This window comes from Dermacentor variabilis, chromosome 5, assembly GCF_050947875.1.
Source record: "Dermacentor variabilis isolate Ectoservices chromosome 5, ASM5094787v1, whole genome shotgun sequence".
Classification (NCBI taxonomy): Eukaryota; Metazoa; Arthropoda; class Arachnida; order Ixodida; family Ixodidae; genus Dermacentor; species Dermacentor variabilis.
Genome location: NC_134572.1, coordinates 166,532,677 through 166,798,401, shown reverse-complemented (window position 1 = coordinate 166,798,401; position 265,725 = coordinate 166,532,677). Strand labels below are relative to the sequence as shown.

The 265,725-nt window shown below is 46.6% G+C and overlaps 3 protein-coding genes across 8 annotated transcripts; 2 read left to right on the top strand and 1 right to left on the bottom strand.

Annotated features, from left to right (window-relative positions):
• The first annotated feature begins 30,061 nt into the window (after positions 1–30,061).
• Positions 30,062–48,265, top strand: LOC142583313 (uncharacterized). The gene is made up of 5 exons (XM_075693737.1): positions 30,062–30,344; positions 35,318–35,389; positions 41,834–41,881; positions 42,030–42,074; positions 48,021–48,265. Exons 1-5 carry the CDS (start codon positions 30,323–30,325, stop codon positions 48,227–48,229), a joined length of 396 nt encoding a protein of 131 aa, XP_075549852.1. The 5' UTR covers positions 30,062–30,322; the 3' UTR covers positions 48,230–48,265.
• Positions 48,266–59,753: 11,488 nt separating this feature from the next.
• LOC142583311 (sclerostin domain-containing protein 1-like) lies at positions 59,754–66,609 on the bottom strand. The gene is made up of 2 exons (XM_075693733.1): positions 66,217–66,609; positions 59,754–61,019 (listed from the first exon to the last, which is right to left on the bottom strand). Exons 1-2 carry the CDS (start codon positions 66,335–66,337, stop codon positions 60,712–60,714), a joined length of 429 nt encoding a protein of 142 aa, XP_075549848.1. The 5' UTR covers positions 66,338–66,609; the 3' UTR covers positions 59,754–60,711.
• Positions 66,610–86,456: 19,847 nt separating this feature from the next.
• LOC142583309 (sodium-dependent phosphate transport protein 2B-like) lies at positions 86,457–255,838 on the top strand. Of its 6 annotated transcripts, none has more exons than XM_075693730.1 (8): positions 86,457–86,576; positions 192,523–192,773; positions 230,397–230,520; positions 246,949–247,221; positions 248,945–249,136; positions 251,213–251,331; positions 251,832–251,940; positions 252,636–255,838. In XM_075693730.1, the coding sequence occupies exons 2-8, from the start codon at positions 192,720–192,722 to the stop codon at positions 253,643–253,645; spliced, it is 1,881 nt and encodes a 626-aa protein (XP_075549845.1). In that variant the 5' UTR covers positions 86,457–86,576; positions 192,523–192,719; the 3' UTR covers positions 253,646–255,838. The 6 variants fall into 6 exon arrangements, with proteins under 6 accessions (XP_075549845.1, XP_075549844.1, XP_075549843.1 ...); XM_075693729.1 differs by lacking the exon at positions 86,457–86,576 and adding an exon at positions 139,257–139,446; XM_075693728.1 differs by lacking the exon at positions 86,457–86,576 and adding an exon at positions 140,480–140,678.
• Positions 255,839–265,725: the final 9,887 nt, after the last annotated feature.

The following is a 265,725-nucleotide window of genomic DNA, read 5'->3' as shown; positions in this document are numbered from 1 at the left end:
TTTATTACAGCAATTCCTATGACAGTTATTGACAAGTTGACAACTTGAACTGTTCAATCCGTCCATAGCCTCCTCTATTGTTCAAAAGTAAAGGAGGCTATGATCCGTCATGGCAAGGAATTGTATGTATACATAAAAAAAGGGGGGGGGGGGGTATGTGTGTGTGTTTGTAGTGGGGGGTATAGGATTAGGGCGGTACGAAAAAATGTACCAACACCGTCCTCTAGACCCCTTGCGTTAAGGTACCGTAACAAAACGTATTATGCATAAAGTTCACACAACCAACTCTGATATTACTGCACACGCCAGGCGACGCGAGCTACATTTGTCATGACGCATTCGCGACTGCACCGGATGCCCTCCATATTATTCTCTTTAATCGTGCACACTGCACCGAGGCAAAAGAAAGTTCATGGGCGCAGGTGCCTTTAAGGTATCTCGACCTTGCGAGGCTCTGCTGCGCGTGCCAGGGGAGCTGTCCGTGCGAACACTCCCTGGCACACACCTGCCTCGGCGGTCCCAACCTACGTACCGTTCTGCTTCGAGCTTTGATCCCCCCACTGTCCCTTGGGTGCCCTGGAGTTCCTGCGCCGCCTGCTTTATTATAATCTTAGGTGCTCTCCTGAGACTTCCGTTTGTAGGTTACATGTGCCCTACCCCAACTGGATCAGTGCTTATAATAATAAAAAAGCCCGATCTATCGTCGCCACGATAGATCGCGAAAGCGGCTTTTGCAAAATACCGCGCCCGTGCGAAGAGAATTACGGAACGCCAACGAGGAATCTGACCACAGCTTCGAGCTCGTAACCTCGTCGAGTGACACTCCTGCAACAGGCGTGACCGCTGAAAACCGCATACCACCGGAAACTTCAACAGGATCATCCTTCGGTTGCATAACTGCCACCTGTACAGCCAACATGGACCACACCCGCACCGTCCCGCAACATAGAATAAAAAACCAACTTATAAAGCCCAAACACACGGCTGCACGCACACATCGCGACAGTACAAGCGAGACGCCATGCTGCTACGCTGCTACTGTGGCCGGATTAAAACTGACTATTGTCACCAAGTCTAGCAAACGTCTCAGGAGCTGGCAACCTCGGCGCGTAGCAACATGGCGGCGCTCTTGCGGTTCCCGATTTCAATGCATGGGCCCTATGGGTAGCTTGTCCTCTAGAGTCAGTATAGTAACTCTATGGTTGGGGCCAGCCAATGCCTCGGCCAGCGTCATCTGATGATTTGTGTGGCTACCTAATTGCGCATAGCTGTTGCAAGACAAACAGAACGACAGATAAGTCTATACTGTAAGCTATAGCTTGGCATAGAAAGAAATTCTATAACGCATTTTCAATTTGAGTCGCTTCTGCTATCTGCAGGCAGCGAAAAGCATGGCCTTCGAGATCTGAAATTGTTAACCCTATAGAAAGCCGTTGCTGTGACTTTATTAGAACGATTTGCACTTCGGTTACCTCTCATAAAACCCGTGTATTACGCATTTCGCTGCTCCCCATGCTACCTGCGCCGTCATTTCAATTTAAATAACTTCCTGCTGTCGTTAACATCAACTATATAGCCTCAGACATCGTCGACGCGATCTCCGAGGGACACGTGCAGTGGGCGATGTTTCAGTGCCCGTTGCAACAGTGTCAGAGGGAAAGCATCAAATCTGCTCGTGTGGCGCAGCTTACACCCCTGTCGTCCATATCTTGCTTTCGTGTTAGCGTGTTTAATGTGCGCGGGTTGCACTCCTGTCGCTCGCGCCTTCTGTGTTGATCGTGCTACCCACGAAGATTCCTCGAACAACCCACATGTCTCGGCAGTGTGCATTTGTCCTATGTGGTATATGCCAGAAATTTGCGCTGCCATACGATGTGCTTGCAACCAAGTACTACAGTGCTTTCCAGCAAATAGACGCTGCCGCTTACGCGCAGCTTTTTTTTTTTTTTTTTTTACCCGCCGTGGTTGCTCTGTGGCTATGGTGTTGGGCTGCTGAGCACGAGGTCGCGGGATCGAATCCCGGCTTCGGCGGCCGCATTTCAATGGGGGCGAAATGCGAAAACACCCGTGTACTTAGATATAGGTGCACGTTAAAGAACTCCAGGTGGTCTAAATTTCCGGAGTCCTCCACTACGGCGTGCCTCATAATCAGAAAGTGGTTTTGGCACATAATACCCCATAATTTCCTTATGCGCAGTTTTCCATGTCATGATCATGTCAGTCTGCACAATTGTCGCTTTGCCACTAAAAGACTAGTAACACATCCGAGAACTCGAACTGCTCCGAACAAGGCATACGCTGTAGGTTTGCACTGTTTACCAAATGTGATAACGGGGTAACACGAACTTGCACTGCTCTTTAAAAAGGAAAGAAAATGACGTCGTTGTTTTGTGCCTAGCCCTGCTATATCGGAAGCGATCCAGAGTACTGGGCGCTCACGGTGTGTTATATCGCTTTCTGCATTTTTGTCTCATAGACTGCCCCCAACGATGAATCGGAACCACTCCCACCAAAGGCCAAGGGTCCGAGTGTCTTAATTAACTGTATCATAATTGATATCGTCTTCATTAACACCAATGGTCATGAGTTCGACTCCCACCAATAGTCATGGGTCCGAGTGCTTTCATCAACGATATATTAATTAACTGTACATTAATTAGCATCGCCTTCATTAACGACAAAGTTCGTGGGCACGACTCCTACACAATATCATGGGTTCGAGTGCTTTCATCAACTATATATTAATTAAATGTGCCTTAATTAACATAACCTTTAACAACAAAGGCCGTGGGATCGAGTGCCTTAACTGACTATATTAATTAACAGTACCTTAATTAACATCGCCTTCATTAACAACAAAGGTCGCGTGTTCGATTTCCACCCGAGGTACTGTGTGCGAGTGGCTTAATTGCTACATCTTAATTAACCGCGCATTAATTAGCACCATCTTCATTAACAAAGGTCGTGGGTTCGAGTGCCTCAAATAACTGTATCTTAACTTTGCTTTAATTAACATCGCCTTCATTAACACCGAAGATCGTGGGTTCGAGTGTCTTAATTGACTATATCTGAATTAACATTAGCTCAATTAACACCGCCTTCATTAACAAGAAAGGTCGTGGATTCGATTGCCACACAAGGTAATGTGTTCGAGTGACTTAATTCCTAGGTCGTAATTAACGGTGCCTTAATTAGCATCGTCTTCATTAACAAATGTCGTGGGTTCGAGTGCCTGAAGTAACTGTATCTTAACTGCGCCTTAATTAACACCGTCTTCATTAACACCAAAGGACGTGGGTACGAGTGTCTTAATTAACGACATAATAATCACCTGTGCCTTAATTAACATATTAATAGGCTTACTTCCACTAAGGGTCGTACGTGCGTTCGAGTGCACTAATTAACTATATCTTCAATAACTGTCTCAACGGTGCCTTAATCAACATCAAAGGTCATGGGTTCGTAGCCTTAATTACCGCCAAAGTTAGTGGGTTCGACTCCCATGAAAGGTTGAGTTTGCAACCTCTTTCTACACCGAGTGCTCACGCCGACAATGCCGGATTTTCCGGCTCATGAGCCATTTAATGCAATCGCATTACAAAGAATTTTTCACGACTTGGCATCGTACACATTCATTATGATGTACTTTGACATTAGGAATAACACAAAAAAAGCTGTATACTCCTCTCATCAGAAATCATAAGGTGCATTCTCATTTGAGTCTCTGATGTACTTGTGATGCCAAAAAACATGAGACGATGCATTTCTTATGAATGTCTGATGTCACATTAGGAACACACAACGTCCTCTACAGAAACTCATGGTTCATTTTCATAAGGGATGGCCAACTGCGGGCCTTGATAAAAGAGCGTTTCTTGCTCTGAAAAAGTTTTTAGAGGACACCAAAATTTTGGGAAAATACTAGGTATCAGATGATCCGAATACGCTAAATGAGTAGAACAAACGTTGTTCGTGGTTCATAATTGGTTTATGTGGTGATCGCAACTTTTACGCAGTATGTATAATTCTGTTCTGTACTTGCAGTGCATTACATGTGTTGTGTGTTTTGGCTGTTCAAAACATCTGACTTTATATAAGCGTACGTGGACTGAAATAATGCACAGAACTTTGCGACTCACGTACTGTTGGTCTGTATATTTTTTATTAATCCTGTGTTCTAATGAGTGCCATATTTCGTGTCGCTATTCTCCCTTTTTACGCAAATTTGATTCCTTTTCCAAGTGACAAGGAGTAGCCGGTGCCGCCATAAAGGCACTAACCTCTCCTAATATTAATTTCAATAAAAAAAATGGATGCTCCTACCCCATAATAAGCTAACCTGAGAGGAGGCTGGTCGTCTGGCGACGACAACAGGTGAACACGTACACACACTTACATTTACTACGTCAGTGGCATCGTGGTGTACGGCTACGGTAGTGTGCTTGAAGTTATACCATCTGTCACTCTTAACTAGAACGAAATTCGAAAAGTATATAGAGTAGCGCACATTATACAAACGAAGCAAATAACATTTTGTTCGCAGTCGTATTGAGTTAATGCGATTATTTTTTGAAGTGTCGTTATTCATCTAATTAGTTGGCTGTTTTTATTCAAGGTTATAAATATTTGCATAGTAGGACCTAAGTCGTAATTGAAGAGTTGTAGAGCGTGCTCAGCAACACATAATAAAGTTGTTTTATGGCATTATCTCTTACGTTGTCCTTCTTTTAAGGCTCTGCGGACAGTTCTCAATATGCAACAAAAGAAGATGACGACAATTCCCGCTTTCCCGTTTGCACAACAGCGCTCTCAATTATGCTACAAAGGAGCGAGTCCTGCATGGCTGTTGGAAGACCTACGTGTTTGCATCCCTGTTCAGGCGGCCTTCTGTCACTTATAATCTAGGAGCACGTCGCATTTCGATCTTCAATATGCCGGCGGGGAGATTCGCCGGAAGCCGTGGCGGTGTAGTGGCAAACACCCGTGTACCGTGCATGGAGTGCACGTTAAAGAACCGCAGGTGGTCAAAATTACTGCGCAGTTCGGCACTTACGCGTGCATCATAACCATATCGTGGTTTTGGCACGTAAAACCCCACAGCATGTTTTTATTATTATTATTTCTTTTAGGACGCTGGCTACGTTCTTTAAAAACACGATTGAGAGCGCGGCAACCCAGACGCACAAGAGTGCAGTGACGTTGCCTTTTTTTTTAAATATATTTCACGGTTTCCCGGAGCACGCGGCCGACGCATCGGGACGCAATGAGAACCATAATGAGACGGCACACGCAGCGGCGCGAGCGCTAACCAACCGCGCCCCGGCGACAGACCGTCCGACGTGGTTCGGAACCAAGGACCGCATGACAGATTACAGTGAAATCACGAAGGCCTACCGCCTGGCTCGCAGGACTCTCCCACCCCCGCACCCGAGACTGAGTCGAGCGGAGGCGGTAGTACAGAGACAACTCCAGACCGGATCGCTACCGAGCCCGAGACTGATGAATCGTATGTACCCCGAGACATATCCGACAGATATGTGCAGAGTCTGCCGGAGGGAGACTGCAGACTACACGCACATCTTGTGGGACTGCGTCAAATATCCAGAAGATTCAACATCAAGAACACTCCCACCGCGGCTCGAGGCAGCCGCGAAGAGCTACGACCGAGACGATCAGCTCTGGGCCGTCCAGCAGGTCCTCGAGGCGCTCGAAAGGCACGGATCCAGCGAGCCGGCAACGGCGAGCGGAGACCCGCGCCGAGTAACGGCGACTTCGACGATGACGTAGGCCCTCGCCGGGGCGCGCGCGCGCCCAACTGCAGGCATAAATAAAGTTGTCTCCAATGCAATCCAATCACGGGTTTCCCTCATGGCATGGACGAGCACTACGAAGATTAACACACTGAAATAACTTTACGTATATCCCTGAACACACTCTCCAACTTTTTAAGATACGACAATATGCCCTAAAAACTAATATTTTATTACTACATAGTACCTCTGATAGTACGTCGCTATTACTATAATTGTATTAGCAGTAATAACCATATAGTATGTCAAAAAATTGTAAAAGATATGCGGTTGGCCCCAGTTGTCTAAGGTTGTACCATTCTGTTTTAAACGTTTCGTTCTAGTTAAAGAAACACCTTCTTTTTTTTGGAAGGTGTATACCGCACCTGCGCGGTAAAACAAATACCCGGTAAATGCAGTAATAGCCTTGCACGTGAGCACAGAACACAGTAAGGGCATGCGTGCCCAAAATTCACTAAGAAACATGTAGATTAATTTTATTACGGCCCCCGCAATATATAAGATCCACTGAAAGAACTTAGTAACGACACAAGAGATACGAAGCAAATACACTTCGAATGCGGGAATGAAATAGAACAATGCGTTATTTTGCATATACCTCCATGTGTCTTGCGCTCTTGCCCTTACCTGGTACTGTTTCTAGAAATGTCACACTAGCCAGCATAAGCCACAACTCTCCTTAGGAGAATGTATGAGGTAAAAAAGAGAAATAAAATAGAAAAAAGCCTTAAGCACCACGACTAATTTGAAGCTTGCAGCGTCCTTTATAGCACTTTGTGCAGTTCTCAGATAACAAAGAGCAAGTCCAGCCAACATCTATTCTATATGCCTGGGAAGGGGAGAGGGGGGGGGTCAATCAAAAGAAAAAAAAATTAAATTATGGGGTTTTACGTGCCAAAACCACTTTCTGATTATGAGGCACGCCGTAGTGGAGGACTCCGGAAATTTCGACCACCTGGGGTTCTTTAACGTGCACCTAAATCTAAGTACACGGGTGTTTTCGCATTTCGCCCCCATCGACAATGAAAAGAATACACATCATAACAATAAATGATCTAAAAATATGTTTTTAGGACATAGGCTATATCACAATTTTGCGTACATAACATTTAACATGACAGTAGCATTTACCGATATCGAATTAGAGAGTAGCGAGTAGTTGAGTTGAGAGTAGCGCCTTGTCCTGTCGTCTTTCTTGTGTCTGTCTTTTTGCGCTTAACAAAGTATTCATGGATTCGCACCAACTAGCCCGCCAACGCATTGTGCTGAACTATCCAAAAGAAATTGTAGTGCAGTTTGTGCGTTTGCCCAACTATATATACTGTAACCCCGCGCGCGCATTTAGCACCAAAATCTGTTGTTTAATCGCTGAAAAAAAAGAAAACGAATGACACAGAATGTGCACTATAGGCTAACAAAAGAAATGAAAGTTACCGTAGAAGAACCTAAAAATGCCCCTGAATTCAACCTTAATTCTAAAAAGGTGAAATAACTTACTACAGTTTATAAAATTATTTAGTTTTAATAACGAACATTGTTTTAGTATGAAATACGCAGTAGCAGATCCCATAATATTCAAGGAATTAGGAGGCAGTGACCCGTCACTATCAGGTAGAAAATCTCATTCTAAACTTAGCTTTTTTTTGCTGCAACTTATTTGACTTCTCTTTTTTAGCTGTTCGAAAATATTCACCGATTAACTCATTGTTGCTGTATTTCCTCCAAGTTCTTTTGCAGCTTCAGTTCTGTAAAACCTTCTTTCCGTTAACTTACGAAACCCCCTCGCTACTAAATTCCATTCAGCTCTCGACCGATGTTAGTCAGACACTTACCGAGTGCTTTAATATTGACTGATGAAACTGCCTCAACAATGATCGGAAGAGCGCGTTGCGTCTACAACGCAGAAACGCTGGTTCCAGAAAGTTCAAGAACTCCCTTTTGTACGCTGTTCTGCAGCCTCGCCCTGCAATCACTACACCAATCGTAACTCGGCCTTTCACAAAAAGTCCCGTTCTTGCACCGTCTGTATTTCCGTGGTCGCTGTTCTGGTCTAGCTTTTTTCCGCCTTCTCGAGAGCGACAAGGTTACTACAAGCTGTACTTGTCGCAACCGACTTGTTAGTATAGCTACACGTCGAACCTCAGGGCTCCTGTGTTTGTACCGAATCTTAGTCAAGCCCAGCTCGGCACAGTACGACGAGAACGGCGAGCTACGGAAGCCTGCAAATACGACCACCTTATGGTACAGGCAGCTATGCATCTCCTGTGGGAAAACGGAATGGTGTGGATGTTTACATAAATGTCAGTGCCTCCCTTCATTCCACATTTTGTTGCCGCTGAAAGCTGTACACACGGATCGTTAATCACGACGTGGTGCTTTTTTCCGCGTCCTTACCTGTTTTGGAGGGGAAAAAGAGAGAGAGGGAGCAAAGAGAGGAAAGGCAAGGACGTCAACCAGACGAACGTCCGGTTTGTTACCCTACACTGTGGGAAGGGAAAGAGGTTTTATTCATACAAAGGAGAAGAGGCCGGCCTGAGCTGGTGTGATCTAGCCTGTTCATCTGTGCAGAGGAAAAGAAAAAGGGCAACAAAAGAGGGGACGAATGATGATGACGACAGAATAGAGGGTGAGATAGGTGTGGGTGGAATTTCATGGGCCTTTGGGCTCGGCCCATTGCATTGCCCGTGGCATAAACGCATCGAGCAAGTCTATCCGTTTTCGAACCTTCACGCTGGTATGTCCTCTAAAAGGTGGATTATATTTATCATCGCCCCACACATTCCCGCAACATTACCTTCGTCATCTTCAAGTGCCGAAACAATGAAAACCTGTTTTGATTTGTGATCTCTTTCATTATTTAGAAATACTGGCACTTATGATAGCAGAGTAAAACAAACAAAAAATCGGCAGCGGCTTAGCTCGGCAATGCCAAGATAAACGTAGTGAAAACTAATGCATAGCATGGTTAGCCTTGGTTAAATTTGATTGCAAGTCCAGGTTAGTCTGGTTGTCTAGCTATGTTGCGGCGTTTAGCCAGTCGTTCGGCGCGCTGTTCGTCTGTTTCCTGGGCGATTCGTTTCCTCTTCATCTCATTCCGATGTCGATTCCAGGCCTCCTCCTGCTTATCAGAATTGTCGGCGTCCATAATGCCGCCTCAACTGTGGTTGCGGTGCACGCGAGCTCTCCTTTTCAATCCTGCGACATGTTATCAGGAATGCGACGCATTTGGCGAAGCGAGCGAAGGCGAGCGCAACGACGAGGAACGCGGTGTGACGGCATACCAAACGGCGCCCGCGGAAAGGTGCGGCGCTGTGGCTTGGGGCTACTAGCGGCTCAGTGCTGCCAGTGGCGCATGCGCAGTTGTGACTAGGGAGCGAGAGAGAGAGAGAAATATCCACGGCGAAGCGCGCGTTGTGACGTCATGTGCCTCCTCGGAGCACCGCAACGGCGAAATCGCAAGTCCGCGGCCAGTAAAGCAATTCTCTTCAAAATATTAATAGCCCGCCGTGCTTGCGTAGCGCTTTCGGCGTAGCGCTGCTAAGCCCGGGGCGCGGGATCAAGCCCGCCCGCGGCGGCGGCATTTCAATGGAGGAGATATGCAAAAACGTGCGTGTACCGTGCATTGTGTTCACGTACCCCGGGTGGTCTTAATGAATCCGAAGTCCCCGACTAAGGCCTGCCTCGTAATCATATCTTGGTTTTTTGGCAAGTGAAACACCAGACCTTAACTTAATTTAATATATTAATAAATAAAAATAAAAAGTAAGTCTCGTGGGATTCTTTTGGTAGAGCATTGATCAAGGTATTTAGCAAACGTGAAACTAATGCGAAACACGAAAAAAAAGACAAAATCTTCAAACCTGCAAATGGAGCACGAAAGTGAGAGACAGAGAGAGAGAGAGAGAAAATGATAAATGAAAGGCAGGGAGGTTAACTAGGCCTGAGCCCGGTTGGCTACCCTACACTCGGGAAAGGCGCAATGGGAGGGAAAGATTAACGGAAGAAAAGAAAGTCTACTGGGAATATCGTTCGGTCGCTCAATCCGGATAACGGATGGTGACTCAATCCGGTAGCTTTCAAATATCGCCGCAGAGCTTTTGTGGCCCTCACAAAAGTGCGAGTGCCGAGAGTACTGCGTACCATACATAGTGTCCGCGCCTACCTGAGAATCCAAAGCACGTAGCATGCTGGAAATGGGAGCGAATACTGGGGGTGAAGAAAGTGATGAGTGGGCATAGTCGAAAGCGTTATAACTAAAGTCGGACGAATTTTGAAGAATGCCAAAATTCCGTCAGTTCCTTAACCGAGCCGCTGCCCAATATTCAAGTAGGTCAATGGAGGTCACCGTTGCTCATTATTAGCCTTTGTATTACCTAGAACTGTTATTCTGAAGCGCTGAAAAAGGTATATCCAGCAGGGCGACAAACAATAAGTTTACTATGCTGGTCAACTGTTTACGTAAGGATGCATTCATTTAGTTTAAGCAACTTCTTTTTCTTCCGGATCGAAATAAGTCCTTAAATGTTCTTTGTAAGTGCTGAAGGGGAATGCTACACTGTTTTTAAGTAAGTTGTCTCTAAATAGATTTGTAGTGTGCGCTGATTGGATTAACACAGCTAATTCTCGGTGTGCTGATAGCCACAGCAGTGGCTATCACGGGTGGCTATTAGCAGTGGCTATTACGGGTACCTCCTGAAATGCTTTTTTTCTGCTGTGCATAATCTCAGCCGTGGGTACACGGAATGCCTGTGCTCTTTGTGGGACAAGGAGGTCAGCAAGCCTGCCTATTCTGGGTAGTTTTGCATGGGTGCGAGTCGGTCCTTCGTGTTCACTTTGCTGACTGTCCTCGCGTTGACACTCTTCATTGGCCAAAGGATTGGAGGTGCCGAATCCCCGTAACTGAACTGATTTTACATGCATCAACCAACGTTAGCTGTGACAGTGTAACATATTACAAATAAATATAAACCTTTTGCACATCTATCGAATTTGGTTTGATGGCCGTGACTGTGAATTCCTTTGATGCATACGAATCACCTTACGACCTTTCTTAACAAACATAGGAAAACCGTCGCGAATGACGCCGAACCACAATCTGATGACTCTAGTTATTGTATTTAATTTATTTCTTTCCACTATATGGGAAGAAACAAGCGAAATCTAGAACACACGGCTCCTCTCAATCGCAAATAAACGTTTGCAAGTCAGAAATTTTGTAAGTGACGCGCTTAAGTATACGTTTGTACGCATGATTTCTTGCGCGAGAAAGGTTCGTATTATGTCAAGTGCTTGATGTTGGAATTAAGCTCCTACCTTGTCGTTCATGTAAAAGAAGCTCCACAGTGGTCACCAGTCAAGGCAGTCCAGACAGTGACAAGAATTTCTGGACCAATTAAACCAGCCCGCAGTCCACTCCTCCACCTTAACATCATGCTCACAAGATATGTCAAAAAAACGGGAGAAAGCCTACATGGTGTATGGCTTTGGGCATCGAACGCTCACCTCCGACACCGCGATGCATGCTTGAGATGCTTATACTTGAAAATATATTGACATTTCTAATGACCTCGGATTGGTCACCTAACCTATACTTGTGCTCTTCACCATTTATTCTATGCTGATTACTTATGTAGAATAAAAAAAGACACCAGACTTTTGCAACCTTGCTGAACCACTGTCCAATCCCGAGCTAAGCTTCCTTTCTTTAGAGCAGGAGTACTATAAATCTCAGTTCTCTGTGGTAAAATCACGCCGTTTAAAACATTCACCGCATAGGGCACATTCATGGGAAACATTGTCCGCATATAACACTTTCGAGAGCGTGATGAGGCATTTTTTAGCCAAGGCTGTACTTCGCCGAAGCGAATTTAATTTCGCGTGCCCGTCAGTCATATTACTACCTCAATTCTCCCCAGATTTCAACTGTTCGTGTTTTATATTCTAAACCTAAAGGTAGAAAATTTTAAGTTGGTTTTCCCGTACAAAAAAATTATTGAGAAGGCATTGAACTCCCGTTGGTCAATGTTGAGTTTTTTATTGAGGAATTATTGACAGTTTGTCGGAGAACTGTTGGGTTGAGTGCTGAGGACTCTTGAATATTGGCCACTGAAATTTAATTGAAACACCATTAGGTACCTCAATGTTGAATAATTGTTAAGTTACCATTGAAAATCCATTGTGCTTAGACGGCCCGTTGTGTTCGTTTTGAATGGTTGATGAGTTACCATTGATTCTCCGTTGAACAGACGTTGTGATAGTTCTGTTGACCTGTTGTTGAATTATTATTGCCACAGCACTGAAAAGCACATTGTGGCACAGTTGAGATGGCATTGAGATTTCAGAAGTCGCCATTGAAATATGATTGACGTTTCGTTGGGCTAGTGGATTTTATTCATATATTGAAATTGCTTTGCTGTTCACACTTGCATGCCCCGGTGCCTGCTCATAAGTTTCCCAAACACAAACAAAATCAAAGGAGAGACTGATCAACTTGAAGTACCTTTATTTACACTAAAGATGCGTGCCCGTGAAACATTATTACAGTACATAAGGCACCACTACATCGAACCTGGAGATATTGGCTAGTACCTACAGCACTCTACCAGTGTAAATACATCTGAAAAAACCTATACATATGAATGCAATCAAAACGATCATTGTGCTCTTCACTTTCGACTTAAGTTAATGACTAGAAGGCAAAGCGACTCAAAAGACAGGGCTTAAGCATACCCTTGTAACAACCAACTTTGAACACATGAACACTTGAAGCTGCTTGCGTGTGAATAAACAAATTACATCTGAATATGTTACATTAAAATGTTTCGTACACTAACACATCACAGGAAGACCTACAGCTGACTGTGAGAAGGCAAAATAACAGACTTGAAACAAATGACTTCACGTAAATATATACAAGCTTTATCACACGTCTTTCACCGCGATTAAAACAACAGAGATGAGAGCTTGCTAGTGAATCAGCCACATATCAACGCGTGTCTCTTGCACGACGCCAAGGTGCTTTTGGCGTAGAACACCTTAGCACCTGGGAATTTACTGCAGGCGTGACCTGTGAGAAGGGAATGTGGACAGAAAATGAGATTACACGGATTAAGAATCTGCCACACAATGCAGATAACTACGCACGATATAGAAGTACACACTATACTGGCAAGTAAAAATTTGCGACTGTGTACGAGTGCCGTCGAGAAAAGGAAGAAATCGGTTGCTACGGTAAATGTTAGCTAAAACACGCACAGCGCTGTTTCACAGCGGGGAAATATATTCCCGGCTCTCTCGCAGAACCAAAGACCACGCGACAGTGCATAGCCGATACCAAGCAGATATGGAATATTTGGGTATAAGTCCAGCAGAAGGAATGACCTAAAGATACGCCGAGAGCGATGCGAGCGTGAGCGTGCCTGTACGAGTGAGAACATGTACCGCTAGCCGCTCCGGCGTGGCTCCGATCATCCCGCGCGGTTTGTGTGCAGAACGTCGCGTACACCCCCTTGCGCGTTTTGCGCGGTAGCGTCCGCGCAGTGAGCTAGCTTCGTGCACGCGTCATTCCTCACCGCGCAAACGGTACTCGAGTGCGACGGCTAGCTCGCGGTGACAACGCCCCGATTGGCGCTACTTTCGCTTCTGGAAGCAATGCACATTCGGATCGGTCCAACTCAAAGAGGCAGCAGAGAACGGTGGCATGTTTCGGTTATCGCCTATTGTACAGTACGCCTTCAACGGCAACCCGCCGCGCTAGATAAAGATGCTTACCGCGGTAGTTGTGGCGGTGATAGGCGATAAGGTAAGCCCGTCGGCGGCTGTGTTTTTTGCCGAAGTCGTCACCACACCTCTGTTCATTTGCTCTGTGTATCCGCGTACAGTCACGGCGCGGAAGCTGTGACTAATCGGTTGGCCGTTCTCCGCAAATCCCAAAGAGGCGAAATATATTTCGCGGTGCGCCGCATCATTAGCCGCAACCTAAATCGAGGCGCGCTTAACCGCTACGGCATAAAAGGTGATCACACTGACCGTATGGTATACGATGAGCCACTACGAAAAAAAAATAATGCTAATGTTCCACGTGCCAAATCAACGATCTGATTATGATGCACGTCGTGGTTGGGGACTGCGTATTAATTTTGACTTCCTGGAAATTTTTACGTGCATACAATGCACAATGCACGAGCGTTTTTGCATTCCGCTCCTTTGGAATGCGGCCGCTGCAGGGATCGTATCCACGACCTCGAGCCCCAAATTGCCACGGCGGCCGCCAGAGTTACGAAATGTGTAAGCGCGAAGTGCAACACTGCCTTCTGGTATGAGTGTGGTATAAGCGCAGCACAGCTGCACACCTGCTGCAAAATTATTTTATTTATTTATTTATTTCAGATACCCTCATGGCCTACAGGGCATTATTGAGGGCAGTGGTACACACATTGCAATAAATTTGTAGAAAAGGAGACAACGCATATATATAAAACATATATATACCGGAACAAATACATAATTCACAACCCGGAACATGAAGCGAGTTCAAAATTATACAATTTCCAAGAAACGCTAAATCACGCACAAAAAAGTTGAAAATTGCAAAACGCCACCATTAGCACAAACATGAACACAGCAAATCTGGGGGGAAAATACAGAAGGATGCGCATGATAACGAAAAAAATGGAAATGGAACCAAAGCTATGTCAAGCAATAATGTGTTGATAATTTCTTCTTAAATTCATCAAAATCTTTCGAAAGTGCAATATCCCATGGTAGCTGGTTCCAGTCCAACGATGTTTTTGGAATGAAAGAATTCCTGCAGGATGTTGTACGGCACTGTGAAACACCAACTTTGCATGGATGATCTAAGCGGGATGAAACATATGTTGGCGGCGTGAGTAATGTATCTTTAAGGGTGGAATTCATGGGGTAAATTTTAAAAAACAGACGCAGGCGCGATATTTTTCTGCGCGTTGCGAGAGGGGTTAGTGACAATGTGTTTTTCATTTCTGTGACGCTGGACAAACGATCATAGTTACGAAGGATGAAACGGGCTGCTCTGTTCTGTACGGCTTCGAGGGCGTCGATAAGAGAGTTAGTGAAGGGGTCCCATACTGAGTTAGCATATGCTAATTTGGAGCGGACAAGCGATTTGTACAGAAGTTTAACAGGAGTCGGGGCTAAGGAAAAATTCCGTTTCAGATATCCAAGCATGCGGTTAGCGGACGCGATGATAGAAATGATATGTGCCTTCCAAGCTAGGTTTGACGTTATAATGACACCGAGGTATTTGTAAGATGTTACCCGTGTTAGCAGGGAAGAACAAATAGTGTAGGGAGCGGGGCACGGATTGACGCGACGCGAAAAACGCATTACTTTGCGTTTAGTATCATGAAGTGTCATCTTCCATTGTGAGCACCAGTTAGATATAGTAGCTAAGTCTTCCTGGAGTAGTACGGTGTCATTAGTATTTTTGATTTCCCGGTAAACTACACAGTCATCTGCAAAAAGTCGCACTGTAGATGTTACGTTGTTAGGCAAGTCATTAATATATACCAGAAAGAGCAAGGGACCGATAACAGAACCTTGTGGGACGCCTGAGATCACAGATACCGGTGATGAGTTAATACCGTTAGCGTGCACGTACTGGAACCTGTTAGACAAAAAGCATTCAATCCATCGTAGTACATTTTGGTCGATGTTAAGTTTACTTAGTTTGTGAAGAAGCAAGCTGTGAGAGACTTTGTCGAATGCTTTGGAAAAGTCTAAATAGATGCAGTCAACCTCACTGCCACGATCAAGTATGAAGTTAATATCATTTGTAAAATTTATTAGCTGTGTTTCACAAGAAAAGTGTTTTCTAAAACCATGCTGCGCATGAGTAAAAAAGGATGATGACTCAAGGAAGTTTGCTACGGATGACAAGATGACGTGTTCCATTACCTTGCAAGGAATGCTGATTAGTGATACTGGCCGATAGTTGAGTGATAGGTGCTTGTCGCCTGATTTATGGAGTGGAACCACCTTAGCCAATTTCCAGTCGTCTGGAAGGTCACAAGTTTGAAGGGATTGCTCAAATATTTTCGATAGTATGATGGAAGAATATACTTTAGTGTTTTTCAGGATTTTAGTACTGATATTATCGGGCCCACATGAAGAGGATAACTTTAAACGATCTATGATACTTATAATGCCTTCAAAGTCAAAACGAATGGGATCCATAGGAAATATGATAGCGGAAGTATAGTCTGGTGGTGATGCGCTAAAAGGGACAGAAAATGCATTAGCAAAAGTCTCGTTAAGTACATTAGCACTATCACTGTTAGGGATGGGATTTGATTGACAATCCAGGAGAGAGATTGATGGCTGATCTGACCCATTAACAACGTTCCAGAATTTTTTAGTATCAGTTAAAAGAAATGATGGCAGTGTGACATCAAAGAAATGTTGTTTAGCATCTTTTAACGATTTTTTATAAGTGCCAACTGCGGCTCTTAGAGCTGACCAATGCTCCGACCTTCCGCACGATCTCGCCCTGACATATAATCGCCTTTTTCTGTTCCCGAGGCGTTTTAAGGAACGAGTGAACCATGGGGATCTACGATTAGTCGTGATGATTTTACGAGGGACGTGCAATTCGATTAATTCATGCAGTTTTTCTTTAAACATGCACCAGTTGTCGTTAACAGATCGTTCGGCAAATGCCAGGACGAAATCGTCGAGAAAAAACCGGAGGCCATCATTAATTGAAGAAAAATTTGCTTTAGCATAATTGTAAATGGTTTTAGTTCTATTTGGCGTTTTATTCGACGTCAAATTCGACGTGATGTGCAGTAAACAATGATCACTTAAGCCTGGCAAGTATTTTACCTCAGAAACAAAATCTGGGGTGCTCGTTAGCAAAAGGTCTAATACGTTAGAACTGGTAGCTGTCGTCCTTGTCGGCTGGGTAACCATTTGTGTTAGCGAGAAGAAGGAGCAGAGGGCTGAAAAACTTGCCGACTCGGAAGATCCGTCACCGTCCACTGCAGGGCTAGACCAGTTAATGTTCGGGAAGTGGAAATCACCAAAAATAAAAATAGGACGACCAGGAAACTTTGTTTGAAATATGTTCAGAATATCATGAAGGTCCTTAGAAAAGCCAACGGGCGTAGATGGTGCGCGGTAGCATGCACAAAATAATAGAGCTTTATGGTTAATTGTTACCTGTACACATTTGAACTCCAGTGTAGTATCAACACTAACTTCAAAGCATTCTAGATTGTCGGACACAGCGATTAATACACCACCGCCGCGACCAAAAGAACGGTCACAGCGAAATACTCGGTAACACGTTTCCGTTGAAAATATTTCATTATTATGCACAGTTTCATTGAGCCAAGTTTCTGTTAGTACAATGATGTCAGCTGCTGTAGTATCGGCCGTGAAAGATAAACTATCACGATTGCCAATGACACTGCGTATATTAGTAAAAAGAACTGAGACATTATGTGGTGCCTGCGCAGGTCGGTGATCATGTTCGTTGAGCTATCTAGGAGACAAAGGGCCAGAGTTAGTTACAACACGTTTTTCATCTTTTTCTTGAACGCTATCAGTTATAGGGCAGTAGGTATAGCATTTTTTCTTCAGAACAAGCTTGTTAAAACGAAGACTAAACGGTTCACCGGGCTCAGTTTGCTTCGCGAATTCAGCAAGCTTCTTCCGTGCATGCCTGGTGTCCGGAGCAAAATCTTCATTAATCGAGAAATCGGACTCTTTTAGCATGCTTTTTGCGCCCATGACCGGTTCTTTAGTTATGTAGTGCGTGAATTTCACAATTATAGGTCGCTTTCTCCTCGTTACGGCCTTACCGATCCTGTGCGCGCGTTCAATGTCCAGTTCGGCTAAGGTTAAGGACATGTTCTTTTGAACAATACCTCTTATTTTTTCCTCGGATTCCGCCCATGTTTCATTGGGTCCCTCTGGAACATTATAAAACACAATATTGTTTCTGCGAGACCTATCCTCAAGGTCATTTAAACGGATTTTTAGTACCTCATTTTGAGCCAGTGCTCTTTCAGCGTTTTCGCTCACTGTGGTCATGTCCTCACGAACTGCGTCGAGCAACTGCAATTTATTTTCAACAGCGTTAAGGCGGGCGGAGATTTCTGTAATGCTTTTACTCAGTTCCTTCTGATTTGCTGTAAGGCTTTGCATGCAGGGAATCAATTATGCGCGCCTGTCCTTGTTCTATGTTGGCGGAACGGTCCCGAAGATCATGAAGCAGCGTTAAAACTGGACTGTCATCACCTGAAGCTTTCGCGGATTTATTAGAATTCGGCCGGGGATTCAGCTCGACATCCCCGGACAGCAACAATTTTATCACGCAGAAACACTCATGCACATGGTTCAAAAGCAGCTGTGGGCATGGGAACACGACAAGGAACGCGTTATCTGAGCGTTTAGAAGATGTGTAACAAACCTGGAACAGGCAGAAGCGGAAGATATTTGTCAGCCGCATTGTAGCGTTGTTCCCATGCCCACTGAACTGCTGCGGACCGTGCCAGTAGTTTAAGTAGAGCGGGGGCGTTGATGTCGATGGTGATGCAGTAGACAATCCAGGGAGAGTCACAGGAACTGGCGCTGGCGTGGCAACTCGTGGGTCGGCGGAGGATGCGTCACTTGCCGCTGGGTTTTCAGTGCGCAGCACGTGTGGCAAAGCGCCATTGCAGAACCGATAAGGCGCCGCAGCGGTGCTTGGGCTGGATGCTGTCACGAGCTGGAACAGGCAGAAGCGGAAGATATTTGTCAGCCGCATTGTAGCGTTGTTCCAATGCCCACTGACTGATTTGTCGCGGTTCTTCTAAGCTCGTAGTGCCTGCCTAAATACCTTGAAAGGCAGCGCGCCTCTCACGTATCGGAACGCGATAACAAGCGCTTAGACGGCCCACGTGAGCCCCCATGAAAGATGACGTGGCCACTGCACACAATTATCACTGCGCAGAGAAGCCGATCCTTATGTTCCAATTGTGTTCTTTCATACAAATGAAGGAAACGTTATTAGAGAGGAACAAATAAAGCAATGCAATTTTACGCACATGGGGCGCCGCTGCCTCTTCTCCTACCATTGTATCAAACGAAGTGACGGCGGCAGCGAGAGTTAATATCGCGCGCATTTGCTCCGGGCATGCGTTTGCTAGAAGAAAGTGAACGGTGTGCTTAACATCTCACGCTCGTCAATGTCAAAATAGAAGAAGAGGCTACGTGCCCAAGAAAACGAGATAACTTACCTATCTTCAGAAGTGTGGATACGACTGTTTCGGGGTGCCTTCTCTCCAACAGGCATCATGGCCTCTGCCGCGCAACTCATCAAAACAACCAGGCTCGCACATCAGTAGAAGACTAGTAGCTGGGTGAGCCTACCACTTCAACGGATGAACGTCCTACTTATCGTCGTTAAAGCATTTCACTAAAATGTGCGTCATGATGTCCGAAAAGAAAAAAATACTTTCATCAAGAAGCACGAGGCGTCAACTACCGCACAACTGCAACCGAATAACTGAGTCCGAAAGCCGTTCACAGCTTCACTATCGTATTCAGTTATAAAAACCTTTCAAACACAAAATAACGGCACTTAAGAACCACTAATTAATTAGCAATAATTTTTTATCAACTAACCTTTATAAATTTTTAAGAACAACCTAATTTGTAGCGTAAACAATAAATACTACGACCAAAAAATGCGACTACTAAACTAGCGGTAACCGTGTGTACTGTTGCAAAAGTGTCCGCAAAACGAAGCTCGGTTGCACCCACTTGCGCGCACACATACACACCCGAACACTACCTTGACGTTTGTCGCCCCACCTCGAAATAAAGAATACTACTAGTTTTGTTATTCTTACAAAAATAAAGCTTCTAAAATAATTCGTAATGCCTTTGCAGATGACGAGGTGACAAGTAAGGTACGATAAGAGTCCCTTACCTCTATTTCTTTCATTTCCCTTTGGTGTTTTTAACTGAACATACGAGACCTGCAGGCTTGGGAGATGAGACGACGACAGTTCGGCGAGGCTCAATTAAATCGCGTGCTTCTTGCAAGGCGAGAGACGGGAGCAGTCGCAGATACAGCGATCAGCTGTGATACTGTTGCGGCCGTTGCTGAATCCGAAGCTATATGAAGTCAATGGTTATAGCGGCTGCGCGCTGCTATCTCAAAGCGCGTTCGTTCTTTGATCTCTAGTACCACGCACATTGGATAAAAAAAAACTATATTTGCTTGGCGGACAGAGAGTACCTCGTAGGAAATTCGAAGACCTCACCCGTGTATGTTTGTAGCGTGTGCGCGCTTGCATCCTACGGTTCCCACAGCGCGTCCGATGCTCGAAGGTAGCGTCGTCGCCTGTCGGCACCTGTCTTATCGCCGGCCGCGCTGCCGCCGTGTCCACTTTTGGGGAACTCCACATGCGCGTAGTCACCGTGTTTGCAAGTGAATTTCGCATTCTTCTGCTCCCCGAAACGTGCTCATTTCGGATCGTACCAATGGTTATGTCATCTAGTGTATGTTAAAACGACGATGACCTTTGTACAGCGGCGAAGAAATAAATCGTTATGAACTTGGGCGGTCATGAACCTAGTCTAACGTTGCCGTTTTTACGTAGCGAAAATGGCTACGAAAGTGGGGTGGTCCTGGAGATAGGCGCTTCAAAGCGCCAGCTGTAGCGACAGCACCAGGAAGTGGCACGCGGCGCACGCGCCAAGCATTTCACAGCTTACTGGCTTTCGAATGAGAGGAGTATGCGCGCGCTCGTGGCCTATTGGTTAGAATACCGGGCTCCACGGCCGACCTTCGGTTCCACCCCATCGGTCACACATTATTTTCTTTTAAAGAAAGCGAGGCGAAAGAAGAACCTACCTGCCGCAAAGTGACAGGAATGAGGTTGGAACACATCGCAATAGATGTTTGGAATATCTTCATACGCGAGTCCTAATTATTGTATACTGGACTCAACTGCTACACAACTAAAAAACAACTAGATAAATCAACACAAATTACCCAATAAATTGTTTATTGAGAACAATCAACAGTAATATTGTTGTGCAAGGGTTGAGTGAACTCAATTGCTCTTGAAAATTTGTTGAAGTCCGTTGTTTCAACAATTCCCCAACAATATATCAATGGTTAATCAACAGTCATTTTTGTACGGGTTAAAACGCGTTTGTAATGCTGTATAGCGCTTGCACAAATAATTTACTACAAAGACCATAACTAACCCGCACGTTTGGAACCATAACATGCCTCCTATGTGCAGGATATATAAACGAGACGACTTGTTCAATTCACCTAGGAGAGCGCGGCCGCGTCGTACATCCCGTTAGTATACTACACAAATTGCGGTTTGGTATTTATTTGCAGCAGTCATAACTAAGCCATATTTTCTTTTTTTTTCTTTCTTTATTTTGCGAAGACCACTTTTTAACATTTATCGCAGTAGCGCAGCATATCAACTCGGTGACACGTACAGTTCTCTTGGAACACGGGGCAACATTGTGGAAGGCTTCACTACGCTTTGGAACACTTAAGAAAGCAACTGTTTTTCCAAAGACTGTAATTTGTGTTCATGCATGAAACTTGCCGGGCAAATCGAGATAACGGTTCCAGCAGATAGAGTTCTCCTAAGACAGCGGGCTAGATTTCGCGCCCTCCGCAAAACACAGTTTCCCTACGCATCGCCCGCAAGTTCCCCAGCATTTTAGCTGTTATATAAACAAAATGACTTGTTTAGTTCTCTGTATAGTTACCAAGAGCACTTCGCATAAATGTGGAAATAGGAAGATATTCAGGGCTCCGTAATCATCTGCGAGCCCTCTATTTATTTCAGAAGCGATAAACATCCCCACTATTTACACATAACGTGCCCATAATTTTCAACAATTGTAAACTCTTTGTATCGCACAGGTGTCTGAAACAATTAGCAAGTATGGTGGGCAAATCCCGTAAGATGTTTTCGAACCCACGCAGAAAAACATGTATCACGAAATGCGTAATCTTTCTACACGCATTTATATTTGCATTCTCATTGGCCACAATGTTAGCCTATTTTGATCAAATTTGATCTCAGTTGACAGTTAAACTTCGCTCAGGACAGTGTGCTAAATTCTGTGCAGTTCGTGAAGCTCGCTTACAACTCTCCGGAGCTCTTGAATACTTATATTTTATTGCCAAAAAGATGTCACTGCCCGACAGACTTTCGAGTTTCCCTAGAAATTACCCGTAACCTGCGCCTTATTTTCACCTTTTATTCCTGTGACCTTTTGTTTTGGTATTGCAGGTCTTTCAATTTATGAAAACAAATCGGAGGTGGCCTAGAACCAATGTTGGGACTCTCATCCAGGAAATACGCTTACATACTCTGATCTAGCAGAACATCATAGCCATATAGGTATATTATATTTGATGTTTGAACGTAATAAAGGTCATAGAACGAAACACGATTACTACAGGAACTCCTGAAAACTTGAAAACGAATTATTCAGCCTTATTATATGAAAGCCGTGCGAAGGGACATACAGCGAAACCAGAGAAATTATAGGTTAATGTATTACCAATATTTAATTGATGTGTAGAAATAATCTGGTAAAGGACAGTGAAAGTGGTTGAAAAGATAACTTGCCGCAGGCTGGAAACAAAATCCTCACCCTCCGTATAGTGAGTGCGATGCTGTACAAGTTCAGTTACCGTAGTTGCCTCGTTCTCTCCTGTTTTCTTGGGTGTTCCTGTAAAAAATTAGCCCTGGCAGTGTCAGCCAGCCCAGCTCATGGCCAAACAACGTGGATCTGGCCTTTTAATGGCAGGTGTCACGTATTACGACATCTTATGGTAGCAAGAAAGCTGTGATTTAGCGAGTTGGTGTTTCATTATTTCGATAAATAGCAGGGGACAAAACCCTGGACGGATAGGAAATACACACACCACCCCTGCTGACTCGCAACTGGAAAGTTTATACAGCGAAGCTGTATATGGCTAGCCTATTCGTCCGTCCGTCCGTCCGTCTGTACGGCGAAAACTACTCCGTCGCAACCTCGCACGGATGCGCGGAAAAAAGAGAGAGAGAGAAGGAGAGGCGCGCGATTGGCTGCGCCAGTAGTGATGTCGTTGCTATCTGTCGCATGCAGCCGAGCGCGCGCACAGCAGTTTCGCTCCGGCTCCGATATGGGTTGGCCATGCGTTACACGTACTTCTGAGGAGCAGGTAGCTTTCTATCAGCAACCCCGCGAGCAGAACCGGGAACGAGCTCGTTTACGCCGTGTCAGTGCTGCAGCCTGGGCACAACAACAGGCTCGGCAACCGAGCGCAAGCAGCAACTGCGTACCGAGGATCTGGCAGTCTACCAAGCTTTTGTTTAATGAACAATCGGAATTAACCCAGTGATAAACCCGGAAGCCGCACGTTTCAGCTTCTCTGGTTAACCATCTGTACAGAATACTTCGGCCGTGATTTTTTGTGGATGCGTTCACATATATAAACGAGCACAAACGTACCCGTTACATGAGTTACCGTAGCCGCCTGAACAAAATACCTGCTTGCAGAGACATGATTGTTTTTATCATGCAAGCCAATTGATGTGCTGCTAACACAGTTTTCGTTTTCTATGAGAATGGGATAAGCTTTGGCCACTTCCCGGGGAGCCGGATATCTATGTCTAAACACTATCGCCTCCGCGTTCGTGAAAAGTAATAAAGAACAACACGAGCGACAGTGCAAGGTTAGATTGGTGGAGAGCGTAAACCTTATTTTCAGATCAATAAGATTCGTGTCGGGTGTCTGTTTAGTGGGTCTGGGCACCCGCCGCGGACGCGGTTCCGAGACTTTTTCTCGAAGCTGCTTCCTCGGTTCGCTGGACGCTGGCCCAGAGTTGTGCTGTCAGGTTCGAGCTGAGCAGTGCGGTCTTCCAGCGCGAGCGGAGGCTGGCGGTGGTAGAGACGGAGGGGTCGGCACTGCCCGACTTCTTTGTGAGGTGCTGACACTCCCATAGAATATGATTAAGCGTGGCATCCTCGCCACACGATGTGCATCTGTTTGTAGTGTACATGTCTGGATACATGGCGTGCATGAGTCTGGGGTTTCTGTAAGAATCTGTTTGCAATTGTCTGAAGTGTACTGCTTGTGTCCTGTCTAATCTAGCGTGAAGGAATGTGTATACGCGTCTTTGTAACTTGTAGCATGTCGTGATTTTCTGGAACCTGGTAATACGATCCTCCCACGCCCAGGCGTTTGCAGTACCCCGCGGGGGCTCTTCCTTCGATGATGCTCGGTGATTGAGGCCTCGAGCAACGCGGTGGGCCGCTTCGTTGGATGTGCTCAATCCAGTGTGTGCCGGGATCCATAGCAATAGATTAGTGGAAGCGCTATTCTTTACAGATGCACTGTGCTCTTTTAGGCGTACACATTTATACAACGTCCTGTCTATACTACGTAGGTTTTACGACACGACAACGAAGTCTTATGAACTACACCTCTCTCACAGGGTATGAATTTTCGCACGTTCTGATAGATCTTGTATCGGTCAGCACCATTTATTTATTTATTTATTTATTTATTTATTTATTTATTTATTTAGTGATACTTTAACCCTCGGTTGTCAAGCGGTTACAGGGGGCGGTACAATGGTTGAAATTTACAAAAATACACATGCATTTCATGACGGTCAAAATCACATACGTCGTTTTTCTGCTCATCATCCGGTAAACTATCTCATATGTTTATAGTCTCAAGAAAAAAAAAATAAAACGAAACAAATCCGTACGGGCTCGCGTTGGTCGCACTAGGAGAGCGCGGGTTGTTCGCAAGCATCATTTTTGAAGCTGCTGCTATACACATATATCTTTGTTTACCTTAACCTTTCCTTGCAATAGTTGGGGGGAACAAAAAATTGCCGTCGACACTTACTTTCTATTCCTACCTACTTCTACAGCCTTCCTACTTTTATAGGAGCTCTTAGTCACAGGCCCTAAGCATACATGTAACAATGTGAGCGCGCTTGTACTTTGAACATGTAAAGCGTGCTGAATACGTTCCAATTTCGTCCTTAGAATCTTCTGACGCGGACTCCAAATTGCACTAGCATATTGTAGGACCGGACGAATACAAATTCTCTAAATCACTACCGTCACTTCTTTCGTCGAGATCGGTAGTATCCTCCTTATAAAACACAATTTCTGATAAGCTGACCAACAGACACTCCTACACGCTGACGCCAGTTTAGCTTACCCAAAATTGTTACGCTTGAATACTTGAAACTAGTCACGTTAACCCCAATTGTGTCCCCAATATTATACTCGAACAAAAACCGAGCCATCGTTAAAGCCTTAGATCTGTGTGTCTCAAGGTCGCGTTGTGAGGTACAGAAAACCAGAACGCTCGTGCCACTGTTCGCGCGTTCGTTGTCGTCTTCTACCACATTTATGCCGCTAATCATGCCAAAAAAGACACAATTAATTATGTAGAGTTGATTAAGTTACTCGAGCCCACGACATTTGGTTGGAGTCAAATCCTCGACCTTTTGTGGGAGTCGAACACATGACCTTTAGTGAGAGAAAACAAGTAATATGAAGTATTGAAGTACGAAGTATTGAATATGAAGTATTAATATGAAGAAATATGAAGTAACAACGCACTCGAATAAGAATATCGAGTAATTTAATGGATGTCCCTTGAGCATGGAGGCTTTCCTCTTCGCGCTCTTCGGCCTGTGCTAAACTGACTGCCAATTTTTTAATATATGAGTGAAAGTAGATTTCTTGTAATTCCATCCCTCATTTAGTACGTCATGAGCTTTTTTATTTACGGCAATGGCTAATTTTAGCCTGATCCTTTTTACTTGTAACACAACAGTAAGGTGAACAATCACCGGCCAAAAGCTTAATTTTAACAGGCGATTCGACCGTTGAAGGAGTGTCACTATATATAGCAGAGACAGGAGGGGACCTAATATGGATGTTTAAGGTACCCCTGAACCCTCGATGCAGTATTTTTACTCTAACGGCTTGCTGACGATGTGTCAAATATGCTTCAATCCAACTGGGCACTTGCGTAGTGGTTCCTACATTGCGAAGTATACAAAGCAGCTTATTATTATCATTCCGTGCGAACGCTAATTCTCTCTCTCTCTCTTTATTCCAGTACACAGAAAGAAGCCATCTATTACTAGGCCACACACCTGTTCTCATTTGCAAACAGATGTTTGCGCAAAATAAAAGATTTCTCTAAACGCCTTGCTTAAGTAAACGTGTTTATGTGCTTTTTTGAGCGAGAAACGCTCGTAATAAGTTGGCCAGTTTTCAGTGAAGCGCCTGCATATAGTCGTGTCGAACAGACGTAAGGATGGCTACAAGTGGTCGCAAGGTAAGCCAGTTACAAGAACTTGTGAATTGGTTGATCGATCTCGCAATGTCACAAACCCTATCCCTCATGTGCGCACAAAGACGTGCGTGCGTGCGTGCGTGTGCGTGCGTGTGTGTGTGTGTGTGTGTGTGTGTGTGTGTGTGCGTGCGTGTGCGTGCGTGCGTGCGTGCGTGCGTGTGTGTGTGTGTGTGTGTGTGTGTGTGTGTGTGTGTGTGTGTGTGTGTGTGTGTGTGTGTGTGTGTGTGTGTGTGTGTGTGTGTGTGTGTGTGTGTGTGTGTGTGTGTGTGTGTGTGTGTGTGTGTGTGTGTGTTTTAATAACTTTACACACTGCCTGTAAAAAAAAAACTGTCAATTCCGTGCAGTCTGCTGTTGTTCATATTGCCTCCAAGCGGCTTCTTGAGAGTAATTCAATAAATTAGGCTAATAGGTGTTTGTTCATTTTGTAATGCGGCGGATACAACTACATGCAATAATACATATACGCAACAACAAATGCATGTATTTTAAGCGGACACGAGCAGACACATTTTAAGCAATTACACTGGAAGCGTAGCAAACGACACAGGCGACCACCTTGACTGACGTCACTGCGGCTCTCCTCGCAGCCCCGGCATCTGTCGCGTACAGGGCAAAAGCAACGAATATTCTGGTCGCAGCTTCTCGACTTGCGCTCGCACAACGGCTGATTCGTCTCTTGTGCAAAACACTGTTCCCTGGAAGCCCGTATGGCTATAGAGACAGATAGGTTTTACGCAAAATAGAATTACGTTGATATGCCATACGCGACACTAAAACACGTATACGCGCGCTGGCTTTCTTTTTTTATAAAATGTTATTTTTTTCACACGAAAGTCATGAAATTTGTGGCGTTTGCGCTAACCTCACTGCGTTATTGCCAACAGAGAGTTCTTACTTTCAATTTTCCGTTGCGCATAACTGTTACAGCGATTGGAGTTAGGGATACATACTTGAAGCAAACTTCCTGCCTGTTTCGCAGGTATTGCCGTCATGCTTATTGTCATCGTGTTTCCTTTGCAGAATTCGAAACAAAAGAGCGCTCTATCTGTGGTCACTCATGGCGCACTCGGGACCACGACGTATAAGTCGCCGTGCTGTCACGTCGGTCATAGCTGGCATCGCGTCGTCGGCCGCCGTCTGCTGTCGGTCCTCGCTGACGTCCTCGTACCTCAGTGATTACTATACCTCCGTCGCTGAGTCGTCGTCAGTGGTCGGGATACTATTGCAATGCTATTCCATTTCGCGCGTCGTCAAAGCGCCGGTGCGCCTACGTTATCGCCGTAGTGGACTCCCTCCTTGAACGACGGATGATAAGAAAACAATGGAACAGAGGGAAAGGAATGCTTGCATTATCCGCCCCTAGATTGGAATAATGCAGCGTATTTCTTCTCGTTCATTTCTTTTTGGCGCTACCTCAGACGTCAGGGCAGCTGTCCACCGACGTTGTCACCGGGCTCGGCTAGCCGTGAACGGTGCACGATAAGAACGGAAACAAAAAATCAGCGGCGATTTAGCTGTAAATGCGAGAGAATTAATGAGTTGGCATTGCGACGCGCCTTCTTGGGGTCCAGGATTCATTATACAAAGGGCGTTCACCAGATTGCAAAGTATTGTTCAGGAGCTCACTAGACACCCGTCCAGCTTCTTCGAGTAGCGAAGTGCAACTGATGGTGATGCGCACCAGATCGCCGTCAGCTTCAGTACACATGCACTATATTACATGCACTATATTACATGCACTATAACATGCACTATATTACAAACGTTGGCTCCTGCTTTCACCTTGTTCTCGATTTGCCCATCGTCTTGAATTTCAATCTCCCGCCTTCCCCGTGTTTTCCCTGGATGCACCACACACGTTCTTCTGAGCTTTCGCATACCCTCTCTACCTTTACAGCGTGACCGGCTTCACAAAGTTTACACATATATACTTTCTTCCTTCTTTGACACTTCTAATGCTAACGCTTTAAAAAATATAGAATCAAGCCCACGGAATTCTTATATTAAAACGGCCACGGTCTCTCTGTGACCGCGCCAGCCAGGGCTGCGTGGTGGCGCCTTAGAGGAGGTTTATTTAAGGCCCCTGAATGAAACTAAAAGTAGCAACAGTCTTTTATATTGCCACCCATTCGGGTGAGTGAGGGCATGCGAAGAGCTCCGGGACTTATCCGTTCCTCCCTGTTGGTGGGACGGAGTCTCGTGGTTGCGGTCGCACCATTTCTGCGGAAACAAAGCACACGAGCGTCCATGGGCTACCAGCCCCACCTTCTGTTTTCTAGTTTTTTGTGTGTGTATGTGCTTTACTTGCGCTGGCACCATAATAGTGGCACTTGATCGCGGTGCTCCTGGCAATTGCGTTGATTGGGATGCTGCATAGCGTGTTCCCCGCCATCAAATACGAGCAAACTGACATTGCGAACGGCGACGGAAGGCGCGCGAGGCGAGAAGGAGATGCCAGGAGAGGGGGAATGTCACTAAGTTTAGTTTATTCATGTGGCTTAGGTAGGTTGTGTGTCTTCGCTACCTTCGAAGCTAATAATTTTCCTTGTTATGCACCGTCTACGACCGGCCGATCCTGCTGATAACGAACGTGGCGTACTGCTTGCTCCAATGACAAAATGTGAAAAGGAACAATAATTATGGGGTTCTAGGTGCGAAAACCATGATCTGATTATGAGGCGCGCTGTATAGGGGGCGTTTCGGATTAATTTGGCCACCTGGTGATCCGGCCGAGCGGCTTGGCCTTCCGGTTCCCACGTTGGAGCGGCCCGCTTCGTGATGACTCACTATCTGCAGGGCCACAATAAAGTTTTACCATACCGTAGCATACCATACCATACTTGAGTTTTTTTAACGTGCAACTAAGTAACGGCAGACGAGCGTTTTTTCCATTTCGCCTTCATCGAAATGGAGCCGCTGGGGCCGATATTGAACCCGCGACTTTGAGCTCAGCCGCGCAGCGCCGTAGGCACTGAGCTACCGCGGTGGATCAAAATAAATATAACTTTAATGCAATTGTCACTTAATAAAGGCCTATAAATTTCATTTGCGTGCCCCTACATACCTTTTCTTTATTTCATTTGTTTTTTGTTTTTAATTGACAGCGGAGTAGGAAGTTATAATCTGCCTCCATTCGCACGAGACACGTACTGCATATTCTAAACAAAGTTTCTTGAACCCAATACATGTATGATCAGCGTATCTGGCAATTGTGTCCTTTTCCGTAATCCTTAGCATTAAATTATGAAAATTGACCGCCCCATCGCGCCCAGTTAATGGCAATGTTCTGCCTACCACGAAGCAGCGGGTTCGGTTCACACAGCGATGGCGTTCCGATAATGGCAGAATGAAACAACGTTCGCCTACAGCCTATTGGACACATATAGCGAATTGCAAGGAGGTGGATATTATTTAGGAGTCGCTCGCCGTTACGATGTCTTTTAGGGATGTGAGAGTTTCGGTGACGCTTCAAGCCGATAACTTCGTTAATAAATCATCAACACTCACTGCCGAACTTGTAGCCCCGAACAAAGACGGCCGATAACACCTGCAGTCCGCCCCAGGCATAAGGTTAATATCTCGCCGATGCCTGCGTTATTCCGAGCGCTAGCTTTTTAGCCGTCTGCCAGATAAGTATAGCCGCCGGCACTCGAATGCGCTCGGTTGTAGACGAGCGTGCAACGGTAGTGCAAGCGGTTCAACAACCTTTAATAATAAGGAACGCCAGCCGCCACTGAATGCGGCACCTGAAGGTGTGCTAATCTCCGACTCGCGGTTTGTCGTGGCTGTGAAATGAAGTAGGCGGTAACTTCCCAACGAACGGCGGTAGAAATTATTTGCAATGACCAGTGGGGGGGCTTCTGTTTTCAAGCTGAACGATTCAGAAGTCGTCATGCGCGGTCTCCTTCTACGGCCACTCTGTCGTAGATGAACGTTCGCGTTGGAGCTCAGCAAATTCTATGATAATCCCCTGCTTGGTCGGTAGCTTTCTTCTTACTTCTTTTCGTTGTTATTTCTTCTGTGTAGTACGTATAGTCTAGGATTCCATCACGGAGCATAGACAAGGAGAAGGACAAAGTGACTTGCGCTTCGAAATCACTATCTTCATCATCAAACTGGCATGGAGGCTAGCTACCTGCTCGGTGCGTATGACATTTTCTGTTTGTTCTTCTTTGTTCCTCTTGCGCCTTGGAGATGCATCGTGGCACATCTTATAAGTAGTCGGTCCGTGCTAACGTCCTGCCGTGCCTGTAGGTAGCGTGTTTTACTTAAGAGCCACATCACTGTATGCCGTTGTTTGATTGGGTCACGCGCCAGTGATTGGGATAACTGCAGTGCCTTAGAAACTGTGTAACACATTTTGATGGAATGTCTAGGTTAAAAAGACAAGACAACTTGTCATTTCAGAAGAATGGGCTCTGTTTCCCAAGAACCATTATATTTAAGAAGAATACTAGGTCCTATGAATACTAAGAAGGATACTAACACATGCTTCTGCACTATTCTAATTTATTGCTCATGTACGTACCCTTCAATGAGGTCTGTTTTAAACGAAATTTTACTTTGGTATGCCCTACGCGTGTATGTAACGTGATCTTCTATTCCATGCACACTCATGCAGTTTTATGGTTTTTATCTATGCTAATGTACACTGTATCATGTTGGATTTATTACACATGTAAACAACTTCTGCACCCACCCCGGCAATGACTTGCGATGAGACGGCTGTATATGTGAATAAAAAAAATACCTTCTCCTACAATGCAACGATAATCTTTGAAATTTATTTTTATATTCCCTTAACATACCGGCCTAATTGACAAATTTTGGCATGTCTACATGAAAACCATCAACTTTATCTCACTCGTAAATACCGAGATCACATACTTTTTTGTTCTTTTTCTTTCGCACTTTCCTGCTCCTACGGTCTTTCTGTCCCCGATCATTTTCCCTCTGCAGAGTAGCAAGTAGGCGCCTACTTATATGCCGGCAGATTTCTCTGTAGTTCAACCAAAAACCTTCTCTCTCTTCCTCTCTCACCGCTGGCATTACGAACCTTTCAGGATTGCAGCGATATAAGAAGGAGAACTGTGTTATATATTGCTCAAATCAGATATAAATCGGAGTGTCGTTGCATGGTAGTCTTGATACGCCATAGTGGGGAACTTTCGCGCATTGCATTAAACTCCGACGTGATGAAGACTGATACAACCTATCGTTGATTCTACTTTCTGTTTTTCTTTTGATTGCGCAGCTATGTGTACAGTGCTGCGTACCGTGGCACCATAATAATAATTAAACAATAATCATATATATAGTTAGTGTTATTAATAAAAAAACACTGCCTCAGTGTTTCACAATGTGATTATGTGGGAGGAGGAAGCGCTATAATCGAAAATTTGCGTGCCTTATACACGCGCCTTGAAACCTACACTTGTTTAAGATTAAGCTTTGTTTCCTGCTTTGTTCTCACTTTCATATTGTAAAATAAATGGGCAATTTTACTTTCCGAATCTGCACAGCGGGTTATTTTTTTTTTTTAAATCTCACCGACGATTATGGCACTCCCTATTGAGAAATTTGAGTGCAGCTGTAGGTTTTCATTTCCCGATATGTTCGCTGGCGCGGACAATCCGTCTCGCGTGGCACATTGCAGACGGAGCGAAGTGTGGCGCGACTGCCTCACTAATGGTGACGCATGGGCGCAATTCACCGCAGCCGCCGCAGACAAACCTCCGCTCATGCAGCGCTTTGCTTCCGTACAGACCGCGCGCGCTACTCTGGCGCCATCGCCACCGCAAAGCCCGTCGTGCGTGACATTAAGCTTTTCTTCTCACGCTTCCGCCATACCTTCCTCCTGCGCTTTCCGCCTCATGGTTCCGCTGCACCCTCCTCCTACGCTTTCTTCCTCGCGCTCTCTTCGCTTTCTCCGTCTTCCATTGCTCGCTGCGCTCCGCCTCCGCTCCTATCGTCGGCTCGTTTACGAGCTAGCACGCCAACGCTCGCCGCAGCAGCGGGCACCTAAGAGGTGCGCTCTAAAAGTTGTAATGAGATTTGACTTCTGATTGAAGTCTATCAAAGACAACGTCTTCCTGGTCGAGTTGAAGGAAGGGAGGAGAATCGGACGGAGCCATTACGCACGAGAATCTGTCACGTCACATCCCGCGTATGAGTATTATGAGGAGCGTAGGGCCGATTACATTTTTTTACTGCACTACCTTCGTGATCCGTACACATACACGGTGATCATCTTAAGATATTACGGTATTTTTAAAGATAGCTTGCTGCGGATGACTTAATTCTGGTCAGTGAGCTGTATTATTCAGAGGAGCGCACATTACTCGCACGAGATATCGAAACACATATCCAACTAATTAACTAACTATGCGACATCAAACTCACCGTAAGAATGCGCCGTTGTTTCATCTACTTAAAAAAAACAATTTTTTATGCGTTCTAGCATAAGAAGTAACTGGAACGCCCATATATTTGTCCCACACTTTGAAGAGTACTATGTCGAAACTAGTGTCATCCGGCATATTCATTTCAAGTGGGTACGTCTTGCCAGCTCACCGGCTGTAATTTGCAAGTTGCGCTATGTGCCGTAATGTAATTGGATAAAAAGTCCATTACTAAACTTTTGTTAATTAGCTGAATATGTGTTTCGGTTTCCCGTCCTAGCAATGTCCGCCTCCTTGAATAATCCGGCCCAAGGACACCAATTTTGCTATGTGCCATAGGCGACCTTTAAAAACTGCATAAAGCATAAAATTATCACCCTGTACATGTAGATTACACTGTCTCTGCGATTGGCCCACGATAGAGGCTGAAAACACACGTGCTCAATTTGAAAAAACGGGGATGCCTCGCCAAAGAAACGCACATCGTTTTTGAAATAGTCTCAGTTGAGCCCGCTGCAGGGGAAGCGTTGAAAGCGATAGGAACGTTTACTGTTGCGCTGAATTCTTCAGAGAACGCTTGCATGATGAGAAGCGTGCCAGACTGCACCTCAACAGTGGTCGATGCGGGACCGGAGGAAGACGGTCGGCGTTTCTGAGCGTTCAAAGAAAGAATTAAATAAAGTAAGCTTGACATTTACTGTCCGTTCTATTCAGAATATAAATTAGGCGCAAGGGTGTGGTATGCATGCAGCAGATGAGTAGGATTCTTTTTCTTTCTTCCTTTCTTATGGAAGTAATGCAGCGCTACTTTCTTAGACGAGCACGCAATATGAGGCTCAGAGCTCGGTAGGAACAAGGCAGAAAGACTAGTGTTTGTGTTCAAAACGCTCATGCAGCAGCAGTGGAAGCCCGAATGGTGCTCTGCATGCGGCGGTGCCGACTGAGTGGATCGTGACAGTGCGTCCAGCTTGCTTGGTCGCTTTTGCAGGCGAACGCACAGGGCGCGTCTCAGCAGACCTTCTAAACAATTCCTCTCACGGGTCGCGCATGCAACGCATACCATCGAGGGCAGACGACATGCTTTACACTCACCGACGACTTTCTGTGGCTATCAGGGGAAAGTTACGGAGGCAAAGCGCGCACAAGTGAGATCGCTTCTGAAAAGAGTCCCGCGTTTTCGTCGACGTTAGTTTAAGCTGCGGAAGAGAAAACATCAACACGTTATTAGCAACAGTTAAATAAGACGAAAACGCACCAATGAATGTGAATGTCGACTTATTTTGCGGCTTTTCCCTATCGCGTCTGGCGAAACGTGAAACCGTCGCACGTGGAAGCTGTGTCGATTCAGAGCCTGTTCCGAGCAACCACAAGCATGCACTGCCAAACACTGCCGGTCTACTTGGCACGCTAACACGTGTGCAGAAGCTCCGCCCCCCGTAGCTTTCCCTTAATAGCCGCAGAAATTTGACCGCGAGTATAGGCAGCAAACTCCAAGAATAGAGTGCGGAGGGCCAACCTCAACGTGGTGCGCGACAGACGGACACTTGAGAAATATCCATCTGTAGCGCGAAATCGACAGATTACGCAACGATCAATGTTAGCTTTCGCGCTTCTGAAAATCCTTTCCTTGGTTTGTTTTTCTTGATGTTAAATATATCCAGCAAAACGCTCTGATTCCTGCAGGACTCATTGCGTCCCGAAAGTGCTAAGAATTAAAGGAAAAAGAGGCGAAAGCGACGAATAATAGGAAAGTGACATGCCAGCATTCGTGTTGTTTGAAGCATCACATTCCGCGTGCGGTTCTCCGCCAAGCAAATTGTGGCGGTCGGCTTTTGAGCCCTCCACTTTTCTACATATTTTTGCGCTATCTAAAGCAAAATCCTAGATATCGCGGAATACAGATTAGATGTTATATACGGCCTCGCGCCTACAATTTGCGTTTCCTGTTTTTAAGGCAAGTCACTTAAAGGATAAAGAGAAAAAATATTTGTGCTGCATTCCCAAATAAACGTACTACAATTACAGAAAGCCGCTCCCGACTTGAGAAGAGGCCTCCGAAGCCAGAAAAATATGCAAAACCGAGAGACGGTTGGCGACACCAGCTCGTAGTTCACGCAGTAGCTCGGCATGAAATAATGAATTATGACGATGCCGAGTCAAACATAAATAGCGAATTTGTTATCGTTAGAGGTGGACTATCGGCAAAGTAGCCATAGCCTGTTCTGAGCAAATTTGCAAAGGATGAATTGCCAAAGGTTTTCATTGGTGTGTGCCCGTTGTCATTGGCTGGAATACCGGGGGGACTAGAAGCGGTCTACAAAAGATGTAAAACAGAAGATGGACGGGTGGGGTAAGTGCCTAGTGGCGACATGACATATATTGTTCGGTGTGATTTATGCGCATTACCATTAATTACATTACATTATATTACGCCCAAGAGGAGGGACCATGGAAGTGTCAAGCGCTTCCATTGCTACGGCGTCGTTCGTTGCCCACTTCGCAGCTTCATGACATTAGACGCAATAATTCTGCAAAACTTATAAATCATTCATCGCAGCAGACAACTCATTCGCACGGTACGCCACAGCCTTCGCCATTCGTAAAATAGAGGGGTCATTACGCCAAGCATTTCTTCGTATTTTCTTTTGTTTTGTTTCCTGCGTTTATGTTCACGCCGGACATACTTTACATATGCACGCCACTTTCTACTGCAGGGATTCTTGGTGCCAATGCAACTCGCAATATCACCAGGCTACTTTCGCGCGAGAGCCCTTTCATAGTGCCAAGTGAGTATACCCTAGCCTCCATCAGTATTCCCTTGCGCGTAAAATCAGTGTAGTAGCAGCCGGGCAGCCGAGGCATTATGAAACATCGTTCCAGCGCACAATTGAACACGGACACTTGCGCTGGAACGATATTTCATAATGCTAATCACAACCAACTAGCCCAGCTGTCCATACTTAGCAGCCGAGGCACTCGCATCAACCAGGACAATGATCTGTACAAACTTCCGATGGCAAAAGTGCCTGCCGAAAATCAGCCTGCGCCCCGTGCCACCATGCAGATCCCGTCATTATTCTAAGAACATGAAACTGAAGTTGCCACTGCTGTCGACCCTTTTCGCCGAGCAGTTCGTTCTACACAAACGAGATGGCGCTTTCGAGGGGGCGCGCTGCACGTAGCCTCATCGAGCGCGCGCAAATACGAAACCGCTACCGCTTCCACCTCGCTTCTGTGCGATCAGCTGTCGGAAATGCGACTGAGTTTGCGCTAAGGCACTGCGCTCCAGTCGTGCCGGATTGAATCACGTGGATTGAAGACGTGCGCACTCGGTGGCTGCAAGCATAGTGACTCGCACATTAAGGAAGCCAAGTTCGCAGACCTTTGCTGCAACTGTCCGTACGTGTTGCCGGCACTTCGAGATGCAGGGCTTTCTTCGAGGATACAGAAATTCGCTCATCCGACAGCGTTCTACCACTGAACTTGAAAGAAATTGCTTCAGCCTAGGAACGTCGGCAAGAGTAAGTGACACTGGTTAAAACAACGACAAAGGGAGTAGCGCCGCTTGCTGTCATAGTACGTTTCGCGCAGTGCTTTGAGCACATCTACCGCTACTGCCACGGCAACCTACGCTCACTCTATCGCAATGTGTGTCCATAAAAGGGTGGGCGCACACTTGAATATATGTGCTCTATATATGCACAATAAATGACAAACTGCACCGATAGCGCGCCGAACGGTCACAGCTGGATGTTTCGTGACGATCCACAAGAGTGGGTGAATTACTTGCGATAGTACATCTTTGCTACGAGGTATTACAATGTACAAAACGGCTACATTTCAAGCCTTGAACGCAGAAAAAAATAAATCTACCGGAACTGAGCAAACCCGCGATCGATTAGGTAGAAAACAAGCCGATAGTGACCGCGCCGAGGAAAATTTACTCAGCCAAAAAATGTGAGAGGCCGCTGCTTTAAGATATTTGCCAAATAAAGGACTAACAACACTACACAGTAATCCTGATTCAATTCATGAGCGGAAAGTTTGGATACCTTTGGAATACATATTTAGATCCGCTTTCAAAACAAGCACCATATATGCGCTGCTCGCACCGTTTGTACATAGCTTAATCAGCTTCCAAATCGCTTTTGCACATTCTCTGAAGCTGTGGCCAAAGCTTCGCGTCGTCCACCCAGTCGCCGTCCACGATATATCCCGAAACAGAGGTTTGCATGCCGCACCGGCGCCATGCCAACCCATTGTAAACACGGAGCTAATAGAGGAAGTTGAGGCAAGCAATGGACGTGTCACCACGTGACCAAACATGGCAAAGCCCGCGGGATCGCCGCGAGAAGGGTCAATAGGTTGTCGAACAGCATCATAGGAGTTTTCGTTTCGATGCCCGTATTTTCTTTTCTTTAAAACTGGTTTTTGAGCAGTCATTTAAAAATAAGGTTCCTAATATGTGCTAGAATACGAGTGGGGCTATTATGCTTGCAATAAAAAGTTAGGCTTAATACTAGCACTAGTTCGTCAGGGGTGCTTGTGGGAAACGTCTTCTGCGTGATACGTGCCTTCCAGAACTCAGATAACGCAAAAACTTATCGGTGATATGCTTTACTCAGTAATTGCAGTGGCTTGTGCCATCGCGTCTCAGCCGTCATAGTTTTACTCATTCCAACAGATGTTTTCGAATAGTGAAATTTCCGAATCGAATCTAATACAAATTTTCGAGAAAAAATACCTTCGAATACGCAAATGAAATACCCAATATGTTTTCTAAATTTTAATAAATACCACGTTTAAAGCAATATGAGAGGTCCCTAATGATAATTAATATTGACACCCCATTTACCGAGGAGCCTCTAATTTTGGAACAGTACCATGCTGCAGCATGACAACGAAACTTATAAAACAATGAAGCAACACGCCACAAGCTGCACGTAAAATGTTACGTTTATTGGCGCTATGTGTAATACTGCCGCTGCACACACCACTGCTTAGGTATGCAAACGTGCTGTGGTCGTCGAAATACTAAATTGTCTTTGCTAAATCGGCACACTAAATTCTTAGGCGCTCCAAATGTGATTTATTTAATGTTTCGGCAGAAGTCATTTCCTTCATACGTTCGTACAGTTGCTGGTGTATCAGCGTTGCAGCCATGGCCCCAGTGCAGCAAAACCTTTCTGAAAATGTATTACTTGTATCACTCGTCCTACCTGTATACTCGAATGACTGTAGTAATCGCTTACTTTAGAATACAAAGAAATACGCGACAATTTGAAATTTGGAATTGTATAAAAGATCGCTAGTAATTAAAATTTTGTTTATTTAGATAATTTCAAGTTTACTCAAGCGCCCACTAAGAATAAAAATGCAGAAACTCCACTACAGTTGTTCAAGTATTCATGTTGTTCAAGTATTCAAGTAAATTTCAGCTTTACTGCCCCAAATTGAAGTTGGCCCACCCCTCAAATTTCAAGTTGGCGCACCCCCAAATTCAATTGGCCCACCCCCAAATTTTATTTGACCCACCCCCAAATTTCAAGTTGGGTCACCTGCAAACTTAGGCTAACCCACCACCCAATTCTAGTTGACCCACCCTCAAAATTGAAGCTGGGTCACCTGCAAATTTAAGTTGGCCCACCCCCAACCCGCGTCCAAAATTCAAGTTGAGCCAACCGAAAATTTGAAGTTGGCTCACCCCCCATTTTCAGTTGGCCCACCCCTACTACAAGCTTCCCCGTGGATTTTCTAAGAAGGCCTATGTATATCTATGGGTATTATTTTTTGTTTACATTGTGGTACTTATCGCTTATAAGCTACCAATCATCAAGATTTTCACTATTATAACGATTAAATGTATTAACTTTGCAAATCAGGCATTTTTGTGTAGATACAAGGCAATACACTTTTCACGTGACTGCTCTAGAGTACTGGCCAAGGAATGCTTACGCATAAATAGAAGAACTGAATATACGTATATACGTTAAAGACCCCGATTGAATCAAAATTAGCCCAGAGACCCACTATGCCTGACTCATAATAAAATCGCAGTTTTGGCATATAAAACATCAAAATTTAAAGTATTTCACCAAATTATCGATAATAAAAGCAAGCTGTTACGCAGCGAGCTCGGAGGCGACAGTTGTCATTCAACATATGCAGGCTAGATGGCGCCAAACTACCTAGCCACATAGAGTTACTGTATGTGCTACCGCAGGTACCAGAGTTGCGCGTCTGTTTTATCACGCCGCTAACGCCTCTATTGGCAGAACGTCATCACGTGGTAGGCAAGCAACCGTGCATTGCGGAGAAGCAGATGTTCGGGCTAATTTTTGTATTTCCCGACGCCGCCGCTGCAGCGAACGGGATTGACACAAGTTATCGCCAGTCAAATTCAAATCCAATCCGGCCGATCTTGCCGTTCGCTGTCCACGTGCGTGCTAGCTGCGCAGCAACAACGCAACGTGCGCAGCGCATCCCACGTTTGTTTCGTCGGCCTGCCTCGTGACACCTTACCTGCCTCGTGACACCTTACGGCAGTAATTATTTTTCTTCCTTTGTAAAACTAGTTAATGGTGTTCAGGTAAAGACACCTGAACAAACATATTTTCAGTCAACTGCCTATTGCGTCAAGTGTATATGAGATGAAATTGCTTGACTAACACCTACGTGCTTTTTGGGCTGTGCTAAAAAATTCAGAGCTGGAATATTAAAAGCTACTGCAAGTCGGGATTTTTTTAAAATAATGGAAGTACGTAGAGTTATACAGAAGATTTAGCTTGAATTACCAGTTTTCTGCATGTGATGCACCACACTGCTTTCACAGAAGTGTCGTAAAAAAGCCAGCTCACATTTTCATGATTATGCACTGCTTGGGTTGTTTCTGAATATGAAAGAGGTTACTACTAAGTAAAGATATTTAATCTACTACAGCTTATGTGAAGCAGGATGCAAGAGGAATAAATGTCGTCATTTAACATACGGTAAGGGACTAACTGTGTTTTGAATTATTCCCTATGTTGTAGCTTTGTCAATCCTGCGAGAACAACTTTCGCTGCACTCCCACAGAAGGCTACTTTTGGAATCCCTGCAGTGAAAAGGCACATAATGAAATCACACTTGCAGGTGTAGCTGATATCCATTGCTTGCTTGTTCATGGATATGTTCTTACAAGATCTAATAGGGCACCAGAGTCGAAATATCAATGGTTGGTCATTGATTCACCAGTAATATTTTAGACTGGTTACATGTTGAGAGCTATGGCACATAAGCAAGTATGGGCATCATTATATTTAGTACAGTTCCCTTTGTAAAAGAGCACCACTTGATAAAGCTCACTATATCAAAATATTTGCACGCGCATACACTAGTGTTTTTGTTTTTTTCTCTGAAATTCACATTGTGATTTTATTGCCAAAAAAAGAGGTAGTTGCGGCTCGGTGCACTGCACTGCTCTTAGTAGCGTATTTATCTCTGTTGCAACAAAACCTGAGTGCCAAGCAGTATTCAAGCGAAGGAAAGTTATTAAAGTATCTGATTGTTTACCTCAATTACTAAAGTTTGTCCAGTTTTTAATACGCTATGTTATTTCGAACCTTATACTACCTTGTGAAGGAGCTTTTTCGCACGAAACCTTTTGTAGGATTTCCGGAATCTATAAAATAACATCACCATATTCCCTAAGTTTATTCGGTGCGATCTAATCGTTACCGTCGCGGTTCACGAATGCTGCATCTGATCGGCGTATATAGAATACACAATCTATTCTAGATACGCGAGTGCCCATACGTTATTAGGGCGGAAAAAGTGCACAGGTGAATGCAAGTCCAAAAAAAAAAAGAACTAATATACGCGCTGCATCTTACGCCGCGCGCTAAAAAAGAGCAGCGCCTTTTTCTTCACAATCTAATCCAGTCAGCTGTTTCGATGCGCTTTGTTTGCGATTAGGCGGAAAAGCGGAGCACAAGCGATGCAAAAGCGCTCACGGTTGATCGACGATACGCTAGGCATGTCGCCTGCAAAAACGGAGTGTGGCTTCGCCGCACAGACTTGGTTGTTTCTCAGGCAAGATGGCGGACCTACGCGCAAATCTGCTACCTACGGTAGCATATACAGTAATTCTATAGCCACAGAGCCGCAGCGAACAGGCTTTCACAAAGCGCATGCTTTCTATAATGCAAGTTTGCAAACGCGTAAATGAAGCGATGATTGATGAGCAAGAACTCGTACGTGGGCTGCAATGTGTTCTACAGAGACTTCAACTTGCCATCGGAAGTTATTTCAGGCACACTTTTAAGCGAAGAGCCTTTTGTTTTATAAAACGGACATCTTGAATGATGAAATGTTTAGATTCACTTTTTGTGCTGGTTGAACTCGTCGATGAATAGCCGTGATGCTAATACATTGATATACTTCATTCTGGCTTGAAGAAACTGAATAGTAATCTGGAATTGCTGTTTTTTTTTTTTTTGCCTAATGCGAAGTGCACTCCAGTAAAGCTAGTCACATAAATTGTGGATTGCGGTGAAGCTTACTGAAATTGTCTAAAAACGATGAAATTGCAAAAGGAGAAAAGTAGAGCCCGAAAACATTACATTGTTGTGAAGCATACTAACAGAGGCAACGGAAACTTGTGCAGTGAGAAGTCTTATGCATTGTGGTGAAACATACTGATATTCGCTAGGGCGAGCCTGGCGTAAGTTAAACTATAGCGTTCATAACCTGACATTTTCAATTATTGGCGGGCTTATGGGATTGACCCAACTCGCCATATTCAGTGGATTAGTTCGGCCTGCATCTGCTCGCAAACTTCCCCTTGCGCCATTACTTTTTTTTTTACTTTTACTAAATTACTCTCCACTGCTCTGTATAGGGAGCCATGGCCTGCAGGGCCGTTGTAACGTACAGCTATTCAAACCTATTTTTATTCCAAATTGGCCTAGCCCTCCGTGGTAGGTCCGAATGGTTCGAGTCCAGCCCATATGTGTGGGCGCCACGCCCAGATGGGCGTAGTCCGAGCCATTATGACCTATCAGGGAGGAATAATGGTCGATTTGGAATAAAAACAGCTTGGAATAGTTTTACGCTATACACCGGCCCTGGCGTTAGGCCCGTAATTATATGCGCCTGCCCTCGTCTTCTCCGACTGCCGTACGAACACATTATCTATAGCCGCCTAATACGCAAATCAATGACGCCTTTTATTACTTTCGACATGTTTGCAGATGTGTCCTTCCAGACTCCCATCACAGAGGCTCAACAGCTTGTCAAAGGTGATCACATCAACTTCCGTTACTCCGCTATGTCGCTGGTTTTGTCGACGTTCTGAGCCATGTTCGGGTACAGTTGACACTGTAGAGTCTGCATGCAACCGCAGGCTAGTGTCGTAATCGCGTTTATTTGGTTCTCTTGTTCCTTCAGCGTTTCCGGACGAGCACGTGGGTCATCACCCTAACAACATCGCTGGTGAGCCAATTGAGCGAGTGCTACGTCAGGGCTTCGCGGTCACTTGCTTCTTCTCCTTTCTCAACACGGACATGTCAAGTATGCGTACTCTCAAGTGCTCATGTGCTATACAGCCTATGGACCTGAGAACATTAACAAGAATAACTACATTGTTCGGGAAACACAGGGGAAAAGACGATATTTACAGTGTATTTACGAGAGCAAGCTTGTAAGATACCAAGGCGAAATAATTGCGTGCGCCAGTTGCCCACAGGCACCTTGTAGTCAGCCTAGCAGCGGCTGGTCCCTTCGCTTTCTGTCGTATAGAGCTGACGAGCAGGAGTTGATAATATGATGACGATATTGTCACGTGGCAGTGGCGGTCAAGCACGTCGGCTTTTATCAAAAAGAGAAGCTTCGCAGCTGGGGATAAATGCCTAACTAGGACGAATTTTTCCTCCACTGCGAAGCTATCTTTCTGAGAAACCCATACGAGCTTCCTTTGTAGCCTCGTGCTACATTCGGGTGGATGACGATTTTCCCATTCATAAATGTCTATATAAGGCACTTTTAAATGCGAGCTATTCTTATTGAACGACAACAAACTATGAAACAGAAGTCCGTGTACTCACTCAAGAACTGCATTGCCCGGCCGCAAAATTCGTAACTTTCAGGTACGGTGGAGCCAACACACGGCAACCGCCGAAAGCAGTCATCTGATGATAGAACGAATACCTTAATTATGGGGTTTACATGCCAAAACCACTTTCTGATTATGACGCATGCGGTAGTGGAGGAGTCCAGAAATTTCGACCCCCTGGGGTTCTTTAACGTGCACCTAAATCTAAGTACACGGGTCTTCTCGCCCCCATCGAAATACGGCCGACGTGGCCGGGATTTGATCCCGCGACATCGTGCTCGGCAGCCCAACACTATAGCCATTGAGCAATCACGGTGGGTACAGACCAAATACATGGCTGGCGAGAACATGCGACCTGTGCTTCGTCGTTGTTGTCTTTCCTGACTCCTTGCGCATGCGGAAAGCAAATTGCGAAGGATTTTTTTTTTAAACATCGCCGTGGAACTTTGGCGTTTCAGAAATGGGAACAATGTACAAGAGCAATCGCGTGTGTGGCTTTGTGCCGCAACGCTCAAACCGCACCGTAAAAGACATCGTAAGCCATCATAGTTTTTCTTCGAACAAGCGACAACAGAAAGGAATGGTCTGTGAACGGTGCATTGGAAACCCTGTTTTGGGGTACGAAACCCCGAATTAACCTCACTAGGTCACCCGTTAGACAGTCTCACACTCACATACGTATAACCAGGGTATCTGCGCAAGAAGAATGATCGTATTGTTCTTTTGGATAATTCAGACTCTTACGGTCGCTGCCGAGGAGAACCACTCGCGATCGCGAAATCCTGTACCGATCGGTCTCAATCGTAAGGGCCTCGTCTGATCGGTGTCGTACGGGCACTTACGATCGCGATCAAGCCCGATTGATATCTAATTCATCGATGGCGACTGACTCGCTTGGTAAAGTTGCAGAAGGGAGTCATTTGGAATATAAATTAGATTCCAGTCGGGCTCGATGGCGCTCGAAAGTGAACAAGTGCGTGGCTCAATGTGTCCTTTATGTTTGCTGATATATTGATTGTGACGGAGCGCATTCGTCACCCTCTCGCGGCTCATAAGTGTGACATTATGCACTCAAGCGTGAGCTGCTTCCTGAATTTGAAGTGAAATGCCACGCAAAATGATTCTATAGTCGGCAAGTGGCGGCAACCAGCGACCAAAACTACGCAGGCGCCGATGTCCCCGTGCAGGTGATCACCGGATCGACAGCCATTTTGGATAAGTTGTGGTGCCCTCTATAGGCGGTGAAAGTTGCGAATGGCAACAGTGTTTTTGTAGTCGAATCAATGTAAAGAACGTTCACTTCCGTAGTTATTTCCACTTCTAGCTTCTAATAGTCATTCGGGAAATCGAATACGAATATCATAGCAGGAACTCTGCGATTCGTATTACAAATCTCGAACATTCTGACACTTCTAATTCTAGTACGTATTGGATGGCGTAAGGACGTGCAACGCAGTATAGGGGGAAAAAAATTATGCCGCGCACTTTTATGTCGTGACCAAAAGTCACGGGCTCGGAAAGGGCGGCACGAATTTTCAGCGTGTAACGAAACGCTCGAACGTCGCCTTCCGTAATTTTTTCCGAGTCCGTGGGCAGCCGCCGCGGGGAAACGGAGTGACAGCGTTAAACGATTTACGTCGCGTACGTTCGTCACGGCTGAGTCAGCCGGGTCAGCAATTCGCACCAGACCACGCGGCCGCGGCACGGCACGCGTGAACCAGAACGAGGGATGGGGGGGGGGGGGGGGGGGGGCTTTCGGTTAATCTGCGACCGCGACGACCCGACCGCCATCCAGCGTTCTCGTAACACGCGCTGTGACCAAATTCGAGCCGGAGAGCCTTCGCCCACAGTTGTTAAGCCTGGCCTACGTGTGTGAATGTTCTCTACAGTTCGGGCTCACTCCCTGGGATGCCAAGCCTCGGGAGAACCCGCGTTATTAGAACGTGGAATCTCGACTGAAGCAGGCATCTCTTCAACGCAGTAGCGGATCTGCGAGGAGGTCCCATGCAGGCGGCAATAGGGGCTGGTTGGCTGCTACCGCGGCTTACATTCGTAGTGGTTTTTCTCTTTTTGTTTAAAGTTCCCGCTTGTTTTGCCATGGTTGGGAGGGAGGGGGGGGCTACATCTTGTCAAGCTGCTCACGATAGCAGCGTTCTAGGGGTCACCTTCTTCCGTGTATGTGTTTTTTTTTTTTTCGTTCAGCGAAATAGATAAAAAAGTTGAAAACCACAATCTGATTATGAGGCATATGCCGTATAATGGGGGCCTCGGGATATATTTGAACCACCTACAGGATCTTTCACCATGCACCGAAATGAAGACACGCGAGCGTTATCGCATTTCACTTCCAACAAACATGTGGCGACACCTCGAACTCAGAAGCGTAATGAAGAAGCCACGCAGCTAAGGCGGTGGGTAGCTTTCATTCATCATTGACTTCGCTATATGCAAGAGGAACATCCGTCAAAGGAGACAATAAGGCTTAACAGGGGGCTGGCACCCTTTCCGTTGTCGCGTCGGACGGGAGCGCAGTCGCAGAAGACAGACACGAGAAATGCGTACGTACCGAGCAGGTCTTGTACACGTTACAGAAAAAAAAATAGTAACCGATTACAGTTACTTCATTAAAAAAATGTAATTGATTAAAGCCACCAATTACTCCCCATGAAAGTAATGGAGCAATAACTCTAAAGTAATCGATTACTCCTAGATTACTTTTATGTCGCCGAACTTTCATTAACAATGCGTAGATGCCGTAGACAGAAGGAGCTGGCCTAGCACTTCCAGTGTGAGCTCTGTACAGCCCTTCTTCATACGTTACTGAATCATTTTCACAAACAATTCATCTTAAAAATTCGTTGGCCATCGTCCCTCATTTTCGCTCTCAACACATCAGCAACGACACTGAAATGCCGTTCGAGGAGGAAAAAAATAGAGGAAAGGACGGAGAGGTTAGCCACTTCGCTCGACTTGCGCGCTGAGGACCAGCGTGCTGTTGTGACATACCAGGTGGTCATTTTCATGTTTTACAAGATTTCTAAACATCCCCCGTGGCGGATAGCACAATTCTATAGTCCTTGAGCTGGATTATTAAGAGAGGCATCGATTACTTTCGCGAGTAATGAAAACACATCCAACTAACTACCATAAGCATAACTAATTAGCTTTCTAAAGAATTACTTTCGTGCACATGTGGTGCTACTTGCATGAAAATTTACTTTCCGTGGAAGCGAGCAAAAGCTACGGAGCAAATATTAGAAGATAATTCATTTGTGAGTTGTCCTAGACAGGAAGGCTGTCATCAGGCAACAGCTAAAAAAAAAAATCGATCATATCCTAATTTGGGAAAATATAGAGTGACGTTTACGGAAGAAATTTCAGTTCAGATTACGGAATATTCTAAATATACTAGAATATGACACAATTAAAAAATAATATGTTCATATTCTCTACGATTTAAGATGTAGGCAAACGTTGAACCTTCTTCAATCACAACTCTTGGCGCCTTAATTGCACGGTTATTGTACATCACAGAGAGATATTTATCAGGCTGTGGCTGATAGATTAAATCCCTGTGGAATTCGCCTAAATGTAGGAAATATTCAAAGTTAATATTTATTTAACAGCCGTACATAAATACTGACGCAGTTGTTAGAAGTGCACACAAAAAGCATAAAATAGGCTCGCGGAATTTGTAAAGCCAATCAACGAAAAATGCAAATGAACTCGGCGTCCTCATCCGTCATGCACAGGCCGGGCATATATGCTTAGGAGTTGTAAACTTCGTCTCTCAGTTTTCAGAAATATTGCGATTCTGATAATTATATTAGAAGAAAGAAGGTATAGCAGGGGCGAGAGCTTTTAATTGAAACTACACCGCCATAAACTGCTAGGTGTTCAACTTCCGTTTTCCATTTAAGCAAGCATATTTTATGTATTTATAAAACAGGGTAAATATGCATACTTTATATTCTGCTGAGATTATAGCAGGAGCTGCCATAAAATGCAAACTTCTTTTTTTATTAATTTACAAAATAATGTTCGGACCCCAGCTGAAGGCCCAACTGGAGGCGCACCGGGGTGAGCCAAGTTGTACGAGTGGTCCAGGTTACAAGTTTGGAAGAAACTACAACGTCGAGAGCATCTAGCTTTTGAAACTTAACCTTTATCGACCTTAACTCTTGAACTGGTTAAATCAGCCTGCATCTTCGTGGCTGATTAACCATCGATAACCAGCCTTAATATGCGCGTGTTCGGGCACTAGCACAGCTGTGCGTGTACGAAACGCGCCTGCCCGATCGACCAGCGTGGGTGCAACTTATGGCAGTAGTTAGTAGTAGTAGTAGTACTGCTAGATGTGTTAGTAGTAGCCGCAGCGATAGTTTCAGTACACGGTAAGAACGCTGTGAAAAAAAACAAGGCAGGAAATATACGGCAATTCTTGTAACATATTATTTGTGCATTGTTCTTCTCTAATTTTACAGAAAAATATGTAGATGTTTATTTTACTCCCTTTATGACTGCCGCTCTCCTGTAGTACGGCATAGTCAAATGCTGGGATTTGGTTGCAACAGACCTTACGTGCACAAATAAGTCACGCCATGGAGGACATGCGACGCTGCCACCTGAAACAGCATCAGGCGCCGAGGCACCCGCTACCACGCGGCACCGTCCGAGCGTGCACTCTGCGACTTCCAAACTGGCCACGCCCCGAGTGGCACGAGTCGGCCCGATTGCAGCCGTGTCTTACTCAGGAGCCAAGACCCGTGGCTCGCGCGTACGAGGTCCATCTGCCTGAATTTGCGTGGCCGGTGAAGATGCGCGCAATTGTTAATTGAATATATAGTAAAGAGACGAAAAGAAAAACCCTATTTGGCTCACGATATTGACGTTAATTTTTTCGCGTCAGCATAGGAGAACCAAATGAATTCGGTTAATATCGAGGGGGGGAAAATTCCGTGTTTCACCGTATAGGGAAAAACGTCAGTTAAAAAAAAGGTAATCTCCGTTTCCTCCATTCAAAGCGATGTTATGTAGCAAAATAGAAAATTTCCTTTCCTTCTTCGGTTCTCTGCATTCATTGGTTCTTTTACAGTGTAGTAGCGGTGCTACATAGCATTAATCAGAAATAGCGATGAGTGAGTGACATTTATTCGCAAGCACAAGTGACAGTTGTAGTGCCACTCTTATATGCAGTTGTGATAGCATAGTCAGGTGGTTATCGCTTTATAGGCAGCAAATGCGCAACTACATGCAATGCTGCGGGTGTTCTTTCTTTTTTTTTTTCGCCCAAGCCCCCCACTAGATTAATACCGACTTCCACGCAGGCCGCCACGAGGACTTCGGCGCCGCGGGCCCCGTGGTGGTGATGCTGGGCTGCCTCTTCCTCGTGTTCCTAGCCGTGGGCATCCCCACCTTCATCCAGAAGAAGCGCCGAGAGGCGCGGGAGCGTCGCGAGGCCATCCGGCGACTGCAGACCGCCGAGCACAGGGAGGCGGCCGAAGGGCTCTCCTTCCGCGTGCCCGCCACGGACTGAGCTCTCGGAATACATTGCTTCAAAAAAAAATATAGAAAGCCGCTTGTTCGTGTGCCGTTGTGCGTACTGTCACGTAGTAGTAGTGAGGACAAAAAACACAGTATAGCAATACGGCGAATGACGAAACTAACTTTCTTATTGGGCGAACACGTCCCTACAGAAAACGGGCTAAACTGAAAGCAAAACGACAGCAACGAATGCAGTCGGCGATCGTCGAAAATCTGACCCGCGGATTCAAGCAGGTCGCCTATTATGCACGAGTCGTCGAAGGATCCAGAATAATCGCTGGCTGATGCCCGCGTGTCTACCAGAAAGTTGTACGCAATTCGCGCCGCGCGTGCAAACAATCACATTACACAAGGTTCAGCGACAAGAGACAGCGGATAGAACCATCGATAGCATTCGAGAAACTTCCCATACATGCTGGCGCGTCCTGCGCTGAGGGATAACATTTCTTAGACGGTGAAATACGGTCCCGCAATAAAGACAAGCACGTGCCAATATTGCCAGCAGTACGTCAACTGTTAGGGGGCAACAGGAGGACAAACAACGTGAAGAGGACAGCAAAGAGCGTCGAAGCCTGTCCAGCCTTTTTCGCTTAGGAATATTACCTTACCTTAACATAGCCTTGAGGCCCTACTGAGGGCCTCTACAAAGACCCTAAGTATTATGCTCCTCTTAAGTCCAGACGCGTGAGTTGATGGCCCTGAATAGGCGTTTGGCCAACGATGTGGAACGCGGGGGCCGCGAAGAGTGCTTTTTTGGACACCATGGACTGCCTTTGGAAGACCGATAACCGCAGTCATCTGTGCCAAAAAAAAGACAAAAAGGACCTCTCTTCTCTGTCACTGTGTTACTTCACGTTGTTGCCCATCCTATTACACTATATTACGCATATGAACGAAATAACCAAGGAACAAGTAGAAACATAGCAGTCGCTGTTCTCGGGGCAAGCTAATGTGCGCGAGCTGACGGAATCACATTCCGGCCGGTGTTGCCGCGTTCCGACGAAGGCGAAGGGCAAAAGTGCCGCTGTACTCGGAGCTTGCACCCACACGACAGCCAGAAGCAGCGCAAGAGCAGATACCCTGCAACAACAGCATATTGCGCGCAATGCTAGCTGCATGAGAGGTTCGAACCCTTATGGCTAACCTGAAAGCGTAGCCCAAGACCAACCTACACGTACCTTCTAAACGGTGGAGGCTGAAGGAGTGTTACGGAAGGCATTTGCCATCCCGTCCGACCAACACATTTCTATGCCAATGGATGGCAAAGATACCTTGTTAAACTTTCTAAAAAAACGTGCAGGTTCTAACCACCGGCTTCGCTTACGTGAAGCCTCCACGTTCACTATAATAGTAAGATGAAAACGTAACCATGACGCAGTTCACTCGAACGTCTGGCCGACACTATAGAGCGCAACTCAACCCGTACACCTTCGAGATGACCCGCGAACAGCTCTATAATATTTCAGACTGTGCACAGGCCCGCCCACTGTTTACAACGCACAAAACCCAGCATTCTTTATACCCGTCGTCATTGTGGAGAGTTCTCGTCTTTCCCACTGCTCCACTGTAGCAATGCCGAACATGCACGCAGTTCCGTAGCATTATACGTTTTCATTTAATTTGATTTATTTTACCATCAAGGTACATAGTACATTATAGAGAGAAGAGGCTAAGGGAATACAAAGTAAACATCGGTAGAAGGAACTCAAACAAAATAAAAAACAGCAGTAATAATTGCAAATTTTGGGTTGACATCCGATGATAAGAAACAGAGGTACAAAAGATACAAATACAAATGTGATGTACGCAATGGTAAAGAGGGTCGAAAAACATTATGTACAGTAGGTTTACAAAATGCACTGTTAACTTTTTGATCATGATGCTGATGAAAACGCTGCAATAGAGAAAGGTACATACACATAGGCAAGACAAATCGTAAGTATATTACAAAAGTTTGTTTCCAAATGCGTTTCTAAACATAAGTGGATTAATTATACCTGTTAATAAAGAGGATAAGCTATTCCAGTCTTTGCTAGTCATTGGTAAGAATGAATTCGCGCCCATGATACTATTGAAATGCGATATGCTGCCTTTCAGATTATTATCACGGCGAGAAGAAATGAAAGGTGCTGGCCTGATCCAAAGAGTGTGTAAAAAGGTGTTATGATGATAGATTTTGTGAAAAAGGGAAATGTGTGAGTGGGTTCGTCGGTCGGATAAGAGAGGCAGGTTTAGTGAACATTTCATGTGTGTTACGCTTGCTGTCCGATTGAAGTTATTTAAAATGAAACGGGCAGAGCGGTTTTGTATAACTTCCAGCGTGTCTAGTAGTGTTGAATGCCAGGTATCCCATATTGATGAAGCATACTCAAGTTGCGAGCGAACGCAAGTGGTATACAGTAATTGTTTTAATGATCATGGTGCATGAGAAAAATTTCGGCGCAGGTACCCTAAAGTGCGGTTAGCTTTCGACACTATAATATGTACATGCGATTTCCAAGACAAATTGTTAGTTATGGTCACTCCTAAGTAACGATACGAGGTCGCACATTCGAGGGATATATTAGTGAGAGAGTAATTAGGAGAACTAGAGTAAGTACGAGAAACCCTCATAGTTTTGCACTTCTTAATGTTAAGTTGCATTTTCCACGTGCTGCACCAATCAGTTATATTATTTAAGTCAGTTTGCAGAGTTGTTACATCACAGTCATTGGAAATTTTACGGTATATAACACAATCATCTGCAAATAGACATATCTTTGATGAAATATTAGTAGGTAAGTCATTAATGTATATAAGAAACAAAAGTGGGCCCAGGACAGATCCTTGAGGGACGCCTGAGCCGACAGGGGCTAAAGAGGAATTAGATTCGTTAGCAGAAACAAACTCAACGCGCGATGTAGCAAATCTACAGATCCAATTAAGTAGTGTAGGGTCCATGTTTAAAATGCTAAGTTTGTGTAAGAGCAGAGCATGACACACCTTGTCAAATGCCTTAGCGAAATCCAAAAATATGCAGTCCGTCGTGAAGCCTGCGTCAATGTTAGAGTGTGAATCGTTTGTAAGTATTAGAAGCTGTGTTTCTCAAGAGAAGTTTTCTCTAAACCCATGCTGGTGAGGAGTAAAGAAATTATTGTCGTCAAGGAAGTTAATGAGACGCGTACGTGCTCCATAATTTTACAAGGTGCTGAGGTAAGAGAAATTGGCCTATAATTAATAGGATTATGAGTGTCACCTGATTTGTGTATGGGAATGATTTTTCCTGTTTTCCAATCTAGCGGAAGCATGCCAGAGTTATATGATTGCGAGAATAGATATTGCAATATGATAGACGAATATTCAACTGTGCTAATTAAGAATTTGGTGGTGATTTAATAATAATAATATTTGGGGTTTTACGTGCCAAAACCACTTTCTGATTATGAGGCACGCCGTAGTGGAGGACTCCGGAAATTTTGACCACCTGGGGTTCTTTAACGTGCACCTAAATCTAAGCACACGGGTGTTTTCGCATTTCGCCCCCATCGAAATGCGGCCGCCGCGGCCGGGATTCGATCCCGCGACCTCGTGCTCAGCAGCCCAACACCATAGCCACTGAGCAACCACGGCGGGTGGTGGTGATTTCATCGACACCGCAGGAAGAAGTAATCTTCAAATTTTCGATTATTCTTTTAATTCCTGTAGCATCAAATATAATAGGGTCCATAGGAGGAAAGTTACAGCCCTGTAGAACGGGACGTTCGTTGTTAGGTGCGGGAGACGAACATGATCGCACAAACGCTCTGTTCAAGACGTCTGCGCATAGATAGCTGGAAACCTGGCTACCAGACTGTGTTAATGCAATCTTATTTTCACGTTTGCATTTTACTACGCTCCAAAAGCGCTTTGGATTGGTTTTTAGTAGTAATGGCCGGGTTTTGCTAAAAGATGTGTGCTCAGTATATTTAGCAGTAATTGAGTAGTTAGAGGCAGCGTTTTTATATGCAAGCCAATTTGCAGGTTTTTTCGTCCGTTTAGCGTTGCGAAAACGGCGTCTCTTTCTATTTGAGAGCATATTAGGCAACCTGTTATACCAGGGGGCTTAATTATGAGAATAAACGCGCTGGAGTGTAACATGCTGACGGATCAATTCTAAAATTTTATTCTTGAACATACACTAATTTCTTTCAACTGACCCTTCAAGAAACTGCGCTAAGTCGTCAATAAATGAACATAGGCTTGAGTTTATGGCAGAAAAATTGGCTCTTTTGAAGTTTCTGATTGTCTTTAGTCGTTTGCATTGATACTGCTGGGGGAATGTAAGCGTGAAGTGCAATATGTCGTGATCACTGAGACCAGGTAAGTGACTTATCGATGAGGCGTTTTCGGGTGAAGATGTGAGCACTAGATCAAGTAGTGAGGTTGAGTGCCGAGTTATTCGCGTTGGTGACATGACCATTTGTGAGAAACCGATGTCAGAACAAAGTGTAATGAACTCATTACATTCAGTAGATGAGGGGTCAGAAAACGGACTGATGTGGGACCATAGGATGTTTGGAAAATTAAAGTCGCCCATTAGGTATGTTGGCGCAGCAGGATAGCGTATTGTTATCTGGTTCAAGTTGTCATACAGGTCATTGCAAAAAGACGAAGGACTTGAGGGCGATCGGTAACAAGCTCCTATTAGTAGTTTTTTTTTAAATTTTATTGTAAGGCAGCACCAGATGATTTCTCAATCTGAAACAACCGGCACACAAAAGCCCTCAAATCGGTCACTGATTGCAAGAAGCACATCACCGCCTACTTTCCCGGTGCGATCCCTCCGAAAAGCAGCGTATTTATTTCTGAAAAAAAAAAACAACTCAGAGTTAGCCACCCTAGATGATAACCTTTGATCGCGGAACCATCGATCCCATTTCCTTGATTGCCTTGGGTCGCTAGGCAAACCTACAATCGCGACAAACAGGCACGACGCGTGCGCTGCTACATGCCGTGAAGGCACTGGTACTACCTTTCGTTAATAACCTTGTCTAAACACCTCAGGGTAAGTACCACTTTCATGCCGAGTCTGACTGCCATGATAAGAAAAACGAACCGCAATTACAGATCCACGCGATTTTGGTCTCTATGTATGGCTTATCCCGAACGCAACGTGTGCTTGGGGGGGTCACACGTATGCTGAAAGTACATGCCCCCGTCTGCAAAAGACCTCGTAAGCTTTCGTTCGTGCCCTTCAAAACTTGTAAAAAAATGGCATCGTTTTTTCCTGCGTCCGCTCGGTGGTGACCAAGTCTTGCCAACATCTAATCAAACAAAGCGTGGATGGTGATAAAACTGCGCGAAGCTGGCTATACCCTGAGGCTGTTACTACCACAGCCAGCTTGAAGTGCCTCAAGGCCATCAAGGTAGGAGCAGAGTGCGCCCCAAAGGAAAGGGTTAAGAGCAAACATAAGTATGCGGTAATACCGCGTATTCATGGGCTTTAGCATCGGATAAAAATGTGGCCTCCCGATATAATGATGATGTTTTAACTGCTAAGAACAAGCTAGGCAACATTTGTGCAGCTCTTCAGAAGCGCATGCGCAGGAAGGTGATGCCAAAACTACGAGATACGGCATAACATACGTTCTTCTGCCTGCTTTGAACACCTCATTCCCGTTTCATGTGTACGTAAATAGATCGCGCTGACAGGTCGCCGCTTAAACATTAGACTTGAGAGCCCTACAGCTGGGTAACCAGGTTCGCGTCTTGCATAGATTCCCGACAATGCGGATGCGAACCTGTCTGCAAGGCACATCAGTCGTTTTACGGCACCAAGATAGCATAGCTATGTAGGTTTTGGAGGCTTTCTATATTTAAAAAATTGTTCGTCGTGTGTCAACCAGCTACCGATTAACCTTTACACAAGGGAAATAAGTTGACAAATTGTTTTTCGCTGCAAATCCAACAGTATCAATGGCCTCTCGATAAAGGCCCTAGTCAGAGCTTGCTTCTATGCCTTCTGATCTCGGAGCCTTTGGCCTTTTGTGTTTTTTGTGAGCATAGCCACGTCATAATTAAATTTCACAACTTCCGCAAACATTTTTGGGGGGTTGGAACGCTCTAGCGCCACGATGCACATTGCTTCTTATCTGTGTCGACTGATAAATAGGCGTGCTTTTCTGACAATGAACTTTAGTTTGAAGTATCACTCATCCTGTCTGGTCTTCCTTTCTTCTATGCTTTGTTGATTTTTTTTGTCATTTTAAATCAAATATTTATCCCGAATCTCGTACTTCTTTATTCTCGCTCGTTTCGGCCGCCCGTGACATCTAGATATGTAACAAGCCATTGAGACTCAACTTTTAGTGCCTCGTGCTGAAAATGTGAGAATGGAAAGCGCACTTAGTCCTTGTTGCTGTATTTGCTGTGAATATGCAAACCCATTTGTCCCCAGGCAGAAACAATGAAATGGCAGACAATTATATGTGGACTAATTAGCGGCGTTATACGATTATTCAAGCCATTCGCCCTTCATCGAGTAGCTGCGATACGGTAAAAGTGAAAAAAAGAAAAGATAAAAGTATCGGACGCTGCTTTGCAACCATTGCAGGCAACCCACAGCCTTCCTTGTTGCAGGTTCTGGTGTCATAGGGTTTCGTCCCAGGATGGTGCGAACCGTTTACAGGGTTTGGAAATGGTCAATCTGAGGCTGTTGTCAATGTGCGTAGCGGGCAACTCAATTCATTTTCTTTACTGAATTTCCTTCCTTTGTGGCGGCAACGGAAGCCAATGGGCAAACAAACGGCCCCAAGGATCGTACGCGGAAGGCAGAGACCGCTGACGCACGGACGCGCACACAAAGACACCACCAGAGTCGCGTGCGCTGAGGGAAGCAGGCGCAAACGCGCACACGAGGGCTAACGGCTTTCTTAGCCGTCCCGGGCCCATCGGCGTGTTTTGCATGTCCGGGCTTTCCCCGTGGCTTTGGCGGCGCGGCATGCGTCCTTTCTCAAAGAGGCGAGTCGTAGTGCCGTTCAAATATTGTCTAATCCTTTTCTTTATTCAGAACGTGTGAAACGTTGCTTCTTTTGTTATTGGGCATTAACAATAGAGATGTCTGTTCGTTCTTGTGACTATAACAACGTAAACCTCTCCCATCGACAGTGATCAACGTATGCGTGACATTATATGGCCGAGCAGCTAAACATTCGGCAAATTACCTCTCGCACCGCGCGGAGCTTCGTCATATCTCGAGCATTAAGGGTAACCGTTTGGCTGTAACTTACCGTCTCCGAAAACGTGCGTGAGCTGTTACTGAAATGATCGTTTCCGATCTATATATTCTTGCCTTAGGATTTGACTTACCAGAGATTTCGCGGGCTAACGGCGCTACGGAATTATTCTGGCGACCACTTTCTCGGAGTTGGCGAAGCGGGCAGTCTTTCGCATGCTGCAACAAGTGTACGCGGCTAACTTGGGGGCAAGTTTGAGGACAAGTTTAACACTTGCGGACATGTCGCGATGGACATGACGTGATGCATGCGTAATGCATATACGTTTGCATACACACACAGCATTAATTACACAGCATTAATTACACAGCACTGGACGTTTCAGGTGCGAACTGTATATTTTTTAAAACAATTAATTTAGGACATTTACCTGAGGCCGAGAGGCACGGCTTTCCGGTTCTCACGTGGGAGTGGCCTGCTTCGTGAAGACTCACGATCTGCAGGACTTCAATAAAGTGTTACCATACAATACCATTTACTTGATTTACGGCGCACCGGGAGTTAAACGACAATAAGATTGGAGAGGGGAATAAGTTTAAAGAATGAGGTGCGCAATCGTTCAAATAAAATGGGCCAGATTGCGACGTCCTCAAATTAAGAGTAATAAAGATGGGCTGAGGTGGTAATCAGGTTTATATTTGCTGCATTGCAGCAAGCATAGGGACAAGCTTTTCAATTTATTTTGTTCGTGGCGGCAAATTTCTCTGGAACATGACAGTTGTGCTCGAAGTAGGTAGGAAGTTAGAATTCGACGCAGCAAATGAGCTGGCCGCACTTGCGGATAATGTAGGCTATAATCACTAAGGGACGCACTTGCGGATAAACTGAGTCGCAAGAGAACGGCGAAATAACAAATTGCAAAGTGCTCTTATTTCATCAAAACACACGAGGCTCACTGCACCCATAGATAGGCTTGCGTGGCTCGGGAAAAAAAACTGTAGCGATGTCACCGTCCGCGTTTATTCAGAAAACTGCGTCGCATTGCACTAGTACATCCTCCCGTTATCTAGCATCTCTTGTCATCTTCCTTATCGGTGCTCTGCTTCTAATTTAAAACATGTCCGTCCCTCTGATTGCTCGTGTGAGGACAAACCTGCTGGATTTGTAAAATGAGGTGCAGCTGATGCGGAAATTGTTTTGGGCAATTATCTGCAGCCCTCCGCATCTCGCCATATGTGGACAAGCAAAATGCTTCCATCACGTCAATGTGTACCGCACCAAAGTGCCGGAAACCGAACCTGCACTGGTTAGAAAGTCTAGGGCTGTTTCTTGTCGGAAATATTTTCATTCGACAAGCACTTTACTTATCACGCGCCCCACTTGAGTGGCCAATACCGGCTATAGCGAAGACGCAGGTTTGTGCTGCAGAGCTCGAGGAAGTCGGTTAGAATCCGGCCGCGACGGCAAGAATTTTGATGGAGGGGAAATGCGAGAACAATACAATACAATACAATCTTTATATGACATGAATTAAAATAAAATACAGACAGCAGGCCTGCCAAAGCCTCAGAGCTAGGGCTTGAGTGGCAACGTGCACCATGGATATAGATTTTGGTGTGTGCTAATTAATCCAGGCTGTTAAAATCTAATCCTGAGTGCCCTCCCCCCCCCCCACCCTACGGCATGTCTCGTAATCACGTTGTGGTTTTGGCACGTAAAGACTTATTATTATTATTTTTGAGGCGCTCATTCGATCTAGCCAGTGCAAACGCAAACAGAAATTTACGAAAATCGTCACAAAACACAGCCGCTCACTTGCTCCCATACACAAATAGATCTCATTTCCAAATAAGTGGCAGAGACTAAGTGCGATGTTTTGAAAATCTGTTACACTTGGTTGTTAAAACCTAATGAGACTGAAATAATCAGAAAGATAAGAATGGGCTGGGGTGCGTTTGGCAGGCATTCTCAGATAATTAACAGAAGGTTATCCTTGTACCTCAAGAGAAAAGTGTATAACAGCTGTGTCTTACTAGTACTCACGTACGGGGCAGAAACCTGGAGGCGTAAGAAAAAGGTTCTACTTAAATTGAGGACGAAGCAACGAGCTATGGAAAGAAGAATGATGGGTGTACCGTTAAGGGATAAGTAAGAGCTGATTGGGTGAGGGAACAAATGCGAGTTAATGACATCGTAGTTGAAATCAAGCAAATGAAATGCGGGGGGGGGGGGGAGGGGGCATGGGCAGGGCATGTAATGAGGAGGCAAGATAACCGATGGTCATTAAGGTTTACGGACTGGATTCCAAGGGAAGGGAAGCGTAGCAGGGGGCGGCAGAAAGTTAGGTGGGCGGATGAGATTAAGAAGTCTGCAGGGACAACATGGCCACAATTAGCACATGACCGGGGTTGTTGGAGAAGTATGGCAGAGGCCTTCGCCCTGCTGTGGACCTAACAATGATGATTATTATCATCATCATCATCATCATGAATGAGATACCGTTCCGCTCACATAGTAAAAGTTAAGCTGAACCATACTAAGAGTTACACAGAGTGCAGCAGTGCCAATCTACCTCGACCTAAAGAAGAGTTGACGCTCATGGACTTTCGTTCAACCTAGGTTCCAAATATTAGGCGGGACATTTCTTTTTTATCTTTTTTGCTGATATGCTTCATTTACCGAGTGCAATTTCTGCGGAACAAGATTACGGGGTACTGGTACGCATATTACACTTATGCGTGAAAGGTGACGTGTAACGTGACGACCCAAACGACTGTTTCTTGCTTGTCGTTCTCTGTCGGTGTCATCAAGTATTCCGCCAAATTCTTACCCCACAGTCTCGTATATAGGCGACACTCAGGCTCCTAGCACGCTGTGTTATTAGATCTGAGCTTTCTGCCTATTATGTTAGGCACACAATATTTTTTCCTGTTTATGCCATGTTACTTCCCGTATTGCTGTGTTGTTATCATTATTGTGTTTATCTGTAAAATAAAAGTGCCTCAAATTTGTTCCCATGTGCTGCTTTTTCATCGGCATGCTAATACTTATATGCTGGCATGCTTACACTGCTTCAACTGCATTCTTTCTTTCTTTTTTCATCTGATGTAACTGCTTATGTTATGGCATTTTGAAACACTGATCTTTGTTAGGAAGGCATTGCAATATCTCAGCCACAGTTCCCAATACGAGAGAAGGTGCCCTGAAACAATTTCGAACGCGGTAAGAAAAATGTTAGCCGAATATTATTGCACTGCATGCTGCAGGAAACTTACAATCTCGCATCGACTATTACTTGCTGTCGCATTCGCCTATACCGTCATGCACTCCGTAACAAACGTGTCGAGACGGACCCAACAGGCGGTATGGCTCCTGGCCAAATTTCGTGATCGCGACAGCATTCTTAGTAATACCATTATTGGTAATTTCGAGTTGGATAAATAAAGAAACATATGTGTCTGCGATCTCAGTATGCCTGGAAAAAAATTACTTCATCTTTGCACTGCCAACTCGAGTGACAGCCACATTAACAAAGTTACGTTCTCTCCTCCATCGCCCGCTGCGTCATAATCCCGAACGCATCGGTCGTTTCGGTAATCGCCGATTGATTCGAAGGCGTGCACTGTTGCTGTGTGTTGTGTCCGAATTATGCGTAAACATTGCGAAGCTGGCTATGCGAAGGCGACTTCCTCCAGTAGTGAGGTCATTCCATGATCACTTTACAAAGGTGTTTCAGGGCCCCTTAAAACTCGTGCAGCTACACTCTAAAAAATGATTGCACCCTTTGGGGTATATATCTGCCACACAACGATAATCGTCATCTGCCTTGATTCGTTTCCTTTCTTTAACGCGGCGAGCCCGGTACTATCCTGTAACGAATGGCATGCGCGTTATCAGCATGACATAGCATTCCCGACAGAAAAGTAGCAGGCGCGGAGTTTTCAAGAAAGGAAACGCATCAAGGCAGATGACGATTTTCGTTGTGTGGCAGATATACACCCCAAAGGATGCAATCTTTTTTTAGAGTGTGGACCGGGAACGCAGTCGACATACTGAATTCCAGAAAATCGACAGCGCACCCTAATTTCAGCTTTCAGGTGAGCGCGCGAGCAGTGCCTGTTCTCTCGGCCTTGGCGCGCAATAAGAAAACAAAATATTTGCGTAAGTTCTAAGCCACTGAAAAACTGTAGGGACGATCTCTTGGCATAAACATTGGACGACCAAAAGCGTTGTGACCTATGCGGTGTGTAAGTGTAAACATTGCATTAAAATATGCGTTGTAAACAACCCGTGAAAGAAATTAAACACACTTGTAACATCACACCTAGTTTGACAGCATTTATTCAGTTGCTTCACTAAAGCATCAATTTAGGTTTCAACATAAATTACAACATGTACGTTGAATCGCCATGGACTCTTCTTTTTAAATTTCGGCATGTTTTGAATGGTTCACAGTTGTTTTTAACCAAGTCTATATATGTATTTTTTGCTTAGCCTGCCAGTATCTCTTAAAAACACCTGCGTCGTCTACTGCCAACAAACTTTCTGTGAATTCTCTGTACCAGCAGTAGACCGTAACCTTTGTCTTTAGATAGTCTCTAGCTACAGACTTTATGTAGAAAATAAGATGTATCCGTGAATTATTTCGTTTGTCTGGCCTCAATGAAATTGTTTATACATAATAGCCTCATATGTAAGGTGTATTCATAATTAATTTAACCCCCATTTCATGCTCCAATGACCTATTAAGCAACTGGCCGGAACACGCCTTCAGTGGGAAAAAAATTACGCTTTGTAGCGGAACGCTTTATTTTACTGTACATCTATCGCTTCGAATGCCGTGGGACTTGAATCTTACGACATTGCGAATATATATATTTGTTGCGAAAATGACTGCACCATTTTGTGTACCCAAATGAATATAGACGCACGACATTCTCCAAGTCTCTAACGTCGTTGAAATAATGATGCACGGATAAATGAGTTCTGAGCAACACATTTGTGGCGTCACGCTCACGTGTCATCGCTTAGCAACTGCACGTCACGTGAGAATGTAGCTTTCTCTCGCTTAAGCGTTCCGGTTAAATTAAAGGGCTGGCGGTCAGCACGTCGCGACCGCGTGGCGACCGTCTAGAAGACGATCTATCTACTCGACGTGGTGTTCAAGAAGGGATGTAGCCAGTCTGCCTACACGCACTCGAAAAACTTCGTTTTCTAACGATCGCAATTCAAGCCAAGCGCGCCGCACTTCGTCGGCTGGTCGGTCATCGTCGCGGCAGCCTCAGGATCCGTGCGTCGCGTGCTCCAGGCTGCGCACGCACTTGCAGGCCCGCACCACGGGCACCCTGTAGCTCTTCCGCTCTCCGTCGGGGCAGAGCAGGTGGACGCGCCTGAGGCGCACGGCTCCGGGCTCGCAGCTCCAGCTGGCGGCGGCCGCCGCGGGCGATCCGTCCGAGTACCAGGGCAACTGGTCCAGCGGCAAGCAGGCACCGGCGCACACCACCTCCAACAGGGGGCGCGCCGAGGTGCAGTGGCCGTCTGAGATGTAGCGCTTCGAGCGCAGCTCCTTGCAGCCCAGCATTGGGGACCCTGCGTGGTATGGAAGTACGTCTGGTATCTCTCTCTGTGCAGAAGGCCAGAAAAAAAAAACTGCTGGCACGATTCCTGAAGGCAACCGGAATGAGCGACCGTCTGCGATGCAGCGTTGGCAACTTTCGCTCGGTCGGCGACATCGACACTCACCTTTCTGTCCTGTTGGGGTATTCTGTTAGAGTCCACCTTGTGGACTATCCATTTCGGCCACTACTATTGAATGCAGCTGTACGAGCCAGGAGAAGTCGTGCATCCCTAGCCAATGAGGAACGGCTGAAATAGACAGTCGAATAGGTGGACTTTGCAGAATACCCCCCCCCCCCCCCCCCCCACCAGCTCTGTTTCCTCCCCTTACCTTTTCCCCCTATGTAGGGTAGCTCACAGAGCTCAGCCCAAGTTAACCTTCCTGCCTTCCATTCATCTTTCTCTCTATACACGGTGTCCCAGCTAGCGTTAGCCAAGCTCTTAAACATAAAATGTGGAATATACTAGGTTGCAATCAATGGTATTCTGTCAGCAGTGGCGTGCCGCAGCAAGAGGCTTTCGGTTTTCTTCGCACAATTGAACTGTCGGACAGCAGCATGCCGTTGTCCTCGACCTCAATGCCGCTGCGCATTGCGTTAGCCTCGCGCTTAAAACCGCAGCTCGCATGCCACGGTGACCAACGCCAATTCCGATGCCTCGCTACTTTCACGAGGCCGTTGCGCTAGGCATTGAGCTGAGTTAATTTTTCTGAGTAATAACAGGGACCACTGGTGGCCCAGGCTCGTGGACGCGTAATCATGCGGCTATTTTCATATATATATATATATATATATATATATATATATGTATATACCATATTATATACCTTCATATACCAGCAAGTATGCGGCCTGTAGGGTGAGCAACACAGTAACAAAGAACGTCATCCGGAAAGTCAGAGAGGCTGAAATAATCTCATGGGTGGTGGCAATGAAAAAGAAACCTGCCACGAGTAACTTCTTAAGAGGTAAACACAAAATCAGGAAAGAAACAAGTTATGAAGCTCCTTACAAATATAAGCTCATTACTTTTCAAGGGAAGCTCATTACTATTCGAAGCGAGATCAGGATGCCTTAGAACACGCACCTGTAAAGCGAGATATAAGAACGAAGAAGAATGTGCTTGCTGCGGTAAAGCTAGGGAAATGATGGAGCATGTTTTATTAGAATGTGAAGATAACTGCCCAGCGGTCGATTTAGGCACCACTGGACTTCTTGAAACCCTCGCGTTCAGCGAGAGCAGGGGGAAGTTATTATGTCCGCAATAGAGATTAGTAAGAGGCAATTAGAAGATTGGTGGAAGAAAAGCTGGGAAACGACAAAAAACGGAGACGTACAAAAACAAAGTTCACAATAGGGGCCAGCCAGATGAAGATCAAATCACTATCATCACCGACTCACAAACAGCATGTAGAAATTACCAAAAGGGTCGCATTTCCAAACAAACCCTGAGCATCCTCGAAAAACGAGACAATTTTGCAGAACTGTACATTGTCTGGACCCCGGGATACGAGTCCCTGGCGGGTAATGTAGCTGCTAATGCCGCTGCCCGAGGTCACATTCTCCGAGCTATCCCACCGGGTTCACGAACACCGGTAGACCAACAAGATAGCGTCCCGAAAAGATACGCCGATATCCTGGGCCACTGCAGACTGGGTAGGAGGATCTATCCGCACCCGCATCCCAAGCTGACAAGAGAAGAGGCGGTGATCTTCCGAAAACTACAGACCGGCATATTCCCGCACGGCACCCTGCTACACGCCATGTATCCTACGAGCTATACTCACAAATGCGCCTTCTGCTCTACGCCCAATACCCTCTACCACATGGTATGGGAATGTCAACAAAACCCATCGACACCGCCCATCACCGGACCAACCGTCGAGCAGTGGGAGGCCCAGCTGACGGGCTCGAGCCCTGAAGACTAGCATTGCCTGGTGAGCAGGGCCAAGCTATCGGCTCAGGCCCACGGCATCCTGGACTAGGGACGCCGCCCACCTCGGACGATTTTTACCGTCGGCTCATTTCTACTAATAAAGTATATTCCTCCTCCTCACAATACGGGGTCAGAAAATTTGGTTATCGGAATTCATCGTGCGTTTTTGTTTTATTTTCTTTTTTTTAAAACCTAGGTAGGACAATAGGCAGTATAATACCAAGAGCTTGGTGGTGCAACCCACCACTCCGTTCAAAGGGGATGCTCAAACATTCCTCCATCCATCCATCTTCAAAGAACAGCTTTAACGGTTCAGAGAAGCACAGAGCAAAATTAATTTGAAAAAGGAATCTGGAATATGGATGAAAATAAATGGGCAGCTAAAGTGCACAAGTATCTGTACTTGAAAACCATGGACACAGACTGGTGGAAGAGGTCAAGAAACTTGGCAACCAAGTAACAAGTAATTGAAACAGTAAATAGACAACCAGTAGTCATCAGAAAGAAAGTGAGAGGAAGAAATGCAGTTAATTGGAAGCAAAGAATAGGAACAAAAAGAACCATGCAGGTATACAAGAATGAGAAGAAAGAAAGTAGACGAAAAAATCTGTACGATAACACAAGGGCAGCGCCTTGCTATTTGAGGCTCGAGCAGGTTGCCCAAAAATAAAAACAAAAAAAACAAATATTCAGGAATAGATGAGGCATGTGTATGGCTGCAGCAAAAATCCGCAGACCACTCAGCACATCCTAATGGAATGCGAAGGAATTCACCCAGAGAGAACCATAGCTAACGTACACCTTCCAGAAGTGCTTGGGTTTAAAGTGTATGGAAGCGTCAACGGGTTAGCAGTCGAGATAAGCAACAGACATTAAGAGTATTGGCGCAAAAAAAGCAGGGAAGATATTGCTACCACCATGTCTCTTGCAGTCGTGGCTAGCGGTACAAGGTATATTTCGAAGGAAAAAAGAAAGATTAGGATGTACACAAAAATGCTAGATAAAAAAAACATGTATAGCATAGCTTGTTAAATTAAGCAGCCTAGGTGAATTAAGCAGCCTATTTCATGGCCCCGTTTCAAAGGGGATGCCATTAAATCATCATCATCAGCAGCAGCAGTATCATCATCATCATCGTCTTTCTTACGTTTGTTTTGCCGTACGTTAAACTAAATGTACTCAAAGTACGTGCACTGCAACATCCCGCAAATGTGCTCACGTTTAACGTGCGTAAGGCGACAAACGCTATTCTAAAACGCTTGAGTATATAAGCTTGTGTACGTATTAATCTTGCGTGACAACACACTGTGACAGTCATTGTACTGTACCCAGGAAAGGCGTACTCAGAAGAGGTCAAAGTTCTTGTACACTCTTCCTGGCCTGCGCTTAACACCAAACAGAAACACGGAGTGGTAATCGCATTTGTTTTTTCCTGCTCTCCGTGATGTGTACGTAGTTTGCAATCACTGAAGTCGCCCTTCGCACTTTAAATTATGACTGCGTATATCACCTACGTAGGAATTGGGAAGGAATCATGCAAAAACCTTTGTGTGCACAGGTCTTTCTTACACCTTGCCGCGTGCACAAAATTCCCATTATTATAGCTTTCAGAAGTGAGCTGAATCAAGAACAAACGATTCCAGCAAGTCCAATTGTGTTTTATCTATTTTCTTTTATTGAGAAGAATGAAGGGGGATAGGGGTTGCTGAGAAGAGACCGCACCGGTGATTAGACGCAGTGGAACCCGAGGCGCAACGTCGCTCTGCTGCTCCCAACTTGACGGAACGACAGTGACGACGACCGCACCCCTTTTTGCCATCGCGACGCATTTGCAAGCGCGCTCGACTCAATTGCTTCGGACACATTCGCGAAAAAAATAACGAGATCATCTTATGATTGCCCTCTACGTGTAACTCGATACCATCCACCTGGTTCCTAAGAAGATCCTCTGCTACACTTCAGTGTTTACAATAACTGATGCGATTTAACTCCATAAAGAAACAAATGGAGGCACTTTTTGACTGGCGCCGAAGTATAGGCAAGAGAAATAATTTTGAGTGCACTATGCCTCTTGGTTTGATCTCGGATGGCTCAGCGAATCAGTGAATCGGCATTCTTTGCATTCTTTCCCTGTAAGAATGAGGCCATTGCTGCCATAAATCGAATCTTTAACGCAGCAGGAGGCCTCAATTAGGGAGTCACAGCGGCGGGTCATTACCTTCGCTGCTTTCCTTCATGGGGAACCGCCAGGTTTCGTCTAGCGAATTCCCGTTTTGTTCTGGTATTATATACGCGACTACGGCGCAGACCGCTATATGGAAACTGTTGGAGGGCCCGTCAAGTGTGAATCCGTGATCACTTTAGGCACTCGCGATTACTCCACCTTTAGTTCGAACTCGCTTCCGATAACAGTACTTTTTGCAAAATCCCAATGCAGTGGGCAGCAGTTTTCTTCCACCCTAGCAACCAAGTCCTATTAGATGAGGGACGAACGGTAAAACAGCGGTAGGAGGAGATTGTAAGTTGCCGCTCTGAACTTCCCATATCTACGGATTGAAATACTCCGATTGTATTTCTTCCATTGTCTTTTTCATGAATTGTCACCTCATGTCCACATAGCGGAGATAATTGTCATCACCATTAGTTGCCCGAAACTATAAAGGAACACCACAAGGGATTCTCAGAAGAGAAGCTTCGCAGTTCAAGATGCGTATCCTTTGAAGCTGGCTGCTGTGCAGTCGGGTGGACGACAATTTTTCCAATAGTGAACCTTCTTGCACTTTGTGTGGCATCCGCAGAACTGATTGACCTTATGTAAATATACCTAGGACCCCAGAAAGTAATTTCCTTGCTTTTTATACATAGTATCAATAACGATTTCTCTTTATCAGAGGTCACATATATATACACACGAGTTAGGACCGATCAAGTGTTTTCGCTTGAGTCCACAGCCACCTCCAGGTCAACTACGCGGCTTCCTAATCGATAGATTCTCGCATCGTAGCCTCCCATGTACAATTTATTCTCCCTACAGAGGATCTGGGAGATTATCCTCCTTTTTGGCGACTCGAACGATGACACAATAAGTGACTCAAGCGCCGCTGGCGAACAATGGCCCTCATGCAGAATAGTACGTTTGGGAGCGTACGTGGTTTCACGCAGACACTACCCCCTCCCCCCGAACTTCTGTTCCCAAAAAACAAACAAAGTAGTGCAATAGAAAAACTGAACGTACCTCTCCTGATATCCGCTTCATGGGGAGTCTGCTGGTCGCTGCTGTAGCTAACAGCGCCGAAAGCGCTGCCCGCCAGGAAAAGCACCAAGAAAACGAGCTTGACGCTCCACAGCATCTCCATTTCTCTCTTCGCGGTGGCGTCTTGTTCAGCGCGACATTCGTCTCAGCGCCCTGTCACATCTTACCGCGGCTCGCTTGCCCACAGCGCGCCTTCCGCAAGACCCCGCGCTCAACACTCGGTCATGTCTCTACAGCGTGAGAGCGCCCGACTCCGCGAGGTCAAAGATTGGCTGCGTAAAAATTTTTTTCTGCGCGGCGGCTCCGTCGTCTGGGCCCTATCCTCCTCTCCACATTCGCCCCCCCCCTCCTACTTCCGCAGCCACCCGGCCTGACTCCTTGGAACTTCTAATTGCCGCCTCGCGAAAGAGGCTCGTCGTATCAACTGTCGTCGCCGCCGAGTCACCCCTCGTCATCCTTGTTAACCGCCTAACTTCCGACATGTGCGTCAGCCTGCTTATTTAGGCATAGAAAGCGTAGTGTTTCGCGTGCAGTACTGCCATCTGTGAGCACGCGCATGGACTACTAAGTTAGCGCTAAAAGACGACATAAAAAGAGAACTAAAAGCACAAGCAAATAGAGTGAAGAAGTGCAGGAGCTGCTGCTTATAAGCTTGCAATAGAAAGAGCTGGCTGAGCTATGGGCTCGCCGTTTATTTAAGTCTTAGACGTTATTGATGTCTTAGAAACAGCATGGTGTATACAAGTGACGTAAGCGCGCACTGGAACGCGGCAGGGCAAATGAATGTTTAGAGAGTAGTCCCGAGTCTGGCGGCTATATTTATTCCCGAAACAAGCCGGTTTGTTTGCGGTAACGATGTTCTGTCCGCATAGATTTCGTAATTGTACACGGCACCTCCCGTTTAGTCATGCACAATTTTTACTACGGCTGTAAATCTCCGTGCCTCATTGTTTCTTGACGCAAGGCTGGCGTGTGTGCGCGGCCAACGTTTTTGGCATCAGCAGCAACGGCGGGATGATGGCAAATTCTTGTCGCGGACATCATCAGATCGCGGGTGGGACACGGCTGGGCAGCTTCGGTGACGAGTGCGGCAGTAACAATTTCTTGGGTCCAATAATTCCTTCAGAAATCGTAATGCCTCACTAGATGCACACGGTTAATAGAAAAACCGAAGGCATAAATACAACGACGACATTCGTGCGTTTATTCTCGCAACTTGTGCGTGTTGTACACCTCTTGAGAAAAAGGAATTAGATTTTCGTTTGCACTTTACCATTCCACCCGTCAAGGATTTCACTGGTAGGTGCGTTTATTCAACAGATAAGCTGAGCAAAATTGACCGCGATGTCAAAATTAGCAGTAGCACGCTTCTTGAAATGAAGGCGACCAATAATGGGGATACTCATGTTCAAGCGTATTTCCCCCCCTCAATTTCTCCATAGATCATATTTATTTATTTATTTATTTATTTATTTATTTATTTATTTATTTATTTATTTATTTGCTTATCTCCCTCATTAATTATTAATGATCTATTTATTAGGGTTAGGCGAATATCATTTTTTTTTCGATTACGAATTTAATGCGAATACTAGGTATGGGATATCGTATAGTAAAACGCAGAGGTATATACTTACAGAATTGATAATTAGTTCTACATAATTTATTACCAGGCCCGTACTGAGTAGTGCAAGAAAAGCTGGGAAATGTCAGATACAAAGGATCAGCTTCAAGCACACGATCAATTATTTTCAATAAAACAACAGCGCAAATAGCCTCTCAACAACTTTAGACCCTGGTTGGAAACAAGCTTTTCAATGGCTGCTATGCGACTAGCTTTCCAACCTCCTCCCCCCTCCTCTCATCAATTAACTGTTTTGCCAAAATATAAGATCAGAGGTTGGGGGGGGGGGATGCTGCGGAAGGACATCTGCTGTACAGACACGTACAAGGACCCGATGCAATAAGAACATCACTGGTTAATTTTAGCGTAAAACGTAAAACTGTTACATAATTTGGAATAACATAGGCTTCTGGCCAGTCTTGCCGAATTCCCAGCATCAAATTCCTTCACAGGTGCCATAAAAGAGAGAGAGAGAGAGAGAAGTTTAATGATACGAAATGCTGAGAGGTCGGCCTGAGGTATATTCCTCTAGCCAGCTACTCGGCATTGGGGGAAGGGGAAGAGGGAAAGAAAGAGGGAAGGTAGAGGTGCATGATGGGTGACGATGAAGATAGAAGGAAGATGTAGAACGCCCTAAAAGAGTATTCATAGAACTATATTGCCTCTGTTATTATTGTCGTCACGATTCTAACAACTTCTGCTGTGATTTGTTGTTCTCTCTTCTTTTCATGTTGTTCCGTTTGAATTTTTACAATTATTGTTCTTCTGTTCCCTTAATTATGCTCGCATTGTCATGCATTTAATATTCTTGATGTTTTTTATGATACCCTAATTTGACTTCCATGTCCTGCTTAGAGCCTAAAAGGGGCTAGCAGAACTGTAGAACTAATTAGGATACACTTGACTGCCAAAAGCACTAAATTACAGACTACAAACAAACACGTTCTTGTGTAGACTTCCCCTTCGAAACCGAATACAAAGTTTGAATTGCCCAATTTGTAGGTGCATCGCTTCGAAAGATTTTATTGTCCCAATTGTGGTAATTTGCGAAACTTCGTTTATTAGACGAAAGAAAGTAAGGAGGCTTTAACAATCTGTTGTTGCGAAATATCTGGTCCGTTGTGAATATTCAAAAATACTGAATAGTCCCTTTTCGAACCCGAATATGATTAGTTACTGCTTAATACTCAATTCGCATGATAAACTTCAAGTATTCGTCCAAGCTATACTATTTATTTACTACTTCATATAGTCTCAAGGACCGAAGTTGTTGCAAAGAGGTCTGGTAGAGGGTTGAAAATGCGTATTCACTGAACTTAACAAAAAGGCCGGTAAACAAGAGATTTGAAGTTGCTATAGTCTATGATGAGAACGATGGCAGCAAGTAGGTGGTTCCGATTGATGCTTGACCTAGGGATGAAAGATTCGTATGGCAAGCAAGCACTGCTTTCTCAAAGTTGTGATCTGCATCAAGCTGCTGTGGCGCCTCACTACTTTGTCAATCGCACTGTCTTTCCTGTTTAATTCAGGTACAGCTCCGGCGCCTCAGGAGCAACGTTCTGTTACCAAACAGGAGATTGGAGGGTTTTACCACCGTGGCTTCGGTAGCCGCATTTCAATGGAAACGAGATGCAAACGTCCTCGTGAATGAGATTAAGATGATGAAGAACCCAGATGGTCAAATTTATTCGACTCCCTACCATTGCGTCACTCACAGAGGAGGAGGAGGAGGAGGAGGAGGAGGAGGAGGAGGAGGAGGAGAAACATTTCTTTAAAAAGAAAAGAAAGGACAAGCAGGTATCTTTCTGTCTGTGCGGGAGGCGCCCTTAGTCCAGGGCTCCTGCGGCTCTAGCTGCCTCCCGGGCCCGCCGCAACGGAGAAAGCATCCAGATTCAAGACGTTAATGCCCTTCGGCATTTCTTTCGTGGCATTCTCGAAATGACTGTATAAAGAATGAATAACGTTATTTCATCCGCGTGTGAAGTCACCGCTGTCGAACTTAGTGAAATCGAAAAACCTAACCAAGAGGGATGACGTAAAGAACGACCGACATGGTGTTGAGATACACGGCGATGTAAATTAGAGAACATATGCAAAGCTATGATTCGTGTTCTCTTGATCAGATTAGGGAACGGTGCTGTGCAGGTTATATAAGGATTAAATTTGTAATCTGTGGTTACGATAACAGAAAGGGCGCCAAGAGAAAGGAAATGCTGTTGACAAATCCATAGCCTCGACAGTGTTGTTGGGAGAAGACTTCTGAAACAAGTTTTGTTCCTGAGCAAGACCTAAATAATGTAATAACGCGGTGGTGATGATGATTATACTCACTAGCGTAGCGTGCGAGTTGCTAATATTATGTCGCTGCGTCTCTACAGCCTAGTGCTCGTCCAGCATGACAGGGGCACGCGAAGTTGTGGCCTTGCGGAGGTGTACAGGGCTGGCTGATCGTGGATAACTCACTAAAGCAACGCCCCAGGTGTGTCCTGGACGAGTACGAGGTGCCTGAGGACGAGTGCGTCTCTGGCCCAAACCCTATCAGCCCGAAGCTCTCAACCCCAGAGCATGGCGGTACTGTTTTACAGGGATCAACTATTAATGCTTCCTGGCCAGAATTTGGTGTTTGGAGTCGCAAAGCTTTAGTGTATGCACGTGAAGAGGAATGAACGAAGAAAAAAACTGAGGACTCAATGCATACTGTGTTTAAGAAAGGCCAATGTTCAGCGCCACCTATTCTAAATAAGTTGTCTAATCGGATATGCAGGAACTGCGATTTTTTACGCTGTCTTTCGCGTGTGCTTTTCTATCAGTCAGATGCCTTTAGGGAGGCGTTATGATTCCTGCAGGAATTATCGGACGAGGAAGTGCTACTGCCACGCCCTTCTCCAAAGCTCCCCAGCCATGTCCCGTCGGTGACAAGACGTCCGCGACAAGAAATGGACATCATCATGTCGTTACGGCGACGAAAAATTTTCCAGAAAAGACTGCAACCAGAATGGAACCTCGAGTCCGCACCTCTAAACGCCGACTTTCTAGCCAAGAAAGAGAGAGATGTAGAGACAGAAAGAGAGAGAAGTGCTCAACAATGGCACCATGCCGTATCGTACTCTAAATGTGGTCTAGCGGGCCACACGTTGCGGATTAACGCCAAACCTTAGACAGGCTTAAGTCAGCAGTGATATCGCAGAAAGTAAGCGAAATAATCGCACTGTAGCAGTGGATGGTCGCCTGTTCCAAACTCAAAGAAAGCGTCTTCTGGAAGTTTTATTTCGTGGTCATGGACTGAGTTCATGTTTGCTTTGCCTACACCATAGGGTAGAGAAATGACGTAACCAAATACACAACTATACTCACGCATTAGAGCTTACGTATGCTTATGTTAAAATTAGTGAGGAGGGTGGGGTGCGGGGGCTCTTACTGTCTAAATTTGCAATCGTACGCGGCGCATATTCGTAGCGAGCCCGTTTGTTTCGCAGGGGGTGTTTGGGCGCAGTTTGGTTCAGAAATGACCCCCCTACAGATGGTGACCGAGACTGCCCTGCGCGGCTATAGAGAGCGCCCCCACACTCGTAGGTGATTGGGGCTCTTATTGTTGCTTCAATCCCCTGCGCTCGCGCTCCCTGTGGCGAGCTAGACGTTTCGATGAAGTTCAGAGGCGTTGGATACCCCTCTTTCTTGCTGCTCGAGTCTCGTGACGTCGTCTCTGCAACTTCACGAGTCGAACGCAGGGGGCGCCATGCATGGCCGAGCAAGCGCGAAATTTCTGCGATACATCGCACACTTGTAGACGTTATAAATCCCGATGAGCACAGGTTTGAGTTCGATGGTTCACCCACCGTGGTTGCTTAGTGGCTATGCTGCTGCTAAGCACGTGGTCGCGGGATCGAATCCTGACCACGACGGTCGAATTTCGATGGGGACGAAATGCAAAAAGCACCCGTGCACTTATATTTAGGTGCACGTTAAAGAACCCCAGGTGGTGCAAATTTCCGGAGTCCCCCACTACGGCGTGCGTATTAATCAAATAGTGGTTCTGGCACGTAAAGCGTCGTAGGTCAAGTTAGTTACTTCGATGGATTATACGTACTACGACTGAGTGCACTGTTTCGAACGCGACCGCTCCCATCCACAGAACGCACTGCTGGGGCACGCCCCTGTGAACACCGTGCGCGACGGTAACTTCAGCTCCAATTGCATGGATGCGCGGCGCGGCAACGGCACCATACCAGCGCACGTGACACGTGAGTGAAGAAACTTTTATTGTAGGTCTGGCGAGGACGCGAACTCGTCGCGCACCCGGCTAGTCCCACGTCGGGACCGGCAGGTCTAGCCCACCGACCCGGTCGCGGGCACGCCGGACAGCCAGGATTTGCTTTTCTAGAGCGGGGCTAAGCAGAAGCGAGTCCCACTCCTCCTTGATGAACTTGGGGTATGTCGACCCACACTCCCACAGCATGTGCGCTAGAGTGGAGGTCTGCCCGCAGGAGGGGCAGGCGTCGTCGCGATACACGTCCGGGTAAGCCTCGTGGAGAACGGACAGACACGGATACGTACTGGTCTGCAGAAGCCTAAGCGAAACGGCTTGCGCCCTATTCAACTTGGGGTGAGGGGGTGGAAAGACCCTTCTAGACATGTAGAAGAATTGTAGATGATGCACGTCACACGTGCATCATCGAGTAATCGCTTCTTTCCTCAACTCAACGACCCGAAAGTAAGTGGCGTGGGTAGTACGGTTGCCAAAATTTGAACGATGGTATTATAACGCGTTTTCGTTAGCGTAGCGACCTACTATGCTGACCGAAATGAAAGGCGTTTAACGTCAAAAAACATTAGTGCGTTCGTTCAAAAATGAGTTCCGTTTAGTGTTTTCTGTTGTAATGACCCTCGACCACTTGCAGTATACCACGAAATTTATCCTCGGTAGCGGCACTGCGGTGTCTCACCACCCCCGCAGCCATAAAAAACTCCGCGGGATGTCCGGCGGGCCCGCAGTGACAGAGCATCCTGAGTGCCGATAACCAGGCACACGGACGCATTATCCGACCAGCTCTTTCGAACGTCATTTAGTGCGTGAGCCCCCTTTTCTTGTTACTTCATTTACTGGTTGCCCTTTCCCTCGTTTCTCCTTTATCTCTAAAGCTCTCGCCTTCCAGCTCGGTGCGTCTGCCTGCTCCATTCTCTCTCTCTCTCTCTCTCTCGTTCTTTTTTTTTCCAAAATAACGTAAACTTTGTTACTGAAAAGACGTGTGCCCTTCTCGTTCACAACGGCCGCACACCTCCTTTACACTCAGCGATATCATTGAATTCCTGCACAAAGTGTGTGATATTCTGTTGTTTTCCACATTCGCTCTTTGATATTTTTCCCGGAATATTTTTTGGTCTAACGACGTCGACTACTCTTTTACATATTCTTTTTTTCACTGCTCATTCATTCAATTCGTAATTCCATTTAGCTTTGCTGTTCTTCAGCAGCCACCCGATGCTAGGCCCTCCCCGTCATATCAATACGCGATTGTTCTAATGTCATCATCGTCGTCATCATCGTTCCTAAGTGATATGAAGTTTAGGAAACTTCAATAACAGCGTCTCATGTTAGGGGTACAGGACTGCGCTACTCCTGACCAGGCACAACCGAAGCATGGATTTTAGCACGTTAAGGCAACTTAACTGAGTGAATATATATATATATATATATATATATATATATATATATATATATATATATATATATATATATATATATATATATATATATATATATATATATATATATATATATATATATATATATATATATTGCGAGGAGGTTTATTGTCGTTCACAACGGTGTGGAACGCTAGATAAATCAAGACACTGCAAGGGCTGTCCGTAGCATGGGGCTCGCTCGCGATCACGGCACGGCCCTTCGTCTTCCTCTTCAGACGGCACATACGCAGGGGCGCGTCTGCTTCATTACAATGCCCCGGGAGCGAAGCGTAGGCATCCTGGCGACTCAGGGCACGGAGAAGATGAGCGGGTCGTAATACGGTTTCAGGCGGTTGACATGTACAGTCTCTCGCGCACGACGACGCACGTCTGGTGACACGGTGAGCGGCTCGACGATGTAGTTTACTGGTGAAGTGGCCTCGATGATACGGTACGGACCGTGATAACGGGGCAGGAGTTTGGAAGAAAGGCCAGGAATGTGGGCTGGTATTCAAAGTCACACTAGCCAACCAGGAGCAAAGTTGTGTGGTGGTTGATGATCGCGGTCATGTCTTGTCTTTTGACGTTCTTGAGTTTCACTAGTCAGGGCACGTTCCAGCTGATGGCAATCTTCAGCATATTTGGCGACTTCGGAAAGCGGAGTATACTCTGTAGCGTCAGGTTGGTACGGCAGTATGGTGTCCAAAGGGCATGAAGGCTCACGGCCATACACAAGGAAAAAGGGAGGAAAGAAAAGCCGGTGGTCGCTTGCGTCGCGGTGTTGTACGCGAACGTAACAAAGGGAAGTACGGTGTCCCAGTTGGAGTGGTCGGATGAAATATACATCCGCAACATGTCGCCAAGTGTGCGATTGAAGCGCTCGGTCAGACCGTTGGTCTGGGGATGGTACGCGGTCGATTTGCGATGAATTATCCTGCACTCAGCGAGGAGGGCTTGGATGCGCTCCGACAGGAAGACACGGCCCCTATCACTCAGTAATTCTCGGGGAGCACCGTGGCGAAGAACAAAATTGTGAAGGATGAAAAAACCAACGTCACGGGCGGTCGCTGCTGGCAGTGCTGCAGTCTCAGCGTAGCGAGTAAGGTGATCTACGCCGACAATAATCCACCGATTTCCACGCCCGCTGCATGGAAACGGGCCGTAGAGGTCGATGTCGACGCGGTCGAACGGACGAGACGGGCATGGTAGCGGCTGCAACGGTCCTGTGAAACGCTGGGTAGGTGTCTTGCCTTGTTGGCATGTAGTGCAAGACTGAATGAACTTTTGCACAAAGTTGTACATGCCTCTCCAATAATAACGCTGACGCAACCTTGTGTAAGTTTTGAGGACGCCGGCATGGGCGCTTAGGGGGTCAGCGTGAAAAGACGCGCAAACGTCAGAGCGCATATGACGAGGTATAGCGAGGAGCCATTTGCGTCCGTCGGGCATGTAGTTGCGATTATATAGAATGTTGTCCCGCACGGAAAAGTGGGTTGCTTGGCAACGCAGTGCTCGTGTCGAAGGGACGTCAGACGGAGCGGCAAGGTAGTCAAGTAACTTTGCAAAGGTTGGGTCCTTGCGCTGCTCTGTTAGCATGTCAGTGATGGTGAACGGTGACAGGTTGGACGAGGAAGCTGACAAAGACGCCAAATCAGGCGTCAGTGGAGAGCGAGAGAGCGCATCAGCGTCGGAGTGCTTGCGACCGGAGCGCTACATGACGCGGATGTCGTACTCTTGCAAGCGAAGCGCCCAACGTCCCAAGCGTCCAGTCGGGTCTTTCAAGGAAGAAAGCCAACAAAAGGCATGGTGGTCAGTAGCAACGGCGAAAGAACGGGCGTAAAGGTATGGGCGAAACTTGCTTAGTGCCCAGATGATCGCTAGGCACTCCTTTTCTGTGACGGAGTAATTTAATTCTGCTTTCTTTAGAGTACGGCTCGCATAAGCGACGACGTATTCATCATAGTCAGCTTTCCGTTGCGCTAAGACCGCGCCAAGGCCAACTCCGCTGGAGTCAGTATGGACTTCCGTGGAAGCATCAGGGTCGTAGTGGCGAAGAATCGGTGGTGAGGTCAACAAGTGGCGTAACTGCCGAAACGCTGCATCACATTCAGGTGACCACGCTGCTATGCCGTTACTGGCGGAAAGTAAACTTGTCAAAGGTGCCATGATGGATGCGAAATTGCGTACGAAGCGACGAAAATAGGAACATAATCCAATAAACTTCTGAGGGTTTTGATAGACGTGGGCGTTGGGAAGTCGGCAACGGCGCGGAGCTTGTCTGGGTCCGGGAGGACGCCGTCTTTTGAGATAACGTGACCCAATATGGTTAGTTTTCTTGCAGCAACACGGCACTTCTTGAGGTTAAGCTGTAGGCCGGCAGATGCGAGACAGGTCAGAATGTCATGCAGGCGAGCGAGGTGTGTCGGAAAATCGGTTGAGAAAACGACGATGTCGTCTAGGTAACATAAACAGGTGTGGCCGCGAAGGATGGTGTCGATCATACGCTCAAAAGTAGCAGGCGCGTTGCACAACCCGAAGGACATAACGTTAAACTCGTAGAGGCCATCGGGTGTAACGAATGCGGTTTTCGGACGGTCAGGCTCGGCCATCGGAACGTGCCAGTACCTGGAGCGCAGATCCAAGGAACTGAAGTATTCTACGCCTTGTAAACAATCGAGAGCGTCATCGATTCGAGGCAGTGGATGAACGTATTTTCTCGTTATCTTGTTTAGGCGTCTGTAGTCGACACAAAAGCGAATGGAGCCATCTTTTTTTCTCACCAATACGACAGGGGAAGACCAAGGAATTTGAGAGGGACGGATGACTCTACGTTTGAGCATGTCGTCCACTTGCTCCGTGATGAGTCGGCGCTCTTCGGCGGAGACACGATACGGGCGCTGTCGCAAGGGGGGGTGGGAACCGGTGTCGATGATGTGAGAAACACCGGTGGCACGGCCCAGTGACGTCTGATTACAGTCGAAAGAAGAGGTAAACTTGTGAAGGAGAGCGAGAAGTTGGCGGCGATGAGATGGGGAAAGTGCAGGGTCGATGGCGTTGTCAAAAACCACTGAAGGTGATGAGCCGGAGACCGAAGCGATGGCGTCAACATGACGGAGGGAGTCGGCAGGAACATTGAGGTCGTCGACGTAGTCGACCGCCTGGAAGTATCCTACGGTCTCTCCATGCAGTAGGCTGATGGGGTACTGGTAGTAGTTTGTGACCAGCATCACAGTTGACCCAGATGTTACAGTAAGCACGGAAAACGGAAGAACAATGCCCTTGCGTTCAGCAAACACATCGGACGGCGTGAACACCAAAGTGGCGTCAGATGTGGCATCAGACGACAAGACAACAGCCATCGACGACTCAGGAGGTATGGTTGTGTCGGCATCAACAGTGAGTTTGTCGGCAAAGTGAGGAGAGCTGGTCGGCAGTGATTCACATAGTGGTAAAAGCGACACTTCTGCACGCGAACAGTCAATGACAGCATGATGATGTGACAGGAAATCCCAACCAAGGATGAGGTCATGAGAGCAATATGGTAGCACGAAACACTCGATAATGTACAGAACATCGTTGATGACGACACGGGCCGTGCATACAGGTGATGGGTGAATTCGCTGCGCGCTGGCAGTGGCGAACACCAGGCCAGAGCGAACTGTAGTCACTTTTCGTAGCTTGCGGCAAAGGCTCTCGTGAATGACGGAAACGGCTGCTCCGGTATCGACTCCCTCTACAAAAACGCTAATATCATTTTGCGGCGAAGATTGAGGTCTTGAGAACGTCGATGTATTTGCAGTTCTTGCCTCAGGAACTGCAGCAGTCAGTTTCCCTCTTCAGTGGGAACTCGACGACGCAGGGGCGAAATCGAACGCCGACGAGGGGAAGGAGAGCGCCGAGCTTCCGACCGGCGATCAGTGTCGAGACGTCGCGGTGAAAATGGAGGTGGGGCGGCGTATTGTGGCGCGTAGCTGGGCGTGTCAAAGCTGGTACGCTCAGTTATGGCGCGGCGGCGACAGAAGCGCGCTACATGACCAGGAATGCCGCAGGCGAAGCAGATAGGCCGGTTGTCTTGAGTGCGCCACGTCTCGGTGGGACGCAAAAACTGTGGTGACGGTCGGGCAACTGGAAATGAAGCCGGATGCGTGGGCGATGAAAAGGAAGCTGTCTGCGCAGGTGGCCGCGCAACCACGGCTGCATAACTGAGTAGCAGCGACGTAGGGTGAGTGGCAAAGTTGGTATGGGCCAGCGGCACACTCACAGGATTGGGTAGGGGTGTTGTAGGAGCTGCAGGAAGCGCTTCAGATATCTGAGTTCGGATGGCTTGCTGCAGCGTTGGAAGCAAGGCTGCCGTAGGTGCATCGCTGTAAGGGAGCAGCGAGAGCTGCCTGGCGACCTCTTCACGAATAAAATCTTTAATGTGCTGCGAGAGGGTCGAGTTGGTTATTTCGGTAGAAACCGCGGTGCTCGAGACGGAATCGGCGTGCTGAATGTTCTGGCGGGCGATGGAACGTTGGCGGCGCAGCTCGTCAAGGCTCTGGCAGAGGTTAATGAGGACTGATACGCTAGTTGGGCTTTTGGCCAGCAACATCTGGAATGCGCTGTCCTCGATGCCCTTGAGGATGTGTTTAATCTTGTCATCCTCTGACATGCTGGGATTTACCAGCTTGCACAAATCGAGAACATCCTCGATGTAGCTGGGGAACGTCTCTCCAGGCTGCTGTGCGCGCTGGCGTAGACGCTGTTCAGCGCGTAGCTTACGCACAGCTGGGCGATCAAAGACTTCAGCAAACAGAGTCTTAAACGCGGACCAGCTCGTAAAGTCTGATTCGTGGTTGAAAAACCAAAGTTTGGCTACGTTGGCGAGGTAGAACGGCACGTGGGTCAGCTTAGACTGGTCATCCCATCTGTTATGGGCACTTACACGTTCGTACGATGACAGCCACGTGTTCGGCGGTCCCACTAAAAATGGGTGGGTCGCGTTGACGAGGGACGCCGGCGCAGATGACAGTGGCAGCCGGGGGTGCAGGCAACGAGGTGGCGGGATCAGGCATTGTGCTGGGCGATCTTGTTGGCAGGGTTCGAGTGCGGAGCTCCAGGACGAGGCGAAGGATCTCAGCAACCTCCACCAAATGCGACGAGGTTTATTGTCGTTCAAAACGGCGTGGAACGCTAGATAAATCAAGACACTGCAAGGGCTGTTGTTGTTGTTGTTGTTGTAGCCTGTGGCACGTGTGGCTCCTACCCACGATGGGGGATTGGCCAAGAAATGGGTGGATTATACCAAAATAATATAGAGCACAAATTTCCTAATATCTATGGGAATAGCATTGAATAGGGTTGAATTACCGGTTAAAATGTGATCAGGAAGGTGCTGTTGAATGAGTAATAATTAATTTAAAATTAATAAAAATAAAGCTTAGCAGGGCATTCGTTTAGATTCTGTAAGGAATGTTTGGACAGCGAAGCATGCATCCCTGTGGCTGAATCCCAAAGTGGACGCCCCGAACGAAAGAATTGCAGGTTCTGTCAAGTCCAGGCCAATTCTTCGAAAAGGTATCTCCAACAATCTTTTTCTTAACGCAGCAAAGCGGCGACAAGATAGAAGAAAGTGCTGTATCGTCTCCTCCTCCTCACAAAAAGAACAAAGGGGAGAGGGAACCAAACCCGACCTGTGTAAATAGAAATTTAGGGAGGGAATGCGGCAGCGTAATTTGGTGAGGCAGACCTCAAGCATCTTTGTGTAACAAGATTCGCTATGCCAGGGAAATGCCAGGTGTTTATACTCTGGAGAAGCTGTCAAATGTGGGTTTGATAAGGCTGATCTAATTTATCTCATCCGAAATCTTGCCGCCGTGATCTGTGCTGTCACTGGTAGAATAGGAAGAACAGGGCCCGCCAGTGATGCATGTGCCAGTGAATCGGCAGTTTCATTAAAAAACAAACCTTTATGACCAGGCACCCAAATCAAATGAATACATTGCACATGGGCAGGAACTAGTAAGTGGAAGAGCTTTACCATGGGTGACTCATTAGTAGCGGTAAGGCAAGAGCATACAGAAAGGGAGGCAGTAAGAATAGCAGCCGTTGTAATCATTTGGTTTAATTTACGTAAAGCTAGGAGTACTGCTAACAACTCGGCCAGAAAAATAGACACAAAATCAGGCAATCTTAAAGAAAAAGACCAGTCGAGTGCAGGACAAAATATTCCAATGCCAGCTTTTTCCTCGCACTGTGAGGCATCTGTTGCAATGATAATGTTTGTTTCTAGGGTGCTTAGGTGGTCTTGCAACATGGCGTTTAAGATGCCGTAAGGGAGTAGTTTCGCGTGGTTCGGGAAAATGTCGTCGAACATGATCTCTGGGTAATTTGAATGCGTATTATTAGGAAGCACATCACGAATTTGCACATTTAGTGGTTCAAGTAATGTTTGCACAAATATAATCTGTGGTCTATGAAACCTGGGCCAATGAACAGGAAAAAATGATTCTGGATCGGAGATGAAAATAATTTGAGGACGGTTTAATGGTGATTCATATAGCCTTAAGAAGGTCTGAACGGTCAGAAGGTGAAATCGGCATAATATGGGTGGGATTCTTGCTTCCATGTATAATACGGCATTTGCAACGTATTTTGGAAGGCCTAAGCACAGACGTAGGGCCTCTCGTTCTAACAAAACTAGCGGCCGAAGCTTGTATGATGGAACACCTGAGAATAAAACACATCCAAATTCTAACACCGGACGAACGTATATTTTATATACCATCAAGAGGGATTTTCTGCGCATACCTGTTCTTGGATTGCTTAACTTGCGCAAAATGCCCATTGTACGAGTTCCTTTTGTAGCAATATATTCAATATGTGGCCGCCAGTTAAGAATACCGTTGTAAATAACTCCAAGGTACTTTAATGACTCTACTTGTGGGATGTCTTCGAGATGGTAGTTCAGCGATATGTATACTGGGTCTTTAACAGGAAAAACAAGTATGGCACACTTATTAGCATTCAGGTTTAACTGTAAGCTATCCAGCCAGTGTTCCAGTTCCCTTACATACGACTGCAAAGTTTCGTAAAGAGAGTATATGTCACTAGCCATACCAAAAAAGGCAATGTCATCAGCATAAACGTACGTACTAACTCCTGGGTGAACGGGGATTCTGCTCAGTAAAATATTAAATAATACTGGTGAGAGTACCGATCCCTGAGGCACACCTCTTGTTTGCTTATGTCTTCTAGAAGAATAGCCGCTTCGAAAACAATATAATTCCCTGTCTTTTAAAAATTCATGCACCCATGCTACAATATAGCCTGGAAAACAATGGCTCTGTAATCGATTTGTTAAAATTGTGTGTTCAATGCTGTCATAGGCTTTACATATATCTAAGGTAACTAAAGCCGCGTATTGCTTTTTCTGTCTGGCGATGTTAATTCGACTTTCAAGGTCTACATGCGAGTGCCATATTGAATAGCCAGATCGAAATCCAATTTGGCAAGGACTCAACAATTGATTTTCGACAGTAAACTCTATTATGTGTCCGAGAAGCACTCTTTCAATAAGTTTCACTATGCTTGATGTCAAATCAATTGGTCTGATGTTGTCGATAGTGTACCCTGCCCCTTGCTTTTTAAGTAACGGAATAATTTTGGCGATCTTCCATTCTTGTGGAATCCATGCATTGCTAACAGAGTAGTTTACCAAGTTCAGAAAGTCACGTGGAGCTTCTTGAAAGAAAATCGTTAACATTGCATTTGTTATTCCGTCCGGGCCAGGCGCTGTAGTTGGCAACCGTAACATAACTTGTGCTACTTGTGAATAGGATATCTCTTTGTAGTGCGATAATGCAGAAGTAAAAACAGAAGCTTTAAGGCGCGTCGCGAACCGGCTCTCCAATCCTTTAGCCAATAGCTCTAAGGACTCCTGCATTTCCTGTGAGGTATAGACGATTGAGTCTACATTAACGCTTATTGGGAATCTGTTTCTAGACCGAAGGTAATTAAATAAAGCACGTTTGTTTTTGGCTGTCCGTAGCACGGGGCTCGCTCGCGATCACGGCATGGCCCTTCGTCTTCCTCTTCAGACGGCACATACGCAGGGGCGCATCTGCTTCATTACAATATATATATATATATATATATATATATATATATATATATATATATATATATATATATACAAGGAAGGGGTTAGGGATTGAAAAGCTAAAGAAGAGAAGAAAGCAGGCGTAAAAAAGAAATAACAAAAAAGGAAAATGCAGTGAGAAAACTGAGAATTGCACTTAACTATTTAATTCGATTAACTACATGCAAAATAAAGGCCCGAAGTTTCGTCATTCTATCGTATAAAGTCAATATTCGAAAAATACGCAATGAAAGTTTAAAGCTTTATATTGCCTAGAAGGACAAGAAATGAAACCTAATGTCTGACAGTGTTTGTGGTGCCTGATAAACTTGGTCCATTCGACAAGGTATTGGTTACGATACGTTCTGTAGGGAAGGAACGAGATTGTGTTTAATGATAACCGGATATACCACTCTCTGTCCTAACACGGTGCATGCTATTGCGAATGAGCTTAGCAAACAATGAGACACGAGAAGAAAAATCCCTTACTAACAAGGAAACAATACCAACAAGGAAAGAGAGTTAGGAAATATTCAAGAAAGAACCACAAACATGCACACTCATCAAAAATTCCGAGGACACCTAGGTACTTGGGTATTGGGGATGGGACAGCATTTATTTCTGCTTGAACGTCGTTCAACGGTCCATCGAGTTTTGCGCTGCGAGTAATGTAAGACAGCGGTATGTTCTGCCCAGCCAGCAAGCAGTGGCAGTCTGCCATGCCAACGCCGCATGCCACCGACGTCCTGCGTGATCAGAGACCGAGGAAGCAGCAGCGACCACTCAGGCCGGCAGGCGCGAGCAGCAGCTAAACCCAGTGCGGGTGAGAGAGAGAGAGAGAGAGAGAGAGAGAGAGAGAGAGAGAGAGAGAGAGAGAGAGAGAGAGACCGCGTGCTGGCTTCCGAGAGCGATCAAGGCAGAAAGCTGGGCTAGTTGGTGTGTCATCATTAATCAAAAGACTAGCGCATATAACAGGGACACAGAGAGCGAACACGACAGCACAAGGGCTAAACGTCAACTGAGGTTTTACTGCGAAAGAAGGTACATATATACATTTCGGTGGTGCATGCGCACACAGGGTTAAAACAGCACAAGCACAGTCTCATCAAAATGTGGCAAACAATTCTGCAAGTACATTTTTTTTTCTTTTTGGACAAGGCAAGTGATGTGCTGACACAGTTATCACCTTCCCTGTCAATGTGATATGCCTCCCAAATCTCGCACCCCCACCTGGTATTCATTGGCGGGGTGCGGCCATTTGGCCAAGCATTGTAAGCGGTGCGGGTGCGTGCCTGCGTTTAATGCCACGTGTGCGCTTGGTAGGGGAGGCACAAGGTGGGGGCGCGAGATTTGTGAGGCATATCACATTGACAGGGAAGGTGATAACTGTGTCAGCACGACATCACTTGCCTTGTCCAAAAAAGAAAAAGAAATGTACTTGCAGAATTGTTTGCCACATTTTGATTAGACTGTGCTTGTACTGTTTTAACCCTGTGTGCGCATGCACCACCGAAATGTATATATGTACCTTCTTTCGCACCAAAACCTCAGTTGATGTTTAGCGCTCGTCCTGTCGTCTTCTCTGTCTGTATCCCTGTTATATGCGCTAGTCTTTTGATTAATGATTCCGAGAGTGACACGGAGGCACCCGCGCGCGCGCGTCACGTGACTGCCTTTCCGACGACAACCCGTCTCGCCCAGAGGCGTCGCGTCGTCTCATCTGCTCCGTCGAGGCCTGCTGGTGACGTGGCGTCGCGGCGATGCCCTTTTCCCTCACGCAACACCGTTTCACCCGCTTTACTCCGTCGACGCACGCTCGTGACGTGTGCCCCTGTTAAAATGCAGATACCTGAGCTGTACAAGCTTTACAATACCTGGCTAAGGCCTGTGCCACGTAACAAAAATTCAGAATAAAGTCAAAAGCACTTTTGTGACAAGCAAAGCACCCCGCAACGCGGCCACACCCGTCTAAAATTACTTCTGTAGGTTGTTTCACTTTGATATCTATAATTATAATTTCGGTGTAAACCTCTAAAAAGTGTATTCACTGCAATGAACAAATTCATTTTGTTAACATGACGTCCAGTTTTTGGCGAAGTCATTTATGAGGATGATCCCTCCCAAACGATAAGAAATGCGACGAGAAATGTCGTACCAGAGGACTCCTGATTAATTTTGACCACCTGCAGTTGGTAAACACGCTCGCGTATCTCGCTGAACTGACGTTCTCACTTTCCAGCTCTGCCTGAACGCAGCCGCCACACCGGTAGTCAAACGCGTTGCATCTGTTTCCGCGGCCGGGCGCCATAGTCACTAAGCCGTCACAAACTTTAGCTCCCACCTACGGCTATTAATCAACTGCAAACAATTTCGAGACGACTAATGTGCTAAGGTACTGTTTAGATATGTATTTCTTACTTGTATCTGAAACAATACAGATTATTGCGACTCGGGGTCCAAGGACGACAGATGGACTCTTGGAGCAGACCAAGAGGAGACGAAAAGCTTTATACAATATTTACGTAGCAGGTAATAGCCTACAAGCAGAGGTGCCGAAAAGCGCACCAGACCGACGGGGCCCCGGCTCTCTTTCCTAAATATGGACCGCTTCTGCCTTAAATGCCTTCGAGCGTCCAATCGTCAGCAGGAACCAGGCAGGTCTGGTGCTGACGTCAACCGTGTCGCTTTCCTCTTTCGTCGAGGGAGAAGGCCGAGCTGGTATACATACCATCAGCCTTAGCGGCAAGGGGTCAGCAGTTGTGGGGAATTTTGAAGGCTGTCAGTGGATTCATCGTGATGCTCTCTGCCCCCACACTTCTCAGTTCGACCCACAGAGAAGATTCGGCAGTTTTCTGGACCTCTGGAGGTTGTCCGTCACCAGGGCAACCACTTGAGAAGAACAAGTGGGGGGAGGCGGTTGCCTCGATGACAGGAATGCGGTTTGGGACAACAAGATGTAATCTTTCGTTCGCGTTCCATTGTTCTTGCTCTTTATACCCTCTAACAAACGGAAGCGTACGCAGGCGGTTATCTCAAGACACCGCTAAGAAATCGACAGTACCCCATTTTTATATATGTATAACAAGCTATATAATACCAGAAACATAAACACATTCGGCACAAAAAATTGAAGTATAAACAAAACAAAAGTAAAGCTCACCAGACGATGCGTCCCGTATGCACCCATGCAAACTAACAGCAGACGAATTCACATTTTTTTTTTGTACTTAAGTTGGTCTGCGTCATTTGCAAGCCATTAATTCTTTAATAATATTTCCAGCGTCAGGACTGGCTGCCATCAGTTATGAACAGTGTTTCGCGTAAGCAATTTTCTGTGAATGCGGGCCCAGAAACTCGCGTCCACTGTGCTGTGAAAACGATATCATACATGCATACACAAATGTTATCGCTCACGTAGACCTGAAAGCAGGCAGTCAATATAAGTAGGAGGTAGTTGGCCAGACTAACATCTCCAGCAAAGCCTATATAAAAAAATTCAATTACGGGGTTTTACGTGCCGAATCCACGATCTGGTTATGAGGCACGCCGTAGTGGGGGACTCGGGAAATTTGGACCTCCTGGAGTTCTTTAACGTGCACCTAAATTTAAGTACACGGGTGTTTTGCATTTCGCCCACACCTAAATGCAGCCATCATGGCCAGAAAGATTGTATTTCTCGCAATATTAGTACAGTTCTCAAAAATATACAAGTAAAATAAAATAATTAGCTTGTTGTCTACTAAAAACTTGTCGTAGGGCTTTCAAGGCACACCACTTTTCACTTTCAGTTATCGCTTAGATTTTGTGCTTATTGAGCCCCTAACTTGCGTGCCATTAGGTTCCTGGCACCGGTAAATTATTATTCCTCAGTTTCAGAGTAACCTCGAAAGATGTGAGAGTTCCAGGGGTAAGTTATAAGCCGCCGGCAGACGGCTTTTGCAATCCCGTTTGACGCCACCGCTGGTGATGGATCACTTCTGGAAGCTTTGGTTAGATATTGCCTAATACACGGTACGAAAAGCAACCAAAACAGCAGTAGTTTCTGTTTCTCGGAGTACTTTTCTTTTTCTGCTTTTCAGTTCAGGGCTGCCTCCAGAAACATCTGCCCATGGCGCTGCGTGTGGACTGAAGGCCCTCCACTTGGTCACGCGTTTCTCTTTGTGCATCTGGGGCTGAATTCACACAGCTTCTCGCTTATAAGTGCTTTCAGCCATTGGTTGACCGCGTTCGCGAATAATATGTGCAGCATCAGGACTGGCTTCACTTTTCTCTTACAAACAAATATCGCGTAAGAGATTTTTTGGCAAACACGGGCGCTGAAGCCAAGTCGACGGTTTCGCACCAGCTGCTTCCGCCAGAGCGAGCTGCTTTCCGTCGGTTTCGACCACGGAGCGCTATGCCAGTGCTCGTTCGCTAAGGCACTCCCGGATGAAGGCAACGCTTGGCCAAGTTCCATGAGCGTATTCAATAATCCAACGCGGCACCAAATCCTTCGTCTGCGGCACGCGAGTTGCCTGGAGAGAAAGATGCTGCCGGAGGGGTTTTTTTTTTTTGTCTTTTTGCTCGCTCCGCGTCAGGTGCTAAAGGCAAAACAGTCGCCGACGGCAGCGACGTGGAGGAGGAGGAGGGCGAAGAAGGCGAGGAGGCCATCTTCTTTACACGGATGAGGAGTTTGGCGCAAGGCCGCACGCGGTGGCACGTTCGTGAAGCATTCGCCCTACGGTGATTGCGGCACACTCTCGTTTTTTTTTTCTTACGCGTTCTGTATGTGCAACGGCGACGTCTGCGTACAACAGCGAGGGCAAAGGGCCGAGTACAGAGGCGTTCACGGTGACGAGCAAGCGCCACTGTCAGTCCACGCGGTGTCGCCCACAGTTCGCGCACGGAGAGCTCCGGCAGCCAGTGACTCACCGAGTAAGTGCACCTACGCGTCGTTCTTTGCGCTAATACAGGATTGACGTAAGGGTTTCGTCGCATTGCTTGCACCCGGGGATCCACGCGTGTGTACCGTCATGTGTCGTAGCCTACGGATATGTTCGAGGAAACGCCCGTCATAGCCTCGCGAGCCGCTGGCACCCCCTCATCACGCCGTCCATATATACACAACGTCTGATCCATAAAAGGGCTCATTCGGACTAAATGCTCCAAAGGAAAAGAAGCTTGTCAGAATAGAAATAACGCATCAGCAATTATCTTACATTCGTCACGACTGCGTACGCGGACGCTCGTAACAGTGTGGCGAGCTCTCGGAACGAAACAACTACCGAGCGTTAAAATCAAGGTCGGCCCTTATTGAATCACGTAGCGAAACGCTGCTAGGTGCTACCATTTAAAGCAGCCTGCGTATAATTTAACATTTCAAAATCACATTAGGCACTTAGTGCCACTTTCTTTTCGGCGACATTTTGCACATAAATATGCATTTTTCTCCACAACCTTTGATAAAACATATGATGTCGTTGCTCCTGATTTGCCCAGAGTAATTATTATGATGAGACTGGGTCCCACCTTCTCATCAACTTGCTCCAGCAATGGCGATGGGTTTTTACATTGGTGGTTTTTCGTTTCTTCCGGAAGAATCAGAGACTCAATATTGACGCGCCTTTCAATGAGCAATGCGGACTAAAAGATGCAAGCTTGTAAAATAATTTGAGCAAAGACAAACCCCCAGTAAGCATTTTAAAAGTGGTTACATTAGCAACGCAGGTCTTCATGTTGTTAGGCACCATAAACAAACATGCTGTAATTAAACGTAAAATTTTAACTTTCTTCTCCCGTGAAGAATGAAATGAATGAGAATGAAATGAGCCATACTGTACATGAAACTGATCCGCTCTTGTAGTGGATATAGTGAAAGAAACGAGGACAGACACACATATCACGATCTCTGACAGTCAACTGGCGGTCTATTAGACGATCGGAAATATATCCAAGAAGAAAGGCGCGAGCAAGGAAGGTAGCCAACGGCGAAAGAACAACTGTTCCGCTTTCGCTGCTCCGCCCTTCGGGAGACAAGTGGCCAATTTTCTTGGTGTGTTAACACGTAAAGCATTGATGAATTGGCACGCCATCTCCAACCAGCAGTCACAAGCTTCTCTGACTATGCTTGAGAATTGTGCAGACGCCTATTCCCTGTTCTTTATTCAAGAATTCTACGGCTCTTTTTTATACAGGCTGTGCAAGCTAACATAGGCCGCACTGTTAAAAAAAGGGGTTCAATATACTACGATTATAGGAGGTATATGAGTGGGGGGGGGGGGGGGGATAGCGGGAGGGAGCTCTTCTTGTCTTCATTTGTCTTGTCAAGTTTCTACTTTTCGTTTACGCATTCTGAGTGGCGATAATTACACCTTAAGGCCATTTAATGCCAACTCGGCCGAATTGTCACCTTTGTGAATTTCGAATCACGTTACCGTGCCATAAGAGCCAAATACCCTTCCTTAGCACTCCTTGGCCAGTGCCCGCGCCGAGCAAACTGAAACTTGCTCGTTGCTTAGTTGCTCCTTATTGGACATTGTCGCAGCGCATGCGAGAAGCGGTCGTGCTCATGCAATCGCACATTTAAACGTAACGTTCGCATTTATTTCGTGGAAGTCGTTGCAATGCAGAATTTAGGTTTCGGTGTTAAATGTTGAGAGAGACGTTCGTTCAAGAGAAAAGTGAGAACAAAGTCGCCTTCAGAAAATGTACTTGTATATAGGGCTGTCAGTACACTGGACTATGTGATAACAAACTTCAACGCATGAATTCTGAATGTCTTGAACGCAAAGCAGTGTGTGCCTTTTAGAAAAAAAAAACATGAAATGTAACGTCGTCACTAAATATGAGCGAAAGCGTTCACTGTTTAGTAGGATGACGGGTTCCATCGCCGGCTAGACGCATGGTATGCCTCCGTCGGAGCTTGAGCTTGCGGTGTTACTAACAGCGATGTGGTGGTTTTGGTGGAAACAGTGTTTGGGATAAATTTCCAAAACAAAATCGTTGGCGAATGCTTTAGCTGAACAAAAACTTGTTTGGAATGTTCCAACAGCCATCATTATCACAGTTTCATTGTGCTCCATTGCACTCGTTGCGTTCATAAATCCAGCAAGTTTCCAGGCAGTCCATTTACTGTCAGATTATTTGGGACGGTCTCGGGCCACAACGGAGAGGTAATAAAAAGGTCAAATCGCTCAGTCAAATGTATTCTCAAGTAGATGCTATTACTGCTGAAATTGGCTCGCACTCTACTGCAGCTAGCTAGTTTTTTTCTTTAGCTTATAATTTTGCACGTCACCACAACATCTTATATTGATATTCAACGCACTTAGCCATAAATAATACAGCGTTGTTGCACTTTCCAGTTAAAAATTCGTTCACCATGCTCGAAAGTATTGAATAACAGCGCAACGACACCTCCAGAGGGGATCTAAGAGTACTCTGTTCTCCCTTCTGTCCCCTCTGGTATCCTTGCGCGGTTGATCAAAACTTTAAAACAAGTTTCGCCAATAAGCCCAATCTTACATTCTTCTTAATTTCATTCCTCACCATGAAATGTCGAAATGCGTTAAAGAACCCTAAGTGGTTAATATTAATTCGTAGCCCTCACTACGGCGCCCCCCAAACCGAAACTGTGACTTTGGAATGGGAAGGAGAATTAGTTCGTTTCCTTTTTATTTGTTCTAGTTAGGTTTATGCATTTCTGTCCTTCCTTGCAATTCCTTTACGAATACCGCTTATGGTGTCATCATTCTCATCTTAGTATGTTTTCGTCTGCTAGCTCGCATGCCAATACTTGGCGCATCCCGCATGGTGAGTATGCGTCGTCAGCCTTGGAATGACAACAATTGCTAGGCTGGCTCAAGGCAACGGAGGATAAATTGGTATGTGTCCAATAAACAGCCGCTATGAGAGTGCACATACTTCCTTATATTTATCTCGTTTTTCACATTCAAGCATTGTGTGGGAATAAGGGAAGCTTCGTTACAGATTCCAAGACGATGCTTCTGAAAGACGTTCCGTAAAGTTTCTTTTTTTTTTTTTTGCTTTAAGATTTGTTGCGCCATTGAATCGAATCTGAGGCGGCGAACAGCGATCAACCAACACAACAATTTGGGAGATCGGTGGTATCCTTCGGAAGAATTACTATTTACAGTTAGCTTCCGATCACCCGACGTAGCCTCAGTGAGCGGCGTTATTTCCCAGTTATTTTCCGAAAGACATAAAGTACTTGTTGGAATGAGAAAGAATGGAGTGATCTATCTGAACTGACACTGAACTGGCCGAGTTGCTTCGGCGTTCACCTACTAAGCACGACGTCCTCTGTTCGATTACCTGCCAAGGCGGTAACAGTCCGACAAGGGAAAGAAGAGAAACCTCCGCGCTTTTGAACTTAAAGAGACCTCCACTATAGCATCTCTCTCTCACTCACACACACATACACACAGTAGAGTGTAAACGCTAGTACACATTATACTCATAGCACAGAAGCTGCTTCCGGTCGTTATGCCTCGTAACCAACCCTAGTTACAATGAAGGGATGTTGTTCGTTTAAAAACGCATTTATCGTGTTCTATAAAAATTTCGAGGTCGTACGCTTAAGCTTCGCCTTTATGAATGGAACGTTGTAGCCTTCAAATATCCCAGACTGCTTCTCACGCTTCCCTGCAACTGCAGCTTATCTGGACGTCACGTTTACCGGAAAACGCTGGCGCCGAACGCTATGCACGAAAGCTAGCTTTCTGGTAGAAACGCGGCCTCTTGCGTGGCCATGATGACGATGATGATTTATAGGCATCTATTATGAAACGGTGTGGTGAAATATAGTCAGCTAGCCTGCTTGATTTAATTAGGCACACTGTACATGTCTTATCTACCATTTCAGTGTACATCTTCTTAATCTATTTAGTTTTAAAACCATCTCGGGGGGGGGGGGGGGGGGGGGTACCACAATAGCCATGACTGTAAGAGATGCGGTCGTATCAATCACTTCCCTGCCTTTTTTTTTCCACCAGCACTCTCAACTTCTCTCGCTTATACCGACTGCGGACCGGTTGATTCTTCCGTTCATTTCAAAGCCAAGCGCTTCTGTAAGGTGTACGTTACCTGCGACTCTGACTGCGTGAAGACCTTCGCATCCGATTAGGATGTGCTGAGTTACCTCCGGATTTTCGCTGCAGCATACACATGCCTCATTTATTTCCTAATATTTGCTCCGGTATGTATTTGTCTTTGAGAAACCGGCGCGATCCTCGAATAGCAAGGCACTGCCCTTTGTGTTATCGTACAGGTTTTCCCTTCTAATTTATTTCTTCTCACTCTTTTAAATCGCCGGGGTCGTTTCTGTCCCTGTTCTTTGCATCCAGATAACTGTCTCCAGTTATCTCACTTTCTTTCTGATGACTCCTGGTTGTCTATTTACAGTTTCAAGTATATTGTACTTGGTTGCCAACTTTCTTCACCTTTTCCTCCATTCTGTGTCGACGATTTTCAAGTACAGATGCTTGTGTACTTTAGCTGCCTATTTAGTTTAATCCATGCTCCTGAATCTTTCTTCCAAAGTAATTTTGCTCTGTGCTTCTCTGACTTCAAAAGAGGCTCAACCACTGTCACCCTGCACCACATCATTTGTGCTTTTACCGCGGGCTCGTAAAACCGACGGGCCTACCGATCTTTGGTTAACTTCCAACCCCGACAAGATATTCAATTTTAGGCATAAAATGGCATTTGAAAACGTTAACGCTGGCGCCTTTACTCCTTTGCGAATTAAACGCACTACCTCATACTTATTGTGGCCCCAAGAGTGCTCTGTGTTTCCTTATTGCAGCATTCCACTTCCCCTTTGTTTTCATTTTCTTTTGGTGGGTGCTTCAGTAAGTCTATTCCTTCGGTGAAGTATACGCCGAGGTGTTTATATTGCTTTATTATGGGTATGACTTCCTGTTGAATTGGCACCATCTAATTACTCGTCTCTTTAATAAAGATGATAATTTCCGATTTTTCTGTGCGAAACATGACGACTAGATTTGTCGCTGCATTGCCATGGATATTCGCAAGTGTCTGTAAATATCTTTATTGTCAGCCGCTAGCACTACCTCGTGCGCATACGTAACTCCAGTGAGTTTCTGTTGTACCATTTGTTCATTACGCATGTAAGTTAAATCAAACCCTAATGTGCTGTTTTCCAGTCATCTTTCTATGCCCTTAAAATGAAGCGTGAACACCAACGGCGACAGAGGACATCCTTGCTTCATTCGTTGGTGAATTCCCACCCCTTCATTACCTTTTCGACATTCCCATACAACTTGTGCTCGGTTGCCTCTATTTATCGCCCTCAGCAGCTCCACGAGATGTTCCTCTGTGCCTTCGTGCTCATAAATATCCCATAACAATACCTTGTCCACGTTATCATAGGCTCCTTTACTATATGGAAATGATATCAATAGAGGTCTATACTGAGCTACTGAAATTTATATACTCTGAATTAGTACAAAGCTCTTATACTCTAAGCGCCTGCCTATCCTGAACTTATTCTGCAGTTCTAACAGAACATCACTTTTCTCCACTCATTTTGACAGTTCCAGTTTTGTGGCTTGCATTGACATTGTATATATCACCAATGTTACCGTAACCGACATGTACGAGCTCGTCTTATCCTTATTACCTTTGCCTTTGTAGATGAGCTTCATCTTGATTTCACGTCATCCAACCAGAATCTTCATCGTTCTAATAACTTGCTCTAAGGCATTAATTCGCAGTGCCTTGCTCTTCGGACCAAGGTTTTTGATTAGCTGCTTTGGAATTTGACTTGGTCCTGCTGCCATAGTATTAGGGACATTTCCTTCGGCGTTTTTCCAATACAAACCTCCTATCCTGAATTTTAATCTATCTGGCGTCTCTGTGGCTGCTGGATCTCTTTGAGTCTGAACTACGCTTTCTTTCATGCCGAACCTATCCCTAATAACGTCTGTGATGTACCACAGTGCATCGTCTCCTTCGTAGATGTTACCGTCTACTTGCCTTATAGCCGTTTGAGAATTTTTAGTTGAATCTGCGAGTGCTCTTAAAGTGCTTCAGACTCTTTTTGGAGCCCCTTTGTCTCTTTTGCGAACGTTATGCACTCAACCTTCACTCGCGCCTTTAATTTTCTCTTGCACGACCTCACTCGCCCCCCTTTTCCTTTCTCGGTATTTGTTCCGTCTAAGTAGAGCCTCTTCTTCGCGTAATCAGAACTTTTTGGCTTCTCAATGACCCCTAGACGCCTGCTTACGCTCTTCCATAGCTTTCTTTATTTCCTTGATCCACCACTTACGTGTTTTCCGCTTTCCAGTGCAACACATTTCTTTCCTTGTCTGTCTTATCTCCTTCTGCATAACGTCTACCAGTTCCTTATGTTCCCAGACTGTTGTAGGGGAGGTCTCCATTTTCTTCTCAGCTTTTTTTTTTTTTCGATCTCTGTCAAGTGCTCTTCATTCATTTTTAGAAGTTCGCATGCTACTGGTTCGTGCTTTGCAGTAGTATCTCTCTCAAACGTTAACGCTAAACGTCTGGGATCGCTACCCAGGCTGTTTCCTTTATGTTCGTCTATTATCATTTGGTCTAGTTGTTTGTAGACTGTTACTGAGACTAAGGCGTAGTCTATACATGACTGCCTGTTTCCGCATTGCCACGTTACCTGTCCATTACACTTATTCTCCCTGCTAACGCCTATAATGTTCTGTTCATCACACAGATCCAGCACAACAGAATCGTTGTAATCAGTATATCTGTCTAAACCATCCGTGTGCGCGTTCATATCTCCCACTATTATCACCTGGCCCGATTTCTTGGAGTCATTGACATTACTTCTAATGCAATCGATCAATTCCTTATTTTTATCTTGCCACCACTACCCGTCCATACGTAAGCTATTCCTAGCCACGTCTTTTTGCCTTGCCGTGTGCCGCTAATCCGTAAATGCTCCTGTCTCTTTTACCCTTTGCCACTTCAAACCTCGCCTAATTAGTTTGCCTACGCATCCGCCTTTACTTGACCCAGTCATTATGTTGCACCCTTCCCGTACAAAATCGTCAATAACAAGCGGTTCCTCCAAATCTTGTAGATGTGTTTCGGTCAACGCGTACACGCTAATTGCTTCGTCATTCAGCTGCGTTTGAATTTCCAACCATTTTTCTTGCTTATGATGTTTCTTGCTTGCATGTTTAATGTAAGAAAATTAAGCCTTCTCTATTCTTATCCTTTGTGTATCTTTTCCTAACTCTTTGTGGCCTAATTCTGCCCTATACTGGTGTATCGCTACATTCAATGCTTAATCTTCATTCCTGAATGCCTGAGGTGCGCCTAGAAAAGCTACAGCCCGCGCCGCAAATCGACGTCCAACCGGTGTTGCAACACGTTCACTAAAATGTATCCCGCCACGCACAAAAGCGCCTTCGCGGCCTGCTCGGTGCACTTTTCGGTTGATGCCAATGACCGTAAAATTCGTTGCCTTAGCTAGCGTGAAAAGTTCCGTTTACTGCAAGCACTGCCCTTTAAATTGCATACCCGTGCCTTTCAACGTCTGGCACCGTGCTAACAGCGATTTGTAATTCCTTTGAAACATTGCGGAGGTCGGAGACCCGTTTGGCTATTTGCTTCGCGATCGCTGCCCTTCGTCCTTGCAGTACGTCAATCACTCCGCCCAATATCACGACTAGGTGCCTCTCCTCCATTGGGTCCCATACGCGTTCCTTGACTTTCGCTATCAGCTCCCTAATCGGTTTTCCCGGAAGCGCGCTGACCCGGACTCGTTCGCCTATGCCTACCTTCTCTGTTATCGCCGGTGCTACGTTACGCATGTTGGAATCCCCAACAGCGACAACTCGACGCTTTTCCTCTTCCTCGCCGCCGAAAGCTGCACCCGAGGCCGCGATGCCCTCGCTTCCAGTTTTATCCTAGCCCTCTGTCTTGTTGTCTTCCTCAGCGACCGGCACTTCAGTTTTAGTCCCCTTCGTGACCATCACTGGCGTGTTCGTCACTGCTTTCCAGCCCGGTGGTTTTGGCTCCCTTTCCTGCTGCGCCTTCGTTGCCAGCCCCGTTCGCGGTGCCCGCATCGGAGCGTTCACCGTTTATTTGCGGAATGGTAGCGCTCAGCTTAATTTCCACGTCGGCTAGCTTTTCTTCTACTTTCTTCCTCTGCTTCTTCTCGCTCTTAAGTTCCTTTTCTAGCTTTCCAGCTCGCTTCGCTAGCCTATCCTTCTCCTGCTCTAGGCGGTCTAGCTGCGACCCTAGCACACACATCCTACAGATAAAAGCTGCACCGTTCGCTTCGCGTACTGACTCAAACTGCTTTTCTTCCAACGCGTAAGAGCGCTTGCGCTAAGAACAACGGGCGCTTGGGTTCCCCTTAGTACCAACCGTCATCGCATACTAACAAGGCGCCCTACCATGTCACCCGACTTGTGGAAGAAATTACAATTATTTACTAGCTACTTATATCTAAGCAAAAAGTCTTAGAAACTGCGAAGCATGAAAGATAACGTAATTGTTGCTCCCCTAATCCGATCCCTCCAAAGAAACAAATAGGCGAAATATTAAATAAAAATCTTATCGCTTTGGCACGCTGCTCCTGCTGCGCTGAGAAGGCTCCTCCACTCGGCACGTCTGTATGCGGCGGAGGCGAGCTCCACCTGGAGGTGTGGCAAGAAACCGGGTGCGCCTCTTTACGGCTTTTGAGATTTCCGAATTACGTTTTCTCGTACATTCAAATTGCATTCCAACGCTACCATGTCGGTAGGTTGCGTGTAAGTCGTACTTTACAATTTTTCTGACGTATTTTACTTTCAGAAATGCAATTAGTTCAATAACTTCTTAGCGTTAAATGGAGGGCATGCGTGGCTGGGTATGCGCGGTTTGGAATGATTTTTGCCATAACGACGGTCGACGGTGCACGCGGGACGCCGACGGCGGATTTTCTGCGACACGGTGAGCTTAATGCCATCGCGTTTACAACAGCTTTCTTGAGCTCTTTAGCCCGCTTTCATTGTGGTTGAGGGTCTAGCTTTCGTCTCCGATACAAAGCTGCCAATGGAAAAGGCGTGGACCCCCGCACAACCCAGTTGCGAAGAGCGGTCTTCGCCGAACGCATTGAGACGCCCGTGCTGCAGTGGGACAACTGTGGGGCGTCTAACCCCCGTATTCAGAAATGCGTCGGCAATAAATTTACTCTGTAATGCCCTTTTAAGACTTACTCCATATTATGCAAAAACAAAACAAAAGGGGGCGGCGGAAGCAGGACGTTGTCGGCAATGGCTTGCTAACATTAAATTTTTTTCGCGATAGGGCAGTATTGCAGTGTCCGAGCGATGTCTAGAATGGTGGGGCGAGCTAATTATTTGCATTCGTGGGTTGAAAAGCTTTCTGCATCTATTCAAATGTCATTTTCACATGCGATTAAAGAACACCAAAGATGAGAACAAGTAAGCAATAACCCATGTGTTCCTTTGTAAGAGCTCTAACGAGGAAGCTTTGAATCGTGCTGAACTCGTTAATAGATCTGGCAGCGACTTTTTTCCTGTTGTTTCTTCTGTAAGATCTCAGCTCAAGTTTCTTCGGAACATAAAACTCTTAAAAGAGCAACTATCGTTAACAAATAACTCGTCCATATCAATATAGAAATCGCAAAATTAGTATTTCTTGTATTCTCTTGAACTTCATTTTATAGGAAGAACAGCTGTCGAGTTCCTGTAACCAAGCATTTGTGGTTGCTTACATTTATTACATTTATTTTTGTAGCTTCCGGGAAAAGGCAGTAATGACATGAGAGTTTCAGTGTGACTTCATTGGCATTGAACACGTTAACCTTATCACTTACATACAGGATGAATAGCACGGTGTGTACTGCAAACCGTTTTGGTACTTCATATCTAATACCTTGGGTATTACTGTGGCTATGGTGTTTTGATAATTAGCGTAACCGATGTGTCAGTGTCCGCGGGAGGCTCCGGGTTTGGGGAAATCAGGACAATTGCATTTTTTAACTTATGAAGTAGTATTATAATAATTAGGCGCCCATGTACTTTAAGAAAATCATGATAATTACCCTAGGCTATCAGCTTTGCTACGTTTCTAGCAATTGTATCCTTAACTCAAAGCGTCTTTGCAATACCTGACGGTTTCTTCTGGTCGAATTCGCAGCGTCTTTTTTTTTTTTAAGTCATGCATTTCTATATGATCTCATAAGCGAGACGCTCTCTCATTGTCGAAGGAAGATGCCGAGACAAGATCGGTTTATAAGAGAAATAAATAATGTCAGTTTGTTTCGTTTTTGAGACACCGAGATGATAGTCATTTCTTTCATATTTTTTTTTATCAAGGCAACAGAAACCGGCATTCAATGGCGGACACGCAACACCTGCCCTGACGTGTCAAAAGCGGCCGCATCAATTGACGCCATTCGTTAGCAACGACGTCGCATAGCCCGATCACGCTTGCTTTCCTTGTGCTCATCAGCCACAGCATCCGACCTGCTTCCCCGGGCAACCTATACTTTCCGCTAAGGAAGCACACGTGCTCCGGTTATTCAATACCCATAGGAGCCAGCGGGATCAGTTCGGACAGACTGAACAAAGCGAGGATATCTGAGTGGGGTTAACTCTGCCATCACGTGAGCCACGTGCCAACCCGAATAAGGGCACGTGCACGCAATCTTAGCGAAGTTCATCACGTGTCTGCGCACGTGCCACGCAATTATGAGCTGAGGTGCGACAGACAAACAAAAAACAGAGATAAAGAGCTACGGAAAAATTGGGGCCAGCACATGTTTACACCGGTTTTCCCCGACACAAAGAATGGTGACCAAGCGTGCCTTTGCGCAGACCGTGTTTTGCAACTTTTTTTTTTTTTGCCCTCTAATGCTGTCACGTGGGGAAAGAGGCTCCGACAACATATCTGACGGGTCGTTTTCGATCAGCCTGGAGTGTTCTCGCCAGGCGTTTCCTATTCGCTCGCGATTCCCTAACGGGGCACTGATGATACTTTGTTTGGCTATTTTCGAGTTCTCGCTCCGGCCGTTATCGAGCGCTTACATATAGCGAAGGGGATCGCCGAAGGGATGCGGTCAACTTCCTCTCACGAGACTGCACCGCGCACTGTGCCTGCGTACAGCGCCTCGTTATCTTTCTTTTTTTTTTTCTTTTAGCACCTATCTCTTGTCTTTCACACCATGGCTTCAGTTCGCCGTAATTCGTGCCACTTTATTTATTGAAATGAACATTCATAAAGCGGATTTAGTTACCCTGTAATGGAGACAGCTGCTTCCTTCGACGCAAGAACCATTCTAAGAAGAAACATATCGTAAGACCAATACAAGCTTCACAGATTCGGGAAATATAGAGTGTAGTTAACCAAATAGAGATGAAATAATGTCCGCAAACAGTCCTATAGTTGCACTGGAGCACATCGAGACAAAAGGCGAACGCAAAAGGCGAACACGGAGTTCCAAACGAGCACGTGATCGGGAGCCTTCGAACGCGCGAGCGTGTGTGCGAACGAGGGCTGCCCCGTACTCGACGTCGCGGTGTGGTCCCGCGGGCGCAGATGAGAAAACTACGCATATAAGATAACGCACGCACAGAGGCACAGCAATCAAACGCGGCCTTCATCACACAAGGTGCGTACAATGATGTGTATGACAAACACGCAAGACAGCAGGCGCACATAAGTATCAATAACTGAGGCGGGTTGCGAAAATCTACTCAGTGTGGCACGAAATACACGTTTGGTATGCGTATGTCTTCAAAAAAAAATGTTCAAGTCACACAACTTGCCCTAGGTGCCAGACATGTCCGCAAAAAAAAAGAAAAAACAAAAAAAAAACCCTGTTTGAGCGCGTCCGCGTCGTTTGAGCGCATTCCGTCACGCAGCCAACCTTGGCAAGCCAACTCTCCGCGAAGCCATTTTCTCCACTATTCCTCTAAATATCGGCCCAACACGTGGCCTCAGAGACTCGTTGTATTGGCCCAGTATGTCTAGTTCGTAGTAGTCCTTAATCGATGCGCGCTTGTTCGGCTGCCCTGCCAGAGCCCTCTGCCTCCAGTGGGGGGTGCGATGGAACCTACCGCATGTTGTGACGTGCGAATCACGTGTTGGGCCGACTCGTTTGGCTTCAGTCGAGTTGCGCAATGCTCCCTCCGAGTTCTTTCCCTCTGTGATGTCCTCGCTTCCGTTGTCTTCCACCCGCTTTAGCCAGAGGCTGAAGCGGTAGCTTTCGTTGGTTTCTTGCGCCAGTGGCGCCAGCGGCGGCACACAACGCGAGAGCCGCGGTCATCTCGTGCCGGCGCCCATCACTGCAGCGCCAACAAACGTGAGCAGCACTTGCTTCTCCTTTGTGAAAGGCACTTAAAAAGCACGAATCATTGAAAAATTTTCGGATAGCAGCGGAAAACAACAAGGCGCAAGACACATCTCGCAACAACCTCTTCCCGCTTCCCTTGTTTGTTTACTCCAAAAATGCGGAGGCGTTCCGCTTGAGTGAGGGTGTTTTCAAGCATTTTCGAGCCCGTCAGCAAGCCTAGGGTTGAATGCCCGGAAGTGTCAACGCCGGGATATCAGGTTTCGAATAGCAATAACAACGTCGTCCAAAAAAGGAGAAATGCGTTTAAATTTAGCACCTGCGCTCGCTATTTCAACAATACGTCCTCACTATAAACAGCACGACAACTCTGTTTGAACTCTACGTTTCCATGTGCGGCGTACGTACTATAAGCGTTCGCCAAGCAAGCCCTCTATCGTATACTGCCGTCTGCTTATCGAGGCTTCCAAAAATGAATCTGAATGAGTATGCGATCGACGACATTATCACGACATAGCTGATCACCTCCTCCCGATTACTGTTACTGGGTCATTACTGTGGTGCGTACGCCGGCAACAAGCGTCGGCTTAAGGGGAAGTCCCGTAAATGCCGTTTGTTTCGTTTTGGTCTGATTCTGTTTTTACACATACAGCGATGTGCTTAGCGGTTATGTTGTGGCGTTGCTAAGCAAAAAGACGCGGGTTCGATTCCCACTTGCAGCATTTCGATGGTGATTAAATGCGAAAAAAAAAAGCACTCGTGTACTTCAGTTTAGGTGGGCTTTAAAGAACCACCGTGAGCCAAAATGAACCTCGAGTCCCTCTCTACCGCGTGTCTGATAACTGTATCGTGTTTTTGGCACGTAATACTCAGGAATTTATTTTAAAATTATCCATCAAATATTTTTTCTCATCCTCTTAAGCATGCAGTATGTTTCATGCTGTGTTACTTGAAGAAATTACGTGAAGGGCCGCACAGTAAATGCTTGACAAATCACGGTGTAGCATTACGTAAATTAACGAATTTTCACTAATTGACTTCCTAATTCTTCACTATAGGCGACATGTACCAGTTGTGAGCTGGAGACCGAATAGTATCTGGAAATACGTCCTCAGCACCGGTGGCGTAATGCATCGAAGTTTAGGTTGATGGTTTGCCCATAGTCTGCGTCTAGAAATTCGCAACAAGATCAACCGCTACGCAAATGAATTCTTTAGCTGGCTTGAGTTGGATATACTGAAACTGACGCTATAGTCACGAAATCTGTGCTTAGCGGGTACAGCTGCAACGTTAGACTGTTTTACTTCCGCAATCCTAGCACGTGTTCTTACAGTGGACAATTAAAAACTTAATCAGTTAACACTTTTATTACCTACCATAACATGGCCAACTTATCACGCAGGTAATTTCCGCTTCCAAGTACCTCTTGAATAAGCGTAACGGCGTTATCTGTTACAGGCACTCTTTAAACAATCAGTTTGAACTAAAGAAAAAAAAAAACTGTCGCATTGTCCACCACTTCCTCGACACCTGCGACAATGCTATCAGCCAAAGTGGCACGCCACATTCGAAAAACAGCCGCGGATAGGTGACGGGCGTACTGCCACATTGTTTGTGTAGATACCAATGTCTCCTTTTTTTGTGTGCGTGCATTTTTTATAGGACTTCATAAGTTTAATTTTACCGTTACGGCAACCTGTGCTTCTCACCTAAGGAACAAATGCTAACTTTAATTCATTTCCTTGTGTGCGTGTGTGTTTTTTTTTTTCAGTTTCTTTCGCTGTATCCTATTCGCAGGACAAATGGCGGGCTCGCAGCTTCCTCACCTGGTGTATTATGCTTGTCCGACATTAGACAACTTTTGAGTTATTTATTTATTAGATTATTTAATTTAAGGTAATCAATTAGCACGATTGAATTACTGGTTAATTGACATATTTAATTAGATTGGAAACGTCAGCAGTTGTTCACGCCGGCTTTTTCACAAATCAACTTATCCTTTGAGCAGGTAGAAACGACATGAGACAGTAGCAAAACAAAACACACACCCACACGATAACAAGGATTGAGAACTACGAGAATCTATGAGAAATTTGGGGGAAACGTTAAGCCGCGCCCTCCGTAAGATCTTCGCGCACGCGTATAGCTGAAGAAGCATAAGCAAATGAAGAAAAGGGTCGAAAAAAAAGTTCATACAGGGGCGTTGAGGTGCTTGCAGGATGAAGAATAAAATCTAGGTTGCGCACATTTCGAAACGTAAACAAATCAGACTTCTTGCACTGCACGATGGAATACATTCCCTTTTCTCGGGAACAGGCAATGTGTACCCACAGGCAACGTGGTGGCGTAATGGCTCTAGCATTGCGATGTAATCACGAGGCCATCATTTCAAACCCCGGGTCGCGCTAGCCGCATTTAGATGGGGCCGAAACCGCAAAAAAAAAAAAAGAGAAAACACCCGTGTATCGTGCATTGGTAGTCGCACGTTAAGCAACCTCACATGGTTCAAATCATCCGGACTTCCATACTACGGCGTGCCTCTTGACCAGATTGTGGTTTGACACGTCAGACCCCAGAATATAATTTCGGATTTTTTTTTACTGCGTACCGACTCCGTAGAAAACGGCAGCCTTCCGTTGAACAGCACTATATGTACGTGGAACTTGGAGCAGCACTGCTAGTGCTTTGCGTGCAACAAAGGCGCGCTCATCTTTTCTCAGAGACAGCGGCATCGACAACACACGTCATTTGCTTGCCATCGGGTGTGCTTGTGTATGATGTGTGCGTACTATGAAAGAATGCGTCATTTCGTGTTATGTTGTCATGTTGTTATGATGATGTCGTCACGGCTTGTTATGTTGCTATGAAGCACGCCTCATCGTGCTAGAGCGCAACTACTCAAGCTTACAAGGCTGGCTGTGTGAACGTGCGCGAACGTTTGTACAGACGAGGACGTGTGGCCAGTCCATCGTGTACGTCTTGCGGTTGCTGCGAGGCACTTCAGCACCTGATATTGGAGTGCCCCGATTTCAGTGCGCATTGCATGTCGCTATTGAGGGGCCGTCGTGTCCTTGGCCTGCGGTGTGTTAACCGGCTTAGGTTAACGTTTGTAGCCCAAACACTATTTCTTATATTTAACATTCTGTAGTAGCGTGACCTTCAGTGACCGGCACTACCGTGTGTTGCCTGTACTGTGTGTTGACTTTATTCTTTAGAGATTTGTCATCTTGCTCTTTCATTCCTCTTTCCTCCCCTCCTTCCTACCTTCCATTTCTATGTGTCTGTCCTTTCCTCTTTGAAGTGAAGGCCGGCGTTGTGCCTTTCCCGGTGGCAGTTTCTAGCTTGCTCCTCGCTTTCCCTTTTCTGTCAAATGTACACATATTTTTGAAAAAAAAAATACTAATAATAGCTTTGTTGAGTAGCTCGCTTGGCGTGTGGCCGAGCCAACATCTCTAGCATCCATCGAAGAACTCTCTCTTTCCATCAGAAAGGACAAGAACACTCGCGAATAGAGTGAAATGGTAAGCAATCCGGATGCTCCCGCAGAAGTAGCAGCCAACCACTCCATTTGTTTCATAGGACATGAAGTCTTTGGCTGAAACTTGATCCGTATTTTCCAAAGCCATATTTACTGCTTTAGCGAAAACAGCAGCTTGGTCGCCTGCGCGCCGTTCTGCACGTTCCTATACGTGCAAACAAGGAGCAAACTGAGCAGTCAATTCAGCGAAATAACGAAAGTTGTTGCTTTTTGGTTGTTCACTGACGCGCAGTGGAAAGTGTAGACCCATCGCTGTGACTCACTGAATGCACCAAGCCTTAAGCGATACCTTACCACAACCTAAAAAATGTAGCCAATCGCTACGGTGTGCCGGTGGTATTTTCTGCCCCGCGCAAGTTGGCCTCTTTGTGCCCCCGGATTTTCTCCGGCGAGGAATGCGTGCGAGACTGCACGAAACGTCACGCCACCCAGTTTGTCAGGTGTTCGGTCGGGGCTGTGTATGAGATTCCCCTGACATGTGGAAAAGTTTACATTGGCCAGACGGGCCGCTGTATAAATGAACGATTAAGGGAACACAAGCTTTCTATGGTTGACGAAAAAGGGTCAAATTTGCCCTTACATTGCGGCGCGTGCCCTTTGGCTACGCCTGATAAAGCATGCCAGCCTTTGCTGGCTAGAACCAAAATCTTAAGGCGCAGTCGTAACCAGGTAGCACGTGAACTCGCAGAGGCTTTTTACATTGATAAGTCAGGTGATGAATGCGTAAGCGAGTCTAGTATCAATTTGTATAAGAAAGAGAAAACGTTCTTGGCATGTGTGCTTAGGCAATGATTGAATAAGAATCTAGGTATATATATATTTATGTTCTTTCTGAATAAAATCAGTTGCGAGTTTGCGCCCGTCCATGTACTTACTCGTCCGTGTCTTTTTTAGCGCAGTTCCCTTCTTTAAGTAGATACCTTACCACTAGTGCAGAGGAAAAGAACACCGCTCCGCGTCTCCGCGGCCAGCTCAATAAATGAGCGAATGTTTGTGTCTACTGGCCCGATCCTGCCCATAATTTTCTATCATCATCATCATCATCATCATCATCATCATCATCATCATCATCATCATCAGCCTGGTTACGCCCACTGCAGGGCAAAGGCATCTCCCATACTTCTCCAACAACCCCGGTCATGTACTAATTGTGGCCATGTCGTCTCTGCAAACTTCTTAATCTCATCCGCCCACCTAACTTTCTGCCGTCCCCTGCTACGCTTCCCTTCCCTTGGAATCCAGTCCGTAACCCTTAATGACCACCGGTTATCTTCCCTCCTCATTTTATGTCCTGCCCATGCCCCCCATTTCTTTTTCTTGATTTCAACTAAGATGTCATTAACTCGCGTTTGTTCCCTCATCCAATCTGCTCTTTTCTTATCCCTTAACGTTACACCTATCATTCTTCTTTGCATAGCTCGTTGCGCCGTCCTCAATTTAAGTAGAACCCTTTTGGTAAGCCACCAGGTTTCTGCCCCGTAGGTGAGTACTGGTGAGACACAGCTATTATACACTTTTCTCTTGAGGGATAACGGCAAACTACTGTTCATGATCTGAGAATGCCTGCCAAACGCACCCCAGCCCATTTTTATTCTTCTGATTATTTCCGTCTCATAATTTTGTATGCTTGACAATAAGGAAGCAATAGAATACACGCGTCAAATTCGCTAAATTGGTACACTAACTCGAGCAGTGGTCGTGTAACATTTTCAGAAGCCCTTATCATTCATTATAAACATTTGCTGTCTTACATTTGGCACCACTCGTTCATATCGGTTTAAGTGAGTAATAAAACCAGTGACTCTTGGCGGCAAAAAATTACCAAGCATTTCATTTAGTACGATTGCCTGTGACAGACTGATCTTTATGTATTCCGGTTTCTACGTGCGATACCGACGACTTTCCTTTCTGCGTGCACTCGTCTGACGGCCGCTTCGCATTTCCATGCAGTTGTGCACTTCCCTCTATGAAAAGCGAAGCATTCGCTTTCGCAAAAGACTGCGCGCTCCCTGCCTGCGGGTAGGAGGCCGGAGTCACGCTGCCGTACCGTCGTCACTCCATGATTACACCGAACAGCGGGAACTTGCTGAGTAGCGAGGAGCTACACATGCCTCAAACCAGAAGGGGCGTAGCAGACGACGCGCCGTTTCACTATACAACTGCGTCCAATACATGCAGTATGTTTTCGTAAACGCACATTAGACGAAGGAAAAACGCAACAACTTTGCATATGTGTGCAATACTGCGCACATTCTTGTTTCCCATGAAAGCTACAAGGAAATGACAGAGTCAAATGCAATCGCCACTCTATTACGATTCAAAAACGATATATCTGCGTTTCCGTGTTCTTTCAACACGTAGCTGCTGCTCCTGGCTGAGATCTTTATTTACCGAAAGCCTGCCTCGGAGCCACAAGACGGCAGTCGTGGTTCTGGTAAGGACTGACTTTTCATGATTCATTATTCGCGCCGTCACACACCAGACGCGGTCATACAGCGGCCGTGGCGCCCGGTAAGTTGATATTTATATATCTTTTTTGCAATTACATCAATTTTTCATGGATAATAAAAAGAAAAATGAGAGGTTAGTCATAAGAAGAAAGGGTAGCCCGATTCTGAAGACACGTCTTCGGGAGCAATGATGCGGTTGCACTTGGTAAAAGACCAATACGGTGAAGACAGTAATTACGCTCTGTTTGATGGTCTCGACACAGCAAGGGTCTTCGAGAAGGTTAATTCAACGTGCTGCTGGCCCAGCTCGTTCGTGCTTCTAGGTTTAACGAGCACCCATTATAGACGGGACAAACGAAGGTAAACACAGGCGCTTGTCTGTAAAGCACTTGTGAAACCTGCAAGGGACGAAGCTTTGCGTCGGCAAGCGGGGCACAACAGAGCGACCAGCGGTTAGAGTCCTTACCTAAGCTAGCACGAACGCCCGCATACTCTCTAGAAGAAAATATTATTGAGTTAATCGGTCTCACATTGTAAATGAGGAAAATTAGCGCAAGGAAGAGACAACTTATAACAGGAAGGGCCGCTCCTCTTTCGCTTTTCTTCCTGTTGGGCGTCGTCTTTTTGTTGCGCTGATATTGCTCGTCCCGCAAAGCCGGCGTGGGTATAAATGCGCATTTACTAGAGTTACGTAAGGCGCGCTAAATTTTCGCGGACGTGATCATCTAACAAGTCGGAACGCTGCGTACGGTATGATTGAATATTTATCCTTTCGACTAGCTGAAGAGTCTGCGACCGGAAGATATAAGACAGGCCGAGGATATGCGACCATCGCTGGAAGCCATGTTCTGTCCACTTCGACAATTGCAGGCATGCTAGATTTGGTAGATCCAGCATGCTCCCTTCTGAGTGGCACGGACACACCAGCGGTGAAAATCTGAAGCGACGCTGAACGGGTTGCAAACAAGATGACTTGTTATTGATTGATTGATTTGAGTTTAACTTCTCAAAGCAACACGACGGCTTTAAGAAGAGACGCCGTAGAGTGAAGGACGGTGTGCTAAGTTCGACTACCTGAAGGACTTTTCGTCGTGCACCCAAAGGGCGGCACACAAAGTTTTTCACAGCGAATTACAGCGAAGCTGTTAGCCTCTCGGTGGTCGGCATTTTTCGTGTCCGTCCGAGAGCAAACATTATCATCATCAGCAATGGATCATTACCTCTCGTAATGCAGAGGCGACAAGCACTCAGCAAAGTGAAGCAGCGGCAATAAGGCACAATGAATTTAGGCGAACAGCCTAAGACAGTTCACCTGTCGCCTTCGTCACGCCTTTCTGTTAAGGTGTGCCCACGAGATCTCGGAGGCTACGGTTCGCAGTCGTTAGTTTGTGGACCACAAAAGTGATGGGACTACCAGCTCCACCGTATTCCTCCTGACCATCAGTGGGAACCAGTGCGTCGGAACAAAAGGAAAACGAAAGCGAAAAAAGAAAAACGATATTTCCGACCGGTATGAAAACGTAACTGAAGCGTTATTTATTATGTTGTTTCGGAGTGAAAGGGAATAATTTTGATCGGTTATCGGTTCAAGGGGAAATTCGGCAATCCGAAACAACCAACGTCAGGCAACGTCAGCTTTAGGGCGTACCTCGGGGGTGCACATATCTCAAGCAGGAATAGTGCGAGCGATAGCCGCTCAAGCGCTCGGCTTATCTAAACCTGCCGTTTGGTGCTACAGCAGATCGGCATCGTAGTAGAGTCCAGGGCTTGCGCGCTGAAGAGCTTATCGTTTCGTTTTCTGCGGGTACAACACTTTCTCACCGAAGTTTCGTCATTCGTTTATGTTCGTTTAAAGGGAACAGCGGCCTCACATTTCGCCGAGTACACTTGATGACGTGCTGCTTCTGAGATCAGGCTCAGTGCCCTAGCACACTGAGGATGATCTCAGAATTCATAATTCACTCATTGAAAAACAAAATTATATTTTTTGTCGTTACTTTGCGTCGAAAATTTTTCGCATGCGAACCAAAACAGTGATGAATCGTTACGAATAATTTTTTTTCGTTACGGAAAAGAGCCAAAACGGAACTTTTTTCAGTGGAACGGAACTATAACCAGAACAAAGAACATTTCGTTCCAACACCCTGCTGGGAACTATGGAATGTGTTCAAACGAGGCAGACATAGAGGATGACATTTTTGTACTAACGCAGTGCATAGATATTTCAATAGCTCAGAATAGGCTAGTAGGGATAGCATTTATAGATATTAAGGGAGCTTACGATAACGTCGACAGAGGATTACTATGAGATATATTCAAGCACGAGGACATTGACGGCGATCTCGTGGAGCTATTGAGGGATATACATGGGGACAGCCGAGTTCAAATCGTTTGAGAAGGCCGGAAACGCAATGATGTTGTGTAAATTCACTGATAGCTGAAGCAAATGTGTCCTCGGTTTCCGGAGTTGACCACGTTTTATCTTAAGGGCATAAGAAGACGACTGGAAAGCAGTGAATTAGGGTTAAATCTATCTTACATCAGTAATCGACAAAAGGGACAGCTTCCTGGGCATGCATACGACATTATGCTACTAGTCGACAATGCAAGGGATTTAGAGAGACCTGCGCATATGTGTGACAACGCAGCGACAACACCAGGCCTTCAGTTTAGCGCAGAGAAATCCTGTATAATGATCTTTAGAGGGCATCTCCGACATTTCCGTAACTATATTAAGATATTCTAATTTTCGAGCGGCATTGGCAGTCCTGCCACCGGTAAGGGTGGTTCAGGTTGCTTAGAAACTCATCAATAATTTTAAATGACCGATAGACGAGGTACCGAAACCGAAACGGGTACCTGCTTCGTGGGACGTCACGATGAGTCGATGACGTCAGACCCTTCGCTACCGTAATGCAAACACGCAGAAGGCGTGCTAAGCACTGAGTACACGTGGCGCTAGTTCCACGAAAGCGACGACTTCAGCGACAATACGAGCGCAGAGGAATAGCGGCTTGGTTTTGACCAATCGCCCCCCGCGAGACAGATCACGTGGCCAATATCAACGCATTGTGCTGCGGCAAGGTGGGGAGAAACACCGGTCGTCACGTGCCTGTCAAAGCGACGATTGTCGGCCGTCGTCTCGTAGAAAAAGGAGCCAGATTCCTCGGTCGAAATGGCGGTGTATGCTCCGACGTCATAATCACAGGGTGGAGATTGTAAAAAAAAAAGTCACACATTCGTGGACGTGAGTCGGGAACATGAAACCCTGTCTTTAAAATTCATTTTCGGAAAAACTAAATGACTTGCAGCCATATCGCTTGGCACAGGTACTCACAGTGCAAAAGAGAACGCATATACACAATTTTATTAAGATCAGCGGACATCAAAATAATCGCCGGATTTGCCCTTTAATGAAGAGACAATTAATGACGTGCTATCAGTTCAACTGGAGGTCATACCCATTGTCGAGCAACGTAAATACCTGGATGTACACATAAACGAAAGAAAGACTTGCTCAAGCATCCACAAAAATAAGCTAAAAATGAAGGCGAAGCGGAATGTAGCAGTAATGAAAAACAGCACTTAAGGACTACAATAAATACGAGGTGGCACAAATTTCGAAAAGGTGTAATGGTGTCAGCGCTAACTTTAGAAAATGCAATTCTGTGTTATAAATCACAACGCTTGTCAAAGTTTCAGATTAACCAGAGGACGGTGGGCCGACTGGCTTTAGGGGAGCACGGTAAAGCCACAAGTGAAGCACTGCGAGGTGACATGCCTTGGAATTTTTTTGAAGTCAGAGAAGCGCAGAGCCTGATTTCTCTTGAGGGATGACTAAAGAAAATGCATGAAAAGAAATGGTCAGCTAAAGATGCACAAATATGTGTACCTCAAGAGCACGGATACGGAACGGAAGAACAGGTCAAGAGAGTTGGCAAACAAGGGTATTTGAAAGTTTAAATAGACGACCAGGAGTCACGAAAGAAAGTGCGAGAAACAGACACGTAAACTAAATGCAAAGGATGGAAAGAAAGAGAATATAACGATTTACAAACACAGCAAGAAAATAATCAGGAGGAAAATTCTGTGTGATAACGCTAGAAGGAGTGCCTTGCCATTTCCAGCCCGAGCTGGCTGCCTGAGGACAAAAACATTTCGGAGCACAAATGCGCCACAGAATGAGACATCTATGTTCCTAAAACAAATCCGGTGAATGACAGGGCACATCGTATACTATGGAATGTGAAAATATAGACGAAGTGGGACCCTTAGGGAGTGTCAACCTTCCAAAAGCAATGGGATTCAAACAAGACGGAAAGATTAACTGGTAGGTAGTCGAAATAAGTAAGAATCGACTACAGTATTGGCGGAAGGAAAGCAGAGATCTATAGGAACAAACTCCTTTGAAGTGCACGTAATTGTATAGTGATAGACGTTTTAAATACAGAGGTTAAGATTCAGATTGGATAGGCAAAGGACGAGAGAGCGATAGATGTCGTAAAACCTGATAAAATCAAACAGGCTAGGGGAATATTTGTTCCAGCCCCGTTCAAAGGGGATGCCAATGCGCGTCCTCATCATCACCTCACGACGCCATACTACGCCTCCTGAGTGCATCCGATCCGGACACCTGAATCGCCGCAAGAAGGAAATGGGTTTGGTGCAAACTATGCATTTGGCTGTATGACAACATACCGTATTTTCGCGATTCTAAGCACCCCCTCGATTCTAAGCACCCCCCCCCCCCTCTATTTTCGCGAGAAAATTGGGAAAAAAGTGTGCATGCGAATCTAAGCACCCCCGCCCCCCCCCCCGCCCCCCCTATTTGTTAGGAAGAGCGTGTAGCCAAAGGCCACCAAGCGCGCTTGCTCACTGTGTCATCGAGCCGGAGCCGTCGGAGTCCCGAGGTGGCACGGCATCCTCAGCGCGAGTACGCCGTACAGCCGGACTGTACGGCGAAAGCTGCAGAAAGCGTCCCCATCAACCATGGCAAAGTGGATTTCGGACGCGTGGAAGCGGGTCCAAGTGGACCCGCTTCCACTTGGACCCGTGGTCAAATCATTTAAGCAGCGATCGATCCCAAACCACTTCGACGGAACGGAAAACGACTTGCTGTGGGATACAGAGAGCGGCGTTTCAAGCGGTGCGACGAACTCGAGTGGCAGTGATAGTAACTGAGCATCCCACACAAGCGGTGGGTTCACTGTCTGCACCGATTTTTCTTTTGAATGTTTGCAAAATAAAATGTTATTTCTCGCACCCGTCTCGTCATAATGTCGCAGCGAAAAGAGGGAGGGGGGGGGGGTCATTCTAGATTTTTCGAATCTAAGCACCCCCCTCACTTTGGGCATCGCGATCGTGAAACAAAGGGGGTGCATAGAATCGAGTAAATACGGTATTGCGTATATGAACCAAAGTGTGGCGTTCTGAAGCTGAACAAGCATTCTGCTACTGTCTTGCCCATCTGCAGATGCGCCGTGAGCTTCGCTTCTCCGGTTACCCGGCACCAGTCGTGGTGCGCTCTGTTTTACGCGGAATCTCGCTGGGAAGCATTGAAGGCGTTCCTATGTGACATCTGGTGGTTCCGTACCTTTCATTGCTGACGCGCGGCAAGCGTCTAGGAAAAAATGCAGTGCATACAGTCACTACAGGGATTATTGCACTCGATTTAAGCGGGTGACGTTCATTTGCGCGGCTATCACCCATGCCCGATAACGTAAAGCTATCCCAGTCTGTTTTTATTGCCAATTTCCTGACGTCAAATTTGCCTAAAAGCCGACGCAAGCATCCGGCGGTTACCCGCAGCGTTGTCCGAAAAGCCGAATCGAACGCTCTCGTGTATAGGAGGTCACTTCTGTTTGCCTTAAAAACGAATAACATTGCCTTCTTTTAGTGTTGCTTTCTTATCTAAGTGGCTCACAAGTGACGAGAAGCGCGCTCAAGTGGAGAGAGCTTCGATGGGGCCGAGCCAGCACAGTGAAAGTAGATAGCCGGATGAGGTGGGTGGTGCCGGCGTCTGCGATAGGTACTCTTCCCCTAACTTAGCTTGCGGTGGCTGGTCGAAAACCGCGGTGGCGTGGTACGGAAGGTTAAGAATGCTGCTAAAACGGATCCTCTCCAAATAACATTTGGCAGAGCGATGTCCTATATGTGCCGAAAGGGCTCGATAACGTTATACCATGGCACGCAAAAAAGTTTTATTGTACGCAAATAAATCCATGATCTCCGGCAGGTGCAAGTAGCCAGCGCCTGAGCAATCGGCGGGCAGCCATCTTCTAATCCTTTTCGAACGAGTCAGCCTTCGGCTATTCAGGAAACAATCAGTTTTGCTCGGCATAATAATGCGTCTTTAACGCGTGCACGTCACTTTGACGCAACTACTTCTCACGGTTTTGTGACGCCGCGTGACAGACAGGCGAACTGGGCGCAGCCTGAAAGCTTCTCATGAATAGAAGAGGTCTAATGCAAGAAAAGAAGGGACAAATGAGAAATAATAGTTTTTTCTATTGTTGAACCTAATCCTGCATAACGAGTGTGTACATGTCATATCAGATGGGATATTTTCGGGGTTTATTTATTTATTTATTTATTTATTTATTTATTTATTTATATATAGTTACACCACAGGTTCCAATAGGAAGATTCAGTTCAGAATGGGGAGGAAGCACAACAAAATTACATATTAAATAAAATTACATAAAGAAGTCACGTGACAGGCAGGCGAAGTGGAGTTTGGCCCAAAAATTTTTTCACCAATCGTGAAGGGCTGATTGCTGAATTGGAACAGAAATGTTTAGAATGGGGGCTTTACGTTATAGCGCCCTCGGAGTGGATATAGGGCCTATGTTGCGCAAGGATAACGGAAGCTAAAGATTGGAGACAGGCCGGGCTGAACCCTCCTGTTTCCAAAGACCGGGGAGGAGGAGTGGGGGAGGGGGGGCTTAAGCGTTTCTGCCTCCCCGCTTTCGAAGCCCCTGCTCTAACACTATGAGATCTCACCTGACCTCACAGTACCAATCAGAAAAAAAAAAATACGAATTCGTATGTTGTGCGGGCAGTGCCTTTTTAGCAAATAAATGGTCCTGTCGCAGATGGATCAGTTTTCTTACAGGTTAGCTACTCAGCTTTGCAAAAGAGATGTTTAGCTCCAATATGAACGCGTTATGAAGAGTTATGAGCATGAGTGAGTTAAGGACGATAGCGTGTCATTCCATACAGTGAAGAGGGGTGCTAAAAAATGACTGAATGAGGCACACAAAGACACATCACTAGGTCATTGTCTTTAACCGAACCCGACGTAGAGTATCAATTAGGAACTCGCCTAGGAAGCAGCGTTCCTTTCATACAATTTCAGTATCGTCGAACTGCCATACTAACGAAGGTTTCAATTCTGGTAACGGGCATTCTATTCACTGAAGGAGACGACTGTAGCCAGAGTTCGCGCGTACGTGCAGTCACAGCATGCAGTGCTGATTATAAATTAAGAACGTCTCCCATGCAAACATATTTCCTTGCTTGCAATGTTGCTTCAAGTAGAGGAGCTAAAATGTTGGCGTTTCATTTCAAATTTTGCTGTGTGGGCGTAAAGCACAACGAAATAGCCCTAGCCGATGGCAGTTTCATTGTCGAGCAAGAGTTCGAGCCAGTTTGGGCGCACATTTTACGTTTCAACTGATTATTTATTTTTGTTCTCTTTCTTCTTTTCTTTTGAGTCCGAATGATTATTTATTTCTGTCACTTACAAGTAGTAGTACAATAGCGTTTTAAGTGGGCAGACTTTCATGTACAATATCTGTGTTCTCGCTGCTAATACTTGTCCGTGTACTGTCAGTATCCTGCATGCTCAGAACTGATTTTTTTTCGAGACTCAGTGACAAAAACGGAGAGGCATTTTTAATGCCAAGCAATATTGTCGTGAATATGATTGACAGATTGATTGTTACGAGAAAATAAAAAAACCAAGTACGCGCCATGAGTTATCGCTTCATCGGAAGACGCACGCACGCCGTCTACAGTTTGTATTCGCTCACCACCATCAGGCTAAAATAACACTATGTTCGAATAATCAACAACGCTAACATTAGGTTTGCACTTTCGACTGGAGCAGTTGCGTTACTGGCGAATAATAATTCACTCAAATAGCGAGAAATTTTTTTTCTCCAGTCGCTCTGCACCCCGTCTGCTAATGAAAAGGAGAGTCGGTGAGGATAGCTATAGGGACTTGTTGGTACGGCATATATTATTTTCTTATAGCGCAAGCTTGACAAGGACTAGGGAAAGGCACATCTGACACACACAGCGCTGTGTGTGTCAGATGTGCCTTTCTCTTGTCCTTGTCAAGCTTGCACTATAAAAAAAATAAGAAAAGGAGAGGCCAGAAGGGACAGAACGTCTTCAATGGCGGCGTGGTCACGTGTTCAACTATGGCGCGGCCCAGGCGGCAGCACACTGCAGCGGCCAGAGAAGGCTACCATGCTCTCATCCTTTCAGCGTCGCCCACACCAGCCACTAGGGATTCGAAGAAACTGAGATGACATTGCAAATGTCGAGAACCCTTGCTTAACCGTTTGTCCAAATATTACGCAAAGCTCTTTGCCGAGTGGAAGTGCGGGTGTGATCGCACTTCTAATCTCGATCGCAAGCATACGGAATCACGTGGAGAATGCGCATTTGGACATTCTTTTTCAGATCTCTCATACCCTTGCCTCGTGATAAATTGTGGGGATTGCATGGTGAATGTGCATCGCTTCCGCCATTTTGCTTCTACCACTGAGCTAGGTTGCGTGTTCTCGCTCTGTTGTGAACTCTGGAAAGCTTCAACGCGGAGTGGCCTACGATGAGTCTAGTGGCCCAGGTTTTCATTTATGTATGTAATTTCATATATGCTTGGCTGGCACTGCATTTCTTCAAGTTTAGCAAGAGGCGAGTGAATTTGCGGATTCCAGTCACGAACATTTCCGTTGGCGCAGGAGCAAAGAATTCAATTCGATCCACGTTTATCGTTCAAGGTTACGCCAAAGAAATGCATATGGGCTAGAAGCTGAATCAACAGCTTGGCCGTACCCATAAAACACTACAAGACATTTGCGTACAGTCAAACATGACCGTACGCGTTAAAAGAAAACTGCATTTTTTACAATTAAATAATAAATGAATAATGAAGAAATAATAATAATCATAGTGTACGCTCAGACGGGACATTTCGACTCTAAAAGAACTTACAAGCGATGGTAGGAAGCGCTAAATGTACAGCGGCGTACATAAGCTAAAACACGCGGAACGGGATGCTGCAAAGGTAGCCTGTTTGCTATAAGTTGAAGCAAAATTGAAATTTGTCTCATTTCGTTCAGGTTCGGTTTCAAACTGGAAAACAGCGCCAAGGAATGAAGGGATACAATGGGACGCAACGCATTTGCTTTGTTCTGTGGCGTCCCACTTGATTCATTCCTTTTGGCGCAGGTTTGCAGCTCATTATAGCTCATAAGTGAGCACGCTGCTTGACACAAACAACCGCGCCGTTCGGCCAGGTACTGCCACCCGAGGTGTGCAAATAAAGCCAGACAGGCGACCGTGTGCTTGCGTTCACGTGGTGTATCCGCGACGAGCTGACGCAGCAACGAGCGAGCACGAACGCAAGAACGCCGAGCGCGAGGCTGCACAGGAGATTGTATTGTAAAGAAGGTGGCCTGCAAACCGTCGATACCGCACAGGCAAGAACACAGGCAGAGGGAGCGATAGTCAAGTTGCGCCCCACGATGTGATTTAGTGCATACATGACGTCGCGAACGGGCACGAGCATGGTCTGTAGGGTGCCGATGGCCGAGTGTGAAATTTTTTTTTTTTGAACTTTTCGCAGGACGACCCCGTAACACGAAGAAGACAGGACTGACGCTCACCGTCAAACAATCAGCAACAAAATGTAACATTCCGAGGTCTGCGCGGGCAGCGAATAATCGACCCAAGAATAACACAGTCAGTGCTGACACAAACTGCGCCAGAATCTGGCCAAGTCGAACATCTTTTCTGGGGAGAGCGATAGAAGGCGCGCTCATACCGTTCTCGCGTTCTTTTAAGACTTCGGAGTGCTGCAAATAGTTGACTCTCTTTTTACAAACTTATATTTCTGAACCACAAGAACTGACACTCACTTGAGTGTCCTTACGGGATTTGAATGTGAAATCATTATGACTTCTCTAATTAATTGGTTACGTCAGTGATACCTTAACAGCTCCATCTTAATCCACATTGTACTAATTTGTACCAACCTTAATCCCCATAATTCCCTTTAATCCACTTGAATCCACCTTGCTCCAATTTTCACCTACCTTAGTCCACGTTAATTCACCTTCATTCTCTTTACTTCACCTTAATTCACTTTGCGCTACTTCAAGTCATGTTACTCTAACTTGTTCTAACTTCAGTTCTCTATTACTACTGACGTCATACAAGGCGCTGGTGACGTGACTGATGATGATTTTTGTTACCAGTCGTTGTGGACAACGCCGGCTTTTCTACTTCATGGAACATAGAATGCTTTCGCATTAACATATGCTCTGAAAAATTGGTGTCTCCCGTCACCTTTTTTCTGTGGTTAGGTAGATGCCTGATGCGACGATGAGATGAAGTGTACATGAAGGACATCGCGAGATAGACATGGCTTCCTCGAATTCACGGCGCGATTGCAGCGCAAAACACCAACGTGCCACAAGGCAAAGTTGAGGTTAGCAGAAAGAAGTACAAACGCAGGCGCTGAACGTAGACGTTATGAAGTCATGCGAACTCGCGCAAATCGTCATTCTAGTTCCTTGAATTCCAGCAGGCAGTGTAGTTGGCGTCATTCCGCAAATTCAAATGAAATTGTGTTGTTTAACATTCCTAAACTTTCCAATGTGTAATGAGGTACACAGTTTGGAGGTTCTCCAGGACAACTTTGTTCACGTGGCATTCTTCAATTTAACTAACCGCGAAACAGAAGACGCCCGACTTCCGACGGTTCCGCGGGGGCAGTTAGAGGCAGTGGCAGTCACGCTATAAATATTTCGTCTCAGTGAATGTTTCGGCCATGCTCGCATTTATATAAAGTTACATACGATCCGCTTACACTAACTACTAGGCGTTCGCAGGCATCGTAGTTCCTGGTGCATTTGAGCCCACCCCCCCATTGAAATGTCTTACTTTTAACTGTGACAGCAGTGGTGCTTGCAACGGGGATTTGGGAGCTATAGCTTCCTCTGGTCGTTTTCCAGGAATTCTTTGGTGGCTCGTCTTACTGGGATAGCAGTTATAGGAATGCTCGAAGCGCCATCACGCCGTCGGCGCCGCCACCGTCGTGCTGTCCTAGTATCGACGGCACACGAGCGGCACGCGCAGGGACCTCCAGATAAGCGCCGCTCGTTTAGCTACAAAAGCCACGAAGCCAAGTAAACGCGCTCTTCTCTCAATCGGCTCTGCCGGAGCCACCACAGCCTTCCGGATTCCGCTGCTCGCACATGTGAGGGTTCCTGCCAAGTACCTCACTTTTGGGAGGTGGGCGAAGGTGAAGCTAAACCTAACTGAGGCTTTCCTTGGGCACTGACAACGTTTCTCTTTCGATATCAAGTCGTGCACCGACGTGGTGCGACGTCTGTAGCGCCGCTTCCGGTGTTCATCATCGCGCCATCGCTGCCGCAGGCCTGGTGTATGCGTCAGGGCGAGGTTTCTGCGGCGCAGCAGCAGCTGTCTCACGTGTTGAGACGCGGTCATGTCGCCTCCATATACTGAGAGAACACCACGCGAGAAGCTGCAGCGGAACGCACGCTAAACCTTGCTATTATACTTTCGAAGCTTCGCCTTCGGGCGAAACTGCCATTCCCGCGGCAGTCTTCCGATTGCATAGCAGCACGTGCTTCACAAGTCGCTTTATATGAGTAACTGTACCACTCACGTTTGCCTGTGTCTGGGGTCAGTTCTCTACAGAATGACAAAATTAAACAGAAAATGGCATCGAAATATTCTCACTGCAAAAATATACGCCTCCGAGAGCGTAATACCTTAATTAAGGCGAAGCTTTCTTTGCTTTCTCCCCCCGGGGTTTTCCGTTTCGATTCGGTGGGTGGCCGATCCCGTAGATTATGTAATGAAAACTGGCCCGATCGCCCAGACGATGTAGACAAACCTGGCCCGATAGCATACAGTGTAATCGGCTGTAGCGTGGGTCACGTGGGTCGTCTGAAGGATAGGTCTCGGCGTTTTGTCTCCTTGCCGGGGAGGCCCGAATTCGCTATGGTGCAAAACGGTGCAGAACACACGTGCATTCTCGCTAAGCTACACGACGCAAACTTTCAGCGAATGTAGGGGAACGGGGAACAGTTCTTCGAGGCGTAGTTGGAAATATAACATTATTGCAGGCATCGCGTGTCTCTTCGCACAACATTCATTTGAAACGTTTCGAGAAAGCTTCGCTGAACATCGATTCCAGCTGGCGCTTTAGATATGTCGTTTTTCTTTCCCATCCATTTAGTCCCACTGCAGCATACACCGTGATGCCGTTGTCGTGTAGTCATTGTGAACGCGGTCTAGCCACTGTCGCCATTGTTGTGCCGTCCTTGCCGTCTTAGATGGCGTCCTGTTGACGTCACTGTTGTCGCCCAGCTTTCTTCGCCATATGAAATTGTCGATGCTTGCACTAAATCGCAAGTGCTTTTGCACAATATTGAATGCATTTAGAGTAGTTGAGAAATAATTCGCTCTCGCAGTGAGTTCAGAGCCTCAGGAATTGCTGTGTCCGTCACCAAGCAAAGCGAGACAACTTAAGGATGTCTCCAAATGTTCAAATCGAGCTTGTACCGTAAGAAAGATGTACTGAAGACGTCTAAATACGGTCTTACAGTTTCGTCTAGAAAATGTGCTACCTATGACGGTTTTCTGAAGCCATTTGCGAATTTATTTGCTTGTCTTCGTGCTTTGTTTTTCAGACTATTCCCTTTGGTCACAGGTTTTAACTAGCTGTGAAAGTTCCGCGTCATTGCCCCTAAAAGTCGTCAGGGCCGTAACTTCTTTTTAACCATAGTACATCCGTCAGCCTTGCAAATACTGATGTTGTGCAAGCAGTGGCTGACAGGAAAAAGTACACAATGATTCAATGGCCGTCAAAAATTCCGCCCCTGCCTGCTTACCGCCTCTCTTTTTATGATGTTTGCACCCGCGTAGAAAAAGGACCGTGAGCTAGGGAGTGGCTTTCAAATTCTTTCAACGTTACGTGTCCGGAAACCCGCGTTCCTTTCATCTCGTTTGTTTTCTGGAAATCCTTGAGCACCCGTGTCCATACGTTGCGCAAGACAATAGCAATGCGGCCCTTACAAAGCTGCGATGGATGTCTGGCATGACTTGAACTAAACTCATAGTCGTCTTGAGTTGTTCATGCTAGTACCATACGTGCAATTCATTAGCTCGTTAGTCAGAATTGTAGATTATGAAATTATTTAACCTTTTGGCGCGTCACTTCTATTGGAAACGTCCTGGAGAACATGACCAGAAACTCCTAATTAAGCTGTTTTCATGACGTTATTTTATTGACTGGCTTTTTTCTCCGGGCTCTGAATAAAGCCGCCCATATAAGAAAAAAGAAGCATAATTTCACCAAGAAATGATGGGACAACATTGCGTCTCTTAATTGAGGGAAAATAGTAAATACCACGAAATGAGCCCTAAGCTATTGTGGAACACACCAGTAATGCTTGCTCCATTCGGTTCTGCGAATATGATCAGATAAACTTACATATCGGCAATTTTGGTGCGGCAAGAACAATGTCACGTAGCAGCTGTAGAAACACATTTCAAAGACTACTGAAGTCGAGAGAGAGAGAAGTTTAATGACACGAAATGCCGAGAGGTCGGCCTGAGGTATATTCCTCTAGCCAGCTACTCGGCGTTGGGGGAAGGGGAAGAGGGAAAGAAAGAGGGAAGAAAGAGGTGCATGATGGGTGACGATGACGATAGAAGGAAGATGTAGAATATATGGCAAGCAATTAGGCTTGCTCAAAGTCTGCAATCCAGGCCCGTAATTTTTAAAAAGTTCAGTAATGCCTTGATGGCCTTGAAACTCGACAGAGCATCTGGCCAAGGGCCTAAAATAACGTCCTCCGACAACGGTGCGCTGTCGAGACGCGTAAGGTCGAATAAGCCACCAAGCGACTTCAAGCAAACAATACGTTCGTTTTTTCCTACAAGGCGTCCTTAAAAAAAAAAATCTTGGCTTTCTGTGTTCTACGTATTACGTGACATACAGCACTTGCACGAAAAACGAAAAGATGAGAGGCCAAGTGTCAAGGCCTCGGCCTTCGATATTTTCACTCCATTTTTCTAGCGCTTATAGCACGAAAATAGAAAGAACTAAAACAGTAAAAACAGCGCCAGTAATGTGATGGTGGGCAGATTGGTCTAGAAAAACTGCCCACCCCGTGTACGCACTGCCTCATGACGTCGAGCGTACCGGATCCTTGAAAGAACACTAACATAATTCTTATCCATAAGAAAGGGGACGCCAAGGACTTGAAAAATTATACACCGATCAGCTTGCTGTCCATTGCCTACAAACTATTTACTAAGGTAATCGCAAATAGAATCAGGAACACCTTAGACTTCTGTCAACCAAAGGACCAGGCAGGATTCCCTAAAGGCTACTCAACAATAGGCCATATTCACACTATCAATCAGGTGATAGAGAAATGTGCGCAATATAAGCAACCCTTATATATATAGCTTTCATTGATTACGAGAAAGCGTTTGATTCAGTCGAAACCTCAGCAGTCATGGAGGCATTACGGAATCTTCGTGTGGACGAGCCATATGTAAAAATACTGGAAGACATATATAGCGCCTCCACAGTTCTCCACAAAGAAAGCAACAAAATCTCAATAAGAAAAGGCGTCAGGCAGGGAGATACGATCGCTCCAATGCTATGCACAGCGTGTTTACAGGAGGCATTCAGAGACCTGGATTGGGAAGAATTGGGGATAAGAGTTAATGAAGAATACCTTAGTAACTTGCGATTCGCTGATGATATTGCCTTGCTTAGTAACTCAGGGTACCAACTGCAATGCATGCTCACTGACCTGGAGAGGCAAAGCAGAAGGGTGGGTCTAAAAATTAATCTGCAGAAAACTAAAGTAATGTTTAACAGTCTCGGAAGGGAACAGCAGTTTACGATAGGTAGCGAGGCACTGGAAGTGGTAAGGGAATATATCTACTTAGGGCAAATAGTGACCGTGGATCCGGATCATGAGACCGAAATAAACAGAAGAATAAGAATGGGCTGGCGTGGGTTTGGCAGGCATTCTCAGATCATGAACAGCAGGTTGCCATTATCCCCCAAGAGAAGTGTATAACAGCTGTGTCTTGCTAGTAGTCACGTACGGGGCAGAAACCTGGAGGCTTACGAAAAGGGTTCTACTTAAATTGAGGACGATGCAACCAGCTATGGAAAGAAGAATGATGGGTGTAACGTTAAGGGATAAGAAAAGAGCAGATTGGGGGAGGGAACAAACGTGAGTTATTGACAGCTGAAATCAACAAAAAGAAATGGGCATGGGCCGGACATGTAATGAGGAGGGAAGATAACCGGTGGTCATTAAGGGTTACTCACTGGATTCCAAGGGAAGGGAAGCGTAGCAGGGGGCGGCAGAAAGTTAGGTGGGCGGATGAGATTAAGAAGTTTGCAGGGACAACATGGTCACAATTAGTACATGACCGGGGTAGTTGGAGAAGCATGGGAGAGACCTCTGCCCTGCAGTGGCTGTAACCAGGATGATGATGATGATGATGATGATGATGATGATGATGATGATGATGATGAATAATGTGAAACGAGTGAAAGCACACACGAGAACTGTTAGCAATCGGCGGTGAGTTGCAGTTCGCCAAATGCGAACCATATTTATTTTTGACTACTGGAAGGCAGGGCGGAGTGGCAGCACTGAAACCAGATCAATTTCTTCAGCCAACAAAGGAAACATCTGTTCCCTATTCCTTTTAATGGCGCGTTATTTGCTCAGAATTACCGCGTAACCAGTCCAACGTACCAGGCTTCCTGCTGCGCCTTCTTCTTGCTCTGCCCGCAACATGTCATACGTAAAATTCACAGACTTATCGAGCGTTGAATGATAGTCTCGTGCCCTTAGCAGAAATTAAGAGCAAGAATCAGAGTTCGCCGCGTAATGTCAAGGGTAGAACGAATGGTGCTGCAGCCACGATACTGTAGCCATGATATAGTAGCCATTGTTCTGTAGCCACGATACTGTAGCCATGGTACTGTAGCCTTGGTACTGTAGCCCTGGTACCGCAGCCATGATATAGAAGCCATTGTTCTGTAGCCACGGTACTGTAGCCGTGGTACTGTAGCCACGATACCGCAGCCATGGTACAGTAGCCACTGTTCTGTAGCCATGGTACTGTAGCCATGCATGCTGCTGTAGCCACAATACTGTAGACCACGATACTGTAGCCACGATACCGTAGCCATGGAACAGTAGCCATGGCTCTGTAGCCACGGTACTATAGCCATGATACTGTATCCATGGTACTGTAGCCAAGGTACTGCAGTCATGGTACTGTAGCCACAATACTGTAGCCATGGCACTGTAGCCATAATATGTAGCCACGGTACTGTAGCCATGGTACTGTAGCCATGCTACTGTAGCAATAATGAGCCACAACGGAAGGGAAAATTATGTTGAGAGCGCTAGAGCATACATATATCTGGTTAGACACATTGCAGAATAGTATGGTAAACAAGCGCGCTATAGGGACCATTGGGGCAGGTGTTCGTCTTGCGGGCGACGTGCGCTGATGATGATAGCGTAATGATGACATCGTGCTAGAAACTGCCGCAGAATACTTTATGCATTGACATTTCTACTCCTTGTGTATTTATCTTATCAAAATTAGCATATATACGTAAAGAAGCTATTGCAGGCCTTAAGATATTTGGCGGTCTGTGTATTACTCGAACATATACACTAATGGTCGCTAGGATCAACATTGTGGGATAATGGTAAATTCACAAGGTGACAATTCATGCTGGCTGCGCCAGGGTAAGCTGCCTCTCTTACGCCTAGAAGGCCCGTCTGAGAGTTAGTTAATGTATGGCTACTCAGGAGTTGGAACATGTTTCCTACATATTGTTACGGGGTTAAAAACAGTCAGACGTATATTTACAGGATATTTACAATAATCGTAGCGGCTGACAAGATGGCAGACAGCGTGCGTCCTACCTCACGTCCTGGATGTACGTGAGATAGGATTCAGTGCACGTCTGGACACGCAAATCGAGGTCTTCATGGGCGGCGCGCTGACGTCCAACAGGCTTGCCAAACAAATCTTTCAGCTTCTGTTTACAAACGTCCCAGCTGGTAATTTCCTCTTCGTGGGTCTGAAACCATACGCGTGCCGTGCCCGTGAGGTCGAATATCAAATTAGCGAGCATGATGGTCTGATCCCAGTGATTGCTGGAGCTCACCCGCTCATATAGTTGAAGCCAGTCTTCAACATCAGCGTCGTCGGTGCCAGAAAAGGTTCCTGGGTCGCGGGGTTGTGCTAGGATGACGGTGGGCGTGGGTGCCGACGGGCCCGAAGCATCCTCGCCTTGAGCTGGCATTGTAGATGCAGCCAAGGAGCGCCCGCTGCGTAAATCCGTCTTGATAATGATCCCGCACCTCCAGCAAAAATGTTACGGGGTTAAAAACAGTCAGACGTATATTTACAGGATATTTACAATAATCGTAGAGGCTGACAAGATGGCTTGGTTTGGTTGGGTGCCTGTAGTTATAGCACAACCGACTACGGGGGATTGGCCATGAATTGGGCGGCAGTGGGTCGAAAAAGAATGGTAGGCAGCGCGCGAAGTCCAGAGCGTCGTCTTCTTCCGACCAAGCTGACAACATCTTCTTCGTCAGCGCGTCACAATATTATGTACCAGCTACATATCACCGGGTCACCGGGTACATACTATGTACGCGGTGACTGTTTCTTTCATAGCCGATACTTCCAGGATGCTTCACGCCCGAGCAAAATTCATAAACTTTGATCATGCTGAAAAATGGTTCTCGTTATTATAGTTACTTTCTTCTTCTTCCCCGGAACTTGATCCAAAGTTCCGCACGCAGATGGTGTTCAATCTCTTTTTTTTGTTTTTCGGCAAGAATAAATAGGTACGTGTACAAGCACACATGTACAAGGGAATGCGGGTACGCCTCTTTGACTTTCTATATTGCATACATACATACATACATACATACATACATACATACATACATACATACATACATACATACATACATACATACATACATACATACATACATACATACATACATACATACATACATACATACATACATACATACATACATACATACATACATACATACATACATACATACATACATACATACATACATACATACATACATACATACATACATACATACATACATACATACATACATACATACATACATACATGAAATGATCATGCTTGCACGTACTAGCTGAAGCGGTTCACCCTATACAGAAACTTCAACCTTGAATTCCTTCAACCTTTAACCTTCCTTGAATGGAGTCTACCTCAGCCATCTGAATTCTTCCATGCGCTTTCTTTCTTGTTAAAGTGACAACTAACTTAGCATAAATATTAGGAAATGAATGGCAAATATAGTACCTGCTCTGTCTACAGCTGCCAAAGGTTTGCCCTCGGTCTTTCAAGGGCAGCGCGGACCAAGAACAGCAGTTTTCTCGTTGATCCCTCCCCTACGTTCTCTCTGGCTCGCTCTCTCTACGAAAAAAGAAAAGCTCTATTGCTAAGAGGGGGAAACTTTCATTCTGGCAACAAGGAAAATAAAATGGCCCATTCCCGCGCACGCAGGTGAGCCATCGCAGGAGAACAAAGAGTAGTTTGCAGGGCATCCCCAATCCAAAAATCACGTGCCACTGCGCCCCCCCCCCTCCCGAGCACAAGACCAGGTCGGCGCAGAACGCCGTGCCCACCGGGACCCGGTCCGCTTTCTAATTGACGTGCAGCACACGAGGCATGCATTCCGCGCTTTCCGCGGGCGTAGCCTTCTCCGCGAGGGCCGCCGCGGCTGTGCAAGCATCCTTTTTTTTTTTTTTTTTGCGGCCGGTGTGTGCAGAGCGCTCTCTTCGTGTACAGGGCGACCTAGAAACGGGGCGGCATTCCCGGCCGACCGAGAGGGGACACGACGCGAGGACGAAACGAAATCGGGGCCGACCGCCGATACGCGACGAAACCAGCGGCGACAGCGAGCGTTCGCGCCGGCGACGCGCACGATACCCGCGTCACCTGAGTGAGCTCGCTTTCTTGGCGCCTCGATCTCTGCGACGGAGCTCGACGACACTGGACTCGCGCGGACCCCCGAGACGACCGAGTGAGTCCGGCGGCGCTCGTACACGTTATCGGACGTTTCGGCGTTATCGATCTGCGACGACGGACGAAAAGATTCCGATCAGAGACCGCACGAGGTGTCTCGATGCACGAATTAAGCGTGCTCCGCATTTGGAAAGCGCCCGAACGGAATACCCTCGGCGTAGTAATTTTTTTTTTTTTCACGTGGCGTCGCGGATGCAGCTTCTCACCGTGGTAGCACTTCCCGCAAATAGGCGCCCACGCGATGACGTCAGTGCACCCTGTTATCGCGCGCGCATTGCTTTGCTTTAGTGACGGCGACCGGTATTCACGGGAATACCACTGCGATGGATTTGATTCCGCCGCCAGGCACGCCTGTTCTGCTGTCCCGTTTCTTGTTTACGCAGCCTCTCGACGTGCTGGTACACCGAGATGGTAGCCACAATGACTTCAAAGCAAGCAGTCTACAAGCAATTTTGCGTGCTGGAACATGTCGGGATGCAGGAGCTTCAATGCCAGATTTGTTCTCTAGTCTTTATGAAGTCTATTGGCTATATGCCCCACCTTTTTTTTTTATCTCTTTCTTTTCCTAATCTCCTTCAGTTTAGGGCAGGCAACCTTGGTTCAGTCGTAGTTAACTGCCCCTACCCCCTTTTGCTTTCGCTATCTCTTTCTGTTTCATTCCTGCGCGTAAATTCCGAGCACCAGTTAAGCATCATATTTCCAAGGAAACAAAACACAAGTGGTGACGATGCCAGCTTTATGTTTGATGAGCCTTGCAGGTATCAATAAAATACGCGTCCTGTTCCTTTTTGTTTTTCTCGAAATTTGTTGGCTTTTAGTTCAATGCGAGCAGTAACCATACTCGTCTAAATTTGGCCGTTTCTACGCTTCTCCTAAAATACCGGCATTCTTGAGTACTGGCTGATCCCTATGTGATTGTGTGCGTCTGATCCGTGCGCTTGCGTGCGCCATATTCTCGTCACTGTGACTTTTTGCTAATCGTCCTTCTGTCAATTCATTTTATTTTATTTTATTCTTCTGCTTGTCTTTGTTTTTGACATTTACAACAACGTATATAAAGATTCAATATTATTTTTTTATTTATATAATAACTAAGAGTAATGAAGTAGCGGTCCCAAGCATGAGGCGACGTAGGCATCCCTACTTATATTCATCCCATCATAAAGACCTTAAGGAGGTGAAACTTACGCCCCTAATTAGTTATCCTCCATTCCGCATTAAAGTGGCACGTCTATTACCCTCCAATGAGCCCTGCTATACGCACGGTCAACAGAAGTCAGCCCTACCTTCTGGCCTGCTGAACCTGTTTAATACGCAGAACCGGCTAAGCTACGAAGCTGTAGGTGTTATTCCTAATATTTTGTCACGCAGCGCGGATTGCTTCCTTTGCCGTTTACATTTACAAACGTTCGACATCTTGCACTGTGTTTCCTTGGGGTCTTCTCTATTCTCAGTAGGTTCCTAGTGTTGAGATCTGTATATAACCTGATCCTTGCGGCAAAGCCCTTGTAACGCTCTTCACTCAGTTTTCCTAGTGCCTGGGAGAAAAATAGTAATAGATAAAAAATGCTTTTTAAACCGTCCCAAGTGAATGCAAAGGACGCGAAGAAAATGCTCTTATTTGCATTTAACAGGAAGGAAAGCAGCTTGCTACAGCCGCCGTATGTACTTGCCCTTATGAAAAAAAAAAATAGCAAAAGCGAACCTCTTCTAGGTCAACAGGTTCCCGAATACCTGTCGCGATTTCTTAAACATAGAGTGCAAAAATAAAACTTGGATCGAATTGAGTACCTGGTACGGTAGGCAAAAACACGTACCGAGCTGTATCTCGGGCGACGGCTTGTTTTGCATCGATTCAGAGCTTCGTGACCTCGCAGTGGTGCAAAGATGAAGCGAACGAAAAGCGTTGTTTCCTTTTCTTTCCTGGTGCGCCTGTCTTACGCATGAGGCACGTTAACGTTTATGAATGGATGTTTTGATGAAGATTCAGCGGAACCGAAAGAGCGTGTCTCTAGCCTGACCAATGTGCGCCTTCCTGCGTGCATTGCTGCCGTTGTAAACCATGATCATTTCAAGAATTCTTTTGCTGATTTTCTATAACGCAGCCACTTGTACTGTATACCACTTCAACTATTCGTGTTTATTTGTTATTTTGTGAGTTATATGTCTACGCATACGTATTAGCTGACATTGTTATAATGATGATGGTGATTTTGGGGGTTTTACGTGCCAGAACCACGATTGTTATGCTGAGATAATTTTACTATACGTTGCTTTACTACTCCTTTGTTTGTTGTTTTTGTTACTAGTTTAACCACGTCCCTCTGTAATGAATCAGGCCCTGAGAGTATACTAAATAAATAAATAAAAACGAAAATGTGAGATATAAATAGCAAGTCACGATGCAACAGTACAGTGAAGTATACAGTACGGCGTTCATTCAGCGTCATGTGCGCTATGCATGCACTACTTGCCGGAGTAATGCGTGTTCAATGACACGTAATTGCGATAACGGTATTCTCTCTGGATGCACGTATTTAGAAAAGCACAAAATAACGTATAAAATCACAAAATATTTAAGAGTAATTCACGTTTACGGGAGAAAACACAGGAAATTTCCCAACGCCATGGGTATTGGGTATATGAGCCACATTGGGTATATGAAACTGCGTTTTCTGCCGCCAAAATCACGTGGCTCGCTTTTAATGTTTCTTTTGACAATACAGCGGCATGTTTTGACTACAGCGCACAGGGCATGTTCAGGCATGAGCACTGTGCGGACGAAGGCTCTATGCATTGTAAAAATGCGACGTATTGTAAAACCTCGCATTTGTTGCATATTCCACAGCTATGTGAATTGGACCCTTAATTTCTCGTTGCCTTGATGCAGTGTCGTTATGGGTGTGCGAATATTCGAAATTTTGAACACATACCGAATTTTCCGTGCTATTTGATTCGTATGAGATCCCATAATTCACTATTCGAGGCTGTCAAATAGTGATTTCTTTCGCACACATGAGCGGATAGGAACACTTGATGGAGTGTCGAGGCATTTCGAATGGTTGCAGCGAAGAATGTCCCGGATGACTCTGTTGCAAGGGAGCTGTGGTTGCTGCGCGCATGCACCGATGACTTCTGCTCGATGGTTTCCAGATGTTCAATAGTAATTACGGCTCACTTTTAGGCACATCGGAATATGTTGCCTCGATTTGTTATGCTGCCAGTCTTACCATGTATGCATTCCTTTAAAACGATCTGCTATGCTGCCTTATCACACTTCTCTACTTTAACGAGCACAATGGCTTTGTTCCGATACTCGCCAAAAAGGGACAAATAGACAGGTAAACGGGCAGCAGCCACCTGAACTAACGCTCCAATTCTACGAAGCCGGCAAAAGAAACAGCTTCGCGAAGACAAGTCAAAAACTATGCAGGCTACTATGTTTTTCAAAGAAATGGCGAATTACCAGGAGACTTCGAGCTTGGAAACCCGACCGGAAAGTCGTCTGCTGACAGGAAAACGTAGTCGCGCTTCCTTGCGCCCTTACTGTAAGCGATGTTGTGCGTTTCATAGGCTCGCGCAAGAAAATGCTAAAATACAGCGACAGTATGTGCGTGTCTTACAGCTTTTCTTGTCGACACGAGGTGGCGTCACGCCACGCAGACGTCTTCCAGACGATTCTAGACACGTTCAATTACTTGGGCTCGAAGCTGTCTTCTTAGTTGTCAACGTATAGACTGTCTACGACGCTGTCCAGAATGAGAACCCGCCCAGCATTCTACGTGCATCTATCCGGTAACTTGACGGCCCTTTGCATCGTTACTGACAGCGACGTAGAGCTTCCGATTACCAAAAGCAGTCATTCGTTTCTCGTTTACAAAAGCTCCTAGATTGTCCGGACGTGCAACTAAGGATACTATTACATACGTGCGTCAAATGTTGTTTGCAAGGCTTACATCTCTTTTTTTCAAAAGCACGCCGCGCGAGCTTCGTATTTGACTTTCGTTACAAATGAGAAACTATTCGATATTCGATTCGATGTTCGTGCGATGCTGTCCTCTAATATTTGTATTAAATTCTAATGGGAAATCTCCCAATTCGAATATCCCTAGCGGTAGTAGCTTTGCATGCTCAACTCTCGAAATAATAACTCAAAATTGGGCGAAAGACATGGAACAGTGGAAAACATACCACTCTGATAAACTTGCAGATGGAGGATCACCTCAATACTTCTTGATGTCCACACATGCCTTTTGTCCGCACGCTCAAATGTAGCGGGAGCAATCCGTTCTGCCGTTCTTTCGTTATCTTCTGTGTTTCCTATTGAGTATCAGGGAATCGTTAGCTCAGCGATATATGCCAAAGTTCACACTCCTAATTTCACACGAACCGATGCGACCAGACAATTACACTTTGAAATTGTATTGTGATGATAATATTTATGTAAGTAATTGCCAGTTAATGCTGAAATACTACTAATAAATAATTATTATTTCATAATTCTTCATTGTTTAAATGAAGCACCAGGAAACTAGGCACCACGCAGCCCAATAAGCAAAGGCACCAAGAAGACACTGCACTGGACGAGGCTGTCCGGTGTACTCCTTCGTTGCTGTCATCTTGCACTGCGTTCTCCACAGTTAAACTATGAACCCCTTTCCCAAATAAATGTCTCGCTTGAGCATCAGGAACTGCCAGGAAAAGAAGCAACGCAAGAACACTTGAACATAAGAACACTTGTCGTGAGTTCCTTTTCGTTCGAATCACTACGTATGTCACCGTGCCTACCACAGCGCAACGGGGCGAGCTCAACTAGACCTATTTTTAAGCGCTTTTGACTTTGACCTCAAGCAACGCATTATCGAAACACAGATGCAGAAACAGTGGCCAAAAAAAATTAATGAAGTGTCAAACCTTTTATTTGTGTTTATCAAGAGTTAATAGTTACCTTTTGTGCTTCCTTCTTAGTCTAAAAAAGAGTGTGTGCCCTTACGCGCTGTTCCGGCCTCAAAATGCGATTTTCGGCCGCGTACGTGACATTCCGTCACCACTGCCCTTTTGCGGGATGGATAAGTCGCGTTTCTCGCAGCCGGGGTCGACACCCGCAAGCGTTTGAAACGTTAATAGGAGGGTGAGTGTTAATGTAAGGGTGAGGAGAGTGTAAACTGTCACCACTGCCCGGAAGTATATACGAGCGGCGGCAGGCTCTCTTAAGATAGCCATTCAGCCAGCGCTCTGTCCGTCCGGTATATACGAATAGCCTCGGATCATTCGAACGCAGTGTGGAAGACTCCGGTCGTACACAAGGCACGAACCACCCGGCGCGCAGGGTTGTACACTGTACATTCCTGTTGTTGCGTCAACTGGCTATGACTGCGTGAAATGTACAGTTTGCAAAGTGGGTACAGCGGGGCACCCGCACCGTGCATGTAATCCTGTGCGGTGGACTGCCCTGTCTACGCAGTCCACCGGCCCGCACATCGTACCAGCAGCGTTTTTCGGGTTGCGCGAGGTAGCCCGCTTCAGGCACTAATTAATTCTGTCCATTGAAAACTCTTTTTGACGACACTTAATTCTCTCACCTCCGGAACGATGAAAGGCGTATGCGGTTATACAGAACGCACTCATAATTTCCGACTGATCAATGAGTTTTTTTATCGAGTTTGCTTCTACGCGGCGACAGTACACGAGGACAGTACGTGCAAGAATGTCAGATGCGAGAACATCAACTGTCTTTGTATATCTAGCGTATTTGAAAACGCATCTATCCAGACACTTGGGGGGAAATATGTGTCTGATTGTGAAAAAAGAAACAATTAAAACGAGGGAACCGAGAACGGGACAATACAATGACACCTTGTAAAAACATGCAGCCGCCGATTTTGATACTCATTGCTATCCACACACAACGTGAATAATTATTCAACGTTGCAGCACCGGTCCAATCAGAAGTGTTTCACTATTAGGCGACACGTCTTAAATATCATTGCATTCATGAGGGCATTTCATGAACTATCTTGGCGTGTACCGTCGTGCATACCATGCAAAGGTGAGTAGGACTACACCTCCGACTAATTCGATGCACTCCACGCCCTCCTCTGTTGAAAGAATCACTTTTTTCATAAAGATATGCTAAAGACGAACATTTAATTGATTCATAATGCTAAAGTATTAATTCAGATCTCTCATTATTTCATTTATGGTGAGCGCGCGTGTGTGGGCGTGTGTGTGTGTGTGTTAGAGGGAGGTTCATGTACTTAGTCTAATGTTATAATTTGATAGTTAAACTTACACACCATTATCTTTGACAGGTCTAATCAAGTTAAAACTTCACTCAAGGCGGTGCAGATGTACCTTCAAACAAGTACGTCACCACTCTAGTCGTCAGAGTCGATCGTACAGTTCTCATTCCGGCTCGCGCTAAGATGGCAAAACCATCGTCGCTGTCCCTTTCGCTTCGTATACGCTATTCGACCGCGTCAGTGTTTGCTGAATTGCGGGCCGTACAGACGCCTCAACTATTGGAACACCTCATACTTCCTCTATGGCTATGTTACCTACTTTTTTATTATGTAAATGAAGACCTAATGAGCACCGTTAGTAATGTGGTTGGAACGAACACCTCTGTTGCATCTACCTCTGTGGCACACGTGCCCCTCCAAGTATATTACCTTTGATGTTCTTCCTCCCACCTTTCGAAACAAATTTCCCCCACCCCCGTACAGCGTTGCAAAACCGGACACTCGCATTTGGTTACCCTCCGTGCCCACCATACCCTCTTTCTCTCGCAAATTACCGTCGTGCGCGTTCTTGCACATGTCGTGCAATACGTCCTCCCCGCTGCCGCTTTGTGCAGCGCTAAGCGGATGACCATTACAGCACTAACCTTGTAATACCCTAACATAGTTCTACATTAAAGGAAACTTGAAACAAATTGACCGCCTTTATTTTTGGCTATGCGAAGAAAGCTTGCACAAGAAAAACGGAATATTATTTTATTAAAGTTTTAATCGGTGTAGGAAATAATTATTTAGTATTTGATTTGCTCAGTTATCTTAACTGAATCTCCACTCCATCCTATCGAAAACGCAACTATGGGCTCAGCGTCAAGTTTCCAAAAAAGAGTTTCGGGTATCAAGCTATAAGGTATATGATACGATGGGTATATTAGGAAATGAAAGCACCGATTTCACGTGCAGACGCTTCTTCTGCAATAATGAGTGCAATAATGACAGTTAACTGTTTAGTACTAATGCGGGCTGCTTCAATCGTGAGAACGTTGCGTTATTTTATGTCCCCGCTTATACGTCTTGGCTTCTGGGCATTTTTTCCAATGAACACGCTTCTACTTGTTCAGCTTGCAACAGCTTTATAAGTTACTGGTTGAGGACACAATCAAAGGATCAATTTTTCATTACATTTATTTTACTTCTGGACAGCAGATACAAACACTACCCCGCGTAAGTTCGTATGTAAATTCCTCTGCGAGTGGTGTTCCGTAAAGTACCGGTGGTCAATAGCATCCGCACGGCGTTTTGATGGGGGGGGGGGAGGTGCAAAAGATGTTGCAGTGTCTGCCCCCCCCCCCACCCCGTCCTTCCATTTTCATTTTTGCAATCCATTCGACCTGGAACATTCCGCACGAAGATGATTTAAGGTATCCTAAAATACAGGTCCGGTCGCATTGTTCTTTCTTTTTTTTTTGGTATTGTTAACGAAATTTTAAAAGATCCCTCGTGGTACGTAAAACAATTGTACTTATTGAGCTGGATTACTCTCAGCGGTGAACAACATTTGCAGGAGCAATCAAAAGCAACGTTTGATAATGTGAAGGTTGCGCTAATTTACTTTTTAAACTAATTACTTTACGGCACATTTCGCAATTTAGGAATTGTAGCCGGCGACTTCGAAGGTAACATCCACTTGGAACCAATTATGAGGATGAGACAAGCATTCTGATATGCGTTTCCAAGGAGAACAGCAAAAAGCTTTGGTGTATTAGTACTTTTTAGCTTCAACGCACAGTGAGGCATTTTGTTAGAAAGTGAGTGGAACAACAGTGTATTTTTACCGCAGGTTTGAGAGGGCTTATCTGAGAAACTGGTGATAGTCTCAAAATTATTTCCAGGATGTTCCTTTTCAGATTATTGGCTTCAACTCGTATATTGCAATGTGTGCGCTAGCGTAATTAGTTAAAAACCTACTCGTGCTTTTTATTTAATTTGCGAATTATGAAGTTTGATTTCTAGTGCTTGTAATGTCCAACTCCTCGAGTAATCAAGCTCAATGACTAGGTATCGGCTCTGTGCCACAGGCGAGTATTTAAAATGCGGTCAAGACTAAAGAAAGCAGCTTGCATAATGTTTGCAATTTATATTATAATTGCTTATCGCACTTCTACATTGTAATACTCAAACTGCATGTTGTACAATGCGCATTTTGTCCACCACTTACATTACTGTCATTATCAGACGCCGTCAACCGTCTCAGTAATTCTTCTCTGTGACCAAGGTCTTGCTTGTTCAAGGCGTTTCGGGTAAACAGCACGACATCATGATCTTGCGCGAGGAGCAGCAGAAGGAGCAGACAGTGAAAGATGGGACAAAAGGAGAGTATCGTATCAGTGACGCGGCAGACGTATGCAGCTTCCAAAAATTTTCGAGGGCTACGCACCAAAGTGAACCAGCTTTTTATTCAAATATTGTTTCCTCGGCTGATTATGTAACAGTTTTAAGCGAAACATGGTGTTTACCTGAAATAGCATCTGCTGTGTACTTTCCTGCGCACTGTAACGTCTTTCGTAGAGGTCGACATCATTCCACCTGGAAGCAGAAACGTGGTGGCCCCCTCGTCGTTGTTGATAGCTCGATATAATGTGCCCGTCACTTGGGTTTTGAGTGCCATCGTGAAGCCGTTTGGATAGACGTGCGCTGTTAAGGTGCCGAACGGCTGTTCCTTGCTGCATTCTATGTAGCACCTGACGTAACTCCTGCGCGGTTTGGTTTTATCCTTGCATAAACTGAAACCGTCATAATTTCTTGTAAGAAGCACAAAATATTAATTATTAGTGACATCCGTGTACTCGGAATTTCATGGATTAATAATACTGCCTGGCAGAATTCCTGTTTCGTTTCTTAAAAATGCAACTCCTTACTTGAATTTATCTCATTTAATTCTACAGCGCAACTAAGCTTCACTGAAAACTGCTGTGACAACCTCTAGCTCTCTCTCTCTCTCTCTCTCTCTCTCTCTCTCTCTCTCTCTCTCTCTCTCTCTCTCTTCTCTCGCTTGCGAATCTTACTACCGCTCACTTTTGACGCCGACTTTAGTTCGATCTGTTCCACCACACGATCGCGCGTCGCTCGTTGTCTCTGTCCGTCGCTACCGGTTCGTCTTTGTCACCTTGTGTGACGGCGAAGAATGAGACGCTGGCACAGCCGTGAGTGGCAAAACTTTTGAATGAATGAGGTTTTATTATTAATAGACAAGATATAGTACAAGGCAGTATTAACACCTGCCAGACAAATCTTCGTGCTCTACAGGCTATTCAAGCTCGGGCTCTCAGGGTTTGTCTTGGTTTGCCAAAATGCACATCGATAGCAGCGACTATTGCGCTTGCTCGGGACCAACCTATAAAAACACACATTGCGGTAGAAGTGTTGAGAGTGCACATTAGGCACGTTGCCCGTGCCTGTTTCCACCATCTGGCAACACTACCGTCAGAAAGGCCGCAGGCAGCATTTTGTACTACGCTTTCGGAGTATTACACCTGCCTCCCGTCAGGCTTCACCCCCGCAACTAAGCCATCGATTCCTCCATGGTGTTTGGCTCGACCCGCAGTGCACCTCACCGTACCAGGAATCAGGAAAAAATCTGAGCTGTCATCATCTGCTCTTAAACAACTAACTCTGCTCCTTTTACACGAGAGGTACGCCGAACACGTACATATTTATACTGATGGATCGGCAACTCTCCAGTGTTCCTCTGGAGCCGTGGTCTTCCCAGCGAAAGCCACCACCATCAGTTTCAAGACATGTCACCCAACGACACCGATGGCCGCGGAACTTGCAGCCCTTCGCGCTGCACTTCGTCTCGTCAGCCAAGAGCAACCTCGAAGATGGTCAATATTCAGTGACTCGAAGGCTGCACTGCAATCTTTGCTATCGGCCCTGCGGCGCGGACCAAACGAACAACTGGTATTTGAGATTAGAGAACTCATTCATACCTTAACTGAGAAAGGACACCACGTGACATTTCAGTGGCTTCCAAGTCACTGCGGAGTCATAGGGAACGAACACGCTGACAACGCTGCTCGGTCGGCTCTTCAAGGGGACAAAGAGGAGCCGATACCGTTATCAAGGACAGATGCCGCTCGAAAACTTCGAATTATCAGCCGTGACATCACGCTCTCCTTGTGGAACGCTGGAAGTTTTCACGACTACCGACTCCAGAATCTTGACTACCCTCTACGCCTTTGTATTCCAGCTGGACTCTGCCGTCGCGAAGCTACCCTGCTTTGTCGATTATGGCTAGGGGTGGCTTTCACCAAGTCTTTCGCTTACCGAATTGGATGGGCCGACGACGCCACGTGTGAGGACTGTGGTAACGAGGAGACTTTTCAACACCTTCTTTGTGACTGTCCTCGATATAATTTGCAGAGACAATCACTCGCAACCGCGATAGCGCGCTTTGACCAAAGACCTCTCACAGAGGAACTTATTTTAAAATACCGCCATCATAAGCCATCGCAGCAGAGGGCGACGAGGGCACTGTTGCGGTTTTTGAGGGCGACAGAATTGGACAGGCGGCTGTAGCCTGAACAGATGTTGATAGTGCGGCAAGTGTCACTGTGCTGTGCGATGACAGTATTCGGTGCCAGTGACCGATTGTGATTGTGTGTCTACGCTCCTTCCTTTCCTTATCTCTACTTTGTTACCACTTTACCTCCCCCCTCCCCTCTCTCCCCAGTGTAGGGTAGCCAACCGGATCTTTTTCTCTGGTTAACCTCCTTGCCTTTCCCCTTTCCCCTCTCTCTCTCTCTCTCTCTCTCTCTCTCTCTATACAGGAGGAAGTCCCGAGGTCAAAGACTGTAATGGGACCTCCTGTATAGCGTATAAGTAAAAATATAAATAACAACAGTTGCAACAAATAGCGTAAAATATTCAAAAGATAACAAACTTAGTATTGTTTTAGGTTTGGCAGTACTAAACAAATCAGCAGCAGATATGCTAGTAAAAAAGTATAATTATTATTACGTTCGACTAATTACAGAACTATAACACCATTTTGAAAGTAAATTGATATTGAGACCTAACCAAATGAACTTTAATTTGTGTTGCGTAGCCAAATGTACATTTGGAGGGGAAAATATACTCATCTAAGTGGTTGCAGATGATAAAATGTGGTCTTTTAGTTGTCGTTTAAATTGAAATGATTTGCATGACTTGATAGTAGGAGGTAGTGTGTTCCAGAAGGAAACGGACGAAAAATGGACACTCTGCTTACCATAATTTGTGCGAACCATGGGAAGAATAAAGTTATTGTTTAGTGCAAATCGCGTAAGATTAGTATTCATTACACAAGACTGAGGTATCAGACTGTTGCGGTAAGCGTTATTTAGTTGGCGATATGAAAACGTACCAAGACTAAAGTTAATAAGCTCGTCCACAGTAAGAATATTATAGTTATGTAATAAGTATTTGGAATTGAAATGGTTAGGGCTAAATGTAATTATTCTAACAGCCTGGTTTTGTAGTACTTGTAATGATTGTAAGTGGGTACGATACGTATTGCCCCAGCATGCAATGCAATATTTTATATGTGAATGCATAAATGAGTAGTATAAAGAGAGTAGTGTTTCCTGCTTAAGCACACACCGAGCTTTTAAAAGTGTCCTTATTCCATATGTTGCCCTCCGCCTAACGTTGGCTATGTGTTGATGAAATTTAAGGTTAGAATCAAGTTCTACACCCAAGTAGTTACAGGAAGTACTACGCGGGATAAGATTATTACCAAGGTAGAGCGAAGGAATGAATGCGGATGAGCGTTGGTGGGACGTGAATAAAACAAATCTAGTTTTAGACGAGTTTATATTGAGCTGGTTAACATTGCACCAATTTAACACGTTATTTAAGTCGGTATTAAGTTTAGAAACTAGGTTCCGTACACAAACGTCAGAGTTAATGATAGTTGTGTCGTCTGCATAAAGAATGCAGTTACAAGAAAGCAGGCAATTAGGCAGGTCGTTAACATATATTAAAAACAAGAGTGGGCCAAGTATGGATCCCTGAGGTACACCCATGTTTGTTGTCATTGATTTAGAAAGAACACCATTAACTCTAACTCTTTGTGTTCTATCTTTTAAGTAATCTTGTATCAAAGTTAATGCAGGACCTGTTATTCCGATAGACTCAAGTTTAAAGGATAAAATGTGGTAGTTAATTTTATCAAATGCTTTAGTTAGATCCACGAACACTGATCCAGCATACATGCCCTTGTCGATTTCCATCTTTAATTGTTCAGTTAGGGCGATAAGAGCAAGTACGGTTGAATAGCCCTTGCTGAAGCCGAATTGGAGTGGTGAAAGAATACTAAATTTAGATATGTAATTAGTTAGGCGCTTTTCTACAAGCCGTTCAATAACTTTGCTAAAGAAGGGAAGGATGCAAATGGGCCTATAATTAGTAATCAAGGCACGGTCCCCGTTTTTAAATACAGGAGTAATCCTACCTTCTTTTAGTTCTTGTGGGAAGGTTCCAGTCTTAAATAATAGGTTAATAATACTTGCAAGAACATCTGAGATTAGGTGGGCAATTAGCTTGATGTGATTTCAATGCATATTATCAAGACCTGCACTTGTTGTTTTTACATTTCTTATAGTGTTTTCTATTTCCTGTGGTGTGGTTGGAAAAAGAAAGAATGAGTGAGGTAGGCGTCGTAATAAATTGTTATATTGCGCTGGTGTATGCGAATCGCTGCTAAAAAAAAATTCTGCAAAAGCATCAGCAATATCTTGTGAGGAGGTGTAAGCTGTGTCGTTATGAATAATTTCCTTGAAATTATCGCGATTGTTTCGCCTATTTAAAAAATCATTTACTATCTTCCATTTCTTGCTACTGTCGCTTCCGCATTCTAATAATTTTTTCTGGCAATAAAGTTTTTTAGCTTTTTTTAGTTCCATAGCAAGAAAGTTGGAAAATTTTTTGTATCTCTTGGCCAAATTGCTGTTAAATGGCCGCAATTTTGTTTTCTTGTACAGATTGTCTTTTTTCCGCATCAAGGCTAGAAGCTTATCTGACAGCCAAGGATTCTGTGGTGACGCAAACTTCTTTTTGCATTTCACTTTATGGGTGTGGCAGTCAAAATAGGATTTTAGTACCGATATAAAGAACGAGAAGGCCGTTTGTGGATCTTCCATATCTGCTATAGAAGACCAATCAGCTTGGCTTAGTGAATCAATGAAATCTTCTTTGTTAAGTATCATCTTTGTGTAGGTGGCTTTGACAGAGTCTTCATTATTCTGAAAGCGTAAAAATATTGGGTAGTGATCAGTTAGATTTTGTAACAGGACTCCTCATTGAGAGCTAACTAACTAATTAACTAACTAACTAACTAACTCCTCATTGAGAGCGAACTCGTTCCCAGCTAATCACTGAGGATGGCGGCGAGCGCACTCGTCGGTCGTCAAAATCTGATCTACGGGTCAAACGCGTCGGCTCTGTATAGACCACTGTTCGTGCATTCTATCGTCATTGACGGCGCTCGCGTATGTTCTAGAATGTACAGTACTGTTCCCTTCGAGCACACAGCTTGATTAGACAAAGGCTCTTTCGCTATAAAAATCGGCGACGACGTTCGAGAAAGTTCCATAGAAGAACGCCCGTCTTGCTCCAAGCGCAAACCTTGCAACCGCGGTTAGCCGGTGAAAAGAGGTCACCTGTAAAAACCAACAATTTATATGCGTGTTACAAAGTGTACGTCCGCTAGAAATAGCGTCCTTCTCGATGATTGTCCGTGAACTTCGGGCTGGTTTCATATGGTACCACGAGTGCGCGTACCAGCGGGGAACGCGAAATACCGCAACGAGGGCTGGTATTTCCCTTAGGCCAGCATTCGCCGATATCGGTGCCACTAGTCCAGTCGCGCTTCCGATAAAGAGCAGTAAGTGCCGACGAACGAGGAACTACATGTGCACATCACACGAGGAACTAGGTGTGAGCGTCGAACGTGGAACCATTGTGTCAGCTAACCGAAGAGAGACTACGTGACTGTCGTCAGCCCGGGAGAAATTCTTGCGCGCTGGCCGAGCTGCGACTGTATATAGCGTAAGCGTCATTCACAGCGCGTAGTGACCGGCCGAAGCTGACGTAGGCACCACACTTTCGCGGCAGTGCGTAATAGCGCGCACTAAATGATCGAAAAGGGCGGGCCAACTGCGCACGCGCGTGCGCGCGCACCCGGAAAGCGACACACCTACCAAGCGAAAGCGGAGGTGTGCACAAAAAATAAAAATAAAAACGATATCTTTGCCGGCGACCGACCGGCCAATTCTGAGTCAACACACCACTCCAGCTCGGACCGAAAACAGCAAGGAGGCATCGCGAGCTCGTCTAAGAAACAATAAACAAATAAATAAAAAAGAACCGGTATACACGTGTTCGGCGTGCATAGGCTCGGCCTTTCGGTTCCATATTTCTTTTCCTTTACGGCGTAGCGCGAGAGTGGTTCGTCCGCGGGGAAAACCCATTCGGAGGGGTCGGGGCACCGCGTGTGTTGCGCGCACCGATGCAAGGCCTGGGTAAAAGTCCACCCCCCAGAACGGCAACAGCCTTCGCCCCGTATAGTATAGTCGCAAACCATAGGGGCGTGCGTACACCTCGCGGGAGAGGGCGACGCGCTTCGACAACGCTGGTGCGTCCGCGTTCGCGCGTCAGGTGGTGTCCGTTTGTACCGAGTGGCCTTCGCCGACGTCGCGCGCCCTGCCTCCGTCGGATCACATCTGCGCTCCGCATCTCGAAAGCACCGGCTGCGATCGTCGGACTCTCTGCGTCGCCGCGACTGGAACCGTAAGTGTGAACGCTTTACGATTTCGTATGGAATCGACCGTGACAGGCCGGTCTGGCAAAAGTGGACCCTGGGGTAACGCGAACATATGCGCACAGTGATGTCTCGCTCTGTTTTCTTTTTCCTGTGTGATTCGCGCTGCTTATTCGATGGTGTGAAATCATGGACTCGACTGCGATTCGTCGAGCCTAGCCCCAAACGCCCTTGCGAGACCGATTCCGCGGTACTACTCAGAAGGACAGTGGGCATATTGTTTGCTCGGGTTGTCTTAAACACATTTCGAGAAGTTTCATCTATACTCGCGTGGGAAGCATTCAACTCGAAATGCGCTCCGGCTATTGTGGCTGCCTTTGTCCACTCTCGTCGACTATAGTCACCGCCAAAGCGAGCTCAGTCCGGCTTGGAAAAAGCGTGATACAACCATGACGGATTCACGCTGCTTCACGCGTGTTGTACAAGCGAAGACGCAGGACACTTCATTCCTTAGCAATTAGCCGCAGCAGCAGTCACTTTCTATTTCGATTTCTTTTTTTTTTTTGTATATGCATCGCTCGCAGCCCCGTTACACTCCGACGGCCCCTATAATGTCTCGAAGCACGGCACATTCCTAGCATTTGTCGCCGATCGCTCAAAAAATAAAAAGAAAGAGAGAAGACCATATGCTGCAAGGAACTTGGCTGAGGAAAGGATGTATAAGCAGCCCTCGTTCTTGGAACGGCTTAGCGGAGGCGATTACCCCTACGGGAGAGGCTTCTCCGAGTGACGCCCGTTCTACAAATTCGCTTGAAACGACGCGTCCAAAGCTTTCGTATGTACGCAGGCCGCGCGCGCTGCCTTTGTTCTGGTCTGCCGGGTTCAATGCACTCACTGCAAGCCGCCGAGATACAGCCTGCGGCTTCTCTGTCACTTTATTTTTCTTTTTCTTTTCCCCTTTGTTTTGCTTGCGTCGTCGATGCGTCTCTCACCGTGAGCGCAGCACGCACAGCTGTTCTCTGTGCTCGGTATAAGGCGAACACAAATGTGCTCGCGAAGCACGCATAGCACGCTGAAACGCCGCGCGCAGAAAGCGCCACGGGAGCAGCGACCGCACAGCAACTACTGTGCTTTCGGTGGAAATCGCGCCTTCACTGGCGCGGTCGGACGCGCCGGTTCGCGAAAGAATAACTGTTCCGCAAAGCTGAATGCCTCGGTCTACTCTGAAGATGCCGGCCAAACGGCTATGGGAGCCTAGACTGTACGTATACTCTGCTATGTTCGGATAGCGGCACCGGAGCCGATTTATTTGCTTGTTTATTTATTTCCTCAATTGTATCTTGTTGACACATTGCATGAGGGAGTGGGCGGTTGTAATTAAGTTAACTTATGGGGTTTTATGTGCCAAAACCACGATCTGATTACGGGGCACGCCATAGTGTAGGACTCCGGAATAATTTGGACCACTTGGTTCCCTTAATGTGCACCTAAATCTAGGAACACGGGTGTTTTCGCATTTCGCCCCCGTCGAAATGCGGCCGCCGTGCGGCCGGGATTCGATCCCGAGATATCGTGCTTAGCAGCCCCCCACCATAGCCACTCAACCGTCACGGCGGGTAGAGTAAGGGGCTAATGGGAAACGAAGATAATGCAAGTCACAATGGAATGTTTTCTATGAGCCGCTTGGATGGCAGTGGGTCGATTATAGTGGCAACTTCGGTGAGCGGGCCATTCCAGTCTCGTGCGGTGTGCAGGAAAAATGACTGCTGAAAAGTCATGGTATGTGCTTGTGCTTGACATACTCTGTTGAAATGACTGGTTCTGGCGATGCGGTGGGCTCTTTTTATGTACGGGTTATCTTAAGACAAAGAATGGAAAAATTTATATAAATAGAAAGGTCAAGACGTCCTATTCTACGGCGCGAGATTAGAACGCGCTATGTTTGAGATTTTATTGCTGAGATGCTTGAATTGGTACGAATAATTATACAGAATAAATCGTGTCGCGCTGTTCTGAACCGACTCGAGGGCGTTAGTAAGGTTGTCAAAAATGTGCGCCTGGCTCAATGAAAAATGAAATCAATCCTAGAGACCTGCGCAGCTTCCAGCCACTAGGGACCGCTGACAGTTGACAACTGCCAACATTGCTTAGCTGCTTTCAGCTCGTCGCTGGTTTACGACTGCCTCGTCCGGCGTTGCGCTGCCAGTGAGACGTGCACGAGTGCATTCTTTTTTTCCGCTCTGTCTTTTATTTCTACGCCCACTATGATGGCAATAAGGGACCTTGCCTTCACATTTCTTTCCCTAAAATAGGCTACAATCTTGGATTGCAGCGTGACGCTGCTTAGCCTCACCACTGATTTGTATAACTAATGGCTTTCACTTTATTTTTATCTCTTGCGCACGTCGCCCCACCCGTTGAAGTAGTTAGTTTTGAGACGAAAAGGGATCGTGCTTCCCAGTCTAAGCGTCACGCGGCTTGGTACCCTCGTAATGCTAACCTTCAATCATTCTAGAGTTAACCTAAAATTCCGCATCAACTTTCCTTTCACCTTGTCACGGGCAAGAGATTGTGACGCGGACATTCATCCATACAGAATCAGTGTTTCGTCCCTCCGAGTAAACAGACAGCATAGTTCACCGTTCGTTTCTGTTCCGATCAGTGCCAAAATATGTCTTTCCTGAACGCTATAGGCACGCGTCAAGATCCTCCTTTTTGTCGCCAGACAGTGCCATCAACTATAATACAATTATGATTATAAAAATTGGCAGAGGCTTAGCTCGGCTAAGCCTAGTGGATTGCGAAAGCAATCTTCTGTTCAGGTTGTAGAGTTCCATACTGCTCATCGAACGTGTAGATGCAGTCTCGTCGCCATTTAAAGCATCCATAAGGCTTGCTGTCGAACGATCAGGTGTCGCCCCATCAATACATCCCGTGTCAGATTCTCTGCACTAGCGGTGACTCCTGCAAAAAAAAAAAAGGGGGGGGGAGTTGAATGGTAGCGGGGAGGAGGGAATGGCAACGGGGTGTCTGCTCATGGCATACACTTGTCCTACGATTTCAAGAGACTCACAAAGCACAAGTCGTCGCAGGCTGTGGTAAAGTACTCAATTCACAGAGTCACATTTGATTTCAGTTTGTCGCGTGTCCTAACGTAACTTCCGCAGAGGAGCCGTCTTGTCACCGTAAAATTACAGGATGCTTCTGTTGAGAAGCTTATGCAGTTTCTTACTGACATTAATACGAGTAAATATGGCTCTGCAGTCTTTCAGCCGCTGTGGGAATCACGCGTAGCTCAGAGACATTTCTTAGATTTTTCATGCATTTCCCAGGCAACCCACTCACATCCTTTGGATGTCCTTGGGATGACCTGTTTAGGAGGTGCGAAATGTCCGAGGGATGTCCCATACAAATCCCCACATACTCTCAAATGAGACAAAACCACACCCACAGAACGTCCAGTAGATATCTTCCCCGGAACATTCCGGGCTCATATTTAGACGTTACATATTCCGCTGTTTCCATAAACTACCAGTGCATGGGGCATTTGAAGGCACATAGCCATAAATAGAAAGAACTGCATTTTTCAAATTTGTGCATTTCTTCATACATTTGCGAACTTTAATCGCCCCAACGTAGGTATTCACTTGCCTGCCTACTTTGTCGCGACTGCAGTCTCATGGCCTTCAGTGCTTCTGTTGTTTTCCTCTTTATACGTATATTTACGAAGCCTTCACAACAGCGGAAACGGTGCTGTGAGGGCGGGAGCACACACACCTGCCTACACAGCACTGAGTGGGTGGCAGTTTCTAACGTACGTAAAATGGGACAAAAATGCATGTTGCTTTTCGTGATTCAATTGCAAGTCTGGAACAGAAACCTGAATGCGCTTTCAGGACGAGGAACAGGTAAAGAAGCAAATGACAAAAGCACAAGTCATCCTGTAATAGTTCTATAACAGAAATTAGTAATAGAAAGAACGACGAGACAAGGGCAGTGCATATCAGGGAGTCTTCTGAAGGTGCCGAATGTTTAGAAACATTATGACAGAAAAATTAGTTTTTGAAGTATGCTTAATGTTTCTTTCCATTTCTGAACGACACCAATTTCATGTTGACGAGTGCACTATAAAATAGAGAATAGATTATAACAGCTAAACTTTCGACATGTAATCTTTAATGCATGTACGCTTCCCATAGACAATGAGCACATTAAAATTAGGACACATTATTTTGACAGGTACTGTTAAAACTACTGTAGAAGGCAGCATGTTGTATGTGAAAGTACGAAAAGCTAAATGATCATGACAAAATCATGAGCCATTCCACTCTGCCGAGGCGAATGACCAGCGAAGCTGTGTAGCACACGACTAAGAGGTGACACAGAAGTTTGAACAAAGGTAGGAACACATTTGCTGTCTTGACCGGTGGTCATCGTGGCGAAAGGTACGCACACACATTTACTTTTGTACGTCCGCGTTCCTTCGTGTTATACATTCGTTATATACATTCGTTATATGCATTCGTGTTTTCATTTAGCGATACCCTGAGGCAAAGAAGCCCTGTATCTCCCACTTCCTCTTACCCAAGTGACGAGTAGCAGGCTAGAGACACGCTCTCCAGGCCGACCACTCCTCCTTTCTCTTCATTAAAACCTCCTCCTCCCTCTTTTTGTCCAAGTCAGGTAAAATCTCGCGTTTGTAACAGGTGCAGTCTGCATAATCTAGCTGTGTCTTTCAGTTGGGACTGCTTCCGAAACTCAAGACTTTTGTGCGACGATCCAGCAGGCACAATACCGCAAGGGATGCCTATACTGGTGTTGTGGTGACGCCAGCAGGCACTGTCGACATACCGAGTACGACAGTGACGTTCGTACCACTCCCACAACGCGACTCGCACCTAACGAACACTGGTGATCATCACCGTGTCAAGAGGGCGCACTTGAGGACGCGCTGATGCACCACTTTGTTCGTGTGCATGAAGGCAGCGCGACTTTTCAACACGTGCTGTCCGGAAATAAGAAATGATCCCAAGATATAAAGTCTACAGAAACACACAAAATACAATTATAAACTACGAGTCAGTGTATCTAAGTAATATCACTCTACATGCACGAGTTTCACGTCACATGGTCGAGCTTACAGTTCGGTTTAGACTGTTTCATGCGCTTTTTTGCATTTAAAAGAAAAATTCTAAATCTAGTGACTGTAGGAAGCAGAATTCTGAAGCAATGTCATTCTTGCCGTAAGTTTTACACACCACACGAAACTTGGACCAGAGTGATACTCTGCTAAATAAGGGAACTAACTAGCAGTGAATAGTAGGTGTATAGCCACACGTTGTTACAACGTTCTGCATCAAGTATATGTTACCTGAAAAAATCCATCTAACTATGCAATAAAGGGTCCATCTGCCAAAACAGCCTAGGTACAGTGGGTACAACACTGAAATTGTTAACAGTGGATTCAAAAAGAACTAAGTGATATCAAGCTTGCTACACTTAAACTCACCACACATTGGCTTGCACAAATGCAGCTTGGAAATTTTCCCCCTCAGTACTGAACCAGCTGAATTTGATTGCGTCATTCCAGCTCACGAGGGACAAAGTATCCATGTTGTTCTTTGTGTATTTGAGTCCCCTTTTTTTGCAGAACCACGTGCTGGTTCTCTTAAAAGGAAACAAAGAAAAATATATCTCTAAAAATAAATTAGCATCCAATTAGCATTTCAAGTTTCACGACGTGAACGAAGTCTTGATAATAGAGAAGTGCGAATAGACTTGTAATTTTATTCATATTTTTTAACATTTCTATAATCCGTTAGTGCATGTAAAATTCCACAGCAAGCCATGAATCAAACTTCGTGCCGCCAAAAAGTGCAAAAGTTATCTTAAAGTACGTTAGTATAAAAAGTGATATCAGCACAAATTTCACAACACTGTTACAAGACAGGCAACTTCACACTAAGTCTAGGCAGTAGAGCAATAACAAAACATGTTTACAGCAACAAAATGGGCAAAATTAAAATAATCGTTGGAGGAGAGCAATTTCCATTTGATGTCTAGCTTCTCTGTCTGCATCAAGTTTATTGTTCTAGTCCAGCTCGTCTGTCCCCTTCATCATCATCATCATCATCATCATCCTAGTTACGCCCACTGCAGGGCAAAGGCCTCTCCCATACTTCTCCAACTACCCCGGTCATGTACTAATTGTGGCCATTGTTTTCCCTGCAAACGTCTTAATGTCATCCGCCCACCTAACTTTCTGCCGCCCCCTGCTACGCATCCCTTCCCTTGGAATCCAGTCCGTAACCCTTAGTGACCATCGGTTATCTTCCCTCCTCATTACGTGTCCGGCCCATGCCCATTTCTTTTTCTTGATTTCAACTAAGATGTCGTTTACCCGCGTTTGTTGCCTCACCCAATCTGCTCTTTTCTTATCCCTTAACGTTACACCCATCATTCTTCTTTCCATAGCTCGTTGCGTCGTCCTCAATTTCAGCAGAACCCTTTTCGCAAGCCTCCAGGTTTCTGCCCCATATGTGAGTACTGGTAACACACAGCTGTTATACACTTTCCTTTTGAGGGATAGTGGCAACCTGCTGTTCATGATTTGAGAATGCCTGCCAAACGCACCCCAGCCCATTTTTATTCTTCTGGTTATTTCAGTCTCATGATACGGATCCGTGGTCACTAACTGCCCCAAGTAGATGTATTCCCTTACCACTTCCAGTGCTTCGCTACCTATTGTAAACTGCTGTTCTCTTCCGAGACTGTTAAACAATATTTTAGTTTTCTGCAGATTAATTTTCAGACCCACCCCTCTGCTTTGCCTCTCCAGGTCAGTGAGCATGCATTGCAATTGGTCTCCTGAGTTACTAAGCAAGGCAATATCATTAGCGAATCGCAAGTAGCTAAGGTATTCTCCATCAACATTTATCCCCAATTCTTCCCACTCCAGGCCTCTGAATACCTCCTGTAAACATGCTGTGAATAGCATTGGAGATATCGTATCTCCCTGTCTGACGCCTTTCTTTATAGGGATTTTGTTGCTTTCTTTGTGGAGGACTACGGTGGCTGTGGAGCCGCTATAGATATCTTCCAGTATCTTTACATATGGCTCATCTACACCCTGATTCCGTAATTCCTCCATGACTGCTGAGGTTTCGACTGAATGAAACGCTTTCTCGTAATCAATGAAAGCTATATATAAGGGTTGGTTATATTCTGCACATTTCTCTATCACTTGATTGATAGTGTGAATATGGTCTATTGTTGAGTAGCCTTTACGGAATCCTGCCTGGTCCTTTGGTTGACAGAAGTCTAAGGCGTTCCTGATCCTATTTGCGATTACCTTAGTAAATACTTTGTAGGCAACGGACAGTAACCTGATCGGTCTATAGTTTTTCAAGTCTTTGGCGTCCCCTTTCTTATGGATTAGGATTATGTTAGCGTTCTTCCAAGACTCCGGTACGCTCGAGGTTATGAGGCATTGCGTATACAGGGTGGCCAGTTTCTCTAGAACAATTTGACCACCATCCTTCAACAGATCTGCTGTTACCTCATCCTCCCCAGCTGCCTTCCCCCTTTGCATAGCTCCCAAGGCTTTCTTTACTTCTTCCGGCGTTACCTGTGGGATTTCGAATTCCTCTAGGCTATTCTCGCTTCCACTATCGTCGTGGGTGCCACTGGTACTGTATAAATCTCTATAGAACTCCTCAGCCACTTGAACTATCTCATCCATATTAGTAACGATATTGCCGGCTTTGTCTCTTAACGCACACATCTGATTCTTGCCTATTCCTAGTTTCTTCTTCACTGTTTTTAGGCTTCCTCCGTTCCTGAGAGCCTGTTCAATTCTATCCATATTATAGTTCCTGATGTCCGCTGTCTTACGCTTGTTGATTAACTTCGAAAGTTCTGCCCGTTCTATTCTAGCTGTAGGGTTAGATGCTTTCATACATTGGCGTTTCTTGATCAGATCTCTCGTCTCCCGCGATAGCTTACTGGTTTCCTGTCTAACGGCCTTACCACCGACTTCTATTGCGCACTCCTTAATGATGCCCATGAGATTGTCGTTCATTGCTTCAACACTAAGGTCCTCTTCCTGAGTTAAAACCGAATACCTGTTCTGTAGCTTGATCCGGAATTCCTCTAGTTTCCCTCTTACCGCTAACTCATTGATTGGCTTCTTGTGTACCAGTTTCTTCCGTTCCCTCCTCAAGTCTAGGCTAATTCGAGTTCTTACCATCCTATGGTCACTGCAGCGTACCTTGCAGAGCACGTCTACATCTTGTATGATGCCAGGGTTCGCGCAGAGTATGAAGTCTATTTCATTTCTAGTCTCACCATTCGGGCTCCTCCACGTCCACTTTCGACTAACCCGCTTGCGGAAAAAGGTGTTCATTATCCGCATATTATTCTGTTCTGCAAACTCTACTAATAATTCTCCTCTGCTATTCCTAGAGCCTATGCCATATTCCCCCACTGACTTGTCTCCAGCCTGCTTCTTGCCTACCCTGGCATTGAAGTCGCCCTTCAGTATAGTGTATTTTGTTTTGACTTTACCCATCGCCGATTCCACGTCTTCATAAAAGCTTTCGACTTCCTGGTCATCATGACTGCATGTAGGGGCATAGACTTGTACCACCTTCAATTTGTGCCTCTTATTAAGTTTCACAACAAGACCTGCCACCCTCTCGTTAATGCTATAGAATTCCTGTATGTTACCAGCTATTTCCTTATTAATCAGGAATCCGACTCCTAGTTCTCGTCTCTCCGCTAAGCCCCGGTAACACAGTACATGCCCGCTTTTTAGCACTGTATATGCTTCTTTTGTCCTCCTAACCTCACTGAGCCCTATTATATCCCATTTACTACCCTCTAATTCCTCCAATAACACTGCTAGACTCGCCTCACTAGATAGCGTTCTAACGTTAAACGTTGCCAGGTTCAGATTCCAATGGCGGCCTGTCCGGAGCCAGGTATTCTTAGCACCCTCTGCAGCGTCACAGATCTGACCGCCGCCGTGGTCAGTTGCTTCGCGGCTGCTGGGGACTGATGGCCGGGGTTTGATTGTTGTATTCATATAGGAGGTTGTGGCCAAGTACTGCACCAGGGTGGCCAATCCTGCTCTGGTGAGAGAGTGCGTTACCGGTTCTGGTCACCGGGATCAGGCCGCACTCCAGGCCTGTTTCTGCAATTTTCTCAAGACACGGTTTTTTTTTTGTATTTTCCGGTGGAGAATTGCGCGGCACCGGGATTTGAATCACGGTCCTCTTGCACTGGAGACGGATACTCTACCGTCCCCGCAGGAGTTAAATTAAAAATTGAATTATGGGGTTTTGTGTGACAAAACCACTTTCTGATTATGCACGCCGTAGTGGAGGACTCCGAAAATTTCGACACCTGGGGTTCTTTAACGTGCACCTAATTCTAAGTACACGGGTGTTTTCGCATTTCGCCCTCATCGAAATGCGGCCGCCGTGGCCGGGGTCCGATCCCGCGACCTCATGCTCAGCAGTCTAACACCATAACCACTGAGCAACCACGGCGGGTCCCGCAGGAGTTGTACGCCTCATTTAACCGACAGTGGTGCCCTATTTTATCAGTCAAGGTGGACCAATCTGAGCTCGGTTATACCGCATGGATGGCACTCGGCTAGAGAACCTGGTATTTATGACCTGCACATGTGTGGCCACACATAATTGAGGATATATAATTTTTTTTAGGAGGGTTTCCGTACAGCGATAAAATGAAGGAAAAGACAATAAAAAGAAAGAAAAAAAAAGGGGGGGGGGGGAAAGGAACATAACAAGTGATTTGAACTCGTGATCCTTCAATGTTGCCCGGAAAGGTAGCTCAGTCGGTTGGTTCGTCAAGCCAACGGTTACTTTCAAGCGCCATAGCTCCTGCTCAGAGCCTCATACTTATGTGGAAAGGGGCTGATGTTGTCCGCGACAGTGGTTGGAAGGCATAATTTCTTGGAAAAATGGCCGCCAGAGCAGCAGCGTGAACTCGAGCGGCTTTAGAGACTAGGAAAACTGCCTTAAAATATTTAGACTTGAGGGGAAGCTTCGTTAACAAACTATAACACGGCAATCAGCACTAGGCACGTGGAAAATTCCCTTGAAATAAATCTGGTTTGCGAGACAAATGCTTGTATGTATTGAATGTCTTAAAAGATGAGGGGGGAAATATGCGCTCACCGAGAGGGCATCGTCAGCACGAGACCACCACCAGGCACCTTACTGAGATGGCACGCATAGCGTGGGAAGCTAGCCGCCGGAATAGCTATCTCAAGTACTGCTGCTGGCGAGGGCGAAATACCTTCGTGTAATTATAATAACCCTAATAGGACTAATAGAGCCAGTTTAAGGGCGGAGAAGAAGGAAGGAGAGGAAAGCAATATTGCAGCGCCGTGGTTTTAAAGCGCAACCGTGGTAGGGAAACGGAAGGCGATATAAGCATGCGTGTCCATGATACGCACACGAAAAACTGCCTTACAATATTTAGACTTGAGGGGAAGCTTCGTTAACAAACTATAACACGGCAATCAGCACTCGAATATAATTATAACCCTAATAATAATTGTAAATATTCATCTCATCTATAGGATCTAAAGTGCGCGCTGTTTCTTTGTCTCTGCGTGTAGTAGTTAAGAGAGCCAGTTTAAGGGCGGAGAAGAGGGAAGGAAAGGAAAGCAATATTGCAGCGCCGTGGTTTTAAAGCGCAACCGTGGTAGGGAAACGGAAGGCGATATAAGCATGCGTGTCCATGATACGCACACGAAAAACTGCCTTACAATATTTAGACTTGAGGGGAAGCTTCGTTAACAAACTATAACACGGCAATCAGCACTCGAATATAATTATAACCCTAATAATAATTGTAAATATTCATCTCATCTATAGGATCTAAAGTGCGCGCTGTTTCTTTGTCTCTGCGTGTAGTAGTTAAGAGAGCCAGTTTAAGGGCGGAGAAGAGGGAAGGAAAGGAAAGTCTTTGAAGCAAACTTGCAGCGCCGTGGTTTTAAAGCGCAACCGTGGTAGAGAAACGGAAAGGCGATATAAGCGTGCGTGGCCATGATACGCACACGACAAACTGCCTTAAAATATTTAGACTTGAGGGAAAGCTCCGTTAACAAACTATAACACGGCAATCAGCACTCGAATACGACGAGAGAAATTATTGAGACGAGGAAAATTCCCTTGAAATAAATCTGGTTTGCGAGACAAATGCTTGTATGTATTGAATCTCTTAAAAGATGAGGGGGGAAATATGCGCTCACCGAGAGGGCATCGTCAGCACGAGACCACCGCCAGGCACCTTACTGAGATGTAGAGAGCTTCGCGGCCGGAACAAAGTCTCCCCTCTCCGCCGGCCCAAGGTGGAAAACGCGCTTTCCGATCGCTCAAGGTTGCGCGGACATTGTAAAGAAAGGCAAATCTGGGAGGTCACGAGGTTGCGAAGGAGCACTGTCTGCATTGTTGAGCAGCTCATTAAAGTACACTGTGCATGGGTCGGCTTAACACCATTCGGCATGTATGTTTCCATGAATAGATTCTCTTACAGCCTTAAGGCTGTACGAAAATTATCAAAATCAAGCATCACGTGAATTTTTTGCTTTAGCAGTATTTGCAAGGTGGAGAACTACGCGATATAGCATCGTTTGGAAAAAAAAAGACAGTCCTGAGCATAACTAAACGTTCTAATGAGCCTTATAAAATTGAAACACGAGCAACGGAGCACGTGGCTTCTTTACAGTTTTTCATAACCTAGCATTGGCCTCGTGTTAATAGTGTGAAAAGGATTCGTGATTCGTCCAAAGCTTCAGCCACACCACGGACCACAAATTGCGTGCGCGCTAGCGACCGTCGATGCTCGATTGATGGGGCACGCTCCTAAATAAAGAAACAGTAAACTGCGCCGCTGATTCATGGAAGTGTCAATCCGTCATGGTGACTTTGAGACAATAACAGCGCGCCGGCGGCAACTTCGAAAAAGCTTCCTCACATGCGGCACGGCTCCGGCACGGGGGTCGGTATAGAATCCTCGCGCTTATGTCATTAGAGAGCTATTGGCGGCGAGGAGTTACGGAGTCGCCATCTATCGGAAGCGCCTCGCAGGCGTAGTACGAGGAATCACGCGGCGCGCTCCTCATAGGTTTTGCCATCAGCGTTCACTGAAAACACCACGCGCGAGCTCCCCCGGACATTTCTGTAAGTACTTTCGAAACGAGAGATTTTACTGTCTAAATAATAATCTAGGGCAAACTGAAAGCACAGAATCGTTTACAGACACTATCTCTTTACGGAATATGTACAGTGAACGCCACTGCGCCCGGTCGCCGCGATGTAATCTCCCGAACCGGCTTCTTGCGTGAAAGGTAGGTCAACGCTGAGAGCAAACTATGTGAAATATGCTCTTATAGAGTTTGTATAACTAAATGGAGCGTAATAGAAAGAAGCCTCAATGCAGCGATCGCGCACATTCACAGCGACCGACTGCGCGTCTGCATGCTTGTCCGCGCACTGTTTCGCTTTCTCCGCGCGCACGTTCTCGCACCGTGCCATGAGCTTTAGGCCGCAGAATATGAGCAATTGACAGTATACAAGCAACCATTGTTGCGTGGGAGCTATCAGAGCTGTTCAAAAATAACTTCATTGTAGAGACTTCGACGCCTACAGGGACTACGATGTGCCGTCGCGACGATTCAATCTTTATTTTTCTTCTAAATTCTTTGACTTTTCAATATTATTTCTCGAGTTGCGTCGCACTGTATGTTTATCGGTGTTCTCAGCGTGCAATTTCCCGCTGCTTCCTTTTTGTAATCCAGTGCATTCATTCATAACACAAACATGACCATATGCCATGCTTTATTTTAAATGTGCTTCTTACCGCTGCCTTTCCACTCCACTGAACTTGCCAGTATCTATAGCATCGACAAGTTCATAGACTAAACCGTCATGACATCAGTCGGGCAGCGGACTCGGGCAAGAGTCTCAGTGTGCGTTTGCCGAACATTGCAGGCCCGGCGCCGTAGCAGAAATCTTCCTCGCGTCTGTGCTTGCTGCATACCCGAGTTGTAGGCGATGACTGTTTGCCGGTTTTATGTTTCGTGAGCCATGCTTCACGTAGCTTCTTGTCCTGCGGCTACTTGTGAATAAGACTGACACCGGGCACCGTTGCGTACGTCCGGCACTGCAGCACTGAGCAGTAGCCTACCATGTTGCGCGCCTTCAAAGGCAGCCACTACCTTTTGTAGTGCTTTCAAGCGTTGTAAATGAGACACTCGAAGCGGGAAAATCTCGCCACTAAATGAAGACCGCAGCGTACGACGGAATTTGAACTCTCGTTTTCAGCTCGCTCCGGCGCTCCCGCAGCAGCCGACGCGGCCGCTATGTCCACGTGATCCCTAATAGCACGTCGCGGCGACGGTGGTGCCAGCTTTTCCAGTGGTGGAGCTCGAGGCCAATAGCTTAGCAAGCCAGCGTAGACGCCGCTACGCATGTTGTACCGCGCCTGCGCACTGGTGTCTACGCTGGCCCGCTGGGCCCGCTGGCCCGCCGAGCTATAAGCTCTCTGTTATCGTGAAGCCAGAGCTAGGTGAGGCAGTTGTGCAGAAGCCATGCACTCCTTTGCTTGCGTTTCGATTTATGCCGATGCAGAGTACAAGTGGAAGGAAGGTCGCGCCAAATTACGCAAACTTAAGAGACGGAGCTCACTCCGAACTCGCTGCTTATCATTTGCGCTGTACAACATTCAACCAAGAACGTGCGAAATTATTGCTTCTAGCGCCTGTATTCCATATTTTTTTTTTCAATATCCCAACAACCACTAAATTTACTTGTAACCTTGTCGTGACGCTGAAAGTGCACCGCCCGACTGCACTTCAAGAACACGAGGCTAACTCTACAAACACCGAGGAATGAAAAATGCAGAGATAACTTACGTGTGTATTCGCTTTCCATGGGGCACGCGCTTCCCACCCAGCGCAAACCCTAAAGACGATGAAAAACAGCGTCATCGCTCGTACGTGCACAGGCCGGACTGGTTAGAAAGAGTTGGAAAATGACAACACTTCGATTCAAGCGCAGATCGGATACGCTAACGAACTTTGAAAACACTCGCCGAGGAAGCGTGCAAAACTATTGTGTACTAGAGTGGGCTAGTAACAGTATGCGCAGAACCGTGCGACCATGCAGGACGACGCGAAACCATGAAAACAGATACGACGGCATATGCGGTGGCAGTCACGGCTCCATGTCGGTACACAATGAACATATGGTAAAATCGAAAGTAAAAACGAAGCTTTTCTTTTTTATTGCTTTTTTTCTGCCTATTTAGAATTTGTCATGTGTTGAAAGATAGAAACAACTGAAATATAAACTGTTCATCGCTTCTTGGAGAACTTGGAAAGTCGGTCTGCCACACGGACGGTTTCAATCCCCATAAATGTTTATTTAGAATGAACCTTTCGGGCGCGATTGAAGCGCTAAGTACGTTGAACCAGCGCAGTGCACAAGGTTGAGGTACCTATACATAAATGTGGGAAACGACCAACGTTAGCATATCGTGCGATTTTGTTACACGTATGGCGCAATTGTTCAAGCCCGTGCGCCAGAAGAAATAATATGCAGAATTATAGTTAATAATTGACATTCTGCGTTTTTTCTTCCGTAAGGCATGTAATTTGGGAGGGTTACACAGGTTTAACTTTAACGTGATTGAAGAAGGCGCGTATACCGGGACGGCTAATAAAATATTCGCTTTAAACAATGACGCTAGAAACTTTGCGTAATTTCATAAAGGAGAACGGAAATACGCATATATGCCTGTGACTATTGCATAGAGGTACCGGTTAAAGTACTATTCTGGGATGTTTATTGGACATCCTTTCGCTAAAGCTAATGGAGTATCCCTGTGACTTCCTTTTTTTTATATGGGACTTCAGTACTTAATTGGGATGTCCTGAAGAAATATGGTGTTTTCTGGGTAGAGGAAGCAGTAGCTGAGGTTCCTTTAGTTATTTGCGGTTCAACTGTGCAGAGTTCTAGCCTCACAACGCTCATTTTGATCAGTTAACTGTTTTACACTCACAACCAGTCCTTTTCATTACGTATTATCCACCCCTTAAAGGGGTGGAGACATCAAAATTTTCGTTCATGCGTTCGTTGATTCAAACGCTGCGTACTGCTTCAGGAAACACGATACACACCGGGGGACTCATATACACCCGATAATACTAGATAATGTTCTCCAATTAGAATTCACCGCATATAATTAAACGTTTGATTCTCAACGACTATCTTTCCTTGCAGAATTGAGGCAATCATGCAGCCAGCAAAATTAGTCCTGACATGGCTCACTTTTGCCACGTAGACATCTCACGCAGAAAGTCAGCTTCATGGACGTTAAGATAGGGGTACACAAAATCGTTGGAAGCCCGTAAGAACGAGGCGTAGGCAACTCCATGTTGCGTCCTAATGCTTTCTGAACATGCGAACTCGCGGCACAGGTATACATTAGCGCCAGATTTTCATCGAGTATTCTTAAGGTGCAACTCTACGCCCTTGCCTCCGAGTTCCCCATCGCTTTCGCAAAGGTGCGCCGCAGCAATCTCAGAGGCCACGCTATGTGCAACCAGAGCTTGGTTCCTGTTCCCCGAAGCAGCGACGTTTCGCGCCGTTCGTTACTGCGCCTACGCTAACATTACGCTTGCTCTGGTTCGCATTTTTCTTGCTGCGCATTGTGGTCATAATTCGTTGTTTTTCACTTGAAAGCGATTTATTGAAGCGTCTGGTAAAATTAAACTGACAGTTCACCGCTTGTGGCAGCCAAAAAAATTGATAAATTAACTGTTTGTCTGCGTCGGAACTTTGAAATATTTGTATACGCGATAGTAGTTGGTGCTTGGATAGTGTCACCTTTCCCACGAGGAAACAGCAGCTTATGGTCGATTTCACGTAATAGGTACAGAGGGTGTCGGCGCCTCTTTCTGCGTCCAGTACTGATACACGTGCATAGGAGTAGATGCCTTAGAATGGCAAGTCGATATAAATATCGTACAATATCCGCAGTTCATGTGTATTAATTATGCTTGCCATGCTCTTTATTTATTTATTTATTTATTTATTTATTTATTTATTTATTTATTTATTTATTTATTTGTGATATACCCTCAAGGTACATAATTGTACAGTGCTCACGGAATGAAACGCGTCTATTTAGGGCTAACTAATGCGCATACTTTCGTTCCCACCGGCTGCGGTTCCTATCGCATCGACGTAATTTTGGCGCGTGCACTTAGATCGAAGTCCGCGTCACCTTTGGTGACCAGATTCATGGTGACATGACATGGTACTTTCGAGTACTTTGCACATATGCGGGGTTATACTAAAGGCTGCCTGTCGCATTTCATTCCGTGAGCACTGTACATTGCAGAGGGGAGGGACGAGAATACATTCCAAGATTATTAATACAGGATTAGTTCTAGGAATTCACAGTGCAGGGAACAAAGCGATATGAAAGAACTAGTAATGCATTCATAACAACCAAAACAGAGACTTACGTAATATGAAAATACAGAAAGAGTACACTTTAGTAAGTAGACAATGTTCACGAATAAGTACGTAATTATGCCATTTGCCACCATACATTATTTTACGTTGATTAGTGCATTCTTAAAAAGCGTGGGGCCACTGATGCTTACTAATGATATAGGTCGATTATTCCAGTCGGCTGAGTCCTAGGAAGGAAGGATTGGGAGCACGCGACGGTGTTATGACGGGGTACGTTAACTTTATGCACGTGGTCACGACGAGCCGAATAATACGGCGCAGGGTGGATCCAAAGAGGGCGAAGAGATGCGTTGTGGTAGTAGATTTTATGGAAAAGGGATAATGCGCGATTCCTTTCTGCGAAGAGATAATAATGGGATTTGAAGGGTACTCTTCATTAATGTACCACTAGCCGTGCGATGGTAGTTAGCTAAGATGAAACGAACATAGCGATTTTGCACTGATTCAATTTCGTTAATTAATGTGATCTGATGATGATCTGAAACGAATGAGGCATATTCTAATTGGGGGCGGATGATATGTTGTGTGCAACAGCCGTTTTAATAAAACAGGCGCAAGCGAAAAATTTCTCTAAGTATCCTAAGGAGCGGTTAGCTTTAGATATTACATATTGTACATGCCGCTTCCAAGAAAGATCACTAGTTATTTCAATGCCAAGATAACAGTAGCATGCAACGGATTGAAGGGGGCAGTTATTGAGGGCGTAGGTAGTGTTGTAACGAGAAATCCGCATAGATTTACATTTATTAATGTTAAGTTCCATGCAGCATGTGAGGCACCAATTAGATATGTTATTTAAATCAGATTGAAGGGTACTTATATCAGAGGCATTAGTTATTTTTCGATATATAACACAGTCGTCAGCGAATAAACAAATTTGTAAGGAAACGTTATCATGTAAATCGTTAATATATATTAAAAATAATAGAGGACCAAGATCAGACCCTTGTGGAACACCGGATTCAACTGGAGTCGCGGTAGATGTGGAGTCATTAGTTACAACAAATTGGGAACGACACGAAAGGAACGATTGGATCCAGCTAAGTACTCCCGGGTCAATGCTGAGTGCGCTTAGTTTGTGTAGTTGCAATACATGTCCTTTCTAGGTGTAATGGTGTAAGCGGGAAATTTTCAATACACCAGGCCCCCGGCTTATAACGCGTCTCACGTGCACTGAACTCTAGTCCAATAGTTAAATTAGCTAAATTACAGGTTTATCGCATTGTATCTGTTACGTTTTCAACGGTATGCAAAGGAAAGCGAACACGAGGGCGTGCAGGAAAGTGCCTTTATCTCTCGGCCACTTCACGCCGGCTCCTATTGCTTGTTTTGTCGCTGTAGTGTTTCCTCCGCAGTCTTTCTCACCGTCGGCGTTTTCTTTATTTTCTTCCTACACTTGCCGTTATGCTCACGTTATGCGAATTACAGCGGTCGACGCTACAGGCAAGTGCCTGCCTCTTGAGCTCGAGGGGAAAGATTCGATTTCCGGCTGCAGCCAGCCGTATTTAGATCGGGTGGTAAGAAAGAGCGAGAGAAAGGGAGAGATCTAAAGGTTAATTGAATAAAAATGCGCACAACGAAGGATGTTTGCCGAGATTCTGCTTGCCTTGCGCCGCGGCGTCAATCTCTGGCGTATTTCCAGCTCATTCCCGCGATGTTCCTAGATGGCAGCACCACACTCGATGACCCTTTTCGCTGCCACCCATGTCGCCTTTGTACTCGTAGTTGGAGAAGAAGGCGCTAGACAATTTCATTTGTTGTTGTTGATGATGATGATGCCTCAAAACCTTCCGTATTCGCATTGTCCGTGCCCCTGCAACGTCATCGTCGTCACTGTAGCGTCAACGTTGTGGTTGTCGTTGACGCTTTGTCGTCGTGTTAGTATGGACAACTGTCGCCGTTTTGCTTTACACTTTACACTCGTGCTTTGATTATGATTATGCACGATTGCCTTGTCAGGCATTTCTTGCCTTCATCACACTTCCAGTTTCACTCTCTTTATTCCCTCAATTAATCTGTTCACCCTGTCCTGAGCCCTTTCGTTCTCACGCGGCAGATGGGGAAACTATTATTATTATTATTATTATTATTATTATTATTATTACTATTATTATTATTATTATTATTATTATTAATCCTACACAAACTTGGGTAGGATTAATAATACATGACATGTCTGGTGTAGCGAGACCTCATAATCGCAAACTATGTTTTCGGAACATGACCCATGTTTCCCATGTTTTCGGAACATGACCTCAAATCAATCGTTTTCAGTCTAAAACCAAATAAGTCTCCAGGAATTGATGGTATTTCAATATTAGAACTGCGCAGAACTTTTGAAGCAATAAAAGATGTGCTACTACTCATTTTAAACAATATTATTACCACTGGTATCATTCCCGATAATCTGAAAAATGCGCTGGTCATTCCTCTTTTTAAAAGTGGCGCACGCAACAATATCGAAAACTACTGGCCTATCTCAATCCTTTCATGCATTGGGCAGATATTGGAAAAACATCTGCTCAAGACAATGAACAGCTTTTTTAAGCAATCATGGCGTGATATCTTCTAGCCAGTATGGTTTTGTGCCGAATCGGGGTACGCAGTTGCTGCTTGAAGATTTTTCCGATACACTAAACTCTGCGTTTGAACACAATCAGATTGCTTGTGCACTGTTTCTAGACGTCCACAGAGCGTTTGACAGCGTCTGCCATAGTATACTGCTAACCAAGCTTTCTTTGCTAGGCTTTCGGGGTGCGTTTTTGCGGCTTCTGAAAAACTTCTTATCTCATAGGCACCAACTTGTGTCTATTGGAAAATTTCGTAGCAACCTGACCGAAATTAAAGCTGGCATCCCCCAAGGTTCAATTTTAAGTCCGTTATTATTTAATTTATATTTTAACGATTTATCTAATGTTGTGAACGTCAAATTATATCAGTATGCTGATGACACTGTCCTTGTTTCACACGCTCGAAGTTACACTGACGCCATCTCTCCTTTACAAATGGCAACAACAAAAGTGATGAACTGGTTTCAGAATAATGTAGTCCATATCAATGCGTCCAAAACTCAACTAATCTGTTCCCACAACCCTGTCAAGCAAGTTGCCCTATCAACCCCATTATATTTGCACACATCACATTGCAATCCCTGGTCGTGTGCCCCAGTGCAATACGCTTGTTCAATTAAATACCTTGGTGTCTTTTTTGACAGTGATTTATCCTGGAACTCTCATTTCGCATATATTTGTCAAAAACTTCGCGCAGTGTCTTTTGTTTTGTATAATATAAAATTTTACATGTCATTGTCTGTCCGAAAGCTTGTAGTACATGCCTTATGCTACAGTGTAATCCGGTATGGGATATCTACATATGGTCATGGCGCTCAAGATTTGGTAAACCGGGTGAACTCCGTCCTTCGTGGCATTCTGAAGCATGTTGCTTATGATGTCTCCCCAAAATCTGATGTGTTCAAAACTTTGTCTTACCTGGTTTCAATTCTTTGCTGCTAGAAACTGTTATTTTAAAGCATTTTTGGATTAGTCAGTATAAAATTCCTTATGTGCCTGTTCGTTCCCTGAGACCAAAGAATCCTTACGTTACGCCCCGCTGTAAGACGAGATATGGTCGAAGACTCCGTAACTATTATGTCCCAGCAATGTTTCATTTACTTCCTCAAAGCATACAAGATGTGAAAACGGAATATGGTCTTAGAAAGGCTCTTAGACACATTAATGCGGGATGGGAAGCCTGTCATGTGTGTGTGTGTGTGTTTTTATTTCTCACTGTTGTCTAATAACGTGTTACTGATGGCTCTGTCGCTGTCTGCCAGGCACTGCCGTTCAAGCCCACTGAGGCTTTGGCAGGCCCGATTCTTCCAATGTATGATTCTCAAGTCATCAAAAAAGAATTATTATTATTATTATTATTATTATTATTATTATTATTATTATTATTATTATTATTATTATTATTATTATTATTATTATTATTGTGAACCTGTATTGTGCATTCCGAAGTTACACTGGATACATACAATTTTTCAGAGATCAGAAGCTTCGACTGTCCTTGATTTCTTATGGACGAAATGTTGAACCAACACAAGCGTATGACCGTCGAACCTTTTCAAGGAGCACATGTTGGAATAAACAAATGCCTCACTAGGCGACATTCTGAGCGGACATTTGCCTTCGCACCGAAACCCCACGATAACTGCCTCCGAGATTGGCGATACCCATGCAGTTTCCTCCGCGCGGTCAATTTTTGGCGCGTCTCCAACGCTTCCTCGCGACGTGCCTAGATGGCAGCACGACAGTCGCATGTGCCCCTGCGTAAAAGCGACGCCTTTTATTTCGCCGTCCTTAAAGGCGCGCATTTCAAATTGATGAAGCTGTTCTTTGCTGATGCAACCAAAATTTACGAATCGGACACAGCGTACGCTCACAATGTTTTGTGCAATGTGTTTATTTTTCTTGAACAACGCAGCGCATAGACGACTCAGACAAGAGCAAGAAAATAAAAAGAAAAAGAAGCAACGGGCCTTCCTTCGCTCATGCTAGTGTCATTTCCGGTGTGTCGTTGCGTTACTTACCACAACGTCACTCGAAGTTGCCCATGGGCGAGTACTGTTACAGTATATTTTATTTATTTTTGCCTTGATGAATCAGGCGCGGGCGCGCTTACAGTCGTGGCAAACGCGGAGCGCCTCAGGCAAAGCAGCTGCTGCGGTGCGCCGAAGACGTCTGGCAGTGGAACGCTTCCCCAAACTCGGGCGTGAGATCCAACGCGGAGTTCATCTCGGTCCACTCCACCGTCCTCAGCGCGCTGTGGTCCCTGTCGCACCACGATCTCTCCACCATGCGCATAAAGAAGAACTGTCCGTGCGAAAGCCTCCAACGGGCGTCCAGCGTTCTCGGCACGTACAGGCTCGTCTGGTCCAGGCTGTTCAGCAAGGACCTCAGCGCCAACACTACGCCGACGCTTCGGGGCGAGACGGTGGCGGGCCTCGCGTGTGATCGGCGCAGACACTGGCGCATGTCGGCGAGATTGTTCGAGGTTGCCTTGGTCCACGAGATCTCATCGACCAGGAGGTCCCACACGAAATTGGCGATGTTCGTTCCGAGCCACGGGAGGTTGTGCATCACGGATGACTCCGAAAGGTGGGCGAGGTCGTGGTAGAACGACGTGGGAACGAGGATTTTGTTCCCGGCGGACAGCGTCAGGTGGTGGACGCGAGACGCCGGCGATCCGAATACGCGCAACTTCATCTTCTTCCGCATAAGCCGCTCTTCGTATTCGAGCATATTGAAGTGGTATTCCAGATAGACTTGAGTCATGTTTGGCGGATGGTTGTCCGCCACCGCGTACTCGTGAGGAAGCAGCAGCGTAAGGCTCCTGAGGAAGGCCTTGGCCGTCAAATGGTCGCCGGCGGCGAAGAGGCTGCTGTTCATGACCATTTGGGAGATGGCCTTGATGACCGCGTCGAAGATCACGTGAATCTCCCAGCTTTTGCCAATATTGGAAGACATGTCGGATCGAAGCTGTTCCCAGGTGTGAGACAGCCCGTGGACACTGCGGTTGCAGAACGCCTCCTGACTGCCGCCGGCGTCGTGCGAAAGCTCGGTCTCGAAGTGGCTGAACGAGGACAAGACGCTGTACGCGACTATCAAGGCGACCGAGGTCGGTTGATTGAACGGACTCGACAGTCTGCTCATGAAGCTTCGGAGCTGCGACTTGCCTTCCACATCGACCCGGTCAATTTCGCGCAGGTCGACGTAGGCCGCCGACAGGGCGTTCTTCCACTCGACCAGAGACACGGATTCGAAGAGGTCGGCGAGTTCGCCGAAGTCTCCGGTTTCGTTCGCAGCGGGCCCGCTTTTCTCTGCCGCCACTTCGCTACCGAAGCGCAGAAGGTCAACCTCTGACAAGTTGCATCCGATCTTGCTGTTGAACTGCTTCAGTACGACGGCGATGCAGTCGTTGCAGCGTGGGCACAGCTCCGTTATAGCGTACTCCGCTTTTGAGATGGCTATATGTGCCGACGCGTTGTTGAGGGCGTTGAGCGTGAACTTCTGCTCGATGTTAACTGCAGCAGGGAGCCGGTACTGGAGCGACATCTTGAGAAAGAAGTCGAGGATGTCCCTCACCGTCATCGTTGCGTGAACGTGACCTCTGTCGATTACGATTGACGTCAGGTTGCGCAGAATGCCTTCCTTCGACCAGGGCATCATCAGGCAGGACCTATAGAAAGCTGCCAGCGTCCTTGCCGCCGGGCTGGTCCAGCTGGTCGCGGCCGTGGCCCCGGTTCTCAGCATGTTCTCAAGGAGCCGTTGATGAAGATCCGTTACGGTGCTGTGATTTCGGCTGGCGTTGTAGCAGACGTAGCTCGTGAAGTTGACGCACGGGTCGATGCTGCTATTTATTAACTGCGTCAGTTGGCGGGCGCCGTCGACGCAGCAAAAGGACGTCGCCTTGTGGCGTCCGCTGGACACTAGCAACGCGCCGGACACGTACCAAATGATCAGGCCGAGCACGAGCGGCGTGAAGATGGCGAGGAAGATGCTCAGTGCCGGCGGCAGCTGTTTCACGCCGGGCTCGTCGATCGGCCGGAAAGATTCGGTAGGGATGTCGGAGGCCGACACGCTTGCAACTCCTAACCGTTGTGGAGCAGTGACTACGCGTATGCCGCTGCCACTTAGGATGGCTGTCATCGCAGTGGTTGAGCTTGCAGAACCGGGGCGTGAGATTTTAGTCGGTAAGCGCTATGGCACAGTACCGGAAGCCGGAACCGCCCAGGAATGGGTGCGCGAGAGTCTCGCGAATGATTACGATGATCATAATGATGACCTCAACCCACAGCGCGTACCCACTGATGAGGGATTGGCAAAGAATTCAGTGCCACTCATGACATCTTTAATGAAGAGCGGGCTGCGCATTATGACGCGGTTGAAATACGGGGGCAGAATTGGTATGTGTAGCGCATGTGGACGTTTAGTTTCACTGTACATTATCATCGTCATCCTCAGTCCCCTTCTCTCTCTTCTTGCTTCCTCTTCTCTCTTTCTTCTACCAGAGACAAAGCTCATACGGTGGGCCTTTCCGCATATCTCGCATTAAGATGGTCTCGCTCTGAGTGGCGCAGGGAAAAATATATTAACTGAACAGGCGGCTATAAGTCATCCGTCCTCTTTTTTCTCTTTTTCGTATAGTGCGGTGACGGCGAATGCGAAGAGGTTAATTGGGACCACTAGTAATGTTATTGGTAATTAAGATAATTGTACGAAAGAGATGGCTATTGTGAGACTGAACTGGAAGTGTGTGCTTTCTTTTTTACCTAGCTCCTCAGTCACATGCTACGGAGTGAGGTAAATTTGTCGTTACTGATCAAGAGGCCTTGGACGCTCTTGATCAATGAACATGCCTGAGCGAGGTAAAACGTAACTATGTTGCGAGGCTAAGGCCGACGCAGGAGACCCTATAAAAAACTAAGAAGTTAATTGCGTACACTATCCCGTTCTTGTCCCCTTCTGTCCTGGTATGTGTAGGTCATGTTTCAGGTTCAATAACAAGAGCAACTACGCGCGAACTTTGAGTTCCTACATTTAGGCTACTCGATTATCCACCGCAGTGGGCGTGTACCAGCACTACCACGTAAACCAATAAAATGTCTCCTCTGTACGGTCAATAGTGTAATCAGAGAACGAGTGTTTCCGCATTGTTCAGTAACGTTCAGCAGTTTCTCTGGTGTTAACGATTCAGCTGTGCTGACGGATTTCTGGCACGCAGGGGGCATAAAATAAAAGTAATGGAGCTTGAGTGATCATTCCGCCAAATGAAAGCACGCTTGTACATGACAATTGGCGGCTGCGCCGCGAACGGTTCACGATGACACTAATAGAAATGGGATACTTCTTAGCGCATTTTCATTCAGTTACGTGCGTGTTCTAAAGCCATTGAATGAGTGAAAAATCTAAGCTAATGATTTCGTTGGTAGCCGCAGGCACCAAGACCCGCTTATACTGCGTCGACTATCGAGTGCGTACAACTGCATTTATATTACTACGAAGATTAAAGAAAGGAAAATGGTACGCTGATTTGTCCGAGGCGTTGCAAACATGAAGTAATTATAACATGAAAATAATAATGAGGGATTTGCCTAGACTTGGAACTACTTCGTGGCATTTGCAAACTGACCATTTTCAATAAACTATTTGCGTTATAAATGAAGCCATTCGCAATGAATATGCCTTTGCATAGCCTTATCGTTTCACGCGTTAGGAAATATTATTTCTTACAAATTATAAAGGTAAAGCGTCGCAAGTACAAGAAGAACGTCTTAGATAAAGAAAGCCTCAAGACTAGCAAAATCCACGTACTATTCCTCATTTCCATGCTAGCTGAACATGGATGGATGGATGGATGGATGGATGGATGGATGGATGGATGGATGGATGAATGGACGTACGGACGGACGGACGCTATGAGCGTCCCCTTTGGAACGGGATAATGGGTTGCGCTGCCAAGGTCTTATTATGTTGCCTAACGTCCTACCTATGTTAAAAAAAGGGAAAAAAATCTAAAGGAGAAAAAACACGAAGAATTCCCGTAACCAAACTTTCTGAACCCCTATTGGGAACTTTGGTTTTCTGCGCCTCCGTTGTTTGTAATTTCCCTCCTTTTCTTGCACCAATCTTCCAACCGCCTCTTGCTAATCTCTATTGCCAACATGTTTACTTTCCCCTGCTCTCGCTCAACCCAAGGGCTTCAAGAAGGCCAGCGGTGCCTAAATCGACCGCCGGGCAGATATCTTCACATTCTAATAAAACGTGCTCCATCGCTTCCCTAGCTTTACCGCTGCGAGTAGATGCTTCTATATCGCAGCACGAGAGTGCTCTCTAGTATCGTTCGTAGGAAACTTTATTGCATTGCTGGATCGGCTCTCGCGTCGAAAGATGAGCTGCGCCCGAGGTGCCACCTCCTCTCCGTGACGGTAAAACCACGAGCTCAAGTCGGTGGCAGAGCGTCGCATACAGCTTCCAGGAATGGAGACAGCTGTCTCGCGTTTCTCCCAGTGAATAGGATTGCGTCTTCCGGCCATGTCTGGACGATTGTCTCCGAGTGAGTAGGTGTATCGCGTTCTCCCTCTTTTTCTATGTTTTCTTTTTTCTTTCCTTCTGAGCAGAGATACGTGCAGTGGTCTACCTCAGCCGCGCGGTTACGTCGTATATTGGTGACAATACATGTAAAGGATTACCCTTTTGGGCCAGTTGGTGAGGCGTATTTGACGATGGAGCCCCTAGACAAAGTCCCAAAGAAAGGCGAGACGAGCCGTACAAGTGCTTTGCTTCGAAGGAAATAGCCATACGCCCTCTGCTCCAGAGTGCTGCGGGGAAGAGCCTGGTGCGTTCCATAGTGAATGCTGAACAAGTAGTTACGCATAAAAGAGTTGAGCGAAAGAGACACAAACTTTAAAAGAGTATTTTTGGCTGGCCAGTTAGTGAAGCATATTTTACAACGATGGGGCACAACACACTCGACCAAGGGAAGGCGAGAGAGACGGGACAATTTCTTGCTCCGCCCGTCTCACACCTTTCTTAGTTCCCGCGTTTTGCTCTGAATAGTTGTCAAACACTCTTGTCACTAGTAGTTTTTTCTTGCAGTTTTTTTTTTTTATTTCTTGCCATTGAACAAGAGCAAAGGACTCCAGACGAAAAGCTACTAATCAGTAACTTGAGAGTGTCTAAGGCCTGAAAAGCAAACCGAAAGGCCGAATTCTTGTGTAGCATCAACAACACATATTTTTTAATACGTAGTTGAAATATTACGCAGGTTCAGAAAAGCGTTTGCAACCAAATATAAGCGCATTACGTATGTAAAAAAATTGCCTTGTGCTCACTGCGCATGCTCTGATGGTTATTAGGTTTCCATAGCTTATGGGCGCAATGATAAAGTGCGCTATTTGGCGAATTTAACATTCGTAATGTTGACGCACGCTAAGAAATGCCGTTGTCGAACGTGGTGGCACCCATGGCTCCGGCTTCAGCGTGAATTGTCGTGATGGCTACGCTATCGCTCTCCTTGATCGCCAGTAACTATTGAAATGAGATTTCGCTTCTTCTAAACTAACCTGAAACGTTACCTATGAGCGCATAACATATCCAATTTCTGAGATTGTTTGGCGATGCCGGCGTCCGTAAGCCTGACCAGACACGTCTGCATAGCAACAGGATTATTTCTGATGGATTGTCTTGTCTTAGATACGTTTGGCTCGAGGCACCAGGCGGCATTCTGCTTTATACCATCTTCTTAACGTTTGCGTTCCCGTACGACAAAATAAAAGTATTGAAGGGACGCGTACCGTAACGAACCGTCAAGGTGCTTGCGTTTAACATGCGTAAGGCGACAAACGCTATTCTAAAATGTCTATTATCATGCTGTAGTGACGGAATGTTAAAACTGAGTTAGGAGTTTAACTCTTTATTGGGCGAACGTGTGCCCACCAAAACAAGTAACACGTAGAGCAATGACCGCGGCAAGCACACTCTTCGATCGTCGAAAAATCTGACCAGCGCTCCAAGCGGCGTCGGCTATTTATACCTGACTCGTCGAAGGTTCCAGCGTGATCGCTGGTGCCCGAGTGCCTTTTAAGAAGGACAACACCATTCGCGTCGCACATACAATCTGATTACAAGAGGTTCGACGACAGCATAAGCAATAGCTAGAATCAACGAGGCATTCGAGAAACTTCCGATTCATGTAGGTACGCCTTGTGCTGGGCGATAACGGAAGTTCTTAGCTCGTGAAAAACGTTCGGCAAAAAAAAATAAAAGAACATGAACAAAATTGGAAACAATGTATGCCTGTCAATATTTCGAAGATCGAATACCCTGGTGATTATATTCGCTATTAAAGAGCCACTAAACAGCAATGTTGTAGATGACTTGCATAATATGACAGAGGACCTTATCTGACAAAGCGCAGAAATAGGTCTGAAGATTAATAAGCATAACAGTAATGTTCAATAGCCTGGTGAGAAAACGAGAATTTGTTACTGGCTGTCAGTTCCTAGAATCTGTGCAGTAGTAAGCTTATCCAGGTCACTTACTCACAGCGGACCCTGATCATGAGAAGTAGGTTTGCGGAAGAATAAAAATGGGTTGTAGTGCATTTGGCAGGCATTGTAGAATAATGACTGGGAGCTTACCTCTGTCTTCAAAAATAAAAGTGTAAATTCATTCTATTTTATCAGCGTTAACATGGAGTTGAAACTTGGAGTTTAACAAGGAAGCTCGAAAGGAAGTAAAGCACCGCGCAAAGACTGATTTAACAAAAAATCTCAGGCTTAACTTTAAGAGTCAGGAAAACATCGGAGTGGATTGGAGATAAAGCTGGGGTAGCGCGATATTATAGGTAACATTAAGATCAAGACATACATTGCGTATGCCATATAACCTGTCGTCTGTCAGTATTACGGAATTTTCTATAGAAAGGGAAGCCGGTTTTCCGATACGTGCTTGGCTATCAATAATGACCAAGTACGGCATGCTCCACTTCGCTGTGTACGGGTCACTGCGACATCAGTGCGCTGAAACTGCGGCCTTCAAGACGATTCCATGTCACGGGTTGTGTCGTAGCCTCTTGTAGTTTTACAACGGTTGTACCTACATAGGTACGCTTCGATTCCAGAGGCCAATCAAAAGTACGGCGTCTGTGGTGCTTCGGCGCAGTGTTACGAAGACGTTGATCTGCGGCACGACTGTGAACATACCTTGCTGAAGCTCACCAGACTTAGCAACCCTTGTGCCACGCAATACTTTCTCCGCATCGCTGGGTTGCTTTACGTCGAGGAATAGGAAGCTCCTGAGTGGCGTAATTAACTGATTGGGCTAATTGGCCTTGCATAATTTTTTGTGTGAAGTGCGAACGCTTAACGCGTGTCGCACTTCTCCTCGTGTCTTCGTGTTTCTGGGTATTGTGAAACATGGTTCTTCCGGCGCCATCTTTCGCGGGGCACAGCGAGATAGAAACGACGCACTCTGAGTGCGGTGTCTCGCGCAGAAATTGCTCCTTCTGCGCGCAGCAATTGGTCGTGCAGTGAAGATCAGTTAAAGTCGGCGTTTGTCCTTTTGTATGTCCCCGTGTCCGGTCTGAAATAGTGCCGTAAGAACCACGTTTCCTAGTACTCGTAACCAACCAGGCTAACTTGGTGTTCCGAAGTCTTGTTTCTGTATCTTCGTTAAACATAATTGACACGTCACACGAGGCAATGAAAGCTCCCATGTGAAAAGTTGCACTGCAGCTTCCATTCGTTTGAGCTAGAAAAGCAGACGCATCTTTTGCAGTTTGCATAGTGAGGCTTAGGAAACATCCATTTTTTTTTCTTAGAAAAATGGAGAAGGGAAAGGGGGTCAAGGTAAGGATTGACAGGTATATACTCAGCCATCGTAGACCTCGTACTTGCCGCATCTCTGGCAGCCCGAGAGTCTGGATACGACACGAAACCTATTTATATAATCGCAAGAAGTCAAAATTTTGAAGTTGGACCATCGCTCGCCACGTTTGAAGATGCTCTTCAAATAAGTTATTGACTTCCTTCAATCTTCAATAATTCTTTTTATTCCCCGTACTTATCTCTCAAAACAAATTCCTTGTTCCTTAGCTTTGAAAACAAAAATGTGAATAGTTTTGAACATGAACCATGAAGCCTGTGCCTGGCTTGAACCTCTTCTCGTACTATGGTCCGAAGCAGCTTATCTTACGCGCCTCTTTGCTCTTAAGTCGAACGAGAAAGTGATATAAGGAGAGCGAGGCCTGCGACTCAGGGTATAAAAGAGAAAGTGCTGCATATGCAATGTTGCTATGATAACGCCATATCAGGCGTTATCGGGCTTTCGATTTCGACCATGAATTGTCCTATTGCAGCGAACTCCTCTACTGCTCGCTTTTATCACTGTAGGTGCACTTTCGCAACCATACCCTTCGAGGAGGCTCTTCGAGGAGGCTCTTGGCTCTTGCATTGCTCCCATTCCTAGCGACTTGTTTTTATCCTATTTAGACCGTGACATTTCTCTACAAGTGCAAGGCACTGCAGTTTTTAAGATATTTAGATACCTTGATGACTTTTTCATTTTCATTGACTGCTCCTCTGATGCCTTCATTCTGGAAACAAAGAAAGCGTTAGAAACGTTTCAGAAGTGCTCATTTCCCCTTCAAACCACTCATGAGTTACCGGTAGAGAGGTTTCTTCAGTTTCTTGATCTTCGCCTGAGCTTGCAGGACAGCCACACGTGTTGGTCGTATGAGTCGCGAGCCAGCAAGCCATTTCTGCCATATACGTTCGTACATTCTAAGCTCGTTGAGCGGGTCATTATCAGTTTGTGCTTCAAGAATGCCCTTAGCAAGTCTTGCTGCCATGTAGTGGACCTAAGTTTTGACAAGCAACCTCGACGTTTGTCCTTGGCTGGATATCTTAAGGAGGTGCAAGTGTCTGTCGCGGTACGCATTTTACGAGAAGCGCGATCCAGCTCGCAGAAGTCAGTTGCCGATGGCCCTCCAGGCAAACGCCCTAAGGTAAGCGTTGTACCTTACATGCAGGGGGGAGGGATGGAGGGATATCCCATAACTCGAAAAAGACGGCCCAAAGGGCGAATGTAAGAGTTGTTTCTTCTGCTCCCAACAAGCTCGGCAAGCTTTGCAGGTTGACGGATCCAAATACCATCCCGTCCGATAAGTGCAGAAAGCATCACCGCAAAAAGTTCGTCGAGTGTGTCCACCGGGTGGCTTACAAACTCCCGCTTTCAAGTGGGAAGCAATATATCGGACAAACTGGGCGTTTCCTCAATGATTGGCTCCGCGAAAACAGCAACAATGTAAAAAACGGCACCGGTGGGTTCTTGGCGATTCATTGTCGCGATCATGGCTACATACCTATCGAGGACGAATGCATGATTGTGTCTTGTGGCAGCACGCAGCTCATCCGTGAAATAACTGAAGCGCTGATGATTGCAAAATTGGGTAATAAGTGTGTTAGTGTCCCTTCACTGGCTCTCACAGAAAAAGAACTAAGTTTATTGAAGGCGGCATCACATGACTCGTAACTATGTTGCACGAATGCGCAGTTCATTTTCATGTAAGCGCATGCGTAGTCTACACTGCGTCACATGTATAAAACCGATTCAGTGGTACTTAGTTGAAAGTCTGCGCTTGGTGTGTCTTCTTCTCTTACGTCCATGTCGTTTTTTTTTTTGTTGTGCAATATTACTCGAGTAATGGATTACCAACTTGCCCGGAATGCTGCTCTCAGCAAGTGCTGAAAGCGCTGTGATGTTCCTTGAAAGAAGAGACTGGCTTATCATTCAACGAGGTTTCATTTCATACAAAGCAAGTCTTGTTACGTTTGCGTGAAGCCTCCAAGCAGTTCCTAGAATGAGCTCTTCTTAAACTGTAGGTCCAGTGTTAGCTAGAAAGCTGCCTGGCGAGGAATTAACATAAGGGAAAGGAAACATGGGCTCCCGAAACAAAAAAATTCGCTCCACAATTCACGTCTGATGACTATCTATGGCAATGCATTAATGCATTCTTGCGTTACTGCGCTTTCTGACGCGATTAATAAATCTTATTTTTATATTTTTGCTACTACTTGAACGGTGCTTAGTGTGATTTTATTGTTCTATATCGATGATTCACTACACCACAAGCTCTTGCGATGGGCATTTGGGCTAAGCTTCAGTTACCATAACGAAATAATGGATTTACATTTTGTGACTGCACCTTTAATGAGTCCCGAGAAACTATTTTGTAAACTGTGCGAACAATTTAAGTAGTAACTTAGCGCGAATAAAACCACGGAAACAAGAAAGACGTACAAGGACAAGCGCTACACTCAACTGTTTAATGGAAGGAAGGATAGTACATATATATATCCTCTTGCCACGCATGCGCCTGCCAAGCAGAAGAGAAGCCGGTACATGCTCATGAAAGGCGGTTGCGCAAGAAGTTAAATTCGGCCTCTAGTAATGTGATAGAAGGCTCACTTACACATCTATCTCTATTCTTCTTGATAAAGAAGACTCCAAGAGCGAGCCTGGAAAAGGCGTTGCCGCTCCTGCCCAGAATAGTAGTCGCAGAATAAGGTTACTCGTCGCTGTGAGCGCTTATCACACTAGCACACAGTAAACCTGCCCGTGGATGCACGGATGGAGTTGCCGGCAAGTTTATTGGCGAATGTTGCCTTCAGGCAACATACAAGAAAAAAAATATTTTTTTTTTTTGCTCAGTTTCGGTATTGGGCCCGAAGTTTCTGACTGAATGTCTTCGGCTAACACTGAATGATGGGCAGCCAGAGTCATTTGTTGGTTTAGAGCAGGAACACTGGCCGACGGAGGATAGGTTTGGCATGCGACTCACTTTCTATTGAAAGCATGCATGGTCAGAGGGGACAGACCGATGCTAGGTTTGCCTCTGCAGTCGTGTCACACATGTGATGTAAAGCAAATGAAATGTAAACCTATGGTTCACATATGACGAGAGCTGTTCGCACAATTTCCAAGCGAAACCATAGGTGGCTTTAGGTGACGCCTGCTTGCAGTTTTCTTCCTGGTGTCTCCCTCATATTGCTGAAAAAGTTCTCGCAAATTATTTTTTCCTTTCCCTTGATTGTGCTTGTTCTGAATACATTTTGCGGATTTGTATATAAATTAAGCATTTTCTTTGCGGGCACTTCTATGTGCTGTCGTTAAACTGTCAAGTCTACTGGAGATTTTGGAACGCAAGGCATGCTACAGGTACTGCGACGACGAAGGTGTCGTGTCTTAGGCGTAAAGATGGCCACGTCAAAAGTGGGGTTGAGACGGAGAGGAATGGACGTTGCCATATGTCACCATCGTCGAGGGCGTGGAGCTTGGTCTGGCGTAGTGAATTACTATCTAGCCACGTCTAGTTAGCATTTCAATCTAAAAAAAATGAGGCTAACTGTGTGACTCAGTCTTGTACACAATTAATAAACCAGAATGTCGTTGTCGGCCCTTACCTTTGCAAGACCGTCGTGCCTCCTTCAGAGATTCATCTAGTAACGTAACGGTTTGTTCATCCTGTACTTCCCGCCAACATACAGTACTCTCGACTGCAAAAGTCACTAAATACAGAGCAGTACATTTCCTTTTCTTTGTGCGATTGCATGACGTCACAACCGTGATAACGGTGACTGCAACTTATACTCGGAAGAGGGCACGCAATAAGTTTCTTTGTACCTTCGGGTCTTGGCCGGCTTAAGTGATGACGACACCAGAAATAGTGATGCTGATAACGACGATAAAAGTAACAGATTTCCTTGCATTATAAGCTCGCTATTAAATATGCCGGATTTTCTTTTTCAATCTAAAGGTATTAAGGGACGACATCGCGTCTACTATATTTGATGGCCGTATAAGAACAACCAGCCGGTTTGTGCTTATGCTATATGCAGAATTTAAACATATGGATTTATTTCCCAAGCTCATAAATTCAAGTATGAAAGCAATTTGTCAAATGGACGCGCTCACAGCCAGCGTCGCCGCGACATTCCGTTCGCTAACCGCTATTCTTCATTCGTTGTGTCGGTTCTCGTTGGCAGTAGCTAACCGCGAACAGAGCTTATGATGAGGACAAGGTGGGCGAGGAGTGAGGGCGAAGCGAAAGCTTGGAGGAACGTGACGGAACGCAAAGACGACGCAGTACGCGTGCCCTTAGACAGGAAAACAGCGGCGGGGATTAGCAAGCAGACACTGACGGGCTCGTTGGTAATCGATGAGTCGGTTAAGCGGCGTGCTTGAAAAACAGACGTTCACAGAAATCTGAATGGTGGGGACGTAAACAGAAGCCGATGCATGTCCCTATCATTAACGTTTGAGCGAACGTGTGTCTTATTTTTTTTAAGTGCGTTGTTTAACCAAATGATAGATTAGAGAGCAAATGGGAGTTGACGTTAAAACGAAGAACTTGAGTCGGGCAGGCCCTGCAATCCGCTGAGATGATAATTAAATGCAATCGAAACGCCTTAGCTAGCATCCATTACAGCAGCAGCATCTAATCAATGCGAGGACAAGAACAAAAAGCTGGTATTTAGCAGCTTAACAAAGGTTCTTGCCCTTATCCTCGGTATCGAAACACATGCATACGGATAAATTGCACAAATACATAATGATGCTGAGCATACATACCACCTTGGGTGTATTTTTACGCAAAGAAGAGGGAAAAATACATGAGAGAAAGAAGAACGAAATATAAGAACTGGACTGAGAGCATAGAAAATGCAGCTAATGAAATGCACCGATGACATTTATGAACTAGTGAGTGTAGATGTTTTTTTTTGCATACAGCGTTACCTCCTATGCAGATATAAAACAATGCAATAATTATTTCACCCCCCCTCCGATTAACCTCCCTCCCTTTCCTGTATTCTCTCTCTCTCTCTCTCTGCACACACACACACACACACGCACACACACACGCACACGCACACGCACACGCGCGCGCAAGCGTTAGAGCACGTTGTCTATTGGAGGTAAAAGAATGGGTATGAAAGACATTCGAGCAAAATACTCGCTTCTGTGGGGAGAGAGAGAGAGAGCAAATGATAACTGAAAGGTAGGGAGTTTAACCAGGACAGAGCCCGGTTGGCTACCCTACACTGGGGAAAGGGAAACGGGGACGGAAAGATTAAAGAAACAAGAGAAAGTCCACCGGGGATATCGGTCAGTCACTCAGTCCGGATCACAGACGCTGACTCAATCCTGTATCTTTAAAATATCGCAGCGGCGCTTTTGTGGGCCTTTGTAGCTGCGATATGCGAGGCCATGGTCCCAAGATCTTGTTCAAGGTGAACGGTTTTCTATCTAACTGGTTGAGAGCTGTGCAGAGATCTTGTCTTTCATTTTCAAATGATGGGCAGTAGCACAGTAGATGGTCTATAGTTTCTTCGACACCGCAGGCATTGCACTCGGCGCTATCAGCCATTCCAATTAAAAACGTATATGCATTCGTGAATGCGACGCCTAAGCGTAAGCGGCACAGCATTGTTTCCTCATTACGCGGAAGCCCTGGTAATAGCCGCAGTTGCATAGATGGATCGAGGGAATGCAATCGATGTTGAGTGAAATCAGGTGTGTGCCACTTCTCCAATGTCATACGGTGCGCTAGCTTGCCTAAGTGTTGGGCTGCGTCAGTACGCGATAACGGTATAGAAACAAGGGTTGCTCCATCGTGTGCTTTCTTAGCAGCTTCGTCAGCGAGGTCGTTGCCGGAGATACCGCAATGGCCAGGCAGCCACTGAAATACGACGTCGTGTCCTTTCGCTATCATACGATGGTGCATTTCTCGTATCTCCGACACTAGTTGTTCACACGACCCGCGACGAAGAGATGACAGAAGACATTGTAAGGCCGCCTTTGAATCGCAGAATATTGCCCACCGATTAGCCGGTTGGTTGTTAATATAATCAACGGCACCTCGGAGGGCAACAAGCTCCGAACAGGTCGATGTTGTCAAGTGAGAAATCCTGTATCGGATGCTTAGTGATCGTGATGGTATAACCACTGCCCCGGTGGAGCTGGTCTGGGTGGAAGAGCCATCCGTATATATGTGGACTCGGTCAAAGTAGAAAGTGTGCAAACAATCCAGAGCTGCTTGCTTCAAGGCCAAGGTAGGCAGGTCGTTCTTCTTTCTTATCCCTGGAACCGTAAGACGCACTTGAGGTTGTTGTGAAAATTGTAGGCATATGAAGAATAAGCCGGTGAAAAACAGGGGTAGTTGGCGATCGCTTTGGGAAGCCTTCGTAACATTGGCTTACCTATAATGACGATGGTCATCACGATGACGACGTCAATGGCGTGTCATTCGACCAACACTTTATAATAAACAAGAAACGTTTTCTGGCCTCATCACGAAATAATTGAGAAGCACAGTTTACAATTGAGGAACGTTGTCTGTAATAAAAAAAAAGGAAACAAAAACTACACGGCCAGATTCTGCGAGGTACAACGGGCAAATGCAGCACTTCTTTATGCTACAGCGGGAAAAGCAAGAAGGGAGCCCGAAAGAAACACAAACCACGGGCACTGTGTTCATTTCTCAGTAGTCTGTACCTGTATTAACGCGGCAGCGTTAAGGGTCCCGTGTCGCGGAGAATATGGCACCTAAGTAGGCGTCCCACGCCCGGTGTCGGACGTCACTACGGCATAATGAATTCCGCACCTAGCTTCAAACCACGCATGCCCAACTACTCTTCTATCACTAATGTTGCTCATACCTTGTCTTTCATTCTTTACAAAGTTATTCCGCGAAATTTTAAGAACGGCAGCCCACAAACAAATGTACTAGAAAAAAAAAAACAACAGCGCATGTCTTTTACATTAGCTCTTCTCAGACTGAAATATTAAAAGTGCGAAAAAATAACAGGAGATCGACCTACGCAAGAGGCCGCGTTTCTACCAGAAAGCTTGCCTTCGTGAATAGCGTTCGCTGCCAGCGTTTCCCGTTAAACGTTACGGTTACCTAAGCTGCAATTGCCGGGAAGCATGAAAGGCAGTCAGGGGTCTTTGAATGCTATCGCGTGGCACTCTTGAAGGCCAGGCTTAAGCGTCCTCCAATTTTGTTATTTTTTTATGTGTGTGTGGTTGTTGTGCGTAGTTCGCGGTGCAGCTCGAAACATGTTCAAACAGATTAGTTCACCAACTTAGGCTTAATGAATGGTGCTAAAAAACCCACCATTGTTGCTTTTCGCGCTATCCCCCCCCCCCTTTGTGTGTGCGTGTGCTTTCATTGCATGGCCTCAACGGTGTCTAAATATAGCGTGCTTCAGAGTAACTTTCTGTGTGGCACACAATCCATAAAAGGAAGGTTAACCCTGGAGCTCCGATCTAAATACACGGGAACTGAGGTATGGCTTTGCTAAGCTCTCACTGCTTCGATTTTGATTAGGTTTGTGGCATTTGAAAGAAAAGAATTCGCATCGAAACCAATTCCAGAGATACTATATTTTCTTTGTGTCGTCCAGTTCTTACAAAAGCTTGCTGAAAAAAAAAGGGAAAATCGAGCAAAATGGTGAGGCATCGGGTTTCAACTTATCTCAGCAATATTAATGGTATCCCGGTGTGTGAGTTGCTCTTAGTATAGGGCATCTAAAGCGGACAAAATTGATATAATATATATTACAGTAAGTTATTCTAAAAATTTGTCCATAGAACTTGTGCAGTGACGCCACAAGGATTTCACCTAAGCATTAAGCCATGTACACTAGTAATTGTGCAGTTTGTATGATAAAACAGCTACAGATTACGAAATTCTCAAACTTGTCAAAGTTAGAGCTTCGAACTCCGCAATGTTTTGTTTTATCTTGACTTGGTGCTCCTCGGCGACTGTAATATATATATATATATATATATATATATATATTATTACGCCTAAAATCGAGGTTATGCTTCCCAAAATCAGTAGACATTAAATTAAACAGACTGTCAGTATTTGTTATGGGAAAAACAATTCATTAATTTGACGAAGCAATTCACAGCAGCACAGAAATTTCCTGGTGAGCAATGAGCAATGAGCTCTTCAAGTTCCAAAAGCGAAAGGCACTCGAAAGGCAAGGCCAGCCGCTATTCACTATTCCTGTCTTCGACGAGTTATCACGCTGGCCATACCTTTGTCGTGAACTCTATGAGAAGCCTCACGTAGAGATAAAATTTACCTCGCAGCTAGCTGTGACGATCAAACCGGTCCTAGGCGCAGCTTAATAATTGATACGCTAACCGTTGTGTTATCATGCATGTGTTATCACCGACACGTCATGTGCGCTGATGAAAGGTATCGTGCACAAATGTAGCTGCGAATCTGTGTGGCCAGATAAGTATTGCTCAACCTGCGAAAAACCCTTTCAAAGCACCCCTTAAGAGTAGGGCCAGCTTGTCTAGAAAACACTTTTCTGCATTAAAGTGCGCCTCATAATGTTAGGAATTACACTTTGCACACGACATTTTCTCGAAGCAGTTTGTGGGACCGGGCTAATTGGTAATCTATTCTAAAAACAGCACTTGTTCTCGCTCCTTTCTCGCAAATGAACGACGAGTGGTTGTGGTTGATTTTAGTTTCTGTTTTTTCTCGTTTTAGCTGTGTTAGCAACTTCGCAACGGGAAAGTACGATTGCGATCACGTGTTCGAGTATGCGTGTGTATGTGAGAAAGAGAGAAAAAGATAAATCTAGGTTGATCTCGGCGATTTCGATTGCGTCAGCGCCTACAACGCATTGCACAACTTCACACAGTCCGCTAAACTGATCGTGTCGAATGAATCATGCAGTCGAATATGCCATCTGCCCGTCCTCTCTTCTACCCGCCTCCCCTCCTGCAAAATTTACAGCGTTTGCTTTTAAGAAGCAAAGCAAGAGTCACAAACACCAACAAACTACCCAAACATTTTCCAAGCCACAAGGCGAAAACAAGAAGCCAAATGACATGATAAGAAGCCTATGACATGACAGTTCAGCCACCCCGGCTGAATTTAGCCGTAAAGTAAGCCTCAAAAATTAACAGCCCACCTTTCTCACTCACGTGGCAATTGAAAGTTATGGGTCCTTTCATAAAATGGAACAGATAAACATCGCTCAAGTGCAACTCGCGTTATGCGAAACGTTGGGCTTCGCGTCTCATTGCTTTAGTACTCATGGCTGGAATGCTCTCTCGCTCCGTTTACGGCATCGTGAAATAGCTGCACGACGCTTGCTATTTTCTTTCCACATCACTCTATTTTATCGATCTTTCTGTCGAAAGACAAAGCCCGAACACGTGAAGCCGAAGGAGAAGCTCAAGGCTATATTATCCCGGCAGCGCCTTCTCCTCCTCGCATCGGAGCCACGGGCCTACATTGGTGGGGCCGCAGCTTCTCTGCCTGTATCGAAAGCAGCTCGCTGTAGCATGATTACAACGAAGGCGCCAAATAAAACAACGTACGAAGGAAGGAGACACGAGACAACCACGTAGCAACTACCATCGCGTGGCAACAATAATTTGCTTGGGCTACGTACCCTAAACAAATTCTTGCTATACGATGTAATGCCCTCGCGAATCGCATCAAAGGCTTAGCCGGTGCTAGAGTAAGCGAAGGGTGCTGTTGACACTTTTTTCGCTAGCTATGCCTATACGTCGGTTACCGGTTCGCCGTGTGTCCAGGGCGTCGCGTTGTGGTTAATTTAGATTCCGCGTTCACTCGATCCTCAATATGCACCCGCTTCATTGCACGCCAGTCCCACTGGAACGTGGTTGTCCGGCGCCAGAGGAACACGAAACTATACGACGGCGTTACGAGTCATCGACCCGCGCAAGCGTTTTTCCGACCTCTGTCAGATCTCATTACGGCTGCCGACGACGCCCGCTGAGCGCCGTGCGTGTGGTGATTACCTTCCGGGAAGCGCGTGCGCTGCTGGACACTCGGCTGCTTTCTTAATAACCCCAGAAACAGCGCGCTCATCCTTACGTGCGCCACTACATTGGGCCAATGAGGGGCCGCGATTGGGCCGTGATTGCAAAGGGGGACTCGTGAAAATACACGCAAGCTGAATGTATTCCAGTAATATGGTGACACAAATGCGCGGAGGAAGGCGCTTTGTCCCGCAGTTGGTGCGATTAAGTTCATGCAGTGCGAAACAGAGCACGCTTCTAGTATCAATACAACTAGTGTATAGCCAGCCCCTGCCCGACGAGTCCTACAGGGAATCGCGCGGCTTTCGATAGTCCTTTAGATCACCCACTGATCGAATAGACTGCTTGAAGCCCGCGATCTCATCCCACCGGTGTCTTCTTCTGTGGTCCGTATTGTAGGCTGCCCAGTCGCATGCGAGTTTTGTTTGTCCTTTTTTTTCCTTGTACACGTATGACTGGCTTTTCGCTGTCAGGGCATATGTGGCAGTTTCACAGTTCTCCCGGTGTTCAGTCTCCAACTCTTTTTGTGTGTGTGTGCATCGTGCTGGTGCTGCTGCTGGCGTCAAGCGGAATTTCAAGTCTGCACCTCGCAACGAATGCACGCCTAGACAGGTGCTTTCTTTTCCATCGTTGAGTGAACGCGAAGTGTGATTCTAAGCCCTAAGCAACCAACGCGGTAAAGCACACCGAGTTCCACAGATACAAGGGACGCATAATACGGAGAAGTCACCATAATCAATCGTGCTTACCTCATCAGCACCATCAAAATGAATTGATTGATTGATTGATTGATTGATTGATTGATTGATTGATTGATTGATTGATTGATTGGTTGATTGATTGATTGATTGATTGATTGATTGGTAACAATAGCGCAAGAACGACGGCTTTGTATCGCCTCCCTAACCGTTGTCACGACGAGGTTGAAGTGGGCCTGGCTTGTGAGGAGAATGCACTGAGCGCCCGACTGGACGGTCGCCATCTTAGCTGCTCCTCAGCCATTGACCATCACGTCCGTGTGCACGTCCAGGCCTGCTCGCGCAATAGACCTGGCGGCTTATCGCCACTCGGCCGCCACAGCTTAACAGTACACATAGAAAGGTGTCTATAATCAAGTACGCTGCCTGGAGCACTGCCCTCATAGCCTTTAGAGCCTAACAACCACAGCTAACCATACCATGTTCCCAGGAGAACTGTCTCAAACAACTGTTAAGTTAAACTCAGCGAAAGCTATGCCAGTTATTGCAGCTATGTCCTGCAGCCCTATGGCAAACAAACTGGGCATAATGTGGCATGCAAACGAGTTATGCGGGAACCCGTAAGGTAGAGGAAGTTTCATAGAATGGGAAAATTGTAGTCCATCTGGCATAGTAGCACGTAGCTACGAAACAATATCCTATAATCTTAGCTCAGAAAACTTAGAAAAAATGAAATTCTGGGATTTTAAGTGCACAGGCACGATATGATAATGAGGTGCACGACGTGAGGCGGGGGCGGGGCGGGCGGGTTGGACTCTGCAGCAATTTCGACCGCTTGTGGGTTCCTTAACGTGCACCTATTGCACGGTGCGCGAGCGTTACGCCATTTCACCCCTCCCTCTCCCCCCCCCCCCCCCCCCCCCCACCTAGGAAATGCGGTGGCCGCGGCCGGTATTAAATTCCGCGACCACAGGCAGCGCAACTTCGCGGACGCTAAGCGGCCGAAGCGGGTCTCGCAAAAATTCGCAGTGGATAGATATTCTTCTGGTTCTGGGGATCGAACCCGAGACTAACGTCTTTCCGGGATAGTCACTCTACCAAATATCGTTCGCCCGTGAGTAGCACGAAGCTACGGAGTATCCGGCAAAGTACACTCATTTTGAGTCCGCATTTTTCTGCGCGAACCATGATATGCGCGTAACGGTGAGACGGTGAGCGAGTGCCAGCAACTTTCGCCACATCCCCTTCTACAAGGACACTTCAGTCACGCGCGTGTGCTGGCTCAGCCGTGTGTGAGAAGTAGCAGTACTTTCGCACATTGAGTTATGAGCTGGAGTATTAGCTACTGGTCGGCATAATATGATAGATACTTTTGTGAAGGAGCAGATAAAATAGTATACACGACAATGTAAAAAAGTAGGACCCAAAACGTGAACCAATAGGGAACGCGAAAGAAGTAGATTTAGGTGCACGTTCAAAAATCCGAGTTGGTCAAGCTATTTCGGCGTGCCTTAAAGTCAGACAGCGATTTTTTTCGCAAACAGCTCCATAAGTTATTTTGCTCAATTCAGAAAGTTTTAAACATTCCTACAAATTTAGAAACGCACTGCATTTGGCAATGGCTGCGCGAACAAGTTATTTTGCTGCGTGAAACTTTTCACAAGAAAAGTGAGTTACTCGCATTGATTAGAGTGCTGTTACCGTGTACAGTATTACAACACGCTGAAGACGTTGGGCAAGGAAAGCAAAAGTAATCTAGAGAGTTTTAAGGATGCGCTACCATTACGCGTAAGTTCAGCCTCACGTTTAGATGTCATGTTTAGAGGCCAATCTCTTTCAAGCTTTCGTTTTCACTTTAAAGGGAATCTGAATATGTCATACCCTGTGTTTGCGTAACCGATCGCACACGTTTAGACATTACCCGGCTCGCATCGCTGACCGGCCTCCACACCCTGCCGCCTATACCACGTGCACACACGCATGCCCGGCTGACATCCGCCACTGCTAGTATATAGTATGGCGGAAGTTGTAGACAATGCCGAGAAGAAGCGAGAACGCCGGAAGTTGCTCTCAAGTTGAGCAACTGTCTTGCGGGAGAACCGGCGTCCCGATGGAAACCTCACCACGTCCGCGTACGATGCATTGCGCCTTTTCTGTCCGGCGTGCCTTTTGGTCTCGAGTTTTCGCGTGCGAAAGGAACTTAGCCCCGCCTGTCAGTGGGGCGCTTGAAAAAATTACAGTCGCGGAGAAATGTTCCGCGAATTCGTGGTTTATTTTTGTAAATGAATGACGCTACCCTTCACGTGAAGGAACGCGTGCAGCTGTTTTGCAAGTGAGGTGATCAGCGATCTACTTCTTGTGCGCCAGCGCATTTTGTGCGTGTGACTGAGCGAGTGGTGTGTGTGTTCGCGCGTGTTCGCGCGCGTGTGTGTGCGCGCGTCCATGTGTGTCGATAAACACGCCTCAGGGCAAAGCTGGGGCATATCAGGACACGCACGTGACATTGCTCTTGAAATGCAGCATGCATCTTCATCATCAGCTTTGATCTTCAAAACTCAACTAGAAGCGACAAGCGAAAGAACAAGAAGAAACGATATAGCGTGACGCGTGACAACGTGTACGCCCTTGCAAATCCTTTAATAATACCGCGCGAGCACCGGCAGCACGGCTTGTCAGCACGGCTTGTCAGCGTCCTTGTAACGGCGAGAGGCAGCGGTGAAGAACAAAGAAAACATTTATTGTAAAGCGAACAGGGAAGCAAAGCATATATTCCAACTGGAAATCACATTGCGCGCCCGCGCATACTGTCGACGATGCAGTGACGAATTTGTAAAGTTCTTTTTCTTTTTATCGTAGCAATATTCGACAATTTTGGTAAAACACACGGGGTTCTAAATCACAATTCTGCCGTATGCAGGTAGTGGAATTTTACGTTCTGTCTCAAGTGCAGCAGATTTCACTCAGATCGGCCCAGCGATATTTTTTAAATTTATTTATTTACTTATTTGAGTACCCTAAGGGCCCGTTAGGGCATCACATAGGGGGGGCGACGAAAAAGTTAAAGCATGAGTGAAATTTGTACAATGGAAATATATGAAGGCTTTAGGAACCACAAAAAATGATCTAAACATCTGGCAGAAGCAAAGAAAAAAATAAAAACAGAAAGAAAGAAAGAAAAGGAAAATGGAGTTTATACAATGTTTAGTAGCGTGGAACGCGCATAAGGACCTAAAATGCGATGCAAACAATCAGTACCCATCAGAACACGAGGTTAAGGATACAATCGAATGACGATTTAGGTAAACAGCTGTTTTGATCGGACTGCTGGTACGATCTGTTGGGAACTCGGCGCTGACGCCCGTGGTTGTACCTGGGTCGCAAGCCCCAAGGGTAGCGTTGGCCTGGCGGCCTGGGGTACAACTGGAAGCATCCGAAGGTCCCGGCAAAGCATGAGTCGACTGGTAACAACAAAACAACTTGTTTATTTTAACATCGCAAAGAGTTGGCGGTCAGGTTGACCGAAGTAGAGAGACGGGGGAGCACTTCACTCAACAGAAGAAATCGGAGCCCTCTCTTTTGCGTCCGGGGGCAGCTGTTTTTATACTCTCGCAGTTGAGGGCAAGAAGGAACCCCTCAAAAGACGAGCACGTGAATGTACAATGGGCTAATGGTGACGCACACTGTCGTAGCGATGCCGTAGCACCATGACGAGCACGATCTCGTAGCACCCTGTTGTAGCGCTGCCGGTCGGGCACAATGACTGTAATGAGAGGATGGTCCCTGCTTTGGCATCGCCTGTTTCGGGCACAATGACTGGAATGAGAGGATGGTCCCTGCTTTGGCATCGCCTGTTTCGGGCACAATGACTGGAATGAGAGGATGGTCCCTGCTTTGGCATCGCCTGTTTCGGGCACAATGACTGGAATGAGAGGATGGTCCCTGCTTTGGCATCGCCTGTTTCGGGCACAATGACTGGAATGAGAGGGTGATCTTTTGCGGTCGCATCGCCGCAGTCGCGCCTGGAAACACCTGCCGATGAGTGTTGCGGCGACGACGATCGGGCCAAAATGTCTGCCGCCCCGCCGCAGTCGCGCCGGCAAAACCACGTGTCGCAGGCGAAACGCAACAGACCGCCCCGCCGGGGGAAGGAGATCCCGATGGACAGGGGACTGCATCCGCTGTCCGGAGGGATGTCGCTCGATGATGCTCATAACCGAAGTCGGGCGTCCCTCGACGTTTCTTGAGCGCAGCGCACAGAGAAGGCCTCGTTCTCTTGTTCAGGTTCGCACGGGACACTGCAAAGTGACTTCGGGAGAGTTCACATTTTTGTTCTCGTTCCCGGTAAGCGTTAGAACTACGCTGAAACTCAACCGCTCAGTCAGCAAGCACGGCACAACCCTCACTAAGCCCTGCCAGGCTCTTTCCCCTTTTTATACCACTGCCTAGTTCCTTACAGTAGTCTAGCATCACTCAGAACGCGTCCACAAATTGAAAACTTGCACTAGAAAGCATATCATCACTTTGAAACACTAAACAAAAGCAATATGTTAAAAAAATCCTGCCTCAGGAAAAAAAACATCAGTAACAAACAATTTTGAGGCTGATTCCTACGTTAGGGGCTTCGACTTAAGCCATCGGCGTTACCGTTGAGACTCCCCTTTTTGTAACGCACCTCAAAGGAATATTGTTGTAAAGCGAGGCTCCAGCGCAGGAGGCGGCCATTTTTGGGAGAGATGGTCTGCAGCCATTGGAGAGGGCAGTGATCCGTCTCAATGATAAACCTCGAGCCGGCTAGATAGCATGACAATTTCTGAACGGCCCACACGAGACACGCACACTCTTTCTCGGTGGCGCTATACGCCTGCTCACGACTGGTCAGCTTACGACTAGCATACAGGACGGGGTGTTCTACTTCTCCATTTTCCCGTTGGCACAGTACAACGCCCATGCCTCGCTCACTAGCATCGCACTGAACAATGAACCCTTTTGTATAGTCTGGCGATCGTAGCACAGGCTGGCTTGTTAGGGCACTCTTTAGGGCGCTAAAAGCTCTTTCCTTTGTCTCGTCCCAGACGACTGTTTGAGGCTCTGTCTTTCTTAGAGCATCCGTCAGGGGAGCCGCGATATCAGAGTACCTAGGGATGTACCTCTGATAGTAGCCGGCGACACCTAAGAACGACCGAATATCGGTCTTTGTGCGCGGTTGCGGAAAGTCTCGCACAGCGGCCACCTTTATTTCAGAGGGGCGGCGACGACCCTGACCAATCACGTGACCGAGGTAGACAACCTCGGCCTGTGCTAACTGGCACTTAGGAGCCTTGACTGTCAAGCCCGCTTCGCGCAGGCGGGTTAGCACTGCCCGCAAGTGTGCCATATGCTCAGACCAGGATGCGGAGAATATCGCTACGTCGTCTAGATACGGTAAAGCGAATTCTTGCTGTCCCCGCAACACTTTATCCATGAGGCTTGAAAAACAGTATGGCGCGTTCTTCAAACCAAAACTCAACACTTTAGGACGGAATGTTCCCATTGGTGAAATGAACGCCGCATACCTACTAGCCTCTTCTGTAAGTGGAACCTGCCAATAACCCCTGACAAGATCTAGGGTGGAAATAAACTGAGCGCTACTAACTTTCTCAAGGCGCTCCTCGATGTTAGGGATCGGATAAATTTGATCCTTAGTGATGGAATTAAGCCTGCGGTAGTCGACGCAAGGACGAGGTTCCTTGCCCGGTACCTCAACTAAAATCAAAGGGGAGGTATAATCACTCTCACCTGCCTCAATAACACCGAGCTGTAGCATTTTCTTTACCTCAGCCTCCATAATATCGCTCTGGCGGGGTGACACCCGATACGCCTTGGATCGTACTGGCTCTGTGGAGGTAAGTTCTATATCATGAGTAAGTACAGAAGTCCTACCAGGCCTCTCAGAGAACAGACCTTGAAACTCTTGTAATAGCTGGTGTAGTTCGGTTTTCTGCTCAGGCGACAGCGGCGCTTTACTGATAAGGTCACTAATGACTTGACCGGTGTCTTCCCTGTTCGTCACTGAGCCTAGTCCCGGAAGCTCGACCGGAAGCTCTTCAGGAACGTTTACCATCATGCACACCACTGCTTCCCTTTGTCTATAAGGTTTGAGCAGATTACAGTGGTAAACTTGCTGTGCTTTCCGCTTTCCTGGCAGACTTACCACGTAGTTAACGTCCGACAGTTTCTGAACAATTCGCGCTGGGCCCTCCCACTGCACGTCTAGTTTGTTGTTTAGCGATGTGCGCAATATCATGACCTCATCGCCAACCTCAAAACGACGGGCCCTGGCTGTCCGATCATAATAAACCTTGGCCCTCTGCTGGGCCTTTGTCATTGCTTCACCTGACAACTCCTGTGTCCTTCTTAAGCGTTCGAGGAGCTTAAGCACGTACTCCACCACGACTGGGTCGTCGCCCCTACCTTCCCACGATTCTCGAAGCATGCGAAGCGGAGATCGAAGCGAGCGACCGTACACCAGTTCAGCTGGCGAAAACCCCGTAGCCGCATGCGGCGCGGTCCTTAAAGCAAACATCACCCCAGGCAGACACAGCTCCCAGTCAGTTCGATGTTCAAAACACAACGCTCTCAACACGCGCTTCATGACGGAGTGGAGCTTCTCAACGGAATTCGACTGTGGGTGGTACACTGAGCTGTGTAACAGCTTTACCCCACACCTTTCGAGAAAAGTTGTCGTCAAAGCGCTAGTAAACACTGTGCCCTGATCTGATTGGATTTCCGCAGGGAAACCAACTCGCGCAAATATGGACAGTAGTGCATTAACTATCTCAACTGAGCTGAGTTCTTTAAGCGGCACTGCTTCAGGGAACTTTGTCGCTGGGCAGATCACAGTCAAAATGTGTCTGTACCCCGTGGCTGTTACCGGCAGAGGTCCCACAGTATCAATAACGAGCCGTCTAAAAGGCTCCGTAATGATAGGTACCAATTTCAACGGCGCCCTCGATTTGTCCCCTGGTTTGCCCACCCGCTGACAAGTGTCACATGTCCTCACGAAATGGTCTGCGTCCCGAAAACACCCTGGCCAATAGTACTCCTGCAAGAGACGGTCCTTAGTTTTCTTAACTCCTAGGTGTCCGGACCACGAACCCCCGTGTGACAAGCGCAACAGATCCTGACGATAGCATTGAGGCACGACCAGCTGATCGAACTCCACTCCTCTGCGGTCTAGATACTTCCGGTACAGGACTCCACCCCTTTCCACAAAACGCGCAGTTTTCCTGGCGATACCTTCTTTGACATTGCAGCGCACGTTTTCCAGGCTGCCATCCTTTTTTTGCTCGGCTATCAAAGCCGACCGGCTGACTTTTAGCAACCTATCAAGTCCGTCTGACGTAGGCGCGATGAGCAAATCAGTAGATAGCTCTTCTAACTTTCCCGTGTCGGGATTTTCCTCTCCAGTATCTGGCGCCTTCAACGCTACAGACTCAATTTTATTCAGTTCGGGCGTGCTCTGAATATCAGCTTGCTGCGCCTCTGACCCTTTTTCGTTGTTTGATAACGTCGGCCCCGCAACTACCGCCTTTGCAGCGAGCTCCCGAACCTTCGATCTGGTTAAGGCCTGAACACTAGCTTCACCAAACAAAAGCCCCTTCTCGCGCAGGAGGTGATCGGACCTGTTTGAAAATAGGTACGGGTACTGGGGGGGCAGCATAGATGACACTGCCGCCTCCGTCTCAAGCGCTCCGAAAGGTCCTTCAATAAGCACTTTTGCTACCGGCAGACACACGCTATGAGCTTCCACGGCTTGCTTGATCCATGCGCACTCGCCCGTGAACATATGGGGTTCTACGTAAGACGGGTGAACTACATCCATCGTTGCTGCGGAATCGCGAAGCACTCGGCACTCTTTCCCGTTCACGAGGAGGTCTCGCATGTAAGGCTCGAGAAGCTTCATGTTCTCGTCAGTGCTGCCTATTGAAAAAAAAACAACTTTTGGTGTTGTTTCCGGACACTGCGCCGAAAAGTGACCCGGCTTCTCGCACGTATAACACAAGCGCGCTCGCCTCATCTCGAACCGCTTTCTGCGTTTGGCTGCCGCCGTCTCTTTACGTTTGGTCGGACTGCTTTCGCTCGCATCCGCACTACGCGTGTCCCCTTTTAATCTCATGGGCGTGAACTTCGGCCTCTCAAACTTCGAGCCAAATTCACCCTTTTGACCGTCCTTAGCTCCGCGAGCTCGACGCGTCACAAACTCCTCGGCTAGCTCAGCGGCTTTAGCCACCGTACAAACGTCTGGCCTATCCAAGACCCAGTATCGCACGTTCTCCGGTAACCGACTATAAAACTGTTCTAGCCCGAAACACTGCAGAACTTTATCGTGGTCACCAAACGCTTTCTCTTCTTTGAGCCACTCCTGCATGTTCGACATAAGCCTATACGCAAACTCTGTATATGACTCACTTTTGCCTTTCTCATTTTCCCGAAACTTCCGACGGAACGCCTCCGCAGACAGCCGGTACTTTTTTAGCAGACTCGATTTTACTTTGTCGAAATCCTCTGCTTCCTCTCTATCCAAGCGAGCGACTACGTCGGCCGCCTCGCCGGGTAACAAAGTGAGCAAGCGCTGTGGCCACGTTTCCCGAGAGAACCCCTGCTTCTCGCACGTTCGCTCAAAGTTAACCAGGAACAAACCAATGTCCTCTCCAAGCTTAAACGGCCGCATCAGGTCAGTCATTTTGAACAATACTCGTTCTCCTGCACCGTGTGCCTGACTTCCATTACGAGCGCGTTCCATCTCTATCTCGAGACGCTTCATTTCCAAAGCGTGTTGACGGTCACGCTCTTCTTTTTTCTCTTGTTGCTCTCGCTCTTTCTGTTCTTTACGTTCGCGCTCTTCTTTTTCTTTTTGCTCTTTAAGTTCGCGCTCCTGTCTTTTTGCAGTCTCTCTCTCTTCAATGGTCTCAAGGCATTCCGACAGCTCGTCATCCTCAGCCTCTAACTCAAGAATAGCCTTTATCAGTTCTGGTTTTCTTAGTTTGTCTGAGACATCCAGACCCAACTCTCTTGCAAGCTCCAACAATTTCGGTTTGCGCAACGACTTCAAATCCATGGCTGCTCTGAATGCTGCTTTCTCTACTGCTTACTATTGTCTTGCCGCAAACTAACCCGGCAGCAACGACAACCACAATTACCAGCTCTGTTTCTGACACTAACAAAAGCCTGGCAAAGCTCAGAAGAAGAAAGTCCCGCACTCACCAAACCTCGCAGCCAAGAGTCCAGCGCAGTCGTTCCGCTGCAGGCAACCAGTCATCACACAGGGCTCGTTGCACTGCTCCCGGATCGTCGTTGAGCTGCTCAGCATACAGTCAACTGCATCTCTTCGCTGCTGGCCTCCGTTGTCGCGATCTCACCGCTGCCAACCAGATGTTTTGATCGGACTGCTGGTACGATCTGTTGGGAACTCGGCGCTGACGCCCGTGGTTGTACCTGGGTCGCAAGCCCCAAGGGTAGCGTTGGCCTGGCGGCCTGGGGTACAACTGGAAGCATCCGAAGGTCCCGGCAAAGCATGAGTCGACTGGTAACAACAAAACAACTTGTTTATTTTAACATCGCAAAGAGTTGGCGGTCAGGTTGACCGAAGTAGAGAGACGGGGGAGCACTTCACTCAACAGAAGAAATCGGAGCCCTTTCTTTTGCGTCCGGGGGCAGCTGTTTTTATACTCTCGCAGTTGAGGGCAAGAAGGAACCCCTCAAAAGACGAGCACGTGAATGTACAATGGGCTAATGGTGACGCACACTGTCGTAGCGATGCCGTAGCACCATGACGAGCACGATCTCGTAGCACCCTGTTGTAGCGCTGCCGGTCGGGCACAATGACTGTAATGAGAGGATGGTCCCTGCTTTGGCATCGCCTGTTTCAGGCACAATGACTGGAATGAGAGGATGGTCCCTGCTTTGGCATCGCCTGTTTCGGGCACAATGACTGGAATGAGAGGATGGTCCCTGCTTTGGCATCGCCTGTTTCGGGCACAATGACTGGAATGAGAGGATGGTCCCTGCTTTGGCATCGCCTGTTTCGGGCACAATGACTGGAATGAGAGGGTGATCTTTTGCGGTCGCATCGCCGCAGTCGCGCCTGGAAACACCTGCCGATGAGTGTTGCGGCGACGACGATCGGGCCAAAATGTCTGCCGCCCCGCCGCAGTCGCGCCGGCAAAACCACGTGTCGCAGGCGAAACGCAACACAGCCTACACAGATACATATAAGATGAAACGGAATGAATTTTATACAATGCGAAGCACATGAAAACACTGTTTAAGTAAATATTCAAGCAAATGTCGGTTCGGACAGGTTGATACACTCTAAGAAGGTTAACAGCGCTGCATGAAATGATCATGATTCCGTAAGCGAGACAATGTTTGCAGGTAGCGAGTTCCATTCGTCAACTGACAAAACTAGAGGCGAATTTTCATAAGCGTTAGTCCTGGCAAATATAGGTTTCACTTTATGAACATGGCCTGTGCGGGTCGAGATGTGGGGAGCGGGAAGAATGTGGGCTCGAGCGAATGCAATGTTGCTGTGATAAAGGCTATGGAAGAAGGACAACCGTGATAATTCCTTGCGCATGTGAAGTGAAGGGAGATTAAGTAATTTCTTTAAGGCGGACACACTTTGAGAACATTCCCGCTTGAATAGGGAAATAGGCGGCACGACCTAGGCAGGCGAATGTTTACCGTTAGCCGTGTACCCAAAGACAGTTTCAATATTGTCTTAAATAAATCAATAAACGAAGGAAGGAAGGAAGGAAGGAAGGAAATGGGAGTTGGCCGCGAGATAAAGCTTCCTCTTCAGCTAGCTTTTATTAAGACTGTTAAAGCCATAGCAATATGGTGAGTTGGACGAGATGGCTTATTTTCACCGTTGAAACACAGTGAGAAACGTGAAATTTAGACAGCCCGAGTGGACGCGCGTTGTCTGTCAATTGGAAGTCTACAGAATCAGCACGAACATAGAGCCAAATTAAACTTTAGGCGCGCGCACCTGCCTCCAACCAACCACAGGAACGTCACGCAAATTTATTATGATCGATAAAAAGTACTTCATAGTCAAGATGACAAATAGATGCGAAATATATCCTGCCACGGTTTCCCTGTTTAGTTTATCAGCCTACCAACGTAAGAAACCATGCAGTCCACACATGCATGACTTGCAGCCGCAATTATTTAAATTCTTGTACTTTACGTGCCAAAACCGCGATCTGATTATTAGGCACGCCGTGTAGTGGTGGATTCTGAATTACTTTGATCCCTCGAGGTTCCTTAACGTGCATCAAATGTAAGTGTATATACACGAAGGTTTTCGCATTTCGCCGCCGCCGAAATGCAACCGCCACGGCGATGGGATCCAGCCCGCAACCTCTATAGTTCGGCCTTGCAACGCCATACCCGCTGAAATATCGCATCGAGACAAACCCGGAGCTCTGACGGTGTATAGGCGTATGTGAGCAGAGTGTACAATCGGTATCGCTTGGATGACAACGTTAGCTTACGTTTAGACGATCATAATCTTGTCGAAGCTATCCAAACACGCACGAGAAAGTGGTCTCCCGTACACCAGTCCTCTTCGACGCTGCAGTAAACGTTGTTTATGCATCACGACAAGCTTTCGACAACCACCTGCTGTCTTTCGGGGCTTTTTCCCGCCCATGCACAGGCGCTGCCCATCTCGTTCTGGAAGGAAAAACGCTCGTCCATATGATATATACTGCGTTCCTACTTTTCTGGGCAGACGTGAAATATAGCGGCAACATTCACGAAAGGGCTGACGTATTTCTGCTCACTCGTCATGTCCTGTGAGGTCATGGTATCCAGTTCAGATATTTTTTAGATATGAAAACGCTACGGTTTCCAGCTTCTAGACGTTCCAGAATTATGTTCCCGGGCGTTCAAATATCATTAAGGAGGACATCGCTGTCAGTTGTTCTCGTTGCTCTGTCACGTGGGCACATTTCGGTAATACGGTTGGTCGATCGTGAGCGAGCTATGCTTTCTCATTATTATTCTGCCAGCAACTCTGGGACTGCTGAAGAAACTAACGCTGGTCCTTTCCATTTAGCTCTACTAGAGTAACTAGAGATAAAAATAAAAATACATGTCATAGCGGTTATTCCTAATTTCCTGCATCGCATTTCACGCCAGTTCACGCACTCACTCCGCTAGCGTGTCATGACCAGCTTTTCGAACACGAGCTCGAGGGTTCAGTTCCGTGCAGCGGTGGCCGTGTTTTAATGGCAGCGAAGTTCGAAAATGCTCGTCTTTTTTGACCGAGAGGCGTATCAACGAACTGCACGTTGCCAGAGCTAATCCGGAGCGCTTCACTGCACGGCTCGTGGCATAGCCCCATGCAGTGCTGCTCCAATCAAGCAACGGCCGGTTCTTCGCCGGATCTGCGTTGTACTTTACCCCGAGTGCATTCAGACCCGGGTGATGCTGATAATGCTGAAACGCTTTATCGTTATTATCAGTTTGCGCAGGGAGCGAACCAGCAATGATAGAGGGAAACGGGTTGTGACGTATTGTTCCAATGTATTGCATAATGTTTATCAGTCGTCACCTCAAGAAGGCCGACTCGGGTGATAAACGGTGGGGCATCAGCGTCCGAGCCAATGAAGAAGCGGGGGGAAGAGAACGAAAAATGAAAGATATGATTTCATTACAGATTACGTACGTGCCACTGATCCCACTCAAGCCGCCCTATTAGGCCTTAGTAAAATACGAACGAGGGAGAAATTCAAGTCCAAGTCCTAGATATGATCTTACGGTCATCATTTTCTCTCTCTTTCTTTTTTTTCATTTTGTCCCACACCGGCGCGATTTGTTTCCCTGAGTGCTGAATTTCGCTCCTTGAGCACATGAGACGACCGGCAACGCGGCAGTTCCCGCCCTGACGCAGTCAACCATAAAATATTGTTCTATCCTGCTTCCTTTTAGTTATTTCTTTACCTCTTCTTTCTTTTTCTTTCGTCTGTCCTCCAGACCTGGTGCCGCACCTGGACCGAGCCCGGGACACGCTCAAGAACGCGTTACGCCGGGTCCGTCACTTTATCGCGCTCTCACCGCGAGCGATATGACGTTCATCGCACGCTCCTGCGTGGTACGCGTATATGCGCATTCTTTCGGCGAAGAAACGCCGCCTCCGCAACCCTCTCTCTCGCCTCAGTATTTCTCTCTTCTTCCTGCGAAGCTGAGCTGTCTGTTCCTTCTTTTTTTTTTTCCCCCACCCTTTCTTCGTAGATTTGTCGTCTGCTTTATTTCTTGCTATTTGTTTTTTCCCTGCCGCCGTTACCTCATTCTCTATTCTTTTCCTTTCGTTCATTTTCCCTCCCGTTTTTTAGGCGCTGCTCGTTCACCGCGGCGCCTGTCACTTCGCGGCCCACGCGACTGCTTCGACGCTGCCCGTTCTGAGGTGCAAAGGCCAGCACGCTCGCTCCGCTGCAGAGGCTTGTGACACCGGTTTACCGGCGAACGACGACTGTACGGGTTCTGCAGACGCCTCGGGTCCGGTGGTGCCGGAGAGGCTCGGGTGGCAACCATGACGGCGACTCTTGACGCCTCTAAGCTCGAGCTCGATCAGCAGGCGAAGCAGGTACGCTTTCACTCGCAAGCCCGAGGCCTTCATCTTTTTTTTCGGCGCCACGTTGTATCGGGGGGGGGGGGGGGGGGGGAATTCCACGAGAACCCGCGGCATTAGTTTATCGGGAAAATCCTGAGAACAGAAACAATACTATTCTTAGCAGAAAGCGAGGATTCGAATGCCGGGACGGGAAGCCAGAGGATACTCAGCTCACTGTAGCAACCGGACGTTTATTAATCGTTCCTACATGCGGCATGGTAGAACATGGAGCAGTGCAAAATGAATTCGGGGACAGTCATCGTTCGGACTGATCAGTTCCTTTCTTGGCACACTTGTCCGGAGTAGGTGAGGTTTTCCTGTTAGCAGAACGAATATGCGTGAATTTTGTTACCGTCTAGGTGAATACTGCCTCTATCATTGCTTTTACAAGACATTGCGTTTTAAGCTTCAGTATACGCCATAGTTGTATTGGATCCCTAAAATTAGAAATTAGTTACTTCACTCGAACGTTGGCGAAGTAACTCCGTTGACCTTCAATTCGGACCAGCGTTAACATTTCTTCTTGTGCCGAACTTCGTAACGTATTCCGTTTCAGCCTTTGTCGTAAATTACGCGATGCCCTAAAGTTGTATGGCCCATTAGCAACGGCGCTGGTGAAGAGCAAGATGCCAAGCTGGGAAAAGCTACCAGTAGCTCACGCGCGTAATCTTAGAAGCGTTAACCATGCCATTCCTAAAATCCACGTGTCAGCCTGTCACCGATAAGGTAATCAAATAGTTACCCGGCCACAGTTGCTCTGTCAAGAACCGAATTGATCTGCGTGACAAGCAGAAAGGCCACTGATAATATTTTTCTTTCTTGTTTCATGCGCGCTAGGTTAGGTTTGGGGGCTATTAATAGACGTTCGGGTGCTATTCAGCGCAGTATATCGTATGTACGTCTTCATACGATACTGTTGAAGTGTGACCGCAGTTGGTTCTGCCAGCTCAATTAAGGCACGCCGAGGCTCTATAGTCTTCTGCTGGATACCAAAAAAGCTCTACCAACCGCATAGTGCTCGGGCAATGTGGTTCATAGCAAATGAATAGCGATCAGATTCCCAGAGTGGGTTCAAGGTACACGCCCTGAGACAATGTGTGTTGCGCGGACACGTGACCATTGTTTCGGAAACCCGGAAGCTACGCTCGAATACCACTTTCATTATTCAGTAGCACGTCGCTCTAGCTCTTTGGAGGGAACGCGCCTTTCGCATATAGCATGGCTGATGAATCAGTTAATTACTTATGAAAGCGACACCTCATTACATTGCGGCCAGTAGACATTGTGGCGCAACAAAATTGGCGCACTGATTATTCACCGGGTGTAGGAAGGTTAAGTCGTTCCGTACGGGTGATTAAAGAACGAACAGCTTGTCTTTTTACTGACGTGATAGTCGTGCACTGTGCTTCCTGCCCTACCGCTACGTGGAGTGTCTTCTTTTCTGGCCTCGTCGATTTTGGCTCGGCAACTGTCAGACAGGTGATCGGATGCCCCCTGATGACGTCAGCAAGGAACGTATGGGCACCGCTGCTCAGAGTGGCTGTAAAACGTGCTCTTTGAACGACGATTGGCTTCAAATCTGGATAACGAAGTGGGTTTAGCAAGGCCGTGAGCCTTAGCTGTTCGTCGCAAGTGCAACGTTTACTGTAACCTATTTTACACTGTTTTGTCCTAAGGAATGAGCGGAGTTTTATTTTTAACTGGTATTGGCAAAATAAATGTTATTCAACTGCCCTGCTCTTTATGACATTCGCATCAAGTCGATGTTCATACTACGTCAAGTTAAAACAGGCAGGCGCATGTGGCTTGCAGCTTGTCACAGCAGTGTACTGTATACTATTACTAATAAAAAAAACTAAACAAACAAATATTAAATAACATGACAACGAGTCATACTTTCCCACTGTGTCAGACCATGCTGTAATAAAGTACAAGCCACGTTCTTCAGAAATTTGCGTGTGCCTTGATCAGTATTTTGTGATTTATTGCGCGCCTAAGTTAAGCATAAGCTCACCAAGTGTCTGACGGCGTTTCTGCGCAACTGTCTCAGAATAAACTGAGAAGAGCAGGGCTCATTTTCGAGACCGGACAGAAGTTAAAGTGAAGTGCTGGTAATTTAAGACAGATTTCGGGACCATCTAGGGGACCACGGAAGCACGTGAACGCCAGCACAGGCCACGAGTTCCCAAGCCTTCACGTTCGAAGTGCACTACATATAATATTTTTTTTTTGGTGGTTGCATAGTCCGGGAAGCTCCTACAAGATAATCTAGAAAGTATGAATATTTTTAGTTTTATTGAACGATATTATGCAGAGAATATGGCCCCTGAATGCAAAAGAGTGCGAACTCGTTTTTGGCATATACGTGTTGAAGTTAGTGATAACACCTGGGACAAAACGAAAGATGTCCGTCTTTCTTTTCCTTGCTAGTGTCACGGGCGCCTGTTACTCCATTTAGCTTATTGAAAGCTGTGTGGGAAGTTGTTTTATGTATTGCACAAGTGGGTACTTCTCAGGCAATTTAGCGCTCCTGTACTGCGTTGCCTATAGCTGTGTGTGTATGTGTGTGTGCGTGTGTCTGTGTGTGCTTTGAGCTCCTGGAAACGCCTCTTCTCATTTTTTTTTATTTTGGGGTTATTGCCACAATGCATATAACCATACAAAACTGAACAAAAGAGCATCAAATAAACGCATGCAGCCCTGTGTGATGCAGGTACTGCAGTAATGAGCTGGCGCATTTGTTGTCCGTTATCCAAGCCAGTTCAGATTTTATTGAAGCATGTGTTGAAGTTACGTTGACTTTGTTGAATGTTTTCATTGAAGCATGTGCGGACCTTATGTTGACTTTGTTGAGTGTTGTTATTGAAGCATGTGCGCAAGTTATGTTGACCTTGCTGACTGTGTTTATTGAAGTATGTGCGGAACTTATGTTGACTTTGTTGACTAGGTTTTTATTGAAGCGTGTGTGAAAGGTTTGTTATATGTTTCTGTGGCGGTAGCTGTTCTTAAAGCAAGAAAATAACGCTCGTTCCACGTGCAATTGACAGCACAGTTGTCACGCTGCCAGACACTGAAATAAAAGATTCATCCTTCTTGCCGATAATTTTTTTTTCTTTGCCGAAGTGAATTAGCAGAAGAAAGACCGCTCTCTCAAGCAGTAACAGTTTGCACGTGGTAATGGCCGCGAACTAATTGTACCATAGAAGACACGAAACAAGGTGACAAGTTGAAAAGCACGCAGCAATTGAGATACGAAGATAGCATATGGTTGCAATGTGGTTCGAGAAGTTGCGTGCGATATGAGAATTATTCTGCCAGTCTTTAGTCCGACGCTAACCGTGCTAGGCAAATTCTGCGTATGGTGAGAGTAAACAAAGATAAGTCTTCACAAAAGCCTGCTTTCACGCCAGTTGCCGCCTACGTTGCTTATACATTATTCCTCTTGGCGCAACGTAAGGAAATATGAAACCGACGGAGCGTGCATGTAATCTTGCTGTGTTTTATAATTCCTCGCCTTTCGCCAGACATAATAATGCTTGGTGGAGCTTATTCACCTCTCTTCGTGTTCTGTTTTTTTTTTTTTTTTCCCGTCTACGCCCCGTGTAAAGTAATGCATGAGAGACGAACTTGCAAGAAATAGTCCGGATTCCAAGAATTCGATGCATGCTTGTTTTACTTCTTTTACCGTGCCAAAAAAATATATATTATTCTAAGAAAGGGAACTAAGCGTTTGTCGCATCACCTTGTAGTGTGTAAGGCCCAGGTTGCACGCTTTAACTTGAATGGTGCTGGAGGGGAGGTTAAGAGAGGTAAGGAGGTAATATTCGGCGAAAACCGTCGAAGAACTGAACATGGAGATATGAAAAATTTTAATGTCGCGGGTCATTAGCATAGCGGTAATCACTGGTCGAAGTGGGCCACACCAATGCCAGGCGAAGCGCGTTTTTTTTTTCGCACCTCGCTTTAGCTCTTCGCTTCTTTGAGTGCCCAGTGAACGAAGTCTAATTTTCCTTGTGTCGTTGATTTCGAGATCGTCGTTGTCGATACTTCATCGCCAATTCGTCATATCACAGCCGTCGCTGCCATTACGTTGCCTCATGTAATATAAGAATATGATGAGCCTTAGGTGGTCGCATTAAATCCGCACTTCCCCACTACAATACCCCATAAAGCTCCAGCGATGCTCCGGGACGTGAAATCAATCAATCAATCAATCAATCAATCAATCAATCAATCAATCAATCAATCAATATAAGGATGACTCAAGATGCCAAGCGCGTGTTTTCTTAAAGGAAAGCTTTGCAGCTTCCGATAAAACACGAGCACTGATTGTGGGTGACGTATATCGTGGGAGACGTCAAAATAAGATCCCACACCTGAGCTTATAGCTAGACACGTATAAATAACGTCGTATTTGAACATTTTAGCATTTCACCATTTTTTTTTTTTGCACCACAGTGATAGCGAATGAGTATCGCTGCAAACGCTATTTTTAAGCCTCAATTTATTCTCCGCGGTTGTCTATAGTGTCATTATTTCCTCGAAGTCTTCACTTATTGCATGTATCTTCCTGTAGATTTAGTAGCCCATAAATATAAAAAGAAACCGGCGGACTCGGTCACTTTCGCTAAATACAGCTATGAAAATGAGCAAACAATGCTCGCTCGCTGGTATCTCTTCAAGAGAGGGCGATGTGGGCTGGCTGTAATCTCTCCCAGTGGCATTCGCCAGCCGTCCCGTGAACTTGGATGGACACTAAAGCGCTACATTAAGATATGTTATACGACCAGATTACGCAGCTAAAGTTGCAAATGCATGCTTTTTTTTTTCTTTAGGCAAGCTCGGTTTGCCGGCGAACAGATAAAAGCGGGAGGCTTAAGCATAGTGAGCGCAGTTCCAAGTTTCTACGTCAGCTATCTCTGACGTCACAAATTTAACGGCGTCCCTCAAGGGCCCATTAATATTTTAGTATTAAGAAAAGGTTACACTGCATTCAAAACGTTAAAAAGCAAACCTGCAAAGTATCGTGCGCTTTTCCTGCGTGAAAAGCAGTCAAATACGCGGATCCAGCGCATCACCGCCCTAACGTGACGCCACTTTTGAGGGCCCACGATTATGCTGCAAAATTTAAATCATGAACGTTGCTATCCATTTCGTGTTCCTAATAATATTTTCCTGTTTCGAAATTCTGGGGCACTTTTGAAAAAAGAGTTCTATCTCTCAGTACGGACTTATATTTAGGTAAAATGAGAGGAACGCTGACTTGGTGTCGAAGCGATATCTTGCTTCACTTCGCTCATTTCCTATGTGGAACAAAAGTCGACAGTATTGCGTCTCCGGCACCGTTCTACCAAAGATAACTCTTTGCCCGTCATCATGGCTTTTGCAATCGGCACTTTAGTACAAAGCACCTGCTCCCGCTAAGTTTGGCGTTTGAGTACCTTCGCAAGAACACTTGATCTTACATGCATTCTGAAGTGAAGCCGCGATAACTGCTGCATTCATTCTCTGGAAAGTAGCCGCTACAACGGCTAGAAGCCACTTCACCAGCGCGGGCTTCCAGATAAGCGAAGGCCTCGATGGGGCAAGCCTGCTTCACTGTCGCCTGCTGACGCAGCACGCTGATTTGAATGGGAAACTTTCGTTCGGGAGAACATTTACCTTGCAGTCCCCACCTGTATGCATGAGAGAGGAAACATGGTATGGCTCGGCATCGGCTGCACCATATTTGATTCGGTTTTCTTATCTTTAAAATAAAGGTCTAACATCTGCCAGCTTTAGGCAGTACATTTGTTTAAATCGCCTTTCTTGCAAATGTTTCTTTGAGTTATAAAATGTTAAATTGAATTCTAATGTCCAGGGATATAACCTCAACTGGGATCGAACCCGTGACCTCGAGCTGAAAAGCACGACGCCATTGGTCACTGGGTGCGTTCTATCAGCAAAGACTTTTTTTTTTCGCTTCTTGGAATGTGCGTAGCCAATAAGCAAATTGTACGCGTCTTTTAGGGTCAACGGTGATTCAGCTCTTTTTATTCAAAAGCGCGACAGGACTTTCTGTTCGATAATTGTAGATTCAGTTACCCTTAAGAAAATGCCGAAAGCGTCCGCCATATTGAATTTATTTCAGGCTGATCTACAGCGCTTTGAGAACTATTGCGAAAACGTGGCGCAGTTATCAACAGCGCATCGTGGTTTGTGACCGAAGGGGCTAGCTTAGAATGCACTCGTTAACTCTCAAGGACGCTTCACACACATAAACACCATATACTCTCACATACTCCAACCGCTTCGGAACGTTGTTTGGCGTCATTAATCTATACTGTCAAACAGAAGCTGGGAAGAGAACCCACAACCTGAATACGTGATTTGCACCACGAACAATAGCCCAGGCTTCTACGTTTCAACTCTTTCATCCGGCCCGCTTTGAGTACAACATTGAACCAACTATTTCGCAGCATTGGCCTAATCACAAATATCTTGACATACATATCCTAAAGATTTTCACTGCGAGTCCTGCCTTCGGAGGCGTGCGCAATTGCGCGTACAACGCTGCTGCTCGAGGGGCGTTGTTCGTGTCGTCCTTGAGATACCTGCAATCTTCCGGGTTACACGCAACCCTTTCAATTGTTACGCTTCCCGGTTACGCGTCTTTGTGTGCGGCTGAAAAACGTTGCACTTCCTCTCTCTCTCTCTTCCACCGTTTCTCGCAAATGCATCACTGAACACTCGCTTTGTTCTCCGTTCCGTGTCGAAATGACTTCGCACGTGGGGCAGCCGTTTGACGTCGTGACGGCTTCCACGTTGGCGGCGAACGCTGAAACGCCGAATTTGTGTTTTCTTTCTCTTTCTTCCTCTCTGAAAAGGGAGAGGGGATGACGGCATCGGCTCTTTGCTTGTTTTGTATATAGTATTTGTAAGCCGTTGGGCTCCGAGCTCTGCCATTCGTTCGTCGTTTCCGACGAGCCCCGTAAGGGGTCGGCCCGGTGCATGCTAAATATAGTCTCAAGGCTTCCGTGATTTCGGGGTCGGGCCGCCCGGTCGTGAGCCAGCTGCGGAGTGGTTGCCCGCTCTCCTACAGAAAGGTCGGGGACACGTTGGCGGTGTAGCAAGAGCGCAGCTAGAATACACACCAGTCAGAGGGTAGAGAAGTTTACAAGAGGTGACCGATACTGCATGGCTGCGTTCTTAGCGTCGAAGTTCTTTCACTTTGGCCTGACGTCTTCGTCCGCGCCCGCCGAATCTTAACAAGGGGATCATCTGTACTATGGGAAAAAAGCCTGTCCTGTCGAATGCCATTACCAATATAAGACTATCAACTCTAGTTTAATGTGATGCTGCGTAACCGCTATCGCAGAGCAGATTGGGTTATTGGGCATTTTCACACTCTCGTCTAATGGCGCCGAATGGGTATGCATTCGTATAGACAAGTGGAACAATGAGCAAGAAGGGAAGACGTCAGCAAAAGAAGCAGCTGAGTGAGGAGAAAGAATTGAATAAGCTGATACTTGAGCATCGCGAGGAGCGTTGAGCGAAACAGAAGTGGAGAAGTTGGCCACAGTAAATGCACGAAGTTGGCTGCAAAGTACTTAAAACTACGTTTCATCCGCGTTATATTGAACAAACATTTCGGTCATTAGCGTTTGCGTTCCAGAACGTATGAACAAGAAAAGCAAGATTGATGAGAACCAGATGATTGTGCTGTCCCCATCTCTTTTCTTTCCAGTCATTAACTTAGTGACAGTTGACGAGGTTTCCTGGCGCAGGTATGTGGAGTCCGTCAAATGCGCCGTCCTCCCGTTCCACCCGGCGAAAACTGTGTGTTATCCACCGATAGTTCGATCTTGAATCCCCGACGTACCAGCACTTTTGTGCCTTCCTCTTCGCACCGGTCATCGCAGTCGTCATCGTGCCGTCTTTGCTGTCGTCATTGCTGTGTCCTTGTAGCTCAAGTGTAGTTGCCATATTGCCGTCGCCGTTGTCATGACATGTCATCGAGTTCAGTGGCGCAACGCCATTGGCTAACCCCGGTGGGTAACTCAGGGGCTCCGAAAGACTTGGTAATGGATGGTCGTGGTTCTGACGGCCATTGGTTTTACAGCGTGCGCCTAAAGCTCTATACAAGAGTTCGTGGTTGCCACAGCCGGAGATCAAAGACGAGGCCTCGTAGTAGGCAACATATAGAGTGGTCTGCGTACAGTGGTATACTGCGCATTATGAAATTATCAAAACCGATGCTGCAAGCACCACCGCTCCCCGTCCGATCTCTCCGATCTATTTGAATGCGATGAATTGCGAGCAGCAACAAGCACAGCTACGGAAAAAGAACAGCATGGTAACTGTACAAGCCGCCCGGAAACAAGAACCACGAACTTCGTCCTCGGGGTCCACCACTCGGAGAGCGTGGTCATGTGCATTACTACTAAGTACCACTTCATTGAACTGCATACAAAAGACCCCTGTAGCTTTCACCCGGTTTTCTTACGTCACAGCTGAATCGGAAACATTCTTGAGAGCCTGGCACTTGGAATCGCACCAGAAGAGGTGTCTGTCGATACGCTTTCTCCCGTTTAAGCAGAGAGCGATAGCAGTAAAAACCCGCAACCTTCGCCAAGGGGGATGTAAACAGGACCCCGCGATATGCTGTCAGCCTGCTAGGAAAGCTCTCCCTTTACGATGTGCCAAGTGCACACGTTCGTCTCGGCACAGATATTGTAGCCGTCCATCAGCAGTAGTACGCCTTTCTAGAGGACACTCCAGAGGTGGGAGTGTCTTCTACGCTGCTTCCGGAGCCGAGAGTTGACGCCTGAGGGGGGAACTCCGCCGGCGCCGGTTGCTGGGACAATGTGGCTGCCGCGACAGTGGAGATAAGCCGAAACAGGGGGCTCGCCGCCTGATAGGCGACTGATTGCGCTCGACGAGGAAGCGCAATCCGCCGCATCCCGAGAATAGGCACCGCGTGCTCGTCATCGCCGCTTGCTGGTAGCGAGAGCGTGCAGTGAGGTGCACAGAGGGGAAACGCCCATCCTATACGTTTTTCTGGAGACATGTTCGGCCAACATCGCGCTACGCAATGAGTAGAGAAAAAAAAAAGAGAAGAAGCGCACTCGTCCCTGTTTAACGTGTACCGGTCGCCGAACCTGTCGATGCACACCCACTGAACCGGTAGAATAGCGCGTAATTTCTTTTTTTTTTCTGGAGGAACTGTATCTCGGTTGTTCCAATTCTGGTTATACTAAATTAGCGGATTGAACTTCTCGGCACTGCAAAGCGGGTCATCATCGATGCCATAGCGGAGGGCGTGACAATAATTCTGGCCGCTGTGGGTATTTCCTTTCTTTCTGTTTCTGTATTTATTTATTTTTTTATTTATTTATTTATGTTTTTAGCGTGCACCCAATGGTCGCCCGGTGCGCAAGGGTTTTCGCACATTCCGCCCTCCCTGCAAATCCGCCTCCGCGACCGGGAATCAAAACCCTCGACCTCCTGTCACAGTAGTGGGACGACGCGTAGCCAGTAAACCCCAGTGGTGGGTCGAAACTCTGGCACATTGGCGCAAAGCCCCGTGGCTGGTCTAGTCGCTCGATTCGGCCGCTGCCTACCGTGTCACCAGAGTGAACTTCTGCACGGTCTTTTTTTTTTCTTTTTCGAAAGACCATGCACTTTGAAAACATTGAGACGTATCAGTGTATAAGTGCTTCTGAAAAGCGTCATTTGCAGCCATAATGGCACCAGAGCCTGGATAAGTCTGTCAGAACAAATTATCGCCGAACCATAACTTAGGTAATCGTAAAGAATTTCTAACACGTTCTTTAGCTTCCAACACGTTCTAATATGGGCCCTGCGACTCCCCTTTAATGTATCGTGATCGATTTTTCATTCTTATGCTGTATAAATTGACTGCTGAAGCGCTCCCTCTATTCAATACTACATCTGTTGGCCTTTAATGCAGACAGAAATCATCTAATAACCGATTGCGGTCACGACGAAGAAGGTCACGATAAACCCAATAACGAATCTCGCTATCCGGTTAAGAACCCTCGCGCCACACTTTCTAATCACCGTTTGAACAAACACCTAACCCAGAACAACGTAGCATAGCCTTGGCTATACGCCCCCCGAATAAAAGAATTGTGAGGTCGGAAGCGATAGCGTTCTCCCCTCCAACACGTGTGATGATACCTTGGCAAGAGTGCCGGTTCATTCCACTTCGCTCACGGCACAGCAAGAGTGACGTGCGGCCGCTCTCCCTCTACAGCTGCAGCCAGCGCTGCACCGTACTACATTGTGTAGTGGCAAGGGTATTTGACTGGCATTGCAACGGCGTGCTTTCCACGTGGGTAGCACGTGCGTCGCTTGCCACTCGCATGCCGTCTGCCGAGAGTGACGTTGCCGGCGCCCTTGTGACACTACGTCTGCCGATTTTGCGGCAGATGTCAGCGCTATTCGACGACTGTTTTAACAAAGAAACTGCACATCTCAAGCCACTTCCGCGTCAGTTTTCAACGTTCTGCGGTTCAATAAAGGTCTCTTTCCCTGCGGGCGACGATTTTTTGTCTAGACGAGGCAGATATGTTCTCGGTTTGTCGTAAAACTCGTCGCAGTGAACTGGAAGGGGCATATTGACTTAGTCGTCACTTCAGAACAAACGATGTCAAGTGAGAGGCAAGCGATCAAGAAGATATGGATCAGAACTGCTCCGAAGTATAGGGAAACGACGTACAATAGGCGATGCGCTTTTTTTTTTTTTGAAAGTGGTAGCATACGTGTTTCTTTTGGCAGATAGCACCATTGTGCCAAATCATTTGCATTACTTGGTGAGGCGGGCGTTACTTCCACGATAGGTCGCCGTACGCGTGTTACTCGACTATTTGGTTGGATCGCCGTACTCCACGTCGAAATTGGTTCGGGTGACTTAGAACGGCCACGATAGAGTGGAATGAAACGCTGTATCTACGCCCTTCATTATGGCGCGTCGATGTTTCCTGTTACAAGCATACTACATGTTCAAGTACCACAGTCAGGTCGAGCAGAACCATCCTCAGCGCGGAAGGCCTTGAAAGCGTCGTTGCGCTTCTTGCGGAGAACTGGTCTTAGAGACAAATTTTATGCAGTGCCATATTGTCCTTTCCTTCCCTCCCCCCTTTTATTTTTGCTCATCTTTCCTTTTCTTTTTGTAACATCTCTTTTCTATTATCTTTTACTCCCTTTACCCCCTCTCCCCTGCACAGGGTAGCCAGCCGCTCTGAGAACGGGCAAACCTCCCTGTCTTCCTTTCTATTCCTGCTTCCTTCTCCTTATACAGCATGTGTAAAGTACGCCCCAACTACATGTGTCACTCATAAAAGGTTGTAATCGCTAGTGAGTAAAAGTCACTAAATCATCATGAGGACAGCGCAAAGAGATAAATTTGTGCCTACGCTTGAGAAATTCATCGCAGACGACTGGGTATACATGGTGAACTACTAAGATGAATGTTTGTGCAGGATCTCATGCCCCCTGCTCGATCTCATTTCTACTCTGGCAAGCCTTGTTTCCCATAATTTCTCCGCGTTCAAATGGGGGTGAAATGCAAAAACGCCCGCGTTACCGTGCATTGGGTGTACGTTAAAGAGCCCCAGGTACGGTATGGTAAAACCTTAATGAAGTCTTGCTGATCGTTAGTCTTCACGAAGCGGGCCGCTCCCACGTGGGAACCGGAAGGCCGAGCCTCTAGGCCGCATCGTGGGCCTGCTGGGCAGCCCAGAGTTGGTCAGCCAGAAGAGGGCTGCAGACAGCCGCCTCCCATCTGGCCGAGCTGTTATCGATGATAGTGTGACCGGGCACACCGCCAGAGCATGTGGTCTAACGTAGCTATTTCTCCACAATCGCGGCAGGTAGTACTGGTGTAAGCATCCGGATAGATATTATGTAAGGGTGACGGATTGGGATGGCCAAAATTAATCTGGTGTCCCTCACTACGGCATGCCTCATAAGCAAATTGTGGTTTTGGCACATAAAACCCGGGAACTGAATTACTTTTTTCCTCATAATATATCGTTTTCAGACCAGCATTGCACGATTACCGTTTAGGTCATGGATTAAAGCTTGGATAAGAAACACATGGAGAAGACTGGTCTTTTATACAGATCCTATAAAGCGTGACTGGTTAGTGAATGTGGAATAGCGAAAAACTCACAATGCGTAGAGAGAGAGAGAGAGAGAGAGAAGGAAGGCAGGGAGGTGAATCAGGCTTTTGTCCATTTCGCTACCCTACGCGCTCAACGCGGCCCATGACAGTTATACGTGCTGTCGCGTTTCGCAATAATGGGGCTTCTAATTTTGCGAAACTGGCCTCTCTGATTACAGCTCTCGGTCGGCTCACTACATGTTGCGCTAATCTCGGCGGAGACGAAACCGCCCGATGCCGGCGATAATCGTTCGCGCGAGCATCGCACGCCAGACAAAGCTCGCTGCTTAGATCTTTCCTTCCTTTTTTTTTTTTTTTCAACGCGGCGCGTATCACCGACCCCACACTACATATTCGAGTATGGCGGGCAAGGCTTTGTTCGTCGAAAAACATAATCTCTACGGCGTCGCAAAAACTTCGACGCTCGCTGATCGACCGCGGAAACAAGCCAATAAACTCGAGTTTATCGCACGCTTAGTAAAAGCAGCTGTAGAGATGGCGATGCACGACGCTTTAGCCCCCCTTACGTGACGGTCAAGCGGTGTCGAGGCACGGAGCCTTCCGACCGGGAAATTTCGTGTGACCTTTAACGTAAGTGGTGCAGCTGTCAACTCTGTGTAGCGACGGTTCAATATACAAATAGGACCCCCACTGACACAAGGACCACGGCGAAACTGCGCCGTCGCGCGACGTTATGTGCGCCTATTCCAGTCGACGTCGCGTGCCAGATTGAACAGAAATCGACGAGGCAGTGTGACGAAAGGAGAGCCGCCCTATGCGCTGCCATTGGGCGTTCGGAGTCGCTGTAGCCTCGAGGTTATTGGCGCAACCCGAGGTGGTGGTTTAGCTGCTACGATACTGTGCTGACGAGCACGAGGTCGTGGATGCGACTCGCTGCCGCGCGGCACTTAAATGGCACGCTTTGGGCTATTTGGAACACGAGCTTTCAAAGTTAATTCCGACTCTGCCGCTAACCACGTCTATCATAACCACTTGGAATACTCGATTCACACCCCCGATAAAAATCGTCGGCGCAGTAAAGCGGTGGTTCGCTACGTGCGTCGTTTACGTGAGATGTCAATAGAATTATTTGGTGGGCTAATTGGTATTACAATTGGGGGAAACTAGAGCGCAGGGCCGACAAGGCACGAATATCGGTGGCATGCCGTCTTCTTGTCTCGGCGTTCCTGTGCTGTATTCTCGCAGGCCATGGTTTCTTTCTTCTTTTTCTTTCTCGCAACGACCAGGCTACACAACTTTCCTCTATAGCGACTGATAAAAATAAGGAAGTCCGAGTGGCTCCATCTTTTGTTATTACAACCGTATGCAGGAAACAGAGAATGAACTCACATATTTGCATACGCGACAAATATTTGTTTACAGCCAAGCTTTTCTTTTGAGAACCGGTTTTAACGACAGTGGGTGTTGCGGCCTGTCTGTTCGCTTACCGAATAGGCCAACCAATCACAGCGGAGCACCCGCGCCGCTGGTTTCCTTGCACTAACACCAGATGGCGCTCGCCTCCGCGCATCCGCGGCCGCTGCATTGCATTAGCCTCACTACAATGCCTGAACAAAGGCTTCAATGTAACTTCGTGCGAACATTCAATAAACACGAACTCGACTTTCGGCTCCCTCTGTGCACTCACGCAAAGCTTCGCTGTATGTAGATTGCAGCTCGCTGGATCTGCTGCATAGTTTTTTAATTGAAAAAAAAATGCCAGGTGCCAAAGACGACTCGATCGCCGAACGTTCGCTTGAAGAGGTTTGGAGCAAGACTGTGCGACGAGACCCAAGTTTTATCTTACTCCTAACACTTGACGCTTAATCCTTAAGACCCGCCGTGGTTGCTCAGTGGCTATGGTGTTGGGCTGCTGAGCACAAGGTCGCGGGATCGAATCCCGGCCACGGCGTCCGCATTTCGATAGGGGCGAAATGCGAAAACACCCGTGTGCTTAGATTTAGGTGCACGTTAAAGAACCCCAGGTGGTCAAAATTTCCGGAGTCCTCCACTACGGCGTGCCTCATAATAAGAAAGTGGTTTTGGCACGTAAAACCCCAAATATTATTATTATTATTATTAATCCTTAAGCACTTCTCCACACTAACCAATAAAGCGAACTTCGGCGTTAATGAAGACGTTGGCGACACGTTGAAAGTTTCAGCCACGCCGTCAGTGTTACTATGGCCATCTGCTGCTGCGCGCCACGCCGCAGGTTCGGTTACGAGCCGCAGAGGCGGCGCGAACGAAGCGGCACTCCCGTGCCGAGCTTTTGGTGCACGTTGGTAGACTTCCAAGCAGACGAGATTGTTTCGCGTGCCTCCAGAACGGCGCTTCCGAACGGCGTGTCGCTTTGGTACATCAGACGTCACAAGTCAGTCGATGGGTTTTGAAGACCCAGAGGAGCAATATAGTAGAGATACAGCACTGCAATAAACGCGCGAAGACGGCGCTTGTTTCAGAGTATTATGCGAATTTTTTTTTTTTTCACCCTAAGAATCAAATTGGATCGCACCTGTTGCGCTCGTTCGTTTCCACTGCGGGAACCTTGATTTACGCGGAGCAGGAGCCCGATGTCTCCTGCGAAGCTGCGTACGATCAGAGCGTTCGTGCGGGCGAACGAAAGTTTCGCGCTCCCGAAACGAGCGTCGGGACCCAATGGCACCCTAGAGACAAGAAAGGGTCGCCTCGTGTGTCGAAAATCCTCGACCCTGCGACCAGGCCGCGCGGCGTGCAGGGTGACAGCCGAGCCGGTCTGCGCGGCCCTATCGTCGCAATCGGGCTTGTCGACAGACGAGGCGTTACCCCCACGCGGGCTTCCTTGACGACTCCCCCCCTTCGACCTCCGGCTCGCGTCGTCGTGCGTTACCACGGCTTCCTTCCTTCAGTTTTCGCTTCCTTAATTCTTGCTCTCTCTCTCTCTCTCTCTCTCTCTCTCTCTCACTATATATATCACTTTCTATCTTGCCGTTTCCCACCGCGTTATTTTGCGACAGCGACACGCGCGTAGCTGGGCCTCGTTGCCACACGTCGTCGTGCAGAAGCCGAGGGACGCGATTATCAACCGCCTCACTCTGCACCTCCATTCATTCGTTGATCCTTTCGCTCTGCCTTCTCCACTTTGGGGAGTATTCGATGTTGCGTCGCGCCAGTATCTCGGCGCGTCTCGCGTTTCGTTCGCCCGTGCGCGTCCGCCAGATAGCTTTGACGCGCCGTTGGCTGATCGCGAGACAGAGATTACGCGGCACAAGCGGCTGCCGCCGCGTGGAATGGCCTCTCCTCCCCCAACGCTTAACTCGTTCCGTAAGGCCGTAGCCGGTGGATCCCCGTCCGCGCCCCACCTCCCCTCCGGTGGCGATGGCTGGCCAAGACGATGCCTCAAAGCACTGATGAATGAAGCACTGAACACGTAACAATTTATCTTGGTGCGTAGGCGTCCTACTCTCCAGTACGTTGCGTCCGTTGCTGGCCTGCGTTCTGCCTTTATGTGCTTCGCTTTATTCTAAAGGGAGTGTGCGAATAGTGATCTTTTGAGAACGAATCGAATACGAATCGAATAGCGCCAGAAGCCAATCGAATCGAATAGTTTTCGAAAAATGAATAGCCGTTATCGCAATTCGTGTAAAACGAAGTTCGCATCCCAGTATTCTTAAAAGTGGGAAAGCTTCTGTCATTACGTAATATGTTATGAGACTCGTGTTATTAGAAGCACAACTGGAGCATTAGAAGCAAAGATGTCGTTTCTTAACATGCACAGGACTATACCGAGAGTGTGAGTGATCGCTGTGCAGCCTGTAAAGTGTGGCACCTGAGTGCCGTAGCCCGCTCCAATACGCAAGTTCTCATGTTTTATGTACATGCTATGCCCACTGGGGTGAAAATTTACCGTGCTTTTACTCCAATGTTATGCTTATTTCGGCTCACGTAGCGTTCTGAAAGTATTCGAAAAGTATTCGAAAAAAATTCGCATTTACTGATTAATCGGTTCGAACACCGAATCGAACAAGACCACTATTCGATTCTTTATTCGAAAGTTTCGAATATTCGCACAGCCCTACCTTTTTTTCTAAATGGGTTTTAGTAATGTCGTGTTAGTAATGTGTTTTAGTAATGTCTTGTTAAATTTCAGTCTATGGCGCAGTGTCCAGTTGATATACTTCGATTTTCATCGTGTTACCGACTGTGGTCAAATGCCGTAAGCACCGACTGCCTTGTCAAGCTGCTCTTGTATCGTTTTACGTCGGCCCTTCACAACTAGTAAACCGAAATAAAGTTAATCTAAATCAACATAATGACGATAAAAGCGAACCACGTACATCTTACATTTTGCGTTGAGCCTGCGCATGCGAAATATATCAACATGCAGCAACTCTGTCACAGAAACGAATATTGGTTTCCAACGCGCACCTTAGAATCTACGTGAAACAAAGCTGTAGTGAAGCGCGTAAATAAATTATATACAACAAGCGGTGGTGCATGCTATTGTCTGCTTTCGTTCTATACAACCTGTAACATCATGCAATGCGCATGTTTGCCCCCCCCCCCTCCCACAACTGTCACAACAATTTTATCATGGATACTTTTATGCTTACGCATCACACGACTAGCTAAGCCGTCACGCCAACACAAATTCAGGCACATGCACTGTGCAAGACGCGTCTACGCAGCGGTGTGACGATGACGAAGGCGATGTACGATGTCTGCCAAAGGGAAGTGTGTGGTGATGGAAATGTGTATGGGCACAGACAAAAATACGTAACATATCTAGCTACGTTTAAGAATTCTGTACTTGTGTAAAAGTGTGGTATACTCATTCTGAAGGATTGGCCATAAATGGGCACAGCCTTGGTCCGTTCTTCAATGAACATCTTCGACACCAACATCGGTCTTTGGGTGTCACAACTACATCACGCAACAAGACGCCCCAGATTCCGCATGAGTGAACAACAGGTCGCAAAAGCATTACCCGTTTGCTGCAGAACAGTTATACAATTGACAAGCGCCATTCTGTACAAGAAAACAAGCATGCTTCGCATTATGTAGATGTCAACTTAAGTTGAGTCTGCTAGTTTCGAGACACACACAAAAAAAAGGTGTGAAGTTATCCCACTAACTTTCGACACTGTATAACAACGACAGCCTTTATTGTACGCATAATTTGTCCATGCCTGTCGCAGTGTTCACTGAACTGCGTTCGCATATTGCGCGAAACTGTGCTTCAATGTAGGTCGCAATTCCTTGCTCGCATCGGTCTTGTGGCCTCTGCTGCTCGTGGACTCGTTGAAGAAGGCAATTATTATTTTTGGAAAAATGAACAAGGACAAATGAAACTTGCGCCCAATAAAAGAGGCATGGGTACTCGAAGCCAAAGTCCGGCAAATAGACGTTTTGTGTATTGCAGAGTCATCAGAATCTTGTCGGCCATCAAACCCGAGGCCTAGCGCGTGCCAGAAGAACACGTAGGGCCCCCAGCTACCGCGGCCAGTGTCTCTTGACGTTGGACTGTAGCCTCGTCTCGAGACCGTCACGTGAACGACAATCGTCGTCTTCGTCATATCGTCGTCACAAACGTCGCATCGTCGTCGTTCTTTCGTCTTCGTGCGTGGCATAGATGGATGTCATGAGCGTCGCCTTTGAAACGGGGCGCTAACTTGCGCCACCCGGCCTAGTCCACGAGTTTCCGTTCAGCGAGGCGCTTCCCGGGGGAAAATGTGTTGAACTTGGACGTGTGCTCTCTGCTTGCAAATGTTCGCTAAGCGATCGCAGCGCTCTTCGCGAGTACACCAACAAAAGCTTCCCTTCAACTGATTCGCGTAGCCCGTTGGAATCCGCAATTTAGCTTTATTTCGTCATGTTTATTACGATGAGAAAAAAAACGGCGTCTTTAGAGGAACTAGTTACATTAATGCGAGCTCCAGATGCTCGTCATCAATGACGGGAAAGCCTGCGGTGCATATAAAGCGAACTATCATCACGCAGTGTAACGTACTTCGTGGCACTAAAAACTGGAATTCCAGTTTTTAGTGCCACGAAGTTAAAAGTGCCACGTTGATTAAAAGACTCAACACTAAATTAGAAGTCGTCAGCACTCCAGCTTACAATCGTCTAGATCAAGAGAGAGAGAGAGAGATGAAGAGCAAAGGCAGGGAGTTTAACCAGATATTATTCTCCGGTTTGTCACCCTACACTGGGATTGGCAGATAGTGGTTAGAAAGAGGACAGAGAGGAAAGGGTTAAAAAAATTAACACAGAGACACACACAAACGAGGGTCGTTCTAGTTAGAGACGTTCACGAATGATGGTAGACCGCAAGAAGCGCAGTAGTGCTAAAGCACAGCCTTCTTCTGTGACGTTAGGTCCTGTCGATGGCATAGAATTCCTTCTTCCGATAGTGGTCTGTCGTACAGCTGGTCAAGTTCGTGGCGAATGGATTCCCTTTGTGGACTCTACTGCGGGCAGTCGCACCAAATATGGCCAGTCGATTCTTCATCGCCGCAGGGGTCACATGTTGCGGTGTCGGCCATCCTTATGGTCTAGATCAAAATTTTCTTCGGGTGTGCAGTCATCTGAGTGAAGTGTACTTATCTGAGTGAAGTGCACTTCTGCGGAAACTTCCGTATGGCGTGCGAGTTTTCCAAAATCTATGCTGTGCCCCTCCCTGCAAACATATGCCGGAGGTTTCTTTCTTATTTCTCAACATTTTCAAAGATAACCTGTGTCAAATAGCATCATTCTTGTCATTGAACTGGTTTACTGAAAGAGGCAGACATTACTTGCATGAGAAATAGAAATGCATAATCGATTAATTAAGAATATCTCACGAATTAATTTTCTAATCAATCGTTTTATGCCTCATAATGAGAAATGCGAATAGCGACCGGTCAGTCCGCCTCGAACTAATCTTCAGGATGGCACCAGTTTCGAGATAATTGTCGAAGTTGGCCACAAAATACATTGGCATCCCAGTTACTTTTTGCTTCAATGCATAAAACATTTTCGAAAAAAAAAAGTAAGCGGAATATCAGTGCACTTTTCTGCAACCAGTGCCATCCAAGGATTCGCTCCAAGTGACACGCCTCGCAAACTCGCCGGCTACACACAGCTCGTACATAAATTGCAATATGTGCCGTAAGGGAGCTAGTACAAGATTAGTGAGCAAATTTTATTTTTAATTTGTAAGAATGTGCGTCTAAATTTCGCGCGACTATGTCCGCCGTTTCGAGCAATCCAGCTAAAAGACTACAATTACGCTATACTTGCCCGAGGCAACTAAACAAGAAAAAATTCTGTGCGGTTAACAGAAAAGCAACCATCCTGTATTTAGTACGCATTAAATATGTCCAAGCTTCTCAAATTGATCGAAAAAACCACGCTGCGACTTTCGTGATATCTGCCATGTGGCCACGGAGCGAAAAAGAAAAAAACTAGAAAGAGAACATCAGTCTTTGTAACCGGATCTTTAAGTGTACTATCGAGGCTGTTCAGCAAGACTTCAAATTTTTGTTGTACACAGCGCTGAGCGCTTTTTACATCAAAAGGGCGTATGAGCTGCGTACTTCTTTCGTAAACGTGCACCTTGCATTTCTTCAACCGTGTCTCATCGATTTTTAGTTTATTGATGCGTCTGCATGCATAGCGCTTGCCTGGTCGACAAACAGTAGCCCGACCCACATCTAAAGGCTATGCCAAGGAGGGAAAATAAACATTCAATATAGAGACGGCAGTCCACTGCAGTAGAATGCAAATACACAAATAGACGCAAGGCTTTCAACAAACGAAAATTTCGACGAATAAAGCCCAGTAATCAGATGTAAAACTTCGAAGTTGCTCTCATTTTGCTGAATTAATGCGTGGGATTTATGTCATGTTTGATAATTTTACAATTGTGACTTTTAGCAAACCATAGAACTGCGGAGAATGCATTTCTTGTCATATGTGTGCTTCTCGTCGCTGTAAGTGTGTGCCATTAGACACTCATATGAATATTTTCTTCCTTTGAAGAAAAATGCAAGCTCCTCTTCACGTTGATCAAAAGAGTTGATCTGCAGAGCCACATGTTGTACTATCGCTGTACGAGATCGCAGCTCATTGCGAAGGAATAAACGTATCTTTTAAAACGAAGCTTTCTTTGCCTACGACAACCGTTTCCGCGTGCCATGTCTTCGTCGTCGGGCAGTTTACATAGATATCTCACTGAAACTATGCATGTTGACCGATAATATCATGCCACTTAGCCCACCTCAATTCCGCCCAATAAAACAACCCCCATATATATGTGAAACCTGCACATACTATAATGCGGACTCATAAGTATACCTCTAAATGACGACACATACCTTTTGATGAAACACGCAGAGATATTCAATGCTTCCTTTGATTTCCTTAACTTTATTATACAGGAACTACGCCATTCTTGGGCTGTTGGTCACGTGCCACTGCGTACGGGCCACTATGCGCGTGCCTATCCTTAGCCAATCCAATCCAATACTCCAGAATGGTTATGCGCCACGACGGCACAGGAGGCCGGTGATGCTTAAATATTGCCCGATACGCGTCGTACTTACATGCGCCTATCGCGGTAATCGCCATTCTTTCCACAAGCATCGCACATTACCTTTTCTTTTTTGCTTTCTTTTTTTTGTTTTTGCCATCGCGTAGTTATTTTCAATGCGGTACAATGTATCTTCATTTTGTTATCATATTCCCCCTATGTAATGTCCCCACCTAGCCTTTAGGGTAACTGAATGAATAAATAAATAAATAAATAAATAAATAAATAAATAAATAAATAAGATTAATCGCCTTCATCCTACAGTGACATCATTGCCTAGGCGCCTCACACGCGCCTTATTCCGTGTTTGAATTTCTGCCCAGCTTGTGGAATGGTGCGGTGCATAATAATGGTACAGAAACATCACGTGAGATTATGCGTCGCGTGACATGACACTAAACACAAACGTAAGCGTTTAGTTGCGTGTCATTTAATTCGCCCTTTTTCGCATAAATTCCAACGTGTGTGTCAGATATGCGCAATCTCTCTCTCTCTCTCTCTTTCTTTTATGTAAAGAGCGCGGCATCGTGAAAAACAGTGAGGGCAACCACTGATGACGTGACGGGCTTCCAGCGCCGTCATATATATGGACGATGTCGCGAGTACTTCACCTGTAAAGGCAAAGGGATCTATCTGTCTATACAGTCACGTGTCACGAGTTGAGCTCGTTCGGTATGCAAGTGGCGTTGTGGCTAGACATGAACGAACACCAGGCCGTGCCTCACGTCGGTCAAGGCCCCGGGCGTGTCTGTGCGAGCCCGCAACACTGAAAGCACACTGCTCTGAAGTACGCAGCTGTTGGGTGGAAGTTCCGCAGAGAAGTTGTGTACAGTTGCGCCGAATTGCTGGAAGGCAGCTATAAGGCCACAAAAGCTCTGCTGCGATATTTGAAAGCCACTGGATTGAGTCAGCGTCTGTGATCCGGACTGAGTGACCGCACGATATACCCAGTAGACTTTCTCTTCTTCTTTTAATCTTTCCGTCCCCTTTTCCCTTTCCCCTGTGTAGGGTAGCCAACCGGGCTCAGTCCTGGTTAACCTCCCTACCTTTCCTTTATCATTTGCTCTCTCTCTACTCCCGCGTACTCGAACGCTCCTCCAGCTGGGCTCAGATGTGGTGATGACAATAAGTTTTCACTTGCACCCCCTTCGAATATGGGTGGTGCCAAATATTCACTCAGCCTCCTTGAAATGATTGTCTGTTGCCGCAGCGCAATCTGTAGCATTCTGCCTATCCGTTCGTTGCCCGTTAAAGTTGTCTATGACTGTTACACTCAGGTCTCTTTCCCTTCCCTTCTTTTTTTTTTCCCCGCCAGTGCATTAACCACTTTTCTGAAATTTCTGAAACGGCAATTCTGAAAGATTCAAGTCTCCTACGATTCTGCCTGCCTGAATAGCTTGGCGTTCTACTGCCACGTGTCGAGTCGTCGACGGAGAAGGCACATGAGATCCTGTCGCTTCCGCATATGTTTGCCTTCAGGCAGACAGCTCGGGTCACAAAAAGCAGGGCACTGTCCTTTCTGTTATCGTATAAACTTTATGTGCATATTTTCTTCTCGTCGTGTTTGTAAATCTGGTGGTAGTGGTGGTGAATTGTAGCAACAGGCGGGTTTAGCCTGGCGATCAAGGCCGGCATTCGCTCCGCCCGAGCGTCTGGCACAATACCGCTGAAGGGTTTCACCATATGTCCATCAAACCAGTCTCTCTTTAAAATTCGATAAGGAGACGTGAAGTTTCTTTGCGGGCTATGACTGATCGCTCAGGAAATATAAGGTGTTGCAGGCGCGCATATGGAAGGTCCTTTTTTGCAGATTCTTCAGGAGAGCGCCCCTATCATCTTGGAATTGCTAGCAGGACCACAAAAAAAGTGCTCAGTGTCACCTGTCTCGTTGCATGCCGTACTGTTCGGAGAATTGATTCTTCCCGTCTTAAACAACCAGACCGGTGTATTAGCAGATCCTGTCCTTATTCGAATAGAAGTGAGGCTTCCTCTCGGTGCAATTTCTTTACATGGTCACTTTTCTTTTCTTTCACCCGCCGTGGTTGCTCTGGTGTTAGGCTGCTGAGCACGGGGTCGCGGGATCGAATCCGGGCCATGGCGGCCGCATTTCGATGGAGGCAAAATGCGAAAGCACCCGTGTACTTAGATTTATGTGCACGTTAAAGATCCCCAGGTGGTCGAAATTTCCGGAGTCCTCCACTACGGCGTGCCTCATAATAAGAAAGTGGTTTTGGCAGGTAAAACCCCATAATTTAATTTGATTTCTTTTCTTTCTTTTTTGGCTCTTAGTATCTGACTTACCGGCAATGTTATTGTTTTTCGTGATGTAGAAAATTAGATAACAGCGCCTCCCGTCGACAGAAGTAGCCATTGCTCAACGACGAATTCTTAGCGATAGTTACATGACTGTACTCCATTTCACGAGTACCTTGCAGCACTGCCATAGGTGTGCGAGGTGTACAAAGGCAGTATCCTTCCGCAGCGGCATATATTTCCGGGCGTAACTGGCTGTTTATTGGCTGCGCTAGAGAGTTTGATTTTTGCTCGCTGCATGACACGGCGCAGTGATAAGTAACATATTATGGCCTTTGCGCGTGTACGTCGCATACCGAGCATCACTGCGGCAGTTACCGCCAATAACCGTAATGACCACCTTAGCCGTGATCTTTTATAAAAACATGGCACCACCCATATTGAGCCGACCACCAGCTTCGATCCGCATTCACGCATTTTACTGGCTCTGCGGTCTGTCAACAAGAAACAAGGTGCAAAATTCGTCATCGCAAAGTCTCACCTAAACCGAGGTCAAATCATTGGATATGTTTCGTCGTAATTATTGAGATTGGTTGTTTGTTTTCACGCTGCTGGGAATACAGACGCGGCACCGAGCCGTCAAACTGCTTTTCTTTTCTAGTTAGCAGATGGCGCCACACCATTAGCACTGGCGATGCGTTGACGATGCGGAACACTATAAAGGCCTAATTGTTTACTACGTCATTAATTTACTCTCCCAGTCTAGCATGCAACATGACGACGGTGCCGAGTAAGTAGACGTCGAACAGACAGTGCCTCAGGTGAACATTTACAGAGGCGTTCACCCTTACTACAGGCTAACGAGGCTGCAAGGTTACTGCAACGAACGCGTACAGGTGAATCGAAGCCCTGCTGTCGCATGCATGTAAACAAACCTTAAATTGTGGCATCAAAACATTTTTTTATGTCAATCCACCGACCATGGAGAATGTACCGATGGGATACCAAGCAGACGCTGAGCAGACGACGCGGCGCGGATGGGCACACCTGGGAGGGGCTTGCGGCCTTTCCGTTGGTGAATGAATAAAGCCTTTATTTTAAGGAAGGGGACGGCTCTAGGCCGCTGATGGGGATTAGATTAGCCGTTGGTGAAGAATTCGTGTAGCTTCCACAGTGTTGCAAGGAACTACTGAGATAGAGTATAGGCGCTCTCGCCTGCTACTGTGACCCACTAGAGTGAAGGTGTGTTTTTCAAGCCACTCCTCGACATTGGAATTGTGAAGTGTCCTTGAAGACCGTGCGTTTTTCAGACAATGCGGCCCTCAAACACGGTAGCTCACAGGCTGTAACGTGGCACCGCTGAGCAGGAAATCGCGATTTCAATCCCCTCCGAGGCGACCACATTCCAGTCGGGACGGAATGCGAAAACACTCGGGCTGTGCGCATTGGACGCACGCTAAAAAAAAAAAAAAACAGAAATATACGGGTTGTCAAAATTAATCCGAGCCCTCTAGCTACGTCGTCGTCCCAGCTTTTCCTTTGTTATTCGGAACTATGGAGAGGCATGTCAAATCCGCATTTTTCTGCCTGCTTTTTGTTTTCTTTTCATGCCTTCGCGAGGTGTTGTACTAGTTGATCGCTTTGGCACTCTCAATATGACTGGAGGTACACTGTGCTATGAAGCCCCACGCGTGACATAAACACACCCTTTTCAATAGCTTTAATTTGCATTCTAATATGCTAATAAGTGATGGGCGATTCGAGCTATTCTGTCAAGCAGCATTCTTGTTCACATTTCACTTTATTATTATTATCTTTATTAGGCGCCTCCCTTGCAGTCTAAACGTCGTTATGATTAAGTTCAATTGCATATCGTCGTAGATGGAAGTCCCACATGCAGCTTTCGTTTGAGTTCGAGTCTTTATTCAAGACGTGCATTTACATGTACATGGTTGTGGAGAAAGAGAGCTTAATCGAATGTTATACTTTTCTTGGACGACTCAACAGCCACGTCATGCGTTTCACGCAGTGCCCTTACATTGGGTGCCCGTTAAAGAACCTCAGATGGTCAGAACTTAATCCGGAGCCCTCCACTACGGCGTACATCATAATCATATCGTGGTTTTGGCACTGTAAGCTGCAGATTTTAGTTTAATATGACTTTAAACATGTGAATCCGATCAGAGGTGAAGCGCGACGCAAGCGCACAAGCAAGCCTCCTTGAACCAAGTCCTTGCGTAACGCTTGATTAGCGAAACGTTTGGTTAGCGCAACGTCAAGAGACAGGAAGACAGCCGTGTTGACTGGAGCATATTCTAGTTTGAGTTCGTCAGTGGAGGTGGCCTGGTTACGTAATGCGTGAAACAGATAGGCGGCGCAGTCTACCGTAGAGACCTAATTCGGCGCGAATGGGTAGTCGGGTCGAAGTCAGTCCACGTAAAAAGCGACTGTTCGGAGATTGCCGGGAAAAGCCTTCGTCCTGCAATGGACGCATGATTGACGATGTTGGTGGTGTGCTAGTAGAGAAACGACAATCAATACTTTCTTATCGTTTGTGGAACGGCTAAATGGCTCACAATAGGCAAAATCAGGGCAGATATATATATGGGCTCTCAGCGCAGTGCGCCTCCTATTTTCTAGGATTGCACGTTGGGCTTTCCGGCACGTTAAGCTATCTCAAAGCATACGCGCACGCACGCATAGCGCCACTTTCAACTACGTGTGTATTTGCGTGATGAAAGCTATACATATACATATCGCTAGGCGTGTCACTCAACACAGGCTGAAATGAACTCCATATATGGACCATAAAAGACGGCAATAATACTGAAGGCCCGTCATTTACACGGCGATTTGCACTGATGGCATGCGCGAAAATTCGAAGCGTTTAGTTGGTGCTGAAATGGGAATGGCTTGCAGATTCATGTGCCATGTCACCTGGATATATGTGCTGCACTTAAATTATTTCTCTCGTTAACTGGTACATAATTTTGCCCAGAATCGCTACACTATTTATGCAACGATGTTTTCCACTCCGTGTAAACGCGGGCGTCACGCCGAAATCTCGGTTAGTTGGCGGTCTAGCTTAAGCGAGAGGTTTGCTTTGGCTTCACTCAAATTTCTCTCTCTACATTGCCGAGTGCATTAGCCTCAGGCTGAGTTAAGCGTATCGTATTTTTTTTTTGTTTTCTTGAGATATCTAAAATTGGCCTGTGAATCCCCCATCCCACCGACAAATATCGAAAACTTCTATTGTTATCTAAAGGTTCTTTCATTCAAGTAACTCTCTGCCATGGAATTCCCCACCAAAGCTGCCCTTCGAGTTACTTGAGTCAAAGCAAACTCTGTCGATAAGAATCGCGCACTGTTGTCGGTGTCCGTGTACCTCGCCCGTCAAACGCTAGCGATTGCGCAAGTCTTTGTGACGTCTCAAACATTGGGCATCAATGAGGGAAAACCGTAAGGAATCGACTCTACGATTGCATAATCAGAAGAAAGAAGTATCACACGGCGCCGAACGTTTTCTTCTCCTCTGTTATCGCCGACTTTGTTTGCACCAGCGAGCGCCAAGTGGGCGGATATCGGAGGCCTTTCAGATTGCCGAGCTATAGTACTCGAGCACTTGGCGACGAAGGACAAGTGCCGTATTTGTAAACACGCAGAATCACGTGCGTTTCGAGATCCGTGATTGGGCGACTATTGCGTGACGGTCGGTTCATACCTACGCGTCCGTGTCCGTGCAAGCGACAGTCCAAGCCCTTACGCTAAGAGAACTACCGTCGCCGCGTCTTGGACAAGCCGAGGCCGGTTCGCAAGCAGCAAGCAGTCCATAGGAAGAGCGATGAGAAATCGCGAAGTCAGCAACTGAACTTTGTTCGAATGGCGTGCGTTTAAACCTAAACGCGCGCCGTTTCGCATCTAATGCGTTTGTGTCGCTCCAGCGTTGTCCTCGTGCTGCTTGGGCTTCCTTGTCGCCGCATAGTCTGCTGGTCGTACTCGCAGAATTCCAAATTCGTGTGCATGGGTGATATCGCAAACGTTAGCCCTAGAATCGATCAGTAATCGAATCGACTGAACCTTTATTTCACACGGAAGCTGCACACACCAGGGGTGCCGTGTAACGTCACTGGCTTCAATTCATGCAATGCATCATGTGCGCTTAATTAGTAGTTCAAAAGTTGAGTAGTGAAAGTTTGTTAATTAGTGAATTATACATATTTATTTCAATGTAAGCATTGTCGCCTCCTCCATCAACCTAGCTGAATAGGCAGGTTTGTGCTACCTGCGCCAGACGATTTTCATGTTAACGTTGAAATACAACATCCGGTATGTAGCAGCAATTGCAGACGTAGTAAATACGCAAATGAAATAAAGTAATCGTAGAAACGTTTGCTAGCATACATTTTACGGAGAAAACAAACTCTACTGATAACAGCGAGAGTGCTAACTTGCTTCCCCGTTGTATTACAGTGCTACAGCAAATAATAGCAGCACGTAAATAGTTTCAGCAACATTTTATGTTCAGAATATAGGGTGCCCCTGCTAAAACTTTGGCCAAGCTCTTTAACAGCAATAAAAACAAGAAATACTCTAAAAATACGGTGCAAGACAGGATTTTAAGACCCATGGTATTCGCTTATTATTATTATTCCAGTCTCTACACCTTGACGCAGGCTGTAATTCTTAGCTGCAGTAAAATATTCAGCTGAGCTTGTTGGTTGAGATCCGCGTGAGCAGCGCAGATGAGACGAAACACGGAGAGACCCTCTTTCGGTGGACCATCTCGTCTGCCCCGTACACGTGCTTCTTAGCATGTTGGTTTAGGCTAGGTTAGGCTAGGCTAGATTAGGTTGGATCAGATCAGGCTAGAATAGGTTATGATTGTATAAAACAATTGCTGAGGCGATTTGAATAAAATTTAGTGCTTAAATATGGTCAACCGGCCTTGCCGGCATGAGGACCAACTAATGCAAACAGTACAAGAATTTGAAAATTAACTATTTAGTGACTGTAGGAATAAAAATTTTTATTTAGGTCCTGAACTTTTTCACAAAAGAAAATTACTGAGAAAATAGGTTTAGCAACAGAAAACGAACGATGTTTACGAACCCGTCACACCGCACCAAAAATGAATATCAGAGTTCTGTAAACTGCACTCCTTAGGGTATGTAAAGCGGACAGTTTTGGCATATGAACTTGCAGTGGATGTGAATTTGTTTCAATGTTTTCGGATGTTCTTGAAGAAGTCCAACTCACAAAATAGTGATGTAGTTCACTTTCGCTAATTACATAGGTTTCCTCCACTTTACATGCATAAATATGGGTTATTTACAGAATTGTTATGTTTTTCTTTTGTTGTTGAGTTAGTAATGTAAATTTGACAGCTGACCGTTCTCAAGAATTTCAGTTTTCCAACATTTCTTCCTGAACAGCTGGCAGCCTAAATTAAGAATATGCTGCTGCGGTCGGTTACATGTTAACATGTTCTTTAAGATACAAGAAACTTCATCAAAATCGGGGCCGTGGTTTCTGAGAAAAGTGATTACTTCGTTCCCATGTATTTAGAGAGGAGCTGTCCAACCAAAGTTTCCTCTCGAGGACGTAACGCAGTGCAAAAACATGGTGCACGATGAAAGACGCAGACACCAAACCGTGTGGCGTAAGTCTGTGTTTTTGATCCTGTCATCGTGCAGCATTTGAGTGCCTAACGCTTCGCATACACTTCTCACCATTCTGCCATCTAAAAAAAAAAAAAAAGAAACGTCAGACGCTGCCTTTTTCCACATGACATAAACCCAGTAGCGTCGATGCCTCATTCTGCGCGTCCGTCAGCATTTTGTGTTTACATTCATGCATGGCTTTTGAACAATGTGCTGCATCGACACAAACATTGAATAAGATCAGAGCTTGTGACCTTGCAGGAGGTCACATACTTCACAGGATGACAGCGCGACTCGTCGTAAGCCGTACATCCTTAAATGAACCGCCTCTCATCTACAGCTTCGTTCCCTTTAGCTTCAAACGTGTGCGTCAAGTCTGCGTAATCTTTTTCTGTGCAGAAGCTCCTTGTTTTGCCGGCGTTGAATCGCAACCTCGTTTTCCCACCCCCGAGGCAGGCCACGCCCATCTGATCCGAAGGATCACGACCTCACAGCGTAACCCTTCCCTCCGCGGGGTGGTCGACTTCGCTCCGAAATTTACGGGCAGCCAGCAGCTTCGCGTTGGCAACTACGCCCCACGTGCTCTCGCTCCATTGACGGCCTGTTCTGGATCTGTCGTCTGCGCCCGCCGCCAGTCTGGGAGAGAGAGAGAGAGAGAGACAGAGAGAGAGAGAGAGAGAGAGAGAGAGAAGAAAGCTGACCTGTCGGTCGAGGAGGAAAGGCAGAGAGCACGGTGTTCCTGTGTGTGCACTCTAGAAGACTGCACAGCACTGCGCACCCGGGTGCCGAGGCGGCGCCAACCGACCAACCGGTCTTGTTGTTTAATGGAACACCAAATAGATAAATAATACCGCCTGTCCTTCCTCTCGTTGTTGCCCTTGAAATCACGAGCAACGAACAAACGCTTGTCCTCTGCATGGCGACACGGCCCACTTCATGTCAGAGCGCTCCGCAAGTGTAGCTGTAGATATGGACCACACCATAAAGCTTGTATTCTAATGTAGCCATAGGCTGAGCTTGGCAACTTTTCTAGAACGATTACTGTGCCATAATGGTCGAAAAAAAACAACATTGCAACCTGTGACGTCGCACTGACGCACCGCGAATGTGATTTCGGTGCAAAGTTACAAAAATAAAAGTCGACCTTTATTGTCTCTTGCCATAACCAAGACATTAAGACAATATTAACCGAACTAGAGTTTTGAAAGAATGCTTTATCAATGTAATTAGATTTAGTGTGATCATTCGGTTCAATGTAATAGATGTTGTGTCAAACCTACGCCCCAGTGGTGGCGCACCCGATGGAATAAAATTCAGCGTCTCAAAGGCCATACTTTTGCTGGTTGCATGCGACTCAATATATTGCGGGGGCCAGAAACACGTCAGAGACGTCGGGTTTGGGGCACTACCTATTAATGCAGGTTATTGAAGACGAGAAGAATCGGGCGCCCTAACTTTCACAGCGGTCTGTGGATAGTTGAACTGAGCCGTGGTCATAGAAAAGAGAGAGAGCAGAAAAGGGGATGGATAAAGAATCACAATGAAGGGCGTGGAGAAACTAAGAGACGCTTTACACAAAAGCTGGGTTAAAAATTAGTGGAAAAAACAAAGAAACACATGCATGCATATAAATGGTACCAACGAATGAATTAAAGGTAAGAGCGGGCGATCCGTCACTGGCCGCCACTTGACCGGGACCGGTTGGGTTTAATTTTGGTTGTTGGGTTTCATTTTCCAGCTGGGACTCGCAAGATGATTTATACCTAAAATCATTTAAGTGCGCAGTAGCTATGTGTGAAAGCTTTACGTGTCGTGGACCAATCGGGGAGACGTGTTGACAAACCCGCTCGCGCGTGATCGGCGTGGATAGGCGTTAATTTCTCGGTTGGGTTTCGTGCGTCGTGGCTGATCGGCCGGCCGGCCACGTACAGCGCGCATTTGATTCTGACCTCCGGGTCGCTATTATGGACACAATCACATTCCGCCACAGTGCGACGTTTTCCATCTTGTGAGCTCTGATTGGTTCACGGCGCCACTACGAGCTCTCTGATTGGCTGCAGAACTCTAACACGGCGGACTTCAGTGGCACCGTTCAAAGTGCGCCCCCCTCCTCCCCGGCTATAGCGAGCGCCACATCTGCTGGTTTCAAGCACGCTGGCGCCGTCTTTTTTCTTTCTTTTGTTTTGCGAGACACGAGCGCTTACTTTTACGAACGGCGTGCCCACAAAGTGTGAAAGAGTTGGCGAGGGCTGTCGGAGCGGCAAGAGTTGTAAGAGCGCAGGGTCTGCTGTCGGATAGGAGACCCGCGTCCCACGGGAAAGGCGCCGCGCAATGCGAGACCCAATCCTGCGGGCTCGGTACCGCTGAACAGAACGAAATAAATAGATGAAGAACACACGTGGTGCTGTGCAGTCGAATTCAGCTGTGCGTGTTGTGACGCTGCGCGCCACACGCTGCTGCCTGAACGGCGCCGTCTAACTTCTCTCGGCTTGATCAAGCAGCCTCGAATTGCGCCTGCGCCGAGCCAACGTGGCGAAGCGAGGGATCTGACGCGCCTGCTGTGTGATGCCTCGGAGCGAGCAATGTCTGCCGTGCCCTTTGCTTGTTATTCCGCGAGGCACGTGCCTCGAAAAGTGCAACGGTGACGCGGGCGCCTCTGAACGCGTACTTGCAGCCACAAAGTTTCCTATGCTAAAAGAACTGAAGGGGGGAGCTCCTGGCGCTTCGATCGTGTATGTGCCATGGGGCCGATGGTTAGTTGATGGATTTGCCTATGGAGCGAGGAGACAAAATGTAGGAGGTATAGCACTACGTCACGCAAGCCACCCTGGGTAAAAAAAAAAAAAAAAAACTCCGCGAAGCTTTTTCTCACGAAGTGTCGTCCCAACACGTGATCTGTGAGAATCGGTCCACTGACTGAGAATATTGGGCTCGCGGTGTTTTTTTCTTAGTTTTTTTCCCTGCCGTGGCTCTGCTTGCTGAGCGGTAGAACTGTAACCTACCGCACGATCTGCCGTGAGGATCACGTGTTGGGCCGGTGCGCTTGGCTTCGATGGTGCCGCCAAATGCATCCTCCTAGCGCTCGACAATTTCCAGAACAGCACCCCTGAGTGGAAACCCAGGGGTGCGGTTCTGGAAATTGTCGGACGCCGCCGTATTGTTAAGTTTGGTAGTAACAGCAATTTGTCCAATCAGAGATACCGTATGCATGCCCTCTCTGGGCTTGCTATGGGCTAGTCAAAGCTGACAAGTAGGAGAAGATCACAATATGGTCGAAATTACTTGGTGTGTTGAATAGCATCCCTGCATGGATCCGTTTGACCGTTGTGCTTCGCTGCATCTCGTGACTACATTTCCTACGTCGATTCTCCATTTATTGACCTAAATTTTGAAACAATTCTAACTTTCTAAACACTGTTCAAGGCAATTAATCTCTGCACGCAGGCCTGATTACTGCAAGCTGTTGCGTTTATAACGCGATATATTGTTCACAATGAACAGTCTGCAATTCCAATGCCGTTTGAAGCCAAGTTTATGCAAATCCATGAACTAACCATCACTTTCATGTTGCATGCTGGCTCACCCGCTATGCATGCAGCTCCCGTTAGTCACTATAACGCCGTTTTTCCCTCTAGTAATTTTGTAGGAAACTTATATAGTGGTAACAGACTGACACAATCCGTAGTTACAAGCTTTGTCTTGATGGCCCAGTAAAGTAGCACGGAAAATGTTCGTGGTATACGCAAAGGCGGCCGTACAAACACAGACACAAGTTAGAAGGAAATAGGATAGTCGGCATTAAAGCTTCCGACAAGCATTATCTGAGAAACTCTGGTGGCAGTGTCTACGGGTGATGTAAGCATAGTGGTCCAATGTGGCTGGCAGTGGTGTTCTTTGTATGCGAATTTGCCTAAACTTCGGTCTTGCGGCTTCGAATGGCTTTGTGACTTTGCGAACTGGTCATTTCCTAACATAGTAATTACGTTATGCGTGGCACAATTCGCAGCGATTATGCACGTTCGTAGAGTGTTATTGCCTTGCGCTTTCAGGGAAAAAAAAAGACAGAAAAGATCGCCCATGAAGTTTCTGCCAATAAAGGGCAGATAAGGAGCATACTAAACAAAGGCACAAGAACCTTCTTCAGACACAAGCACGAATGTCAGAGAAACTCATGTGCTATCCGTTCCATGTCCACTCGATGGTCGCAGCGCCAGATAATTCCTAGTAAATTTGGTAGGAAAATCTGATAGTCGGCGTTTGGCGTTGTCCTTGCCGAGTATGTCTTTTTTGTTCTACTTGCCCCTGCGCTTGCGCACCCGTCTTTCATGAATAATTGCATGCACCGGGAGCAGTGCTGCCTCACTGTGTCTCTGTGTTGTGCTCGTCTGTTTAGCTGCGTCCCGATTTGTCAATGAATATTAGTAACCCTTCCGTTGCCATAAAGTTGTGGTGAATTATTTCAAGGGAGCATTCAACGCGAGATGCTATAGATAGAATCTACCCTTCACAGTATTCACATGCACCATATCCAATGAATTGACACGATCCTGTGGGAATGTGTTAGCTGTGCAGTTTATTTACCACTTGTTTTGTTTGGCGTTGGGGTAAGGGGGGGACGACGCGATTTATTTAGTATAGCGCGATTATCGGTTATATAGAGCACATATACTTCTTCTTAACCCGTTTCCCTCCCTTTTTATGCATAGCTTTATTATTTAGTGCCTGTCATGGTTGGTACATCAATGCTACACTTGTACACTAACGAAAAAAAAAAAAAAAAACACGCACACACAAAACTCGATCACTAGAAGAGGCATCATACGTATATCTCCCAGAACATAGAGGTCATGAGGTGTTTCTGGCTTTTGCAGTAAATAAATGCACCTCGTCCGAGATATGCTTTTCGTTACTGAAAGATGGCACCACGTAATACGTAAACGTGCGCTTCATGCTGACTCGAACAAAATATAATCGGGCATCTTAACTCACTTGTAAGAGCTTGCGATGAAGTGCAACGTTCAAGTTCATGAGAGGCAGCCAGCTTACGGGGAACAGGATATCGAAGACAGAGGATAAACTTTCAGTAAGCAAAATGCGGAGGATGAATTATACACAATGTGATCGCCGGAATAAATCTGTCAAATTAAACAAATAACTGCGACATTGTATTAGCGTTCGAAGACACTCAGGCCAAATGTATATAATACTTCTTAACCTGCATTTGCTTCTCGTCGATAGCAATCGCGAAAAGAATTTGTGCCATTTTGTGTTTCCGCAACCCCCCCCTGAAGCCCCCCGCCCTCTTCGCCCCACGCCACCACTTCACACACACATTCCTAAAGCACCACCAAATCAATGTTGAGACTTGACTGCTATTCGGCGGTCAACATTTTGCTGCCTTTTCACCTCCTTATGGATGGAGGTAGTTATCGGCGTCTCCTGGGATCTGAAGGCCGGTTTCCTCATCAATTGCGTGCCCGCGCGATTAACACGAGATCCATTCCGTTTTCACCGTCTATTCCACGGTCACGCTCATTCTTGTTGCTCTGTTAGTTCAACCTTCTTCGTTTAGACAGATCCAGGGACCAGGAAAGGGATTCAGTTCGTGGTCATCTGGTCTTTATGCACGTGGAACGAGTTGCGGCCAGAGAAAATGCCAATTGTGTTTAACTTTTCTTTTTGTTTCATTATTTCCTCGAGTGACGGCTCGCCGCGACGCTGACAGATTCTCGGAACCATATACACGTGATATGGGTTAGATAAGATGGAAAATAAAATAATGCGAGACAGCGTCTACCTTAGACTCATACGCAATATGACTTTAACCCGTTAACTCGTCTGGTTTTTCCCTAATTGTACAGCTCTTTCGCTGCGAAATTGCCAACTGGAAACTAGAGCCGCAAGGATTTGAGAAATTAAGCGATCTGTTAAGGGAGAGAGCCAAGGCAACAGCTAAACAGGAAGGAAAAGCGAAAATTAACAAATTTAACCGTTTTTATGAAAATATTTATGGATCAACATCTTTTTTATTTAAGAAGGAAGTAGAGAAAACGCCGCCGTAAGTGGGGGACAATTTCGTGTGTTCTGAATGACGCTTCTAAAGTTATCGTTAGAGCTGCCTAACGTAGCCACTTCTCTGTATGCTTATGTACGTGTTTTTCTAACCTTCAGCGGTGGCCGTAGTACGTCTCAGAATCGCAGCTGCCTGCGCCATACGTAACTTCCCAAATAACAATACGAGTCAGTTGTGGCACTTGTTAGAGCTCTAAACGAGGGATCCAAAAGAACTGTGATTGTTCCGCGAATATATATTTCTGTATAATTCTTCCAGAGCTAATAAAAAAAAAAAACACTGCTATAGTTGGATACAACTTAAGTCTGCAGTGAAGCATCGCCCACACCCTCATAACAGCCAGCCACTGTTCCTCCGCGAGTCTGAATAATACGTGCTTGAAACCTTTTCTGTTATCCAAATAAGGTGGTAGCTGCAAAAATAAAATTGTTAGCACGTAATTTACATCTTTTCCCTCGCCTGTTACAGTAGAATGGCGAATGCCTAATTCTTTATTGAACTGAAATAACATGCTTGCTTCGCTGCAACTATTTGTTGTGAAGTTTCACTTCAGTTGGCAGTGAAGTTCCATGAGTAAAACCGGTGCAGCAGTGGAATGACCCGCACCACAGACTTTTGAAGACTCCATACATTTTATCCATGTCTGTTGCACACCCCATTGCTTCCGCCGATGAAAAGGCTGTTCAAGAACAGCAGACGCTCCGGAGGTATCAAGTAATACGACATATTGAAAAGGTCGCATGACGACGATTTTGTTTGCTTCTGTGATTGGCTGGAGAAGTAGCCTAACTCCGCGCGGTCCGTGTGCCTTTGCTGCTAACTGCTGTTCTTTAAAGTTCTATTCTACTAAAGTAATCTTTATTTTACACTTTCGCTTCGTTACTTGTTCTTGGCAGAGTTCTTTCTGCGCGAGTCTACTTGACGTGGTTCTTAGTTTGCCAAGTAAAGGAGAGGTGTATCGCACAGGCGTACCTGTAAAATGCACCTGATTTCATTTCTCTTTTGTGTGTTTACGCGTATTTATGGCAAATGGTGGGCGTTATTCACATTTGCACTAGTAAAGGTAGCCCCCCCCCCCTTATTTGCATATACAGGTTACCTTGAGTTACCCCTCCCTCCCCGAAAAAAAAAAAAATACTGGGTACATGCCTGCCGCAACAATTATACTAATAGGTATGTTAAAGAAGGAAGACAATGTCCGCGTTGCCGGCGAGCTTCTCGTTCGGCGCGGTAAATGCGAAAATACCGGCGCTTCGCTGGATACGGTGATTGACGGCGCCGTTGTCGTCATAACAATGCCGTTTTTTTTTTTCTTCAGTACAATGCGTCTTTCCTTGAAATGCGAGCGTGGCAGGCGGGGCGCTGTTCTCAGAAGACGTCGCGAGTCATTTCTGACGCGCCGAACGCGGAGGTGTGCTCCAAGCGGAAGCCGCATGCTTCAGCGTCATTCAAATTTAGCAGCAGTTCTACGCGCGACCCGACCCTCTTAGGACGTCACCGGGTTTGCCATTCGTCCGACAAGAGCACGCGCCGCAAGTACGGCAAAAGTACACAGGGTGGATTGTCCCACGCTTATCTATGCAGCGTTGCTGCCACTTAACGTAACGCCGCGTACTGGCAACCGCTAGCTTGGCGCCTCCCCAGCGCAAGAAGGGTCATGCTATTGCTTCCGCTATTCTACCGTCCAGTATTCACCGCTTGTTTGTTGCCTGTCTACGTGGCAATTCGATTGTAGTTGCTTTTCTGTTTACTTCCCTCTTTTATTGCACCCGTTTCTTTCCCTGCCGCGAAAAACGAGAAGCGTAGAGAGCGCGCCAAAATAACGATCCGCTTCCACGTGAACACGGCCCGGAGGCCACGAGACGATCACATGCGCGGCGTGTGACGTCGACTCCGGCTCCGACCAATGAGCATCGTCCGCGCGGGCGGCGTGGAGACGAGCCCCTCTCCCGCCCTCCACTCGGCGCCGCGCAGAGCAGACGACGCGCAGGCGGCTCTTGCGCTCTGTGGACAAAATAAAAAAAAAAAGCTAGCCTCGGTCACAGGCCCGCGTGGACGCTGCCGCCTCGCAGCTTTCTAGCCCGGCACCCGGGTCGCACTATTTTGAACCGGACAGAGGTCACCGTCAACGAACTTCAAACGCAACAGGAGAGAACCGCTGCGACGCGGTTCAGCTTAAAAAAATATCAAATCGCAGCAGGAAAGCGAATGAAGGCGCGCCGATAATTCGAATGCGACAGTAGAGCGAAGGCGAGCCGAGAGGCACAAAATGAATGACCACGAGGTCAAGTGCGCAGTTGGAGCGCTCATCGCGCTTCGTCAACGTATAAACAGAACGCCAGTGCAGCGCGAAAAACAGGGCATAGGCTTTCGAGAGGGCAATGCCTGCACCGGGCAATGTAGGCTGTTGCGCTCGCGGAAAACGAGCAGTGCGCACGGTCCCGGCGCATGCAGTGCCCGGATGCGCGCTGCAGACTACGCAGCAGCAGACGACGCCGCTACCTAGGTTCGTACGCCGGACGTAGCGCTGCGCACGCGCGGAGGGGCGGCTGACGTCACGAGACCTATAAATAGGAAGAGCCGCGCCTCCAGCGGATAACGTGTGCACTCTCCAAGATGCCGGCATCGAAGAACGCAGCCAAGTACACGTTCCTCCGGAGCGCGATGGTCGTCGCCCGGCCGGACAATGTGGAGGTAAGTAGGTGGTAGTGTTTCTTTTTCTTCGGGTGCTTGGTGGATCTGGCGTGGGGGGGGGGGGGGTGTTGTGGATTGGACTCGAGGGGGGACTTGCAGGCGTTTCCAGGAGCGGTTCGGCGAGCGAGAGAGCGTGTGTGCGAGTGGAGACCGTTCATGCGCCGCGGGCATTGATGCGTCTGCTCCGATGGCGCAGGTCAAGATCAAAATGGGCGCCGACACACCGCAAAAGGCGGACATAAACGCCAACGCGACGCCCCAGGACGCTTCTGATCCCTGGGCACTACCTGTCCTCGAGGACCAGGGGGTCAAGTGGTCAGGTAATCCCCACGCCGGTGTGGCTCTTGGTACCTACCACTTCAGCGAAAAAAAAAAAAGTGCGCCACTTGTGTCCCCCCTGTTTTGTGTAACGACGCGTCCGGTGTCTAGCCGATCAAGCTTCGAAGTTTTGCCACTTGCACCACGAGTCAGCGGCGTACACGTCGTCGGCAAGTGTCCGCGCTGGAGCTTCGACCGACATGGCGCCGCCCGGCGGATGGCCCATTCATTCGGCGGCAGCAGCGGCGGCGGCGGCGTCTTCTGCGCAGCGGACTTCGGTGCACGGCGCCTGCGTTGTGTGGTGCAGACGACACTCTCGCCCCTTCCTCCGACATTTTGCCGGCGGCCGTATTTCTTCCGTTTCTCCGTTCGTCTTTCCTATTTTATCTTTCTCTCTTTTTGTGTTCCTTCGCTTGCGGGTCCGCTTTCTTTTACTGTTAGCACGCTCCTTCGACGCCTTCTTTGGCGATCGAGGAGCGGGTTTTTTCAGCACCACGTGAAGAATGCAGACGAAAAGCAGCGCCAGACGTCGGTGACGGGAGAAAAAAAAAATGGCGCCAGACATGTGAAGAGGCCTTACAACAGCTTGCCGGCCAACAATCGGAAATTACGGCCTTCTACGCGCACGATCGTTTGTTTTATTTCCAGTTCACCGATTCGCTGCCCCCTCGGTGATGTTTTATGGCCGCCTTCTTTACTATTTTTTTTTCGTGCCTCGCACACTTTCATCAGCGTATGGTGGCCTCTGTACTACAGACGCTCGGCAAACGTTTTCGTTGTTTCTGTGCCTTTCCTTCAGTTTCAACTATTGTAGCAAATTTGTGTGCTGTTATCGATGCTAGCGGATTTTACACGTGGCCACACGTCTCTGCTGCTGGGTAACGCCAGGGTCTCTAGACGTTACTATAGGACCTGCACACTGGCGTTACTAGACACCTATTTCGCTACTAATTAGTATTAGTTACAATATTTTAGTTAGGATATATATCTTACGTGTATTATCGGATGCTGTGGGCGTAGTCTTATCGTGCACTTCGGGCCGTTGTCATCTATTGATCACATCTCAATTCTTATCGTGAAAATTCAACTTCCTTGAACCATATCGAGCACTACTTCTTGCTGCCTTTTCCTCCTTCGTGTTATACTTATCTGTGCTGTCTGTGCGGTGCTTTAAGAATACTTTATCACTTCAGCTGAAACTTAACCCGTTCCGTTTTCTTGCCTTTTTTTTTGTTATCTGGCAGCTGAGATCGCGTTAGGTGTCTGCCTGTTCTAAATGCGGGCTTTTCTATCCGGTCTCCTCGCGCCTAGCCCTGGTGCCGACGGTCCCGATGGCCCATTTGATTCGCCATAAGATCCGCCCTGTTTTTCGGAAGCTTTCGTCATCGTCTTGAAATTCCCAGAAGCATCCTTAGTTTTGTTTATATAGCGTAGTCCTCGCCGGTTCGCTGCCCCCCTCCCTTCGGTTCCCATTCATTGCCCAAACTTTTCAGGCGCATCGCTCCAACCGCTTGCGATGCTATTTCGAGATACCGTGGGCATGTAGTATACATCATGACTCACCATGCCCCTATCCACGAAGAGAGCGTTTTATTGCTTATTTTTTGTTTTGTTTTGTCTGGACCCTTGGTTACGATTGCGTGTCCCTCTACGCAACTAAATTTTCAGTGCCTTTTCGCACGCTAGAGGCTACGGCGTGTTTGCGACAAATTTACTCTAGAAACGCGTGCATCCAACCGCTTGCACAGAATGCACGCGATTTCAGTGACTGCCGTTCAACTAAAATTTGAACTGTCATGCTCTCTGCGGAATTTCGCCAAGCGGGATATCATTTGAGACGATGTGCTCTGGGGACCGAGGGACTTCTCCGGTGTGACTTTCAGTGCACTAAATGAGGTAGAGTGTACCAAACTATGGTACCAATAGTCCTTATCGCAGGGCTTTCTTTTTTTTTTCTCGTCCACTTGCTTTTCTCCTAAACTTTGATTTCGTGAAATATTTTCGCATTAATCTTTTTTGGCACATTCGTAACCGACGAAAATGGCCTTTCGCGGTTGCACGATTTGGGAAAACACGAGGATAGCTTTAAAGCAGCAGTGACATGAGCTTTTAGCGTACTTAGTCATTCAATTTGTTTTTTGTGATAAACGAATGCCAATGTCTTAGAAACGCTGGCAAACGTCACAGCGCCCTAAATTCGCGTTTAATGCTCACTCTTTTACGAACCAATTCTGCTTTCGGCGCCCGTGAGACAGATGCGTCATGACGTCGTGATCCCATTGCTCGCCCCCTTTCTGAGAGCGCGCGCGGAACTTGGTTTGTGTCACCTTTAGAGGCAAACTCGTGATACCTAGTCTTACTCGCTAGCAGAATTTCTATCCTGACGTTGCGAGAGTGTCGATGACGCTAAGTGCAGCATTTCGAGGCGAGCTTTTTGAGTGTAAAATGAAGATACGCTGCAAGTTTATCCCGTATTCCCATAGTTTAGGCTCGCTGAGCGTCAGCCTTTTAATGCCTAGGAACGCGTAGTTGCGATCCTACGGGAGTCGAGACATTCGCTACATTTACTTTGAGCATAGCGCTTCAGTGACGCAGACAGCAAGTACGTTTTGCTGAAATTGAACTCGTTCTTTTTTTTTTTTTTTTTGCGAAGTGACACATTTACGCCTGTAGTACAACACCAAATAGCAATCCACTGAAACACAGGGGAAATCACCGCAGGTATACGGTCTCGCAGACTACTTGTCGTTGTCACATGTCCGCGTCCGTCGAGCGCCATGGTCATCGTAATGCGTTTTTACAACTTCGACAATTGGCGGTGTCCAAAAAAATATAGCGTCTGTGACGTGTTCCCAGTTCCTCTATTGCTTCCGGCGCATACAAATTCCAAGAATCATCGCCTTCGAGATCTTTTACTCCGGGGAAGCGGTCGATTGGGCACTGAATTTGGAACTTAGAAAATGGGAGCGTCAGTAACACTAATTACGCAAGTTGGAAGACCCGTGCGCTGCCCACAACGCCTTGATTTGTCGGCGATTCGCGCGTAAAGCCTTCGACCCGTTGACAGAAACTGCACTGGGTATTTTTCTTCATTTTTGACTTCATTATTAGTTAAGTTTCTGTTCAGTGATAAAGTTTGGTCCAGGAAGGCTTAAGACGACGGTTAATGAACGCGTTAAGGCACATTTAAAATATTACTTCGCAGCTTTACAGCAAGTGAGGTGCATGTATTGCGATAGGAAAATTTATTCACCCGTAGGCACGCGTACAAGTGTGGTATTAACATTGAGTTCAATATAACATCGCATACTGCACATACATCGCACTTGATATAAAAAAAAAACGAGTAAACAAAACAGTAGATGGTGTCTGCTTGGCACTGGCTTTGCCACTTGCACTTCGAAATATGTTACGGTGTACATGCAAAAAAAAAAAAAAAATTGTCAGCTTCGAATTCATGAATGACACCCGGGATGCACGCAAGTGCAGTTTCTACTCAGGTAAACAGAATTTGGTCATCGTTCTGGCTGTAGGGAAAACTTTGCCTGGAGAGACGGTTAGGGCTACAGAAATTCAATTAACACGTGATTATGTAAATCACGCAAACAGCATTTTTGTCGTTACCCCAATCTATATTCCACAATGCACATTGTTGGTCATGGTGTTTGTCTATATAGTATTTTAGATGCTGAAATGCGCTACATGCGTCTACAGCGATGACGAATTATTTCATCCTTGACGCGGGTGTTTTTTAGCGTAATTTGGCAATCGCGAGATATCGCAAAGCAGCCGAATCGCGTTCAGTTGCAAGCAAAAATCGCCATGTCCTCGCACGATTCATTTTAATGTCGAACGTTAAGGTTGTGCTTATGAGTCGCAGAATATGACCGTAGCCAGCCGGATTAAATGTGAATTTCCTAGGCTGCCATTCAACTCGGGTTTCCATAAAGCAAGCCATTCAGTGTGCAACGGTACCTTGTAGTATGTAAGCAATATGTATAGTGCGCAATGTTGTGGCTTGCGTTGCAGTTGTGTAGACCAGAGGTGTAGGCGGATGACGCAATAAGCAAGGCTTGCAGTTGTGTAGACCAGAGGTGTAGGCGGATGACGCAATAAGCAAGGCTTGCAGTTGTGTAGACCAGAGGTGTAGGCGGATGACGCAATAAGCAAGGCTTGCCACTTTATGCTCTGCATTTGGGGCCGCTTGCTCGAGACCTCTTGCCGAAGAGCTCATTTAATTATTCGTCACTTCCTGACTTGTACCGCATGTCGCAATCATTTTGAACAATATGCTAGTTTCGCAGAAAGAAAACCTGGCAACACTGTGATTTTATTTGCCACACCTTGCTAACCGACCTGTTTATGCAAGGGGTAGTTGCTGCACCGCCTTAGTCTGACGCCGTTTAAGTTTCCGAGCTTGTACATTTGCTACACATCACCACTCTGTCTTTCGCACTAAATGTCTCACGAAAGCCAGTCTTGTGTCCCTGCACACAAAAGACAATATGAACGCCCTCTGATTCGTGTTGCCGAGTGTTGTCCCGCTAATGAGCTAGTACTGCTAATGCATTTGGTGAATATTTCGTGTGATGTGCGCGTGCTCGTGAGATCATCGCGCGTGCCGCGAGCAGCAGTCAACCAGGGAAGCAGATGCTAATCAGTCAGCGGACACTTAATTACCCGCTTTAGGAAAACTCTATTTCGATACATATATTTTGACCGATAGCCTGATTTGCTAGTGACCGGTAGAAAACAGTGACTGGCATTGTTGTACAATCTGTTGCTTTATAGCAATAAGTATAAGCATTTGCTATACACAGTGTAGGAGTTGTCGGACGATCTCGCCGCTGCCACCAGTTGAAGGGGTTTTAGGTCGTAGAGAGGAACTTGGGAGGAACTAGTCGTACAGGATTTATTTACAGTATTTACATTTTAAACAAGAAAGACATTCGACAGTCTAGCGTGACTCCCACATGGAGCATGCAAGACGAAGCATACAACATACGAGCACGAAGCTCCAAACACACTGACGAGCATGCAGCTCACGAGCACGCAGCTCACAAGCACGATCACAGAGCGCGATGACGAGCACCCACTGGCAGCGACAAACAGCTGCTTATAAACACTCAGTGTTCTCTAGATCCCTAGGTGAGGGAAAAACGGCAGTTCACCGCCGATTCGCAGCGTCCAACGTCAACGCAGTCGATCCGCCTTTTTGGAGGAGGAGGGCTCACACACACACGTACGCACAGCTTTCACTGCCCCCACCGAGGCCAGACGGGCTTCGCGGAACTCGGGGCTTGCTTCTTGACCAAAGGAGGCGCCTCTTATTCCCCAAGCTGACCCCCGCCGCGTGACCCCCGGTTCTCCATTGTCTTACGTGTTGAAAGGCGCGTGCGACGTTGCCGCCAGGTGTATTCCTTCGGGAACTCCCTTGCTCACAGCTGCAGCTGGCTGAGAAAACGTTGAATGTCGGCATCTCTGCAGGCCGTTCCTAACAATAGGTACCGATAAGTACGCAGTTATGTGTGCAACAGTTAGGGACGTGTGCACTGTTTCTAACCGGTCCAGTCCCGCCCTCTTTATTTCTCTTAAACAACTAATTACTCTTGTGTAATTGTTGTGTAAGTGTTGACACCCGCCGAGTTGTCTTTAGCTGTTGGGATGACATGCGCGCAGCTTTCCGAAGCCTGCGGCTAGCGCAGCCGGTATACAGTCGGAAATCCCACCCTTGTAAAACTTCAAAACTTAACGAGTGGTCGTGTTATGAGCAAGGTTGTTCACTTGGGCAGTTCGATCATGTTTCACACTGAGAACGACAAACACGCGCGAGTGAGCACGCGACGCAAGCGCTCGTGTCGTCTGCTCACCCGTCCCCGTCTTACGTGCTGTTTTCTGTATGTCATGGGCCAGCGGTCTTTCATCACGTGCACCATTTCGGGCACTACTACGAAACTCGGGCCAAGCTACGGGAATCAATCTGCGGCGGTTAATTGGCGCTTACGCGCCAGTAACGATTGACAAAAGAAAGCCTCCCAGTGACGCATCCGGATACAGAAACTTGGTGGCTGCAAATTCTTGACACGTCCTTTTCTTTTCTCCTTCTTTCTCTTGCATTACTGGGGAAGTGGCGGTTTGGAGTTTGTGTGTCCGCAGGTTGCGCGTCAATCAGCCGGCCCTCCACGCTTCGCACGTGATCACTGTGTTCACGTGCGGCCTTAATTATGCGCACCTTCGCAACAGTGCGATTGTACACCATATCTTAATCCTGCGTTTTTACCGTCGCCAAACTGCACCGTAGGCTATGGGGGACGTTCTGTGTGTGCGTGGGCGAGGGGAGGGTTAAATTTTAACACGATACCTAAGAACCCGTGTCGCAGAAAATCCGGCGTCCCGCGTCGGACGTCGCCTTGGCAAAAAGTATTCCTAACCAAATCCCGAACCACGTATACCACCCAACCGCTTCTCTACTACCAAAGTTGCTCATGCCTTGTGTTTCATTCTTTTGCAAAGTTATTCCTCGGAGTTTTGAGAACAGCAGCCCACAAACAAACATAATGAAAAAAATAAGACAGACAGCGCATGTCCTTCATGTTAGCTCTTAGACTAAAAGTGCGAAACAATAACAGATCGACCGCTCTTCTACCAGAAAACTCGCCTTCGTGCATAGCGTTCGCAGCCAGCGTTTCCCGGTACACGTTGCGATTACACAAACTGCAGTTGACGGGTAGCATGAGAAGCAGCGAGGGTCTTTGAACGCTATCGCGTCCCACTCTTAAAGGCGAAGCGTCCTCCACTTTTTGACTGCCCCGGAGGGTCGGTTAACGTGAACCCAATGCCCGACACGCAATGCGTCCTTCGGCATTCCGCCCTGATCGATATGCGGCTGCCGCGGCCGGTACGGTTACCCGAGACCTCGTGGTCGACACCGCGCATTGTCATAGCCGCCGTGCCGGGTACGATCGAGGTGCACTGCCCGAGAGTTGTACACAATTCGGCGTCCGTTAGGAAGCCGCACGGCGCGGTTCCGCGACCCTGTCACGGCTGGGAGCGGTTGCGTGTACGCCGATGCCTGTACGCGCCTGTGGCTGGCGACGTCCGTCCACCGACGTCGCTTTGGTTTCCTGTGCCGGCGCGCCTTCCTCCTGCTACGCCGCGCGCTCGCCGTGCGTTCGCAGGTGCACGAGGTGAGCACGTGGAGCGACCGGCGCGGTCTGCCCGGCCATCTGGCTCCGGGGCTCGGCTTCCACTGTCGTCTGCCCTGTCGGCGCGCATGGGCGGTGTAACGTCTCGGCGCTGATCGGTGTACGCGTGCATCGCGGTCCTCTGGCGGCGACGAGCGATGCAAACGAAGCACCGCGTTGCGAGCTCGCTCTCGCCACGCGTTCGTGGCGTTCCCCTATACAGCTTTTCCTCTACGGACGCATCGAGCGGGCCGCGAAAGTTCTCGACTTTATAAGCGCTTTATTTGCCGAAGCGCGTTGGTCTGGTAACAGGTGCGGAGGGGTTGTGGCGTAAGGTTGACATTTAGTGCGATTGAGACCCCATGTTGGCCGTGCTTTTATATTACGTCAGTCGTGCACCGGTAAGCTGCGCGGGCGGGAGACACCGAATCTTTGAGAGTCCCTAACATTGCTCGGTTGCAATTTCCCAATCTGACATTGTGGGTTTTACGAAGCAGACGCGTGTCTTCGTGCGAAGAGGCGACGGCAGCCAGACGTCGTCGGTTATCCAATCTTTTTTCGTGATATGCGACGTTTGCGGGTATACGTGGAGCAGGTCTATGTAACTTATGCGCAACTTCAGAGATGCTCGCAGATATTGTATAGTGTCGCTGACTCTCGCATACTCGTAGTGCTCGTCGTGATCACTCTTGCAGCAGCTAGAAATATGGCCAATCTGAATGCTGCTTACGCCTGAGACGAACTGTCGGGATTTTTTTTAAATAGTATACGCTGACGATATTTATGAACGAATATTTATTTATATACTTTATATTTATTAATTTATATACACGTAGAATGTGAAAACGGTCGTTTATTGTCCTTCGGCACTTTGTGTAGGCTTGTGGCTACATCGCTCCAAGGTGTTCAGGTTCAGGGGCGTCGCCGGCTACCCTTGACCTCTCCACTTGACCTCTCTACTGATCTCTCACTTAGTTGTCACATAGACGAACTTGCCCATGCTTCGTCCACAGGATCGCGCCGGTAGCAGCATTTGTATCATGATAGAAAAAAAGTGCGCAACTATGCACGTACGAAGAAGGAAAATAGACAACACAGCAATAAACTCGCGCCTCAACTTTTATTGAAGACCTGGCAATGCACATGCCTCACAATCACAGAAGTAAATAAGCAAAGCGTAATAAGTAGTGCAATCTTTTACTTCTGCCATGTCGGTTTCTACTCGTTCATATTTTACGTGCAAAGCGTGATATATATATATATATATATATATATATATATATATATATATAATATGTAAAATTATTGGTAGGTCTTCAAGAAGCGTTTAAATGCGAGTTGAGCGCTACTGTGTTTATGTTCTTTCTGCGTATGTACAAAGTTCCGTACTTTTACCGCCACGCATCTCCACCAACAAGCCCTCTAATGTCAGCTCTGGGGAGCGTACCGTCAAGTATACGCGAGCTAGCTGTAAGCTGCCGTATACATTACTGGAGCTTGGTGTACCACGACAGATGTCTTTCACCGATTCGAACTACGGGAGGCACAGTCCATGCAAGACTGCAAGCTGCCCTACGTAGCTGCAGGACTCCATGCGTCTAGCTGTCGCATTAGCACGCGCGCTGTAGCAATGATCTCGCGGAGTCACGAATGCCGGGGCTTCCGGTACAGAAACAGCTCGGTCAGCATGCGCTTCGGGAAATACCGAACGGGGAGTCATTTTTGTCAACCTGTTGCTCGTATCTTCGTCCTCTCCCTCAAGGTCGCAAATTGACGACAGCATCGGAGTCACGCGTTTCGCGAGCACTGGGGGGGATAGAACGATTGGGCAAAGGATCGCCTCTCGGTGCCAAAATGTACTTGGCGCCGCACCCGTGCGTCTCTTAACAGGTCGCCGCCGTTGCGTATCCAGCGCCCTTAGTAGCGCGACGGCCGTAGACGGAAAGCTCTCTCTCTCTCTCTCTCTCTCTCTCTCTCTCTCTCTCTCTCTCTGTCGAGTTCAACGCATGTGCTTCTGCTCTCTTGAGGATCGACTGGCTTCTCGTGGCGCCGGCAGCTGGTGCGGTGCCAGGTGTCTGCGCGGTCGCGCCCACCGTTGCGCGTCCTGCTGAAATATCGCCCTCGCCCTGACAGCTGCGTTTGAAGAGGAAGGCAGAAAAGCAGAGCAGGACAAATGCGTCTGCGTCCCTGGCCTGGCGCGCTTTTGAATCTGCGTAGGGGAGGGGAGAGGGGGAGGGAATGCTGTCATGCGCACCTGACATCACTGGCGGTGACGAGCTCATTTTTTTTCTGTGGAGCGACGCCAGAGAGGCTCTTGGGGCTCGAAATTGTAGCCTCGGTTTCGGCGCCGCGCGTGTATTTAACCCGAAATTCGCAGCTAATGAAGGTTCGCCACATTCCTCTTTTCATCGAAGTTTTCGTACCGGCAGGGCTGTGTCAACATTCGCGGCAGTCAGCAGAAACGCATCTGACGCTCCAATTGGCAGCGGGGGCACTATAGCGGTTCAACTATTTACTACTAGACAACGAAACCGATCTCTCCGTTCCGTCAAGTTCTGGTGGATCAACTAACAGAGTAGGTCCGTATATTAGTTGAGGAATAAACGTATTCTGTAACATAACGATGCCGATCAGGCCTCGGGACATCGAAATGCAACCGAAACATGAAAACGCAAAACCTTAAAAATTTGTACATGGACTCAACGTAGCGTCAGACTATAGAGAGGGTTAGTTTAAGGCAAATACGTATCGAAGTTCTAATCAAGCCCTCTAATGCCCCCCCCCCCCCCCCCTACACACACACATTTAGCACGTTTTTACGGATTTTCGGACTTTCGTTTCAGGTTTGACGTGCCGAGAGGCGTACGTGTCGCCTGTAGCTCCCGAGATTTAGGATACTCTAGCATCTGGAATGTGATTGGTCGAGGTCGCGCTGTCGCGATTCCATTCCACCTTCCCATCTCGGGCTTCATCGGTGATCCGACCCGCGTTCCGGCAGCGTTATCACCACAATTAGCCGATCGTGAGCGGCTGATGATAAAGAACGCAATCGGGCGACACGAGTCCTTGCATACTATATCCGCCCGATGTTCGCGTAATCAGGCTTCCCTGACAATGCGCGTACGCAGATCGATCGCATATCCTGCGATGCAGATTTTTCATGGCGCGTCGCGCGCATTTCTGTCGGTATTACGCCCCGAGCACGTGCCAAGGGTGCGATTCGTTTGGTCGCCTTCCTATTCGGGTCGTCGGGGGCGACAAGATGATGGGGCGTCGCTTATCTGTCGTCCAGACACTGGCTCAGCGCTCCCTCTCTGTGTACTGACGCTGTGACTTTTTTTTTTCTTTTTTCTTGCTGTTTTCTACCGCGCCAAGTTTGTCTTGGTATGCCCACGCTTCCTGATGGCGTTTGCCGGCGTTCGCTAACTTGTACAGTAATCTTCTGCGCACCGTTTATGGCCTCATCTCTTTTAAAGTTTCGTTTCCGACTGCGACCGTTAGACTACGGACGGCATGAGCGCTTTAGTATGTGCGAGTTTGGTTGATAGCGCTACCTGCCCGCTATGATGCAGTCGCTACGAAAAAAAAAAGAAAAAACCTCCCCCTCAGTTTTCTTGGTCTCACCGTTCTCTGTGATTATCTGCCGCCCTCCGCAGCGTTTCTTTTTGCCTAGGCACGACGGTGAAATATTTGTCATCTATTCTACGCAACACGTGACGTGGCCAGCATACCTGTACACGTGGTCTGGATACTCTAGACGTATCCTATCATCAAATGATGCTGCTGTAATTTCCGACAGCGCTTGTGCATCGTAAAGCCAAAAAAAAAAAAAAAGCTATGCTTCACGACAAGTACCTAGCGCGCTGAAATTGCTTATTTCTCGAACACGAAGAGAAATATTCAAACGTTCCGTTATCCTAACGCGGCATATCCTTTATTGTCTTCGTGCCTCTTATCTTTTAGATCGCTTTCTTTATTTCGCCCTTGGAGCGAGGGATCAATCGCCCTACGTTTGTGGGCAATAACTGTGGGCACAAGTTAGGCGGTAAACATATCAAACTGCAACTACTTTCGCATCGTTCTGCGTGTAACACACTGCGTAAAGGAGACGTACGAATGCCAGCTAATTTAAGCCGTTTCATGCATACCCCCGCGGCTGCCCCCAAAATTTTTTCTCCCCTTTTAATCTGGTTTCAAGATGCGCGCACTTGAGGGGAACGACGGTATACCCACTAAGGTGTGCGCGTGTTGGAATGAAGACGGCGGCGGTTCCGCTTTTACGCGTTCTGAAATTCCGGCGACCCCGCAGACTACGCCGCGGGCATCCCAGCCGACTGGTTCTTGTTACACCCGTCCTAGCTCCCAGCGCATGTCTGGGTGGCCACGTAACCGAACACGCGACGAACAACTTGTACCGCATGTGGGATCTCGCCGACTTCTTCAGATGGGTCTACATGTTTGCGGCTAAAGATGTACCTGCGCGCGCCTCGACTTTTTTCGTCGAGCACGCTTCGAGCGCGACTCCCACCATCGTATCCTACAATGCATTAACTTGAACGCATCGGCTAGTATGGGTTATCCACATTCAACCGGAACAGGCGCCAACGACACGGGCAGAGGTGAAGCCACATAGAAAACGGCACCTTGCGCTGACGGACGACTGATTTATTATTGCGACACACAAAACATTTAAATGCGCTGGAACGCGTGGTCAAAGGCATAGAAACGAGAAAAGCGTAAAGAGAAGCAGGGGTCGGTCGCACGCGAACAATGGAGCATGCACGTGGTAGATATACACTGCTCCATTCACTACTGCACCTCGACCCTGTGGATAAATGGAGGGATATGGTGAGCACCCCCTTTGAATCTTTGAATCAAAGTGGTGGCTTATACCTCTGAGCTCGTTATCGTCACCTTACATCTGTGCTTAATGTATACTCTAATCATGTATCATGACGATTAATCACATGAGCGTGGATATCACACACATGTACACACAGAATGGAATCAAGCTCTCAGATTTCCGCTGAAAGGAGCTTTTGGTTGGATTCGATTGGATTGGTGATGCATTAATTGAAAAAAAAAGTAAAAACAAAACAAAACAGGAAGACAAAGGACAACACGTTATATCATAGTACGAGTACTACTGGACTCAAGACATGCTGTACTTTGTAAGAAGAGTGTGCGCCAAGTCATTCGTGCCTGGCTTACGGACACTACAGTAAAATGCTAAATTTTTAGATGTCGGTCCGCACTGCTGAGCAAGTTCCGCACAAAGCTATCCCGTATTTATTGTGAACTACGGTACTCGACTCTGTATTACAAGACCCATGATTCATGCTCGCAAACGATATAACCCGACGACGATTTGAGATTTGAGTGTTCCGTGATGTTTATTATATGCCACAAGGTCGTTAGACGAGACCCTCCCACATCCGCATTCGAGTAGCCCGGAGTGTCGATTCCATTTTGTTCCTTCGGAGGGACAGCACGTATGGCTTCTGTGCTTGGCTATAATATTCTCACTTACGGCCGTTTTAGACGTGTTTTTGGTAACAACTAAGACTTCTGTGGATACGTTAACGAGTTTAAGGCCGGCAGACCCTGTCCCGCGTTCGCCCCTCGAATTCCAGCAGTTATGGGGATAGTTAGGTGCCCTTTTGATCCGTTTGCGCTACGTTTTAGCTGACGTAGGAGTCGGCGTTCGTCTTCCACTCAGCGCGGTCGTGTGTGCGTTCGCGCGTGTTTATGGCCCGGAGGCCGCTCGTTGCGTCTAGGGAGCTGCAGCCATGCCGTCATCGTTTTGGCGGAGAGCCCCGGATCGATACCAGTGGCTCGCCATGGAACGACCTTGGGCGCAGACGAGTCTCGAAAGCGCTGGCGCGCGCCTCCCAAAGGTCGACCGTGGGGTGCGGCTCGCATCACTGGTTCCCGCCCAATCTGCTGCAGCAGCGAGACGCGAGAGCAGCGAGAAAGACTCCGTGTTGTCCTCACAGAGGAAAAAAAAAGGCCGAGGGCTCGCGTGCTGTTTCGTTTTTCTTTCTTTTTGTTCGAGATGCTTTTCACTGCGGCTGATTACGTCCCGGCCGATCAGCAAACACTGTGTGCCGGGGCGTTGGGCGTAGTAAGCTACGGAAATTATATCAGATGCTCGTTATTATCACAATCGTTAAAGCAGGCGCAGAGGCTGGTAACATGGTATCTTAAAAGCGCGATTCAACTCACAAGAATAGCTTGTGTATTACCGCTTCCTGTCGTAATGGATGACTTGTCCAGTGGCGTTTGTACAAAAAGAAAAGATTAAAAAAGAAAAACGTTCTCCGTAGACACGTCCGACTTGTTTGCAAGGCGGCCCTTGCAATCTGTGTCGCAGCAAATAACGCCTTGTCGAGTTACGCCATGTCTGTTCGTAACTTATTTGGGCCCCTTGGAGCCACCGAGCCATGCCCACCGCCGTGGCTCGGTGGCTCTGGCGTTCAGCTGTTGAGCACGTAGTCCACGGTTCGATTCCCCCGGCTACGGCGGTTGCGTTCTGGTAGGGTGGAACGCGTGCATGTCAGGTTACCAGCTAGTGTAAGCAACACTAGCTGGTTATAGTTAACTCGGAGCACCGCCCTCACCCACACTCTGCAGCATTCCTCATAGCCAAGGTGTAGTTTTTGGCACCTAAAGTCCTATAAATTATTACACTAATGACACACGGTCTCGTCGAAGTAATCATTAGTTGCTCGCACAGCTGGCGTTTGGGTGCATTAGGGGGTATGGCTCGGATTATTTCCCGGGGCTATCAAATTCACGTTGAGATGGGGATATTCAGAGGTCTAAAATGAAGCATCGCTAAGCGCCTGCATGGTATCACTGATTTATTTCACGATATTGGAACAGTTGGCAACTGACGTTGCCGTAATATTCGCCACAGAAAGGACACGAAGAAATGGTAAAATGTGCAAGAAAAAGTGTGCTGATAATGAGAACCTTAGAGACGACGCGTTTCACTTGGTGCAAAATATAGTGGGAGCGTTAGAGTGCTCGCTGTAAAATTTACGGTCTTAAGAGCGCAAACACTCCTTCCGTCTGTGCAGTGACAAATTGGCCCTCAAGTCAGCTACGTGTAGTACCGCGTACTTCGTGGCTAATGACGCGAGAAAGTTAGCAATCCATGTCTGAATGGGGCAGAGATTAGGCAACAATTTGAAAATAGTGGATTTTAGCGCGTTGCATTCGTCCGCCTGTTTTCCAAAGCGGACAGCTCGACTCTAAAAGTTCCTGTAGATGTCGCGACATCGCAACCTACTCCATAGAACTGCCACTGCGACCTGACTGAAAGTATTTCACTGATCAGCACCTTGATTTGTTATTTTGCACAACTTGCCCGGCCGCGGCACCTGGAACGTGGTATAAAAAATAAGTACGTATGAACGCGCCATACGTTACGGCTGGCGTAAACCTGTCCCCAATGACAGGCGTGACGTTTAATGCTGGCAGTGTGCTATCTGTCCTATTGTCACTGTTCTTTTTTTTTGCGTGTGCTGTTGGCCGGGGGCCAATTGCGCAAGACAGACGTCTTCGCGGCCGACAATTAGCCCTTGCGCAATGTCCTTAAAGGTTATTTGCGCTCTGCTTCGATCTCGCCCGCTCTGAAGGGTCGCTGGAAGGTGAAGACTATTCACCTCACCAAGTAGTTCAGTGAGCCCACTAGAGTGAATGTAAACAGTCGTCTTTTTTGTGTAGTAGTAGTTGTTGTTGTTGTAGATGTTGTTATTCTCCGCTGTACGGTTTCATGTACTGTCACGTATGAAAGGTACACAAGCAGCGCTGAATGATCACTTGTGCAAGTATGCGCCAGCGCGCTCGCGGGCGAATGCACTGTTGTGAGGCGTTCTTGGAACTTCACCGAGTAAGGCGTCATTGCCGACGCTGTGTCAGTGTTAGACCTTCTGTGTCGGTGTTAGTTAGTCGTTAGTCGTTGGCAGGTTTAACAATTTTGTGCGTTATGACGAAGCTATATTCTAACGCTCGTCGCTCGTCGAAAGAGACTACTCATGTGACTCGGATGTTTGTTTTCTGGTTCCCCACTGAATAATGGAGCGCAAACTGGTAGCCATCTGCACAAGCGTAATTGACCTGCATGAATCTCAGTGACATCTTGCTTGTAGTCGCGATGCGAATATCCCACTCAACTAATGAGGAAAGGTCACACCATTTGTCTTTCTGTGGCACTTCTTTCGTACACGTACCTTCTCTATACAATGTGTATATTGTGATTTCCTGACAGTGCATTCTCGCTGTTCTACTAGGGCACGTTAGTACCGTGGACGAGCCAGTTAATTCTCTAACATGAGGGCCACGGAATGAATAATCTGTCTGTATATTGTAGTTTGACAAGTCCATTGAAAAACAAGCTTTTCTGCAGCAGCGATAACTCCAGCATATGTTAGCCAACCTTCTCATGCCGAAAATATTAACATTAGTATTGGAGGCGACGTTCCAAAAATGTAAATGTCGGCGCTTGCTGAATTTTCTCGCCCCGCAGGTGGTTCCTCAAAAGCGTGCTCTGGACATGCGTGGTCAACACTGTAGATGTACTTTTTCCGTAAGGGGGCAAAAGTGAACCTGCAGCATAGTATAAAGCTTAATGCATAAGCCTATGTAGAGTAAGCTTGTTTATCGGTTTTCAAGTTTAATCACGTGCTCCCTCGCAGAAGCACGTAAGAATTGTATACAGGTGCATCAGTTTGGTTTGTAAGGTTGTCGTAAAGTTGCATTAACATTTTGTGTGTTCACATTTTCGGCCATCGCGTACAGTTTATCGGTTAATTGCAGATATTTCTGCCGATAAACAGATCTCTTTGGGGCAACTTGTGCTTTCGTGCACCAAATCCTGAGGTAAGGATACAGTGCTCGTAGTAAGCATTTAAGATATTTCCGTGCCAATAGCAAGCAGCTGTTTCCTTGTCTGCTACTCTTTTCCATGTCTTTATTTCGTTTGATCGCCTGTGAATTCATGAGTGTGTAGTAAGACTATGGAAGCGGAGCTGTACAGTGTCGCCCAATGCTACAGAGAACGCCTGTGAAACAAGCCAGCTGTCTTTCTTTCTCTGCTATCTCGTTCTTTGATGAAACGGTTACCTGTTGACAACTATTCGCATCAGTATCAGTAGGCGGTGTGGTTGGTCGTTTCATCGTAACCGGCGCAGCCTCTTAGCAACTGTCGCTCTTCCCGTTCTGTCTTTGTTGCGTGCGCAGAGCTCAGCCCTGGCGGCAAGATCCAGCGGGTGGCGCTGGGCCTGTGCAAGGGCCTGTGCCTGGTCGCACTGCTCTACATGTTCATCTGCTCGCTGGACTTCCTCAGCTCGGCCTTCCGCCTGGTCGGCGGCAAGACGGCCGGCAAGGTGATGCAGCAGAACGAGGTCCTCAAGAACCCCGTCGTCGGCCTCATGATCGGCGTCCTCTCCACCGTACTCGTGCAGAGCTCCTCGACCTCGTCCTCCATCATCATCACCATGGTCGGCGCGAACCGTGAGTGTTGGGCTGGAGCCTTGTCGTGGAATTGTTGTGTGCCTGCTCGTGCGTAAGTGCCCGTTAAAGGAAATTCAAGAAACACGAGAACCCTTTGGGAAAATTGGGAAAGCGTGCAAGGGGAAAGAAAATGGTCATGCACCAGCGCACAGCACTAAGCTACAGAACTTCGCGGTGATAGAATTGGTTCTGGTCCGGGAATCGAACCCGGAACCAGCGCCTTTCTGAAGATGGTTGCTCTACCATCAGCGCTAACCACGATCGAGGCTAACACGTCGCATGGCGAAGTCGAGTTGGCCAGCAAGTCGAAGTGCAGGGGGACACTAAATATAGAAAGTCAGTTCGACAGAAAACCACAGTGTGGTTTAATTTGCTGTTCATCAGATCGATAATTTTTTTTTTCATTTCATGAAACTATTTGCTCCACCTTGCGGATTTCTGCAGAACTGATTGGCCAGTGTAAAAGCGGTCCGCACTCTTCAACCTGCCGTACACTTTTCGGGCGCAGCTTCTTGCCCAAAAGTAATTGTTCTCGTACTTGCGAGCATAGCGTTTCTTGTGTCCTCCAGTTCACTCTGGTTCGTGCCTGGTTCGTAGCCGACCGATACAATGATTCTTGCATACCGTGCATCCGCTTGCAACCATATTCATGTTTCAAAAGTCTTAAGCACTTATCATTTTCATGACTGACTTCTAGCGTGCCACACAGAAATACACTATGCCCTCCCGCATGGTCGACGCTGTTTTTGTTTTCTCGGAACGACGCACCGTGAAAACGACTAATTCAAAAAGTGCTCTCATGCGAGTATATGTGCACACCCGTGTCTCGGTGACCGCAAAACTGCGTAGTAGCTACTAATCTGACAAAAATAACTGGCTTAGATAATATCATTAAAAGAAACACAACTAAAGAGTGTGTTGCATTATGAAATTTGCAAAGCTAGTGAGGTCCTCGACCTTTGCTTTTACTGTAAGGTAGATGGGGCTTGGCGACTGCCAATTATATTGCATGCAAGAGAGTAATATCGTTTAACGTAAGCTCGCGGCGGTCCTTTGTAGATCATGAAATATTTTGTCAGTATAGGGAACGCGATTACGTACTTGTACATGAATATGTTGTGCAGCGCACATCGACATCGTTTGCTGTGCAGAATTTATTTTAACTAATCTGGAACTTCTGATATTCCCAAAAATTTTGTCGCCATATGTCTGATATGCGATGGTAGTCGCACAGTTACATACGGTCTATTTATGTGACCAGTTAGCACGCAAGTGGATGTTTCTGTATTTACCGACCGTTATTGGCAACATATCGTTACTGCGGTATCGTTAACGTAAGCAAATGCTAGGCACGCCTGCAGAAATTGCAGTATCGGTGATTGACGCAGACATCAGCTGTGTACCGGTACTAACGGAATCTCATGCTGCTAGCCACCCTTTGTCAAACAGCATGGGGGGGGGGGGGGGGCGGCGATGGTGAAAGTGCAGACGAGGTATCCAGCGGCCGATGCGGCCCGTCAAATTGTTCAGAGTCGACGACCAACACAAAATTTTAGATGCCGCTGCTAACGTGTTTGTCGCCAAGACCCCATTTATTTTCAAGGCCGCTGTCGCCAGAGCCGTCCGAGTCCCAAGAGTGTGTTTCGCCGCGTTGCAGTCGTTCTGAAGCGATGGCGCGCGCTGACTGTTGCGTTCGCTTTTCTTTTCCTCCCTCGTTTCTCAGTGATCCAGGTTCGCGACGCCATACCTATCATCATGGGCGCCAACATCGGCACGTCGGTGACCAACACCATCGTGTCGCTGATGCAGAGCGGCGAGCGAAACGAGTTCCGCAGGGCCTTCGCCGCTGCCACCGTGCACGACATGTTCAACTGGCTTACGGTCATCGTCCTGCTGCCCTTGGAGGTCGCCTTCGGTGAGCTCTCTTGTCACGTCACTGCCGTGCAGCCGCATGCGCGTTGCCGAACACACACACACACCTGTCGCGTTCCCCCTCCCTGCCTGTAAATCTTCCGGCGCCCACTCGGCGTGTTCCTGTGCATGGCTTGCTTGCTTTGGTGTCCTTTCGCGAGTGCTGGTTTTATCTTCTCGCTTTCATTTTTTTTCACCATTCGTCGTGTATTACACGTGGAGTGGCATGCCACGCATGTAGCCAGGATATAACCCTTTCAGTCAACATTATCTTTCTTGTTTGTTCTGACCCACAGGGCCAAGGTCAGCCAATGCGTGTGGAATGTGCGTACCATTCTGCAATGTGTAGAAGCACCGAAGGCAGGGCGAGTTGGTATGATTGCATCGTGACTAACCAGCGCAAAAACCAGGGCTGTTAGCGAACGCAGTCCGAGCCAATTAACCAACGAATCGTTAGAAGAAACCGCTACAAAGGAGGAAGGCAAACATCCGTGAATAAGCTTTTGGAAAAAGACGGCGTACAAAATTCTGTTTGGGGAAATGTTCCGGAGCCTTAAACTCGTGGCCAACTCGCCGACAATGGTAGCGGAGTTGCCTCAAATACTTGTCCCTCCGGATGCCAACGTTAAAACTTCTCTTTCGCTGTCTACCACTTGTTGGAGTTTTCCGAAATCCACTTCATTGGCTGGGCAAGTTTGTTCGTCGAACAGGGTGTGAGGGACTAGCAAAAACTTCATTGAGAGCTCCGGAGTAGTCGGCAAGCAATAGAGCTCCTTTGTCGTGCCTTGGTCACACCTAGCTTAACCTTTGGCTTCGCCTAATATAGCCTTCAAGTCTATTTCATCACCTCTTGTGTTTTTCTCGAAATTTGTATACCTGTCCGACTTCCCCACCCTCTTCATCATCGACGCCGCGAACTAGGACCCGCGTTTTGACTGGAAAACGTAGCGCAAAAAAAATAGGCACAGATGCAAGGAGGACTACCGCTTCTGTTCATCTTTTTCCTGTGCCCAAATTTTGGCGCTGATTTGTCCAGTAAATATGATACACCAACTAGTTCAGAAGTCAGTCCTGTAGATCCCTGCGAATGTAACACTCGCATAGGCTATCAGAAAAGATGTGATTGGCGTCGAAAGACAACGCATACCAGTAATTTGTTCATCGGAGCTCGTACTTTGGCGTCCGCGATTGTTGCGAAGTATATAGCTGCAGGATCTGGCTTGCGAGACTGACGGCCCAGAGTCATATGTCGGATACCGTTGATGAGCAAAGACGTGCTCTAGTTATTTTTGTACTCGCTCGCGCTTCAAATTTGCGATGCTTGTTACAAATGCCGACGAATGATAGGTTAAATACGCTAGCGTGTCACCTTCGTTACACGCTTCGCCGTCGTGCATAGCACGTGTTCTTATCGTTAGGCATGTCGTTCTCTCTTCAGAATAGTACTAACAGAAAACACGGCGGTTGTCACGCATGCCCGTACAACTGTCCCTTTAATTTCTCCGGCGCATAGGTTCCGGGAATGCCGTGAGCTAGAGCGTACTGTCGTTCCAAGGCCTCGAGAGGCACCTGTTAGGTTTGTCCATTGCGGAATCGATGTGGTTACACACGAACGCATGAATCTCTTCGGAAATTCCAGTTTGCGCGCCTGCGCACTGGGGGCGAGTCGACTGAGCCGGTTTTATTTCGACCAAAATTCCTCGTTTGCCATAACGTTCTCGCAGCATACGAGAACGTCACTGCACTTCGGTAGCATGTAATCCGAGCGACTTCACTGCATTAATTTTTTTCCAGCAGCAGCAATGGCTGTGCTTTTCTTGCTGCTGAGCGCGAGGTCGTGGGCTCGAATCCCGGCTACTGCGGCCGCACTTTTATAGAGGCGACAAGCAAACATGCTCGTCTAATTCAATTTGGGTGCGCGGTGAGCACGCTGAGCGTTCGTAATTTGGAGCCCTCTGCTGCGGCGTCATTCAGAGTTGCCGTACGACGTTAAACCTCGTGACACAATGTTTTCTTTTTTTCGCTACAGGAACACGTATTAATGTGTAATTTGTTTTTGCTTGTTTGTTTGTAACCACAGGTGTGCTCTACCACTTGACCAGCGCAATCATGAACTCCACCAACTGGACGACTAACAAAAATGCTAACAGGGACTTCTTGCAAGTCTTGACGAAGCCGTTTACGAGCCTTATTATTCAGGTATGGTGGCGTGTCTCATTTCCGATTGAAGAACGCGGTACTCCCCTTGCAATAAATTTTACGTGCATTTGAAAAAAAAAATTTCATAATCGCACCAGCTCAGTGTGCAGCTACATTGTAGAGAATGCATTGCAGGCAGCTTGCTATGTGCATATTTATTAGCTAAATAAAATACACATTGGTAAAGAAACAAATATTCGGTTATTTGACGCAGTTTCACTTTCAAAGTGTAGTTGTACACTGTGGTGTTGTGCTAGAAACTGCGATTTTGGCTTTGGGGCCTTCAACCATATAGCTACGCTTTACGAGTCAAAGGGCACAGCCAGTCTTTACGCCGATAACTTTGTAATTCGTTCCACTCTACGCCTTTCACTTAAAGCTTTGACTGTTTACGACTGCACCGACGTTTTGCAGTCTGGCGCCTGTAAACTGTGCTGCCATTATTCGGTGGCTCATTGCGTCTCGGAAATGCTTATTGGTGATTTTGTTTCTTTCTTTAGTTGGACAAAAAGGTCATCGAGAAAGTTGCTATTGGGGACGAGACATACTACAACCAATCTTTGATCAAACGGTGTTGCAACGCGACCAGCGATGGATGTGTCACACATTGTAAGTACAATAATTCGCTGTCACATATTGTTCTCCAAGTGTGGGCTTGATCTTCAGAACCTATCGGCTAGAGCGTGACATACGTCGGTGCAACTTCTCTTGCTACCACTTCGGAATTAGAGCGGGAATACAATTTTTGACACTCGGGTGTTAAACAATCTTAAGGCTAAAATTAAGCGTATTGACATCCTAAGCCTCATGAACGCCTGTAGTTTTACAGTAATACAATGCGGAATAGTGGGAATGTATGAGTACGCGATATTAAGATTAATTCGCCACTTCCCGAACACAAGCGACGAGAAGAGAGAGACGATGATAAGCAGTCACTTTAACTTGAAACATTTTACTGTTAGTCATGCGCAATATTACGCTGTTTTGTCAGCGGTCTCTCAACCTTGGCACTCCATAACTTAGCACCCTGCAATCCAATGCCAAAGCGCGAATGAGTTGACCTCTGTGCTAGATGACCTGTACCTTTGATACCAATCAGAGTTCGAAAAGCCGCTCGCCACGTACGTAGCACGGTCGTGACGGCAATATGTGTGACGTACGACGTGACGTCGAGCGGCCCTTGTTGCTTCGCATAGCGAGTTCTGCTAACTCAGCTGCAATGCTTGCAACGCGAAGTGAAGCTTACTTCTATGCTTCGGTGTGCGGGAAGACACGCGGCCAACATGTACCGCCCTTGCTTGCAGGCAAATTCGCCCTGGCCTCCCTGGACTGGCAAGACAGCTTCGTTGGCCTCTTGCTGCTGGGCATTTCCCTGCTGACGCTCTGCGTCTGCCTCATCCTCATGGTCAAGCTGCTGCACTCGATGCTTCGCGGTCGCATCGCGGTCATCATCAAGACTACCGTGAACGCCGAGTACAGGTTCCCCTACTCAGTGCTGGTCGGCTACCTCGCCATCCTGCTCGGCTGCATCATGACCATCCTCGTGCAGAGCTCTTCCATCTTCACCTCGGCGCTGACGCCACTGGCGGGCATCGGCGTCATCAGCCTCGAGCGCATCTACCCGCTGACCCTGGGCTCCAACATCGGCACCACGACCACGGGCATCCTGGCGGCGCTCGCCGCGGACTCGAGCCGCATCAAGTACACGTTGCAGATCTCCTTCTGCCACCTCTTCTTCAACGTGCTGGGCATCTTGATGTTCTACCCGCTGCCCTTCACTCGCTTCCCCATCCAGCTGGCCAAGATCCTGGGCAACACGACCGCCAAGTACCGCTGGTTCTCGGTTCTCTACCTGCTCTGCATGTTCCTCTTCTTTCCGGCGGCCGTGTTCGGGCTCTCCATGGCCGGCATGATCGTGTTCATGGTGGTTCTCATTCCCATCCTGGTCATCCTCGCGGCGGTGGTCGCCGTCAACCTTCTTCAGCGGAAGGCGCCCCACGTGCTGCCCGAGAAGCTGCGCAACTGGCTGTGGCTGCCCGAGTGGATGCGTTCGCTCGACCCGCTCGACCGCGTCATCGGCGCCGTCGTTGGCCGGTGCGGCTGCTGCCAGCGGCTGTGCCCGCCCCAGACGGCGCACGATGCCTCAGTCATGCCCACGATGCGGGAGGTGTCGTCCCAGATGAACTTCATCGAATCTCGCCGGTCGTCCTGTCCGTCGGACTCGCAGTCTGACCTACAGGCCTTCGAGAACTCTGCTTTCAACTGGACTAAAGACAAGCAGAATGGTGGCGCCACGTTTATAACCCAGCTATAGCGCCCCGGCAGGTCCTGTGCTGTGATGTAAATACGCGCATCTTTATATATATGTGTATTATATATACGCGAACTCCTGCCTTGTATATAAGACTTCATGTGTGTGCATGTGTGCGCGAGCGATATGTGAGTGCGTTTGAGTGGCTCCAGCGAACGTGGTTGGCGTGGTTTTTTTCGTGGGTGTGTCTGACAACATAGAAGCCTTACTTGTAGCCTAGAACTTTCATTAGAGCACTAGCCGCGAACGTTGCTTTCTCGCTGCGTGTTACCAGTGGTCGTTAGGTTTTCCACACCTATCTCGTAGTCCATGTAGCGAACAATACTACTATAGATGTCCACGTGGTATTCCTGTAGAAGTGGCAGAGATCGCCAGACTATTGTGATAAGTCTTTCTTGGGCACCTATGAAACATCGTTGGCGAAAGTAGTCAGTGCCGTAGTACAGTTAACCACGTAGGTCGACGACTAAGCGAGCTGTAAGCTTCTTTCGTGCTTTTGATCTCACATCAGTATCGTTAAAGTACTAGATATCGATTTCTAGGCACCTGTCGGACTTCGCGTCCACAAATGCTGTAGTACATCTCTGTAATACAGGAGAGAAAAAAAGTGCCATTCAGAAAGCTTACTTTACTGCTTTCTGGCGCAGGTATCGCTTTCAGTACTTCGTAGTCATAGTTACGGCAGCATGTAGGTTTTTAATCTGTTCACCATTTTATCGCGCACTTCGAAGCGACGTTGAAGGGTGCTGCAGTCTTGGAATGCAGAACGACCTTGGAATGTGCTCTGTGGCTGCATTCGTGTGGAGGAGGTCGTCTTGCCCCGCAAATCGGTAGGAGCGCAACCTTTATCGTAAAGTGCCACCCCGCAGCGCTTTAGAGTTTTATCTTTTTTTTATTACACGCGACCTAATGTTAGATAATATTAGGCCATCTCATCGTCAACACTTTTTCTCGTCCAACACTGTCGCAATCTATTCCTTTTTACCACCCGGACTCTCGAGCATCCCTTTCCCCCCGCTCCTTGTAAATGTGGGAACGTGACCGGACTGGCTTTGCGTTCTTCGCATTCTAGCTTGTCCGCCACAGGGCCTACCTTAGAAACATACATTCCAAGGCATCGGACGTGCACACTTAGGTCGTCTCGTGTGCGGTACTTACAACATTACTCGAGGTAAAAAAAAAAAACGTCCATCTGAATTTTCGAGACCCCGTACGTGTACCTCGTTGCCGTCGCATCATGCACATCTCTTGGTGTCGCGATCGTGTTTCGCATTACACGTAGCCAAGTGCTTTCTGGTTCGTCCACCCAATGGCATGTGCACCTCACGCTATGTCGTCGGCGGCAGTTCGACGCGCGCATCCTGCAAGCCATCGGTGCACACTACGCTACTACGGAGTGCCTGCAAAAGTGTCATGTCCCTGTCTTCCCTGTACAGTCTAAGTCCTGTGCTCAGCATCTGTTACTGAATCGGCGGATCGCTTAGCCGCATCTTGAGGGCATGTTTACGCTCTTGCCGCTCATCGCCGCAAGCCGCACGCGTGCGGTCGCGCGAAAGATTGCACGTATCAAACACATGTGCACAAATTTCGGTTTACAATGTGTAAGGTGTAAACTGTGTACACAGTGTAAACGGCAATTTGTGCGCAAGTGCTGGATATGTGCAATTTTTCGCGCAACCGCAAGCGTGCGGTGCTGCTTGCGGCGATGGGCGGCTCGAGCGTAAACCGAGCAGAAGGTTGGCCACTCTCCGCGCGGCCCTCATTTTTTTGAGCTTCGGGAAAAGAGTTCAAAGTTCGCGCGTACGAGGCCATGGGTGCCTGCTCCGTTTGATCCCGCGGAGATTCTTTGGACTGTTCTGGGCAGCGCGCTGGTGACGCGTTTATAACAGTTTGCCGGGACCCACCGATGGTGAAACGTGTACAGAATGCAATTTGCGCTTTCGGCTAGCGCCGGAGTCTCTGTATTTCCAAAGGAGCGAAATACTGGAGTGGTTACGTGTGCGTATTGCGTTATCTTGCGATATGATCATCTTTTGCATTGTTTTACTGTTTGAAAGAAAAAAAAAGCCTGTTTCATTATTTATTATGTTCAGTGTCAACCTCTCGAAGAGCGAAAGAAAAAGTCGCATTCAATCAGTACAATCAAGGTTGCGCAAACTGAAGCAGAAATAAAATGTTTTTAATTCCTTTTTCTAACTTGATGTATTCACTCTTTGTAATAGTGCAATCCACGTGTGAGACTGATACGTTAGGCGATCGTTTCACATGTATCTTCAAACGCCTGCGCCGATTGTGGTACACGAAGCCTTCGTGGTCTGAGCCATGACGTCACGTAAGTGAACGAGCCCACATAATCAAATCGATGACATGAACGACGGCGTTTATCCTGGTGGTTTCGTTACTGTTCAATGGAAGCTTGTCCTAATCTGAGATAATGCGGAGCCAAGCACTTGGACATTCTTGCTTGAAACCGTTTAACAGCTTTGCTTTCTTCATGTCAGAATGTCTGGTTTATTGAACTTACACGGACGCTCCTAAGATCAGAAGGGTTGTCCTACCTGCAGCAACCTGAAGAAAGCCACTGAGGTAAGCTGTAATAAAAGTTCCTGGTGGCTTTTTACGCCACACATCTGGAGGCATGCGAGGAAGGTGGTTTACTGTTCAGAGGCCTATTTCACGAGATGCTGCATTGCTCAGGGTTCGAAACGTCGTGCATCGCCACGTGTACAAGACGGAGTGGTGCATACAAAGAAAAGGAATACGCGGTGCTACCCGACATGTTACGGCAAGGAATTTACTTTTACTCCCGTTAGTGCGACGTTGGGCCTTGGTCACGTGGGTGTGTGCGTAATTAACGCAGAACACCGTTCTATTCTTTCCTGCGGCAGGTGGCACCATCTCTGCACAATTGAATACAATAGGTACGAGGTGCTCCGAGGTATGTGGAAAGCTGTAATTGTTGCAGGACTTGAACTTGAAAATGCGGTTGTTTGCTTTAAATCAGGCGTACAATCAGGACTCGACGGGAACCGAAGGTCAGTGGGACGCCTCGCATTGGGCGCTCACGGGAAGACTACAAATGAAGCTGTGCAGGGTGATATGGGCTGGACTAGTTTTGAAGTGAGGGAAGCTCACAGAAAAATCGATTATGAAGAACGACTGAGGAATATGGAAGAAAGTAAACGGGCTGGGAGAGTATTTAGGTATCTGTACAGGAAAAGCATTGATTCACAGTGGAGGAAAAGAACTAGGAAGATTACCAGCAGGTATGCGACCTGTAGGGTGGGTAACACAGCAACAAAGAACGTCAAGCGGAAAGTAAGAGAGGCTGAAATGGATCTCATGGGTGGTGGAAATGGAAAAGAAGCCTGCAATGAGTAACTACTTAAGAGGAAAAAACGAAATCAGGAAAGAAACCATTTATGATAACTCAAAGGGAAGTTCATTACTTTTCGAAGCAAGATCGGGATGCCTTAGAACACGCACTTTTAAAGCGAGATATAAGAAGGAAGAAGAAGCATGTGCTTGCTGCGGTAAAGTTAGGGAAACGACGGGGCATGTTTTATTAGAATGTGAAGACGTCTGCCCAGTGGTCAATTTAGGCACCACTGGCCTCCTTGAAGCCGTTGGGTTCAGCGAGAACAGTGGAAAAGTAAACATGTCCGCAATAGGGATTAGTAAGAGGCGATTGGAGGATTGGTGGAAGAAAAGTAGGGAAACTACAAAATACGGAGACGTACAAAAGCAAAGTTCGCAATAGGGGGTCCGAAAATGTGGCTGTGGGAGTTCATTGTGTTTTTTTTTCTTTTTTAACTTGTGTAGGACATTAGGCAGTATAACAGCAAGAGCTTGGTGGCGCAACCCACCGCCCCGTTCCAAAGGGGACGCTCATAACATCCATCCATCCATGTTGCAGCTGGGCGTTTACCGTCTAGGAATGGCAAGTTGAGACATGCTCGAACTGAGTCGAGTGCGATACCCGTTGCGAGCCATTCGCATAGAATTCGCCAGGAAAATGAGCTTCTATAGTGTAACGTAACTGGTTGAACAGTCTTACTACGTACCTGGAGAATAAGAAAAGTACTGCTGCAAGAAGGGCACTACGCGTCAAGCAATGAAACTCGGAAGGGAGCATATCGTTTAATCGGGATTAGCGTTAAAGCGAAGTATCCACGCAATACATTCTCACGTTGGTGAGTTGGCCACCAAAGTAGCCTGGCTGTTACTTTGGGTAGCTCATTAAAAAGCACAGAGCGGTTTCTGGTCTCTTGGTGTTCGCTTACGAGCAGTTTGCACACGGCAAGATATTCCGTATAAATTGAAGTAGTGCTAGAGCCCGTCGTCCCTCATATTGACTTGAATGCGTCTTTATTTCGTTATTGATGAATTCCCAGTTACATGGAGCATAAATAGGGGAGTTAGAGGAATTAGTCGCACAGACGCGGCTTGAGTGACCCTCGACCTCCCTTCAATACAGTATCTGCGTGGCCCCACGCACGTTGCACAATAAACAAAAACACGGCAGCAGAAGAGCTAACTGTAACAGTTTAATCCATAAAAAACAAAGAAAAAATATTTTGATTAAGCAATGAAATGTTACAGGTAAAAATAGAGACCAATGTAAATTTGATGTTCACAACATACGCTGACATAATAAGGGCGTAAGAGGGGAGAGCAATAAATAAATGAATTCTGAAAGTGTTGGACTGCGTACATTGCGACCAGTTCTTTCGTACAAATTCAGCAACACCGGCATGCTGTTGCTCAACATTTTACGCTTATAATTAGTTCTAATAACAAAATCCCAATAAAGAAAGGCGTCAGGCAGGGAGATACGATCTCTCCAATGCTATTCACAGCATGTTTACAGGAGGTATTCAGAGACCTTGATTGGGAAGAATTGGCGATAAGAGTTAATGGAGAATACCTTAGTAACTTGCGATTCGCTGATGATATTGCCTTGCTTAGTAACTCAGGGGACCAGCTGCAATGCATGCTCACTGACCTGGAGAGGCAAAGCCGAAGGGTGGGTCTAAAATTAATTTGCAGAAAACTAAAGTAATGTTTAACAGTCTCGGAAGAGAACAGCAGTTTACGATAGGTAGTGAGGCACTGGAAGTGGTAAGGGAATACATCTACTTAGGACAGGTAGTGACTGCGGATCCGGATCACGAGACTGAAATAATCAGAAGAATTAGAATGGGCTGGGGCGCGTTTGGCAGGCATTCTCAGATCATGAACAGCAGGTTGCGATTATCCCTTAAGAGAAAAGTTTATAACAGCTGTATCTTACCAGTACTTACGTACGGGGCAGAAACCTGGACACTTACGAAAAGGGTTCTACTTAAATTGAGGACGACACAGCGAGCTATGGAAAGAAGAATGATAGGTGTAACGTTAAGGGATAAGAAAAGAGCTGATTGGGTGAGGGAACAAACGCGAGTTAATGATATCTTAGTTGAAATCAAGAAAAAGAAATGAGCGTGGGCAGGACACGTAATGAGGAGGGAAGATAACCGATGGTCATTAAGAGTTACCGAATGGATTCCAAGGGAAGGCAAGCGTAGCAGAGGGCGGCGGAAAGTTAGGTGGGCGGATGAGATTAAGAAGTTTGCAGGGACAACATGGCCACAATTAGTACATGACCGGGGTAGTTGGAGAAGTATGGGAGATGCCTTTGCCCTGCAGTGGGCGTAACCAGGCTGATGATGATGATGATGACACGGAACCTGAGTGGGCTCGGTGGCAGCGCAAGGCGCACGATGCTAAATTTCGTGCTCCACTGTATACGGATATTCCTGGGACCCGGTTTGCGTGGTGATGCCTCGTTTCCGGCTCCCTACGGACACAGTGCGTCTGTGGCATCGACAGCGTCGTATCAGGTTGGCCTGGCCCCTGTTGCAACCATATCGCTCTTGCGGTTTGACTCGGCAACGCCCAACGAGATCCATCTTGATAAATGTTTCGGCAATCCAGCAACTCCAGCGACCTCCCAGGAACAGCATGAATTGGTACAACGCCTCCTTCCACCCTCGGTGGCGCCGCAAGGCGCACGATGCTAACTTTCGTCCTGTACAGTACACAGGTTGGTGAAAAATATCATTCTACGAAATGCTTTAGAACTAGCTGTACAAGGCTAGTCGTGTTGCCGAGCTGTGCCTGTTTGTGGCCATGTTGTATGGATGTGTCTCGTATAGTTCACGTATTGCTAACTATGTGTGGCGACATATAGGAAAACGGAGGTCCTGATTCTGATGCAAAGGGTAATCTTGATCCTGATTCTGATGTTCTACAGCAGATTTTACATGCCGTCACAGAAATTAAGGCTTCCCAAAAGGAACTTCAGATCGGTATGCAGGGCGTCCAAACACGCCTTTCTCTCGTTGAGAACACGCTTGCAACACTCAAAGACTGCAAAGAAAAAATTGAAAAGTGCGAAACAACTGTTAATGCGGTTCAAAAGCAAGTCGCACATTTATATAGTAAAATGGACGACTTAGAGAACAGAAGGCGCCGGAACAATATTGTGATATATGGTACCCAGAAAGTAGCGACGAAGGTCCCGAATCTTTGAAGAAATATGTCGAGAACGCAATCTTCAAACATTTGCTGAAAGTAAAAGTAATAACTGTGGAGCGCGTCCATAGCGTTGACGAAAGATTAGCTAATCGACATCGACCCGTCATACTACGGTTTTTTTTTATTTTGCCAAAAAAATGACAGTTCTGCGCAACTGTTCAAAGTTCAAAGGCACAGATGTATCGGTGGCGGAGGATTTTTCATTTGAATTTCGTGAAACGCGCAGGAAGTTATGGGAGTCCTCAAAACCAAACCGAGCATGGGGTGACAGGGTTGTGCTTCTTTTCGATAAACTGAAAATAAATGACACACTGTACGCGTGGGATAAGCACTTGGAAAAGAGGATGCCTCTTAAACAAGCGCGTTCTGAGATGACTGGTCGCGAGGGTACTAGTTCAAATGCATGATGCCAAGAAAGTACACCGTCGTTTTCTTTATTGTGTTTCAACGCGCGAAGCATAGTGAACGAAACAGATAAACTAGAGGAGATTTTATTGGCTTACGAGCATGATATTTTAGTGATTACCGAGACGTGGCTCCATCTCTCTATCCACGATTCAGAAATAATTCCAGAAGATTACAGCCTAATTTGCAAAGATCGTGATAGCCGTCGAGACGGAGTGGCCATCGCTATGGAGAATGGTGTAACGTTCCAAGAGGAACAAGGTATACCTAAACATGAGAGCCTCTGGTGCACTGTCACATTTCAAGCCTCACCTCTACTAATAGGTGGAGTATACAGACGGCCTGGGGCACCTGAAACTTACCTTACGGAGTTACACAACTACCTCCTCGAGAAAATGCATGATCGGACGAAGCTAGTACTTGTTGGCGACTTCAACTTGGCAGGAATTGACTGGGATAACCCTACCGTCAGCAATAGGGTAGTAAACAGCTGCGAACGACTTTTCGATACCATGCTAAGTTTTTCTTTATCTCAACGTGTAACGCAGGCGACACGCGTCCAAGGACTTGTTTCTAATATTTTAGACCTTGCTGTGATTTCCTGCACAGTAGACAATGAAGTTAAGGTGGAAGATGGAATATCTGACCATAAATTAATTCTAATTCATTTTCCTTATGGAAAATGAATTATAATCCATTTTCCATTTCCCTGGCAATAAGTAACACTGAAAATTCACATATAGTTATTAAAGATTATTGCAGAGCAAACGACGAAAGCATTATTGATTACCTGGAAATGAATTTAGACGATTTTCACGTTGAACCTTCCTATGATGTCGAGAACTTGTGGCTAAAATTTAAAGCCGCAATTTTTCACTGTGAAAAGCTTATATTCCTACGAAACGTAAGCGGACAAGGCGAAAGAATCCTTGGATAACGCGCGAAATTATTCTTATGAAACGGAGGCTGAAAAGAATCCGGAAGCGTAAACGCGATCCAACAGTAATAAATCAATATTACCACGAATTTAAAAGCTTGTTACGGCAAGCAAGAATTAACTTTTTTTCACACACTTTAACAGATTTCATGACAAAGCAACCGAAAAAAATTTGGCGTTACCTTGCTAAGCCGGACAGTACAATCCGTAAGATAGAAATCAACAGCATTGTTAGTGAAAATACGCACGCAATAGTTAACTCATTCAATCCCTTTTTCCAATCTGTATTCACACAAGCATGCCCAGTCCAAGTAACACTTGTTGAACGTGACTCGGCTATGCCGGAAAACGAGATAACCGAACGAAGTATCGTGAACCTACTTTTACAACTAGATGTTAATAGATCCCCGGGCCCAGATAAAATGCCGAAGGTGTTTCTTAAGCGTTATGCAGAACAACTTACCCACTTTTTGCATAAAATATTTACACTTTCACTAAAGAATGGTGCACTTCCGACAGAGTGGCTACGCGCTAGAATAACCGCAATTCATAAACGTGGTAACAAATTTACTGTGAAAACGTATCGACCCATATCACTAACTACTTGTTGTTGCAAATTCATGGAGCATATCCTCAACAAAGCCATCATGGACTACCTAGAGTCTACCAATATACTGTACCCTAAACAGCATGGCTTCCGTAGAGGGCTGTCCACGGTAACGCAACTTGCGGAAATAACTCATGACTTCGCTGACATAATTGATTCTAAACTTCAAGCTGACGCAATACTCATAGACTTTGCGAAAGCATTCGATAGCGTAATTTATTGTAAATTAATAGCCAAGCTGGAATCGATTGACATTAATATCAATGTAATAGGATGGATTTTCGCTTACCTTACAAATCGTACCCAGTATGTAAGTCTAAACAATGTAGATTCTGGCTGCCTAAACGTTTTGTCCGGTGTACCCCAAGGGTCTGTTTTAGGGCCAACATTGTTTCTCATATACGTTAACGACATCTCTTCTTCTGCAGAACCAGGTGCAACATTGCGACTTTTCCCAGATGATTGTGTCATTTATACTGCAATTCGCAGTGCTTACGACAACTAAAGCTTAATTCTTCTTTACAAAACATTGCCCAATGGTGCAATACGTGGGGGATAGAAATAAATTTCTCTAAAACAGCGTTCATCAGCCTAACCAAGAAAAAGTGACCTTTATCATTTACGTACAATCTTAGAGGCTTGAATATTACACAAGTCGACAAAGTAAAATACTTGGGTGTCCCATTCTCGCAGGAGTTAAAATGGGATAAGCATATTACCAATACATGCGCCAAGGCATTCAAGCAACTAAAGTTTCTATGCGGAAGACTGAGTAAAGCACCTCAGGCCGTAAAATTAACTGCCTATAAAACTCTGGTCCGACCTATTCTAGAATACGGAAGCTTAGTGTGGGACCCTCATCATGTACCTTCGCGATAAACTTGAAAGATTACAGAATAGGGCTCTTAGGTTTACCTATTCAAATTATTCCTGGCGCGACAATGCAACGGACATGCGCAATCAAGCGCATTTGGCAACTCTTTCCTGCCGGCGTCATGTTGCATCTATGAAGTTTTTTTTTTAGTCTCCTCCTTCACGGGCACATCAAAATCAGAAAAGACGACTATCTTCATCCGCTTGGCCGGCGGTCTAGTAGGACAAACCACGATAAGTGCGTCCGGCCATTCAGTACGCATCGTAATACGTTTAAGTTTTCCTATTTCCTTCGCGCTGTGAACGCTTGAAATGCGCTACCAGGTGAAGCTGTAAATAATCCAAATTTAGATCGGTTTTGTTTACTGGTGGAGCAGCTAATTGACCCTGTGTAACCACTTTTCCTGTTGTAAAACTGCAGAAAGTGTCTTGCAGTGTTGTTTTGTTTTCGTTTCTATGTTTCTTTTCTCATGTATAGCATACGATCTAATATGCTAGATTTTCCCTTCTCGTGTACGCGAAGTGTAACCATGTATGGAATATAATATTAATGGACTTGTTGTTGAAAAGTGTTGTGATCTACCTCATGTTATCCTGTTGTCTTTTTGAGAACTTGTACCTTATTAGATGCCTATGATTATGTAAGCCCGCTCCCGGTATGGGTCTGCAGAAGACCTACAGCATTGATAAATAAATAAAAAGAAACCCTCCGCACTTCTGGTTTACGGGTGGGACCGAGGCACAGGCTTCTCGCTAAGTGCGTAAGTTCTTTGATCAGGGTAGTGCTACGTTTCACACGAAACTACTTTTCCCGTAAACGTCAGCATTCGTGGAGAATATCGACTCTAGGCACATATTTCTTAATCATGCTACTAGTATGGGTCCCATAGGAATTACTAACGACTACGCGGGTTTACTTTCTCTGGACTTTCAGTAATATTTGCAAGTTACACTGAGTCGTGGTAACCCGTACAAGACGCCCACAGCTAACGTGGGGTGCAATGTAAAGTATTATAGATTAATAACTTCACAGAAGTAGGCACAGTGCTATTTATTTCCAAGTGCAAATAGAGCGCGTCCCAACTGACGTTACGATGGGGGCGAAATGCAATAACGCTCGTGTCCCGTGCATTGGGGACACGTCAGAGATCCTCTGGTGGTCAAAATTAATCCGGAGTCCCCCACTACGTCGTGCCTCATGATCAAATCGTGATCTGGCATGTAAAACCCCAGAATTATTTCAGCTAACGTTAGCCAAGCTGCCTAACGAAAAAAAGAAAGAAGAAAAAGCGACGGGTCTAAAAAATTTCTTGAAGTAAAAATGCAAAATGTCTACACAAAAAGTGTAGGGAATCGATGCAAGCGAACCTTTTCTGTGCTGTTTGCGTACACGGGCGACATTTGGCGGTAATGTTGACGACCTAAGACAGCCGTAATGTGAATTAAAATGCTACCTTGCCTGCACCACTCGCGTTTGTCTATACGTCGTGCACAGAACACAGAGCGAGACGTGTTTGCTCGAGCCGTTGTTGTGCGCCATTGTTCGCATAGCCTGCGAGAAAGTTGGCACTGTCATTAACTCACACGGGCACACCGCATCTTGGCTGAAGTGTTTATTTTGCTGGACATTCGACTGTGGTGTTGCCGCCTTTACGCGGCGGTGATTTAGTGTGACTTTGCGTCAGCATGCACTGCGTCAGTTATCCACAAGTACAAACTTGCACGGTGTTTCTCCTTCAGAAATAGCAGGAACGTGCCCTACCGCACACTGAATTAAATTTCTTTTTTACCTTAGAAGAGTTAACTGCTGGGCTAGTTGGTGATCTTGCACAATAAAAAGATCTTTGCGCCAAGAACAACACACACAAGAAAGACGACGACGCCACAAGCGCCCGTGGTGTCGTCGTTTTTTTTTTGTGTGTTGTTTTTGGCGCAATATCTTTTTAGTATTCTTTTTTACCGTTTGTTTCTCACTGTGGCCATATCTAGAAGTTGCGTTTCTTTTACTGAAGAGAGCCCGAACGAAGCGTGATTTCTGACGGGGCCTTTCCCTTTGCCCGCGATCGTCCCATGCGTTACAGTGGTGGTGCGGCCAGTTTAGAATTTGGAGCAATTTTTGGGGCAGGAGAAAATGTCGTTCTGGAGCAGTTTATTTAGGAGCAGTCACACCAGTAATTGAAGCAGTTATGAACAGAAAAATGGGTCTCTTTGGAACATTTGGAGTAGTGCAGAAGTAATCTGTCGCAATTTGGCGAAGCATATTATTACTGTGCAATCAGTAAGTGCTGCTCAACCGTGAAGCGAGACACAAATCCAACAGTGACCAATTGAGCTTGCCTCCCTACGGACGGTATACCATGCACAGTACGTTGCAAACATCTTTATTTGGGTAGGTAAGGAACCTAATTTTGTAAATATGAATATAAATGTTATAGACTAGCGAGAACAAAGATATGCGCATTGGGGAAAGACATACATAAAATTACAAATGAGCTGGAACAATTTGCGCCGTCAGGCGCAAGACAAAAAGTGATGAAAAATGTCTAATGTAAATTCCAAACGACAGATGTGCTTCGAAACACTTTACCGTGGTAGACAAAATGTGTGTTACGCGTAATAACAATGCTAGAAGTTCGACAAGAGACTATGCGTCTACGAATAGCGCCAAGATGAGGTTCCTCC

What these genes read in the sequence shown, in the direction of transcription:
- LOC142583313 (XM_075693737.1), top strand. Translation starts at nt 30,323, where the DNA reads ATGGAGGCTAGCTACCTGCTCG. An exon ending in GGAGGCTAGCTACCTGCTCG is followed by an intron (nt 30,345 to 35,317) that starts GTGCGTATGACA and finishes TTTCTACTGCAG; the next exon opens with GGATTCTTGGTGCCAATGCA. An exon ending in TCACCCTAACAACATCGCTG is followed by an intron (nt 42,075 to 48,020) that starts GTGAGCCAATTG and finishes ACTTCCACGCAG; the next exon opens with GCCGCCACGAGGACTTCGGC.
- LOC142583309 (XM_075693727.1), top strand. Translation starts at nt 230,123, where the DNA reads ATGCCGGCATCGAAGAACGCAGCCAAGTACACGTTCCTCCGGAGCGCG. An exon ending in CCAGGGGGTCAAGTGGTCAG is followed by an intron (nt 230,521 to 246,948) that starts GTAATCCCCACG and finishes TTGCGTGCGCAG; the next exon opens with AGCTCAGCCCTGGCGGCAAG. An exon ending in GCCCTTGGAGGTCGCCTTCG is followed by an intron (nt 249,137 to 251,212) that starts GTGAGCTCTCTT and finishes TTGTAACCACAG; the next exon opens with GTGTGCTCTACCACTTGACC.
- LOC142583311 (XM_075693733.1), bottom strand. Translation starts at nt 66,337, where the DNA reads ATGGAGATGCTGTGGAGCGTCAAGCTCGTTTTCTTGGTGCTTTTCCTG. An exon ending in TGAAGCGGATATCAGGAGAG is followed by an intron (nt 61,020 to 66,216) that starts GTACGTTCAGTT and finishes CATACCACGCAG; the next exon opens with GGTCCCCAATGCTGGGCTGC.